The sequence below is a fragment of the Myxocyprinus asiaticus genome, chromosome 27 (assembly GCF_019703515.2).
Source record: "Myxocyprinus asiaticus isolate MX2 ecotype Aquarium Trade chromosome 27, UBuf_Myxa_2, whole genome shotgun sequence".
Taxonomy (NCBI): domain Eukaryota; kingdom Metazoa; phylum Chordata; class Actinopteri; order Cypriniformes; family Catostomidae; genus Myxocyprinus; species Myxocyprinus asiaticus.
The window spans coordinates 3,954,150-4,242,507 of NC_059370.1; the positions used below are offsets into that span (position 1 = coordinate 3,954,150).

The 288,358-nt window shown below is 40.0% G+C and overlaps 4 protein-coding genes, 1 long non-coding RNA gene, 1 other non-coding gene and 1 pseudogene across 8 annotated transcripts in view; 1 reads left to right on the forward strand and 6 right to left on the reverse strand.

Moving 5' to 3' along the window:
* The window catches only part of LOC127418179 (transmembrane protein 271-like), a 2,409-nt gene extending 59 nt beyond the window's left edge, over positions 1–2,350 (reverse strand). Inside the window, exon 1 of the mRNA XM_051658627.1 lies at positions 1–2,350. This exon is cut by the window's left edge and continues 59 nt beyond it. Coding sequence (XP_051514587.1) covers positions 1,266–2,057 — 792 coding nt within the window. The 5' untranslated portion in view covers positions 2,058–2,350 and the 3' untranslated portion in view covers positions 1–1,265.
* A 64,675-nt stretch (positions 2,351–67,025) lies between these two features.
* Positions 67,026–84,708, reverse strand: fnta (farnesyltransferase, CAAX box, alpha). The gene is made up of 9 exons (XM_051658583.1): positions 84,449–84,708; positions 82,758–82,843; positions 82,517–82,631; positions 82,204–82,308; positions 79,154–79,280; positions 78,664–78,812; positions 78,434–78,496; positions 76,446–76,623; positions 67,026–68,550 (listed from the first exon to the last, which is right to left on the reverse strand). The coding sequence occupies exons 1-9, from the start codon at positions 84,562–84,564 to the stop codon at positions 68,383–68,385; spliced, it is 1,107 nt and encodes a 368-aa protein (XP_051514543.1). The 5' UTR covers positions 84,565–84,708; the 3' UTR covers positions 67,026–68,382.
* A 902-nt stretch (positions 84,709–85,610) lies between these two features.
* LOC127418176 (glutathione S-transferase P-like) lies at positions 85,611–91,048 on the reverse strand. The gene is made up of 7 exons (XM_051658624.1): positions 90,859–91,048; positions 90,189–90,224; positions 89,261–89,367; positions 87,498–87,585; positions 86,590–86,693; positions 86,234–86,335; positions 85,611–86,016 (listed from the first exon to the last, which is right to left on the reverse strand). Exons 1-7 carry the CDS (start codon positions 91,031–91,033, stop codon positions 85,828–85,830), a joined length of 801 nt encoding a protein of 266 aa, XP_051514584.1. The 5' UTR covers positions 91,034–91,048; the 3' UTR covers positions 85,611–85,827.
* A 28-nt stretch (positions 91,049–91,076) lies between these two features.
* LOC127418189 (uncharacterized) lies at positions 91,077–92,239 on the forward strand. Its single transcript, XR_007893379.1, has 3 exons — positions 91,077–91,218; positions 91,331–91,373; positions 91,506–92,239. It is a non-coding gene; the product is annotated as an uncharacterized LOC127418189 (long non-coding RNA).
* A 1,442-nt stretch (positions 92,240–93,681) lies between these two features.
* Positions 93,682–104,156, reverse strand: LOC127417534 (glutathione S-transferase P-like; annotated as a pseudogene).
* Positions 104,157–108,434: 4,278 nt separating this feature from the next.
* trnal-cag (transfer RNA leucine (anticodon CAG)) lies at positions 108,435–108,517 on the reverse strand. The gene has a single exon. It is a non-coding gene; the product is annotated as a tRNA-Leu (tRNA).
* A 2,568-nt stretch (positions 108,518–111,085) lies between these two features.
* Positions 111,086–218,326, reverse strand: trpc3 (transient receptor potential cation channel, subfamily C, member 3). Of its 3 annotated transcripts, none has more exons than XM_051658545.1 (13): positions 218,107–218,326; positions 202,781–203,546; positions 193,447–193,497; positions 178,169–178,354; positions 166,756–166,920; positions 157,611–157,827; positions 143,930–144,163; positions 140,731–140,995; positions 137,749–137,944; positions 132,307–132,516; positions 118,975–119,058; positions 118,751–118,826; positions 111,086–114,281 (listed from the first exon to the last, which is right to left on the reverse strand). In XM_051658545.1, the coding sequence occupies exons 1-13, from the start codon at positions 218,265–218,267 to the stop codon at positions 114,139–114,141; spliced, it is 2,754 nt and encodes a 917-aa protein (XP_051514505.1). In that variant the 5' UTR covers positions 218,268–218,326; the 3' UTR covers positions 111,086–114,138. The 3 variants fall into 3 exon arrangements, with proteins under 3 accessions (XP_051514505.1, XP_051514508.1, XP_051514507.1); XM_051658548.1 differs by lacking the exon at positions 218,107–218,326 and adding an exon at positions 203,661–203,692; XM_051658547.1 differs by lacking the exon at positions 193,447–193,497.
* Positions 218,327–288,358: the final 70,032 nt, after the last annotated feature.

The window sequence follows — 288,358 nt, forward strand, 5'->3', positions numbered from 1 at the left end:
AGGCTGGTTTGTTACATATCTAATTACACGCAGGTAGAAAAAGGGTCAAGGAACCATGGCAACACCTGCTGCAGGCAGACTGTCTATCACCTCCCGCACAGCACTGCATGCACAAATGTGTTAGTTAACCTGGACTCATAAGCAACGTCAACGGAGAGTAAATACACCTTTTATTTATAAGCTAAACGTAAGCAATATGGGAGAAAGCAGAAGAGCGACATCAAGAAACATAGGGATCCGTAGTCAGAAAATCCTAAAGGGATTTATAAAGAATTCCTAATCACAATTTGGAGCCAATCCTACCAGACCGCAACTGGAATTTTCCCAAGTATCAAATGATATCCTACTGGATGAACTGCAATTCCTACAGGTTATATATATATAATGGATATTGTGTAATCTCTACCCGACCCCATTTTTTTTTTTTTTTTTTTTGTTTTGTTGTTTTTTTTTTCTTTTTTTTTTTGTTTTTTTTGCATTGTATTTAATCCTCTTGATGTCCTAAAAGGGCATTTTATCTGGTTGGTTACAGGGCCAGAAATTTAGGTGGGGTTGGGGCAAAAAAATGCCTCCAAAATACAAAATGTGGGGGCAAAAAATAAAATAAAAATAAAAATCTGAAATAGTTCTCAAGATATATTATAGTCCTATTATACATATTGCTGCATAAATATGAATTGATGTTGATTTCATTTTTCAATAAAATGTAATCAATTCTCAATCTTAACAATTTTTTTTTTTATATAAATGAATCGATTAAATTGACGTGTTTGACATAAATATATGATTATGCAAAGGATTTAAAATTTTAAGAACAAAAATTCCCTCATAAAGACAAAAACTTATTACCCCTTAATGTAAAAGTTAATTTCTGAAACTAATTGGTAATTAGTTCTATTGGGAAGTTTTTGTTTTGTTGGTATAAGAAAATTCCTGTTAGGATTCTTTAGGATTGGTTCCAATAATAGAAAATCCAGTAGGAAATTTGTACAAGATTTTATGACTAGCAATAAATTAGGAACACAATCAGTCAGGAGGGCCAATAAAACAAATGCTGCATGTTAGATAATCATTTCATTCTGTATATATTTACTTTGTCATCAGTTCATTGCCAGCATCGTTTACATTAGTCTAACTGGTCAGGAGAATATATAAACCTGTCATCTCAATCTGATCATTGCACTTACATTTCAAGTTCAGTGTGCGGAATGCGTGATTGTCACTGCAAAACTGCAACTTTCCCCCAATACACAAGAGCTCGTTCGCTAATCGTGACACGTTTCTCTGGGGAATATGTCCTCGTATGCGGGTGGCATCTCGTTGTGAAGTGGGAAAGAAAACGGGTACGTGTGATTGAGCTCCGGATCCGAGGGTGAATAGCCCGGGAGCTCCATGGACGGGTGGCCCCTGCAGTGGACCTCCCCGTCCGCATCGTTCAAAGCGTGTAACACCCCCAGGTTGATGTAGGACACCGGCTGGAACTCCGTAACCGCGAAGTCGCGCTCCTCGCTGAGGATGATCGTCCGCGCGCTCCGTCTCTGCGCGCGGCGTCTCCGGTGAAAACGCGCCGCTTGGTAGCGCTTTATAATCACCAAGTTCATAAGCCCCAGGACACACTCCAGAGTATTAAGGATGGTGGACACCATCAGAGCCCTCTGGTACACCTTGAGCCGGTCGCACGCCGGGTTTAGATCAATGGAGTCCAGGCAATAGTGCGCGTACTTCCTCTCCACCAGCGACACCGTGTCGCCGTCCACCACTGCGCCCGAGAACGCCGTCAGGACTCCCAGAAGAAACACTAAGATCCCAAAGAGGAAGAAATTCCTACACCGTGGCTTGCCCTGACAAAAGACCAGCGCAATCCACATCAGGACCTGTCCGAAAGCCACCAGGATCCCCGAGTAAAACGCGCCGGCCGCGGCGCCCAGGTGGAAGTGCGCTCGCACCCTGGAGCCCAGCGCAATACATCTGAATCCCACGACCACGGCGCTCAGGGCGCACACGAAAAGCAGACTGCTGGAGACGATGGTGCACAGTCCTTTGCCACTCAACTTCATTATAATCCCCCTCTGCCTCTTCGCCTCCTGTCTCCTTCATCCTCCTTTATCCTCTTCGTCGGCTCCTCTGGAAGCGCTGTCAGTTGGGGACATGACTCGCCGATGGTTGCGCTTCGGTTCGAGGATCTCCCGCTCGCTCTTCCGCGGATTATTAATAATGGATAGGCTCCTGCGGTAACAGCCCCCTAAATCAAACCCAATGGATGTGGTTACCTTCATGACCCTGTCCCCTCCATCCATCCACTCCCCAAAGCGATGAAGCGCATCCCGTGTTTGTGATGCTGGAGAGGGAAATGTTCTCCCTCTCTCTCTCACCTCTGAGATGTGAACTTGGCCGAGAGGCTGCACGGAGATCAGGCGAAAGCGATCCGACCCCCCTACTGGTCTCACTTTACTACTGAAATGTGTCTTACATTCTCTTTGTGTATTTTAACAATGATCAGTCACACTTACATTACCGTGGTCATGTATGTAAACATAATTACAATAACAATAATACTAGTAACGTGTATTTACAAGGTGCACCAGAAAGTAATTCCATAAATTCACGTTGTTCATTAGTTTAGCACTGTACTCAGATTAGTAGTGTCCTGCAGTGTGACATGCTATGCATAATCTACAAACAAATGTAAAACTAATTTCTAATTCTTGTATAGTTATTATTATACATACATTTGATCTATTTTAATTAAAAGACTATATGGAATATTTCTATAAAAAAACAAAAACACATTTAACCCACTGCAGAACTAAGGAATATTCCTGGTTCAATACAAGTTAAGCTCAATCAACAGCATTTGTGGCATCAGCACAATTTCTGCCTTTAAACCCTCCAAAAAAATTGGCCCCATTCATTTCCATTGTAAATGCCTCACTGTTATCTCAATTTCTTTTAAAGAAAAGAAGGGACAAGTCTAAATAATTTATTTCTTGGTAATCAACATTATGCCACAAATGCTGTTGATTGAGCTACACACACACACACACACACACACACACACACACACACACACACACACACACACACACACATATATATATATATATATATATATATATATATATATATATATATATATATATTTTTTTTTTTTTTTTAATTTTTTTTTTCTACTTTTTTACACACTTTGCATTACTTGGGTTACACATGTTTCTAAAATAATTTTATGTATAAAGAATACATTTAAAACATGAATTATATTTATATGTAAGGGTGAAACATGAGGTGCATGTGCAGTGAACAAGGAGGAAATATCATCCTAGTTTCATAGAATGAACATTACTATAACTACATTTCTTGCAATTTGACTTTTACATGCCGCGTTTTAGGTTCCATCACAGTTTCCTGGTGAAATTTACACTAGAGGTGCTACAACAACTGTGCAATTCTGTTCACTTTCACACAAATCATGAGTACAATGGCTGATTATGAAACTGCAGCCAAAGGTGTAATAAGGCATGCAATCTCATTTTGCAAAAGTGTTGCCAAGGTCCTGATCACCCTGTTAGGCTATATTTTGCGATAACAGCCGGCTGACTATACATTGTCCCACCTATTACATGGCTACTAACCAAATAAGTAAATACATGGACATAAAATGTTGAATTGCTCAGAAATTTTGTGACAAGAAAGAAATAGCTGAACAACTGAATTCCACCTCAGGTTTGCATCGGAGTTCTGTTGGTGTTGAAAATGACCGTCTGACTCTTCATTATGCATTTTATTTCAAGACTACTTGAAACATGGATTTCATGTGTAAAAACACTCAAAAGAGTTGTTTTCAATCAGATCTCTGCCTTTCTCTCACAGAACTGGCTTCAAAAGTAAATATTCCACTGAGAACATCCCTGCTGTCTGTCACAGAATCCCTGAGATCATCCATCCTCATTCTGCTTGACCTATCTGAAGCCTTATGGGGCTTTTCCACTGCACAGTACAGCTCGACTTGACTCTGCTCGCTTTTTGGGGGTTTTCCACTATGGATAGTACCTGGTACCTGGTACTTTTTTTAGTACCACCTCGGTCGAGGTTCCAAGCGAGCCAAGCCGATTCTAAATGTGATGTCAAAACCCTGCAGATCACTGATTGGTCAGAGAGAATCGTCACTACCAGCGTCACTGGATTTGCGACAAGGGACATCAACCCGCTAGTTTTAAAGTTAGCAACAGCGATAGCAGTATCATTTGTTCACGCAACTTTTGAATTGTAAAAATAAATGGCTGTGCGCAAAACCACACCGTGGTCAATAAACAAGGTTCAGACGTTCCTCTAGTTAGCGACGAACGAAACGAAGCGAAAAAGACTTTCAGGAAGTGTCTCAGCTGTTGGCCGCACACGGCTACCACCGAACCTACTAACAGTGTAGGGAAAAACCAGCACAATGAGCTAGTAGCTAACAGCTAGTGGTCGTGTTATTGTTTATGGTCAGTAATGTTTGTGTCGCGTTTAAGATGTTGTCAAGTCGGTAGAGGCGGCGCAACTATGATGATCAGCCTCCCACGTTCAGGTGGCACTAAACTGCAGTGGAAAAGCAAGCTCAGAAAAATAAAGCGAGCAGAGTCGAGTCGAGTCGAACCATAACGCGCAGTTGAAAAGTGCCATTAGACACAGTCAACCATCAGATCCTCCTGTCCACCCTCTCTACTCTGGCCATCAGAGGAACTGTGCCTGGCTGGTTCAAGTCCTATCTCTCAGGTAGGTCTTTCAAGGTAGCCTGTAGAGGTGGGATATCCAAGTCACATCAGCTACTTACTGGGGTACCTCAGGGCTCAGTGCTTGGCCTACTTCTCTTCACTATATACACAACATTACTAGGACCCATCATTCAGGCACATAGGTTTTCTTACCACTGCTATGCAATAATACGCAGTTCTACTTGTCGCTCTAGTCTGACGACCCCAGAGTGACTGCTCTGATCTCCGCCTGCCTGGATGAAGGAATACTACCTTCAACTCAACCTAGCAAAGACTGAGCTCCTCCAACACACTCTCATGGTGAAATCGTCAGGATTCGTATGACTTTTCTAAATTTGCCTAATTCATATGATATCGTGCGTCTGCACTTGTTTGAATTCCTATGACTTTCACTACAAACAATGACATCGCTGGTCATCGTTTCCATCTAATACGCGACAATTACTTGCTTCTATCACACACAACAGCTTCCTATCATGTTTACACACCTACTGATTGGTTAAGTTTAGATAAGGGGTTTGGGTAAGGGCATATTATTAATAAGTATATCCTTAACGCCTCATGCGTGGAACTCACGCTTCCGCATTAGGCATCCGGGAATTTGCATGGGATGAAGTCGTACGAGTTTATGCAAACAACATCGTGCGAGGCCATATGAAATAGCCAATTCGTAAATTATTAATGTCTTTTCATGAGATCGGGCTGGCTCCTCGTCTAAAGACACAACTTTTCTGTGAGCACTTAACCCTACACTACTGGAAAAAAATGTAAATGATTTGAGTTGAAATTACTTTAATAACTTACTTGTAGTCGAGGTTTCACAGTGATCCAAGGAGCAGGAAATATGGCTCGAGTGACCTTATATGTGGATGTGCGGTTGTTACTCAGAGATATCAGGCCACTAGATGGCACCATTGACCAATCAGAATCAAGCATTCCAGAGAGCTGTGTAATAAGTGGTCATAACGTTTAGTGACTTAATAGCAGAGGGTTGTTTTGTATGGGAAAATTTTCTTGATATTCTCCTGGAAAAACATTATACTGTAATACATTCATTGGTCATTTATAAACATGAAATAATGTGTTACAGAACAGTAGTTCATTTAAATAGAAATACAATTGAATATGATTGATTATTTAAATGTACATTCAAAAATCTTTTTTGCATTACCATAATGCAATAGTGTTCGATATTAATAATAATTAAGTTGAAAATTATGCTACCCATTTGCATTCCAGATAACTCATTAAAATTAAGAGTTCAAATGAGTTACAGACTTACAGACCCAACCACAACAGGTCTATAGGTCATGCAATTCAAACAAAAAGTCACAAAGGCTGTATTTTTGAAACTTTTCCTTTTGAATGGATGTGTGTATCTCCAGTGTGTCATGTGTATTTTGTTAATTCATGTTTTTCATGTCTTTTATTTAGAAAAGTTTAGTTCCTGTTTCATGTCATGTGTTCCCTAGTCATGTGATTCCTGTTTCCCTCCATGTTCTTGTGTCTTGTTTTCATTGGGTTATTGTCTTGTTATCAGTTCTGTCTGTTCATTGGTTCCTTCGTCATTGTTTTACCTCTTGTCCATGTATTCAAGCCCTCATGTTTTCCATTGTCCTTTGTGAGGTATTGTGTGTTTGGTAACGTGTCAAGTCAAGTTTATGTCAAGTCAAGGTCAAGTCAAGTCTAGTTCATGTTTATGTTTCATTTATGTTTATAGTTAGGTTTTTTTGGGATTTCACGTTTGCTAATAAAATTGCACTTGGGTTTTTCACTACATCATTGTCTTCGTCATTGCCACTGCCAGCACCAGCTGCAATGTTACAGAATACCTGACCACCCATAATGAACCCAGCAGTTTGGCTTCTTCGCCTATGTCAGGGGAGTCGTCCCCTGGAGGATTATGTAGAGGACTTCTGCGATCTGGCCTGCCAGGTGGACTTTAATGAGGTCACCCTCAAAGACTGTTTAAAACATGGATTGAGTGAGCCAATCTCCACTTTGATGCCTGGCGGTCACAGTTCCCTCAGCCTGGCTCAGTATATCGATCTTGCCCTGCAGATTACTGGTTCTACGTTCACTGTGGGGGAGGCGGATGCCGAGCCGGAGTCCCACGGCATGGTCGACGAGCCAGCGTCCCACGTCATGGTCGACGAGCCAGCGTCCTACGTCATGGACGACGAGCCAGCATCCCACGTCATGGACGACGAGCCAGCGTCCCACGACATGGTCAAAGAGCCAGCATCCCACGACATGGACGACGAGCCAGCATCCCACGACATGGACAACGAGCCAGCATCCCACGACATGGTCGCCAAGCCAGAGTTTCACGACATGGTCGCCGAGCCAGAGTTTAATGACATGGCCGCCGAGCCAGAGTTTCACGTCATGGCCGCCGAGCCAGAGTTTCACGTCATGGCCGCCGAGCCAGAGTTTCACCTCATGGCCGCCTAGCCAGAGTTTCACGTCATGGCCGCCAGTCCAGAGTTCCTCGTTATGGTCGCTGAGCAAGCACCATCTTTTGCTCCAGATCCTGAGTCTGCTCCATGCCATGTCACAGCAACGCCTCAGCCTGCTCCATGCCATGTCACAGCAATACCTCAGCCTGCTCCATGCCATGTCATAGCAATGCATCAGCCTGCTCCATGCCATGTCACAGCAATGCCTCAGCCTGCTCCATACCATTTCACAGCAATGCCTCAGCCTGCTCCATGCATGTCACAGCCACGCCTGAGCCTGCTCCATGCAACATCACAGCCATGCCTAAGTCTGCTCCATGCCTTGTCATAGCCACATCTGAGCTATTAGACCTGGAGATGGTTCCCACCCTTGTACCCACCCTTAGTTCTCCCGAGCAGGCAAGGGGAACTTTCAACCCTCCAACCCTGCCTGGAACCCCTGAGCCCTGGACTCCGCCTTGGCCTGTCGGTCCCTAGACGTCGCCTCAGCTCTGCATTCCCTCGGCTCCACAGCGGTCCTTCAGCCTGTCAGCTTTTCCAGGGTCCCTCGTCCCTCCAGCTCCTCCTTGGTCTGTCGGTCACCTGGCTCCACCTTGGCTCTCCGATCCTCTGGCTGTGCCTCGTCCCTCCGATCCATCAGCTCCACCGGGGACCTCCTTCCCTACGGCTCCACCTTGGTCCTCAGGCCCACCGGCTCTGCCTCAGTCTTCTGATCCCCCAGCTCCGCCTTGCTCCTCCGAGCCTCCAGCACCACCTTGGTCCTCCCCGCCATCGGCTCCACCCTGGCCCTTCGAGTCTTCGGCTACTCTCTGGGTACCAAGTTCCTTGGTGTTGCCCTTCGAGTCTCTCACGGCTCCGCCATCCATGGCTCTGCCCCTCAAGTCTCTCTCAGCCCCACCTTCCACGGCTCTGCACCTCGAGCCTCTCAGGGCCCCACCTTCCATTGACTCTGCCCTGGTCCCATGCACCATGCCCTGTATCGCCAGGCCACGCCCCACGCCATGCCATTCATAGCCATGCTTCAAGATGCTTTGAAGATGTCTTTTCAAGATGTCTTGGGGCATCGGGAGCTGCCCCTTAGTGGGGGGGATATGTCATGTGTATTTTGTTAATTCATGTTTTTCATGTCTCTTATTTTGAAAAGTTTAGTTTCTGTTTCATGTCATGTGTTCCCTAGTCATGTGATTCCTGTTTCTCTCCATGTTCTTGTGTCTTGTTTTCAATGGGTTATTGTCTTGTTATCAGTTCTGTCTGTTCATTGGTTCCCTCGTCATTGTTTTACCCCTTGTCCATGTATTTAAGCCCTCGTGTTTTCCATTGTTCTTTGTGAGGTATTGTGTGTTTGGTAATGTTGTCAAGTCAAGTTTATGTCAAGTCAAGGTCAAGTCAAGTCTAGTTCATGTTTATGTTTCATTTATGTTTATAGTTAGGTTTTTTTTTTTTGGATTTCACGTTTGCTAATAAAATTGCTCTTGGGTTCTTCACTACATCATCATCTTCATCATTGCCATTGCCAGCACCAGCTGCAACATTACACAGTGAGTCTCTGCGTCGCCTCCAAAATAGTACCCAATGTGCAAATGTTTCATCTTTTATGGGCTCTTTAGAGCATATGTATCCCCATGCGCAACCACATGCAATCCTATTTTTGGGAGAGCCTTGTGTGTCGCAGCAAGTGATGCTGAAAGGTGTTTGATGGCAGTGGATTTTCATCTGCACACACCACTGAAAGACACATGCAGATGGGAAATTGACTCTTTGTCTCACAAATGACACCAAAAATATACTTTGCTTCACTTCGCTTTGCTAAAGTCACAGACACTATGTTTTTATGTTATGCCGAGCAGACAAATTACTATCAGCATATGTTTTGTCTCTACAAAACCAAGAAGCAGATCTTTCCAAATCAAATCAAAATCTTTTGTATCCTGTAAAGGGCAGTTTGGATTTTACCAGTTTGGTTTGTGCACTTTGCAAGTTGTTAAATTTGAAATGACGTCATTCTAAGATGTATGGCTGCTATCAAGTAAAGACAATGTAGTATTGTAACAAAACAAGAGTATGCACCATTTTAAATATGTGCTAAAGAAAAATGTGGTATTGATAGAGCTAAAAGTTCATAAGAGGTGACATGCAGTCGAGAAGTAAAATTAGGATTGGCAATTTCAGGTGTGGCTGATTCACTCCAGCCCTATGCAGAGTGACGGTTTTTTTTTTCAATTCCCTGAAGAAACCAGTTTATCAAGTCAATGCATACACATTAAAACAGCGCAAATTATCCCCACAAGCCCCAATCTGAACCACAGAATCTAACAATTACATCCATGATGCTGGTAATCCTGCAGTTAACTGCTGTTCAGGGTAAGAGGTAGTCTTGATCATGTCTGATGTCTCAATCTCATACTGAGATTCAAGGCTACGACCTTCGTGAAAATCTTCCAAGTGCAATTCCCAAAGCAATGTGCGTTTTTAATGCTAAAAACACTTGACCGCATAACAGTTCTATATCACTTTGCGAAATTATTTGTAACACTTTATAATAATGGTCCGTAATTAATAGGTAACTATGCAGGAAATCAAGCAGGACAAATGAGTAGTACTACATTAACACTTTAGTTACTACTATTAACTAATATGGAAACATGATTAACCAATCAGTAAGTAATAGCGAACTGATGACTGAGGTAGTTCACTGTTAGGTAATCAATAATTACTGAATTTGATCTGCCTCATTGAGAACTATCAACTAACTATGGCTACTGTAATTTAAAATAACTACTAATTAATTACTAATCAAAACATTAGCATGTGTCTAATTATTTATATTTATTATATTTTTTATATTTTTATGTGAACAAGATCATGCATGGGTTCTTTGTGGGAATTAATTTATGAAAGTAACAGGTTGCTAAATCAAGGCTACAGTCCCCAACATGTGTATTCCTTGGGATATCTCTTCAGTTCATTAAAAAATGATTAACTTCTGCATGTTTGATATTGCTGAAGGTCTTTTTTAAATAATTCTGGTAACCCATAAGTAATGAGTCAAGTGTTACCACATAAATATGAAGGAATTGCTAATGATCTGGACCATTATTCTAAAGTGAGGGTCATGGTAACGCATTATCAATTAATGAGATCTTACTGTTTCCTTCCTTGGGAGTTAAAGGTTATTTGGACCATTATTCTAAAGTGAAAACACAATATAAATCATTAATAGTAACTGAGGTGTCACTTGTCAGTTAGTAATGAATACTCAAGTGTTTGTTCCTACATTTTATTCATTTAATCAAATTAATTAACAAACATTCACAGACATTCAAAACATTTTTTTTCTTCTGGCAATGAATTATGGATCATTGAAATAATTGAACATAATTGCATACTTAACTAAACACAATGCATTTTTGCAAACATTTAGCAGGATAATGCTTTTAGAATTGCTGGTGCTCACAGTTACTACATGTTTTAAAAGTCTTATCTCTTAACATAAAGTAAAATAATAAAATAATGTGTCTAAAGGACAAGTGTCCACAAGACTTCAACTGAAAACGGAGAGAAAACCGGCGGGCAGCATGAGGCCGATTCCACATGTGTACTTCCGTCCTAGACAGCCCACTTTGTATATATGTACAGTTTTTATAAAATTATTTTGACATGTTTCCTCCTTTGGCTATGTTCAGTCTGAACAGAACAGAGTGTATGTTAAAGTTTACCACGTGCAGGCGGAGCGACGGGAGGGCAGAGCAAAATCGCACTCACTCTTCTTTCAGTTTCAGTGCGAGCACTGAATGTGGCGAACCATGATTGGATTAGAAGCTTGATGGACCAGATACTCATTCTTTTTTTTCATTTTCATTTCATTCCATCCATTAAGTTACTCAGAAAAAAATGCACTTCACATAAAATTAAACACTTCCTGTAAGATTAACCTACAGTATCTATGAATAAAAATTTCATTTTAAAAATGTTTTGTAAAAAAATAAAAATAAAATAAAAAAAATATAAAAAAATTGTATATTCAAGTGTGTATTAATTAATTAATAATGTGTTACCATGACCCTCACTTTAAAATAATTAGTAATTTCTTCATGTTTATGTAGTAACCACTTGACTCATTACTTATGGGTTACCAAAATTATTTTTAAAAAGACATCCAGCAATATCAAACCTGCCATAGTTAATAATTTGTAATGAACAGAAGAGATATCCCAAGGAATACACATGTTGGGCACATACATCTGTAAGCTAACTATGATACTCTGCCAGACACTGTAGCCTTGATTTAGTGAGCTGTTACGTTCATAAATTAATTCCAGCAAAGAACACACGTGAGGCTCATGTTTCTCTGAAGGTGCATTTCATGATCATGCTCACAATAAAAACATAATCATTCACATTTTAGACACATGTTAATGTTTTGATTGGTAATTAATTAGTAGTTATTTTATATTAGCCATAGTTAGTTGATAGTTCTCAATGAGGAAAATCAAATTCAGTAATTACTGATTACCTAACAATGAACTACCTCAGTCATCAGTTCACTATTACTTACTGATTGGTTAATCATGTTTCCATATTAGTAAATTGTAGTAACTAAAGTGTTAATGTAGTACTACTCATTAATTCTGCATTAATTCCTGCATAGTTACCAATTAATGATGGACCATTATTATAAAGTGTTACCAGTTATTTATAGAATGAATACAGAATGCCTTGAAGCCTTCAAGAAAGATCTAAAAACCCATCTCTTCAACCAAGCCTTTTTTGCATATGTCATTTTTTGTGACATGCATCTATCAACATGTTATTCTTTGTTATTCTATTATATTTAAAAACATATTTTAAGTGTAGCCTACCATTACACTGAAGCATTCAACTCTGGTGCCTTTGAGAGAAGCATTTTTATTATTATTATTTTCTTGAGTATGAATAGCATTTATATAAATATTGGCTAACGCACTTCTAAAAGAGGCTATTTAGACTAGTGTCAGAGACTAACTTTTCTATTAAGGGGCAACATTTGCCCCCTGGAGTTGTTTATAGGAGCATTTTTCACCATTATGAGGGAATTGTTAGGGCATATTTTTTGTAACCATACAAAATATGACAATATGACATCATTGTGTTACATAAAATATTTCAAATTAAACAATTCCTTAAAAAAAACTTGTTCAACCTGAATAATCAGATAAGCGGTTACCTATAAATTTAAATGAATATCAAATAATTTCATGTGATACGTATATACTAGATCTAGAATAAAAAGAAATATATCTGATGTTGCAATTAAGAAATAGAAATCATAAGTGGCATTTTTATTTTTATTTTTTTGCCCCCACATTTTCAATTTCAGGGTCATTTTTGTCAACTTCAGTGGCATTTTTGCCCTGAGCCCTTGTTCATTTCTGACCCTGGTTCAGACCAAACACATTCTTGCGCTAAAAAAGCAAGATGCAGCACAATGAATAAGGCAGAACGCAGGTGTCTCGAGATGTGTTTTTAACAGTTGAAGTTCTTTTACGGCATCTAAAAACACAGCCAAAACACATTAATCTAGCGCATGTTTATAAGAAAAACAATTGAAAGGAGGACAGAAGAAGCTTTATGAGGAGGCTTGAGAGAGGATGCGCAAGTTGATTCTATGTGGAAATCTTTTGTGTCGAAGCATCTGATGCACGCATAAATTCTTCTCCCCCTTCACATCTGACACAATAGTTCTAATTCCTGTTTCACTGCTGTTTTAGCAAACTGTAATTGTCACATAGGCTACTTCAACAGTGCATCTTGAATTATTAGGATTTATTCTTAATATATCAATTAATGAAATTTGAACAATATAACAGCAAGTGCTCTGAGGTAGGCAAATGCAGCTGCACAAAGGCGAAACTCTGAAATGACACTTGAATGAGCGGGACATTTCATTTTACAAATACATTTCACTTAGATTCCTCCATCCTCTTTCCTTCCCTTGCATCTTTTCCTCATATCCTAAGAGGGAGCTGACAGGATGTGAAGGAAAGGGACAGTTTTAGAAATGAGAAGCTATAGATGAGAGAGTCGCTGCACTGTTTCTTTGCCGGTTCTGCGCTATATAATGTGCATTTTTTTCTTTTCTTTATTTTTTGATCAACAACTGACAGTAAAGAACATAATAGATATTCAAATAGACATCATAAAGCAAGTTTGTGCATTACTAATAGCCAAACATTGTGGATTCTGTTAGTGGCACCATATTGGCCATCTCACGTATGGTTTTCGACTCTGGTCTCTCTCCTGGAGAGAATGCCTTGGGAGATTCCAGTCAGAATGGTCATGTTGTCTCAGGTGCGGGGTAGCATTTGGCACCCTCGACCTGAGTTATGGAAATTGTGGGTTTGGCCCCTCAACGTGCCCCCCCTATGAATGATGGTTTATCCCACGCGGTGGTTGATACCATCTTAAATGCTAGAGCTACATCAACAAGAAGGTTATATATGTGTAAATGGTGTATTTTTGCCTCTTGCGCAGCATGGAGTGAGGATCCAGTCCACTGCCCAGTTGGTTCAGTGCTGGATTTTTTTTATTTTTTTTTTTATTTATTTTTTTTTTTTTTGCAATTGCGTTTTGGGACTTAGCAATGCTTAAAGTTTACCTGGCCGCTATAGTGGCTAAGCATGCGCTGGTGAATGGAGTTTCTATTGGAATACATTCTCTTGTCTCTCGTTTTATGTGCAGAGCATGCAGGCTTAGACCTTTTCGTCCCGTCCGCGTCCCTTTATGGGATTTATCTATGGTGTTAGAGTCACTCCCAGCTGCTCTGTTCAAGACTTTAACATCATTATGTGATAAATTTCTGACTCTTAAAACGGGCCTGTTATTAGCACTGGCATCATTAAAGAGTGTTGGTGATTTGCATGCCCTGTCAATCAATCCCTTGTGCATGGATTTTGCACCAGGGTTATTATCTAAGGTCATGCTGAGACCTCATTTGGGCTATTTGCCTAAAGTCATCTCTGCGTCCTTTCACTCGCAGATTATTAATTTGCAGTCCTTTTCTCCTCCGCCATTTGAGTTGGAGAAGCATAAGAAGCTACATTTGCTATGCCCAGTATGGGCTCTGCAGGTTTATGTTAACCATACTAGCCAATGGTGTAACTCAGAGCAGCTGTTTGTGTGCTTTGGTGGCCACAACAGGGGTGTTTTGGTGTCCAAGCAGAGACTGTCTCATTGGATTGTGGATGCAATCTCGAGTGTTTACGAGGCACATGGTTTTCATTCACCTCTGAGTATTCGAGCCCATTCTATGAGGAGCATGGCATCCTCATGGGTATTGGCTAGAGGTGCATCCTTGGAAGACATTTGTATGGCAGCAGGATGGTCCTCTCCGCATACTTTTGTTAGATTTTATAATTTGGACAAGAGTTTGTCTCCTGCTTCCCAAGTTCTCTCTGTTGGATCAGGAGTATGTTTTTGAGATTTCTATTTCTTTAGCTCACTTTTGAGCTGCTGTAAGCTTGCCACACGGGCTTAGAGAGCTGGCAGCTACTGTTCGCATGGCATGATGTTATCTTGTTCCAATTGCGTGATTACGCAACATTGATGTTTCCTTGAAAGGGAGCATCTCGGTTATGAATGTAACCTTGGTTCCCTGAAAGGGAACGAGACATGCGTAGCTGACATCTCTAGTTGCTGCATAGACTTTACAGAAATTCTGGCGAGACAGCGCCAAGCGCTCGCCTATATACAGCCCGTGATGTGGCTCCCTATGGGCGTCAGCCAATAAATTGCAGTGACTGAATACAGGCTTCAGACCATGTGAGACCACTGACGTAATCCCATTTGCATCATTACGCAACTTTTTGTTCCCTTTCAGGGAACGTCATGGTTACTTGTGTAACCTCCATTCCCTGATGGAACGAGACGTTGTGTCGATGTAGTGACACTAGGGGTCACTCTTGGGAGCCCGAGACACCTCTGGTCTTTGATAAAAGGCCAATGAAAATTTGAATATTTAAGTGGAAAATACGTCACATGGTCTTGCCGAACTATGTTGGAAGTATGTCATGTGGAGAAGTCTCATGGTAGATCCTACCCAATGGGGGAGGAGCTACTACAAACATGGAGACTGTGGCAGAGGGGGCTCTGCCCAAGGAAGACACAGTTTGCCAACAGGGAAATGAATTAGTGGAAGATATACATCGCATGGGGTTACCTTACAGGGAACCGCCACATGCGGAGCACCTACCCCAGAACAGGGCACTTAGTTAGCACATGTACTGGGCCGGCAGCGAGTCTCTCCGAAAACTCGACTGCCACAGGGCTTGGAGGAAGTCAACCAGGGAACATAGTTTGTGAACACTACTGGTAATTAATGGCACACGTCTTTAGCTCAGAGGAGGTAAAAGGTGCTATGTGCAAACGATACACCCGGCCGGCTATCCCGGGCTTATCTGCTTGTATTGCGTTCCACTACCCGGGACGAAACCGATTCCACCCAGAGGTTGTAGAACCTCGCAAAGGTGTTGGGTGTTGCCCAGCCCGCTGCTCTGCAAATGTCTGTTAGAGAGGCACCCCTGGCCAGGGCCCAGGAGGCCGCTACACCCCTGGTAGAATGGGCTCGTAGCCTACCGGTGGCGGCATGTCCTGGGTGTGATATGCCATAGCTATGGCGTCAATGAGCCAGTGGGCGATCCTCTGCTTGGAGACAGTGCTTCCTTTCCGCTGTGCACCAAAGCAGACAAAGAGCTGCTCAGAGATCCTAAAGCTCTGCGTGCAATCCAAATAGATGCGTAAAGCGCACACTGGACACAGCAACGACAGGGCAGGGTCTGCCTCCTCCTGGGGCAGTGCTCACAGGTTCACCACCTGGTCCCTAAAAGGGGTCGTGGGAACCTTGGGCAAATAGCCCGGTCGGGGTCTCAAGATCACATGAGAGTAGCCCGGACCGAACTCCAGGCACGTTTCGCTGACAGAGAACGCTTGCAGGTCTCCTACCCTCTTGATCTCTGGGGGTCTTCCCGTCGGGAAGAACACCACTTAGCGAACAGACATCACTTAAAGGCATACAGGCGCCTCATAGAGGGGGCCCTAGCCTGAGTGATCGTGTCTACCACCGTGGGTGGTAGACCGCTTAGGTCTTCCATGTATCGTCCAGGAGCCAGACATGGAGATTCCAGAGGTCTGGTCATGGGTGCCAGATGGTACCCCATCCCTGAGAAAGAAGGTCCTTCCTCAGGGGAATTCGCCGGGGGGGGGGATTTGTCGCGAGGAGCGTGAGGTCCGAGAACCACATCTGGGTGGGCCAATAGGGTGCTACGAGGATGACCTGCTCCTCGTCCTCCCTGACATTGCACAGAGTCTGTTTTCTGTTTGAATGCTTTCAAACAGGTCAGCACCGACTGTGCATGCTCGTTCATGAGGCGCACTGTCAATGAGACCAATGAGTCCAACTCCAAACCAAGAAAAGAGATGCTCTGAACCGGGATGAGCTTGCTCTTTTCCCAGTTGACCCAAAGCCCTAATTGGCTGAGGTGCGAGAGCACCAAGTCCCTGTGTGCACACAACATGTCCCGAGAGTGAGCTAGGATTAGCCAATCTTGGAGATAGTTGAGAATGCGAATGCCCACCTCCCTTAATGGGGCAAGAGCTGCCTCTGCGACCTTCATGAAGATGCGCTGGGACAAGGACAGACTGAAAGGGAGGACCTTGTACTGATATGCCCGACCCTCGAATGCAAACCGGAGGAAGGGTCTGTGTCAAAGTAGAATCGAGATGTAAAAGTACGCGTCTTTCAGGTCTACCACCGTGAACCAATCTTGATGCAGGACGCTCGCCAGAATGCATTTTTGGGCAGGGCGGAGCTCGAGGTACCACACCATGTCGTAACCGTGCTGAGTCTAGGGACATCGAAGCATTTACCTGGCTCATTGTGACCACCCCCGGAACAGCCTGGGACAGGGGAGGAAGAGGGCTGTCCTCGCAACCTGTGGAGACTGTCATATCGGGGGCGGATCTGTGCCAAAGCTGGGGGCACAAGGGCGGGGAGACCGCTGCTGGAGCGCCAATCCTGCAAGGGTAAAAAGGTGGACGGTGGTCGTGATGATGGCCGTGCACACCGGGTATGTGACCCAGGGAACGAGGAAACCACTCTTTTGCTGAACTGTTGGGTACCGCAGCCACTTGGGCATGCGGCAAAATCAAATGAAAAGGCAACAAAGGATTCTCCACCCGGCTCTCCACCGGGGGATGGAGTGGTCTTCCTACCAGCTCCAAAGCAGTGGGTTTCGTAGACCCTGGGACACCCGTCTCAGGAGCGCTTTGAAGCCTTTCGTGGGTTCTTGGTGGCCGGCCGTGAGACGGGTGGCGTCTGCTTCCAGCGGTGGGCTCCACGCCGGGGCCGGGCTGAGGCGGAGCCAGTGCAGTCACTGCAGGGGGATGCCCTTGGTGACGAGCAGGCGGGGTGCGGGATTTTGAGCCGCGCCAGGGCAGGATATGCTGGATAGCCTCCGTCTGCTGCTTCACCATCTAGAACTGCTGGGCAAAGTCCTCGACGGTGTCGCAAAATAGGCCAGCCTGGGAGATAGGGGCAGCAAGGAACCGTGTCTTGTTGGCCTCACCCATCTCGACCAGGTTGAGTCAAAGGTGGTGCTCCTGGACCACTAATATGGACATTGCCCGCCCGAGAGACCGCACCGTGACCTTCATCGCCCGGAGAGCGAGGTCAGTCACCGAGCGCAGCTCAAGCATTAGATCTGGGGCGGAACTACCCTCGTGCAGTTCTTTTAACGCTTTGGCTTGGTGGACCTGCAGGAGAGCCATGGCGTGCAGGGCAGAGGCGGCTTGTCCAGCAGCACTGTAGGCTTTGGCCATCAGGGACGACATGAACCTACAGGGCTTAGACGGGAGCTTTGGGCATCTACGCCAGGTGGCGGCGCTCTGCGGGTATAGGTGCACTGCGAGTGCCTTATCAACCAGGTGAATCGCCGTATAGCCCCTGGCCACCCCGCCATCGAGGGTAGTGAGGGCGGGGGAACTGAGAAATCAGGACCGGGCAGTAAAAGGTGCCTCCCACGATTTTGTCAGCTCGAAATAAAAATATATAAAAATAGTATTAATATTGGATATTAAGTCATTTTAGGCATAATGTATCTACACATATAGGCTTCTGTAGTCTCTTGTGGTCCACGCAGTGTTGTCAGCTTGAACTGGTCCATAATAGCTTGATGAATTAACTGTGTAACTTTTTAAATAGTCGGGGGGGGGGGGGGGGGGGCGTTATTGCTAAAGCAGACAGCAACTCTAAACATATAAACAGTGCCTATTTAATATTGATTGACTATTTTCAAAGCACTGACAAGCTGCTTATAATACATTCTTTTACATCATTTGTCCACCATTCACAACATTCAACCATACACAATCAAATATTAGGATATTTTGGGCAGTGAAATATTTTGTTTATAATTTAATTATAGACTATAAAATAAATGTATTATTCGATGACAGAGTTTGTGTATGAAGCTAAACTTCATGTTACTAGATGAATATAGCTGGTTATGACGTTTTTATTTTAAATGTTTTTTTTAGTTTTTTTTATTATTGTAAACCTTATGCATGTCTTTTTTTAGCCTACATCTCTTTTGAAGGACAATTTTGTTAAATTTATGAATCAAAATTATTATTCTCCATGTTTTTGCGGTTAAAGAAGAGCTCAATGAAATTTGTTTTGGCTGGTATTTAAAGATTTCAGACTGATTGCAGACCAACGCAGCTGCCGCTCAAGCAAATATCAATTATAATTTTTTTTACCTTCTGCGGCAGCTGCTGCGAGATGCACATGGAGGCATCAGGGATTTATGTACACGAGCAGCATGCAGAACTGCCCTGCATTGTGCGGTTTCCCACAAATTAACAAGAAAATCATGTCCATGATGACATGGCCCTAATATTATCAGTTGTAACGAGTGGCTGCTGGCAATGACGAAGACAATGAAATAAAGAACCCAAGTGCAAATTATTAACAAAAGTGATATTCACAAAACCCTAACTACAAACATGAAAAATAAACATAAACTTGACTAGACTTAAACCTGACTTGACATGAACTTGACTTGACATGAACAACATTACCAAACACAATACCTGACAAAGCACTATGGGAAAACATGAGGGCTTAAATACATGGACATGGGAGAACACATGACAAAGATAACCAAGGAACAAACAGAACTGTAAACAAGATAATCAAACAATGAACCAATGAAAACAAGACACATGAACATGGAGGGAAAACAGTACATCACATGACCAGGAACACATGACATGAAACAGGAACTAAACTTTTCAAAATAAAAGACATGAAAATCATGAATCAACAAAATACACATGACAATCAGTGGGCTTTTGCAATGTTTTTGGATGTAGCATTTACAGTCAAACTGTGAGATATAACTTCTCAGCGAGTGCTAATTACTACTGTGTTGACTCATTTGTATGTACTGTATTTTCCCAAATCAGTCGGCAGATAAAGAAAAAAGATTCCGAAAGAAATCTCAATATAGACTATTAATTCTTTAGATAGGGATCATTTTAAATAAAACTAAATTCAATTGAATTGACAAATTGAAAATGAAGTAGAAATTCTTAATAACAATAACTCTGGTTGTAATGACTAACGCAGCTTTCACTTTCTTTGGTGTATGTTTGAGTGGAGGGGAAAGGCAACAAATAATTGAAATGTCAACAGAACACAATAAGAATAGTGTTGAAGGACAGTTTTGTCTTTATACACCTAAAGCAGATGCTTTCATTCTGAAACCACTTTGAAATTTGTTCAGCAGGATACTAATCATAAAATATATTTATGAAATGCAACAGAAGTGTTTTTGTTATATTTATATTGACAAACTGTTTTTCTTAGTTCTGAAGTTTAAAATAAATGTAAAATATTCATGTTGAGTTTACGATTACAGTTTTAATTCAGATTCATGAACAGATTCATTCGGACTTGACTCGGCCTCGGCCTGTTATGGACTCGGTCTTGAGTTAGACTCTGCCCCTTTTGGACTCGGACTCGACTCGGACTCGATTGTTTAAAGACTCGGACTTGACTCGGACACGACTAAGGTGGATTCGAACCCAACACTAGCAGTCAGAATCAAAAACCCCAAAATATATTTTTGTATCATGTGTTATTTTTAACTCACCGGCTACACAAACACATATATATATATATATATATATATTAGACACAGTGCTCACTCTCCCCGGATTTCTGATCACACGCACCTGCACTTCATCAGTGACTAATCATGGATTGGATTTATACCCTGCTCTCACACACATTCATTGTCTGTTCTTGTCAGTGTTTCCCCAGAGACTACGGATTCCCTAGTTTCTTCTAGACCTTCCAGTGTATATATATATATATATATATACCTAGTTTTGTCCCCCTCCTCAGAGTGTAGTATTGGTTCATCCTCCGTTTATTCCCCAGCATATTGGACACTCCTGTGTTGTTTACGTTTCCTGCATAGATCAAAGGACTGTTGTGAGTTCACCTATCATCTGTGCATCGCTATATTTACCTGTCTGGATATTACTCACCTGCTGTTTACATCTAAACTGTTCCTGGATTGCCTCACCTGTTGTTTTCTTCACTGCTACATTCTCCTGTTCAATAAACCCCGCGATTGAGTCCTTATACCTGCCTCCATGAGTTTCTTTGTGACTATATATATATATATATATATATATATATATATATATATATATATATATATATATATATATATATATATTAGTGATTGATCAATATATCGCCGAGGACGATAAATCAGCTGATATTCTGAATTTATTTATCGCATCAGCTGATACATTTTCCCATTTGGCCTATTGGTTTCTTAAGGCCTGGAGGGTGCAGAGAATTGCCTGTTTGCATGTGAAGAAGCACGTGAGACATGTAAACAACCAATCACAGTTCGTTTTATTGTTACGTGCCATCTGTTACTAAAATAATAGACCAGTGAGCAAAAGTCTCATTTAAACGATCCACATATCAGAGCCACGACGCGTTTAAATGCTTGCCTGTTTCCTTCTCCATCTCTCTCCTCAACAGTTCCCTGTATCTTAACTGTATTTTCTAATGGTAAAAAGGCAAATATCAATAAACCATCTATCATATACTGTCTGCAAATATGCAGATATCTCGTTTAAACAGATGTAATTCATGAACCTCACAAAAATCCAGTGTTTTCTTCCCGTCCAGCACTCATCTAATATCTTCCTCTGAAGCGCGTATTCCATCAGCCAGAATCAAAAACTTCAGGATAAGGATCAAATGTTCCTCTAATAATTCACAAATCATGATGGTCAGTCTGTGATAATCCAAGCAGGTGTTCCATGGAGTTTAAACTTTCAGCAGATTGCTGCTGCTCTCGCTGGATCCACACGAGTGCAACTTCAGAGTAAAAGCGCTTCATGTGCACTATGAGTAAATGCCATTTTCACTGTGTACTGTATGTACAATTGGTTTGACTGGGTCTTTTATGAGAAAATGTGATTGGTAATGCGCAATGCCATCCATTTTTGTTGGACTACTGTGTGTACTGTCATTTCCTTCTAATGTTAACAATTACTTAATGTAGAATTTATTTACTAAAATGTTATGACTAAACAGAAATCAGAAGAAACTATTATCTACCATTTAAAATACAATCTTATTTTTTATAAAGATAATTAAATATAAGTTTAATAATATAACTTATTAATATAAGTTTTGTGTGAAATCGAGTAAAGAGTGCTAAATAAGATTTATAAATTTTTTAGCAATTTTATGTTTTTTATTTACTATATTCAATTGTGTGATATATCGGCATTGTATCAGCCTTTCAGCCACCCTGCTCTCTGGATATCGGCATTGGCCATTAAAAAAATCGACCAATAGAAATAGGACTTGATGAGCAAGAACAAAAATTAGAGTGAACATTGGTTATACATAACCTATAGTGCTCAGAGCAAGAACTACCCCACCAGCTGCTACTGCCAAGGAGCTTAAGGGGCTCAAGGTGCTCAGAATGCTCAAGCATCTGATTCAAATCACTGTTTCCTGACTGGGATTTCAGCACTGTTTGTTATTTGGATGGTAGGGAAATGTTTGTAAATCGATACTTAGGAAACAAATAAACCACCTTAGATTACTGATGAAATAACACAGAAAATACTTGATTAAAAGAACTGCAGAAAGTTACAAATTCCATGTTTTCCACCTGAACTTTTCTGGATTCCCTGTTTTTTGTTTTAATTCAGTTTTACCATCAAAATGGTGCCTAATCAAATGAAAACATAAAACTTGAATCACATGAAAATATTATTATACATTTTCGACAAAACATTGCATATTATTTTGGTCAAACAGTGCTGCACAATAGAGATTCATGGTATAAATAAAAACACTGCATATGGCACAAGGCTGCTACGGCTGAGTCACAGTGCTGAAATTCAGTGCATTCTTGTTTTTGTAATATTGCTTACATGTAATAATAATAATAATGTAAAAAAATTATTTTAAATTCTTGTTATTAGTATTATTGCTACTAATTTGAATATTACATTTTTCAATACAGTAATATTTGGTGGATTCTCACTCTGTCAAACAGCATACTTCAAAACACAGAGAACAAAAATGGATGATGTTGGATACTTACCTACAGTCCATTGAAACCAGTGATGAAGAAGGCAACACCTGCTTGTGTCGCTTTTGAACGACTCTGCAGGTAAAGACATTTTCCAACCAAAGAGTTGAATCAAAACAGTACACGAAAACATTTAAAATACCAAGTTGGGTATTTACCATCCATGGTAGTACCATGGTACATAAATTTGGTTGTGACAAATCTCTACGTCTCTTTGAAGGAGGAAGTAGGAGCCAGATAAACAATCCAACAGCACTTTTCAGTCTAACACATATAAAACTAAATGGCTTTTCAGCACCCTTAATGTCACACACACAGGAACATACAATGCTTCATGCGTCTCTCTCTCATCCCTCCGGTGGTCTGGACTGCCATTTTAACCCCCTCCAGCTCTCACTGCAACACAGCTGTTAGAGGTCATTTCCCACAGGTGTCAATCCTTACCGCTCTTCTTCTCCCAGCCTCACTCTCCACAGACGTCGCTCGGCCATGCCCACATCACCACAGCGGTGTTCGATCAGAAACATACTGCCGTGTTGTGGGTTTGCTGTCGAGTCCAACAATTTGTAACTGCCCAATCTTTCAAATACAGTTTTAATTAAACTTTATTAAACCTCTTTTCTCAAGGGCACTCAAAAGTTACCTTCAAATGTCTGTACCAATAATTGGATGTTGTTATTCAAGTAAGCTGCAGTTAAAATGGTTGCTACTCCCCTGTTTTCAAGTGAAGTCAGCAGCTAATGCCACTAAAACAATTGTTTAAAAATAAAAGAGTGAATTTTAAATATTTTATTTCACTCCTATCTGTTCGACAATGACATCAGAGCACTCCTCAGTTGTCTTCGTCAGAGCTCTCCTTCCATATCTGTACGACAATGATGTCAGAGCACTCTTCCCAAATGTCTTCGTCAGCGCTCGCCTTCCAAATCTGTTCGGCGATGATGTTAGCCAACGTCACGTCATAGCTCTCATCCCAGTGCTCTCCAACACCAAAGCTCTCCTCCCAATAGCACCACATGGTCTTTAACCTGTTGATGCTCATTGACCCCACCCACGGGTTTGACTTTACTTTGCTTAAATTAGTTCACATTTACTATATAGTGTAATGTTCAAAATTGTTCATAATGTTGACAAATTATACATCTTTAAAATATGTCAACATTATTAACTCTTTTTTGACTAGACTATATAGTATATGTGAACTAATTTAAGCAAAGTGACATCAGTTCTGGGGGGGGCATGCACATCAACAGGTTAAGGGCATGCCCGAGAGGGGCTCATACATCAGAGTATGCAATGCATGAGCAGAATGGGCAAGGTGTACAAAGTTGACACCCGCTCCATCGACGGTTGGTTCCATTGGGTTTACACACCCACACAGAGGTAATGGGCCGAATGGGATGAAGGTCTGGAGCAGCATGTCTTCGGATACTTCTGGGTGCAGGTCATCCAAGAACAAAGACACTGGCTGGTCACTTATCCTCTCTTCATAAAACTGTTCGTATGATGTGGTCATTGTTCCACTCTATACAAACAGAGCTGTATCAAATACTGTATTAATTCTGTATTGCTGTAATCTGGCAGCTGGAGTGTACAGTTCGATTGCAGTACAATCAAATGATGATAAACTGAAGGTTTCAGCTCATGCAAGAGTTCCATTCCAGAGTTCTAAGAGTTCTAGTAATCACATAAGTTTAATTCTTGTGATATCATAAAGACCTATTGAGCTTTTATAAACATTTTTGAACATATACAGGAATTGAGTTATTAATTTTGATGTCATAATGACCTGTTGAGTCTGAGGTGTGATGAATTTGCATATTGCAGCCTATAAAAGGAAATGAAATGACCCATTTAGAGTTCCATTATATTAAAATACATTTAAAAATGTATTTACTAATATAAAAATTAAAATACTGAATTATTTTAAACTAAATTAGCAGTGAGAAATTGTGCATAATGCATAATTGTGTGTGTAACCACCAAACACAATTAGGATGACATAAAAAAAATAAATAAATAAAATAAAATAAAATAAAATAAAATATAATTATAGAATAAAATAAAAAATGTGTCAGACCGCAATTCATAATGTAACACAAATATGTGTTGCATTCTCAACATTGCCACAAGGGCTGCTATAGTGGACATTAGTGTGGACTTTCCACTTTTTACGGTGAGTTTTCTCTTTTGAGCTAACTGCTGTCATGGCAGAGCAACTGTTTGAATTGAATATTGCTAGGCAAGTTAAAGTCAATATATTTATAGCAACTTACCTGAAAAATACACCACCAAACTTGAGGTTCACCAAACTATCTGTCTTTTCTAACTTACCTGTCTTACACTTTTCACACAGCAGATGATCAAAAATCTGAAAAATGCCATAGACTTTTATTGACGGAATGGTCAATTAAGAATGCTTGTTAATTCAAACTCAGCTGTCAAAAATTCAAATGTAAACAAACCCACAAAAGGCCTTTTAGTCTTTTTCAAGGCAAGTCAGTCCATTCTGCTGCCATCTTTGGAAAGCTCCTGGGCAGGCCGGGCAGCTAGAGTTGAAGTCAGAAATTTACATACACTTAGATTGAAATCATTAAAACTTATTTTTTAACAACTCCACAGATTTCATATTAGCAAACTATAGTTTTGGCAAGTCATTTAGGACATCTACTTTGTGCATGACACAAGTAATTTTTCCAACAATTGTTTACAGACAGATTGTTTAACTTTTAATTGACTACATCACAATTCCAGTGGGTCAGTTTACATACACTATGTTAACTGTGCCTTTAAGCAGCTTGAAAAATTCCAGAAAATGATATCAAGCCTTTAGACAATTAGCCAATTAGCTTCTGATAGGAGGTGTACTGAATTGGAGGTGTACCTGTGGATGTATTTTAAGGCCTACCTTTAAACTCAGTGCCTCTTTGCTTGACATCATGGGAAAATTTAAAAAAATCAGCCAAGACCTCGTAAAGTAAATTGTGGACCTCCACAAGTCTGGTTCATCATTGGGAGCAATTTTCAAATGCCTGAAGGTACCACGTTCATCTGTACAAACAATATTACGCAAGTATAAACACTATGGGACCACACAGCCATCATACCGCTCAGGAAGGAGATGCATTCTGTCTCCTAGAGATGAATGTAGTTTGGTGCAAAAAGTGCAAATCAATCCCAGAATAACAGCAAAGGACCTTGTGAAGATTTTGGAGGAAACAGGTAGACAAGTATCTATATCCACAGTAAAAACGAGTCCTTTATTGACATAACCTGAAAGGCTGCTCAGCAAGGAAGAAGCCACTGCTCCAAAACCGCCATAAAATCCAGACTACAGTTTGCAAGTGCACATGGGGACAAAGATTGTACTTTTTGGAGAAATGTCCTCTGGTCTGATGAAACAAAAATTGAACTGTTTGGCCGTAATGACCATCGTTATGTTTGGAGGGAAAAGGGTGAGGCTTACAAGCCAAAGAACACCATCCCAACTGTGAAGCATGGGGGTGGCAGCCCCCTTCTGTCTGGATGAATGGGCCAAAATTCCAGCAACTTATTGTGAGAAGCTTGTGGAAGGCTACCCAAAACATTTGACCCAAGTTAAACAATTTAAAGGCAATGCTACAAAATACTAACAAAGTGTATGTAAACTTATGACCCACTGGGAATGTGTTGAAAGAAATAAAATCTGAAATATATAATTCTCTCTACTATTATTCTGACATTTCACATTCTTAAAATAAAGTAGTGATCCTAACTGACATAAGACAGAGAATGTTTTCTATGATTAAATGTCAGGAATTGTGAAAAACTGAGTTTAAATGTATTTTGCTAAGGTGTATGTAAACTTCTGACTTTAACTGTATGTTCAATGTCAGGGGTTCTCAATGGGGCAGCACCAGGGGGTGTTCAAACGATGCCAGGTGGCGCTGAGAGCAAATTGGTAGAGAGGGGGCATTAGGTTACAAATGGGGGGTGTTTATCAGTCATATTAATCAAATCAATTGTGAAGTTCCTCTTTTTATAAAAATGTTTATCTAGACTTGGAATATAACAGTTCTACATTATATGGGTTGGTGCGCATTTGTACCGCAGTTCATCTGATTTTGAAGTCTAGCAACGCATCTTAAATATCTGGTTTAGCAGCATCAAATAGACAGGCGGAGTCACAACCTCCGCTAATGCACCTGTATGGCTCTGTAGTTGGATACGGCTCAATTTACAGAACAGAGCAGGGGCGTTTTTACTCACAGACCAGTCTCAAACCCTTAAACCAGCACTGTTTATCATTACAGTGCTGCGAGAACCAATGAGAAGCACAGAGCGAGATTCGAAACCATTTGAATTCAGCACAGAATTCTACATCACCACAGATGTCACCATTTTATTATTACTTTTTAGATGAAATAGAAATGTGTCATTCTTAAATGCATCAATCCTTTAGCTTAAAAACAGGCTAAAATATATATATTTTTGAGTGTGTTAGAAAATATAACAGGTTTTGTTTGCCTTCAGACATTCAAAGAGATGATTGAATTTAAATCAATAAGAACCTGATGAAAGGAGTTCCAACTCAGTCATGTCAGAATAATTTAGCCACATAAATTAGGTTAACTTTTTACTTTTTGTAGATGTTATAGATAACCTTACTGTTATGAATACCAGAAAATGTACATTTGCAACCAACTCAAAATCAATGCCGTACTGTAGAATGAGCATTTCAGTGGGACAAAATATGCAATATTATTGGTCTTTTCACTTATTTTTTTAAATTTAATAAAAATATCACTTTGATTATTAATTTCTGTCTGCACATTTTCATTTTATAGGCCCCAGATATAGCCCTCCATCCTTCTTGAATTCAAGAAACGCAAGATATGGTGTCACATTCATGACGCGTAATCCTGCCGAATTTATTAACAAAACTGTAAAATAATGACAATTTTTTTTTTTTTTTTTTTTTTTGATAACACAAAGTCTCTGCTTTCAAATTATGTTACATAATTTGGGGGGTGTTGGGGGCAGCTGGGGTAAGGGAATGAAGTAGGGGGGCGTTCATCCAAAAAGGTTGAGAACCACTTTTCTGTGTAAACAAGCGACATAAAGGTACAGCTTCTATCGACTTGAAAGACCGAAATCTCCAAAATGGTTGCTTAAGATTACGAAGTTTGGTATCATAAATCGTGCTTCTTTAGCTCAGATCATGCTAAAAACCATAATTTTTCAGGCGGGAGCTAATACACATGCGTGTTCTCGAGTTGACTTGAGAAGGTTATTGGCTCTTTTACCTCTAAGGCAGAACTTGTTGGCAACAAAATCTGTTGGCTGTTCCTATTTCTCATTTTAATACCTTTGGTCCATCTCTGCTGTCTCCACCTTTAATCTACTTTAAGTTTCTCTCTAAAAGTTGAAGTTCTTTTAACTGACACTGCATCTTAACACTTTGACTTTAATGGTTTTACAGGTTGCTATTCCTGCAAACGTAATAGCGAGAGAAAGAGAGTAAACTTCTCCTGAGTCTAGATCAGATCTCGGCTTTGTGTCTTTCTCCGGAACAGATATCAATGGCATGTGGCAGCACCAGCTGCTTTCAGAATCCTCGGAGAGTCACAGGAAGCCGGAGAAAGAGAAGTGCCTTCTAACTTTACAACAACAGCCTTCTCACCATTCAAAGTCAGAATGAGCAGTGCACACTCATCTTGCCCAGCAGACAAACCACAAATCGCAAACATGCATCCAGACAGCCAATATTTCAGTGATAAATGCATAAATACATCAGATGCTTTGGACATGTTTAGTTTTATGTTTATTTTTACCATGGTAACGTGAAAGTACTTTATTGTGTGACGCTCCTGTTCTACCCACTCTGTACGGGACTCGAACCAGCGTCTCCAGCATGGGAGGCGGGTGCGCTAACAAGGAGGCTAAAGGCTACAGCCTCCAGCATCAGTTGCTAGTGCACCTCTTGAGGTCAGGAGAGTGAGGTTTATACACATTGCACAGCTATCTATCAGCTGGCTCCCATTACACAAAGCTCATCCAGCAGCTAATATTTGAAAACATTATGGAAAATAATAATAATAATGTGCAAGTGGTGTTTGCCCATGCAAAACTTACCAACATGGTTCAAGGGTGTTGTGGGCAGTTGCTAGGGTGTTCTGAATAGTGCGCAGCAGACTGGTTGTGGAATCAAAAATCCTATTAATTTTCTCCATAAGCAAAGTGATTTAAAAAAAAAAAAAAAAAAAAAAACGTATACAACTTTAAAGACAGACCAAACGTGAACTCCGAGGCTATTAATATATGCTTCTGTTGAAACCATCAATCCTGAAGAGAAAGATCTACCAATCAGAGAATCGCAACAAACAAACCACACCAAAAGAGCTCAGCAGTGACCGCCCACTCCTATGACACACTGTGAATGATGCAATCGAGTTGCTCTCTCTACACTCTCAAACTTTTTCTATATTTGTATATACAGTATTTGAATGAATTTTTTTTTACTAGTTTTTAATTCGATTACGTCATTCGAAGTGCTTCATGGGATTGTAGTGCACAGGTTTGTACCTTTGTCTATTTGTCCAATTTTCAAACACTTTTTTTGCTTCAAATCAAAGTTTGTAATGTTGTAATGTTACCTCGAAGCTGGTTGGAATGGTTTATGGCTTACAACTCTCTTATGAAAATTTTTATCTGTGCTACCCCTTGAGCATTTTGCCATCTGACTAGGGCAGGGCAATATGGCTCTGAAAATTATATCTCAATATTTGTAGCCTGTTGACAATATTCAATACACACTCAGTGACCACTTTATTAGGTACACCTGTACACCTACATCTTCATGCGATTATCTAATCAGCCAATCATATGGCAGCAGTGCAATGCATAAAATCATGCAGACACGGGTCAGGAGCTTCAGTTAATTTTCACATCAGCCATCAGAATGGGGAAAATTATGTGATCTCAGTGATTTCGACTGTGGTATGATTGTTGGTGCCAGACGGGCTGGTTTGACTATTTCTGTAACTGCTGATCTCCTGGGATTTTCATGCACAACAGTCTCTGGAGTTTACTCAGAATGGAGCCAGAAACATCCAGTTAGCGTAATATTATTTATTATTGTCCAGTCAAATTATATTGTGTGGAAGTCATTTTTTGAAAAAAATCCATAGTCTTGTGGCTTGAAGGAAAAAACTGTCCCGTAGCTGGCTGGTGCAGGAACGGATGCTATGGTATTGCCTGTCTGATGGTAGCAGTGAGAAAAGTCAATGGCTTGCTTTCTCTGAGCTTCCTCACACTGACTGGTGTTGATGTCCTAGGAGGGAGGGAATCTCACCTCCAGTTATGTGCTAGACTGTTTGTACAGTACCACCCCCAGCAGAGATTTTTAGTTGAGGGCGATGCTCTTCCTGTACCAGGTGCCGATGCAGCCTGTCAGGCTGCTCCTATGGTGCAGGTGTAGAAGGATCTCAGGATCCTTGGACTCATCTCAAACTTCTTCAGTCATCTGAGGAAGAGGCAATGGTGCCTTCTTCAACATTTCTCTGTGTGCTGACCATGTGAGGTCTTCAGTGATATGGACCCATAGAAACTTAACAAGCTTTAGAGTCGACCCTCTCTAAGGGCATTCTGTCGATGGTGATGGGTTGTGCTTTCTGTCCTGTCTCCTGAAGTCCACTACAAGCTCTTTGATCTTGTTGTCGTTGGTTGGCTTCAGTGTGTCAGGGTGTGCACCTCATCTCTCATCGCTGTTGGGGATCAGGCCAACCACGATCGCCATTCTTTTTAAGTTCTTGATGAGAAAGTGTTGTTTAGCTGAAACTAAGGTGCTGAAAAGAACCATTGAATTTGTTTTTAAGAGTGTGCCTTAATATAGCTGTTCACGTATGGTTCGTATAGCTGTACGAACTAGACAACTGAATCAGACAACCCCAAAATGGTTCATGAAATACCTGAGAAAACCCATGGTGAAACATTTCCACCAGACGTGGCAGGATAAGATTCCAGTGACAAGGAATTTGTCTGACCCTTAAATGACTAACAAAATTAGAAATCAGAGCAGTCAAGGTGGAACAGTCTGTTTATTGAATGTACTGTAAGTCTTTTTCTCACTGAAGCTGTGTATGGACATACGCCTTCAATCCCCAGATAAAAACATTTTAGAGCTGTCGAAATTTACATATAAACTCGTGCGATTAATTTAGATTGTTTAACGGGTGAATTTTTTGTACACATGATTATCACATTTACCAATTTGACAGTAGATTCTGACATTTTATTCAGCTTCTCTGAAGACTGGTTGGAATTGGGTGGAACCCTTGGTATGTTTCTGGGTAATTACACCAACATACACACCGCCAACACATGCCGGCTTTAATGTACAGTTGTGAGAAGGATTTTAGACCACTGCGAGTTCACAATGGACGGGGCTAGGTATGACGCCACAGAAATAGTAACAAATCGATTGACAGAATGTCCTGTTGCTTGTCACTGCTGGTTAGGACCAAAATTATGACAAGCTGGTTCTGAAATTGTGACTGTCAGAACATGTATTGCATTTCATGAAGACCTTGGTTCTCGGCCGGTAAAAAATTACATTCTATAGGTATGCAGGTGTATGAAAACATTCTGGACATTTTCCCGTGACCAGAATTAATGATGCAGTAACAACAACCACGAAAACAACTTACTCTAGTTTTGTTAAAAACAAGAACAATTTTAACCACAACGAACATCTTTCTCAGTATATATATATATATATATATATATATAATACAGTTGAAAACAGCCAACGGCCCTTGGTTCTCAGCCGTTTTATTAATTCACAATTTTGAATGTGACTCCTCAGCTCCTGTGACATAATGGAAGAGTACAGTGTCCAGTAGATGCACTCTTCCGAATCTCGCCAGAAATAGTATAGGTCATCTAGGTATTTCTCACATACTGTTTTATAAATTCTGAGGATTCGGACACCTTACTCCATTGGCAAAATGTAGAGAAGTATGCATATTTGGATGCATAAGCATTAAGTCTGGGCGACAGGATGATGTAACTGGTTATCGACGATATCTGACAAATATCCCTATGCTGAATGTGACTCATTGACAGACGATTATCGAAAATATTGGGAAATGACAAAACCATGGAGCTGGGAAGTTGGGAAATATGTTAAATAATAGCCCAGGTTAAGAAAATAGCACCCGCCAAATGCGGGATATTTCTTGCGCAGTGCTGGGTGGGTAATTTTGCTCTTCTACACACCACTGTGGCAGACGACCTATAAGACATCTCGGAGTGACACCTGACAAGAAATGCTGGCAGACACAAAGACACACGCTTGAAGAAACACACTTGATTATATTTTTAAGAACAGACGAAAGAAAAGCCGTTTATGTGCGTGTCTAATTCGCTGTTTGTTTAGATGCATGTCTAATTCTCACTGTTTTCTGTTTCAGTCATCTAAAAACAATTTGCAAGAATAGTGTTGTCTATTAGAATGCTGCAAATGACCTCAGACCATCTCAGGAGTTTAGTTTGCTTTATTTTCGCGGAGAAGTTCGCACTTAATATGCATTGTCAATGCAACTCTGCAGGTTCACTGTATGTTATAATATATAAATGTGTGATTAAATCACAAAATAATACAAAAACACGTTCACCTTGAACCTAAAATTTCTTTATATTTCAATTATTATCATTATTATTATGTTTACATATATAATTGTCTAAGATCTTAATTTGTATAAGTTTTCACCTGTTGCCGTTGACGAATACTTGCGTGACAGCAAATGAGATGTGGTTAAATACGTTTTTTTTTGTTTTTGTTTTTTTTTTTGCTTTTTCATTGTGTTTGAAATATAATTCGAATTTAGAAATATCTTTTATATGAGTTTTTTGTGTTTCAATAAATTAATTTCATTTTTAAAGCAAAATCAATAAAGTAAAAATATTACATAAACCCTCTGCAGTGATGGCAGGGGTTTGACGATAATCTGTAATCAGATATCGCAATATTTTTTATAAAAATACTGTGAACATATTTCTTGCATATAACCAAGCCCTATACGGTTGGCAACTTTGTGACACACAAATACGGGTTGCTTGAGCGAATACAGGACACGAGTCCCTCTCAAGCATTTTGCCATCCAACCAATGCCCTCTAAAGCATTTTGCCCTTCAATTCAGGATGTTTTGATGTATGACTAGTGGGGGTGGGGGCTCCCAATCAAGTGTTTCGCCACTTAATCAATCATTCAATCAATCAATCAATCAATCAGTTTTGCTCTCTGAAACTCCCCAAGTGAGAGCTTGATAGCCCTGACTTTCATCCTGCTGTGTTAATGTTAAAGATTTCACTCGTACACAAACACAATAACATGACATTAAAAGAATGCCTTGTGAAACAACGTTTACCCCAGTGTCGCCTGGCAACCATCATCTCCATCAAGCTTCAAAGTTTAGCATGAGGACAAATAGAAAACTGTAGATAGGAGATCCTTGGTTAGTTCAGCACAAACATTTTGCAAATTGAGTATAGGGCAGAAAAGGTACATTTATAAAGCCCTAGAGGTGATGACAGAGGCACACACACACCTGTGAGGTAGCAGGGTAGGTGATGAGCTGTCTGACTTTTACCATTGCTGCTTGTGTTGGGTAGTGAGTCTTGGCACAGGCTGCATTCAGTAATGAATGCTATTTACACAGAGAGCAGCACTTAGCATTAATGATCTCCAATGGTGGACAAAGTACACTAATCCTGTAGTTGAGTAAAAGTACAGATACCCTGATGAAGTATTACTCCAGTAAAAGTGAAATTACTCCTTTTAAATTTCCACTTGAGTAAAAGTACAAAAGTATTTGCTTTCAAATGTTTTTAAGTATCAAAAGTAAAAAGTACTGGTCTATTAAAGGGATAGTTACCCAAAAAATGAAAATTATCTCATTTACTCACTCTCATGCCATCCCAGATGTTTATGACTTTCTTTCTTCTGCAGAACACAAACAAAGATTTTTAGAAGAATATTTCAGCTCTGTAGGTCCATACAATGCAAGTGAATGGTGACCAGAACTCTGAGGCTCTAAGAGCACATTAAGGCAGCATAAAAGTAATCCATAAGACTCCAGTGGTTAAATCCATGTCTTCAGAAGAGATATGAGTGTGAGTGAGAAACAGTTCAATATTTAAGTCCATTTTTACTATAAATCTCCACTTTCACTTTTTCTTTTGTTTTTGGCGATTCACATTCTTTGTGCATATCGCCACCTTCTGGGCAGGGAGGAGAATTTAAAGTAAAAAAGGACTTAAAGGTGCAGTATGTAAGATTCAGAAACCCTTGTTATTAATGACACCTGTGGCCATTAAGTGAACTGCAGTCAGCTACCTGTTGCTCGTGCTCGTGCACACACTGCATAGGGACACGAGCGAGCGAGTATCGGCCAAAACAATGACGTAACGTATAAAGAGACTGAACGTGATCCACTGCCATCATGCTGACAGATGAGGTAGCATAATTAAAATTACACAGTTATGATTGTTTTACTACAAACTTTGAGACTATACTAAAACTACTTATCAGCTAACATAGCATACTGATACACACATACTGTACAGCTACATATTTCCGAACAACACCAGACAGTTTACTGTTGCACTATTGTATGTTTTGTATGTCATATGTTGTACTACGAATAAGAAACCAGCGTATTTGCTAAAATGTATCCTGTATACCTGACTTTCAGTGTAAAGAGAAGATCAACACAAAGAGGCACCAAAACACTTTCCCGGACTTTCAGCTTCATCATACCACTTTGGTGGAACGACCTTCCCAACTCCATCCATAAAGCTGACTCACTCTCTGTCTTTTTTTTTTTTTTTTTGGCTTACTCTGAGTTTGTGTAGGAGTCGGTGTTGTGCTGGGAGCCGGAAGTTTGCTGGATTCCATCTCTAAGATAACGTTACCTAGTGTTGCAGTTTGTTGTCGCTGTTGAATAGTGGAAGAGACGCTATTACTGTCTGAGGCAAGGCTCTCGGGAGCACGCATAAATGTCACATCCTTTGGATATTCCCAGCAAAAGCGACCTGCTCCCTTCGCATGAAAACCAGTCAACAGGCTTTAAAAGGCAACCTAGGAAGTCCGGGAATGGCTAATTTTTTAAGTTGCGTTACAAGCTGTTCACACATTGGCAAAAGATTTTTTTACATATTGCACCTTTAAATATTGATCTGTTTCACTTCGAAGACATGGATTAAACCACTGGAGTCATATGGATTACTTTTATGCTGACTTTAAGTGGTTTTTGGAGCTTCAAAGTTCTGGCCACCATTCACTTGCATTGTATGAACCTACAGAGCAGAGTTATTCTTCTAAAAATCGTTTGTGTTCTGCAGAAGAAAATCATGCACATCTGGAATGGCACAAGGGTGAGTAAATGAAGAGAGAATTCTCATTTTTGGGTGATCTATCCCTATTAGGCTTTTGTTTAACATTTATTGGCAATTCAATATGCTGTATCCTCCTGCTCATATCGATTTAAGGAGAGAGTGTTCGAGTGTCACAGGCACACAGATAGTTTAGAGCTTTTTATTAAGAAAAATTGCCATATCAATAACTCTTTGTGTGCGTGTGGCACTTTCCTGACTGTATGTGTGTTTTATACTTGAAAAGAAGTCCTTTCATCAGAAGTGTTGGAGGTCTCTTCTGGTGACTGGGATGTGATCTCTTCTCGCAGATGGTCTCTGAATTAGTCAATTCGTCAATTGTAATTTAATTGCTACTTAACTTTTTTGCAAACATACAATGCATTTTCCACATTTAAATTGTAAAATGACAGCACCGTACTAAACAGTACAACAGTAGTATGGTTAAACTAATGCAACTTTGTGAATACAGTGGTACAGTATAGTTATTTGAATTATATGATTATTCATATTATAAAACCATACTGCCATACATTAAAGTGAGGGTCACCAATAATGAAGACATTAACCAAAAGGTTCACCTGTATTCTCAGGACAAGTATTCTTCATAAATGTCAGGTCAGTGCAGATTGTGTGTTTTAAATTGGTTACGATTTATTTATTAAAATATCTGTTGGCCAAACAATAATTTTTTTATCTTTGTAAATTGCCAATTAGTACATCTTTGCTATTTTATCAATAATTTTGTGCTTCATAATTGTTTTACTGTTTAAATAATTGTAGGACAACATACCCCGCTAGGTCAACGTGTGTTTAATAATCTGAATCACTGTAATGACCAAAGACGCTAAACAGACGAGATTGTAGATTGCAATAAAACTAGACAAATCTGGTTTCATGCTTTAGCCTTGCTATTCATTTTATGATTTGATAATTCCTAAAACAGAGATTAATATATTTTCTTTGACATAGGCCTAATAAACTGTTCTCAGCTCTTTATATATATCTCTCTATATATATCCTGTATTACCCTGCAAACTAATTTGCATTGGCCAGAGTGCATTTATAGGATTACTGCTAGCAAGCAAGTACATTAGTGGCAGTTTTATTATTATAATATTAAAAATTAATTACCTTGATGTGTTTTTCAAGTTTGATGGCGAGTCCTTGAAAGCCAATACCATCATCGTGTATTTTGCAATTTAAAAATGGCTTTTGCAGCTCAATTGCATTGGACAACACTATATCTGAATGGTAAACCTCGTTCAGCTGAAACTCTCGCGAGACCGCATTTGTTGCTGGGTAGTGATTATAGTCTGGTGAGAACAAGACTGACTAGTCTATTTTAATTTAACGCTATCTATTAATTTATGAGTAGCGAGGAATGGCACATTTTTTTTAAAATGTAGTGAAGTAAAAAGTAAGATATTATTCTTTTGAATATAGTGAAGTAAAGTTTCCTAAAATAAAAATACTGTAACAAAGTACACATACCTGAAACATTTACTTAAGTACTGTAACGAAGAAAAAGTTACGTTACTGTCCACCACTGCTGATTTCACAGTAAAATCGGAAACAGTAGGTTGACTTTTCATTAGCTAAAATCAGTCTGTGCTTACCGAAATGTGAAACGCTGTTGTTGGTCGTATGGGCACTTGTGTGCTCCATTGTCTGGGTGAAATGTCCACAGAGGGGAGCCAAAAGCGAGTTGTTTAGCAAGTTGTTTTCAGCTGTACAGGCTGTAATACAGTAAAGAGGAATGCATATTTCATAAACTGTACCTCCCCAACCCAAACCTAACCCTAACCATCAGTGGAGTAAATATGTTGTGTTGGAGGGAAAAATGCAACCTCTGAATCGCACTTGTTACTGATTATGTGATTACTTGATTACTCACAGGGAATCCGAACCAGGGTCTCTCAAGCTTCAGATCTAACGTGCATCTGGTCACACTACAAGGGAAGGTAAACACACTGGAGCTGATGCAAAAATGTCTGCTAGGAGATGGTGCTTGTCAGTGAGTTTGCATAATGTGGCTGATCCTAGAGTACTGGAACTCTCTGAAAAAAACATGACGATTATCAAGTAATCATGTTGTAGCATTTGCCCCAGATCTCTTCATGTTTCTTGCTTTTCTCACAGGAACTCTTTAAGAGTGAACTATTCCTTAGCTGGCTGAGATAGTCTTACTTAGGGATGCACCGATCTGATACCTCGATCGGTATCAGCACCAATACTGCCGATACTGGTCCGACGAGTCCAATCCAAATCCGATACCGATACTGTCGAGAAAATTGGCATTAACACAAAAATATAGTGTCACATGACAGAATTTACCCCAATCGTTAGTCTGTGTTAATCATGAAGACAAGGTCACAATATAAAAAACATCATTTCTATGCACAAAGAAAAAAATTACATAATACTAGGAGAAAAGCTATGATGTGCTTTTTTGGAACACTAACATAAAGCCCAATTCTATAAAATTATTGTTTAGCTTACTTTTGAAAAAATACCAGCAAAATTCCCTGTATTAAATAAAATAAATTACCAAATGAAAAAAGCACTAAATTAAAAAAATAAATTACCAAACGAAAAAATTATATTGTTAGGCCTATATAATTTCCTTTTCTTTACACAAATTTCAATTAGCTTTACCCTGTTCTGTAAACGAAAAAAGTCGGCTGGATGACATTCTCAGGATGTTCTACACTTTTTTCAAGACTATAAACTATCAGAACTATTTGTCCAATGCTGAGTTCACTTTCAGAAAATTAGATTTTGAACATTTTTAAACTTTTAAATATTTTAAATCTAACCCTCTTTACCTCAGATCGCATTTGCTGAGCTTCTTCAGAAGCATTATGATGCTAAATTTTATTTTAGATGACAATCAAGTTCAGTTGGTCATTAAAAGTTGCTGGGACAGATACATTATATTGCCAAAAGTATTCGCTCATCTGCCTTTAGACGCATATGAACTTAAGTGACATCCCATTCTTAATCCATAGGGTTTAATATGATGTCGGCCCATCCTTTGCAGCTATAACAGCTTCAACTCTTCTGGGAAGGCTTTCCACAAGGTTTAGGAGTGTGTTTATGGGAATTTTTGACCATTTTTCCAGAAGCGCATTTGTGAGGTCAGACACTGATGTTGGACGAGAAGGCCTGGCTCGCAGTCTTCGCTCTAATTCATCACAAAGGTGCTCTATCGGGTTGAGGTCAGGACTCTGTGCAGGCCAGTCAATTTCTTCCACACCAAACTCGCTCATCCATGTCTTTATGGACCTTGCTTTGTGCACTGGTGCGCAGTCATGTTGGAACAGGAAGGGGCTATCCCCAAACTGTTCCCACAAAGTTGGGAGCATGGAATTGTCCAAAATCTCTTGGTATGCTGAAGCATTCAGAGTTCCTTTCACTGGAACTAAGGGGCCAAGCCCAGCTCCTGAAAAACAACCCCACACCATAATCCCCCCTCCACCAAACTTCACAGTTGGCACAATGCAGTCAGACAAGTACCGTTCTCCTGGCAACTGCCAAACCCAGACTCGTCCATCAGATTGCCAGATGGAGAAGCGTGATTAGTCACTCCAGAGAACGCATCTCCACTGCTCTAGAGTCCAGTGGCGGCGTGCTTTACACCACTGCATCCGACGGTTTGCATTGCACTTGGTGATGTATGGCTTGGATGCAGCTGCTCGGCCATGGAAACCCATTCCATGAAGCTCTCTACGCACTGTTCTTCAGCTAATCTGAAGGCCACATGAACTTTGGAGGTCTGTAGCGATTGACTGCAGAAAGTTGGCGACCTCTGCGCACTATGCGCCTCAGCACCCGCTGACCCCGCTCTGTCATTTTACGTGGCCTACCACTTTGTGGCTGAGTTGCTGTCATTCCCAATCGCTTCCACTTTGTTGTAATACCACTGACAGTTGACTGTGGAATATTTAGTAGCGAGGAAATTTCACGACTGGACTTGTTGCACAGGTGGCATCCTATCACAGTACCACGCTGGAATTCACTGAGCTCCTGAGAGCGGCCCATTCCTTCACAAATGTTTGTAGAAGCAGTCTGCATGCCTAGGTGCTTCATTTTATACACCTGTGGCCATGGAAGTGATTGGAACACCTGAATTCAATTATTTGTATGAGTGAGCGAATACTTTTGGCAATATAGTGTATGTGGGACATAATGCAGTTGTGATGGCGATGCCTTAGATTGGATGATTGCTCAAAATAGCCTATTGAATATCAGGAATGTATCATATGTAAACCCTGATATTACACCACATCAATTTTTCTTTAATAGCTGTGCACACAGCATATACACATCAATGGATGGTCCTTATGCTAAGACCGAAAGTTTCCCCATTACTTGGTGCAGGTTTCCAGCTTGAACAGGGCCATGGCGATTCACTTTCGGGTCAGAACCGGTGGTAACCTGCGATAGGTGCAACATCAGGACCAATATTACAGTCCTATCAGAAGGGCAGCAGCTCCCTTTTGATTGCAATTCCTCCTCTTCTGATTGCTTTTATTTGTGAAATTAAACTGACTGTGAGCTGTCTAATTTCAATGAATTGTCTCAATACTCCCCATTTTACAAAGACTTCAGTGGAGAAAAAATCTGGGATATCTGGGAGGCAATTAGTGATATACACACATTTCTGTATGTAAATGGATTTCTTTTGCGATGAACCAAATCTTATGCAACAAAGTGTTTTTTAAAGCATGACATCATCACGCACACCATTTTTATCAATAAAAGACCATTTGAATGGAAACAAACAGAAGACAGCAAATTTTGCAAACATTTTTTTTTACGCATTTTCACAGCGCGAAAAGTGGATGGAAAGTAGGTTATCGTCAAGCTCCAAAAATTAGTCCATATAATCCATAAAAGTAGTCCATATGACTCGTGCATTTTATTCAAAGCCACTTGAAGACATGCTATAGCTTTGTGAATCACAAAAGGCTGTGTTCAGGGTTTGAAATTACCTTTTTGGCTCACTGGCCACTGTGGCTAGTAGTTTTCCAAGTTCACTAGCCACTCAGCATTTTCACTAGCCAAAATCCCCCACCTCACAAAAAGTGATAAAGGTAACTATAACTATAAAGGGTAACTATAACTGCATGCCTTTTTATTTATTTATTTTTTTGACATTTTATTTGAACAAGAATGATATGAGTTCAGCAGGACACAGGCCTAATGGCTTAAGTAACCTATAAAATATCCAAAGGCAAACGTCATAGAACTGGAGTAGTATAGAACAGGAGGAAAATTTGTCAATAATTTTTCCATAGTTCATGGAAGCCATGGAATAACGCTGCTTTGAACACATACATACCACGCCCAGACTGGTGAAGCAGTCGCGGTTATTTTCAGTCCTCAGAGCTCGCAGCTCTTTTCATATGTGAGCACTATTCACAAAAAACAACCCAGATGTAGATTCTCAATAGTTGCTCAATAGTTCAGTTTACTTATAATATGCTTTAGAACGGCCCCAGAGGAGCATTTTACCAGCATTTGAATAAGAAGCGAATTAAACTACTGTGAACTAGCAGTAGATTTCCTGGAGTTTTCTGACCGTCAAAATAAAAGCCAGAGGGTTTTAAAGTTAAAGGTGCATGACTGAAATATATTACTGTTGTATTTTAAAATTCTAAAAGTTAATTATAAATAATAATAATAATTTATGATTATTATTATCATTATTATTTGTTTACAAATTATAACAATATTTAAGTTGAATGGGTTCCAAAAATAACTGTGTGAATGAAAAATGGACTGATTTCTTACAATTGAATTGAATGAAAAAGAGATCTGAATCCTTTAAAGTCCAGATACAAGTTGAAAATATTTTGCAAAGAAAACTGGCTTCTTTTCTACTGAAGACTTTCACTGGAATTACTGTTAATTTTGCTGCTACATTATCCAGTAGACTAATTAACAATAAAGTTTCCCTTAATAGGCTATACATTTATATTTAAATAATGTGTAGTTGGAGTTTTGTGGTTCTTTCCATATAAAAGAGTACCCCCAGTCAGTTCTACAGAGTGAAGTATACATGTCCGAAACTGATTATGAAAAAAACAACACTGGTATCGGTATCGGCCGACACAGGTACAGATTTCAGATATTGGATCGGAAGAGAAAAAGTGGTATCAGTGCATTCCCAGACTAACTGTCTCTTTCCATTCAAACAGCTTGTTCTCTACTGCGGTATATTGCTAGATGGAATGATGATTATGAAACAGACCATGAAATTCAGTTGCAAATGGTGACACCTAACACAAATGACTACAAAATCCTGTCAGATTCGTAGTATGAATGTGGTATTAGAAGGGCTGGAGTCTAAAGAGAAACGATTAATCTGGATTTGTTCTTCATTAAAGTTCTGTACCCCTGCAGTTCAAGCTCAGGTTGCTGTGATAAAGGCCTAGAGAGACTCAGCAGTCTGATACATTTGATCTTGTCTGCTGTAACAGATTCATATTTATCAGTATAAGACAAATGAAGTAATGTCTTCTGGAGAGGTTGGGAAGTTGTAATCTTTGGTTCATTTTAATGACACATATAATTTAAAGGTATGTTCAGAATGGCATACTACCTACTATTTTTGAGAGAAAATATTATGCATTGTATCCAAAATTCAAAATGTACAACCAGAGCACCCTACATTGAATATATTATCACACCATAGAGTGCACTAAACTTGACCTTCCCTTTCAAGTGTGACTAAAGATCCAGAATCAATATTAACTGATATTTCTGTGGGGATATAATATTGTACAACCAAGCCAGGAACACACTGACTAAGGAAATCAGAGTGGCTAAAAGAAGCTAACCAGTTTCAACCAAAGGCCTGAAAAGCATCACCAACTACAAGACACCTCCCCCTCAACTAATGGCTGATGAACTGAATATGTTTTACTGCAGGTTTGAAAAGCCCAGTCTCACACCCCTCCCCTGCTCTGATCTTTACTTCACACACAGACCAACACCTCCTGGAACCCCCCACCTCCCCCCTACTGCTACTCAATATGCACTTATGATCTGTGAGGAGGATGTGTGCCGGGTCTTTCGGAAAGACTAGGAAAGCTTCAGGCCTAGACGGTGTTTCACCTGCCTTTCTTAAAGTCTGCACTGATCAACTGGCCCCATCTTCACACAGATCTTCAATAGATCACTAGAGCAGTGTGAAGTTACCTGCTGCTTCAAATGCTCCACCATCATTCTGGTTCACACAAAAAAAACAAAATCACAGGACTTAATGATTACAGACCTGTCATCTGTGGTCATGAAGTTGTTTGAGAGACTGGTTTTGGCCTAACTGAAGGACATCACTGGACCCCTGCTGGACCCCCTTCAGTTTGCTTACCGAGCAAACAGGTCTGTGGTTGATGCTGTCAATATGGGACTGCATTATATCCTGCAACACCTCAACATACCTGGGATTTATGCAAGGCTCCTATTTGTGGACTTCTGTTCAGCCTTCAATACCATCATGCCTGATCTTCTCTCAACCAAACTGACCCAGCTGCATAAAGACGGGAGGTTGATCAGCTGGCTGTCTGGTGCGGTCACAACAACCCTGAGCTGAACACACTCAAAACAGCAGAGATGATAGTGGACCACCAAATCAGACAGAAGGAAACTACAGCAGACAGTCAGGACTGCTGAGAGGATTATTGGTGCCCCCCTGCACATCCTCCAAGACCTGTACATCTCCAGAGTGAGGAAACATGCAGGTAGAATCACTCTGGACCCCACACACCCTGCCCACTCCCTCTTTGAGCTGTTGCCCTCTGGCCAGTACTACAGATCCCTGGGAGCCAGGACATCCAGGCACAAGAAGTTTTTATCCTCAGGCCATTTTCCTCATGAACAATTAAACTGCCTCAGGACTCCCCCATAGTGCAATAATGTAAATACTTATCTCATGTACATATGTAAATTCACATATTTAAATAACATACCCCTACCTTGCACATACAGTTGAAGTCAGAAGTTTACATACACCTTAGCCAAATAGAGTTAAACTCAGTTTTTCACAATTCCTGACATTTAATCGTAAAAAACATTCCCTGTCTTAGGTCAGTTAGGATCACTACTTAATGTGAAATGTCAGAATAATAGTAGAGAGAATTATTTATTTCAGCTTTTATTTCTTTCATCACATTCCCAGTGGGTCATAAGTTTACATACACTTTGTTAGTATTTGGTATCATTGCCTTTAATTGTTTAACTTTTGGGTAGCCTTCCACAAGCTTCTCACAATGAGTTACTGGAATTTTGGCCCATTCCTCCAGACAGAGCTGGTGTAACTGAGTCAGGTTTGTAGGCCTCCTTGCTCCCACATGCTTTTTCAGTTCTGCCCACAAATTTTCTATAGGACTGAGGTCGGGGCTTTGTGATGGCCACTCCAATACCTTGACTTTGTTGTCCTTAAGCCGTTTTAACACAACTTTGGAGGTATGCTTGGGGTCATTTTCCATTTGGAAGACCCATTTGTGACAGAGCATTAACTTCCTGGCTGATGTCTTCATGTTGCTTCAATATATCCACATAATTTTCCTTCTTCATGATGCCATCTATTTTGTGAAGTGCACCAGTCCCTCCTGCAGCAAAGCACCCCACAACATGATGCTGCCACCCCCATATTTCACGATTGGGATGCTGTTCTTCGGCTTGCAAGTCTCACCCTTTTTCCTCCAAACATAACAATGGTCATTATGGCCAAACAGTTCAATTTTTGTTTCATCAGACCAGAGGACATTTCTCCAAAAAGTAATCTTTGTCCCCATGTGCACTTGCATACTGTAGTCTGGCTTTTTATAGGACTCATTGTACTGTGGATATAGATACTTGTCTACCTGTTTCCTCCAGCATACGTTCATCTCTAGGAGACAGAATGCGTCTCCTTCCTGAGTGGTATGATGGCCGCGTGGTCCCATAGTGTTTATACTTGCATACTATTGTTTGTATAGATGAATGTGGTACCTTCAGGCATTTGGATGAACCAGACTTGTGGAGGTCCACAATTTTTTTTCTGAGGTCTTGGCTGATTTCTTTTGATTTTTCCCATGATGTCAAGCAAAGAGGCACTGAGTTTGAAGGTAGGACTTTAAATACATCCACAGGTACACCTCCAATTCAGTACACCTCCTATCAGAAGCTAATTGGCTAATTGTCTAAAAGCTTGATATCATTTTCTTGAATTTTCCAAGCTGCTTAAAGGCACAGTTAACTTAGTGTATGTAAACTTCTGACCCACTGGAATTGTAATATAGTCAATTAAAAGTGAAACAATCTGTCTGTAAACAATTATTGGAAGATTTCTTAAATTACTTGACAAAACTATAATTTGCTAATATGAAATCCGTGGAGTGGTTAAATTATTTTTTTTTTAAATGACTTCAACCTAAGTGTCTTTAAACTCAGAAGCGGTTTTAGCCATCACGCAAACCACGCAGTTGCGTGGGGCCCCATGCCCCTGTAGGAAAGCTCAGCATGTTGTACTGGGTACACGCGTGAATACGCTGTGGTCAGCACTCTTAGTGCGGTTCACGTTAGAGGTCTGCCGGGTTCAGGTCAGTTTTTCAAGTAGGACTTTGAGTTCGGGTTTGTAGTTTATGAAAAAATATACAGTCCTTCCGAACTTGTTTCGCCCATGCACTCTCACTCACATACGTGAAAATGGATGTGCTAGGGGCCGTTCACTCCAAACGTGATTTTGCATGCATCTGCTCTGTTTTTCCATTGTTTTCCTTTGTAAACATGCACTGGACGAACGTCCATACATGCTGCACCACGTTTCGCTATTTCTTCAGTGTCTCACGCAGGACTGGCACATTTTTAGACTCTGTGTCAAGTTAAAAAGAACATCAGGTCTCAAAAAAACACGTCGAGACACCTGCGTTCTGTTTTTCATTCGTTGTGCTGCATCTAGATTGTTTTTAGCACAGATGTCACAAAGATTTAACGTTCTGAACAAGTTCAGGTTGCACAGAGGTGACTGTTACAATGTTTAACATTATTCCAGATTGTTCTGCAACAAGCAAATTTCAGCACTTGATAAACGGCAATGTTTTTTTTATTTTCTCCTTCTGCTCTAGAGTGCTGAGGGCCGCAGTGCCTTGTATGTTTACTGTTACAATACTGTAACGAATGTTGCCTACGATGCATACATAAAATACTGCCTTTTGCAACATGTTGAACAATACACTGCAGCCTCCAGGTGAAAAAGTAAATAAGACAGGAATATATTACTATTGTATACAACAAATCCTCAAAGTTATAAAAATAATACTGCATCATATTATAATTACTAACTGGACAACAATAAATAATTGCTGGGTTATAATAATGAATGACAACTGAATTCCAAAATGTTAGTGAGTGAAGTAGAAGGTTTTGCACATCCTGTTCATTAAAAAAAAAAAAAAAAGAAAGTGATTTTTTTATCACTGTATTGTGGAAAAACTGGAAAACATGTATTAATTAACTAGATTTTTATTTTACTAAACATTTTGATTGTACTTGGCTACAACGGCTGATAGGATGAATTTAAAATTATAATTTAAAATACATTTTATGTAATTTAAGCAAAAATTTTCTAAATTGTGGCCCGGGCTGGTTGGTTGCTTGTGGCCTCAGAAATCGTAAATACGTCCCTGTGTAAAGTTCAGACTTCAACTGTACATTACCACTTGCACATGTACATATGCCATTCTGTTATATGTTCTATTATTTGTATGTCTATTTATACTCTTACCTTGTTTTATATTCTGTGTCTCACTGTAATGTTCTGTATGCACTTGTTTCTCTTATCACCAAACAAAATGCCTTGTGTACGTGAGAACACTTGGCAATAAAGCTCATTCTAATTCGGATTCTGATTCATGTCTGTAGCACGCTTAGTTACACACCAAATTTTAACCCTCAGCCAATGCCGTCACTTGGCTCTGACATCAGTTGAACACAGAAAGACATCCGGCCACATCCGAAGTGCATTCTTTTCAAGTTTGTCTGTGTAAAGATTCAGCGACGCTCAAAGGAAAATCCCCTTCCCATCAGTCTCTATTCAGGGCTGCTCCTGCTCTGTATTCTGCAGCTCTCTCTGCATGATTTGAAGGCATTGTTTTCCTCCTGCGACCGGTCAATGTCCAGAGCCTGTCGGCTGATGGAAATGAGATACAGTCCTCATCTGACACTATAGAGCATTTCAAGTGAGCTCCAAAAGCTCTGGGCTAAACGCACTCTTGGCAGAGCAGACCCCGTTTCATTGTTCTTTGCTTTTTCTTTCATAGAGTATAGAGTTTGCTGTGGATATGCATTTTCCAGTGTCAGCAGCAATTTCAGCTCTTTTTATGACATTGATCCATAACTGCAGCAAATTAAACATCAACACAAATCTCATTTGTGCTCAGAATCATAATGTCTAAATCAGGCCACAAGTTAGCAAAGTCGAACTAAACTAAATTAGATTCCAATAAAAACTAAACTGAATAAAGATCTTTTATTGAAAGCTTTTTAAGGTTAAACTTAAACTTTATTGACTGAGACATATAACCACCTGCAGAGAACAGTTCCAGAAGGTAGTTTTGTGTGTGTGTGTGTGTGTGTGTGTGTGATTTTGTGTACACTGATCAGCCACAACATTAAAACCACTTGCCTAATATTATGTAGGTCCCCTTCATGCTGTCAAAACAGCGCCAGCCTGCAGATGATATTCTTCTCACCACAATTGTACAGAGCGGTTATCTGAGTTACTATAGACTTTGTCAGTTCGAACCAGTCTGGCCATTCTCTGTTGACCTCTTTCATCAACAAGGCATTTCCATCCACAGAATTTCCACTCACTGGATGTTGAATGGGGAAATTTTTTATCTCAGTGATTTGGAGCATCGCATGATTGTTGGTACCAGATGGGCTGGTTTGAATATTTGTATTAGGTGTAAAACTTAAACCATTTCAAAGCAAGTTCAGCCAACCGCACGAGAGCTCACAATCCTTCCTAACCGTGCTAATTTACCCAGACTGCCCAGTCAGTTCAGGGGAATAAATCAAACTTTATTAATTTATTTAGAGTATAAACCCTCTATGCCACTTACAGTATGTACAAAACAGTAATGTGGTACAACCACTAAGATGGCTTCATGGTAAAAGTAAAACTTTTTTTCCATAATTTGTTATCAAATTATTATTATTATTATTATTATTTTGTCAAGTCAACTCAGATTTGGCAATGTTGTGTTACAATAATATGTGTTTCTGTTGAGTGAATGACTTCAATGCACTGAGATGAAGTACTATTTTTTTTTTCCTGATTGGTCAGATTCATATATATATAGATATATAGGGTTCTGAACAATGAATAATACAACTGTTACAATTACTTGTATACATTATTAAATAGTTTCACTTTTTTTTTTAAACCATGTTGAGCTGAAGTGAAATACAAATGATCACTGATGAACAGGAACATAAATAAAAAAACACATTATTGATTATTACACAATATAAAAATGATCAGGTTCTAACAAACACAAAAGTAGGCGCTTTCTATTAATAAGATATCAATATAATGTGATAAAGTGTCATTTTGTATTGTTAATCATTTGCAAAGACTTTAGGTTGCTGAACTTTTGTGTCATATTAAAAAAAAAATTTTTTTTTTATCTAATCATAGAGCATGTTAATGCTACCCATAGTTCCAGCCAATCAGAGCAATGCCATTACAGACTTCAGGCCATCAGTCAGTCCTGCTCTCCGGATGAGTAAACAAACAGAGGGCCAGATTGTAGCCCTTCTGCAGAGATGTTCTGATTCAGTAGTGTAATGTTCCAGTGTTACAGCACGAGGAGCTTGTTGTTGATCTGCACCATAAACACTTCAAATCCCACCACAGGGCTCTTCATCAAATGAGTGCCCTTGAACAAGGAGCCCCCTTGTACTTTAGGGAGGCTCTCCTGATCTGACCCCAATCTCTGCCCATGGCTGTCTGAAGTCAGGGGTTAAGCAGAATAAATACAGCCTAGGTGATATAAAAAAAAAATAAATAAAATAAAATAAAAAAAAACATTGCTCTCATTAGCAGTTAAGTTAATGAAGTGCAAATATCCTTCATATGAAGTAAAAGACTTCCTCATATCAACACTGCTCTACTAACAAAGCAAAAAACTGGTGATGACAGTGGGTGTCATTCACTAGCTGTGTGTAAAATATAATTCATCAAAAAGTTCACACTTATATTTACTCTTAATTTTGTTCTAAATTTTATCACAAATTTAACCACACAAAAATCACAGACTCTAAAGGCCAAAAAAAACAAAAAACAAAAAAAAAACAAGTGTAAAGCCAAAATGTTTTTTAATGTATTATTATTATAAAACAGAAAGTCTTATTTCAAGTAACAACATTTATGTGTGTTATAGCTTGATTTGGGATAGGTTCTGCATAAAAATGTAACCAATCGATATGATAGTTTGACATAATACTGGTTTGGAGAATGACACCCTTGACCTTTTCTGTGCACTTAAATATGTAACTTTTACTCATTTATTAGTGAATGAGACTCACTGCCTGCAGATAATAATCAACATAGTCTCACAACAACTCGTAATAATTGCCATATTGTCTGCTACAAAAAGGTACAACTTTTATTCCCATTGACACCATCCTATTAAAAAAAAAAAGAAAAATATTTTCAAATCGATACAATACATGCATCAAATTTTAGCTAGCCTTCTATGCAGCACTTTAAGAAAGAAAACATCAGTAAACAAATTTAGTTACTCATTCCATATTTCTGCAATACAAATGACTGACAAATGTCAATAACCTGTAATGCACTTCCCTCATCTCGTTCCAAAAAAATTATTTAATGAGCTCTTCCTACAGCTTCCTCACTAAATTAAGTTCATATAATAAATAAACAGATAATTTGTTACAGCGCCAATGCCACCAACTGGAATACAGTTGTGCTCAAAAGTTTGCATACCCTGGTAGAAATTGTGAAAATTTGGCATTGATTTTGAAAATGACTGATCATGCAAAAAAACTGTCTTTTATATAAGGATAGTGATCACATGAAGCCATTTATTATCACATAGTTGTTTGGCTCCTTTTTAAATCATAATGATAACAGAAATCACCCAAATGGCCCTGATCAAAAGTTTACATACCCTTGAATGTTTGGCCTTGTTACAGACACACAAGGTGACACACACAGGTTTAAATGGCAATTAAAGGTTAATTTCCCACACCTGTGGCTTTTTACATTGTAATTAGTGTCTGTGTATAAATAGTCAATGAGTTTGTTAGCTCTCACTTGGATGCACTGAGCAGACTAGATACTGAGCCATGGAGAGCAGAAAAGAACTGTCAAAAGACCTGCGTAACAAGGTAATGGAACTTTATAAAGATGGAAAAGGATATAAAAAGATATCCAAAGCCTTGAAAATGCCAGTCAGTACTGTTCAATCACTTATTAAGAAGTGGAAAATTCAGGGATCTCTTGATACCAAGCCAAGGTCAGGTAGACCAAGAAAGATTTCAGCCACAACTTCCAGAAGAATTGTTCGGGATACAAAGAAAAACCCACAGGTAACCTCAGGAGAAATACAGGCTGCTCTGGAAAAAGACGGTGTGGTTGTTTCAAGGAACACAAAACTTGTTGACCCCTCTCCAAACATAGCGCTTATGGTTGTGACCGTAAAGCTCTATTTTGGTCTCGTCACTCCAAATTACAGTGTGCCAGAAGCTGTGAGGCATGTCAAGGTGTTGTCGGGCATATTGTAACCGGGCTTTTTTGTGGCATTGGGATCTTTCTGGCAACTCGACCATGCAGCTCATTTTTGTTCAAGTATCGTCGTATTGTGCTCCTTGAAACAACCACTTTATATATGATATATTTATACTTTATATTTAATTTATATATTAAATATATAAATAGTGATAAATCTATTCAATGCCTTTGAACTGCCATTTTTTTTATTTATTTATTTTTTTTGATAATTGCTGCTTTTGTCAATATTAATTAATTTTTTCTGTATATGACCAAAGTTCAGCCATGCAACTCTACGTAGCGCAAGCTGATAGGTTCTTTGTCTTGTTGTCTGTTAACCAATTGGCTTGCTCACATGTAACATGTTTATCCAATTGACTCGCACGGTGTTAGCTGAGTGGTGCTTTGACATGTCGAACATTTAAATTGCTCAGTTTTGCAGATAAGTCAGTTTCCTTGCAGCACGTTGCAAGAGATTTTCTCTGAAAACTTCCTCCATCTGTCTAGATCTGCTACATGTGTCAGGGAATCAGAGGTAGGACCCAAAGAAGAGGCAAGTGAACAAACCAAAACTCCCACAAGGGGGAAAAACAGAGAATATAAACTACCCTGAAGGGGAAAAGTAGAATCCAGGCTGGGGCAGACATGATAGAGGACCAGGACCGACTGGACCGAACAGGGAAACCAGACTGACATGTCCACGACACAGGAACACAACCAACAAACAAGACGAACTGGCACTGGACAGCACAAATGAGGACTGAAATGGGGAGAGAAATCAAACAGGTTAACAAGGAGACAGGTGAGGCAAATTAACTAATAATCATACAAGGAGGCGGGGTATGACGCAAGACAGAGAGACACGAGACAAAACAGAAACAAAACAAAGACATGGGACGATGATGTCACGGTCCTGTCACACAACCCCCCCATGTTATGAGATCGGCGGTCGGTCGGCATGCACGTTCATACACGGTACATGTGCGCTCACCCGCAGTCTGTCAATCAAACATGCATGTTCGAAATTTCACTTCTGTCATTCAACACGGCGCGAATCTGTCCAATCTCTTGAATAGCTCATCAGAGATACATATGTACTCGTCATGACAACAGTATTTACAGGAAAAATAACAATGAACAAATCTTTATGACTTATCACTGAAGGACTTTTGGTGCTAATAATGTATATATATTGCTCTTGTTTATGAACACATCTCTGGTGTATGTGCTGGTGAACACTCGTAGTGTTTGTTAGTTGACAATCACAGTGACAACTGAACTGATCTACATCAGAAAATCGAACTGTTACACCAATTATGTTTAAAATAATTACTAAAAGGGATAGTTCACCCAAAAATGAAAATTCTCTTGTCATTTACTCACCCTCATGCCATCCCAGATGTGTTACATTCTTTCTTCTAAAGAACACAAATAAATTTTTTTAGAAGAATAATCTAGAAGAAGAATATTTCACATCTGAAAGTAAAGTGGAATTTATAGTAAAAAGGCCAAGGGCTTAAATATTGATCTGAGCTGATAGTATATATATATATAAACTCAGCAAAAAAAGAAACTTCCCTTTTTCAGGACACTGTATTTTAAAGATAATTTTGTAAAAATCCAAATAACTTTACAGATCTTTATTGTAAAGGGTTTAAACAATGTTTTCCATGCTTGTTCAATGAACCATAAACAATTAATGAACATGCACCTGTGGAACGGTCGTTAAGACACTAACAGCTTACAGACGGTAGGAAATTAAGGTCACAGTTATAAAAACTTATGACACTAAAGAGCCCTTTCTACTGACTCTGAAAAACACCAAAAGAAAATGCCCAGGGTCCCTGCTCATCTGTGGGAATGTGCCTTAGGCACGAGGACTGCAGATGTGGCCAGGGCAATAAATTGCAATGTCTGTACTGTGAGACACCTAAGACGGTGCTATAGGGAGACAGGAAGGACAGCTGATCGTCCTCACAGTGGCAGACCATGTGTAAAAACACCTGCACAGGATCGGTACATCCGAATATCACACCTGTGGGACAGGTACAGGATGGCAACAACAACTGCCTGAGTTATACCAGGAACGCACAATCACACAATCCCCCCATCAGTATTCAGACTGTCCGCAATAGGCTGAGAGGGGCTGGACTGAGGGCTTGTAGGCCTGTTGTAAGGCAGGTCCTTACCAGACATCACCGGCAACAACGTTGCCTATGGGCACAAACCCACCTTCGCTGGACCAGACAGGACTGGCAAATATTCTCTTCACTTATGAGTCGTGGTTTTGTCTCACCAGGGGTGATGGTCGGACTCAGGAATTAGCGTTACACCGAGGCCTGTACTCTGGAGCGGGATCAATTTGGAGGTGGAGGGTCCGTCATGGTCTGGGGCAGTGTGTCACAACATCATCGGACTGAGCTTGTTGTTATTGCAGGCAATCCTCCTCCCTCATGTGGTACCCTTCCTGCAGGCTCATCCTGACATGACCCTCCAGCATGACAATGCCACCAGCCATACTGCTCATTCTGTGCGTTATTTCCTGCAAGACAGGAATGTCAGTGTTCAGCAAAGAGCTCGGATATCAATCCCATTGAGCACGTCTGGGACACATTGGATCGTAGGGTGAGGGCTAGGGCCATTCCCCCCAGAAATGTCCGGCAACTTGCAAGTGCCTTGGTGGAAGAGTGGGGTAACATCCCACAGCAAGAACTGGCAAATCTGGTGCAGTCCATGAGGAGGAGATGCACTGCAGTACTGTATTTAATGCAGCTGGTGGCCACACCAGATACTGACTGTTACTTTTGACCCCCTTTGTTCAGGGACATATTATTCCATTTCTGTTAATCACATGTCTGTGAAACTTGTTCAGTTTATGTCTTAGTTGTTGAATCTTTTTATGTTCATACAAATATTTACACATGTTAAGTTTGCTGAAAATAAAAGCAGTTGAAAGTGAGAGGACGTTTCTTTTTTTGCAGAGTTTATATATATATATATATACATACACTGGTTTGCGAAAAGTTTGGAATAATGTACAGATTTTGCTCTTATGGAAAGAAATTGGTACTTTTATGTGGCATTCAACTGATGACAATGTATAGTCAGGACATTAATAATGTGAAAAAACTACTTCAAAGAGTTCTCATCAAAAAATCCTCCACGTGTAGCAATGACAGCTTTGCAGATCTTTGGCATTCTAGCTGTCAGTTTGTCCAGATACTCAGGTGACATTTCACCCCACACTTCCTGTAGCAGTTGCCATAGATGTGGCTGTCTTGTCAGGCACTTCTCACACACCTTACAGTCTAGCTGATCCCACAAAAGCTCAATGGAGTTAAGATCCATAACACTCTTTTCCAATTATCTGTTGTCCAATGTAATTCTTTGCACACTCTAACCTTTTATTTTTGTTTTTCTGTTTAAAAAGTGGCTTTTTCTTTGCATTTCTTCCCATAAGGCCTGTACCCCTGAGTCTTCTCTTTACTGTTGTACATGAAACTGGTGTTGAGCAGGTAGAATTCAATGAAGCTGTCAGCTGAGGACATGTGAGGTGTCTATTTCTCAAACTAGAGACTTCTAGTACTGCTCCTAGTTGTATCTGGGCCTTCCACATCTCTTTCTGTCATTGTTAGAGCCAGTTGTCCTTTGTCTTTGAAGACTGCAGTGTACACCTTGGTTTATATATATATATATATATATATATATATATATATATATATATATATATATATATAGTTGAAGTCAGAAGTTTAAATACACCTTAGCCAAATACATTTAAACTCAGTTTTTCACAATTCCTGATATTTAATCATAGAAAACATTCCCTATCTTAGGTCAGTTAGGATCATTATTTTAAGAATGTGAAATGTCAGAATAATAGTACAGAAAATTATTAATTTCAGCTTTTATTTCTTTCATCATATTCCCAGTGGGTCATAAGTTTACATACAGTTTGTTAGTATTTGGTAGCATTGCTTTTAAATTGTTTAACTTGGGTCAAACATTCTGAGTAGCCTTCCACAAACTTCTCACAATAAGTTGCTGGAATTTTGGCCCATTCCTCCAGACAGAACTGGTGTAACTGAGTCAGGTTTGTAGGCCTCCTTGCTCACACACACTTTTTCAGTTCTGCCTACAAATTTTCTATTGGATTGAGGTCAGGGCTTTGTGATGGCCACTCCAATACCTTGACTTTGTTGTCCTTAAGCAATTTTGCCACAACTTTGGAGGCATGCTTGGGGTCATTGTCCATTTGGAAGACCCATTTACGACCAAGCTTTAACTTCCTGGCTGACATCTTGAGATGTTGCTTCAATATATCCACATCATATTCCTTCCTCATGATGCCATCTATTTTGTGAAGTGCACCAGTCCCTCCTGCAGCAAAGCACCCCCACAGTATGATGCTGCCACCTCCATGCTTCACGGTTGGGATTGTGTTCTTCAGCTTGCAGCCTCACCCTTTTTCCTCCAAACATAACGATGGTCATTGTGGCCAAAAAGTTACATTTTTGTGTCATCAGACCAGAAGAAATTTCTCCAAAAAGTAAGATCTCTGTCCCCATGTGCACTTGCAAACTGTAGTCTGGCTTTTTAATGGCGGTTTTGGAGCAGTGGCTTCTTCCTTGCTGAGCAGCCTTTTAGGTTATGTCGATATAGGACTCGCTTTACTGTGGATATAGATTCTTATCTACCTGTTTCCTCCAGTATCTTCACAAGGTCCTTTGCTGTTGTTCTGGGATTGATTTGCACTTTTCGCACAAAAATACATTCATCTCTAGGAGACAGAATGTGTCTCCTTCCTGAGTGGTATGATGGCTGCGTGGTCCCATAGTGTTTACACTTGCGTACTGTTGTTTGTACAGATGAACGTGATACCTTCAGTCGTTTGGAAATTGCTCCCAAGGATGAACCAAACTTGTGGAGGTCCACATTTTTTTTTTCCATGATGTCAAGCACTGAGGCACTGAGTTTGAAGGTAGGCCTTAAAATACATCCACAGGTATACCTCCAATTCAGTACACCTCCTATCAGAAGCTAATTGTCTAAAGGCTTGACATCATTTTCTGGAATTTTCCAAGCTGCTTAAAGGCACAGTTAACTTCTTCAACCTAAGTGTATGTAAACTTCTGACTTCAACTGTATATATATATATATATATATATATATATATATATATATATATATATATATATATATATATATATACTGGCAGACAAAAATTTGGAATGATGGAATAAAGTTAGGAAATTGGTACTTTAATTCACCAAAGTGGCATTCAACTGATCACAAAGTACAGTCAGGACATTACTGATGTAAAAAAACAGCACCACCACTATTTGAAAAAAGTAATTTTTGATCAAATCTAGACAGGACCCATTTCCAGCAGCCATCACTCCAACACCTTTTCCTTGAGTAATCATGTTATATTGCTAATTTGTTACTAGCAAATCACTTGCCATTATATCAAACACAGTAAAAAGCTATTTGTTTTGTTAAATAAAGCTTAACCTTGTCTTTGTGTTTGTTTTAGAGTTGCCACAGTATGCAATAGACTGGCATGTCTTAAGGTCCTCTCCCTGTCTGTGGTTTCCCTCTCCCTGTCTGTGGTTCCTACATGATTTAAGACATCCACCATTGTGCCCATACCAAAACAAAGATAACTTGCCTAAATGACTGGCATCCTGTTGCCCTAACTCCCATCATCAGCAAGTGCTTTGAAGAGCTTATCAGAGACCACATCTGCTCTGTGCTGCCTGCCTCTCTTGACCCACTACAGTTTGCATACAGAAGCAACCGCTCAACTGATGATGCCATTGCAGATACAATACACACTGCTCTTTCCCACTTGGAAAAAAGGAACACATATGTGAGAATGCTGTTTGTGGACTACAGCTCAGCATTCAACACCACAGTGCCCTCCAAGCTTGACGCGAAAATCCGGGCTCTGGGCTTGAACAGCTCACTGTGCAGCTGGATCCTGGACTCCCTGTCAGGCAGATGCCAGATGGTCAGAATGGGCAGCACTATCTCCTCATCACTAACCTTCAACACTGGAGCCATGCAGGGCTGTGTTCTCAGCCCACTCCTGTATTCCCTGTACACACATGACACTGTGGCAACACACAGCTCCAATGCCATCATCAAGTTCACTGACAATGATGAAACAGCGTATAGAGAGGAGGTGCACACTCTGACATGTTGGTGCCAGGAGTACAATCTCTCCCTCAACGTCAGTAAGACCAAGGAGCTTGTGGTAGACTTCAGGAGAAAAGATAGAGAACATAGCCCCATCACCATCAATGGAGTCAGCAGCTTCAAATTCCTCGGTGTCCACATCACTGAGGAACTCACATGGTCTGTCCACACTGAGGCCGTTGTGAAGAAGGCTCACCAGCGCCTCTTCTTCCTGAGATGGCTGAGGAAGTTTGGAATGAACCACCGCATCCTCACACGGTTCTACACCAGCACTGTAGAGAGCGTCCTGACTTGCTTCGTCACTGCCTGATATGGCGACAGCACTGCCCTCAACCGCAAAGCCCTGCAAAGGGTGGTGTGAACAGCCAGGCACATCATCGGAGGTGAGCTTCCCTCCCTCCAGGACATCTATACCAGGTGGTGTGTGAAAAAAGCTTGAAGGATCAACAGAGACTCCAGCCACCCGAGCCATGGGCTGCTCTCACTGCTACCATCAGGCAGGCGGTATCGTAGCATCAGGACCCGCATCAGCCGACTCCATGACAGCTTCATCCCCCAAGCAATCAGACTTTTGAACTCTTGATCTCTCACGATCAACATATATCAGCACTGCACTTTATTAATCTCACACTGGACTGTCATAAATTATATTTCTCTTAACAACACACCGGCAACTGACTATCAACCGACAGCCTGAATGTCAATACAGCACTATACAACCTTATTGCTTATTTATATATATATATATTTTTATTGTATACTGTGTATTCTATATTGTTTGTATACTGTACATTGTATATTATTATTATTTGTATATTGTGTTGTGTGTAATTATGTGTATAGTAGATGTGTAAATTGAGTTGTGTAAATCTGATGTTTATTGTAAATTGGTACATGTCTCATCACTGTCATGACTGCTATGTTGCTCGGAACTGCACCCAAGACTTTCACCCACTGTTGCACTTGTGTATATGGTTGAGTGACAATAAAGTGATTTTGATTTATGATTTGATATGACAAAAATGGCAAAAAAAGAAACAGCTTTCTCTAGAAACTCATTGTTTTCAGGATTGAAGGCTATACAATGCTTTAAATTCCCTAAAAACTGAAGATTATTACAAAGGTGTACAATACAGTCTTCAAAGACAAAGGACAACTGGCTCTAACAAGGACAGAAAGAGATGTGGAAGGCCAGATATACAACTAAACAAGAGGATAATTAGGGTTGGGAGGGTTACTTTTGAAATGTATTCCACTACAGATTACAGAATACATGCTGTAAAATGTAATTTGTAACGTATTCCGTTAGATTACTCAAGGTCAGTAACGTATTCTAAATACTTTGGATTACTTCTTCAGCACTGGTAGATTTTTTCACTTGTTTTGACTATAAAAACTCTGCCAGTACAGTAAGACAAAATACACGTTAAAAATACATTCTCTGAAAAACCTAAATATCTTATGCAGTGTTGTTTCTAAAACAAGATAAATCAAACTGATCTTGTTTTAAGGATTTTTAGATATTTTTACAGGAAAACAATACAAAAATTATCAAGAATATGATTTTTGCCCTAATATCAAAAGTCTTACTAGAAAAAAAAGAAATTATGATCCAACGTGAATTTTCTTGATAAAAAAATATGATCGTGCCTGGTAACATGCATGTAAATGCTAGAAATAGCATTTTAGCTTAGCGTAAAGCTGACAATTTACACAAGGTGCTCCAAACTTACTTCAAACATACTTCTCTGTCTGCTCGTATGAATGTAACACATCATAAGAAAGTGTTTCACCGCTGTTCAAATGCACTTTGGATCGCATCATTTATATGTTTATATGTTTTTCATCTGAAAAGACTAAATATTAAATGAAACAAATGACAATAAAATGCAAAGTAATCTCTTCAGTAATCAAAATACTTTTTGAATGTAACTGTATTCTAAATACAAATGATTTAAATTGTAAATGTAGTGGAATACAGTTACTTATATTTTGTATTTTAAATACATATTCCCGTTACATGTATTCCGTTACTCCCCAACCCTGAGGATAAGTACATCAGAGTCTCTAGTTTGAGAAATAGATGCCTCACATGTCCTCAGCTGGCAGCTTCATTGAATTCTACCGCTCAACATCGGTTTCATGTACAACAGTAAAGAGAAGATTCAGGGGTGCAGGCCTTATGGGAAGAATTGCAAAGAAAAAGTCACTTTTGAAACAGTATAACAAAAAGAAAAGGTTGAAGTGGGCAAAGAAACAGAGACATTGTACAACAGAGAACTGGAAAAGAGTGTTATGGATCTTAACCCCACTGAGATTTTGTGGGATCAGCTAGACTGTATGGTGTGTGAGAAGTGCCCGACAAGACAGCCACATCTATGGCAAGTGCTACAGGAAGTGTGGGGTGAAATGTCACCTGAGTATCTGGACAAACTGACAGCTAGAATACCAAGGATCTGCAAAGCTGTCATTGCTGCACGTGGAGGACTTTTTGATGAGAACTCTTTGAAGTAGTTTAGGAATTCATTTTTCAAATTGTCATAGTAATTTTTCATATTATTAATGTCCTGACAATACACTGTGATCAGTTGAATGCCACTTTGGTGAATAAAAGTACCAATATCTTTCCATAAGACACCAGTGTGTGTGTGTGTGTGTGTGTATATATATATATACATATATATATATATATATATATATATATATATATATATATATATATATATATATATACACAGGGTTGGGGAGTAATTGAAAACATGTAACGGGAATACGTATTTAAAATACAAAATGTAAGTAACTGTATTCCACTACTGATCCATTCACCTCAAAAGCTGTTGGATTTACGGCACATTACAGTGGTTTCTCCCCCTCTTACACCGGTGGTGTGCAGAGAACGCACCTGGGTGCTTCAGCAGCTAAAAGAGTATATTGTTCCTAATAAAAGAGTATATTTTCCTACTAAAAGAGTGGCACAGACGGAGTGTCTTTTTAAAGATACCTTTCTGTCTGTGTATAATTCCTGGTTGTGGTCACTATCTCTCCACTTCTGACAGCCACGATCGCTGTCTCACGTGCTTGGGCGCTGCCCACGTGGAGACATCGTTCGTGGATGGGTCATGTCCTCATTGCGAGAACATGACCATGGCAACATTGCGGTCGCGGCTTTCCTTCGTCAGAGGGAAAGCCACCCCAGTGGCTCCCCGCCTCGGTCCTTCTTCCTACGGGTACACATTAGACCACAGCGGTTAGCACTGGGGGTGATTTGGGGACCTCAATGGGAGCTTCTCCACCGGGAAACCTCCCATGGGCCTCCCATTCCCCAGTACACTCGTGTGCCCCGGTCGAGTTCTGGGATGAGACCGCCGGCTTGTCTCAGGGTGAGTTTGCGATGTCATTCGGGGCTCACGAAGAGGATGAGCTCTCGATTGTAGCATTGGAGAGTGGGCTCATCCAGTCTGACGCCGAGGACTCGACTGGGCTCCCACCTTCGGGTGCGGTCGACCAGTCGCAGGCTGATGCGGAGCTTGCGGCCATGCTTGCCCGGGCGGCTGCGAGTGTCAGGCTGGAGTGGAACCCTCCACTCCTGCCTGAACCCTCGCTGCTCGATGATTGGTTCCTGCGCTTAGAGCGCCGCTCACGCCAAGCCCCACCCGGTTCCTTTCTTCCCGGAGGTGCATGATGAGCTCACGAGATTGTGGCGGGCACTTTTCACTGCCCAGACCCGATTTATGGGCTCCTCCGCTCTCACTACCCTTGATGGTGGGGCTGCCAGGGGGTACTCGGCAATTCCCCAGGTGGATAAGGCACTTGTGCCCGCAAAACCCCACCACCTGGCGGAACCCTCTGAGACACCCGTCCAGGGCCTGTAGGCTTATGTCGTCACTGCCGACTAAGGCCTACGGTGCCACTGGACAGGCCGCCTCCGCCCTGCACGCCATGGCTCTCCTGCAAGTGCACCAAGCCAAGGCACTGGGAGAACTGCACGAGGGTAATTGTGACCCGGGATTGATGCAGGAGCTGCGCTCGGCGACCGATCTCACCCTCCGGGCTGGAAAACAGACCACTCCATCCTCCGGTGGAGGGCCGGGAGGAGAATCTTTGTTTTCCTTTTCTTATGATTTAGCCGCATGCCCATAGGGCTGCGGTACCCACATTATCAAGAAAAGAGCGGTTTCCTCACTTCCTGGGTCACACATTCGGTGTCCACGACCGTCGTTATCACAGCCGCCAGACACCGGACCTTTATGGCAGGCATGGTGCTCTGGAGGCGGGCCCCCCACCCTCACGCACCCAGCTGTGGCACAACTGTACCCATACCAGGACGGTTGAGACAGGCCACGAGGACGCATCTGCCCAGGTGGGTTGCGGCCAATCTTGGACCTGCGAGTACTGAACCTGGCCTTGCACAGACTCCCTTTCAAGATGCTGAAGCAAAAACACATTTTAGTGAGCATCCGGCATCAAGATTGGTTCACGGCAGTAGACCTGAAGGATGCGTACTTCCACGTCTTGGTTTTACCTTGACACAAGCCCTTGCTGTGGTTTGCTTTTGAGGGCCGGGCGTACCAGTACAAGGTCCTCCCCTTCGGTCTGTCCCTGTCACCTCACGCCTTCACAAGAGTCATAAAGGCAGCCCTTGCCCCATTAAGGGAAGTGGGCGTCCGCATCCTATCTCGAGGACTGCCTGATTCTAGCTCACTCTCGGGATTTGTTGTGTGCACACAGGGACTTGGTGCTCAGCCACCTCAGCCAGCTGGGGCTTCGGGTCAGCTGGGAAAAGAGCAAGCTCTTCCTGGTTCAGAGCATCTCTTTTCTCGGCATGGAGTTAGACTCAGTCTCTATGATGGCGTGCCTCACGAGCGAGCATGTGCAGTCCATGCTGAACTGTCTGAAGGCTCCTGGGGCATATGGCGCCCTCAGCGGTGGTCACGCCGCTCGGGTTGATGCATATGAGACCACTTCAGCACTGGCTTCAGACTCGAGTCCCGAGATGGGCATGGCACTGTGGGGAACATCGCATGGCCATCACGCCGATCTGCAGCTGCCTGTTCAGCCCTTGGACAGATCTTGCATTTCTGCGGGCAGGGGTCCCCTTAGTGCAGGTGTCCAGGTGCGTCGTGGTTACGACAGACGCCTCCAAGCGTGGCTGGGGTGCCGTGTGCAATGGGCGCATAGTCACCGGCCCCTGGCTAGGGCCACGACTACATTGGCATATCAACTGCCTCGAGTTGCTGGCAGTATTGCTCGCCCTGCGGAGGCTTCGGCTGTTGATCCAGGACAAGCACGTGTTGGTCCGGACGGACAACACGGTGACAGTAGTGTACATCAACCGCCAAGGTGGCGTGCGCTCTCGTCGCATGTCGCAACTCACCCGCCATCTCCTCCTCTGGAGTCAGCTGCGGCTCAAGTCGTTGTGAGCCACTCACATCCCGGGCGACCTCAACTGCGTGGCGGATGCGCTGTCATGGCAGGTCACGCTCAAGGGAGAGTGGAGACTCCACCCCCAGGTGGTCCAGCTGATTTGGAGTCGATTCGCCCACGATGGTAGACACAATCACTCAGGCTAGGGCTCCTCCTACGAGGCACCTGTATGCCTTGAAGTGCGTCTGTTCACTAAGTGGTGTTCTCCCCTTGGGGCTATGAGCACACTCTACTAGGAGTGTGGCGGCCTCCTGGGCTTTGACCAATGGTGCCTCTTTAGCAGACATCTGCAGAGCAGCCGTGTGTTGTCAGGTATGAGCAGGTAAGTTGCGGGACAGCTGGCCGGGTGTACCGCTTGTGTATAGCACCTTTCCCCTCCTGGAGGTGAAGACATGCGCTTATTAGCCCCAGTCGTGTTCACAAAGTCGTGGACCCTGGATGTCTTTCCTCCTTAGCCCTGTGGCAGGCGAGTTTGCGGAGAAACTCGTTGCCGGCCCAGTATGTGTACTAACTTGGCCCTGTACTGGGTAGGTGCTCCACATGCACTGGTTGCCCATATGTAACCCTGTGTGATGTATCTTCCGCGAGACGGTTCCCCGTTGGTGAACCCACGTCTTCCTTGGGCAGAGGCCCCTCTGCCCCTGGTCGCCATGTTTGTAGAGCTCCTCCCCCCCGGGTAGGACCTACCACAGGGACTTCTCCACATGAGACACTACCGACAAGACTTGGTAAGACAATGTGATGTATTTCCACACAATTTCCACCCCCTCAGGCAGGGTGTGGTCTCCGCGGTGTCTTCCCCTTGGGAGTGACACCCCCCCAATGCGGACGCTATATGGCCCCCAGCTGAACGACTTTTCCTTTTGGGGAGAAGAAAGAGAAGAAGCCGCGGCTGGGGCAGCCAGTCCCCATTTTTTGGGCAGTCGACTTGTCCCTGAGGTGCAGGGGACTGTACGACGCTCGTAAGAGCATTGGGGGAGGTTACGTGAAGGCCGGGTGCACTGGTTATGAGGCACACAATGGTCTGCCTGTCTCGCACCACCAGTTCACGTAACACAGTTCAGCTAGTTGTGACATTTTGTATAGGGACCCCTAGTGTCACTACATCGACACAACGTTGAGTGAGCGACAGATAGGGAATGTCCTGGTTACTTTCGTAACCTCTGGAGGGAACGAAAAGTTGTGTCCCTCCTGCCACAACACTGAACTACCCGATGAAATGGCCGAGACCTTGTGTCAGCTCCTCAGCACAAAACCTGAATGAGTGGTTGCAAGCCAGCTCCTTTTATACCCATATGTTCGGGGGAGTGGCATGCAAATTCCACTCACCAATTCCCATTGGCCTTTTCTCAAAGATCAGAGGTGTTTGGGGCTCCCAAGTGTGACCCCCAGTGTCACTAAATTAACACAATGTTTTGTTCCCTCCATCGTTTTCCTTTAAAAATATCTAAAAATCCTTAAAACAAGATCAATTTGATTGATCTTGTTTTAGAAACAACCCTGCAGAAGATATTTAATTTATTTCAGAGAATTTATTTTTAACATGTGTATTTTGTCTTACTGTACTGGCAGAGTTTTTATAGTTAAAACAAGTGAAAAAATCTATCAGTGCTGAAGAAGTAATCCAAAGTATTTAGAATACGTTACTGACCTTGAGTAATCTAACGAAATACGTTACAATTTACATTTTACAGCATGTATTCTGTATTCTGTAGTGGAATACATTTCAAAAGTAACCCTCCCAACCCTGTATATATACAGTTGTGCTCAAAGGTTTGCATACCCTGGCAGAAATTTTGAAATTTTGGCATTGATTTTGAAAATATGACTGATCATTCAAAAAAACTGTCTTTTATTTAAGAATAATGATCATATGAAGCCATTTATTATCACATAGTTGTTTGGCTCCTTTTTAAATCATAATGATAACAGAAATCACCCAAATGACCCTGATCAAAATTTTAAATACCCTTGAATGTTTGGCCTTGTTACAGACACACAAGGTGACACACACAGGTTTAAATGGCAATTAAAGGTTAATTTCCCACACCTGTGGGTTTTTAAATTGCAATTAGTGTCTGTGTATAAATAGTCAATGAGTTTGTTAGGTCTCACGTGGATGCACTGAGCAGGCAAGATACTGAGCCATGGGGAGCAGAAAAGATCTGCATAACAAGGTAACGGAACTTTATAAATATGGAAAAGGATATAAAAAGATATCCAAAGCCTTTAAAATGCCAGTCAATGCTGTTCAATCACTTATTAATAAGTGGAAAATTTGGGGATCTCTTGATACCAAGCCAAGGTCAGGTAGACCAAGAAAGATTTCAGCCACAACTGCCAGAAGAATTGTTCGGGATACAAAGAATAACCCACAGGTATCCTCAGGAGAAATACAGGATGCTCTGGAAAAAGACGGTGTGGTTTCAAGGAGCACAATTCGACGATACTTGAACAAAAATGAGCTGCATGGTCGGGTTGACAGAAAGAAGCCTTTACTGCACCAATGCCACGAAAAAGCCCGGTTACAATATGCCCGACAACACCTTGACACGCCTCACAGCTTCTGGCACAGTGTAATTTGGAGTGACGAGACCAAAATAGAGCTTTATGGTCACAACCATAAGCGCTATGTTTGGAGAGGGGTCAACAAGGCCTATAGTGAAAAGAATACCATCCCCACTGTGAAGCAAGGTGGTGGCTCACTGATGTTTTGGGGGTGTGTGAACTCTAAAGGCACAGGGAATCTTGTGAAAATTGATGGCAAGATGAATGCAGCATGTTATCAGAAATTATTGGCAGACAATTTGCATTCTTCTGCACGAAAGCTATGCATGGGACGCTCTTGGACTTTCCAGCACGACAATGACCCTAAGCACAAGGCCAAGTTGACCCTCCAGTGGACACAGCAGAAAAAGGTGAATGTTCTGCAGTGGCCATCACAGTCTCCTGACCTTAATATCATAGAGCCACTCTGGGGAGATCTCAAACGTGCGGTTCATGCAAGACGACCAAAGACTTTGCATGACCTGGAGACATTTTGCTAAGACGAATGGGCAGCTATACCACCTGCAAGAATTTGGGGCCTCATAGACAACTATTACAAAAGACTGCATGCTGTTATTGATGTGAAAGGGGGCAGTACACAATATTAAGAACTAAGGGTATGCAGACTTTTGAACAGGTGTCGTTTCATTTTTTTCTTTGTTGCCAAATTTTGTTTTATGATTGTGGATTTCTGTTATAACCTACAGTTGAATATGAATCCCATAAGAAATAAAAGAAATGTGTTTTGACTGCTCACTCATGTTTTCTTTTAAAATGGTACGTATATTACCAATTCTCCAAGGGTATGCAAACTTTTGAGTGCAACTGTATATATACAGTACTGTGCAAAAGTTTTAGGTACTTGTGAAAAATTTTGCATAGTGAGGATGTCTTCAAAAATAATGCCATAAATAGTTTTCATTTATCAATTAACATCATACAAAGTCCAGTAAACATAAAAAAGCCTTTAAAACAGCACCAATTCTACTAGGTACACCTAGACACAGTTTTTCTTGGTTGTTGGCAGATAGGATGTTCCAATCTTCTTGGAGAATTCACCACAGTTCTTCTATCTATTTCGTCTGTCTCAATTGCTTCTGTCTCTTCATGCAATCCCAGATTGACTCAATGTTCAGTCGGGGGCTCTGTGGGGGCAATGCCATCTCTTGCAGGGCTCCCTGTTCTTCTATTCTATTCTTTTTTATTTGCAAAAGTAATGTTTGGGAGTCTAAAATTAATCTTTCCTATTGACACACTAAAGCTGAAGATATAAATAACCATCTTAAGACAAATGCTTTTGTGAAACATCTTAACTGCCTAAAACATTTGCACAGTACTGTATGTGTGTGTGTGTGTGTGTGTATATATATATATATATATATATATATATATATATATATATATATATATATACACACACACACACACACACACTACTGTTCACAAGTTTAAGGTCACTTATTCCTTATTTTTTTATTTTTTTTTTTCACATTTTAGAATAAAAGTCATCACAACTATGGCATAATAGAAATGGAAATATGGAAATTATGTTGCAACCAAAAATCAAAAATAAATCAAAAATATGTTATATTTTAGCATCTTCAATTTTGCAGAAATGTACTCTTGGCATTTTCTCAACCAGCTTCTTGAGGTATCACCCTGGGATGCTTTTTAAACAGTATTGATGGAGTTCCCATCTATATGCTGGGCACTTAGTGGATGCTTTTCTTAATTATTCGGTCCAAGTCATCCATTTCAAAAACTTTTTTTTTATTTTATTTTTTTTTTATAAAATTTTAGTTTTGTAATTAAATAAATTAATATGTTGGCACAATTATATTTTTGTCTACAAAACTAATTTCAAACTTTTAAGCATATGCCTTCAGATCAAAAGGTTTTTAAGATCATTAGAAACATTTCAGGCAAGTGACCCTAAACTTTTTAATGGTAGTGTATATATAATCACAAACATTAAGAGTGCAGCCCTTGAGGGTACAGGGATCCAGCTTTGCGGGCCCTGACCTTTCCGAAGTTTTGTAGTCCTGTAATACATGCTCGATGCAGCATGTCTTGCACTTTGTCTAATTGTGCAGCAGCAGCATGTCCTCATGCTTAACTCAGTATATCTGAGTATTTTCTAACAGTACCAAGTCTCCATACTTGCTCTGCAGCAGCATAGCAGATCTAGTCTGCCAAGACCAATATCCTATCAATATGTCATACCCACATTCACATGCTAAACCTTTCCGAGAGTTGTCAAGACTGTGATTAAGGTCATTTTTAGATGCATAACATATACACTATATGGCCAAAAGTTTGTGGACACCATATGTGCTTGATGAACATTTGATTTCAGAACCTTAGGCATCAATTTCCCCCTTTGCAGTAATAACAGTTTCCACTCTTTTGGGAAGGCTTTCCACTATACTGTATGTAGTAACATGGCTGCAGGGATTTGCTCTCATTCAGACACAAGGCTATCAGTGAGGTCAGGAACTGATGTTGGTCGATGGGGCCTGACTTACAGTTGCTGTTCCATTTCACCCCAAAAGCGATCAGTGGGGTTCAGGTCTGGGATTTGTGCAGGCCAGTCAATTTCTTCCACGCTAGACACAGTAAACCATTTCTTTATGGACCTCACTTTGTTCACAGGGGCACTGTCATGCTGGAACAGAAAAGGGCTATCCCCAAACAGTTGCCACAAATTTGGAAGCACACAAAGCCCAAGCCATAACATAAAGAAACATTAAGACTTTTCTTTACTGGATTTAATGGAGTAACCAAATTCGTTAATCGCAATATAGTGTATTTTCCAAAAGCTTAAACATCATGTTTGTTATCATAAGGCATAATTATTGGACATTTACTCTTATCTACAACCATTTCTGCCTCCTTAAACCTAAAAGATGCTGTTGGTATGGCAAACAAATCTGTCCACAAATCAAAAGACTAAAACATCAAAACAGTTTTAAAAAGATATTTTTAGATCCTCATTTTAGTAATCTCTGCCAAACATTAAATGTTAGACAAAACAAATCTGGAAAATCGTTCAGCTTTATCATTAGTCATTATTAATTCTGAACATACAAAAAAACTAAAATAAAAAAAAACCAGTTACAATATGAGAAAAGTTGGTAATACAGACCAGCATTTGCTTTGGCAAGAGTAGTTTCTGTGTACACCTAAAGCACGGTAGTTATGAATACAATTGCTTTGATAGATAACACAAAAATTTGTCATCCAACTTAAAAGAAGCCAAAATGGGTGACTCCACGAAACTTATCAAGACTACGTGCAGGTCATATTTAACTCAAAAACTGAAATTATGAAATAAGAAATTATATTTTGCTTTAAGAAAATTAAGCCTATTTTCTGGACGAGTTAGATTTTTTGCATTATGACGTTTTGAAAATTTCCTGACAATGAAGCAGATTTTCCACCTCAAATTCTCATCACTGTAATGTGAAAAAAACAAACAAACTGTATTTACACAATGCTAATATATACTGTACTGCCTTTATGCCAATTTATTTCACTGTTTTAAATACAGTAAAAATGTGTATTATAGTAATGAGAATCTAATAAGTACAATCAATGAGAATAAGAATTGACCCCCCCCCCCCAAAAAAAAACAGAGTTTGTGCTTAATTCTCGTGAAAATAATATCACAATGCAAAAAATATGAATGGTCTTAAATAGGTGCTTAATTATATTTAGCATAAATAAAATGAAGCACCTATTTAAGACCATTAATATAAGTTACATTTATTGTTAAAAATAATAATCATATTTATCTTTTTATTAAAGTGAAATGTGACCTGGACATGTTTTAATCAATAAACATTCATGATAAGTCTGAACATAAGATGTCTGTTATGATTTACCATCAAACTCCCACAGTACAATTCTAATTAATTGTTCATAACTCAAGCATTCAGTTCACTATGAATGTTTAAGCATATGGCTACTTTGCACCGTTCTTTAACGTACAAGTACTACAACAAAGCTTTTACTAATACAGTAGAGCTAAGCTGCACACACTCATACAGATAAAGAGCCCTCCCAGCTCTCAGTATATCTTCTTGCTCCCTTTAAGCATGTATTCTGGTTGTGGTTCTCCTCAGTGGTCACTGGGATCATCATCGAGCTGCTCGAAGGAGGAATGGGGCTGGTCAGAAGAAGAGGGGGCAGAGTCACCAGAGCCATACGTGTTCTGGAGAGAACGGGATACGTAATTCCAGTATTCCTTTCTTATGGTGTCATTCTCATTGGCTAGCAACCTACAAAGCTAAAAAAAAAGAAAGAAAAAAAAAATTAAGAGTGAATGAGTTAAGGAACAAGAGATGGTGCTCAATTAAAGGATGTGTGCAAATTAGGAATGTGCATGGTTACCATTTTTTACATTCGGTTAACCGCGAGGTTTCATGAATAGTTAATCTGTTTTTCATCTGGAGTCGTGACGCGGGAATAAAGTATGTTTATTGTAATGGAAAACACTACTCAAAACAACATCAGATAAAGTGCACTGTGAGCTATGTGTCTAAATAGCACAATACATACATCTTCAAATGATAAAATCTCTCATTAAAGTAAAACAAAAAAAATAAAAAAATAAAACGGTCACTACCAGTATATGCGGTCTGCACGGGCAGGTTCACACATCCGTGAGGCAGCAAACGCAAATATTATCATGCGCGTGGAGTCACACTGCTGTGGTTCCCTTACGACTCCGTACACTTGACATTGCGTTTATTAACGCATATGGGGATTGCCTTCCACACGACCTAGTTGAAACCTCTCTACAATAACGGCAATATTCTAATATTGGTTATGGCGTTTGAGCTCCGCCCGTTTTGGCGCAAAGCTGTCAGCTATAAAAGCAGGTGCACAAACACCATTTCCTCAGAATTTCTTCCTTCAAAACAGCGATCATCTCTTGTCTAAAAGCCCTCTACCTTCGCCGTCGATATATACAAGTCAGCGGGCAGAATCTTCATGGGAAGACTTTCTGCTTCCCTGCAGTGCTCCAATGAACATCACATCCCTCGCTGCTTGACGCTTCGCTGGTGAACAGACCTCAGCATCCTGATTCCCCACAGCGCTTTGGCAGGGTTTGTGTATCCTTACAAAGCAATTGTATATTGTGTATTGTATTTTGTGTGATATAAATATACATTTATTTATATATCTAAAAGAGATCTTTTTAAAGATGTCATTCCATAAGTGTTCCTTGTGTGAGAGACACATCCCGCTGTCAGATCAGCATGAGAGCTGCATTTACTGTTTGGGCCACGCTCACACAGAGTCAGCTCTCATGGAGACAGACTGTCCTCACTGTGAGGGCATGAGTCTCAAGACACTTCGCTCGTAAATCACCCTCGTTCTGAGGGATGATTTGGCCTCACGCCCCCTCCCAACTGCTTCTTCTGTGATACCCGAGGATTCACACAAGGAGGCACAACGGGGTCGCAAGTTCGAGCAAGATAACTTTGGGGTGGTCCTCGTAGCGGCACACACCCTGCAAGCCCCTCAATCTCTACGAAGCACGTTTTCTTATACGCTATGTGCGAGACAAGCTCCGGCCTTCTGAAAGAGCAGGCGGCCTCGTCTCATTCAGTGGTTCTGACGCTGGGGATAATAATGACGATGTCATGTTTCTCGCTGCATCAGGTGAGTGGTCAGTGGTTGATGCTGCTGCCCCTCCCCCCAAAGAGGGTGAGGAACGTGCATGCGCCACTGACAGGGAGATGCTCCACGTCCTTAAAATGGCGTTCGAAGAGCTTCAACTTGAGTGGTCTCCCCCAGAGGAACCTGAACAGTTTCGCCTCGATGATTGGTTCCAGCAGTCCGGACTCCGTCAAACGGCAGCATCCCAAAAAATCTGCCCCTAGTCCCCTAATCTAAGTCCTGACACGTGCCCTTCTCATCGCGCTCACGCAGTGACACCATCCTCTCTAATGTGGATCACGGGAAGAAAATGGTTATGCCCAACTACCCCCTGTGGAGGCGGTAGTGGCACACCTCTTCCCAGTGAGTAACAGGAAGTGGAAATTACGGCCCATACATCCTTCCAAACTGTGTCGACAAACGTCCGCACTAGCGGGAAAAGCTTACTCAACGGCAGGACAAGCTGGATCAGCACTCCACGCAATGGCATTGCTCCAGTTTCAAGCCAAGCTCCTCAAGCAAATGGACATTCAAAGAGCTCCACACCGCAACAGACTTAGTGCTGCATCCCATGAAAGTCACTGCGCAGGCCATCGGCAAGTCCATGGGCAACCTGGCAGTTCTGGATCGACATATATGGCTGACCCTCACAGAAATGAGTGATAAGGAATAAGCCAATATGTCGGATGCTCCAGTGTCTCCAGCCAGCCTCTTTGCCGGATCTGCGAATACGTTTGGTAAGCATTATGTCGTGACTCAGCAGCAGTCACAGGCAATGAGACACTTTATGCCCAAACGGAATGCATCATAGCCAGTTTGCCCTCACTCTGTTTCTGTTTCGCCCTCAACCTGACTAAAAGCCCTTTACCTGTTGCCTCACCAGCACCTGCGTATCAGCACGTGCAGCAAAAGCACTCCTGACGGGCACAACCCTTTGAATCGGAAAGCAGAGCCCGTGGTTCCCTCCAGGTCTGCTCCAAAAAAGGCTCAATTAGAGACACAAAACACTGTTCCCAATCTCCCCACTACCTACTGTTTGTCGGGAAAGAATATTATTGTTCACAAAATGTTGTTTCTGTATCTTGCACTCAAATAAATGTAATAAAAAATGCAATAAGTGCAAAAAAGAATACAGCATTCATTGCAAATGCACTTGATGCTCACAAATTCTCAATAAAGAGCCATTTTCCTCTTCAAAGCACACACATTATGCGCAATCACTTCCCTATAGTGAGCGACGCCTTATATCATACAGTAAACAAACCAAATTGTCCTCTGTCCCGTTACGCAGACGCATGGTGAGCCCTAACGGGTATTTCAGAATGGGTGCAAAAAACGATCAAACATGGTTATACGATCCAGTTTGCACGCCATCCACCCCGTTTCAAAGGTGTTCTGTCTTCCACGGTTTCGTTCAAAATGATTACTGGGAAACGGATCTTATATGCGTTGATAGATCTGAAGGATGCGTACTTTCATGTCCAAATTGTATGACATCACAGGATGTTTTTAAGATTCGCGTTCAAGGGAACAGCATATCAATTCAAAGTCCTGCCCTTCGGACCGTCTCTGGCTCCTTGCACATTCACAAAATGCATCGATGTGGTTCCTGCCCCTCTGAGACTGAGCGGCGTGCGCATCTTGAACTACCTCGACGATTGGCTGTTACTGGCGCAATTAGAGGCTCTGTTATGCCAGCAGAGACTTACTGCTTCAGCATCTAAACAGCTTGTGCCTCAATGTGAACTGGGCGAAGAGCACACTCTTCCCCCAGCCAACAAATCTCCATTTTGGGAGTCTGCCTCGACTCCACGAGCGGGCGCACGCACCTCATGAGCGAGCACGTTCAGGCCATTCTACAGTGTCCATCTCAGTTCAAACGGGGGAGAACACTTCCACTGAAGCTCTTTCAGAAGCACTGGGATTTATGGCTGCGGCATAAATTAGGTCTCTTACACATGAGATTTCTTCAGTGCTGGCTGAAGCGCCATGAGCCACGACATGCTTGCCGCTGTATAGCTGCTTTAGCACCATAGACAGCTCCTGCATTTTAACAGCGAGGTGTCGCGCTGGGGCAAGTTGTCAGGCGGAAAGTGGTGTCTGCAGATGCTTCCAACAGATTGGTGGGCGGTGTGCGATGGACGGCCGACTTTCGGCACCTGGACAGGGGCGAAGAAAGCATGGCACTTCAACCGCCTAGAGCTATCAGCTGTATTTCTAGACTTAAAGGCTTCTCAGCAAGAAATAGCGAACTGTCATGTCCTGGTTCGCTCAGACAACATGACAATATTCACCACCACTGTTGAAACTGACGTGTCGCTGCCAGAGCGCCGTCCATGAGACGCCTCTACATGCTAAAATGGAAGGTGTTCACTGATTGGTGTCTCTCACATGGTGAAGACCCAGTAAACTACCCCATACATGAAATTCTCATATTTCTTCAAGAGCGATTAGACGCAGGACTCACTCCATCAACGCTCAAAGTGTATGTGGCAACTATATCTGCGTATCACGCACATGAAGCCGGTGGCTCTAATGGCAAACATGATTTAACCATAAAGTTCCTTAAAGGAGCAAGATGATTAAGCCCACCTTGGCCAGCTGCTGTCCCGACTTGGGACTTAACTTTAGTCCTAAAAGCTCTCGCAGGACCCCCCTTTGAGCCTTTGGACACTGTTAATTTGCGCATACTCTCGTATGTGTGTGTCAGTATCACTGATCTTTAACAGAAAAACAGCGTAGATGCACACAAAAGCATGTTTCAACAGCCCCTAACTCGACCTATCCTTGAAAAACTGATCCAAACCAGGCTGGAAAACCTGGCAGTTTGTCGTAACTCATCGAGCTCATCAGGTAGCAGTCCTGTATTGCACGTGTAGAATAACCAAGTAGTGATTTTGAATTTTTTATATTCTAATAGTGACGCATCGAACAGTTAACCCAATATCAACTATCTGTCCACATTCCTAGTGCAAACAAGGCTACCAATAAGAAAAGATTCAAAACCAACTCTGATTTTAAACCCATAGAAATCACAGGAGCGGAGTACATATCTCATGCAAAACAACACTGAAACAAGGGGACAGAAACTCTAAATGTAGCTCTGACATTTTCCCATGGAAAGAGAGTCTGATGTATGGTACAGCAGTGAGAGCTCCAGCTCCCTAAGAGCAGCAGTAAAAGCCAGTTCAGACCTTCTGAATGAACTCTGCTGGTTACACTCATCAATATTCTGCACTTCACAGTCTTAATGAAAGGCCAGCGGTCTGAATTCGGCAGCAGAACTAGCTGAACAATTCCTGAGCGCCAATTTACAAAGATGTGAAGTCTTTACAGAACCCATTTAAAACTGTGAAAGTTCCACTGTAAATGCCCCTAAGAATCAATTCTAGAACCATCTCAGAATGGTGAGGATTCCTCAGAATTCTAGAATGTAGAATTATTAAGACCCATTCAATCAATATATGTGGATTTCACAGTAGAACCCTTCAGAATCATTCTAGAAATAATTTGAAGAAACCATTCAAGAGCCGTGTGAGTATGCTTCAGAGCCATTCTAGAACTGTCTGGGAATTCCAGAGAAGTATCCTTCAGGACAATTCTAGAATCTTGCATGGATTTTACTGTAGAATCCATCCAGAACTGTTCTACAACTGTGTGACTTTTCCACTGTAGAGTTCCTCAGAACCATTCTAGAATCATGTGAAGAACAAATTCTACTATAAGGGTTCCATCATAGAATCCTTTTCCACCATTGGGCTGAACTGTTCTCATTGAGGAACCATGCAATTCTGTGGTGCTGCAAAATCAGGATTAAAATAGACTGAGCAAGTGACCAATCATGAGTAGTCACACATTAAATGTGTTTCAACAGCACGGACGAGTATGTTTAGCTTACTATGGTGAAAAATCTGGGCCAGGAATGGTTTGTAATCATTCCATTTCACCTGGATGATGCAACGGCAGCCATAGTGTGCCAGTATGCTCACCACACACCAGCTATTGGTGAAGAGGAGAGAGTAGAGTTATAGAGCCAATTAATGGATGGGGATTATTAAGAGGCCATGATTGAGAAGGGCCAATGGGCATAATTTGGCCAGGACACCGGGGTTACACCCCTACTCTTTACAAGAAGTGCCCTGATATTTTTAATAACCACAGAGAGTCAGGACCTCAGGACGGTGCCTTTTTAAAGTATAGTGTCCCCATCACTATACTGGGGCATTAGGACACACACAGACTGCAGGGTGTGCACCCCCTGTTGGCCTACCTAATACCTCTTCCAGCAGCAACCTTAGTTTTCCCAAGGTCTCCCATCCAGATACTGGCCAGGCTCAACCTTGCTTAGCTTCAGTGGGCAACCAGTCTTGAGCTACAGGGTTATATAGCTGCTGGGTTCCAAAAGACACAATACATTTGGTTTTATAATTAAGTGAAGAATCCATTCTACAACTATGCAAGGATTCCAGAGTAGAATACTTCAGGCCCCTTCTAGAAACATGTGTGAATTTTACTGTAGAATATGTTTAGAACTATTCTAGATTCATGCATAGAAGGGTTCCTCCATAGAATCCTTCATAACCATTCTAAAACCATGCAATGGTGGAATAATTTAAAACCGTAGAATCCTTTAGATCCATTCTAGAAGTGTGTTCAGGTTCCACCATTACAATGGTGAGTTCCAAAATGGAATCCTTCAAAATCCTAGAGCAATTCTTTTAATTCTTAGGACTCCATGGCAGATTCCTTTAGAGTAATTCAAAAACTGAGGGTTCCGCATGACACAATGCATTTTGTTCTAAAATCATGTTTCTGTTACACTGTTGTATGAGGATTCTGTGATTCTTCTTACAGAACTCAATCACTTCCATGTGAGAACACCTTTTTCCACATCACTGAAAGCATTTGGCAGCTTATTTGGATTTCATTTTTCCTTTGAATGCTTTCACATTCTTCATCTCTATTTGGATGCCCGTTTGACTTACAGCTGAAAGGTAGCAGCAGTTTTGAACATGCACATGGCCTCAATTTCAAAACAGAAAATCATTTTCAAACCAATCATCTTCACAGCACAGGAAGAGAAAGCCACACCAAAGAAATCTCATTAACCTCAACACAGACACAACATCCGCATGTTTGCTCAGATGCAGATGGAAACACAAGGCCTGTCACAGACAAATACTCAAGAGACGCATAATGCTTTCTCTGTCCCGATTTTTCTTCCTTCTTGCTGAAGCGTATGGAGGTGTCCAAGTAATGTCTCATATCCATTTTGTTTGTTGATTTTGAATTACAGATCAATTATTAAATATCATCTATTAAAGTGTTTAGTCAATATTTCAAGACAGGCACTTTTTTCTAAATAACGTTTTTACGAGACAGAATACCCAAAGTCCCTATTAACCCCTTAATCACACTGGATATGGGCTGACTATTAATGCATGAATTGTCAAACTGTAAAATATTCAAATGAGATCAAATATACATAGCTGTTGGTAAGCCCACATGTTACAAGACAAGAAATTTACTGATAAAACAACATGTTCCTTATGAGAACATTTTACATGTCACACTCTGTAGCTTCATAAAACACTTAAGATTGAAAAAAATTATCCATGTTTAATAGTGCTACATATAAAAAATTCTTAAAAATAAAATAAAAATAATACTAATGGAGCTCTTCAGTCCATATAGTAACATTTCACACTGAGGCACATATGATTTGCAAGGTTTTAAAACTGCAGTTTTCCCTCATTAATATACTTAGATTTTTTTAATCACTTTAACCACAGTAAATGCGGTGTTATTTAATGTAAGGTAGCCGTTTATGCGGTTAGTCACAAAAAACTAAACTTTATCAGTGACCATGTTTACATGCACATGAAAATCTCAGGCAAAATCTCTATACTTTTTGACTCATGAATTACAGTAACTTTTCCAATCGTTTTCGAAAACTGGATAAGGACTTTTTAAAATTAATTTCAGGTCACTGAAAAAGATACATTTTGAACTCAGATGCAATTTCTATCCTAAAAAAAATTATATTCACTAGAAAAAAAATTCATTACTTTTCCGTAATTTTAGGATAGTATACATTTCCATGGCTTCCCAGGCCTGGAAATAAAAAATGTAAAATTCTTTGCTATTTCCAGGATTTCCATGACCGTGGGAACCCTAGAATGTGGTCATATTCCTCTTATGCTTGCATCATGTGAACGCTTTAACCCGATTGCCATAACCAGATTAAACTAATATTCTGTTTTTTTAGAAATCAGTATACAGCTGGCATATTACCTGTATCATATAGTATAGTGAGAAAATAATAATGTGCATGTCTTAGTTTATATGAAATATGCTGATTGAATTTATATAGGAATATTCCAATTGCTGTGAAGCATGCCAAACATGTTTTTCTGGATAACGTTTTAACAAGAATATCGATCTCGGAAAATGATATGCATGTAAACATGGTCATTTTTTACTATGTTGGTCTGTGTGTGTAAAGTCAGCGCTTACCTCCACAGCCTTGTTGAGTGTGTCTTGCTGGTTAAAGCTCGAGTTTTTGGTCTCCAGAGTATCTTCATAGAGGTCGATCAGGAAGGCAGTGAGATAAGGAGAACTGCATGAGTCCTGCAGCTCCATCAATTGTTCCAGCAATCCAGGGTACGAGGAAAGTCCCCCATCCTGCAGAATCCTGAGTCAAACAGTACACTTATAGCAGTACATCATGATGCTTGAGAAACTCTTTACTGTATATGTAAATATAAAGTATAAACAACATGGTGCATATATACACAACACATTATATAAATGATATACAGTATGTGGTAATATATACACACACACAGTATATACAGTTGAATCAGAAATTTACATCCACCTTAGCCAAATACAGTTAAACTCAGTTTATCACAATTCCTGACATTTAATCGTAGAAAACATTCCCTATCTTAGGTCAGTTGGGATCACTACTTTATTTTAAGAATATGAAATGTCAGAATAATAGTAGAGGGAATGATTTATTTCAGCTTTTATTTCTTTCATCACATTCCCAGTGGGTCAGAAGTTTACATACAATTTGTTAGTATTTGGTAGCATTGCCTTTAAATTGTTTAACTTGGGTCAAACATTTTGGGTAGCCTTCCACAAGCTTCTCACAATAAGTTGCTGGAATTTTGGCCCATTCCTCCAGACAGAACTGGTGTAACCGAGTCAGGTTTGTAGGCCTCCTTGCTCGCACATGCTTTTTCAGTTCTGCCCACAAATTTTCTATCAGATTGAGGTCAAGGCTTTGTGATGGCCACTCCAATACCTTGACTTTGTTGTATTTAAGCCATTTTGCCATGACTTTGGAGGTATGCTTGGGGTCATTGTCCATTCGGAAGACCCATTTGTGACCGAGCTTTAACTTCCTGGCTGACGTCTTGAGATGTTGCTTCAATATATCCACATAATTTTCCTTCCTCATGATGCCATCTATTTTGTGAAGTACATCAGTCCCTCCTGCAGCAAAGCACCCCCACAACATGTTGCTGCCACCCTCATGCTTCACAGTTGGGATGGTGTTCATCAGCTTGCAAGCCTCACCCTTTTTCCTCCAAACGTGATGATGGTCATTATGGCCAAACAGTTCAATTTTTGTTTCATCAGACCAGAGGACATTTCTCCAAAAAGTAAGATCTTTGTCCCCATGTGCACATGCAAACTGTAGTCTGGCTTTTTTATGGCGGTTTTGGAGCAGTGGCTTCTTCCTTGCTGAGCAACCTTTCAGATTATGTCGATATAGGATTCGTTTTATTTTTAGAAAAGGAACAATATCAGTCATATATCATATCCAGTTTATATCAGTTCGTCAGCTGTGACGTTCACAACACTTTCTCCAAAGCATCGACTAACATAACATTGCAAAGTTTTTATTTGTGCATTGTAAATTAGTGGTTGACTGACTGATTGGTGTTTTTTCACTGGCCGATGCCAATATCTAGAGAGCAGGGTGGCTGATAGCCGATATAATGGCAATATAGTGTGTATATATATATAAGACAATTCAATGACAACAAATAAGAGTGCAAGAAACTGCTGAAATTAAATGTATATTTATTACACTTGACACTTAAAATAACACCTATTTTTCACAATATTTAGTAAGAATTCAACAAAATTGAGCTATCTATTATTTACAAGCTAGTTGTGTTAGAATATGGAACTGACACAGAGTAACAACTATTAATCAGACAAATAGGCCTACTGATAAACTTGAAATGGACAAATACTGGCCGATTAAATGGCCTGGTCTATACAATAATCTGTCACTGTGATGTCCATATATACATATAATATGTACTTATGGAGCAAACTTTTAAGCACTTTTACAGGAGCATCCAAATGATGGTGAGCGATGCCATCTGCTGGTTGTGCAGGGCACTGCTGTACTATCCTCCTATGCAGATGACTTCATAGGCTATTTAAACCTTCAAGGTGTTTATTTACAGAAATACACTCACCCTTTTAAATAGTTCCAAGCACTCTCATTGTGGGGTGCTTTCTTGATCTGTTTTAGTGTGTACCTTGAGACAAAGACAGGGAGAGAAAGAGATTTTTAAATGCATAAATAATATAAACAGAAAGTGGGTTGCGGCAGCATTTATAGTACCATGTTATTAATTATATTTCTGCACAATACATTGACGTTTTTACACTCTGAATGTTTTATAAACTTATTTTAAAGACTCACTGCACTTCTCTGTCTAGAATGGCAAGATCGGAGTATCCACTGGTGTGACTGATGACAAAATGTCTCTGATTCCAGGCCGAGTTATTTCTCACGTCCTCCTCTAAAAGTTCCTCCACATACTCCAGTTCTCCATCCCACAGTTTATACTCCTTTGAGACACACAGAGAGACAGAACTTATGTTCTCAGGCTAAGCCCATATTAATCTGGATAAATCTGAAAGCGTTGTTTTTGTTTTCGAAACCTTTCCAAAAGTTGCTCGTCCACATTGAAACATCTGAAAACTCTTTATAGTAAAAAAGGACTTAAAATATTGATATGCTTCTCACCCACACCTCTCATGATGAGAGAATTTTCATTTTTGGGTGAACTACCCCTTTAATGAGTTTTCAAACAAAAATGTTTTTGTGTGGACGTGGCCTCGGCAAACAGTTTATGCACCACACACTGAGGCTGCTTAGTGCTGAGGTTCTGTTGTGTTTTGCTCTGTACCTGTATGACCCACTGTCTGTGCTGCCACGCATGGTAGTTCTTGGCATCTTGACTGAGTATCTCTACTACAAACTCCAGCTCCTCTGAGGGGTCATTCAGCCACTCCACCACCATCCGCCTGTGATGCCTTCAGCCGTGGGTATGAGAAAGAGAGAGCGGGGAGATATCAGGAGCAATGTTTTTGTCATAGCTAACTATGATAATGAAACCAAGACACTCAACTCTACCACCAACAGCCATTTATACAGTTTTGCTCCCACAAATGGGACAAATATAATCAAATTGTATAATAATGAATTATTATAAAAAGAATAAACAGGACCTGATTTACTTGTGCTAGTAAAATGATCAAAATCTCTCAGTTGATACAATTAAATAGTCATGTGTCAAGTACCATTATGCTACTGTTCCAAACTGGTCTTACAGAACCAGTAAAATTATTTTTACATAGCTCTTTGTATGCATCTCGGCAGATTTCTGGTGAAATGATCACTAGAGGCGCTACAACAATAATTTTATTCACTTTCACACGTCACCTGTAAAACGGCAGATTTGACTTTTCACCCTGTTCCTCACACAGTGCTATCTTCAGGGTTTGTACAGATGCTTCAAAGTTAAATTCAAGGACTTTAAGCATACTTTGTTTTTTGTTTTCAAGGACTATGAGATGTCATTAAAAAAATTCTTTATTTGTTCATTTTAAATACAAATATTTTATTAATTCAGTTAATTTATTTGTATAAAACACCACTTATTACAAGTACAACATATCTCAATGTGCATCATTAACTACACATTCTCACAGTAACAATTCTTGGTTCATTCATGATGAAACTGATGTGCGCTTGTAGTGTGCTCCCTTAAAACCCAATTTGCATTCCAACAAACGTAAATAACGGTGTCTGTAAACAGAAGTCCATATGACGCATGTGCTATGTTCCATGTTTTCTGAAGTCACACAACAGATTTATGTGAGGAACTGACCCAAATTGCAAATGGGTCACTCTCAAAATGTTGACTTATATTGTCCAACTTACAAAATATTGAAATTTTCTGTTCAGTTCAGTTTTTGCCTATAAACGCTGAGGGTAAACAGTTTACAACAGGTTGACATGTAATTTGTAATCATAAAGGACAACTTGGCCGTTGTTCTTTCTTTTATTATTTAATTTTGTTTCACAAATGAAGCAAGTTAACACTAAATTAACATTAATGAGGGTTAAATGGGTTACAACACCACATTTTGAGGGTTCAATGGGGTACAACACCAAATATTTTTGTGTGAAAATATTAGTTAAAATGTGAATTAATAACTTTTTAACATGCTGGGAAAAATCACTATATGCATATTTAAGTAGCCTCTGAACTTTGACCTAAAAAAATATTTTCCACAACTTTTTGTATTTAAAAAAGTTAAAACATAAAAAATAAAAAAATATTTTTTTTTAGCATTGATAACACCAATGTCATGAAAAGAAGGGACAAACATTCTTTTTTGCACACTTGTTTGGCCTTGCACTAATGCTTTTATTAAAAATAAGTACAAAATAAATACACAGATAACTTGACATGTCATAGAGGTGTACCAGAAGCAGGGGATAAGGATTTTTTTCAGGCATTTGACAATTCCAAATATATTTTCTAAAAAATGTGCAAAACAGAGTCAAGACATTTCATATCATTAAAGGTTAGGTTATAGAATGCTACCTTTTTTTTTTTTTTTTTTTTTACTATTTGAAAGCTTTTCCATGACTGAACATATTTTGATTTTGACCCAAATGTTGTCAGAAATAACCTATTTTGTGAGACACAAAGCTTTCTTGACACAAGGTGGCACTAGACTGCTCACAAAACTGAATCCTCCATTGATCTGCATTCAAATCTCATTTTTTTACTCTGGAGAGTCATTTTTAATTAAAACTGATAGTTGCAAGGATTCATACTTGTTAAATCTGCCACAGCAGTATCTATAAAATATATTTTTTTAAATCCTCCAGTTACAATTGATTGTGATTGGCCCATTCTGAACAGCGCTGCCAAAAGTAACAGGTGTCACATGACAGCGCTGTCTATGCTGGCCTGTCGTCATGTTTTTCCGAAAATAAATGTATTTAATTTATTAAATGATTTAAGCAACATATTTTACGATTTTCAAGAACTTTTTAAGCGCCTCTTGGTAAAAATGTCTATTTTCAATGGTTTTCCAGGACTTAAATTTGAAAAAGCCAAATTCAAGCACTTCAAGCATCTTGTACGAACCCTGTATTTTATGATATTTCAACACTTTTACTTGAACGCATGACTTTTAACGTTTGCATTGCATTACATATCCAACTTCATTTACAAGCTTGTTCGAGTGTGATCAAACTGTGCGGTAGCTCAACTGAGAGAGCGTTGCACTTGAGATGAAAAGGACCGGGGTATGGTCATCTTGATAGTTTTGGTTGAATGGATCACATGACTGCATCACATGACAACAAATACGTCATCGTTTTCAGAAATATCCGTTTTTCCAGTCCACACTACAATGAGAAGACGGTGTTTTCAAATGTATCCACTTAGGCGAGCGTTTTCAAAAAGCTCAGTTTTCACTGACAAAAACGCTGTCTCAATGTGGACGGAAGGACAAAACAGAGAAAAAGATGTGTTTTCAAACGAAAACATATTAGTGTGGACGTGGCCTAAAAAAGGACTTAAATAATGTTCTGTTTCTCATCATCACCTTTCATATCACTTCAGAAGATATAGACTTAACTACTGGAGTCGTATGGCTTACTTTTATGCTGCCTTTTGGGGATAGAATGTTTTGCTCACCATTCACTTGCATTGTATGGACCAACAGAGCTGAAATATTCTTTTAAAAATCTTCATTTGTGTTTTGCAGAAGAAAGAAGTCAACAGTCATTGGTTTTTGCAAGTGGTAGACTGAAGGCAATGGGCCTGTTTGAATATAAGTAATGGAGAATGAGCATTAAGAGCTGCAGCAGAGAACATTTTCACGTCTGAGTGAACTATTACTTAAATGTGAAACTGGTTAAGGTGGGTGTTACCAGACTTGATAGTTCTTGGGCTGATCTTCGATGATGGCTGTTATATACTTCATCTCTTCTCTCAGGTCTTTATCTAGAGCCTGCAGTAAAACTCTCCTGTAGTGCCTACACAAACACACAACATGCTCAGCTTACACTGCTCTTAACATGATCGACATACTGCCGCAAGTGTATCAAGGCAAAACTTCAGTATTAAAATGAAGATTATATTAGCAGCCCATTGCAGACTGTGTACTTGTTAGTCATGTTTGCCATTTGAAGTGCACTGGGTCCTCACATATTTATTGTTTATTTACAATATCGAAGATCTCACCATACTGTATAATTGGCAGCATTGAGATCAATGGCTTCAGCAGTCAGTGCAAATGCTCTCTCACTCTTCTCATCGTTCTTCAAGAGCGCTCGAAACATGTTGTACACGTCTGTGACTGCAGAACAAACATTTTGTTTTTATTTTAAAAAACCTTTATGTAGAACATTAACAAGCCCAGCCTCACTGATCACCTACTATAAATCATTGCTGTTGAATCGTTTTGTGAATAAAATACACTTACATTTCTCTGAATAAGCAATCTTCACCACAGGGTTGGGTCCATCATCTTGAGGAACAGGTTCAAGATCGGCCCACTCCTTCCGGTCCCTAATACAGCAAAACAAGCAGATTAACTGACCGTTTATGAGCTTGCACTTTTGTTTGAAGGCATAGTTCACCCAAAAATGAAAACTCTGTAATGACAAACTATGGTCAGAATCTCAGAGATTAATGGGGGCTCTGGGCAAAAATGCCACAAATACTGACCAAAATGCCCCCAAAATTCAAAATGCATTATATTTTGTTTGTATCAACGAAAATATATAATCATACAAAATATGAGTTGATAATGATTGAGTATTTAACAAGCTAAATACTCAGATTGAAAATGTATTTAAAATAATTGATTATTTTACATAAAACATTTACAGTGTTTTTATATGGTTAGAAAAATATGATCTCAAAAAGGTAAAAAACTGCCCCTGAAAATCAATTCCTGGTGGCAAATAAAGCCCCTTCATAAAAATAAAAATAAAAGGCATTATTTCACATCCATTTTCTTTCATCTGTGGAACAAAAAGGGGGTATTTTGCAGAATGTCCACACTGACCATTTCCATGCCATGAAAGTGAAAGTATACTGGGGCTCTCGAGCACCAAACAAATTATGCTAAACATCCTTTTACGTCTTAAAAAAAAAAAAAAAAAAAAAGAATAGAAAGAAAATTGGAGTAAATCATAAGGGGTTTCAAATGCTGACAGAATTTTCCTTTAAGTGAGAACTATGCCATTTAAGAGTCATCTCACTGCCCTCTTCTGAATTAATAAAATCAGCCCTGTGGTGCTCAAAGAAAAGATCTGATTTGTATAAATTCACATCTCTGCTCCGGATTTAAAAGACAGACAAGGATTAATCAGGCTCTTTAAATCCTTCTCATTTCTTTTGATTCAGTTCACACACAAATATCTTGATTCTCATTTGACTCAGTCAAAACACTCAAAAAAAGATGACCTTAGAAAACACATGTGGATGTTTAGTGAGAATCAAACAAACACCATCCACTGGTTTTGCACAGGATTAAAAATATTATTTCAATCCTAGTTAATTCTATTGATTCAGTTCATAAGAATCATTCAGACATTTTGATTCGGTTCATGTGAATCAATCAGGTGTTGAGATGTGACAGCGGCAGCGCTAACATAAGACAACATCTGTGGGCATTTACTGAGGAACAAACTCCTTTTAGATCTGCTAAGGATTTAACAGATTGTTTAGGCATGTTCAAAATTCACAGAAGAAGAATTCTGACATTTTTATTCGGTTCATGTGAATCACGGGAGAGCTGCCATCAAAACATCGGTGGTGGTCACAGTGTTAACTGAGGATTAAACTGTTTATTTTAGTTCTGCTGAAGACCAATTACACTTAAAAAATAAATAAATAAATAAATAAAATCACACTATTTTAAGACGCTCTAGAAGATTTACTTCATTTGATTCACTCATGAAACAAGTAGGCTAACTGAACTAACATCAGATAATCTGCTCATATCTGCATAATGAAGTGCATTGGTTAAATGCCATGAGCCATATTTCACCTAAACTTCCACATACGAGAGAAGGCAATAAATTAATTAAAACATCTTACACTGAAGCGATTAGCCGCTATCACTCTCATTCAAAGTTAGCATGCTAAACAAGCCGCTAAACTCACTTGTAGAAAACATTTCGTCCTGTAACGGACTCCTCGTATTCTATCTCCGCATCCTCTTCAACTCTCTCCTGCAGATTCTCCATCACAGAGTTGGAATTTACTTCGACAGAAGACATTTCACAACCTGCACTTGGCGAAATGTGCAGATGGCTATAAGAGCTAATGCTGACAGATGAGGGAAGCAAGAAACATCAGATTAGACTTATTTCAAAATAAAAGTCAGCGGCACACAACTAAACAATGTCAGATAATAATGAGCAAAGACAGGTCACTTCTATTAAAATGAGTGGGCGAAATTGGAACGCCCAACTGTCAACGAATATAAAAAGAAAGTCCCGCCCTACAGGTAAAAGAGCCAACCACCTTTTAGATACAGACATCGTCTGTCAATCAATTCGAGAAAGCGCATGCGCATTAGCAACGCAAGCCGGTAAAATTTCATTTTTTTTAGCTTGATCCGAGGTAAATATAAAAAAAAGAAAAAAAAAAAAAAAAAAGCACTTTATAATACAGGTGTTGTCAAATTGTACTGCTGATTTTAAATAGGTTCTTTGATAGTAATCTTGACCAGTTTTGGAGATTTCGGTCTTTTCCCATTCAAGTAGACAGACGCTGCCCTTGTTTACATAGAAAATAGCTGCCTGGGAGCGTTCAAAGATGGCCGCCAAGCGGTTCGGAAAATAAAAGCTTATTGTAGTATGCCATTTCGAACTCTACACTTTATTCCTTGATTGGTTACATTTACAATTTTGGCAAATCATATAAATCTTTATAAAACAGGCAATAAATAAGGTAACATATTTAAAAGAAACTAGAGGAAATTAAAGGGACAATGTAAGAGAAATAAAACAGAGCACAATGAATATTTAGGAAAATAAATTACTATAATATTAATCCATTCATTAGAGTAATTGATGCACGTTACTGGTCCCCATTTCTTATGAAAAACTATTTAGCAGCATTTATACTCCTATTCAATAGGGCTCATGACAGTGGCATAAAATAAGTGCATGTTTTTTCCTAATAGTGTAAAGAATAGAAGTAGCAGTTATTCACAATTATGCACTTAAATAAAGGTCTCAGTGTTCTGCAAATCAGTCTCATTTATTCAGACCAAACATAGTCTAAACCACAGTATAAAAAGAATCCACATTGAGTCAGATTTCATCTTAAGCATTAGGGCTTTATTTATAATTGATACATACTGTAGACTTCAGTTTGTAAAAATTATCAAAAATGGTTAAACATACAAAATATATATAGTTATACAAAGACAATGGATATTTTGCTAATCACGGCACACCAGTTAAGCCTTTTAACAGCGAGTTCTGCCATGGTTTGAGAATGTATCTTTAAGTGTTCATTAGTGGGCTACACAATCACTGTTTGCCATTGCCATTGATGGGAAGTTTCTTGAAGTCATCAGACTCAAGGAGGGCCTTGATTTTGGAACGAGCGGACATCGTATCCACAAAGCCCTTGAGAGAAGAGAATGAGTCCAGACAGGTGGGGGAGAGGACTTTATGATTCAGCATCAAGTCAAACAGGTTGTAGTCAGCAAAAGAGACCTTTGAGATGATAAAACACATTGATAGAAGATAGAATTCAGTGAGCAATACTGCACACACAGACTACATTCACAATAGCAAATCATACTACACTTACTCGCACTGCAGTATATAACATGTGATTGTAACTGTCACAATACTATACAATTTTTTGTATGCTTTGTTTTAAGCAAAGCCAATGTTTTTGCCCTTATGTTATTTCTAAAGTAATTCTCACCTTATCACCAACCAGGAATCCAGACTTGTTTTTGGCCAAAACGGCATCAAACTTGGAGAGATGGTTGGGCAGATCTTTGATGTATGCGTCTTTACCAGTCTCCTACAAAATGACAAACCAAAGAAGTTAAAAATATCCTGACAACAACTATGCAACAACTAATTTTCATTCAGTTCAATATGAATAGTGTTCTTCTGTAATACTAAATAACAGCACCTGAGCTCAGCAGCAAACCCCATGTGAATTATACTGGTCTCAACTGACTGTCATATTTTCAGCAAACAAAGTACAGCAAAACCAGTCTCAGCTCTATGTGCTGTAGACGTGATGCGTGTGAAAATCACAACACTACTCACATATTCCTGGTAGATCAGCTTTATGTATTTCAGGCGAAGATCTTCAATACCATCATTCATCATATCAATAAGAGAAGCCTCAGAGTCATTTTTCCCATATGCACCTGAATGTGTAGAGAATGGTGTACAGACTTTAATGACAATGTGTTAGTATAGTCCATGTCTATGCAGATAAAGCCCCGTACACACATGCAGCGACTTCCAGTGACAAAGCGACCACATCTTATTTAATTTTCAATGAGAGCTGGCGACGCAAGCGATAGCGGCCTCCGGTGACTAGATGTGGGCGTGGTAAAGTTTTACTTTATGTAAATGAGGAGCAACTTTTGGCATCGACAACCAAAAAAAGACGGTGTTCAGTGGAGCTCACGCTATCCATCTCCTATGAGATAATGGAGTCAAGTGCAGGAGAGACAGAAGTTTTGGTGAGTGATTTCACCATTTTATACAATTCATCTGGAACCACATGCATGGATATAACATGATACGTGGAAAAGAAACTGTCTGCAGTCTGAGTTTGATTCGTGTACTGATAGATCGTTCGTCTTGTTCATGATGCATTGAGCACTGCTGTCGTTTATATAAAAACTCTACAGCATAATGAGCATTTATAGGCACAAGAGAACTGATATCTTCGTTTTACCAGCAATGTCTCATCTGTGATCACATGTTCTAAAGAAATGGCCACATGTGCAGTCCACCAGTAACGTTAGAGCGACAGCAGTAGGAACGGCCACTAGCGACTTCATAGTACAGAGACTAGTGACTTCAAGCAATAAAGTTGCTGCATGAGTGAACGGGGCTTCAGACGCTCAAAACAATTTAATTTATCCCCCCTCCCCACATGAAAACTAGTGATAATCATTTCCAGTTGGTGAAAGTAAAATCAGGGAAGTGGTGATTTTTACCATGTTTGCGACCCAAATGTCTTAACATAGCATTGGACTGATACAGGACCAGGTCACCATCCTCAAATTTAGGCAACTGTCCAAAGACCTTAAATAATAAACAAGTTATTAGTATGCAGACAGTTGATAGATGCTACATTAAACATGAATATAACCATATTAAAGAATACAATTAAATGGCACACAGGAGGACACCCTCGTAACCTGAGAAATAACTGAATTTGGTTTTCTGAATAGGGCTGCACAATTATAAAAAAATAAATAAATTGCGATATGACTTTGTTCGATTATTAAACTGCAAAGGGCTGCGATTTAATTAAATATATAGTCTGTGCGTGCTGCTCACTTCAAAGTTTTATGCGTAGCTCTGTTCTCTGTATTGTGAGAGTTCATTACACATTCTAAGAGCACGCGTGAGGCTTATGATACAGTGTTTTCAATGGTTACAGTGCAGTTCTGTGCTCCACAACACCACCTCGTTCTCAGAGTAACAGATGTGCTCCAGTAGCAACTCGTGACCACAGATAAAGCTGGGGCAGATCTTTCAAAACCTTTTTTTTTTTTTTTAATAAAAAACACACAAACACACACACACACACACACACACACACAACTCATTCATGTTAGTGGTGATAGTTTTTATACAATCTACATGAAATTTCCACGTTTCAACAATACTAAAAAAAACTAAATGCTTATGTTTTAAATCACAGTAAGTTTAGTAAACAGGTTTGCATATGCTGCCACACACACACACACACACACCACCCTGCCCCCTTGCAAATTAAGAACGAAGTAGTAAATATTTAGTGTACACACCGAGCAAAGGCTTTTTGACATACAATTTTTTGTCACACAATAAATATAATGTCTTATCGCCTACCCTTGCCTTTTGATTTGCAAACCGTTTTTGTCTGGCTTCTCAGGTTCAAGTTGTTTGATGGCCAATTTGTCTGAATTTGCAAAAGAAACGACACATTGTTACACCCACATTCATCGCAATCCGTCACAACTGGCGCGCACGAACACTAAAGTTGCCTTTGCATTGGCTCTACGTTAATGGGCAGATTAATTTCAGCCCCCAATGAATCTCAGTGAGGGCTCATTGCAGTACCATATTTGACCACAGATTTCCATTGAAAATTAGAGGTGCTGTGGAGTTCGGGAGGGCAGCGGATTCTCTGCCCCACATGCTCGTATATCTATCAAACTAAGTGTATCAGAGGTTTCCGCTAAATTATGACTTAAAACGAATAAAAACGTATACTATGGATGCTTTTAAAAACACATTTATGGGTAAACAAATTACATTATTGGTAGTTTTCAAGTGGATACATATTTAGGTGGGGCTCTGCCTGATGTGCTCAGAGCTAAATTCAGTTTGCTAACAAAAGGCATGTCATATTTAAAGCGCTACAGATTCACTTAGGAGCACATTAAACAGCAGTTGTAAATTCAGCTTCACACAGGAACAATTCATGCAGTTTTCTGCCAAAATAAAAGTCTGATGGTTTAGAACAACTTGGTTTAACTGACTGCAAAATAATGCCCTGTGCAAGTTAAGATACTGTTACAGAAATATGTTAGTATTTAATGATAATAATCATCCTCAATTTTGTATTACAATATTCACATTGACTGGGTTCCAATAAATATGCTGGATAGTGGGCGCACACACACACACACACATTTAATCAAGGCAGTTCTTGGCCTGAAAAGTTGAGCACAAGCGTGCTAGGAAGATTCAAAGTGTGGCAACTCACACAGCTGTTCTTCAGGTCACCCTTCATCCACTCATCAAAGGTCACCAGGTTCTCCTTCAACTGTTGCCCGAGGTCAGCCAGCATAATCTTCAGAGCACCACATCTGCCTAGATGACACATGACAGTGTCAGGGGGACTGTTACTATAGCGACAGCGTTCTAAAATCCTCTTACGTGTGTTGATCACAGTGACACATACAATGATACTCAAGTGTGCGGACACTATTGCAGACTAAGATGGTGACAAAAAGGAAATTACGGAACGACTATGAAATTAAATGATTTGTGGAGTGGTGGTGTAATGTCCCAATTTTATGACACAGTGCGTGTCGGCTGAGGTTCATGGCCAACCCTCCTCCACAATCTGGGTCAAATGCCTTTAGACAAATGGCACATTTTGATTGGACGATCAAGACTGGCTAACTGGTTTGAGAGACGGTTAAAGCCAAGCTGCCAGATATTATCAGCAAAAACATTTGACAGTTTATTCTCTGAACAAAGGGTGTATTGGACTGTGAGGTCATACAGTAATTATGTGACCCACTAGTAAAATAGAAATTAAATCATTTTAGAAATAATGAAAAATTTATTAATTTGAGTTTAAATTATCCAAGATATGTTATTGACAGAAATAAATGCAAACAAAGAATTCATAAATAAAAGAAAAATCCTTTTTGGAAATGTCAAATACAATGTTGATGTTATTTCCAGAATAACTTGCAAAAGTTGCATTCAAATTAAACTGATAACTAGAATATTAAAAGTTACATTTGGCTAATGATACATTCAGCTTGAGCTTCTTTTGTTTACAGCCCCCTTGCATAATGTTTAACTTCTCCACTGAACCATGTGACAGCATGAATAACTTCTTTCAGGCTTTCAGGTCATGCATTGATCATGTGACAAGAATAAAATACTTTTGTACAAACCTTTAACGGCGAAGTATGTGAGCGTATATGGAGCCACTGCAAAAAAAACAAAAACAAAAAAAAAATCAATAAAAAGAAAGTGGAAGAAAACAGTAGCAGAGGATATTACTGAACACATGGAGTACAAAAACAATAAGTAACAAATACAAGGAAGTAATCAGGGGCTACCCGTAAATGTTGGTAAATGCATTTGCATACACTTAACCAGATTGCATATCAAAGTGCTCGACTCGTACATTGTCCCTTTCTCAGTGCGCGAGCATTTTGTGCATTACGTAACACTTGCCTCTTCATTGTTGCATTCACGAATTTGAACTTCGAACGAATCACCCATACAAGTCGATGCAAAAACGTTGCAAAACGCTTAAGAGCATGCGTTGCAACATTAAAAACTTCGGTACAGTTCCGTTTAGGTGTGCATTCAATGATTCACCTATAGAGTGAAGTTGTATCCTTAGGTATAGGTGTACATTACGTAATATCAGCTGAGCATTTTGCATTTACACAGTGAATCAAGTACTGGATGTAATGCGACGATGACTGTGCGTTCGTCTGTAGAATATCGTATTGCACAACGAATCCGACAAAAATAGTACATATATTCATGATCACAATAATTTAAAGGTTAATGCAAAAGTGCAGTGGAGGTACGGACAGTCGTGCTACTTACTCGTCTTACGTAGACTGAAGAATAACGTCTGTGGCTGTTGACTCTGTTTGAAGGGAAGTGCAGAGTGCAGACGGAGAAGTGAGCGCGCGGCTCCTTTTAAGCGCTGAGTTTCTGATGAGTCATGCTCGTGCTCTCTTCGCACGCACAGTGTGCAGCTGTATACTACAGCGTGCATGCTTGTCCTGCAACCAAATGCTTTCAATACAATGAAATAGTTGATTTTAAGTGTGATATGATAATATCGCAGGTCGATGACAGCCTATAGAAAAGGGACATTTTTAACATTTTCCACATTTCTGAATAAAAGTAAAGTCATCAAAACTATTAAACAAAAATGGAAGTAGGCCCAATGGGAATCAGGTAGGCTAATCATCTCTATTAATGCTGTTAATTATGTTTTGTTTGGAACATAATACAATGTACACACTAGAATGACTGACCTAACTATATATATATATATATATTCTTTTAGGCAATAAAAGGCCAGCAATATTGAAGAGGATTTGTGTGTAGTGGTACGTTTTTTTTTTTTTTTTTTTCTTCTTCTTCAAAATAACCTAAAATGTAGCTAATTTAAAAGCTTTTTTCAGTAGTTGCACTATATTCTTATAATCAAAAATAATGTCAATCAAATTACTATGTATCAGTACAGGAGTGATCCTCAACAATATCTCTGATCTGCTTACAAGAAGTGTAAATGACTCACCAACAAAACTATCAGTATAACATTTTGTCACTTTATTCTGTTGCTTTTCACTCTACATGTTTAATTTTTACTCAACTTAGAGATTACTTGTGAGTTGTAATATTGTCTTTCAAGTATATTTATATGGGCCTAATTGCTGTTTGTAAAAATGATTTATTTTTTCATGCACATGTAAATGCACTTATATGTTTGTAAAATGTTGTAAATGTTTAAAACTATACTGCCGGTCATGAGAGAGAGAGAGGGAGAGAGAGAGAAATTTCAGTTTTGTTTTAGTACATCTTGTTTTATGTCTTGCACTGCTAGTGCTAATCTTAGCATTGATCTCTGAAGAGCTTGTTATTCACCTCACGTGTGTACGCTTTGAGCACAAGAGACATGTAACTTATAAACATACAAACTAGAGTGACGCTTAAGATTTTGAAGCGGTTTGGCTCATCTTCAAAACTCCAAAAGCTACATAGGTCTTATGGATCAAAATGTGATTACAAATCAGATATGTTAAGGGTTGCAAAACTTACATTTGCACTCAGTATTTATTTATTTATTTACTTTGTTTATATGGCGCTGACACCTAGCGGCATACAGTGCATCCGGAAAGTATTCACAGCGCTTCACTTTTTCCACATTTTGTTATGTTACAGTCTTATTCCAAAATGGATTAAATTCATTATTTTCCTCAAACTTCTACAAACAATACCCCATAATGACAACGTGAAAGAAGTTTGTTTGAAATCTTTGCAAATGTATTAAAAATAAAAAAACGAAAAAATCACATGTACATAAGTATTCACAGCCTTTGCCATGACACTCAAAATTGAGCTCAGGTGCATCCTGTTTCCACTGATCATCCTTGAGATGTTTCTACAACTTGATTGGAGTCCACCTGTGGTAAATTCAGTTGATTGGACATGATTTGGAAAGGCACACACCTGTCTATATAAGGTCCCACAGTTAACAGTGCATGTTAGAGCACAAACCAAGCCATGAAGTCCAAGGAATTGTCTGTAGACCTCTGAGACAGGATTGTATCGAGGCACAGATCTGGGTAAGGGTACAGAAAAATTTCTGCAGCATTGAAGGTCCCAATGAGCACAGTGGCCTCCATCATCCATAAATGGAAGAAGTTTGGAACCACCAGGACTCTTCCTAGAGTTGGCCGCCCGGCCAAACTGAGCGATCGGGGGAGAAGGGCCTAGTCAGGGAGGTGACCAAGAACCCGATGGTCACTCTGAAAAGCTCCAGCATTTCTCTGTGGAGAGAGGAGAACCTTCCAGAAGAACAACCATCTCTGCAGCACTCCACCAATCAGGCCTGTATGGTAGAGCGGCCAGACGGAAGCCACTCCTCAGTAAAAGGCACATGACAGCCCGCCTGGAGTTTGCCAAAAGGCACCTGAAGGACTCTCAGACCATGATAAACAAAGATTGAACTCTTTGGCCTGAATGCAAGCATCATGCCTGGAGGAAACCAGGCACCGCTCATCACCTGGCCAATACCATCCCTACAGTGAAGCATGGTGGTGGCAGCATCATGCTGTGGGGATGTTTTTCAGCGGCAGGAACTGGGAGACTAGTCAGGATCAAGGAAAAGATGAATGCAGCAATGTACAGAGACATCCTTGTTGAAAACCTGCTCCAGAGTGCTCTGGACCTCAGACTGGGGCAAAGGTTCATCTTCCAACAGGACAACGACCCTAAGCACACAGCCAAGATAACAAAGGAGTGGCTACGGGACAACTCTGTGAATGCCTTTGAGTGGCCCAGACTTGAACCCGATTAAACATCTCTGGAGAGATCTGAAAATGGCTGTGCACCTACGCTCCCCATCCGATCTGATGGAGCTTGAGAGGTCCTGCAAAGAAGAATGGGAGAAACTGCCCAAAAATAGGTGTGCCAAGCTTGTAGCATCATACTCAAAAAGACTTGAGGCTGTAATTGGTGCCAAAGGTGCTTCAACAAAGTATTGAGCAAAGGCTGTGAATACTTACATACATGTGTGGTTTTTTTCTTTTTTTTTTTTTTTTTTTTTAATACATTTGCAAATATTTCAAACAAACTTCTTTCACGCTGTCATTATGGGGTATTGTTTGTAGAATTTTGAAGAAAATAATGAATTTAATCCATTTTGGAATAAGGCGCTGTGAATACTTTCCGGATGCACTGTAGATACAGAATCACGCAAAATGTTCTTAGTGATATGATGCCATTGTAGAAATTTGCTTTTCGCATTGAACCATGATTAATTTATTCTGTAAGTGAAACCATCCAATTATGGGTTGAATCAGGATCAAACAAGTAATATTCTGCTAGTCTTTTGATCTTAACAGCCCCTATGTGGTGACCTGCTCCAAGTGAAATGCATGCTTTTATTAGAATACAGATATTTTATGCATAAAGGATTGTTCATCTCATTTGAGTGCACATGATTTTAAACCTATCATTCAAACTGTCATGCATCTGTACTGGATATCATGACATGGGCTTGGTAATATTAAGTACTGACCATTTGCCACTGCATCTACAGATGCAACTTAAGGCTTTACTATTCAAAGCAGAAGCCCAACATCATCACTGTCCAGAACCACGCTGATCTCTCTGAGTTTGGCCTCATCTGAGATGGAAAGTAGAACAATGGAAACGTGTTATGTGGTACGATGAGTCCACTGCCATCCAAACTGCGTCTTTTCCAGAGACGTCCTAGCATTTTTCTTCAGTACAACGCCAAACTACAGTGTATATACTGCCCAGATTACAAGCGCATGTAAGCAGAGAGTACAGGTGTTAGATTGGCCCGCCTGCAGTCCTGATCTGTCTCCAAGTGAGAATGTGTGGTGCTTTACGAAGCACAAAATACGGCAATGAAGGCCCCGAACAATTACACAACTGAAGACCTCCATAATGGATAAACGGGGATAATTCTGCTTACTAAACTTAACAAACTTGTGTCTTCAGTGCCCAAATGCTTAATAAGAGTTATTAGAAGAAACTGTGATGTTACACAGTGGGATGTGTATTGATTTCTATTTAGCACAGGGTGAACAGAATTTACAAATCACTCCTTTTTTTCCATACTGTACTAACTTTTTTGGAATTGGGGTTGTATCTCAATGCTGAAAGGTACGTCAAACATCACAATGCAATACATGTACATTCTTGAAAGTCTCTCACTTGTCCAATGCAAAGGATTAGAGGATTGTGGAAGTGAATCGTTTATTCATTCATACCTCTAATTTGGAAAGTAACAGCTTGAGTGAAGTCACTACTGTAAAACAGAATACACTGTGGTGCAAATCTGGGGTTTGCAACATATGTACCGCACAAAGGGGGGTGTCGAATCGACCCTCAAAAGGGGGCTCTCAGACAGAGAAATGTCCAGCACCTCTTCTGTCATCAGTTAGTCTTTGGGACTGTATTTGCTGTTATTTCATAAGAACTGGTTCTTCCTGTTCAGCTGTCAGAGTGTAAAAAGTCACTAAAGTGCTAAGTCATTATAATAAACAAGCAAAAAATGTGTTAGTAAACATCCATTCTGTGTATTAGATTCAATTCCATAAAGGGTTTACACATACTGCCACAATGTCATTTCTCCAAGGTTTTTGAGCACACTAGACCACAAATTTTCAGACTACAACTGCAACGTTGCAGTCAACATGCAAATTACATATTTAATTACATCAATGGATATTCTCTGATAGTGGTCAAAGATCAAGCCTTGAAGGTTTCTGTATAATGTGTATAATTATGTATAATGTTTAATATAATAATGACCTATTTATCATATTTGAATTTATTATGTACAGTATGGTCCACAAATAAAACTCCAGAGTCAGAGTTTCATTTTGAACACTTATTGGTACATTAACCTGATTACTCTGTTCTTAAAGGGATAATTCACACACAAAAATGACAATTCTGTCATTATTTCTCACCCTAATGTTGCTTCAAACCTGTGTGACTTTCTTTTCAAAAGACGATTTTATTTTATTAAAACATGCAACAAATGTTATGTAAATTATCAAAAAATATTTTTTTCCAGGTAAATTCAAATTATATTTAGGTGCTTAATGACTTAGGTTTTCATAAGCTGAATCATAGCTGTCACAAACTGAACTAAGACACATGAAATTAAAATAAAGACATATATTAATTAAACTTACAGTACATATTCCTACATTTGGCTTTTTTGGAATGTTTTAGATCATATGTAATACATGCCTGGTTGTCAGGGACCTTGTGATGATGTAATTATGGGATGACGTTAAAGAACCAGTGAATCCGTTTTCTTAACCGGTTCATTGAAATGAACTGTTTAAAAGAACCGATTCACAGAAATGAATCAAACAATCCATCAATGTAGTGTTACTAAAAACACACATTTCACTTGAATAAAGAAAATGACATTTATTTGAGCAATACAGACAATTTTAAGTAGCAGTAATAATCTGTCTTTGCTGTTTGATTTTGCATTATTGTTTCATTTATTAAAGACATAATGATCATTCAGATGAAATAATGCTGATTATTGATTTGTTAAATGAGTAACTTGAAACATATCAATTGGCAAGAGAGCACCCGGATTTACTGGCAATTCAAATCAATGCAGTCACTGTTTTCCATTGGCATTGATGGGTCTGTTCTTGAAGGCATCACTCTGGAGATAGGCCTTCAGGTTTGGTCTAGAACATAGTCTCTCCAGATAACTCTTCATGGTGGGAAATGAGTCTATATAGAATGGAGAAAGAACCTGATGATTTAAGAGAAGCAACAGCAACATATAGTCTGCCAAAGAGATCTGTGGACAAAAACAAAACAGAACTTAGTGGTGACTACCCATATCTTCATTCAAAGAAAATGTATTTAAGAAAGCGTCTAAGCGATAGTTTGAATATGTGTGGGTTGTGAGCTGCACACTCCTGTTCTGAGTTTAATGCTTTTATTTTAATTAATTAATTTAACTTAAATAAAAATTAAATCACCTTTGAGCCAAACAGAAATCCTCCTTTGTTGCAGCTCAGAATGTTTTCATATCGAGCAAGGTTTTGAGGCAGTTCCTGCAGATATTTGTCTTTTCCAGACTCCTATAAGAGAGATATAATACATGCAAGTCTATTGCATACTGTGGCAACTCAAAAATAACGTTAAGCTTCATTTAACGAACCAAATAGCTTTCAGCTGTGTTTGATATAATGGCAAGTCAGTTTCTATTATCAAATGATCAATATAGCATGATTACTCAAGGATAAGGTGTTGGAGTGATGGCTGCTGGAAATGGGGCCTGTCTAGATTTGATCAAAAATGACTTTTTTCAAATAGAGATGGTGCTGTTTTTTACATCAGTAATGTCCTGACTATACTTTGTGATCAGTTGAATGCAAGTTGAATTAAAGTAACAATTTCCTTCTGAAACAGCAAAATCTGTACATTATTCCAAACTTTTGGTGTATATGCAAATATACTGTATAATTAGTTTGAGAGTGTCGGGAGAGCGACTTTTGGCACACGTTGTTGGCCACGATTCTCTGATTGGTGGATCTTTCTCTTCAGAATCATGGATTATGTAGTTCTTCCCCATGAATTCTGCTGTTTAACATGATTTTTTTTTAAATTAAGTTGAAGTAACGTGCACTGATGTATGGACAGAAGCATATTTCATCGATTAAAAATCCCGGTAGGTCTGTCTTTAAAGATTTATAAGTTATTTGCTGGCAAAACATTTAGTATAATATAATGAAATATTTGCAATTTATTTGTTGCTACAGTTATTTTTATATCGCCATTATACAGGCCAGTTTTAAATGGTCATCAAATGTGAAAAATGCTTTTTGGCAGCAGAATAGTGCAGTTATAGCATACCAGCAGGGGCTAACTGTTGAAGCTAACCAGCCAAATTATGGATATAAAAGTATAAGAAATTGACCAATGAGAACAGCGGTTATGCAGCCTTTTCATACACTAGCTTGTAGTGCTTTTGGGACAACATATTTTTTTATTACTAGTATATCATATATTTTTAGAGGATTAACTTACATATTCTTGGTAGATGAGCTTGATGTATTTGGTCTGAAGATCTGTCAATGATTCATCCATCATGTCAATCAAAGCAGTCTCTTTTTCATTTTGCCCATAAACCCCTGCAGTACAGAGGTGCAATAAAATTTTTATATTTACCATAATATATAGTGTGTGACATTAGAATCTGGTTTACGATGGATTGCCATGAAAATATTTTTATAGTCTATACAGGGAGACTCGCTGGAGAATAGTGCAACCAACAAGAAACAAAGGAGAAAAGGAAAGCAATCACAGTTCAAGTCAACTAAGTTCATTTATTGTCATACTCACCTAGTTTGTGTGCCAAATATCATCGAATTGCATTGGTCTGGAAGAGAGTCAGGTCTCTGTCTTCCAGTTTGGGCAGCTGGCCAAAAAGCTGTTTAACCACACACACACAGAGAGAGGAAGAGAGAGAGATTTTAATGTGATTTTCATACTGAGTGTGTTTTTGGGTCATTCTGTGGAAACATTGTCATTTGTCATGTGTATGTCACCAGGACTTATTACTAACAGAATCACAAGCATACAAAACTTTAGTGACATTATATGATATTTGAGAGATTTACTTTGTTTAGTGTGTAATGCAAAATAACTTTATTATAAAATATTGTTTTTGCAATAGCATTTGTTTACATGACATTATTTACAATAATTCAAAATGGCGGACAGGCAATATGGCGACAACAAGAGAAACAAATCAAAAGTGTAAGTCCTGCTTGACCCACTCTGAGCCGAATTTGAGCCGGCATCAGCCGGCATGGGATGCGAGTGTGCTAACGAGGAGGCTAAAGGCTACAGCCCCCTAGCGTCAGTTGCTAATGTGCCTCTTGAGGCCAGGGGAGTGAGGTTTACACACACTGCACAGCTATCACCTACCAACTGGCTCCTCACAAGCACATTTATCAACTTTGTTATATTTTTTTTTACCCCTATGTGGCATTGTGCCAATATTTCTCAAGTACCCTACCCTCAGGGCATGGTGCCAATGATAAATACCAAGTACTGTCATGACACTGCAAACTGTTAAACAGAATCAATTTTAAATGGTCGATGTGCACTATGGAGCATTGGATATTATAAATATAATTACAGGACACAGTTGTCCAGCATCTGCGAAGAGCATCAAAAGCTAGCACGACTGCAATACATGCGGTATTTTCACAAAGTTTAATTGCATAAGTAAAATTTAAATGTGTATATATATATATATATATATATATATATATATATATATATATATATATACACATTTAAATTTTTTTATATATATATATATACACGTTTAGCAGTGAAATAAATTTACAGCACAAATTAGGGTTACTCCAGGGATGCTTGTGCATCAGATGATGGAAATGTACCGCCCCTTACTGAAACGTAAAATATGGTTAGGAAATATCAAATTGCATCTGAAATGAACGTTTTGATTGGTGGATCAGCTTAGTTGGACTGTCTGTCTTGCCCGTGCCACCAGTTGTGCTGCTGCCTCCTGCAGCTTTGTGTGCGTTTAGAGAGAATCTTTGTACACTTAAAAAGTACAAACAAAAAAACAATTCACTCAACGGTGCTGCGGCATCACGTTAGTAGATTGAAAAAGTTCCAGCTCAAAAGCTTACTTGTTGTTCTGGTGCCATAGGTATCATCACTTATTTTAGGTGGGCATACACAAAATCCTAAGAAAGATAGGTGGACATATGGCATATGCCTGCGTATGCCCTAGACTACACTACTGATTGTAGCTGAGAGGCAACCACTTTTTCCATCAATTTGGACAGAAAAGGGAGATTTGAAATAGGACGGTAATTTTTTAGGTCAGAAGGGTCTAGGCTGGGCTTTTTTAAAACTGGGGTGACAGCTGTAGTTTTTAGTTCTAGAGGGACAATACCAGTACAAAGAGATCTGTTGATGAGGAGGGAGATGAAATGGCTGTGTCTCGTTTCGAAGGCTGCGTCCTCCGGAGGTCACATTTGTTGGCCGCATACGTCATCGAGGCTGTCTCGTTTCAGAAAAGCGAGGAGGACACTTTGAATGCAGCCTTCGAATGCGACCTTCTTTCGTGGGAATTCGGAGGATGCATGAGGTGTATCCTTCGTGGGCACTCACAACCCACAATTATTTGCTTCAACGGAAATGTCTAAAAAAAATGTTAATTCCCAAGTTGAAGTACCTCAGTAGATGGGTGCAGAGTATATAATATGTATAATTATATTAATATATAATTAAAATAAAGAATTAGACTAAAAGTACACCTGTAAAATCTATTTTCTTTTCTCTTTACATCTTTATAACTCTCCTAAAATGTACCTCATACATTCCCTTCCAGAGGGACTTTGTTCCCTTCTCACTCAAAGCGCTCGTGCTTGTTAAAGAGTGGCGTGCTGTCATAGCAACCATGTTACATTCTGTTTCCGTTTGTCCTACGAAGGCCGTCTCGTTTAAATGAAGCTTGTTTAAAGGAGGACACTCTGCATACTGCAGCCTTCAAAGGATGCGTCCTACCTAGCACGCAGTCTTCGAAACGAGACACAGCTATTGTTTAAGCAGGGCGGTGGGGGCCGGGTCTAACTGACAGGAAGTAGAATTAGATTTTTTGATTAACTCAGTAATTGCAGGTGGGCTAGTAGGGGCAAAGTCAGAAAATGAGGTCAGTGAGGAAATCCTGTGGTGCGTCTGGAGATATGATAGGAGGGAAAAGTTTGAAAAGTGAAAATATTTAATTTTAAAATAAGTGAAGAAATGACTGACAGAGCTCAGCAGAATTGTAAATAACAGACACAGGTGCGTTGGTGAGACCCCAAATTTGTTACCAGGAAGGTTCAGACTTTCCTCTGTCAGTCTGTCAAATTTCTCAACTCTTTACCATATGGTTCTATGGATTCTAACAGATAAAATAGGGGCTTGGCCCCTAATGAGAAGAAAACTTACAGATACAAAAGGAGCTTTACCACTTCCAGGCTTGGCCCCTAATTATAAGTAAAACAATTCCAAATACTGTGACATGGTTAAAATAACTAAATGCTTTATCATTCATGTAAAAATGTTTGCAACTCCTTTAGGTGGCACTAGTGACGAATGACGCTCAGAAATTACACACTTCACTTTTAATTTAACCCTGCATTTCTTCATCTCAAAGGAGCTTGTTACTCACCTCACCAGGGTAACAGCATTGAACACAAGAGATTATCTGTAACTAACTCAGGGTAAACAAACAAGGGTTTGGCTATAGATCTTAAAGCAGTTAAATTAATCTCAAGTATATGATTCAAATAGGTTGTATGGCTCAAATATGATATTTTGCAAGCCAGATATGCTTGGAATGTCCTTTTATTTTTAAATGTTACGGTTTTAAGATTATAATCTTCAATGTTTGTCAAACCAAAATGAATTATAAACTAAGAGGTCTTATTTCTAGGTCATCAGTTAACTTACACAGCTGTCCTTTAGAGTGCCCCATGTCTGTGCGGTGACAGTGACCTCTTCCCACTATTTACCCTGGTCTGCCAGCATCAGTCGCACTGACTCTGCACGACCTGATGAAACATAACACAGTTACTTTTCAGGGTTCCCACGGTCATGGAAAACCTGGAAATGTCAAGGAAAGTAATAAAATCATGGATATTTTGATACTGAATATTTCATTTGCTAGTTTTCCTCTTCCCTAGAATATTTCACGAACTAGATAATACTCTTGTGTAGAGTAAAACTTGCTCACAAGCCACAGTGATGCCAGATTCATCAGTGAATCATTCTATTGAACGAGTTCTTTTCAATGAATTTGTCGAAATGGTTCTCAAATCAGTCAAATATATATATATATATATATATATATATATATATATATATATATATTCTGAATCAAAATGATTAAAAAAAATCTGTATCCAGTAATTGCAAACACCAGGAAAGTTCATGGAAAAGTTATAGAAATTCACTGATCAAAAAGGATGGGAAGACCATTATCATTTGGACAGGGCATCCCTCCCAACATTTGCATTATGGATGTCAGGAAGCAAGACAAATATTTATATTTTACATTTCTCCATTCATTGTGAAATAATCTTGTAAATAAATAACATTTGGGCACATATTTCAGTGTGATCATATACACTGAATTAAGTATGATATATATATATATATATATATATATATACAGGGTTGGGGAGTAACGGAATACATGTAACGGGAATACATATTTAAAATACAAAATATAAGTAACTGTATTCCACTACAGTTACAATTTAAATCATTGGTAATTAGAATACAGTTACATTCAAAAAGTATTTTGATTACTGAAGAGATTACTTTGCATTTTATTGTCATTTTTTTAATTTAATATTTAGTCCTTTCAGATGAAAAACATTTATACATATAAATGATGCGATCCAAAGTGCATTTGAACAGCAGTGAAACACTTTCTTATGATGTGTTACATTCATACGAGCAGACAGAGAAGTAAGTTTGAAGTTTGGAGCAGAAGAAATAGAAATTAATCTTGTGTTAATTGTCAGCTTTACGCTAAGCTAAAATGCTATTTCTAGCCTTTTTACATGCACATGTTACCAGGCACGATCATATTGTTTTTATCAAGAAAAGTCATGTTGGATCATAATTTCTTTTTTTCTAGTAAGACCTTTGATATTAGGACATTTTCATTTAATTTTTTTTGCTTTTCTCCCCAATTTGGAAGGCCCAATTCCCAATGTGCACTAAGTCTTCATGGTGGTGTAATGACTTGCCTCAATCTGGGTGGCAGAGGACAAATCTCAGTTGCCTCTGTGTCTGAGACTTGACTCATCTTATCACATGGCTTGTTGAGTGTGTTACTGCGGAGACATAGCGCATGTGGAGGCTTCACGATATTCTCCGTGGCATCCATGCACAACTCACCACGCACCCCACCGAGAGCAAGAACCACATTATAGCGACCACGAGGAGGTTACCCCATGTGACTCTACCCTCCCTAGCAACCAAGCCAATTTGGTTGCTTAGGAGACCTGGCTAGAGTCACTCAGCACACCCTGGATTTTAACTCACGACTCCAGGGGTGGTAGTCAGCGTCTTTACTCACTGAGCTACCCAGGCCCCCTAAAAATTGCATTCTTAATAATAATTTTTGTATTGTTTTCCTGTAAAAATATCTCAAAATCCTTAAAACAAGATCAATTAGATTAATCTTGTAGGTTTTTCAGATATAGATATTTCAAAATAATTTTGTTTCAAGGCCTAATGGTTCAAAAAATATAAGCAGAAACAAAAGTGCCCTTTTTTAATGGTTGGTGGCACTAGAGTGGTTTTATAGAATCGTGTTACTATACCAAAACATTTTCTATTATGACGTAGCTCTTTGTATGTATCCCTGCAGATTCCTGGTGAAATGAACACTAGAGGTGCTACAACAACAATAACTTTTATTCACTTTCACACAAATCACAAGTATTTCGAGATAATCAGTTTATAAACACTTTTCACCCTGTTCCTCACACAACACTACCTTATGACATCTAAACACTTTTACGATAGCACATGACTTGTAAAGCTCTACATTTTTATGTTTACATTACATGACCAACTACACTTACAAGCTTGTTTGAGTGTAACCTAATTGCACAGTAGCTCAACTGATGGAGTGTTGCACTTGCAATTCAAAGTACGGGGTACGAGTCCTGAAGAGCATGTGAGCTGTAGGTGTCATAGAAGAATCACAAAATAATGTGGCTGTTTCAGCAATTGCTTTTTTCATTTCAATTTTGCTTTTATGACACTATTTATTTGGTTTTGGTTTAAAGTTTAAGGCATGTGTTAGGGTCAGTTTTGTTGATATAGTACTCGACATCATCTGTTTGTGAGAACAACTCGCTTTTACCGCCACACAGTAGACATTTTCCCTCAGACCTGCCATGATATAAGATTTATTAATATTAAATTTGCCTTGAATTTCATGTTTCTCTATAATTTTTTACCATTTTTTTTTTTATTTTCATTTTTTTTTTTTACCATGCTTAGCCCATAAATGTACCTTGATACTGCATGCAGTCACAAGGGAATGTGTTTCAAATAAATATCACTATGTAATACATGCACATTCTTGAAAGTCACATGTGCAATGCAAAGGAAGTCCAAAGATTCTTTCAGTGAGTAGTGTTGCATCGAATCGTTCAATCATACCTCTTATTGGGAAATACCACAGCTTGAGTGAAGTCACTACAAATAGAAAATAAAACATGTCACCTCTAGTATCAAACACAACCAACTTTAGCAAATATTCAGGTTTGGCAGACTGCAGGTTATTAGTACATGCAGCTACTTACTTGTTCCTTATGGTTCCTTGTTTGGATCAGAAATGCTGGAGTCCAGGAGAACTTGCGAGTACCGTGAAAATGGTGCCCTATCTGCCTTTAATAATTTTCGACCTAATGGTCATTGTGACTTGGCATGTTTTAACATTGAAAGGAAGGACCAATGGAATCTATACACATATTGTACATTTTAATGCTTATCTGTTATTCTTGACACAAATGGGCTGCCACCTCACCTGCCATCCATCAGTCTTTGGGACTGTATTTACTGTTATTATGTACTTGTTTTTCCTGTCTAGCTCTCACAGCACAGGTGAATACTGTCATTAAAGTGCTGAGTCACCATGTACACAGTTTAAATGCTTTAGAAAACATACACTCTACAGTATATACAGTATGTTTTGTATTTAGCAGCTGATTCTGTAGTGTGCGAATACTATAACTGGCATTTGATAGTATGAAATGATGAAACACTCCCTGCAGATAAGTAACCACAAAATCTAGTTCCACTCTCAGAGTCTGAGTTAAGACCTTGAAACTTAAATTGATTACCTGTATAAAATTAGAAGGTTTTCACAAAAGTCATGACAACTATACATAGATTTGTGCTATATCTGTATTTACAGTATATATATATATATATATATATATATATATAGTATATACGTATAGTATAGATATATAGTATACAGTATATATCCAATAGAAAAATACAGAAATTAAGTTCTTGTAATTTGATTAAATTACATTTTTACTCATAATCGATTTACAGTTACTTTTTTATGGATTACATGATTACATATTAATCAGGCAAATGTAGTACATTTATTGATCCCTGTAGCATAATTAATCAGCCATTACACTTAAGATAGAGCGGTAATCAACACATAAATGCAGAACCGTTTGCATTAATGCAATAAAGTTGTTTTAGTTTGCAAATTGCGTTTGCATTCGGCTTCAAAAATGTACAGTAAATTAAATGTACATTAATTGAATTTACAAATATAACTGGCCTGATTTTTAACCACAGAAGGATGCTGTTTGTAATGCCAAAATGCCAAAAACAGACAAATGATGAGTAAAACACACACACACACACACACACACACACACACACACACACAAAAACTCAATTCCAGTTCTCCCAAATACCAGCTGTCATATTGATCTGTTAACTAAGTTTCCTTTAATGCATTTAAGGAACATTATTTCAAAAGGGTACAAGCTTATCCTACTCAAATGCTTGTGACATCAAATAAACAAGAACTAGGCCAGAAGTAATTCAACAGTAATCCAAAACCAATCAGATTAGATTACTTTAAAAATGTAATTAACTTAAATTTTTATAATGTAATTTGTAATTAGTACCAGATTACAATTCAGAATAATCTACCCAGCACTGTGTATATATATATATATATACTGTACATAAAAATGTTTTGTGTAATTATTAATTACTAATAACTTCTAGAAATTTGTAATCAGATTACTGAGTAATCACATTTTTCACTGATCACATACCAATTTTTTATAATTTTTTTTCTCCCTTTTTCTCCCCAATTTGGAATGCCCAATTCCCAATGCGCTCTCTAAGTCCTCATGGTGGCATAGTGACACCTCAGTCCTGGTGACGGAGGACGAATCTTAGTTGCCTCCACGTCTGAGACCGTCAATCTGTGCATTTTATCACATGGCTTGTTGAGCGTGTTACTGTGGAGACATAGTGCATGTGGAGGCCCACGCTATTCTCTGCGGCATCCATGCACAACTCACCACATACCCCACCGAGTGCGAATCACATTATAGTGACCACGAGGAGGTTACCCCATGTGACTCTACCCTCCCTAGCAACCGGGCCAATTTGGTTGCTTAGGAGACCTGGCTGGAGTCACTCAGCACACCCTAGATTCGAACTCACGACTCCAGAGGTGGTAGTCAGCGTCAATACTCACTGAGCTACCCAGGCCCCTCCAATTGTGTTTTTTTACTTTTAAGTTACTTTCTAAAACACTTTTGCTCAACAAATTCAAAATGATTTCAATATTTCTTTATTGTTCATTGTTGCATGCAAGACATACACTCAATCACACGTTTCTCCCTTACAATGATTCGTTTTGGGCAGGGTAACAGATTACATATTTAAAATACAAAATATAAGTAACTGTATTCCACTACAGTTACAATTTAAATCATTGGTATTTAGAATACAGTTACATTCAAAAAGTATTTTGATTACTGAAGAGATTACTTTGATTTTATTGTCATTTGTTTCATTTAATATTTATTCTTTTCAGATGGAGAACATTTATACATATAAATGATGCGATCCAAAGTGCATTTGAACAGCGGTGAAACACTTTCTTATGATGTGTTACATTTATACGAGCAGACAGAGAAGTAAGTTTGAAGTAAGTTTGGAGCAGAAGAAATAGAAATAAACCTTGTGTAAATTGTCAGCTTTACGCTAAGCTAAAATGCTATTTCTAGCCTTTTTACATGCACATGTTACCAGTCACAATCATATTTTTTTATCAAGAAAATACACGTTGGATCATAATTTCTTTTTTTCTAGTAAGACCTTTGATATTAGGGCAAAAATCATATTCTTGATGATAATTTTTGTATTGTTTACCTGTAAAAATATCTAAAAATCCTTAAAACAAGATCAGTTTGATTTATCTTGTTTCAGAAACAACACTGCATATACACCCGGTCCCCAATTAGCCTGATGGGGCGCGCGAGGGATAAAGGCTGCCGGGGACGACAGTTCGAGAGAGAGAGAGTGAATTGCATGCAGCTGTACTGTGTGTTTTCAGTTGTGTGTTTTGGTTGTGTTTTTTGGTTAATAAATTGTTATTTAAGTTGTCAAGCCGGTTCTCGCCTCCTCCTTTCCACTAAACTCCCTTACAAAGATCAATTTGATTCATCTTGTTTTAGAAACAACACTGCATAAGATATTTAGGTTTTTCAGAGAATGTATTTTTAACGTGTATTTTGTCTTACTGTACTGGCAGAGTTTTTATAGTCAAAACAAGTGAAAAAATCTACCAGTGCTGAAGAAGTAATCCAAAGTATTTAGAATACGTTACTGACCTTGAGTAATCTAACGGAATACGTTACAAATTACATTTTACAGCATGTAATCTGTAGTGGAATACATTTCAAAAGTAACCCTCCCAACCCTGGTTATGGGGCGCACGGCCTTCAGATGTCACAGAAACACAAACAGTCTTACATATGAACACAATTCATGTTTTACATTCTACATAAATAATACTCTGTAAGACATATGTGTAACCCAAGTAATGTGATTAAAAGTAACTAAATTGATTGAAAGTCAGTAACTGTAATCTGATAGAATTTAAAATGTAATGCATTCCACTAATTTTTGAAAATAAAAAAATGGATTAGCTACTAATTACACAACACTATGTAAAATACATTCAATTGTGCATACATCTCTGCAGTTAAGAAGTTGTATTATAAATATACTGTATGTGTGAAGTATATCTGCCTTTTGGCATTGAATAACTTAAATCGGTTGACCACTTAACATAAGTCACAACTAAAAACGGATAAATGGCAAGTCCTGACAATATTTTATCATAAAAAAAGATCATGATATAGAGGGTGTAATGAATATCTTAAGGGTTGGTTTAGACCCACAACACTAGTTTTATTCATATGAATTTTCATCATATTGTTTACTGAAAAATATGCTTTATCATGATGACAAGAAATGTGTTCAGAGGCGAGGCAACGGACACCACAGAATTCAATTCAGGATACAACCAAACATTCCAACCAAGACTAGCAACAGGAAATGTATTTTCTTTCTTTCTTTTTCAATTGTCATTGTGCAACATCACAAATGTGTTGCAGAAAGTATGCTTCAATTACTGAGATCAGATTACAACAGCATTTCATACCTAATGTTACAGTTCTTGTTTAACACCATCTTTGTATTTTTGTAAATACAGTATATATATATATATATATATAGTAGCCTAATAGGAAAGGGGACCAGAGCTAATTGTCACACTTTCTACTTAAAATGTTCCAGCTGGGAAACGCTCATTTAAAACTGTCCAACAATTTGCACATAGTCATATAATGAACATTGCAAGAAAGGAAAACTATGTAAACCAAGAACTGTAACATTATAGCTTGGGTATTGAATGTTGTTTTGGTCATCTGAACTCTGCAAGCTGAAGCATGCTTTCTGTTGTGTGACAGTGACAATAGAAATGAAAAAAGAAGAGGAAAAAAAAGACAAAACCCTATAGATATTTCAAAGTTTTGTTGTCTCATTAAATATATAGGCTTTACAGTGCATGCAGACAAATAGACAGAATACAGTGTCCACATGTGTAGATGTTGTGAAGGTTGAGTTGTAGCTACAGTCTAAATAAATTTCTTTAGCAGACCACATCACCCTCTGTTGGTCTATCTGGTGATGTTTTGTGTAGTTCTCACTGGAAATTATACTGCCAGGATCCTTTTTAAAGACAGAAGTTCTCATGTCAGAAGTGGGATTCGAACCCACGCCTCCAGAGAAGGCTACGACCTGAACGTAGCACCTTAGACCACTCGGCCATCTTGACACGAAAATTCTGAGAGTTCTACATTTAGAAAATGACCCAGGTTTAAATGAGAAAAAGTTGTTAAAACTATAAACCGTATGAGTGGCGTGCAATTTCAATGAGAAACGCGCAAATGACTACATTTGCTTATGTATCTTAAGCTTATGCTGTCTGCTTTGTGTGAAGCCAAGAACGGCAAACACTCGCCAGGAGTAATTTCATAATAAAAGTTTTTTCTTTTTAACTTGTAAGCACGTTTTTGGGTGCGCTCCATTCCGAAGGGCTCATCGCTATGTCCTAATCCTTTCGGAGGGTTTGCCCTCCAGAGTGTGAGCTTCAGAAGGTTTAAGGGTGTAGGGCTAAAAAATATCAGTCATTTGGAACACACTTCAGCGATAACTATCCAAGCCAAAGGAGCCGCTGCCGTCGCACAAAGTCTGACGCTAATGACCATCAGCTGTATCTAATCAGAAATTACACATGATTTTGCCTTACTAACTATTATCAGAATGCAAACCGAAAAGAAATGCTTTAAAACTTTTAGACTTTATGAAAAATAAGTTCCATATTTAAAATGTTGTTTTATTTGAAAAAATTTGAACCAAAAAAAAATTAAAAAAATAATCGATATAAAAATGTACAATAAACACTACCGGTCAAAAGTTTTGAAACACTTGACTGAAATGTTTCTCATGATCTTAAAAATCTTTTGATTTGAAGGGGTATGCTTAAATGTTTGAAATTAGTTTTGGAGACAAAAATATAATTGTGCCATCATATTAATTTATTTCATTATAAAACTAAAATTTAATTAAAAAAAAGAAAAGTTTTTGAAATTGATGACTTGGACCAAATAATAAAGAAAAGCAGCCAATAAGTGCCCAACATAGATGGGAACTCCTTCAATACTGTTTAAAAAGCATCCCAGGGTGATACCTCAAGAAGTTGGTTGAGAAAATGTCAAGAGTACATGTCTACAAATTCTAGGCAAAGGGTGACTACTTTGAAGATGCTAAAATATAACACAGTTTTGATTTATTTTGGATTTTGTTTAGTCACAACATAATTCCCATAGTTCCATTTATGTTATTCCATAGTTTTGATCACATTACTATTATTCTAAATGTGAAAAAAATAAAATTATAATAAAGAATGAGAAAGTGTTTCAAAATTTTTGACCGGTAGTGTATGTTAAATTATTAATTAAATAAATAAAATGCCACTGTGTATGCCACCTACAGAAACGCCCGTTATGAAGGGCCCTTCAAAGGGAGCAATTTATGAGCCCTTTGGATTGGACTACCCTTCAACATGGCGGCCACGATCGTTCCCACATTCGGAGGCGGATTCATCCCATTTGGAATGCAGGGTTTGTGATCCTGACAACAGAGCGCAACAGTCTGGTTCTGGAAGCAAAAATCCCATTCATTTTTTCCATAGCATTGATTTTCAACGAATAACTTATTCAACTTTACAGATAGACCCAGGGGTGGATTAACTATATAGGCAATTGGGCAAGTGCCCAGGGACACCATGACTCCAGGGGACACCAACTCAGGCCTGGCTAAAATAGAAATAGAATTTGTAACCCTTTCGCACGTGGGCAATTAGTTTTGTTTCTAGTGCTTGGAAAATCCACAACTGATGCCTATTAACAGCGTTGCAAAAAGAACATGCAAAATGAGTCTGATGTCTACTCTGCTATCGCGAAATCTTGAGTGATCAAACTTTTGAGCATGGCCATGGATGCATTTTCAGGGTTGAGGTAATGTTGCCTCTGTAGGCTGTGATCCTAGTAGGCTATTCATAGTGTTTTTTGAGTGGTCTATATACAATGAATTCAGTAAAAATGTATGTTAAATAAACACGTATTAATGGTTATATTTATGATATTAGTGTTTATTACAAAGCAGGAAATAAAATTAAAAAAAATCATATTTTTTGGTGTGTATGAGTTTTAGAAATATTTATAATAATTCTTAACATTAATATTAATAGTAATAAAGTTATGTCATTATATCAAAATGTGTAATGGATATGGGCCTGATTATTTTGTACTTCATGTTTTAGTAACTGTACTTGTTAAACACTAAACAATTAAGATAATGAAATTTCAGTGAGATTTAAATTAGCTAAAGGTTAGTCTAAGTCTCAGACAACATGAGATGCATGATGCATATTGCATAAAAAATGGCAAGAGCTGGCAGATAATCCATTCTGATTGGCTGGCTGCAATGCAAGTCTTGTGAGACAGAAGTGCACAGAATTTATTAGTTTATCAGGTAACAAAGTCTAGTTTAGAAGTCACCAGGCTGCTACAATGAGCACCTTTGAGGAAGAACTAGTTGAAAAGGATTTGATTTTTGATTAGATTTGTCAAAGCTTGCAAAGTTTATGGCATTGAAGCTCTGAAAGAAATCATATAGTATTTATAATTTAGGCTGCACATTCTCAAGTCATTCCAAACCCATATGACTTTCTTTCTTGTGCAGAACACAAAAGGCGATGTTTTGGTGAATACCAGAGCCCGTTTCTCATTTTAAAGCTTAAAAAAGACCCAAAAGTATCATACAAGTTATTTATGCGACTCATACGTTTTATTTCAAGACTTCTCAAGGCAGGTTCACAAGTGCTATGAGAGAAACTTATTCACAGTGGCATAGTGATATGATTTTGAGGGCTAAATTCCACATTTGGCCCAAAGGTTCTTGTTGTCTAGGATCATGACAATGAAATACACAAAACAGCACAGATGTAAATCTGTAATGCATAACCATACTTGTTTTAAAGGAAGCAACACTTTAGCAAACAGTGCATGTATTTACTCTTCCTGTATGTATTGGCTAGTCTGGATGATGGATCAGAATCGCTTTGGTCAAGGGTGAGTGCCCTTCCCCTTTATTCATTTTTCAAATCAGAACATTTGTTTGGCCTTTATGTAATAAGTTGGGATGTTTCAGCACTGAACATGGTGACCTTATTGTTATGTGCTCATGAGAAATTAATTTCGACAGCTGTTTTTGAAATAGATTTTTATATATAAAACAGATTAAAAATTTTAACTTAACAGTCTCAACTACAGCAATATTCTAAGGCTTATCTCTAAAATCATTTAATTGGTAATTATATGAACAATGCATAGCTTAAACATCTAATGAAATCAAAATAAAACACAAGCAAAAACAAAAGTTCACAAAGACATCAGAATTGCACATTTTAACACACACATTTTTTGTTTGATGAGCCCTGCCAGAGCAATCTGTGACACTACATATAGACTGGCCTACTGTTGCAGATATACAGTGTCTCTAATTAAATATACCATCTGTCGATTTTCATACGCATATATAATTTGCCAAGAAGAATTTAAGAGAATGCAGTTGCATTTTACAAAATCAAATAGCGCCCTCTATGGACCAAAATTAAACACATATGTCCACAAAAAAATTCTTCCGACTGACCAACGAATGGCTTTTTTTCTCAGCGTTCATGTTTAGGCAGTTCAGCAGCACTCATTGAGTTTGTTATTGGCGTTTAAAGAGTATAAAATGTTATGATCTGTATGAGCTAATATCGCGTTCAATGGGACACCAGTGAATTAACAGCACAAAACAAACTAAAAACATCTCAAAGGAATAGTTGCTAATTAAATTAACCAACACACATCTTAAAGGTAATGTTCACTCAAAAATGAAAATTCTCTCATCATTTAATCACCCTCATGCCATCCCAGATGTGTATGACTTTCTTTTTTCTGCAAAACACAAAGATTTTTTAAAATAATATTTCAGCTCTGTAGGTCCATTCAATGCAAGTGAATGATGACCAGATCTTTGAAGGTCCAAAAGGGGGCATAAAAGTATAAGACTCCAGTGGTTAAATCAATTTCTTCTGAAGTGATATGATAAGTGTGGGTGAGAATCAGGTCAGTATTTAAGTCCTTTTTTAACTGTAAATCTACACTTTCACTTTCACATTTAGCCACCTACTGGTTGGGGCTGGTCAAAGGTGGAGATTGAAAGTAAAAAGGACTTACAGGAAAATATTGATCAGTTTCTCACCTACACCTATCAAATCACTTCTGAAGATATGGATTTAACCACTTGAGTTGTATGGATTACTTTATGTCATTTTTGGACCTTCTGAATTCTGGTCACCATTCGCTTGCATTGTATGGACCTACTGAGCTGAGATATTCTTATAAAAATCTTAATTTGTGTTCTGCAGAAGAAAGAAAGTCATACACATCTAGGATGGTGTGAGGGTGATGAGAGAATTAGCATTTTTGGGTGAACTATCCCTTTAAAGCAGTAGTTTGCTCAAAGATTACAGTTCTGTCATAGTGGATTGTCTGGGCTATTTTTATGGTGATTTTATTGTTGTTGTTGTTTTTGAGCTTGACAGAATAAATCACTTGACTGAACATACTTTTACTGTATGTACAAAAGCAGGTCAGACAGCCTCCTTTTAATTTCCATGGAAAAAATAAATAAAAATCAGTTATGGAATGACAAGAGCGTAAGTAAATGATGACATAATTTTAATTTTGGGGTGAACAAACCCTGTTAACTAATATTCAGTTCACAAATTATGCATGTTAATCAAATAAAGACCATAAACATGGCCAATTGACTCTAGAAAAAAAAGTTGAAGTTCAAGACAACACGGACATATGAATAGATATTAAAAGTGCATAGATTTGTGCTAGAAGCTCTGAGATGTTTTGTACATTAAAAGAGGTTGGCAAGGAATGGCAAAGGATCTGTCAGGAATGGATATAGAAAGGATGCACAGGAAGGAAATCCCTGCCTAGGTTTTCTTTCTTTTTTTTTTTTTTTTTTTTTGGTGATCAGACGAGAGATACTGTACATTATGCTCACTGAATTACTCCTATTGGATAGAAAACACACTGAGCACTTATACCGTTATTTGCAATAAACAAAACCTGTTCATAAATTAAAAAATAAGAAAAAATTAATAGAACACATAGCTCAACAAATAAACAAATATATTAGATTTATATAATGGATATATTTATATATTTATAAATAAATACATACATAGGAATATATTTACTTAAAATAAGGTTTAACTACATCTAGAATGTCTTGATTCTTAAACAATAAATGTGCTGTCATGTGTTTAATAACTGAATGGACTAGTTGTATGTTAGTGGCTTAGAATGACTGTATTAACTAATTACGAAAACATTTTATTTTCCATTATGTAGCTTTGCTAATTTTCACATTAAAAATGTAAGCAGCAAGAATCCAGTTCAGTTCCACTACAACTCAACGTTGGCAAGTCAGTTCTGTGTAATGATGAGACTATGATGACAAGCATTTCATTGTCAATAAAGAATTGATGATCCAGGATGTGGGTGAAGCCAGCGACGCTCTAGTCCCACCACAAACTCACAGCACTGGTTGAGCCAGAGGATGACATGTCGACACATTCAAACAAACAGAACAATGTTTAGAAATCGCTACACAGCCACAGTGTTTATACTTTTCTGGAAGTCATTATGCGAATGGCTTACTTGCAAAATTATAGTCTCGGCGCATTTAAATGGAATAGGAGGAAGTGTTTTAACGTGTAAAAATAGCACACATCACCATTAATTAGCATGGAGAAGGCTGGAATCAGTGTGTAAAGACAGGCCGTGGGTTGAGTTTATCACTGAGTTTCTGTATCAGGAGAGAGAGCTCTTCTGTGGCTTGGGATTTTTCTTCCAGGAGTTCATATCGCAGACTGGATATATCCTGCTTTATCTCCTTCAGCTCACCTATAGAAGAGACATGAGTTATATCTATGAAAATGTGCATGTAGTAAATAAATCTGTAGAAGAGCATGTTATGGATTAAACTGTGTCAGCCCTCATTTCCAAATGAACATATAACATCTGCAATGACACCTACATTTACTCCAAGATAAATTAAAGCTAAGAACTGAACATTAATTCATTTATGTATTGATTCAAGTCATAGTAAAAGTGATAGTAAAATTCACAGCATCAAAATTATTGTGTTATGTGACGTTACAAACAGCTCTGTTCACTTTCGCTAATGTTATTAGATGTGTAATCGCTATTAAATGAAGTTCCCTATCTGTCACTCACTCGACGTTGTGTCGATGTAGTGACACTAGGGGACACTAGGGGTCACTCTTGAGAGCCCCGAACACCTCTGCTTTTTGAAAAAATGCCAATGGGAATTGGTGAGTGGAATTTGCATGCCACTCCCCCGGACATATGGGTATAAAAGGAGGTGGTATGCAACCACTCATTCAGATTTTCTCTTCGGAGCTGAGCGGTTGCATTCAGTGCACTGAATTCAATTCAAACTCAGTTCTCTTTGCCGTTCACCTAAAACTGCTGGATTTACGGTGCATTTCAGCGGCTTCTCCCCCTCTGCACCCGTGGAGTGCAGAGAACGCCCCTGGGTGCTTCGGCAGAGCAAAAGAGTATATTCTAAAAGAGTATATTTTCTTTCTAAAAGAGCAGCACACACGGAAACGTCTTTTGAAAGATGCCTTTCCATTTGTGTGTTTTTCCTGGTTGCGGTCATTATCTCTCCACTTCTGACGGCCACGATCGCTGTCTTACGTGTCTGGGCGCTGCCCACGTGGAGACATTGTTTGTGGATGGGTCTTGTCCTCATTGCGAGAACATGACCATGGCAACGTTGCGGTCGCGGCTTGCATTCGTTAGTCCTTCTACCTACGGGTATGAGGCCGTGCTGGTTAGCACTGGGGGCGATTTGGGGAACTCGATGGGAGCACCTCCGCCGGGTAAACCCCCACAGACCTCCCATTCCCAGAGGTTAGCACCATCCTTGGCTCAATCTGGTCGAGATGAGAGAGGCCGACAAGGCACGGTTCCTTAACGCCCCCATCTCCCAGGTTGGCCTATTCGGCGACACCGTCGAGGACTTTGCCCAGCAGTTCTCGGCGGTGAAGCAGCAGATGGAGGCCATTCAACACATCCTGCCCCGGCACGGCTCAAGACCCCGCACCCCGTCCTCCTGCAGCAACAGCACCGGCTCCGCCGCAGCCCGCCCCCGCAGCCCGGCGTGGAGCCCACCGCAGGAAGCAGACGCCACACGTCTCACGGCCGGCCGCCAAGGACCCTAGGAAGGCTTCGAGGTGCCCCTGAGACGGGCAACCCAGGGATGAGGAGATCTGCTTCTACAGAGCTGGTAGACAGACCACTCCATCACCCGGTGAAGGGCTGGGAGGAGAATCTTTTGTTTCATTTTTCGCCGCATGCCCAAGAGGCTGCAGTACCCAAAACTTCAACAAAAGCGTGGTTTTCTTGTTTCCTGTGTCACATGTCAGGTGCGCACGGGCCGTCGTCACAACCGCCGTCCACCGTCCCATTTCAGCAGGTTTGGCACTCCAGCGGCAGACCCCCCGCCCCTGCGCACCCAGCTGTGGCACAAATACGCCCACACCGGGTTGGCTCCGACGGACTGTGGGGACGATGTTCCTCCTCCCCCCACCTCGACCAATCTTATAGTGGGTATCAGGAGCCAGGTAAGTGCTACGATGTCCCTGGACTCAGCACGGCCACGGGGCTCGAGCCCCTGCGATGTGGCGCCTCAGGCTCCACCCTGCCACGAGGCCCCACCGACTGGTACGTCCAATGTGATTATTCCCTTGGTCCCCCTCGCCCGGAGTTTGGATGCATGGCTTGCGCTTTCCAACCCGTCGCGATGGCTGACCCGGACCGTCCGACTCGGCTACGCGATTCAGTTCGCCAGGCACCCTCCCAGGTTCAGCGGTGTCCGCTTCACCTTGGTGAAGGACGAGAATGCAGCTACCTTGCATGCGGAGATCGCGACCCTTCTGCACAAGCGCACGATAGAGCCTGTCCCTGCAGCCAAGATGAAGAAAGGGTTTTACAGCTTTTACTTCATCGTACCAAAAAAAGGCGGTTGGTTGCGGCCAATCTTGGACCTGTGAGTTCTGAACCGGGCCTTGCATAAACTCCCATTCAAGATGCTGATGCAAAAACGCATTTTAGCGAGCGTCTGGCATCAAGATTGGTTCGCGACGGTAGACCTGAAGGACGCGTACTTCCATGTCTCGGTTTTACCTCGACACAGACCCTTCCTGCAGTTTGTTTTCGAGGGCCAGGCGTACCAGTACAAGGTCCTCCCCTTCGGCCTGTCCTTGTACCCTCGCATCTTCACGAAGGTCACAGAGGCAGCCCTTGCCCCGCTAAGGGAAGTGGGCGTCCGCATACTCAACTACCTCGACAACTGGCTGATCCTAGCTCACTCTTGAGAGTTACTGTGTTCACATAGGGACCTGGTGCTCAGGCACCTCAGCCGTCTAGGGCTTTGGGTCAACTGGGAAAAGAGCAAGCTCTCCCCCGGATCAGAGCATCTCTTTTCTCAGCTTGGAGTTGGACTCAGTCTTGATGACGGTCGGTGCTGAACCCCTAGTGTCCCCTAGTGTCACTACATCGACACAATGTCTTGTTCCCTCCATCGGGGAACGGAGGTTACGAAAGTAACCAGGATGTTTTTCTCTTTTCAAGTGACTGAAATAATCGTTTGCCTTGATTCCAATTCACGGTGTTCACAGTTTTTAATCAAATTACTGTGTAATTTAACAATTTATTTTACAAAAAACTTTAGATAAATATGCATTACAATGTCACTCTTCATACCAGCCCATGTACAAATATTATCCATTCCGGTTATGAGAATATTTTGCCAAAAACCGGGTCGTTCATGGCAATCTCCAATTCATTCCAATGGGGAATTCTGCAAAGCTTGTCAGAGTGAGCGACCGTAACCAAGAATGGCGGAGCTTAGCGAAGGGACAATTCCGTACTGAGGCACTATGGCTGCCGTCGCATCATCCGGGTGGATGCTGCACACTGGTGGTTGTTGAGGAGAGTCCCCTGTTCACTGTATAAAGCGCTTTGAGTGTAGTGTCAGAAAAGTGCTATATAAATGTAACGTTCATTCATTCATTCATTCCTCTGATTTAAATCTCACGAGCCTTAAGGACACATATCAGTATTAGTTCTTGGTTTATTCCAAATCTGACATGATGACAAGTTCAAAAGAGCTAACTCATGAGTCATTTGTTCTGAAATTAGACTACACTGGTAGTGCTGTATCTTTCGCACTATAGAGTCAAAAGAATCGACTCATAAAAATCATTGGTTTAGGAATTAAACTACACTGGTTACTTTGTATGTCACATAAGTTTCAGGTATCTAAGCAAAGAGAACAATGATCACCGTAATGGTGACTTCAAATTAAACAACAAAATGACATCAGCAACACTAAATAGAGACAAACCTCTATTAATTCTCAGTAAATAACTTTTGCAGACATATAAAACAAACATCCTCACTCAACATATTGAAAGATTGTTGTCTAATAACATATTTTCTTTGCAGTTGATGTACATCTAATGTTGTGTGGCTGTAAGACAGATTTAATTGTTGTGGTGTGTGCTGGTTTGTTCTCTTGTTTTCTTGTTCTTGTTGTTCCTCTTTCCTTCAGTAGACTCTGCTTGTTAACATCAGGTGTCATCACTAACGATCAATCATCACTCAGAGAGTGTATCTACTTTATTTAATTATCTGCTGTAGATTCAACACTGCTTCAGTGTTAGTTTTAAACACCAGTGAGTGAGAACCATATAAACACCAGGAGTGTACATTTAACACTGGGGATTTTGCTGTGTATATGTTTCGCACTGTAGAGTAAACAAAAAAAAAAAAAAAAAAAAAAACAACTCAAAAGAGACATTAATTCGGGAATCATACACTGGTCTTGCTGTATATTTCTGGCTGCTGATTTAATAGCAGTGTTGCAGTCCCTCAGAGTGTAAGACAGGAAACACTGACAGACTATTTGAACACCGTATTCTGTCTGCATGAGCGGAAGAATACACGTTCCAGAACCATTAATGCAACCGAAAGTAATGAAAATCAGTCTGTTCGGTTCCCAACCCTAAATATAATTATAATTACAGTAAGCAAAATCTAAAGAAAACCATCATTGAGAATAACTGAAAATGCTTAACTGTCATTAAAATAATGTTCAAAATGGTTCGAAACATGGGTGTGAGATTCACCCTAATATAAACATATACAGATCTTAAGTAGCATCGTGACATCATTGTCATGAATATATATATTATTTATTATACAGTCCTTTCATTAAACAATTTGTTTTAAGCAGTGGCAGCAGTGAGAAATCTCAAGAATGTCACTCAGTCAAACTTCACCTTCATTCACTTCATCATTCTCCTTGTCCACTTGTGCTTTCAGGACGTAGCGTTTGATGAGACGTTTCATAATTTGCTGTTAGCAGGGAAAACAAATTCACACAAAAGACAGATCAGAGAAACTGATAAGGTTGAAATCTGCAGTGACGATGCATCATGAGAGAGAGAGAGAGAGAGAGAGAGAGAGAGAGAGAGAGAGAGAGAGAGAGAGAGGGTGGTCTTGCCTGATAGCGTGTTGGTTGATTTAGGATGCTGTTGAAGCTGTGAGATTCTGGGATCCTCATACTGGTCTGGGTGAAGAGGTTCAGCTGCAAGCATCCATAAATATTCATTATTGATCAATATTCATAAAGCTATACATCACTGAAACTCTCATAGGTTTCTACAATTGGTTGGCGTTGTCTCAATACTAAAATTTCTGTAGTCATATAGGGCAAATCGTAAATGTCAGTTATTTCCCTTGATAATGTAATCACAATTTCGATTATTAGAATTCACATTAAAATACTTATGTTGTGCGAGGCAAATGCAAGTCTTGTTCTCTATATTGACTCCACTTCCAGAAACAAGCTGAGAACCGATTTATTTAATTACTTCATTGCTATTAAAGGGATAGTTCACCCAAAAATGAAAATTCTCTCATCATTTACCCTCATGTCATCTGAGATGTGTATGACTTTTTTTTTTCTAAACACAAATAAAGATTTTTAGAAGAATTTCTCAGCTCTTCTGGTCCATACAGTGCAAGTGAATGGGTGCCAAAATTGTGAAGCTCCAAAAATCACATCAGCCTAAAAGTAATCCATACGACTCTAATTGTTACATATACATATCTTCAGAAGTGATATGATAGATGTGGGTGATAAACAGATCACTTTCACATTTTTCTTCTTATGTTTTTGGTGATTCATATTCTTCATGAATATGAAGGCAGGGAGAAGAATTTCAAGCAAAAAAAAAAAAAAAGCAAAAAAACAAACAAAAATGAATGAAATATTGATCTGTTTCTCACCCACACATATCAGATCACTTCTGAAGACATGGATTAAAACACTGGAGTCAGATGGATTACTTTTATGATGCCTTTATGTGCTTTTTGGAGCGTCACATTTTTGGCACCCCTTCACTTGCATATGTACCTATAGAAATTTTCTTCTAAAAATCACAATTTGTGTTCTACTGAAGAAAGAAAGTCATCCACATCTGGGATGGCATGAGGGTGTGTAAATGATGAGAGAATTTTTATTTTTGGTTTAACAATCCCTTTAAAGGGGTCATGTCATGAGAAATCGAACTTTCCTTGATATTTTGACAGATAAGAGGTCTTTCTACTATAAAAACCTACTGTAAATTTCAGAACTCAAAATTTAATCCCCAATGCGATAAAAGCATTTAATGAGACCAAGCTGCCAAAACGCCTCATTTTCTACTTACATAATATTGAGGTGTCACAAATGGTACTCATTAATTCATGACCGCCTCTACAGCAACAACATCAACGCCTACTTTACATAATCACACCCTTGGCCCCGCCCACTGGGGCTCAGTTCGTAAACAGAGAGAGAGAGAGGGTAGGACAAACAGTGTGGCCTAGTGTGGTCTAACTATTACTGAACACCAAATGGGACCCATCTGGACTATTTTGGATTATTTTGTAATATAAATATGGACTACATAGACATCTTTGACTGTTGTCTCTGGCACCGATTTTAAAAGATGCGGTGTCACTGTCAAATTACAACTCAGTTTTAAGCCATTTGGTTACATTCAGCTGCTGCCACTTGTTGTTGTGTGCAGAAGCTGCTTAACATACTGTTCTTTTGCCTATCTGTGCTATTTTTAATGTTGGTGTATTTAAAAATACACTAAATGGACAACTTTAACCGTTTTGATGCATTTCTGATGATGTGCATCTCAGTACAGGATGATACTGGAAACTGGATGTGTGCGTCTTCATTGTGCTTTGGACTAGGTATGTGACTCATGTGGATGTGCCGTCTTCAGCGTATTTTAGCGTGGATTGCTTGTGAATAAGTCATAAAACGATTCAAGCTCCGCAAAGCAATTGTCATTGAAGAATGTGGCAGTTAAAAACACTGTTGGACCTGATCAAAAACAGTAAACAGTTCCATTCATGAATATTTGAAATGTCATGACTGTTTGATAGTTTATGGTGCTAAAACCTTGTCTACACCGAGTGCGTCACTTGACTCGACGCAATGACTTGAGGCTGTCTACACCAGGAATGTCGAGACAAACTTTCTAAAATGTTTATTTGTGTTGTTGTTAACAGTAGTACCACCAGCGCGTGCAGTGAAAATGGAACGGGAGATCTGTTTACTGTTTACTGCAGGGGACACTTCTATGGTAGACAGCAACATTGATTATAATGGGTTCTATTGCTTTTGACGCGACTTGCCTCTCGTGTCCAGTTGTGCTTGAGATGAACAGTTTAATATATTTGGATGCAATTTGTTGGATCTGTGTTGTGTGTAAACCCTGAAATGTAGTTTTATAATATTGTGGGGTTGTTCATTCTCTTCCAAATGAATTTCAAATATGGATGAATTTGAGGGACTGCAAAATGTGAGCCAATCAGAACAGTGGGCATTTTCGTTGCCGTATAAAGGAGGATCTGAGGCAAAAATCAAGCTTTTAGACAGAGGGCCAGAGACAGGGTGGGAAATTATCATATATTACTAAATTATGACTGTTTTGGTGAAAAAAAAAAATATATATCACTAACGTTATCAGTGGACCTCAGGGATGATAATAAAACTATAGAAAAAAAGAGCATTTCATAACCCCTTTAAATTGTTACTGTATATTATAATGGGATTGATCTGGTATTGTCACGCCATTACTGATAGGCGTATGGACATGTCTGTGATTGTTTACAGTGCTCAACCACTGAAAAAAATTGCAAATGCAATGGGAGTAGATGTAAATGGAATGCTGTAATTGACACTTTCCACAAATTGTTAACTGCAGCAGCTGTAATTGTAATCTTGATTATCTTTTCGATTAATTATGCTGCCCTAATGGTTTCAACATTTTATATTTTCCTATATTCATTAAAATAAGCCTTTTAAGTAAATCATAGATAAACAATTCCAAATGATTTCTGGTTTTGGGTGAGAAACAGATCAATATTTAAGTCCTTTTTTTCTTTAAATCTCCACCTGTGACAATCCCCGGTAGCAATATGCACAAAGAATGCAAATTGGAGATTTATGGTAAAAAAACAAAACAAAAGCACTTAAATACTGATCTGTTTCTCTCACACACCCATCATATAGCTTCAGAAGACATGGATTTAACCACTGAAGTCTTATGGACTACTTTTATGCTAACTTATGTGATTTTTTTGACCTTCTAAGTTCTGGTCACCATTCACTTGCATTGTATGGACCTACATAGCTAAGAAATTCTTCTAAAAAATCTTCAATTGTGTTCTTCTGAAGAAAGAACATCATACACATCTGGGATGGCATGAGGGTTGGTGAATGATGAAAGAATTTTTTTTTTTTTTGGGTGAACTATTTCTTTAACAAATGATTATAAAAACGGCCACCAGATGGCCTAAGACACCACTAAAATGTTGTACAATGATAAAATAATTTCTCAGTAGTTTTACAACTCATACTGAAACAACAGATTGAAAGAACTGTCTGTGCTTGGGTAAAAATAAAACAAATCCGATGTGGCTATTATTGAACTAATAACAGCAGGACTTTCACAGTCAGATTCTGTGTCACCTCAACCTGCCACCTTATATAAACACTTCCATGATGCTCACACGGCCAATTCAATGTGTGACATCTTAAAACAACTGCCAGACAAACACATAAGCCCCTCTCTTCTGTTTCCTGTAGATGGTGCCCCTGAACACATTGCGTGTCTGATCTTCAATTACATAACCCCTGCGGGAGAAGATCACTTGATCACAGTGAATTAAATCGAAGCTGAAAACAAGCAGGGCTCTGCCACATATGAATCACAGTAATGTGTCTTTTCGCGCTGTGGACATGTGCTTGAAGTATGAAAGTAGATTAAACCATATAAACCAATGAGCACCTCTCAACTCTTCATCAAAGGGGGTCGCCTGTCGCTCTCTTTCCCTTGCTGCATTTAAATGGCATTGATTCGCTCTGCAGGCTACACAAGGACAGAACTGTACGTCTTTTCTCTAAGAAATGCTAAAAACAGGTTGTCCTTGGGAAATGTCAATAAGGTAATGAAATACAGAGGTCCTATGTGGTCCTTATTGGACAGAGAGATAATTGTTTGAGATATATTCTCACTGGAAAAAAATACGTTTATGAACTGATAATCTGCCGTTTTACGATTTGTGTGAAAGTAAATAAAAGTCATTGTTGTAGCACCACTAGTGTTCATTTCACCAGGAATCTGCTGAGATACGTACATAGAGTCGTGGAAAATAATTTTGCAAAGATATAGGTATAGTACTGAGATTCTATGTAACCAGTTTGGAGATATCATGCTCCATTCAAATGCTCAACTGCCCACTTTATAATAGGTGTCTAAAAATGTATTAAACTCTGATGCATTTTTGGGCTGCTGCCTGCAATTTTTCACACTCAGATTTAAAAGCTCACCATTCACACACACTGTGGACTAAATGCAAAAAAAAATAAAAAATAAATAAACATCAAATTTTTTCAGAAAACCACCCAAATAAAAAATACTCCAATTATTCATAAATAATATTGTATGTGTATATAATCTTATGATTAAACCGATTTTGTAAAATAGTTTTGTTTTGTTGTCAATTTTGTAAGCATGTCATTCTGGTTCTGCTCACTCTCTCACTTTAAAAAGTCTTATTTTGTCCCACTAGATGGAAGCAAGTACTATAATTGTTTTTATTTTCTCAAACACATTCAACCACAACATACAGATCTGAAATGTAGGTGGCGTTCTAACGCATTTTAGCCATAACAGATTTGCTTGTCCATAGACATTCAGTCTAATTTTCAGTTTATGCACCACCCAAAGTTTTTAGCTATTTGGGGCTTACAGCAGCAATAACAGGTCCATAAAAGAGATGTATGTATTTGATGACTTTCAGAAATCATATTTCATTTTGTGATTCTTTTGAAAATCTTTCAAACTGTGGTATTAGGGAAAAATAAAGTATACAGGCTCATTACTGAGAATGAGAGCTTTCATTTGATATATGACTTGTCCATTTAAGTGCCACGTGAAAGACTTTTATATTCAAATTAACATTTCTACCCCATTACCTCTAGGGGGCGCTAATTTGTGAAGCAAATGTTTTCAGGCCTTATTTTTTTTAAAACATGAATGCAAAAGTGTTGGTATTCTCTGAAAAGTTCAGATTCTAAGCTTTCAAATGATACCTCATATGACTGACCTATGTATACGGAGTCACGATCCTGGTGAATTAGCCAGTTTGTTCTGTTTGTTTTGTTTTTCTCTCCCTCATGTGTCTCAGGTGCTGCTGGCATGCATGATGACCTGGTGGACCTGGCCATCCAAGTGGATCAGTGCCTGACACTGCATCGCCACCGTTGCCGTTCTCCACCTGCCCGGGTGGCTGACCGCCATACCCAGTCCACTGTTCCAGCCAGGCCATCGGAATCACGGTCTGAGGCAGAGGCCATGCAGATTGGGAGGACTCAGCTTTCTCCGGAGGAGAAGCAGCGATGCCTCACCCAAGGACTCTGTTTGTATTGCGCCCATCCTGGCCATGTCTCTGTCTCCTGTCCAGTAAAAAGCCACCCGCTCATCAGTAGGCAGGGGGTTACTGGCGAGTGCAACACCCCTGAGTAAAACCCCCGGACTACAGACTCTTCTCCTTGCCGGACTGCAGTACGGATCAACCAGTCACGCTCTTTCCGCATTGGTGGATTGTGGAGCCGAAGGGAATTTTCTGGACATCGACGAGGCTCCAAGTGGCAAGTTCTGGTGGTCCAGTTGGACAAATCTATCACAGCCTATATCATCAGTGGCACGCCCCTGACCTTCGTCACCCATTCCACCAAGCCAGTTACCTTTGTCTCCGGCAATCATTCGGAACAGTTATTCTACCTGGCCCAGTCTCCATTGGCACCAGTAGTGTTGGGTTCCTCTGGTTGGTAATGCACAACCCACACATAGTCTTGTCAACCAATACTGTTCTTGCTTGGAGTTCGTACTGTTTGTCTCACTGTCTTAACTCTGCTGTCTCCCCTGTCCAGTCTTGTGTTTCATTTCAGGATGTATCGATGGATTTATCTGGAGTACCGTTGGCATATCATGACTGATGGGTGGTGTTCTGTGTTATGGACCCTGCCAAGGTCAGAGCCATCTCTGATTTGCCAACCCCAGATTCCCGCTAGGCCTTGCAGAGGTTTCTGCTAATTTTTATCGTAGGTTTATTCGTAACTACAGCTAACTCACTGCACCTCTTACGGATCTCACCTCCACCCGCACTGACTTTTGTTGGTCTCCGTGAGACAAAGCCATGTTTTCTAAATTAAAGAAGCATTTTATCACCACTCCCATTCTTAGTACTCCTGACCCTTCATGTCAGTTTGTGGTGGAGGTGGATGCGTCGGAATTTGGGGTTGGAGCGGTTCTGTCACAGTGTTCTTCCTCAGATGGAAATGACTCTAAAATTACAGCCATCCGTGTGCTTTTTCTCACACCGCTTAACCCCAGCTGAATGAAATTACGACGTTGGTAACAGAATTGCTGGCTGCCTGGCTGGCTTTGGGCGAGTGGCATCACTGGTTAGTGATCTGGACTGATTATAAGAACCTAGAGTACATCCATAGCGCTAAGCACCTTAATTCTAGACAGGCTTGCTGGGCACTATTTTTCATCAGGTTTGACTTTGTTCTCTCATATCGTCCGGGCTCTAAGAACATTAAACCCGATTTGTTTAATGATAATGATAAATAATTGATGTTTCGAAGTCAAGACCTCTACCATCCCACTAGATACCATTCTACTCAACACTTGGGTGATGGGCATGGTATTCTGGGATGTGGAGGCCAAAGTCCGTGCTACGCTAAATAACACTACTCTTCCCACTATATGCCCAGCGATCTGTCATGGTCCCGGTGAATTTGCCGGTTTGTTCTGTTTGTTTTGTTTTTCTCTTCCTCATGTGTCTCAAGTGATGCTGGCATGCGTGATTGGAGTTTCCATGGGAACACTGATTGTTTCCATGGGAACGCTGATCATGCCACTAATTAGTGTGCTGACAGCACCTGTTCTCCGTTGATTCTCTGCCTATTTAAACCCTTCGTTGTGTCATGATTGTTGTTGTGTGTTCAAGTAACTCGCTTCACTCTCTCTGCCTCAGTTGGTCCTGTCTCGTGTATCTTTATTGGTTGCCTGTCTCTGCCCATGTGTCTGGAGTGTGGTTATCTCCCAGTTTGTTGCTGCACTTGTCCTTCTGCCCACACATTCTTCAACGGAGGATTCCTCACGGATCTCCTCCCTACTACCACGACGAATACATGCCTATGAACATACACTTCACAGAGGATTCCTCATGGATCTGCTCTCTATACGACCATGACACACACACATCTACGAACATATTCTACAAAATACTCAAACCAGCCCCTCTGGCACCACCAGTCATCCATGCAATTATCTAATCAGCCAATTGTGTGGCAGCAGTGCAGTGCATAAAATCACGCAGATACAGGTCAGGAGCTTCAGTTAACGTTCACATCAACCATCAGAATGGGGAAAAATGTGATCTCATTGATTTGGACCGTGGCATGATTGTTGGTGCCAGATGGGCTGGTTTGAGTATTTCTGTAACTGTTGATCTCCTGGGATTTTCATGCACAACAGTCTATAGAATTTACTCCGAACGGTGCCAAAAACAAAAAACATTCAGTGAGCGGCAGTTCTGTGGATGGTAACACCAGAAAATGGCCAGGCTGGTTCGAACTGACAAAGTTTATGGTAACTCAGATAACCCCTCTGTACAATTATGGTGAGAAGAATATAATCTCAGAATGCTATTCTGAGATGCGGGTTGGCTCTGTTTTGGCGGCACGAGAGGGACCTACACAATATTAGGCAGGTGGTTTTAATGTTGTGGCTGATCGGTGTATGTTTAAGCCCCACACTGTAAAATTACAATCAATTTACATTAATTTTGAATTGTTAACATTTATTTGAATTGAAAACAGTTATGAATAGTTCTGTTGTCACTATCAAAGATCATTGTGACATACTGGCAACCAGTAAACACCATAAGAGCAACACACACAGCAGAGATACATTTGAAAATAAGAGAAATATATCAACTACAAGCTCCAAACCACAGAAATGATTAGTAATAATGATTTGTTTACCATCTGATTGTCACGACTCACGATGTATTCGTACTTAGATTTATATAAGCATATTTATTTGTTGTTTAATTGGTTTTTACATCCATTTGCAGGACCTTTGTCCTCTCTGTGTCTTAACTGTACAGTCGAGTCAGAATTACTACTGTAATGACTCTAAAATGGGCACCTTACAAATCATACACATACTCATTTACAAACCAGCAGTATTCATCTCAATTACAGCATGTCTGAAAGTATAAATTCATGAATGCTTAGAATTGCCAACAACTCACCCTCTAGTGGCCGCAATGTCATGCTTCAAATGTTGAGCAAGTGCTCATTCATTAGAGCAGCAGTGTATGTGTGATTTCATGCGTGATACAATTGAAAAGAGATCGACCCTGAATCTTTGCACAACTGCAGATTTTAAGACGAAGATCGGCCAGTTTAGATCAGGGGCTGATCGATCGGTGCACCCCTACTGTATATGCAGGGGGTTTTCAACTTTAAACCATTTGCGTCATAAGTAAAATCAAGCCACTGGTCTAACACAGCATAAAAGATTTTTGAACACATTTTTACATTTAATTTAATTTTAATTTTCATAATTTTATTCTGTTTGAATATAATTAAAGAATTTATTTAATATGTATTACCACATAAGGGCTTAAACATAGTAATTTTTTGGTTTTATCTAGCTGAAGACACCAAAATTACCACCAGATTTAAGGGTTAAACCATCTGCAAAATCCCATTTTAACCTCATTTAAATGTTGTAATTACATGCATGCACTTTCAACTTTAATTAAGGAAAATGTAACAACACATTTATACACAATTAGTACATTGTATTAAATGCTTATTCTTATAATGTGAGTATAGACACCTAATATAAAGTGGGTCCCAATCTTCTTTTTCTATAGTAGCCTATACTATTCATATTTAAACATTATTGTTTCCTGCGCTCCTATTCTATACAAAGCTACTGCATATACACATACATTATTTACGAGTAGTGAGCGTGCAGTCTGAAATGAATGTAACGCATTACAGTGAATGCTGGAAGCACACAAACACAAACAAACAGTGCAACTACATGTAGAATGGAGTCTAATCATTAAAACATATGAAAAAACAGTATTGTGTAGTTTATTATGCAGTTAAAGCTGAAGTGTGTATCCTTTTTGAAGTTAAAATACTTTCCCCTATTCCAGCTTAACCTCTGCCAGTTAAGAGGTTAATACGCAGAGACAACAATAAGTTATGAGGAGCGTGTAAGCCATAATTGTTAAGAAACATCTTACGAACACTAGTGAAATTAAGATATTGATATAAACAAGTGAAATTCATTCATATGCATTATTGAAAATCTTACAAACACTAGTGAAATGACTACTATGACATAAATATTAGTGAAATTAATTTATATGTATTATTGAAATGTTTCTTACAACCCCAATTCTTAAAAAGTTGGGACAGTATGAAAAAATGCTAATAAAAACAAAAAGGATTGATTTGTCAATTATATTCACCCTTTGCTATATTGAAAGCTCTACAACTAAACATTATATGATGTTTTACCTTGTGAATTTCATAGTTTTTTAATGTACAGTAATTTAAAATCAGATGATTGCAACACACTCCAAAAAAGTTGGGAGAGTCGAGTGTTTACCACTGTGAAACGTCACCATTTCTTCTAATAACACTTATTAAGCATCTAGGCACTGAAGACACAAGTTTGTTCAGTTTAAAAAGTGGATTTTTCCCCCATTCATCCATAATGCAGGTCTTCCGCTGCACAATTGTACGGGGTATTCGTTGCCATATTGTGCACTTCATAATGCACCACACATTCTCATTTGGAGATGGTCAGGACTGCAGGCAGGCCAATCTAGCACCTGCTCTCTCTGCTTAATCGGCCAGTATGTGGTTTGACGTTGTCCTGCTGAAAATGCCGGGACTGGAAAAGACGTGTTGGATGGCAGCATAAGCTGCTCTAAAATTTTTACATATCTGTGTGCATTAATGGTGCCCTCACAGATATGTGAGTTACCCATGCCATGGGCACGGATACACCCCTGGCCTACACAGACACTGGTTTTGGATCTGACGCCGACAACAGCTTGGATGATCCCTTTCCTCTTTGGCACGGAGAACACAATGGCTGTGTTTTTCAAAAACTATTTGAAATGTGGACTCATCGGACCAAAAAACACAGTTCCACTGTTCTACTTTCCATCTATGATGAGACTGATCTCAGAGAAGTCGGCAGCGCTTCTGGACAGTGTTGATGTAGGGCTTCTGCTTTGCATAGTAAAGTCTTAACTTGCAGCTGTGGATGCAGTGGCGAGTGGTGTTGACTAACAAAGGTTTGCTAAAGTAATCCCAAGCCCATGTTCATGATATCCATTACAGATGAATGATGTTTTTTAAGACGGTGACATCTGAGGGATCAGAGATCACGTGCATTCAAAGTGGTTTTCATCTTGCCCTTTACGCACTGAGATTTGACCAGATTTCTTGAATCTTTTAACTATATTGTGCGCTGTAGAGGTTAAATGCCCAAGTCCTTCCAATTTGTCTTTGGGGAACATTGTCCTCAAAGTGCTGGATTATTTGCTGAAGCATCTATTGGCAAATTGACAAGTCTCGAATGATCCTTGCTCTTGAAGAACTAAGCTGTTTTTGGAGGCTTGTTATACAGTATACAGTACTATGACATGATTGCCTCACCTGTTTAACATCTCCTGTTTCACATCAACTTGTTACAACTCGTCAAATTGTTATTAGTCTTAAATTGCCACTGTCTCAACTTTTTTGGAGCATGTTGCAATCATCTGATTGAAATTACTGGACATAAAAAACAATGAAATTCACAAGGTAAAACATCATATAATGTGTAGTTGTAGAGTTTTCAATTTAGCAAAGGATGAATATAATTTACAAATCACTCCTTTTTGTTTTTATTAGCATTTTTCATACTGTACCAACTTTTTTGGAATTGGGGTTGTACATACACTTGTGAAATTAAGATATTCATAAAACTGATTCTGTTAATTTTGTTTTACATTACCATAACTAAATTTACACATTTGTACCTGAAAGTGTCTTACAATAATTACTTCAACTCTTCTCGTATACACTTATGAAATTGTCTCTCAATCACTACTGAAATCTCTTTCAAACAGACATGTGAAAATGTCTTGCATTAAATACTATAGTACTCATACTGATCTAACAAGATCTTGAGATGATATTGTCTCACATCCTCTCAATAAATTCTGTAAGAGCCAGTTTCACAGGTTGATGAGAGACGATTTCAGTAGTTGATGAGAGCTTATTTCACTGGAAAAGGAAGCCGTGTCCCCACTTCCTGTTCGAATTCGGTGCTTGTGGTGCAGGAGGTCGAAGTTAACTGATCGGCAGGTCCCTGTTAGCCCCTGCTGGGCTACCCTAACACCCTAGCAACCACCCAGAACACCTTAGCAACCACATAGCAACCTCCCAGCATCACCTTAGTGACCACCCAGAACACCCTAGCAACTGCCTAGCGACCACCTAGCAACCAGCTATAAATAAATAAAATTGAATAATCTTGTGACTGACCATCCGTTAACGGCAACAAATATAAGAGCCCTTCAGAAACAATCTGTCACTGGAAAAAAAATAAATACTATAATGTAATGAAATAATTGTGATTCATATTTTTCTTAAAAAAAAAAAAAATATTTATTTTGAAAACACAGCGACTTTTGAATAGCTGTCAGTGGCTTTCTCAGGGTGTAGTTCCAGCATCAACCAGCAGGGGATAACCAGAACATGCTAACCATCTAATTCCTGACCCTCTGCGCCACACACACTGAATTCAACAGGAAGTTGGGACACAGCTTCTGGGTGGTCGCTAGGGAGTTGCTAGTTGGTTGCTAGGGTGTTCTGTGTGGTCGCTAGGGCACTGCTAGGCCGTTGCTAGGGTTTTCTGGGTGATCGCTTGGGTGTTGCTAGTTGATTGCTAGGCGGTTGCTAGGGTGTTCTGGGTGGTTGCTAGGGTGTTAGGGTAGCCCAGCAGGGTCTAACAGTGACCTGCCGATCAGCTAACTTCGACCCCCTGCACCGAATTCAACAGGAAGTGGGGACACGGCTTCCTTTTCCAGTGAAATAAGCTCTCATCAACTACTGAAATCATCTCTTATCAACCTGTGAAACTGGTTATCACAGAACATATTGAGAGGATGAGAGACAATGTGACAATATCATCTCAAGATCTTGTTAGATCAGTATGAGTACTATAGTATTTAATGCAAGACATTTTCACATGTCTGTTTGAAAGAGATTTCAGTAGTGATTGAGAGACAATTTCATAAGTGTATATGAGAAGAGCTGAAGTAATGATTGTAAGACACTTTCAGCAACAAATGTGTAAATTTAGTTAAGTCCACAGAATCAGTTTTATGAATATTTTTATTTCACTAGTGCATATAAGAAGCACTTCATTAATGCATATGAATGAATTTCACTTCTGTTTACACCAATATATTAATTTCACTACTGTTTTTAAGTGGCTTTTCAACAATTATGGCTTACACGGCTCCTCATAATAAGTGAACCATTTGTTTGAAAGCAATGTCTACATTGGGAATTCCATTCTGGTGGCACAAGTGGCGCAGACATTACACACATTAGCTTTAAAAGAATATTCTGGGTTCACTACAAGTTAAGAACTATTGACAGCATTTGTGGCATAATGTTGATTACCACAAAAAAATTATTTTGTCTCGTCTCTCCTTTAGTGAGGCACTTACAATGGAAGTGAATGGGGACCAATTTTTTTAACTTTAAAATACTCACTGATTCAAAAGCCACAAGACATAAAGGAAATGAGTGTAAACATGATTTTAAAATTACTTATAAACATTTTCTGTGTAAAGTTATAGCCCATTTTACAACGTGGTTACCATGACAATGTAATATCAACAAACCCAAAAATGACTGTAAAAATTATTTGAAAAATTTTACAGCTCAAATAATACTTGAGTTTTAACAGAAGAACTAATGTAAGTGCTTTTATAAAATTATAAGCTTCACATTTCTGCCTTTAAACCTCTAAAAATTGGCCCCATTGACTTCCATTGTAAGTGTCTCACTGTAACCTCCATTTTTGCTTTATTCAAAGAAAAGGAGGGACGAGTTGGATTAAATTTCTGTGGTACTTTATTGAAAGTAGGCACACACCCTGGATTTGGAGTTGTCCATACCCAGCTCCACGTCTTTCTTCAGGCGCCGCCGGCGACACCGGAGCAGGTTGACCAGTTTCTTGATGCACTGATAGAAGGACTTTGGGGTGGGGACAATGCTGAAGGGAGGGGGGAGAGTCTTGCCATTGTCAAAATATGAGAGCCAGAGTTTAGACCGGGCAAACTTCCACTCCACATCCGCATCATCCTGTGTAACATAAGAGAGAGATCAGACACACTGTATTATAAGAGTGGAAAAACTAACCTGATCTCATCGAACCATGCTGCTCTACCTACATTTTTGCACAATGACTTTTTACGTGACTCGTTTCCTAGTGAAATGAACACTAGAGGCACTTCCAGGCCCGGACTGGCGATTGGGAACACCGGGAGAAATCCAGATGGCCTGGCCTGTCTTGCTTATGATTTGGCCTGCTTTGTTATTATTATATACTGTTTTATCTTATTGCCTGGTGTTATGGCTTGTGACCTCGGTCTGGACTGTCTCTTTAGCGCTCTCGTTCTTTCTCTCCAAGTGTGTATGGGTGTGTGTGTTCTTTCAGCACCTTTGTGTACCTGCGACTCGTCTGCTCATTAGATGATGGAGGAGTGCAAAAGTGACACTGAAGCCCAGAGCGTAGTGGAGAGAAGAGACGTTTAATTGACCAAAAACAAACCTTTTGTCGAAATGTTTGGTTTCTTTTTGTGTACTTTATTGCATAGGCTACAATTTGAACTTTTTCTTGAGTTAGTATAATTTTAAATTACAATTTGTAGAGTTTCGGGTATTCCAGTTGTTTATGCAGTAGCATATGTTTTTGTTGATTGTTACACGGTTAGTGTTATGTTTTTTCCTTCATTTCTTTACAATGGGTATTTTTCCCTTTAGGGTTTCTTGTAATTTTTATTGGCTTATTAAATAAAGCTAATTGGTAACACTTTACAATAAGGTTCCATTTGTAAACATTAGTTTACAACATTAGTTAACATGAACTAACAATGAACAATACTTATTAAGCATTTATTAATATTAGGTAATGTTAAATTGTTGTTAATTTCAATATTTACTAATACATTTTTAAAATAATTTTTTTTATTAGTTAACATTAGTTAATGCACCATGAACTAATACGAACAAACATTGCATTTTTTTTATTATTATTAACAAACACTAACAAAGATTAATAAATTGTTTAACAAATATATTGTTAATTGTTTGTTCATGATACCTAATACATTAACTAATGTTAACAAATGGAAACTTATTGTAAAGTGCTACAAGTTAATTTGATTTGTATCAAAGTTGCACATGTCTTTTTATTTTACCTTCCCCTTTTGCTGATGTTTTGCTTTATTAGGGGTTCGTAACACCTGGCTGATGCAGATTAGTATTATAATTGACTTTGGGCTTGCTTTCTTCATAAATTTGCTAATTAATAAGGGCAGTTGCAGTTTGTGGTTTTGGGTCTTATTTCCAGATGATCGACGGTCCCTTTTTTGGGCTTGCTGGTGCTTTGCTCCCAGAGCACAATATAGTGTGACAAACCACTGATCGCAGTGGTCAATTATCTAAACCTTCTGCTTGAGCTGTGCTCAAACAAACACCCAGTGAGTCTAAAACGACCCGCGTGTTGCAGCAAATTCACACCTTTTATCTGGATCTGTGAGTATCAAGGTCACAAGGCAGCCCAGTTCATTATCAGAAATATTATTTAACATCATTGAATAAACCTGAATGCACTAACAAAACTAATTTAAAGGGTTAACTCAAGCTCTTTAAATGAATATTCCAGGTTCAATACAAGTTAAGCTCAATCGACAGCATTTAAGTGCCTCACTTGGTTTTTGCTTCTTTTTAAAGAAAAGAAAGGACGAGTCAAAATTTATTTTTATGGTAATCAATATTATACCACAAATGCTGTCGATTGAGCTTAACTTGTATAGAACCCGGAACATTCTTTTAAGATCACAGTTGCAGGTTACCACTTTATACAGAGTAGATTGTTTGGACCGCAAGGCGATGTATATTTTTCCAACCGGCACACAACTTAAATAAATAGTTTGACACCCCTGCTCTCCAAAATACAGCCAACATGCGATCAGTTTGTCCCAGCTCCTCCACTACCCCAATGATGTCATAAATCAGTGTGCCTTGCATGAGAAAAAGAGATTTGTTCATTGATTTTAGCCAGCTGTCCAGTTGTAGCTGCAACCTGGTCTCATAGTGAAAATGTGACTCTATACACATTTTTGCAAAACTTGTTATACATGTCTCCAGGTACCATTCCCTGTAGTTTCCTGGTGAAATAAACACTAGAGGCATTACAAACACTGTGTGTTTTATTCACTTTCACTCAAATCATGACTTTAATGGCTGATTATGACTTTATAAATACTTATTTTTCTCTCTATTACTCAGACCCTGCTATTTTATATTATTATTATTTTATAATTATTATTATTTTTTTTTTATCCCCTTTTCTCCCAATTTGGAATGCCCAATTCCCACTACTTAGTAGGTCCTCGTGGTGGCGCGGTTACTCACCTCAATCCAGGTGGCAGAGGACAAGTTTCAGTTGTCTCCGCTTCTGTCAATCCGTGCATCTTATCACGCGACTTGTTGTGCATTACACCGTGGAGACTCACAGCATGTGGAGGCTCATGCTACTCTCTGCGATCCATGCACAATTTACCACGCGCCCCATTGAGAGCGAGAACCACCAATCGCGATCACGAGGAGGTAACCCCATGTGACTCTACCCTCCTTAGCAATCGGGCCAATTTGGTTGCTTAGGAGACCTGGCTGGAGTCACTCAGCACACCCTGAATTCGAACTCACGACTCCAGGGGTGGTAGTCAGCGTCAATACTCGCTGGGCTACCCAGGCCCCCAACCCTGCTATTTTATGATATCGACACACTTATACTCTAACACATCTTTTGAAAAACTATACATTTTAACTCTTGTATTACAGACCCACCTACATATACAGTATACACTATAAAAAATTGCCAAGAATTTACAAGGTTTAACAGTAATTTCTTACAATAATTTGTTTTTTACCCCGGGTGGATTATGGGGTGGCCTGGATGAGTGGTGAAACTCTCGGCCTGAAATTTTGCCCCAGTCAGGCCCTGGGCACTACAACAATGACTTTTATTCACTTTCACACAAATCATGAGTAAAACAGCAGATTATCAGGTCATAAACATTCACTTATCGCTCTGTTCCTCACACTGCTTTTACTATAGCACATGACTTGTAAGGTGATACATTGTATCATTTGCATTACATAAACAACTGCATTTACATGCTTGTTAGAGTGTGATCAAATTGCATGGCAACTCAACTCATAAAGTGTTGCACTTGCAGTATAAAGTCCCGAAGAGCACACAAGTCAACACAAGAGCCGAAAGTGTCATAAAAGCACCATAAAATGACGTGGTTGCTTTAGCAATTGCAGTTTTCGTCTCATTTTTGCTTTTATGACACTATTGGTTAGGTTAAGATTTAGGGTAGGGAGGTCAGTTTTGTTCATTTCAAACTCAATAGAGCATTAACCTCATAAACAACATCTGTTTGGAAGAACATTTAAGTCACTTTTAGTGCCACACAGTGGACATTTCACCTCAGAACTGCAGCGATACATGTAATGAACCACATAATATCGTTTTGCAAAAATGTCCCCAATGTCACGTAATTTCAAAAATAAAAAATAAATAGAAGGGACATACAAGAAAGATTAGAAAGACAACACCATAACATGAGAGATCAAACAGCATCAAAACATAAAATAATTCAAAATAAGGAAGAGATCAGGTGCCCAAGAGGACAAACTCATTTGAAAGACATGTTTCCTTGTCATTATTCCATGGTATATGGTCTTTTTATCTTATTTAACATTTACATTTAATTCAGACTGCAAACGGACATCCTTCAACCACTGCTGTAAAACGGTGCAAGGAAATGCCGTTTCATGTGAATCCGAGAAGTTAGTGCAGCTTCTTCTGTTTCATGATGTTTTCGAAACTGTGCTTCTGCAAGCATACTTTGGTCAGAGTGGCAGAAATGTGATTAGAGCATTTACATACCTGTATAAAGTGATTAAAATAGGAGTACTCCACATTATTAGCATAATCGCAATAAAATAATCACTATTTACATGAGCTACAGTTTAATCACAGTATTGCCTTAATTGTATTACAATCGCATAATGAGGGTGCATGTAAACATAGCCATTGTAATAAGAGAAATCAGACGACACCATATACCATAAATGAAAAATCAGACAACATCTTTACATAAGAGAGAGATCAGACACTTTTGTAGAGGAAAGATGTTTGCAGAAGAGTTTCTATGACATGGTAACATTAAGTAGACAAAATCTCACCACTGTCATCACAGTACTAACTGCTTGTGGTTTTCTGCTCTATTTCTCCATCCAGTTTGGAATAAACTCTTTGAAAGTGATAGGGGTGTTTGCATGATGGTTTATTAGCAGAATACAGAGCACTTCATAGCTGAATAGTCCTGTGGGATAGGCTGAGGATTAAATCTGTTGTAGGTTAATGATTGAGGTTTAAAGCTGGGATTGAGCTATACACTTGGGTTAGCACACCCCTGGTTTTCCCTGACATCTCAAAGTTTATAAAAAAAAATTTCAGCAAGTTTTATGTCTCTGCTAGAGTTTAAATCCTGACTGCTGTCCTGAAAGTTTCAAGGAGGAGTCCACCCAAAACGGAAAATTCTGTCATTATTTACTCACCCTCATGCCGTTCCAAACCTGTATGCTGTTATTTTTTCAGAGGAACTTCAAAGGCTTAATGCAGCCCTTTTCCATACACTGACAGTTCATAATGACCACATCTGTCAAGCTCCAAAATATTTCCCTCCGCTGAAGCTCTCAAATCATATACGGCGCTATTGCCGTCAATGGCGTTTGGTTACAAGACGCGTGGGAACCAATGGGTTTTGCCGTCAAATGACGTTGGTGCACCTTTTTTGTAGTTCAGAACTTTTGTAGTTCATTTCAGAAGATTATGACTTGTGTTCTGTTCCTCACACAAAGCTATTATACAGTATGTGTGCAGATGTCTTGGAATATTGCACCTATGAGTCATGAGACTTTTTTTTTTTTTTTAGTCCTTTAAGTAGCTTGAGAGCCCCAGTCCTCATTCACTCTCATTTTATGAAAAGAGTGGCAAAGAAAAGGTGAAAAAAAAAAGAAAAGAAAAATATTCCTTTTGTGTTCCACGGAATACTGGTTTGGAACAACAGAAGGGTGAGTAAACAATGACAGACTTTTCTTTTTAAGGTGATCCTTTACTGTCATTGCATGAAAAAAATAATTATTACATTCAGTCTGTATATGAACTTCATTTGAACTATTAATTCAAGTGAAATTCTAAAGAATAGTGTGTGGAAAAAACAAACAACTCACCTCTATTTCCTGGTAAGAGCTGTTTATCATGGCGATCAACATGTTGAGCAGAACCACCACCATAGTAACGTTGTATATTCCGTACAGCACGTAGCCAATGTTCTCAATAAATTTATGATCATATTTCAAAACCACAGAGGACACTTCAGACAACCCAAATATGGACCAAAACAGAGTTTTAAAGCTCTCCTCAACCCTGAGAACAAAGACAAAAGAGGGAACACCATATTTAAGTCATCATGAAATGGAATTTGCAATCCATTTTACTCCCGTAATGTATTTCCAAGTGAACTTGGATATTCAGAGAGAAATAAAAAATGTAAGACATGACTTGATTTGATCTATTTGTAATTCATTGGACCATGAAAAGTGAACTGTAGAGGGGGTGACAAATAACATAGCTTAAAATTTCAATATCATATTTTTGTAACAGCTGTGGGGTAAAGTGAACATAATAAAACCACCAAAAATAAATAAATAAGGAGTATGTTCTCAGGACAAGGGTATATTTAATTTATGTAAGTTCGGGGCATGTTGTCACATGTTTTAAAATGTCATGAATTGATGCATATATGCAATTTATCAATTACAATATTTACTGATCAGTACAATGGTTTGATATGTTATACATGTTCTTTTCCATTTTTTAATGATGAATAATAGTTTCGAGCATCACTCTTTACTTTTTGCTGACAATAAATAACACCAACCCTGAGAAATATTCACTGGAGTTGAAAGTGTGACAACTAGCCCCAGTCTGCCCTATTAACATTGTATCATTTAATCACACCAACCACAGCACTTTTAAATAAAATCTGCAGGCAGCCCAGAGAATCAGATGAAATCTGCAGGGAAATAATAAATGTCTAGAGACCAGATAAGGAAAATGACAGCAGTGCAAATCTACTTTATGTGCCTGGAGATCAGCTATGAAAATGAAAATACTCCAGTCATACGGGGGCAAGAAATCTTGCTGCATGTGTGATGAGATACAGCTGAAGACATAAATCTCAAGAAACATTTACAGAGCACATGCACACACACACACACACACACACACACACACACACACACACACACACACACACACACACACACACAACTATAGTGGTTTCATCACTCTCTGCTTGCTATGAAACAAAAAGCAGAGAGTGATGCAGCGAAAGTCAGTCAAAAGCAGGGGCGTACTGGCCATTGGGAGAACTGGGACTTTTCCCGGTGGGCTGGCTGCAAATGGGGCCGAATGGGCCGCGATAAGCTGAAATGGGCCACCACGTTATGCAGAAGCGGCCACAATACGGCACCGCAATATGCCAAAGGGGGCAGTGATATGCAGAAAAGGACAGCGCCCTTTTATTTTTATATTTTGCAGTGGATGGGTCAGGGTAGTCACCTAGTCATCCAACAACTGACTAATCTAGCCATGAGGTCGACTAGTGTATCTACAATGAAAATAAAAATGGTAACCTGCAATTGTTACCTTAAGGATCTATTTCAACCTAATCTAACCCCTAAAAATGTATTTTGTTGGCATAACCTAATTTGTCAGGTAAATTTAGTCAAGTTACATGCTGTTACACGAAGAACATTGTTTTTAGGCTACCAGCAAAAAAAATGTTTTGTACAGTGTAGTTTCTTTTTCTGTTTTTATCTTTTAAACCGTTAAGCGGTGATGCATTTAGAGACCCAACTTTTTGGAGTGATTTTAACATGATAACTGAAATTATTACTGGAGTGGTGGCTCCACAACTTTATAAGTTATATATTTTCAGGGTGGCAAACAGTTTTTGAAGGTGTTGTAAATATGAACTTTTTATATTTTAAATATTAAAATGTTATGTTATAATAATGCTGACATAAAATAAATTATAAACAACAAATACAGCTGATATTAAACTCAAATGTAAAATTCTGTCCGGTGCTCTACTGTCTCTGCTTCCATCTACAACACTGAAATCTGTATCTTTTTTTCTTGTTCTGTGACCTTCCTCTTAGTAAAGAATGGTGCCATGAGCTTCTTTCCTTTCATTATGTTATCTCCCTGATCTAACAAAACAAGATTTTCTAAATTACATTGCTTCAACAAAATGATGAATTCAGATTACTGTGTTGCTAATAAACTGGGGATTTTATTTATTTATTTATTTATTCAGATTTTGTGACTAGGAGCAGTACTGTTAAAAAAACAAAAAACAAAACATAAATAATGATAACCAAAAATCTAATTAAAACCTGGAAATGAAACCAACTTTTTAGAAATTTGGAGGTTTTAAAACAAAGTAATATTATAACACAATGAATACGAAATAATTCAGATTCAGCTGTTTTTTGTGACAATGATCACATTTAAAAAAAGATCATGTTAACTCTATGCAAAATGTCAGATATATTTGCTTAGTTTGAACAACACACACACACACTGTTAAGAACATTCTCAAATCATGCTGGATAACATGATCATCAGGATTTGTCCATTTGAGTGTAGCGTGTGCCACCTGAGTTTTGTAAATGGACCGGTAGACAATCTACGGAGGTGGAAGTCGGGGAGGAGGTGTGGTTTAGCCTACATAAAACGTATGTCTGTTGGTATGTACGTACAATGTTCTGTATAAATTGGATATAGAATTTATTGATTACTCTTTTTAATTGTGCACATACAAATATTTATTTAAAGAAAAATATGAAAAAATAAAATAAAAATAATTTTATAAAACTATGAGGAAATTATAGGGGTGGCCCAGAATGTTTTTGAAGCCCCTGCATTCTGTTCCATTTTGTTGTGCACCATCCATCTGTTTTTGAACACAAGAATGTGTGAACCCCCCTTAAGAAGTCTGGTGTGCATTACCCTAAACCAGTCTAATTACACATGGTTTCCTCAAGACCGAGTAGTGGAATAATAGTTTAGACAACCCACCGACTTGTCAATTTCAAAATGTCCTCCGAAAACAGGAAATGTTGTAGTAGATGCTTGTGACTCACGTGGTGAAGGCGGGATTAACCTTTGCCCCCAGGTAGTAGGAGTAGAGGATGAACATGCCGATCATGAATGCGAGGAATACCATGATGAAGAGGACCATGAACTTGAAGATGTCCTTCACAGTGCGGCCCAGAGAGATCTGGAGCGGACCGAAGCTCTCATTGGCCGGTAGGATGTAGGCGATTCGAGAGAAGCTCAGGACCACGGCGATGGCGTACAGACCCTCTGATATTAGCTGAGGATCTGATGGAAGCCACTTATCTCGTGCTAAAAAAACAAACAAGAAATCCAAACATCAAGAAAACAACAGTTTACATGGTCACTGATTGTCACCTGTTGAATTATAGGTCTATAGATGGGTGTTTCTTCTAGAAAGTGAAGTCTCTTTATTACATTTTGATTTTGATCGCACTAGTTTTATAAAAAAAATGTGTTTACTAACATTGTCCAGTGTATGTACATGCATCACAAGAGATTTATGTCATTTTTACCTTTTTTTTACACCATCATGTAATTTCCTACAAATTGAAATTCTGTATTGTGTTTAATAGAATTCTGTGCTGGAAATTATGCTGATGGAAATTACATTTTTGACATTTTAACAAATAAAATGGCAGACTCCTTTTTCTTGCTAAGGCTAATTTCATAGCTAACATTGTATGTATCCTAAACAATACAATAATATTTACACACTTTGAACATAATTTGGCAAAATTACAGCTTGATTAGAAGTGATATTTACCTTGATTTTTCTTTGTTTTATTTAAACATAACATGCCTCATATTTCATCTCTTCACCAGCACTTTTGTCGATATACACTGGCGGCCAAAATTTTGGAATAATGTACAGATTTTGCTGTTTCGGAAGGTAACTGGTACTTTAATTCAGCAAAGTGGCATTCAACTGATCACAAAGTATAGTCAGGACATTACTGATGTAAAAAAACAGCACCATCACTATTTGAAAAAAGTCATTTTTGATCAAATCTAGACAGGCCCCATTTCCAGCAACTTATCCTTGAGTAATCATGCTAAATTGATCATTTGGTGCTAGAAAATCACTTGCCATTATATCAAACACAGTTGAAAGATATTTGGTTCATTAAATGAAGCTTAACATTGTGTTTGTGTTTGTTTTTGAGTTGCCACAGTATACAATAGACTGACATGTCTTAAGGTCAATATTAGGTCAAAAATGGCAAAAAAAAAAAAAAAAAAAGAAAGAAAAAAAAGAAACAGCTTCCTCTAGAAACTTGTCAATCATTGTCTTGAGGAATGAAGGCTATACAATGCTTGAAATTGCCAAAAACTGAAGATTTCATACAAAGGTGTACACAACAGTCTTCAAAGACAAAGGACAACTGGCTCTAACAAGGACAGAAAGAGATGTGGAAGGCCCAGATGTACAACTAAACAAGAGGATAAGTACATCAGAGTCTCTAGTTTGAGAAATAGACGCCTCACATGTCCTCAGCTGACAGCTTCATTGAATTCTACCTGCTCAACATCAGTTTCATGTACAGTAAAGAGAAGACAGTAAAGAGAAGGATCTTCAAAGCTGTCATTGTTGCACATGGAGGATTTTTTGATGAGAACTCTTTGAAGTAGTTTAAGAAGTTATTAATGTCCTGAATATACATTGTGCTCAATATCAGCTGAATGCCACTTTGGTGACTAAAAGTACTTTCCATAAGAGCAAACTCTGTACATTATTCAAAACTTTTGACCGCCAGTGTATGTTCACAGTAACACAGGAGTGGTTGTAATTTTTGATAAATGGATAGAAATCCTTTTCAAACAATAAATATTGAAATGGAATGGAAGTAAATATGTAATAATTTGTATTTTAATAACAGATTTTCATGGTTTAATACTGAAAGACTGGATGCACGACTATCAGTGGGTGGAACTGCTTAACATTACTTACACATCTTACACAGAAACATGGAGGAATATGATAATATAGAGTAGGACATGTACCCAAACAAGCAAAGATAACAAAGAACTTGATTTTAAAGGGTGATTGCTAGAAACAACATGAAGCAGAGTTTAGATGTTCACGGTTGCAGAGCAACTTCGCAAATTGTTCCATTAATATAGAATGAAGTGAATTTAAAGTAGGAACTATCTCTTTTATGATATAAAAATTTGTTTTATGTAATGTTTTTATTTATTTATTTATGTATTTATTTTTTTATGAGAGTTACCATTCATTTGTTATAAATAATCAGATATTTTGGTTTGTGTCCACAAGTTCCAAATAAAAAGAGAAAATATTCAAATCAGTGCCTTTCATTTGTAAAGTATTCACTGTAATTTAATGGATTTAAAAATAAAATGGCATAGGGGCCTGGGTTGCTCAGCGAGTAAAGGCTGACTAACCCCCCCCGGAGTCACGAGTTTGAATCCAGGGCGTGCTGATTGACTCCAGTCAGGTTTCCTAAGCAACCAAATTGGCCCAGTTGCTAGGGAGGGTAGAGTAACATGGGGTAACCTCCTTGTAGTCGCTTTATTGTGGTTCTCATTCTCGGTGGGGCACGTGGTGAGTTGTGCGTGGATGCCGCAGAGAATAGCATGAAGCCTCCACACACGCTATGTCTCCGCGGTAGCGCACTCAACAAGCCACATGATAAGATGCGCGGATTGACTGTCTCAGATGCGGAGGCAACTGAGATTCGTCCTCCGCCACCCGGATTGAAGCAAGTCACTACGCCACCATGAGGACTTAGAGTGCATTGGGAATTGGGCATTCCAAATTGGGGAGAAAAGGGGAGAAAAAAAATAAGCATAAAAATAAAAACCTCTAGTTTACTGTCTGGGGTGCCCAATGATTTGTGTAATTATATCATTTTACATAAAAAAAATTACTTACAATGTATGAACTGTTATAGTGTGGACACCAATTAGAAAATCTTGGCATGTAAAAATTAATTGCATTTAGTCATGTTATATATCTGGGATCTCTGAGATCCCAAAATGATGAAGTGCAATATTATTCATGAAGGATGATGTGTGATGAATGATATCAAGTTGAAATTTAGTTTATCATTAGTACACATAATATTAGGAAAGTTCATGAACTATTAACCTGATTCTAAAATTCGTTTTTTTGATCCGTTGAACTGGTCTTGGGATCTCTCAGACCCAAAACAGAACATGACTTTTGACATCTATATATGAAACTATGTCAGTAGAGCTCACCGTATGTAAAATATTCAATGTCTGGTGGCAATGTGACCATTGAAAGATCCGGTGCATGGATCTTCTCGTCCACATACTCCTGGGCTTTCATGGCCTGCATGAAGGCGAAGAACCGAGCGGTGAATGCAGCGATGAAGATAGACAGCATCCCGAAATCCAGGACGTTCCACAGCTGCATGATGTATTCCCTCGGGCCCTCTGTCCAGAGCTCTTTACACTCTGACCACATCATTCCTGCAGATAACAGAAGAACTTGGACGGTAAACCTTGATGTGTAATGTATTTAAACAATATAATTAAATGTACTTATTTTTTTCATGAATAGTTGTTATTCTAAGTAGTGTAAGCTACGTGGTTGAAAATACAAACTCAAAATTGAATGCAGTTTCCCGCCTTTCAGATTTTTTAATTTAACTGTCTAAGTCTAAAACATTTTAATTGATTCTGCTCATTAGAACTTTTGGCACCTGTAAATAGTCATTATTTAGAATCTTAGAGGTTGTAGTTAGGGTTGTTGATGAGGGTTTGTTGTAAATGTTTTTGGTGATTATTGTTCATGTTGGTGAACTTACCTGGCTCAATTCAAACCAAATCTCTTTTAGCAAATGCCCATATGGAGAAGAATAAAGCAAGTTCAATGGTTGACCCTGATTTAAATCATAACTTCTCATTTATACCCTATATAACAACATTGTTTGGTTATGTGAAAACACTCTTTTAATTGCATATCTAATAATCTAAAAGTCTACTTGCAACTATAGTTAACTTTACAGTAACACTTTAAATTAAAGTTCCCTTTGACAAAGATTTATGAAGGGGTTCATTAATACTAATAAGTCATTTACAAATGCATTATAATTCATATGCGGTTATAACAACATGAATACCTCTCAAATGGTGAGCCATTTTAACTTTGAAAATGTACCCTAATGTAAAGTCAAGTCATTTTTATTTGTATAGCGCATTTCCGCACACATTGTTTCAAAGCAGCTTTACCGAAGATTATGCTGTAAACAAAAATTAAGCTGTGCTGTCCAATTGTAATGTCTTAAAAGTCTTCATTGTGTGGTTTGATAAAAAATGTGATATGTCTGTAAAAAAACAAACAAAAAAAATCAACAAAACTACCAGTATAAACTACCAGTCAAAATGTTTGATACACTTACTCATTCTTTATTTTATATATATATATATATATATATATATATATATATATATATATATATATATATATATATATTTTATTTCTTTATTTTTTTTTTTTTTTTTTTCACATTTTAGAATAATAGTAAAGTCATCAAAACTATGGAATAACATAAATGGAACTATGGGAATTATGTTGTGACTAAACAAAATCCAAAATAAATCAAAACTGTGTTATATTTTAGCATCTTCAAAGTAGTCCCCCTTTGTCTAGAATTTGCAGACATGTACTCTTGACATTTTCTCAACCAACTTCTTGAGGTATCACCCTGGGATGCTTTTTAAACAGTATAGAAGGAGTTCCCATCTATGTTGGGCACTTATTGGCTGCTTTTTTTATTATTTGGTCCAAGTCATCAATTTCAAAAACTTTTTTTTTTTTATTAAATTTTAGTTTTATAATGAAATGAAATGAAATAAAGTTAATATGGTGGCACAATTATATTTTTGTCTACAAAATTAATTTCAAACATTTAAGCATGCGCCTTCAGATCAAAAGAAACATTTCAGTCAAGTGTTTCAAAACTATTGACCGGTAGTGTATATATATATATATATTTAATACCTGGGGTACTAAAACGCCATTCTCTTTAAGTGGTTGACTACACCACCTCATGGTAATGGCAGAAGGAACCCCAAATATCTACAAATGTTCTGATCACAAAGCGCTAGCAAACAGTGAGGCCAAAAATGATGTAAGAACATGAATACAAAATGTATTGCAATTCTATAAATGCATACACTTGCATAGTAAGAATAACAAGAGAAGAAATTATTGAAATTAAAAAGACTGCATTAAAATAGAATGGTAGTCCTCCCCAAACAGGAAAGTCGAGTCTGCTCACACACTGCCTCAACCCGCCACCTCAGAGGGAAAGAGACAGAAAGTCAATACCATACACATGCAGCATCAACCATAACACTCTTAAAGGCCTCTAGCTACCACCTATAATATACCACACAGTCCCAGCATTTCTCATACACACCACAAAAACCCATGCTACAAGATGCGGTTCCCCACCGCAGAAGGAAGAAGAGGTGTGTTGACACAGCGAGTAGCTCAGCGAGTATTGGCGCTGACTACCACCCCTGGAGTCGTGAGTTCGAATCCAGGGTGTGCTGACTGACACCAGCCAGATCTCCTAAGCAACCAAATTGGCCCATTTGCTAGGGAGGGCAGAGTCACATGGGGTAACCTCCTCGTGGTCACGATTAGTGGATCTCGCTCTCAATGGGACGCTTGGTAATTTATGCGTGGATCGCGGAGAGTAGCATGAGCCTCCACATGCAGAGTCTCTGCAGTGTCAAGCACAATGAGCCACGTGATAAGATGCGTGGCTTGATGGTCTCAGAAGCGGAGGCAACTGAGACTTGTCCTCTGCCACCCGGATTGAGATGAGTAACCACGCCACCACGAGGACCTACTAAGTAGTGGGAATTGGGCATTTTACAAAAAAAAAAAAGGAAAAAATAAAAAAGAAGAGGTTCTAAGATTACAGGAAACACCTCTTTCAGGAGCTTAGTAGGTATAGGGATTAACATACATGTTGTAGCTTTTGATGCTTTAATAAGTTTGTTAGCTCTCCTGACCTAAAACAGCAAAGGACTGTTGCTCGTAGGGAATACTATGATACACTGTCTTCTGAGGTGCTATGGCAGATGATTGCATACTTGTAATGTTGTTTCAGATAGTTTCAATTTTTTTCAGTAATGAAATTCATAAATTCATTACTACTGTGCTGTGATCGAATATCTGGTTCAGTCTAAGCTTTATTTCTTGTCAATTTAGCCATGGTACTGAATAAACACCTAAGACTGTTGTGGTTATTTTCTATGAGTTTGCTCAAATATGCAGCCCTGGCAGCTTTTAGAGCCTGTCTGTAGCTTGAGACACTTTCCTTCCATGCACCGCAAAATACCTCTAATATATCGATAATTGTTAATTCCAATGTACCATTTTCATTATCTATGTGAATGTTGAAGTCACCAACAATTAAAGCTCTATCCACAGTAACTACTAGATCTGACAGAAAATCTGCAAATTCTCTAAGAATATCAAGATGGTGGACAGCATTTTATATATATATATATATATATATATATATATATATATATATATATATATATATATATATATATATATATATAATTGCTGTCCACCATCTTGATATTCTTAGAGAATTTGCAGAAAATGTCAGACAATGTAACATTAAGCATTATCATTTCAAAAGAATTAAACTTGTATCCTGACCTCTGAGTAACACCAAAAACATAACTAAAAATTGTAGCAATACCTCTTCCTCAACCCTTCAGGTGAGGCTCATGTTTTTAACAACCTGGTGAAGTAGACTCATTTAAACTAAAATATTCATCCGGTTTAAGACAGGTTTCATTCAAACAGAGAAAATCCAAACTATGATCTGTAATAATTTCATTTACAATAAGTAAATGAAATTTTATCTAATGTTTAGTTATTCTCAGGACACAACTCAGACGTCCAGCCATTCAGTGACAATAATCTACTATAAACCTCGTTACTGCGATGAGCAGGGAGGGGGATAGAGCAGTGTCTGACGTCGTTTTAACATTCACACACCTCTTTCATGCTATTCGTTTAGTGATCTCAAACTGACGAAGCCAGACACCATTAGTGCCGCTGTGAATAACAATCTTAGAAAACCTACGTTTGTTGGGGTCGGATGGGGGATTACCATTAGCCAGCACTTGTAAATCTGATCTGACGTTAGACGCTCTCACCCCTGGCAAACATTTTACAATGGTGGCTGGGGTCTCTCTTTCCACGTTCCTTATTATAGAATCTCATATAACCAGGGTGCTTTCAACAGGCTTCTCAGTTCATGCATCACTGAGTGGGGAGAACCTGTTGGAAACTCTAATAGGAACGGGAGAGTGGTATCACTTTGCTGAGCGAGTATGCCACCAAGATGTGACCCATAGCCCTGATACAGGGACTCTATTGCCGGAAACGAAGTGTGGTAACGAAGCTATGGTAAACATGTTTCATGCAGTGCATGTAGCGATAACGTATGCTGATGCCATAACTTACTGCAGTTGTTTGTTGTTGTGGTGGTGGTTCCTGAGCTGCAGGTTTTGAGATCGATGCAATAATCAATGTAAAACGCAGAGGAGGAAACAGATCAAGAAAAGGAGAAAAGCGGAAAACGGATGCACGCTGTAAAATAGCAGAGATTAAAGTTTAAAATGCTGAAAATAGAAAAATAAACAATGCTAAGCAGGCTAGCAGGCTACAAACACAAACTCGAGTAACCAGCAGCAGAAACAGGAACAGGAAGTGACGATCAGGAAGTACGTTTCAGTATGGTTTAATGGTCTTAAGGCTATATTATATGATATATGCTGTGGATGAGCATGAAGACCTGAAAAGTGTTTTTTTCTTTTTTTTGTTTTTTGGCAGATGACTTTAGGTAATTAGGACTAGGTAAGTTTGGACAGTCCTTGGAGTAGCACCATACTTTTGACATCAACGTGACAAGGAAAGTGACAGTACAAGTGAGTCAAGACATTACAGTATAATGAATATAAAAACAAAATGATCTGTACAAAAAATGCCATGATCCCTCCTTTTTATCTCACTATAATAGTGTATTTTTTGCTGCAATGTGACATAAATCATGAATTAGTGTATTGTGTTTATTTAGTATATTTATTAATCATTTATAAAATGTAAGTTAAAATGCTCACTATTTTTATATTAAGTAAAAATGCTCAAAAGTATTGCATGGAAGTTATTCATTGTTAAAACTGCTTATCAATGATTTAGAATGCATTTGTAAATTACTTATTAGTCATTAATCAACCCCTTTACAAACCCTTAACATTATGTAATGTTAAGTATTAGAAAATTGTAAATTTATGTAAAGTATTAGAAACTTTACCGAAATTGGTCATTTCACTCATTGTGAAGACCATGTTAGATGAACCTGACTACACACATTTTAAGAGCGGCTATTACTTAACTGCTTTGAGGCAACAAATTTAGTCAAGTTATTAAACTTGTTAGTGATTACAATGAAGGATCTCCATTGCGTTTCACTTTGTTCATCCTTCATGCTCTCTTTCACTCTCCCAGGGGGATGATAGCAATTGTGGGATCGATGGCATTGTGCTGAATGTAGGATGTACGTTTAATTGTTTTGAGGGAGTGTTTCTGTTGCTGTTGTGGACAGATGCATTTGTGACGTCCCTCTCCTTACGTCATTACATGAGAAGTACTGGATCAGACTGCTCAAGAAAATCATTATAGAGTGACAAAAGAGCACATCTGATTGCGGACTGAGTTTATGTGTGTTCATATTAAGATATGAGGATACAGATAGGAAGAGAAGACAACATGGAGCCAGAGTAGCAGAGTCTGAGTGACACATGGCAAAATCATCATCTAAAGCAAGAAAATTATGTGAAAGGAAATCCAAGAATAAAATTATGGTACAGTATATGCTATTTACACTCCAGTGCAAATAGTGGCAGATATTGTTTGCACCCCAACCCTGGTGCAAATAATGGTAGATACTAACTGCACCCATATTTAATTACTAACATACAGTATGTGCATCACTGCAGTGTGTTTATTGAGTCCCACAGACACACTACATTAACCCCTACCCCTAAACCTAACCTTAACCATATCTTAGAAAAAATAATCTTGGTTATACTACAGTAACCATGGTTTCACCATGGTAGTTTTTTGTAAATTTACTGTAACCACAAAATAAACCATGGTTACTATATAACCACCATATTACTGTAATAATAACACCATAGGTAATTGCATTAAAACTATGGTTTCTGCCAAAAAAAAAAAACATGGTTACTACAATATTAGTAACAGTGATGTAATCTACACATAAGCGATGCCGAACTGCGGGAACGAGTGCGATCGACAGACTCCGCCTCCGGATCAAACCCTTCTCTGCACTCCTCAACAGTCACTGTGACCAAATCATTGCGATGAAATCAACATTTATATTAATTTTTATTTATTATTTTAAGTAGTATTAAAGGAAATATTAAGAGTAGAAACAGAAAATCGGATGGGAAAAAGAGTGGGACAAAATGCAGACACTGGCAACAGTTCACATTCACACACCATCTTTACATCTCACGCCACTGCAGCAACATCTATTGTTGAGTTTGAGTTGCACCCAGACTACCGGGGTGCAAATAGCTGCCCTGTATGGCAGATGCTTTTTACACCAGGGTGCAAACAGGCACTCTGTTTTTCACACATCAGTCTCAGACACTGAAAGCATAGATTAAAGGAATATTCCAGGTTTAATACTTAAAAGAAAAGCAAAAATTGCGGTTACAGTGAGGCACTTACAATGGAAGTGAATGAGGCCAATTTGTGAAGGGTTTAAAGGCACAGATGTGAAAATTATACTTTTATAAAAGCACTTACATTAATTCATCTGTTAAAACGTGTGTATTATTGGACCTGTAAAGTTGTTTATATAATTTATACAGTTATTTTATGGTTTACTGTGTTACGTCATCATGGCAACAACATTGTAAAATTTGATATAAATTAACACAGAAAAGGTAAGTAGGCAATTTTATCACACTAAAATCATATTAACATTTATAATGTTTATATCTTGTGGCTATACTTCTGAAACAGTGTGTATTTGAATGTTTATGAACTGGCCCTATTCACTTCCATTGTAAGTGCCTAACTGGAACCAAGATTTTTGCTTTTTTTTTTTTTAAAGAAAATGAGGGACAAGTGGAAATTAATTTTGTTATGTCACACATGCTGTCAATTGAGCTTAACTTGTATCAAATCCAGAATATTCCTTTAAAGATTGTTGGAAAGGCTGTTTACTCCAAAATCTAAAAAACAAACAAACAAACAAACAAAAAAACTGTATAAATCCATTCATTCACAAAACTCCAAAGAAAAAGCCATACAAATCTTTGAGATCAGCAAGACGACCTTGTGTTTAAAGAATAAGGTCAGGGGTTCGTTTAGGAGTTCATGTCAAGCATTCAACCATCACCAAACTGTAATGAACCTTCCCACCAACACTTTCCCAATGTTACACATGTGTGAGCACCATAATCACGACTGACCATTTCATTCTCACAACAGTGATGGTGGATACATCTGCACCTTGACACAAACAAACACATGAAGGAAACAACTCACCTCTAAACCCAGTTTAATTTCCTGCTTCATGAAACAACCCTAATGTGTTCCTTTCTGTGCTGGATTGCTTGAACTTGCAAGCAGTAATCAACCACGGCTTTGTTCGACTGACTACTGGGTGAACAAAGGCAAAGTCGTAAAAGTCATATTTTATTTATAAAGAGAAACGTGTGTGAATATTACAACAACAACAACAACAACAAAAAAGATCAGTAGCTTGGGACAATACCTCAGGGCCTCTGAAGACCACCTCCATATGATTTTGCAAATTCATTGCAAGGCCCTTAATGTTCCTTCACTAATGTGTTACAAAAGATTTTCTTGCATCAAATTTAATGAGGTGACATGCAGTCAGTGTAGGTGAACTCACTGAACCACAAACAAGATGGAAAAATGTTCTAAATCTAATCCAATCTCCAGTTACACCTCTCAATGATTCATTGCCTGCAAATAGCCTTGCATTACAAGATCTGTTTCAGCCATTCAAATGCGACATTGATTAATGAACATGCCATAGACTCAAATGACTCAAAGCCATATGCTGAACGGCAGAGTTTGTTTGCTTGTGTTTTGAGAAGTGTTCTTGAAGTGAACCTGGAGCATGTGTTGAGGAAATGCTTTCCCAAGCTATAAACCACTGGTAATTTAAAGCAGTTAAGCTACAGTCAGTCAAACTTACTCATTAAAACAAAAAACAAAAGAAATTGTTAGACAAGCTACTAAGAACAAAATAGCCTGAATACATTTATGATATTCAAGGGGGCAATATCTTCTTGAATACTCAGCTGGTGGTGAATATTTAACAGATGGTATAGACTTATTTTGCAAGCAGATCAGTATTCATCAGGTATAGAAAAACAATAAGGATGTTAATTAGGGTGACAATATTTATCTAATGAAACTAAAACACTCTAATAAACTACTCTAATTTATACAACTGGGTCAAAAACATAGTGACGGACATCAGCATAACTAATTATTTTGCTATAATATTTTGCATTCCACACAGGGATTCAAATTGGTGATTTTTGTTTTCCTAACCGGTTCATTAAAATGGATCTTCTGAATGAACCTATTCACTTAAATAAATCAGACTTTGCTACGCTTCAATAGAGAGAGAGCTTAGGAGAGCATATTAGATATTCTCATCATCTATACCATCCCGCCGTGCTACTGATTGCACACACATCTCGCACTACTAACTAATAGGGTGGAAAAGCGCACACACAAACACCCCTTCGTATTGAAAAATAGGAAGGAAGGAGAAACCAAGGGGTTCAAAGTCAACAATGACACTAGCCATCCGGTAGTGAAACACTGAGTACAAATACATACAGTTGCAATCGAAATTATTCAACCCCCCCCCAAGACAGTAAGGATTTACAAAGGTAAGCTTTTCTGATGACCCAGAATTTTTAAACTTTACATCTATATCAGTTGAGTGACACATTCAAAGTCTTAGTGTGAATATATAACCTAATATTTCTAAATAGCAGGATTTTTTTAAAAATACAGCCATGTCATAATTATTCAACCCCTACTGCATGTAGCTGTTTCTTAAATATATAAGGCTACACAAGTAATTGTTTTAAAACAAAATTAAGTCATCAATCTGCAATGGCACTTATTTAAGTTTTAAAATTGAAGTTTAGCGTTGTAAGCAAAAATGTATTTCTATGCAAAAAAATGCAATTAAAAATAAGCTGTCTCAAAAGCTAATAGAGGAGATTATTTCATTACTATGTGACTGACACCATGGATTCTTTCAGGTATCAGGCCATTTTGGTATGAAAAATGTGATGCCTTCAGTGTGTAAATTGAAGCTCGGTGATCACTGGACTTTCCAGCAAGACAGTAACACCAAGGATACATCCAAGTTGTCAAAAATCTGGTTCAAGGATAGGTCGTGGAATGTCCTTAAATGGCCCTTTCAGTCCATCATTAAAATCCCATTGCAAACCTTTGTTGGGATTTCAAGGAAGCAGTGGCAGCACAGAAACCAAAGAATGTCAATGAGCTGGAAGCTTTTGCTCATGAGAAATGTGTAAAAATTTTAATAGAGAGGTGTCCGAAGCCTGAGAACACTTACCTGAAACATTTATTTGCTGTTATTAAGGATAAAGGATGCTCCACAAATGATTGACTTTGGGGGTTGAATATTTTTGACATGACATTTGTGGAGAGAATTAGTTATTTTTTATTTTAAAATTTGGGTAAACTGAACTCTTTGTTCTCAAAATCACTCAAATGTGAATTAAAATCTTACTTTGACTGTTTACTGAGGTTTTAGTTGATGTGTTTTAATTCACATCACCAGAATGTATTGCTGGTCAGGGGGGTTGAATAATTTTGATTGCAACTGTTCATAAATGTATGATATACAACCACACTCATAGTGGGTAAAGCAGTAATGGCCACAAACCAATAATGCAAAAAGAATGGCTCTAGCCAACCGTGTACACAAGAAAATCAACTCTCCTTCACAGCTCAAGACTTGGGAAGAGAAAGAAAAAGCTTCCCAGTTATAGAACCTGGCAAAAGTGTTAGGAGAAGCCCAGCCTGTTGCCAGAAAAATGTCCTGTTAGGACACCCCATTCGCCCAAGCCCAGGCGGAAGCCATGCCCCTGGTAAAATGGGCCTTTATCCCTTTGGGACTTTGTACACCTTGCGAATCGTATGCAAGTACAATAGCGTCAACAATCGAGTGAGAAAGTCTATGCTTGGACACGGCCAAACCTTTGAACGGCCTTCAAAGCAAACAAAGAGCTGCTCCGTCAGTATAAACTGACTCATTCAATCTACGTACATACATATCGCCTTACAGGGCAGAGCATGTGCAATTTCTGTGCCTTGTCCGATTCAAAAGGAGCAGGAGAAAAAGCATTTAAAGTTACCACTTGAGCCCTAAAGTGAATAGTCAGAACTTTAACATGAACACACCTAGCCTCAAGCACAGTCTTAGGCAAGTCAGGTCCAAATTCCAGACAAGAATCATGGGCCGAAAAGAGCCTGAAGAACCCCCACACAATTTACAGAAGCCAAAGCGAGTAACAGCATGGTCTTCAAGGAGAGTGTGCGCAAGCTCACTGCCTCAAGTGGCTCAAAGGGTAACCCGTGAGCATGTTCAGCACAAGCGCTATGTCTCAGATTGCAACAGCAGTGGGACAAGAGAGTCTTAGCCACATCACTCCATGCAATAGGTTAATAATCAAAGGGTGCTTGCTCACAGATAAAATGCCCAATACTGCATAATTCATTGCAATGGCAGTGACGTAGACTTGGATGGAGGAAGTCCTGCATCCGACCGCTCTTGTTAGAAATGCAGTACCCTATGCACAGGGCAACACACCGGGTCCTCAGCACAAGAGGAGCACCAGTCGGCGAAAACTCGCCAATTCAAGGCACATGGCCATCTCATCGAGGGGCCCTAATCTGTAATAAGATGTCAAGCACCAGCTGCAACAACCCGACTGCATCAAACAGGCCCCCGTTCAGGGGCCAGAAATGCAGTCTTTACAGCTCTGGTTGAAGATTCCAAATCGAGCCTCTTGCTTGTGAGAGCAAATCCCTCCTCAGAGGACTCTTCCACAGGGGGCATCCAATAGATCCACCAGCTCCGGAAACCAAGGATGACTGGGCCACTCCGGTGCAACCAACAGCACGGTCTCCCTGGATTTTGCACAACAATTGGTGCAACAAATGAACAGAAGGGAATGCATGTTTGCGTTTCGCTCGCCATTTATGAGCGAAATTCTCTGAGAGCTAGGAAGACTGTAAGCAGTTCCACGCGATCTATATGCCACGGTACTCTCGCACCTGTCCAGGGGCTGAAGGCCCGACAACCATTGCACAGGGCTCCCTAGCCAGCATCCATCTTGACAAATTTGTGCCTGACCACCTGGCCGAGCGCAACACCCTTCTAATAAAACGCAGCCATTTTTCAAATCACTAGTGCGGCTAGACAGCGGCATGTCACTTAAAGACATAAGCGACCATGTCATCCTCAAACTCTCCATGCTCTATATCCCATCCTCGTGCGGTCCCTCGGGAGCCACAGAATGAGTATGGCAGAAGGGGAGGGGCAGCGGCTTTCAGAACGAAAGTGCCAAGAGCCAAGTTTTTTTTTAATGCAATCAATCTTAATGAGTGATGTTTTCGCATGGGCATTAACAGCTTCGTACTGAATAGATGAAGCCCCTTGATATGAAAGAGAGGAGGCATGGAAGGCTGGGCCAATGACAAATCCTTCTTGAATCTCTGCACCCTATTTCTGTCCTCACGCACCTCCCTTGTGTGGTTCCAAATTAATATAGCAGAAGAAGACAGGCGTGGCATAAGCTTCCAGAACGAAAGCGAGCAGAGATCAAAGTGTCTTGAGTTTTATGTATTTACAGTGAACGCAGTTAGACTTAATGAGCGCCGCTTAAATTAAAGAGCGCTTGTGCCTGACAGACAGAGGGATATATCGCTCTTTTTTTATGTGCTTTTGGAAACAATTGCAAAACGTCATCTTTATAAAGATGTCGTTATTCAAAATGCTTTTTTAGTTTCTTTTCCAGAAAGAAACACACACAATACAACACAATGCACAATATAAACACTGAAGTGTTAATAGGATATGCTGTTCGTTGGAGCACTTGCAGGGAGGTAAAACAATCCACTCGCTGTTAAGGTGTGCATATTCAACGACGAAACGAAAATTTGGACATTCAGAGCATGAGAGATGTTATCACGACCCAGAAGAAGAAAATTCTGATGAAATGCCAGTGTGCTCAGGATTACATGCCCGCGATGACGTGTGCATCAGGGGAGAAGTGGCAAGCACCATCTGCCAATAGGTTGAAATAAACGATTCCTTAATATTTAGTGTTGGGAACTTTAATTAATTGTAGTGAGTCGGTTCTTATGGATGGTTCACGCAAATAAACTAGTTCACATAAATGATTCACTGATTACTACACAGTCTTAAAGGGACTCTACCTTTTTTTATTCTAAATATTTAGTTAATTGCTGCTGTTTATCACTATATTTTAATTAAGTTTTCAAGTTTATTAGTGTATATTAAGTATGAATTTATCTTCAGTTTAATAATGTCACCTTATTTGTTTAACCCTTACAAAAATTAACCTTGGTTTTTTATAGTAATATTGTAGGAACCGAGACTGTAGGTACAAGTAATTATGGTTTTACTACAGTATTACTGTAGTATCCATATAGTATCATTGTTCATTTTCATAAAGGAATGTCACCCTTATGAAATTTATAAATATCAGATGACATTTTTGAATTCTGCAACCAGAACGTCTGATTACGGAATTAAATAATATCATCCAATTGTTATAGTTTTATAACAATAAATATATTATCCATATATAAATATACAAACTATACATATATATATATATATATATATATATATATATATGTATATATATGTATATATATACATACATACATACATACATACACACACACACACACACACACACACAGAGAGTACTGTACAAACATTTAGGCAGTTGTGAAAAATGTTGTAAAGTAACGATGTTTCATACAAAGTGCAGTCGACATAAAAAAATTATAATAAAAAACCCTATGCCTTTTAAACAGCACCAATTCTGCTAAGTACACTTGCTCACAGTTTTTCAAGGTTGTTGGTATCTAGGAAAACTTGCCACAGCTATTAGGCTGTCTTAATTGCTTCTGTCTTCATGTAATCCCAGTGTGATTCAGTGATGCTGAGATCTGGATTCTGTAGGGGTTATACCATCTGTTGTAGGGCTTCTTGATCTTCTACTATTCTATTCTATTTGCAAAAGGAATGTTTGGAAATCTAAAACTGATATTTCCTATTGACAAACTAAACCAGAAGATGTAAAATAACCATCTTAAAACAAAAATGTTTTTGTGAAACATCTAATGTGCCTATGAATTTTGCACAGTACTGTATGTATATAGATATATAGATAGACTCAAAATTACTGAAATGTCTCAGTCCCACACTACCAAACCTTTAGCAAAATTATGCTAAATTACCATTTGTGCAATGGAATACTGTTGAAATCATACAGCATTGCCAGAATGTTTGACCAATACATTTTCATTACTTTTCCAGTCATTTGTGACTACTGTATATTGTAACTATAAGTATTAAAAAAACAAAAACAAAAACATTTTCATTCATGAAGATTTCAGTCATGAGAAGCACTTTTTTAACAGGGGTTTTCCATGAATGCGGGAACACTATCAATTATAACTATAACTCTCACCAAGAGTAAAAAAGTGCATTACCTGCGACCCAGACCATGATCAGTATTTCTGTCCATGTGAAGCGTGTGGTCTTGACTCTAAAGATCTGAAGTGGATAGTCAGTTACGGTCACGTTTGGAAGAGTAGTGATGCCTTCAAACCTGTCGGACGCGTTGAACACCAGCAGACACAGGAAGATGATGAACGAAGCCGCATGGGCAACAAACTTCATAAAAGGACTCCGCAGTACTTTACCAAGCTGAGAATACATGGAAAACATTGGTTTGTCAAAGACTCCATAGTTTTACAAGAATCTTGAAGTAAATATGAGAGATAAGCAGCGAAATAGACTTTTTAGAGTATTATCAAAGTTAGTATAAGAAATCTATATATTCAGAGTTCTCGCAATGCAGTACTACTAACTGCACCAAAGAGAACTTGGAAGATCCCATTATACAGAAAAGAAATATAACTGCACAACTCAAATGTATTCTGATATTAATAAGTAAGCTTTCATTTTAAGTTGTGCAGCTATATTTGTCTGCATAAATTTATGCCATAACTTGCATCTCAAAATGAATGGCGAGCATTTACTTTAGTGTCTTTTCATTGGAAGATCCCATTAACATATTCCATAACTGCAGATAAATACTGTGTAATATTCTAAAAATCTGTAAAAAGCACTTTCACAGAATGACTTCCATTATTTTATCAAAGTTATCAAGCGTAGAATTGCCTTTTTCTCCAAAATGTCTAGCATTGTCAAGACAACATTGTTGTCAGTATATAAAGATCTACATTCAGAGTGTTGTTCGATGTTTCAACAGGTAATACTGATCATGAAATGAATTATTAGATGTTTGCTTCCAAATGAATTCCAAATAAATGAGCCCTTAAAAGTATCAATATTCACTGTATTTTTGCAACAAATAATGGCATGCCAGTTTGCATGAGAATTTAGGATAATGTCCATCACTGTGTTTGCAAAAACACTGCAGTGATGCAGAGACAGATATATTACTGCACCAGCTGCCATACTTCCACTCTACTGTCAGTGAACGTCATGGTTACTTGTGTAACCACCATTCCCTGATGGAGGGAACGAGACATTGTGTCGATGTAGTGACACTAGGGGTCACTCTTGGGACCCTGAGACACCTCTGGTCTTTGATAAAAGGCCAATGAAAATTGGCGAGTGGTATTATCTGGATTATCCGACTATTATCCGGGGGATTATCCGACTGGGCCGCCAGGTCTAGTCAGGGGGTGTCCCTCCCAAGGGAAAGACACTGCGGAGACCACACCTCGCCCAAAGAGGGGGGGTGGTATTTAAGTGGAAAAATACATCACATGGTCTTGCCGACCATGTGGAGAGTCTTCAAGGTAGATCCTACCCAACGGGGGAGGAGTTACTACAAACATGGAGACTGGGGCAGAGGGGCTCTGCCAAAGGAAGACGCAGTTTGCCAGTAGGGAAACGAACTAGCGGAAGATATAGATCGCATGGGGTTAGCCTTACAGGGAACCGCCACATGCGGAGCACCTACCCCAGAACCGGGCTCAAAGTTAGCGCGTGTACTGGGCCGGCAGCGAGTCTCTCCGAAAACTCGACTGCCACAGGGCTCGGAGGAAGTCAACCAGGGAACATAGTTTGTGAACACTACTGGGAATTAATGGCGCACATCTTCAGCTCAAAAGAGGTGGAAGGCGCTATGTGTAAGCGATAAAAGAGGTGGAGGGCTTATCCGCTTGTATTGTGTGCCACTACCTGGGACGAAACCAGTTCCACCCGGAGGTTGTAGAACCTTGCAAAGGTGTTGGGTGTTGCCCATCCTGCTATTCTGCAAATGTCTGTTAAAGGAGGCTGCTACACCCCTGGTAGAATGGGCTCGTAGCCCTACCGGGGGCGGCATGTCCTGGGCGTGATATGCCATAGCTATGGCATCAATGAGCCAGTGGGCGATCCTCTGCTTGGAGACAGCGCTTCCTTTCCGCTGTGCACCAAAGCAGACAAAGAGCTGCTCAGAGATCCTAAAGCTCTATGTGCGATCCAAATAGATGCGTAAAGCACGCACTGGACACAGTAACAACAGGGCTGGGTCTGCCTCCTCCTGGGGCAGCGCTTGCAGGTTCACCACCTGGTCCCTAAAAGGGGTGGTGGGAACCTTGGGCACATAGCCCGGTCGGGGTCTCAGGATCACGTGAGAGTAGCCCGGACCAAACTCCAGGCATGTTTCACTGACAGAGAACACTTGCAGGTCTCCTACTCTCTTGATGGAAGTGAGTGCAGTCAGGAGGGCAGTCTTCAAGGAGAGTGCTTTAAGCTCAGCTGACTGCAAAGGCTCAAAGGGGGCTCTCTGTAGACCCTGAAGAACTACAGAGAGGTCCCATGAGGGAACGAGGCGCGGTCTGGAGGGATTCAGCCTCCTGGCACCTCTCAGGAACCTGATGATCAGGTCGTGCTTCCCTAAGGACTTACCGTCGACTGCATCTTGGTGTGCTGCTATGGCGGCAACGTACACCTTCAAGGTGGAAGGGGACAGCCTCCCTTCCAACCTCTCCTGCAGGAAGGAAAGCACTGATCCGACTGCGCATCTCTGGGGGTCTTCCCGTCAGGAAGAACACCACTTAGTGAACAGACGCCACTTAAAGGCATGCAGGCACCTCGTAGAGGGGGCCCTAGCCTGAGTGATCGTGTCTATCACTGCGGGTGGTAGACCGCTTAGGTCTTCCACGTCCCATCCAGGGGCCAGATATAGAGATTCCAGAGGTCTGGTCGCTGGTGCCAGATGGTGCCTTGTCCCTGAGAAAGAAGGTCCTTCCTCGGGGGAATTCGCCGGGGGGGCTGTCGCGAGGAGCGTGAGGTCCAAGAACCATGTGTGGGTGGGCCAGTAGGGTGCTACCAGGATGACCTGCTCCTCGTCCTCCCTGACCTTGCACAGGGTCTGTGCAAGTAGGCTCACTGGGGGAAACGCATATTTGCGCAGGCCAGGGGGCCAGCTGTGTGCCAGCACGTCTATGCCGAGGGGGGCCTCGGTCAGGGCGTACCAGAGCGGGCAGTGGGAGGACTCTTGGGAGGCGAACAGGTCCACCTGTGCCTGTCCGAATCGACTCCCAATCAGCTGGACCACCTGAGGGTGGAGTCTCCACTCTCCCCTGAGGGTAACCTGCCATGACAGCGCATCCTCTGTAGTGTTGAGGTGGCTCGCAGCGACTCGAAGTGCTGCTGACTCCAGAGGAGGAGATGGCAGGCGAGTTGTGACATACAACGAGAGCACAGACCGCCTTGGTGGTTGACACATGCTACCGTTGCTGTGTTGTCTGTCCGAACTAACAAGTGCTTGCCCTGGATCAACGGCCGAAACCTCCGCAGGGCAAGCAGAATTGCCAACAAATCGAGGCAGTTGATGTGCCAATGCAGTCGCGGGCCCATCCACAGGCTGGCGGCTGCATGCCCATTGCAAACAGCGCCCCAGCCCATTTTGGAGGCATCTGTCATGACCATGATGCGCCTGGAGACCTGCTCTAGGGGAACACCTGCCCGTAGAAACGAGAGGTCAGTCCAAGGGCTGAAAAGATGGTGACAGACCGGCGTGATGACCACACGATGTATCCCGCGGCGCCATGCCCATCTCGGGAAATGAGTCTGAAGCCAGTGCTGAAGCGGTCTCATATGCATCAACCCGAGCGGGGTGGCTACCGCTGATGATGCAATATGCCCAAGGAGCCTCTGAAAAAGTTACAGTGGAACCGCTGTTTTCTGTTTGAATGCCTTCAAACAGGCCAGCACTGACTGGGCACGCTTGTTCTTGAGGCATGCTGTCAAAGAGACTGAGTCCAACTCCAAACTGAGGAAAGTGATGCTCTGAACCGGGAGGAGCTTGCTCTTTTCCCAGTTGACCCGAAGCCCTAGTCGGCTGAGGTGTGAGAGCACCAAGTCCCTGTGTGCGCACAACATGTCCCGAGAGTGAGCTAGGATTAGCCAGTCGTCGAGATAGTTGAGAATGCGAATGCACACTTCCCTTAACGGGGCAAGGGCTGCCTCTGCGACCTTCGTGAAGATGCGAGGAGATAGGGACAGGCTGAAAGGAAGGACCTTGTACTGATACGCCTGACCCTCGAATGCACTTGGGCGGGTGCCTGGCGAACTGAATCACGTAGCCGAGTCGGACGGTCCGGATCAGCCATCGCGACGGATTGGAAAGCGCAAGCCACGCATCCAAGTTCCGCGCAAGGGGGACCAAGGGGACAACGTCGTCGGACGTACCGGCAAGCGCGGCGGGACGGAGCTCGAGGTGCCACACCACGTCGTGGCCGTGCTGAGTCTAGGGACATCGAAGCACTTACCTGGCTCCTTGTGACCACCCCCGCAACAGCCTGGGACAGGGGAGGAAGAGGCCTGTCCTCGTAACCCGTGGAGACTGCCACATCGGGGGTGGCTGTGTGCCACAGCTGGGTATTCAGGGCAGGAAGACCACCGCTGGAGCGCCAATCCTGCAAGGAAAAACCCGTGGACGGTAGTCGTGATGAAGACCATGCACACTGGGTATGTGACCCAGGGAAGAAGGAAACCGCTCCTTTGCTGAACTGTTGGGTACCGCAGCCACTTGGGCATGTGGCGAAATCAAACAAAAAGGAAACAAAAGACTCTCCACCCGGCCCTCCACCGGGGGATGGAGTGGTCTTCTTACCAGCTCCAGGTGAGTGGGTTTCTTCGTGCCTGGGTCGCCTGTCTCAGGGGCGCTTTGATGACCTCCGTGGGTTCTTAGCGGCCGACTGTGAGACGGGTGGCGTCTGCTTCCTGCGGTGGGCTCCACACCGGGGCCGGGCCAAAAGGGCGGGCTGCGGCGGAGTCGGTGCAGTCACCACAGGGGGACACCCTTGGCGATGAGCAGACAGGGTGCGGGATCTTGAGCCGCACCGGGGCAGGATATGCCGGATAGCCTCCGTCTGCTGCTTCACCGCCGAGAACTGCTGGGCAAAGTCCTCGACGGTGTCGCCGAATAGGCCAGCCTGGGAAATGGGGGCAGCAAGGAACCGTGTCTTGTTGGCCTCACCGATCTTGACCAGGTTGAGCCAAAGCTGGCGCTCCTGGACCACTAATGTGGCCATCGTCTGCCCGAGAGACCGCGCCGTGACCTTCGTTGCTCGGAGAGCGAGGTCGGTCGCCAGGCGCAGTTCCAGCATCAAATCTGGGGTGGGACTACCCTCGTGCAGTTCTTTTAATGCCTTGGCTTGGTGGACCTACAGGAGAGCCATGGCATGCAGGGCAGAGGCGGCTTGTCCAGCAGCGCTGTAGGCTTTAGCCATCAGGGATGACATGAACCTACAGGGCTTGGACGGGAGCTTAGGGCGTCCGCGCCAGGTGGCAGCGCTCTGCGGGCATAGGTGCACCGCGAGCGCCTTATCCACCAGGGGGAATCAGCGTATAGCCTCTGGCCGCCCCACCATCGAGGGTAGTGAGGGCAGGGGAACTGAGGAATCGGGGCCGGACAGTAAAAGGTGCCCCCCATGATTTCGACAGCTCCTTTTGCACTTCCGGGAAGAAAGGTACTGGAGCGGGGCGTGGCTGCTTTGAGTGGCGCCGCAAGCCCAGGAACCAATCATTGAGCCGCAAGTGTTCAGGGGAGAGCGGAGGGTTCCACTCTAACACGACGCTCGCGGCTGCCCGGGAAAGCATGTTCATCATTTCTGCATCAGCCTGTGACTGGGCAATCGTACCTGAGGGGGGGAGACCAACTGAGGGTTCTGCATCCGACTGGACAAGCCCGCTCTCTGATGCAGCGCTTGAGAGCTCATCATCTTCGCGGGCACCGAACAAGAGGCCAGACTCGTCGTGAGATGAGCCGGCGGACTCATCTGGAAGCCCAACTGGGGCAGACGAGCGTGCTGGGGAATGGGAGGTCCGCGGGGGGATACCCGGCGGAGACGATCCCATTGGGGTCCCCAAATCGCCCCCAGTGCTAGCCGCGCTGGCCTCATACCCGTAGGTAGAAAGACCGAGGCGGGGAGCCGCTGGGGTGGCTTGCTTTCTTACGAAAGCAAGCCATGACCGCAACGTTGCCATGGTCATTCTTGAAGTGAGAACATGAACCATCCACGAACGCTGCTTCTGTGTGGGTCATGCCCAGACATGAAAGACAGCGATCATGACCATCTGAAGTTGAGAGATAAAGACCGCAACTAGGAATAACACACAATCGGAAAGGCATCTTTAAAAAGACGCGTCTTTAAAAAGACGTTCTGTGTTTGCCGCTCTTTTAGAGAAATATACTCTTTTAGAGAAATAAACGCTTTCAGAAAATATACTCTCTTTTTTCTGCCGAAGCGCCCAGGGGCGTTCTCTGCAGTGCACCAGTGCAGAGGAGGGAGAAGCCACTGAAATGCGCCATCAGATCCAGCAGAGGTGAATGAACAGCAGTAATTCAGCTCAGTGAGCATGACCGTTCGGCTCCGAAGAGAAAATCTGAATGAGTGGTTGCATACCAGCTCCTTTTATACCCATATGTCCGGGGGAATGGCATGCAAATACCACTCGCCAATTTTCATTGGCCTTTTATCAAAGACCAGAGGTGTCTCGGGCTCCCAAGAGTGACCCCTAGTGTCATTACATCGACACAACGTCGAGTGAGTGACAGATAGGGAACTATTGCAACAGATATCCATGACACTAATCACACAAATAAACCTACACTAGGGATGTGCAGTGAAGCCATTATCTCTATCTGTATCTGTGTCTATCACAAAATTAGTTGTATCTGTATTTGGATAGAACTGGATGTGGGTGTAGCTTTAACCGGAAGTGCATTAAACCTAAATGAAACACTCATTTTTAAATGTAACTCTATTACAGTTATAGTTTCTATAAATAAAATATGCATTGTATATACCATTCATAACAACAGCCTAATCATAATAATTATTATTATTGTTGTTGTTGTTGTTGTTTTTATTATTATTATTATTATTATTATTATGCTATTATAATTAAATTATTATTTATTTATTTTTTTCTTACCAGATGAAGCTGAATATGTAGGCTACATTGACTTTGGAATATGTTGTTAACTGTGCACAGCAAAATCCCCAGTGTTAAATGTACACTTCTGGTGTTTATACGGTTCTCACTTGCTGGTGTTAAAAACTAACACTGAAGCAGTGTTGAATCTACAGCAAATAATTAAATAAAGTAGATACACTCTCTGAGTGATGATTGATCATTAGTGATGACACCTGATGTTAACAAGCAGAGTCTACTGAAGGAAAGAGAAACAACAAGAACAAGAAAACAAGAGAACAAACCAGCACACACCACAACAATTAAATCTGTCTTACAGCCACACAACATTAGATGTACATCAACTGCAAATGAAATATGTTATTAGACAACAATCTTTCAATATGTTGAGTGAGGATGTTTGTTTTATATGTCTGCAAAAGTTATTTACTGAGAATTAATAGAGGTTTGTCTCTATTTAGTGTTGCTGATCTCATTTTGATTATCATCATTATAAATAAAATCTTATGAATTTCAGAAATACTATAGAAAAACATTAATAAAAGAGTGAATTCAATACTATAATAAGGTAACAAGAATCTGTCTCTAAGGATAACATATATGTTGTCAATGATACACACAGACATCAAGACTCAGCATACAAAACTCATCAATGATGACAATCAACAACCTCAATTTCAGATTCATGCCGCAATGCATTATGGGCACCCAGCATGCATTGTGACATGGATCTAAAAATGAGTTTGTTGATTGTCACCACTGATGAGTTTTGTACGCAGAGTGTTGATGTCTGTATGACTAATTGTGGAAAGCTTTTATTTTTTTCCTTTATAAGCAGCTGTTGCATCTGGCAGTATCTACTGAACTTGACAAATATTTATTGCTATGAATAATGTTACTTAAAGTTTATTTACAATGAGCATCCATCAAATGGAATTATTACATCACACTTCAAACTGACCCTTCTCAAAATAAGAAAAACTTGCTTTCAGCTAATTGTATTCTCTCTCATCACAGTACAAATACACTTGTTTTGTTGAAATCTTATTGCACTGATTAAAAGAGAATTTGATAATATAGAATAAGGGTGAAATGCCTAACCAAAGATAACACTAATCACCATAATGATCCTATCATAGCTATTCATCTGAATAGATGAACACTCTATGGAGCATTTAAACCTTTCTGGAGCATTTTAACTTTTTTAGAATAAAGTCTTAACCAGATAATTACCTTAATCGATGATATGTATATAAATGTGGTCAATTTTAAGAGATGGACAGACGAGCTCTGTTGTGAAATCATCACTTCAGGTTAGGAATTCAACATAACACTCAGGTTGGTTTATAAATGCATGCATGGAAATCATTGCCTGTGTATCATGTTAAACATGATAGCTCCACACCTCCACAATAAACAGAGATTGCAAACGAAGTTAAGACCGTGGCCATCAGATTTAAAACCACACCGTGTGCATTTTCATTCATTACACTTATACACTTTATTTATTTTAAATAAAATAAAAATAAAAAAATAAAAATCCTATTTTATTTACTTTTTTATTTTTTATTTTTTTTGGGTGGGGGGGGGGGGGGGCATTAAGACTTTTTGCACTGTAAATTATTTTCACAGAATTAATTTAAGGATTGTTTTACAGGCTTGTGCTTAAATGATTGAAATGAGTTTTGTAGACAAATGTAAGTTGTGTCTACTTATGAATTTCTTTACAAAACTTTCTCTTTTTTTATTGGATTTGGACCAGATGGATGAGAGAATGCCAAAGTGTCCAAAGCTTTTATCAAGACAAAGGATGGCTATTTTTGATGTAATATTTTTTGGTCAATACATAATTTCCATACTTTCATTTGTGTCATCTCACTGCATTTATGACTTAACTATTATTATAAAATGTGGAAAATACTATTAATAAAGAATGAGTTGTGTTCAAACCAAGCCTGGAACCACATATTGAGGATGGGAGAGGGAATGTAATACTTTAAGAATCAAGCATTGAAAAACCCATAAAGACTGACCACTAATCTGAAAATTGGAGGGGATGTGCCCCCCTCAATGTCTATGGTGATTGCAGCCCTTGTCCCAACTCCTTACTCATACCCAGACACATTCTTGACCATTTTCTTGAGAGTCACCCTTTTAAAATCAACTTACCTTACTGCATGGAGCAAACCAATACCCCACAGCAAGCAGGGGGAGTCCCAGCGCCACAACCAGAACTACCAGACACTTCACAGCAGTGGTTTGTTCCCGAAGACCAGACAGATTCTCATACCAGATCGTCAACAACTGTTGCTGACAGTTTGGATGAGCCACAAACTGAAGAGAGAAAGAGATTAATGGTCTCATTAAAATTTATAGACAAACACAAGTCTCAAGAGGACTCATGTAGTGTTTTAGTCATTTATTAGTGTTTGAGAAGAGGCGATGATTAAGATCTCTGAAGAGAAAGGACCTTCAAATCCAACTTAAACCAGAGCAATGTGGTAGCATTTTTGGAACATGTTAGCAGGTTTGAGGCACTTGTTAGCTGGTAAAGCTGCTAAAACAGCTTAAACCAGCTAAGACTAACATAAATATTGCCTTAATATCTTAAAACAATGGCCCCTAAATTGATCAAATTGAGTTGGTGTTTAAGGTTAAATGTTGAAAACATAACCCCTAAGTCTAATATGTCAAACAAAGATTTGTCAAGTTAAAATACTCAAAAATCTAATGCAAATAGTTGCCTCATTTTTTGGTTGTTGAGTAAAACCAGCATATTTTATTAAATTGCTAATTATAGAGCTTATTTTCTGCAAAAATAAAATAAATAAATGAATAAATAAAAATGAAAACCCCCTTATTCATTTCATTTCCGCAAAGTGTCTGCAAAGTATGTGCCAAAATAAAAAAATGGAATTAAATGCTCCAGTTTTTATTTGAACTTTACAGTGACAATGCATCGTCCCTGTCAATTAAAAACTTAAATGCAATTGATAATTGGACAATCCATTTTCACAGCAATCTTGAGGGCCAAACAGAGCTTTAAAGACATTATCACTATGAACTGTTGTAAAGAAAAGACCTATGCGATGATTCTTCATACAGTTTCAGCATATGTTCATTTTGAAACAACATGAACGTGAGGAATTCATATCATAATTTTTATTTCTGAATGAACTATTCCTTTAGGGCAGTGCCTGTACTAACTTCACACTACTTGTTAGGTGACGTAAAGAAATGTTCAGAGTTCACTACAAGTTAAGCTCAATCGACAGCATTTGTGGCATAATGTTGATTGCCACAAAAATTAATTTTGACGTGCCCCCCATTTTCTTAAAAAAAGCAAAAATCAAGGTTACAGTGAGACACTTACAATGGAAGTGAATGGGGGTCAATCTGTAAAAGTTAAAATACTCACTGATTCAAAAGTATAGCCACAAGACATAAAGGATATGAGTGTAAACATGATTTTAATGTGATAAAATCACTTACAGAACTTTTCTGTGTAAAGTTATAACCAATTTTACAATTTCATTACCATGACGATGTAATGTCAACAAACCCTAAAACAACTGTTAAAATTATGATTTAAACAACTTTACAGCTCAAATAATACATGAATTTAACAGAAGAATTAATGTAAGTGCTTTTATAAAATTATAAGCTTCACATTTCTGCGTTTAAACCCTCCAAAAATTGGCCCCATTCACTTCCATTGTAAGTGCCTCACTGAAACCTTGATTTTTGCATTTTTTTAAGAAAAGGAGGGAGGAGTTGAAAATAATTTTTGTGGTAATTAATATCATGCCACAAATGCTGTCAATTGAGCTCAACCTGTATAGAACTCGGAATATTGCTTTAAGGCTACATCCCACCTTTCTATTATTCCTCCCAATTGTCACCAGTATCCACCACATGTTTGAAAGGTGAAACATGTTTTCTGGGGCACAGATACACACACTGCCAGTGGAGAGCATGGATATAGAGTCAACCTCTCATGTGCTTCGTGTTCTGTATTAAGGTAGTAGGTTAATTAATATGAATCCTGAGGGAATAACAGGTGTTAATTTCACACTTGTCCTATAAACCCCTTCCTGCCTGATTTATAATGCTCAGAATAAATGACTTGATAATATATCCACATAATTATATGAAAGAATGTGAACTCAGGATGAGAGAACTATGAATAACAAACCACAATTCTATTACAGAGAGGGGAGAGAGAGAGAGAGAGAGAGAGAGAGAGAGAGAGAGGAAATGTGGGGCAGAGAACGAGAGGAAGAGGTGGTTGAAATGTCTTGGAATGGGTACAGTTAGTTGTAATGCAATCTGAAATCTAGCTAAACATTTATGTTTGTGTACATACTCATGGTAGTGGTAGAGTGCAATGGTGCTAAAGGCACCCCTTAAGGAAAATTCACTTTTATTTTGGTCGCAAAGTGTATCAAGATAGAAAGAAATACATTTATAGTTATTGCATTTTAAGAAAGCAACATATCTTGTGTGAAAAGTTGTATAGTATAAATTTCGTTTTTTTTTTAAAAAAAGTGGCGATAGTGTCTTTTACACCACACTTGGGGTGTCGTCGGACTGGGGTGGGATGCTGGGATGCGATAATCTGACATGGTGCAAGCTGGGAGGCGATCGTCTGTGTTCCGCGACTGCTATTGGGTCCTTGAATAATGTATACAGTAACGTGTGTGGAAGGGCAGCCGGCGGAGTCTCTGGTGCCCCCCCAAGGTAAGATGGTGCCCCCCTAGGGAATTGAAGCCCTATGCAGACTACGTAATATGCATGTAGGGAGCGCTGTTACTGGATATAGTGTATAGGGGCAATGTAGTTGTAGGGTAAAAGCTGTCAATATATGCAAATATATTTGAGAAAGCAATATGCTTTTTCTTAAGGAACAAATTAAGAAAATGCTTATTCAATATAAGCACTTCAGAAAAGTAGGCTTTAGCCCCATTGTACCCTAAAATGTTGAATCAAAATTCACTCAAAGATATTTGAAAAGGTGCATTGCCATGGCAGTAGATTATAACAATAATAATACGTTTTTTTTTATAGCACCTTTTAGAAATTTAGCACAAAGTGCTTCACAAAACACACAAACATTGTAAAACAAGCACATTTGGATGTTGGAACTGAGGAAGCAATTAAGTTAATCAATCATGTGGGCACAATAATTGGTTGATGCCAATGACCTCAAATATCAGCCTGGCCAATACATCAATCAATCACTATTATTTACACACTTGGAGAAAAAAAAAAAAAAGAAAAAAGAAAAACACGCCTTCAATAGACTGTCGCCATTAACTCTTAAAGCAGATGTTTTGTGATCATTACCATCAAATCAGACAGGATCAAACTAACGGCAAAGCACTCTGTCTAAATAACTGAGCCTATATAGTTTACATTTTTTCAGTATCAAAACATTTCTTTTTCCTCTCCTACACCCTCAGCGATGGCAATTGGTTGCTGAAGTCTGAATGTCTAAGAGAGCAGTGGTGTACAGTAAATGCTGAAGTGATAGTTTTGTGCTAAGATCATGATGGACAACTCCATAGCACAGCAAGAAAAAGCATGACAGGTACAGGAGAATGGAGGACTGAAGATTTATGAAAGCAAGGAAGAAGAATAATCTCCTCTTTGGATAGCTGAGCTGAGCCGAGCAGAAATGTTTGGATATTTGGCACTGCTACATTTACTGTGCTTCCTGAGCTCTGGATGGTTTTCATAAGGTCTGTTTCACACATCCTGCATCTACACTATATATTTTTATTTCAGCACCCTTATTAATGTGGGGTGGGTAGCCAGAGCAGCACAGAAGTTTCAGCACTGACCTCTGTGTTTCATGCTGAATTTAGCAAAAAATAGAGTGCCACGGTGCCTGATCGTTTATTCAGCAATCTTGGTAATGGAAGTATTTTTTCCCATTAATTTATGGCAGATGCTATTTGCACCCAGGCTAAATCTGCATGATCGGGCTGTCTTTGCGATGTGGTATGAGAAGATCAACTGATCCTCAAACACTACCGCAAGATTTCTGGTTGTCCTGGATGGCTGTTACCCTCAAGAGTTTTCAAGAGTTCTAAGCCATGAACCAAACCAACCAAGCTTTGAGAAGCATCACAACATTACAAACTTCAATTTAAAGCAAAACAGTATTTGATAATCAGACAAAAAGGTTCAATACTGTGTGTGTAGCATCCTTTCCCCTATGGAGAAAATGAAGGGATGTTTACTTACGGAACCAGACTATTGCATTCTATACATTGAACATGTGCTGTAAGCCTATATTCTAACACTATTCCATCCATTGTTTGAAAAAGATGTCAGTCGGGTTGCATGTCCATAATGAAATAGACAACATAAGCAGTTTATACAGTAGCTACACTTTGGTGTTTGGGTTGTGTGTAGATTAATTGCCATTAGGATGTACATGTGATTCACTTCATAATGTAAATTATTTCATAGTGACCAAGTTTATGATAGTTCTCAATGACCTACTCCTGGAAAAATTGGAATAGAAAAATATTCTAAATCGGAGCCTGTTAGCTGTGAGGTTATCTATATTCTAGTGTACTCTTATAAAGTTGACAAACCATTTGCAGATATACAGTATACATTTAAAATGTAGCTACAGTCTTTTTCTTCTGAATATTAAAAATGCATCAAAAATATTGATAACTCATCTTGCATTCAGGAAAGTATACAAGTTTTTGTCAAGTTACAAGTAAAGGGATTTTAAAAACAAACTCAATGTAATAATCCTGAAATCCCTTTATTTTTGGCATATAGCTGTAGCTCTATTACACAGCAGAAACGCAATTAGCATGAAAGCTACATGCACGTTGCAGTACTATTCTAACTGCAATTTTTGTGCCAGCACAAAACACAAGTGGGCATGGGTGGGAGTGTTTGCGCTATTGTAAGTGTATGCACGCAAAGTGTGGGTGTATTGAATGTTAATGAGGTGGTGCAAAGCGCATGCTGCTATTTTCCTGAGAAATAGGTCATTGCACTAAGACATTTGAAAACCACGTCTTAACTCGCAAAGCGCAAAGTTTAAACTTAGTTCCTGCATTTGCTGTTTGGAGATTCCACCAGCAGGTGGTAATAAATTTTAAGCTCAATCTCTGAAACTACAGTGGGATCACTGCTGTAGTATCTTTATGAAAAAAATATATATGAGATTGGTGTTAAACTATCTTTAGGTCGTTGTAATTTATTTAATTATTATTATTATTATTATGATGTTTATATTTACAATTGTAATTATGAAGGGGGCCTGGTAGCTCAGTGAGTACTAACGCTGACTGGAGCCGCGAGTTTGAATCCAGGGCATGCTGAGTGACTCCAGCCAGGTCTCCTAAGCAACCACATTGGCCCGGTTAATAGGGAGGGTACAGTCACATGGGGTAATCTCCTCGTGGTCACGATTAGTGGTTCTCACTCTTCAAACGGTGCACGTGGTGAGTTGTGCGTGGATCGCAGAGAGTATGGTCAATACAGTATTAGAAGCTATGTCCCAAACTCCACCATCTAGAGTATGATTTTTCAATGTGTAGCATTGTCTAAAATGAAACTAATGTTTTTAGTGTTTTTTACTACATGGAAGCATTTGCTGTTTTTCAGGTAAAGGAAGTCACTTTTTCAAGTGATGTGTTACCGCTAGTTTTAACATGCTAAACTCAACACTTATATCTCAAATGTACAGTACATATTCATGGTAAGTGATGGTGTTAATTCACATTTGCAATGTGCTGTCTTCAAAGAAGTTTTGCTAGTTGCCACATTCACCATTCATTGCAATTTTTATTTTGTCAGGCCTGCTAACTTTGCCCTTCTGCTATGGGCAGGCCACAACCACCTAGTGCATTAAAATTTTTTGGCTGAAGTAGTACATCGTCTGGATACTCATAGTACTCTTTTTCTTGTTACATTTTCAGTATGGACATATAGTACTTCTCACACTACTAACTCTACAAACTGGCGTAGAAAAGTGCATATGTAGCCTGCTGTATATTATGTTGGACATGGCTTCAGGGTCTCAGGCCATGTTCATTCTAATCCATTTTTGTTTGAAAACTCAGTTTCCGAATGCCTTTGTTTTCCAAAGTATGAGTGCGTTTTCGAAAGTCTCAGTTTTCTGTGAAGCAAAACGTTGCTCAAGTGTGGATGAGAGGCGTGAACTTACTAAAATCAATGTTTTTAAAAGAAAATGGATTTGTGTGGATGTGGACTCAGAAAGACCATCCACTGACTACTCATGGACAATCTGATGCAACGCATCCAGTGTAGACAGCATCATTGATTATAATAGGACCTATTTGCTTTTGATGCGACACGCATCCTGTGCGGACAGGGTGTTATTCTGGTCAAGAGCCACTCATTTAGCCACACAGGGGATTGAAAACTTTCCAGGATCCATCTGGCTGTTCTAATTTCTGAATGTTTTAGCCATTAAAGTGTAGATCCCCACCAGGCACAGCCGTGCTGTGTTCAGTGTGGAAAGACATATTGCTTGTTTCTGGAATCTTATCGCATCGTGGTTAGGACAAGGTGTATGTCTCACCATGTTTCTGTTATGAAGTGGGAATAAAACTAGCAAGCCAAGTCACATAGGGTATCGATTCACATTGATAGAGGTAAATAATTTTCATCTGCATTGCAAGCCCTCTGCATGGTTATGACTTTTAATTTAACAGGCTGCCAAGTAAGTGTACTCCTTAGTCATTTACTACGAAAAAATCTAAGTCATCATCAAATTTATCATCATACTACAGAAGGCTGACTGTAAACTAATTTCCTAACAAAACCTCAAGTCTCACTCTCCACATCCTCTTGGGGGGCATTTAGGGCTCTCCAAATCTCATCTTTAAATTGCACTTTGTCAGGGTCGCTGTGCACAGGCTGCTCATCACTGGGGCGTGTTGCTGTTAGCCTGATTAACACTTCATCGGATTATGTCCTTGAGCGGGGGGAGTGGAAGTGTCTGCCCGGTGATTAAGCAAAACTAAGTGGGCAAAGAGGATTAGTCACACTTACACAACAAACACAAGTGATTAATTGTGGCTCTCTTTATCTGCTACTCTCTTGCTGTCTTTGCTGTCGAGCTTGTCACTGAGTGACTCAAGCTCGTCTCCTTTGATGTTTTGAGATGGCAACTAGTTTGCGACGAGAAGTCTCAGATCTCATGTCAAACGGTCGTGTATTGTGCGCACTCCTGCGACATGCCAAGACTAGTCGCAGATGCTACGACAGATTTCAAACCAGCTAGATATCTAGACGTCTTGTTGTCAGGTGAGTGTGCTGTCCTGATGAAAGAGACCAACAATGATACAACAATGGTATTGGGTAGCAGGAGACAAAAATAATTAGAAAATAAAATAAATCATCACCCACGTCTCTCTAACCATTGTCTTTAATATTTTCAGCTGTTTTTCTTTTTTTCTTTGCAAATGAGCACAAAACGCAAAAATGGGTGCGAGCCATTTTTTTCAAATTGTTGAAAGAGTAGAGCAAGGTATTAGGTAGCAGGAGACAAAAATAATTGGGAAATAAAATAAAACATCACCCACATCTCCCTACCTTATTATCTTTATGGTGCAAATAAGCGAGAGAAAAAAAAACAGGTGCAAACCACTCTTTCATAATAGGAATAAACTGCACGAGTTTATGAATTAAGTTCTTTACTGTAAACAATGTGTTTTGGAGAATACGTTTGAAACAGGATGAAGCTAAAAATAGCTGTAACTGGTTTGAAACTGCTTTTAGATTCATCCACTTTAAACTAGGGCTGTCAATCATCAATTTGTTAAATTACATTTTTTTCAAATTCTAATTAGAAAAGTCTAATTAATAACATGGCGATTAATTAATCAAATTATTCACAATTAATCGCATACGTCATTGTTTGCTGAGAAAGGTCCCCCAAAAAAGATAGTTCATATAAATAATGCATAATAATTCCAATATTTATAAATATAATATTTAGAGCCTATAATAAATATATAGTATAATATGAATTGAAATGCAGTTTGAAATAAATTGCATTATTGTGGCAGATGAATAAAGCATTGATTAGACAATACAAAAAACTCTTAAGAAGTAAACATATTGCTTGTTTTATTCTCATTTCATTGAACAAGCCCACAGTTGACAGCAATCTGTTTTGCATTGAGTTCATCAATGTGTCCAGTTCTCACAGGATGCGTTCTTGCATTCCGCCTGCACTATTTTTAATCGCCACTCTATGTACATGTGGGTGCCTCAGATGGACACGTTTGGAGCATCTCACTGGTATTCAGCATCATGAATGGTGCATTTTTAGGATGCAGTGTCAAGTTAAAAGTAGTGGAACCTTTAAAAATCGTTTCTCAAGATTCCTGTATTCTGTTGAGCTTTCTCCTGAGTGAGCGGTTCTCATTCTGTGGCTAAGCTGCTTGTGAGGTTTGTTGAGGCACGCTGCCACCTATTGACATGGCTCGTAAAAACACATGTATTTCAAGCTTGAATTGCTTGTACGGTAGGAAAATACGTACGTTAACTCAACAGCACTACTTTAAACACATTCAGACATTGGGCCCTTAGTGCCACAGCAACGGAGCACCACATAATAAAACAAGAGTTTAAACTTTCTTGGTTACGAGGTGGATCTAAAGTGAAATACCGCATGAGAAACAAGACTGTGAGTCGCAGAGCCATGTAGTGTCATGTAGTGTGCGCTTGGCTTAAATCTCACAAAAACTGTCAAGAACATGTCTGGGTCATATTTCACCCCAAAATCAAAAGTGAGAAATAAGTAATTATTTTTTGCCTAAAGAATTTTATTATTTTTTCATTAGGATTTCTTTTTAATTGTAACATTTTCCTGACAATTAAGCACATTTTTTCCCACTACCTTAATGCAAATAAAATCTCATTATCATTACTGTAATAATAATATAGTAATGTAAAGTATTTATAAATCATGGTAGTATTTGTTGTCCTGCCACTAATATATGCTGATTTGAATAATTTAAATAAATAAATACATAAATAAATAACTGTATTACAGCCATTTTGAATTAAATTGTCATGACAGAAAAATTGTAAGACAGTAATGAGAATCTAGAGAAAATCATCAGTCCTATGATATGCCTGAGTTAAACATAGCAGAATAACCATTTAAATGCATGTAAAACGTGATGGCGCCTCCCGTTCGCCAATTTTTCCACAATTTTGGTGAGACCTCTGGGGCCAAGAATCAAATAGGTCCACAAAGTTTTGTTCCGATCGACCGTTGTTAACCTTGTCTAATAGCTGCTGAAATTTAATTGGTGGACATGTTTTTCAAGATATGAAACTGTCGTCAAAGACCTTGATGGCACCTTTGAAAAAGACACTACAAGCAAAATTTCAAGTTGATTGGACAAATGGTCCTCAGTTTGAGCCTTTACAGAAGTGTTTCAAATATAGTGAAAATATCTCATTCTATTCAAGAGTTATAGCCATTTAAGTAAAAGTGGCCAATGCGTTTACGTCATGCATGAGGCAGCGTGAACTGATTGCCCTCATGGATGCGCATTAAAGAGCGACCAAAAGCAAATAATTATAGTGACTTAAATATTGATCAGTTTCTCACCCAAAGCTATCATAATGCTTTAGAAGACATTAATTTAACCACTGGAGTAGTATAGAATACTTTTATTTTTACGATTGTCTGTGCTTTTTGGAGCTTTAAAATGCTGATCAGCATTCACTTGCATTGTATGGACCTACAGAGCTGAGATATTCTTATAAAACTCTTTGTGTTCTGCTGAAGAAAGAAAGTCATACACATCTGGAATGACATGAGGGTGAGAAAATGATGAGAGAATTTTCCTTTTTTTGGTGAACTAACCCTTTAAACCGATGCCATCCTAGCCGATTTTTTCTAGTCATTTTCAGGTGTGAGCTTCATTTACATAACACCGGCCAGGCAGAGGGAGATGAAGCATGCATTAGCATCTTCCAGCAGGAGATGTCAATCAATTGACCGTCGGGACACCCTGCTGAGTTAAAGGTTACAGCAACGGAAAAAAGGATCCAACATGACAGAAAAAATCATTCGGATGCCGAGGCGAGCTCTTGTGTTCTTTTCAAGTGAACAATGAGCTTCTTATTTTACTGAAGAACTAACAAGATGTCAAGCTGATCTGAACGTTTTCATTGCTCTCAGCTGCATATCATCAATGCTGATTGTAATCCATAGTGATTCTGTCACCAAGCATTTTTCTTGCGTTTTTCTCCTACACTAAATGACTACTGAAATCAGAAAGCGGAGACTCAGTGATCTGTTTTTATGAAATGTAATTTCTTTTCTCTTTACTCACTGCCTTTGTTCACACGCATTCTACGGCAAGCTTCGAGGGGATAAATACCCAATCACACACTTTCTCAAGGTAAAGTTACTCCATAAATCGCATTCAATATATATATATATATATATATATATATATATATATATATATATATATATATATTTTTTTTTTTTTTTTTTTTTTTACAATTGTTCATGCACACCCGGTACTTCTGTTGTTATTTCGGTGAGCTGCACGTGACAGGGATTAAGAGAGTCTGTCACCCCTCCACCATTCTTAATTGGCAAGTGTGTCATACCACCGACTAAAGAGAGTGAGTTCTCTTTAGAGAGGTTGGCAAGTGTAGTACCCTTGGCCAAAACCAAGTTGTTTTGCTAGTGTGACGCCGGATTTAGACAAGGTAAATGGTGTCCACAGAACAATCCATACACAATTAAATCAAAGCAGCTTGGGAAACATCAATCCTTTATTAATCCCAAACAATGTGTTTCAGGAGATGAGCCTTTCATAAACACAGACTAAATGTTCATTTTAGATATACAAATTAAAGAGGCTCTATTATGCTTTTTGTGCATGTAAAAGGTCTGCAAATTTACAAAGTCCACACCAAAGGGAGTTACTCTCTCCCAGAGAAAACACTGCTCCTGAACTGCATGAAATGCCTGGTTAGCAGTCCAGCCATTACTTCCGTGACATATCTACGTCACTATGTAATAGTGCATAATGCCTGCCTCAGGAATGTGCTGCTCAGGAAGTCTCGGGAGCTGAAACCCGATTATGGTAAGGTGCGTTACTTTTCCGACACACACTCTAAGCGGCTGACCAATCACAACAGACTGGACCAGCTGACCAATCAGAGCAAACTGGGCTTTTCGGAAAGGGGGGCTTTAAAGAGACAGGATCTACAACAGAATGTTTCAGACAGAGGGTAAAAAGAGGTGCTGCAGCAATATATACAATATGAGAAAAATAATGTGTTTTTTGAACATTAAAGCATGTAAACCTATTCTAGTAGACCCCCAACATTAAATCATGAACCTGTAAATGAGCATAATATGGGCTCTTTAAGGTCAGCAATCCCCTTTGAAGCATATTGTGGTCAGCAGTGTGTAATAAAGAGAAGAGTGACGTGTGTTGACAGCATGAAAGCATGAAAAACTGAGTATACAATAACAGTATTGCTGCACAGTAATCCTATTCTTAATCAAGTGTGGCAGGGCTAGATAGACACTTGCCTTCTTAACCTCATATTTAATGGCCAGTTTTACTCTGCTGAGCAGGGAGCGATGATGCTGCCCTTCCTCGAGCTCTGCTGAGATATCTCCATTCAGAATGGCCTCCACCTCCTCAGTGTCCCTGCACAGATCCAGAACTCCAACCACAAAGTCCTTACACTGCATAGACAACTTCCTGTAGTCATTCTGCAAAGACAGAGAGTTAGGCACAAGTTTGTTTAGAAACTGCAAAATGAGAACTCACAATTCACAAGTTCATTTCCAACACGTTCAGTTGAGAAGGCTGTCAGATTCAGATAAGCTTTGCAACATCTGACTCAAGGGCATCAACAAGAAATCAGACTCCAAGCATGGAGGAGAAAACAAAACTCACTCAGCCACCAGACAGTAAAAAAATAATAAATAAATAATAATAATAATCATTTTTTTTACTTAATTGCTTAACAATTATTTTTATCTTCACTCAAAAAATTTTTTTGTCTATTTTTAAGATTTACACATTTTAATTTCATAACAAAATTTCATCAAATTGAAATGTGTAATGTTTAACAAAATTAAATGAATAAAACGTCATGGTTACTGGTGTAACCTCCGTTCCCTGATGGAGGGAACGAGACGTTGGTGTCGATGTAGTGACACTAGGGGTCACTCTTGGGAGCCCGAGACACCTCTGGTCTTTGATAAAAGGCCAATGAAAATTGGCGAGTGGTATTTGCATGCCACTCCCCCGAACATACGGGTATAAAAGGAGCTGGTATGCAACCACTCATTCAGGTTTTACGCTGAGGAGCCGATATAAGGTCCGGCCATTTCAGCGGGAAGTTCAGCGTTGTGGCAGGAGGGACCAACGTCTCGTTCCCTCCATCAGGGAACGGAGGTTACACCAGTAACCATGACGTTCCCTATCTGTCACTCACTCGACGTTGGTGTCGATGTAGTGACACTAGGGGTCCCTATACAAAACGCCACAACGCTGAACTGTGTTACGTGAACTGGCGGTGTGTTGTGGGCAGACTTGCTGTGTACCTCATAGCCAGCGCACCAGGTCGACACGTAACCTCCCCCAACACAGTTATGAGTGTCAAACGGCCCTTTTTGGGGACAAGTCGACTACCCAGAGATAGAGACAGGCTTAACGCAGTCGTGGCCTCTTTCCCCTTCTCTTTTTCCACTCCCTAAAAAAGAAGGGGGATTATCTGACTGGGCCGCCAGGTCTAGTCGGGGGGTGTCCCTCCCAAGGGGAGGACACCGCGGAGACCACACCTCGCCCCAAGAGAGGGGGGGATATTTAAGTGGAAGAATACATCACATGGTCTTTCCAACCATGTGGAGAGCCTTCAAGGTAGATCCTGCCCAATGGGGGAGGAGTTACTACAAACATGGAGACTGGGGCAGAGGGGCTCTGCCAAAGGAAGACGCAGTTTGCCAGTAGGGAAACGAACTGGCGGAAGATATAGATCGCATGGGGTTAGCCTTACAGGGAACCGCCACATGCGGAGCGCCTACCCCAGAACCAGGCTCAAAGTTAGCGCGTGTACTGGGCTGGCAGCGAGTCTCTCCGAAAACTCGACTGCCACAGGGCTCGGAGGAAGTCAACCAGGGAACAACTTTTGTGAACACTACTGGGAATTAACAGCGCATGTCTTCAGCTCAAAAGGAGGTGGAAGGCGCTATGTGCAAGCGATACACCCGGCCGGCTATCCCGGGCTTATCCGCTTATGTTGCGTGCCACTACCTGGGACGAAACCGGTTCCACCCGGAGGTTGTAGAACCTTGCAAAGGTGTTGGGTGTTGCCCAGCCCGCTGCTCTGCAAATGTCTGTTAGAGAGGCACCTCTGGCCAGGGCCCAAGAAGCCGCTACACCACGGGTAGAATGGGCTCGTAGCCCTACCGGGGGCGGCATGTTTTGGGCGAGACATGCCATAGTTATGGCGTCAATGAGCCAGTGGGCGATCCTCTGCTTGGAGACAGCGCTTCCTTTCCGCTGTACACCAAAGCAGACAAAGAGCTGCTCAGAGATTCTAAAGCTCTGCGTGTGATCCAAATAGATGCGTAAAGCGCGCACCGGACACAGCAACGACAGGGCTGGGTCTGCCTCCTCCTGGGGCAGCACTTGCAGGTTCACCACCTGGTCCCTAAAAGGAGTGGTGGGAACCTTGGGCACATAGCCCGGTCGGGGGTCTCAGGATCACGTGAGAATAGCCCGGACCGAACTCCAGGCACGTTTCGCTGACAGAGAACGCTTGCAGGTCACCTACCCTCTTGATGGAAGTGAGTGCAGTCAGGAGGGAAGTCTTCAAGGAGAGTGCCTTAAGCCCGGCTGACTGCAAAACTCAAAGGGGGCTCTCTGTAGACCCTGAAAAACTACAGAGGTCGGATGAGGGAACAAGGCGTGGCCTGGAGGGATTCAGCCTCCTGGTGCCTCTTAGGAACCTGATGATCAGATCCTGCTTCCCTAAGGACTTACCGTCGACTGCATCATGGTGTGCTGCTATGGCAGCAACGTACACCTTCAAGGTGGAAGGGGACAGCCTCCCTTCCAACCTCTCTTGCAGGAAGGAAAGCACTGATCTGACTGCACACCTCTGGGGGTCTTCCTGATGGGAAGAACACCACTTAGCGAACAGACGCCACTTAAAGGCATACAGGCGCCTCATAGAGGGAGCCCTAGCCTGAGTGAACGTGTCTACCACCGCAGGTGGGATACAGCTTAGGTCTTCCACGTCCCGTCCAGGGGCCAGACATGGAGATTCCAGAGGTCTGGGCGCGGGTGCCGGATGGTGCCCCTTCCCTGAGAAAGAAGGGCCTTCCTCAGGGGAATTTGCCGGGGGGAGCTGTCACGAGGAGCGTGAGGTCCGAGCACCACATCTGGGCGGGCCAGTAGGGTGCTTACCAGGACGACCTTCTCCTCGTCCTCCCTGACCTTGCACAGGGTCTGTGCGAGCAGGCTCACTGGGGAAAACGCATATTTGTGAATGCCAGGGGACCAGCTGTGTGCCAGCACATCTATGCCGAGGAAGGCCTCGGTGAGGGCGTACCAGAGCGGGCAGTGGGAGGATTCTTTGGAGGCGAACAGGTGCACCTGTGCCTGACTGAATTGACTCCAAATCAGCTGGACCACCTGAAGGTGGAGTCTCCACTCTCCCTTGAGGGTAACCTGTTGTTACGGCGTGTCTGCCGGAGTGTTGAGGTTGCCCGGGATGTGAGTGGCTTGCAGCGACTTGGTGCTGCTAACTCCGTTGGAGGAGACGGCGGGCGAGTTATGACATACAGCGGGAGCGCAGACCGCCTTGGCGGTTGACATATGCTACCGCTGCCGTGCTGTCTGTCCGAACTAGCACGTGCTTGCCCTGGATCAACGGCTGGAACCTCCGCAGGGCGAGCAGAATTGCCAGTAACTCGAGGCAGTTGATGTGCTAACGCAGCCGCGGACCCGTCTAGAGGCTGGCGGCTGCATGCCCGTTGCCAACAGCACCCCAGCCCGTTTTGGAGGCGTCTGTCGTGACCACGACGCGCCTGGAGACCAGTTCTAGCGGAACACCTGCTCGTGGAAATGAGAGGTCGGTCCAAGGGCTGAAAAGACAGTGACAGACCGACGTAATGGCCACGCGGTGTGTCACGTGGCGCCATGCCCGTCTCGGGACTCGAGTCTGGAGCCAGTGCTGAAGCGGCCTCATATGCATCAACCCGAGCGGGGTGGCCACCGCCGAGGATGCCATATGCCCCAGGAGCCTCTGAAAATGTTTCAGTGGAACCACTGTTTTCTGTTTGAACGCCTTCAAACAGGCCAGCACCGACTGGGCGCGCTCGTTCGTAAGGTGCGCCGTCAAGGAGACTGAGTCCAACTCCAAACCGAGAAAAGAGATGCTCTGAACCGGGAGGAGCTTGCTCTTTTCCCAGCTGACCCGAAGTCCTAGTCGGCTGAGGTGTGAGAGCACCAGGTCCCTGTGTGCGCATAACCCGTCTCAAGAGTGAGCTAGGATTAGCCAGTCGTCGAGATAGGTGAGAATGCGAATGCCCACCTCCCTTAACGGGGCAAGGGCAGCCTCTGCGATCTTCGTAAAGACGCGAGGAGACAGGGACAGGCCGAAAGGGAGGACTTTGTACCGATACGCCTGACCCTCGAACGCGAACCGCAGGAAGGGTCTGTGTCGAGGAAGGATCGAGACGTGAAAGTACGCATCCTTCGGGTCTACCGCCGTGAACCAATCTTGATGCCGGACGCTCGCTAGAATGCGTCTTTTTGCGTCAGCATCTTGAACGGGAGTCTGTGTAAGGCCCGGTTCAGTACTCGCAGATCTAAGATTGGCCGCAACCCACTGCCTTTTTTCGGTACAATGAAGTCGGAGCTGTAAAACCCCTTCTTCATCTCGGCTGGAGGGACAGGTTCTATCGCGTCCTTCCGTAGGAGGGTAGCGATCTCCGCGCAAGGTAGCAGCGTTTCCGTCTTTCACCAAGGTGAAGTTGACACCGCTTGACCTGGGCGGATGCCCGGCAAAGTGAATCGTGCAGCCGAGTCGGACGGTCCGGACCAGCCCTCGTGACGGACTGGAAAGCGCAAGCAATGCGTCCGAGTTCTGCGCAAGGGGGACCAAAGGGACAACGTCATCGGATGTACCGGCGGGTGGGGCCTCGCGGCGGGGCGGAGCTCGAGGTGCCACACCACATCTTGGCCGTGCTGAGTCCGAGGACATCGAAGCACTTACCTGGCTCCTTGTGACCACCCCCGGAACAGCCTGGGACGGGGGAGGAAGAGGCCTGTCCTCATGACCCGTGGAGACTGTCACATCGGGGGCGGATTTGTGCCACAGCTGGGCGCTTAGGGCGGGAGACCGCCACTGGAGCACCAACCTGCCAAATGGAGTGGTGGACAGTGGTCGTGATGCCAGCCGTACACACTGGATATGTGACCCAGGGAACAAGGAAACCACTCTTGTGGAGCTCTTGAGTACTGCAGCCACTTGGGCATGCAGCGCAATTAAATGCAAAAGGTAACAAAAAGATGAAGATCTGCTTACCAGCTCCAGAGCAGCGGGTTTCATTGTCCCTGGGTCGCCCGTCTCAGGGGCGCTTCGAAGACCTCCGTGGGTTCTTCGGTGCCGGCTGTGAGACGGAGCCGGTGCAGTCACCGCAGGGGGACGCCCTCGGCGATGAGTAGATGGGGTGCGGGATCTTGAGCCACGCCGGGGCAGGATAAGCCGGCTAGCATCCATCTACTGCTCTACCATCGAGAACTGCTGGGCAAAGTCCTCGACGGTGTCGCCGAATAGGCCCGCCTGGGAAATGGGGGCAGCAAGGAATCGTGTCCTGTCGGGCTCACCCATCTCGACCAGGTTGAGCCAAAGGTGGCGCTCCTGGACCACTAGTGTGGCCATCGTCCGCCCGAGAGACCGCGCCGTGACCTCCATCGCTCGGAGAGCGAGGTTGGTTGCCGAGCGCAGTTCCTGCATCAATCCCGGGGCGGAACTAACCTCGTGCAGTTCCTTTAGCGCCTTGGCGGACTTGCAGGAGAGCCATGGCGTGCAGGGCGGAGGCGGCTTGTCCAGCAGCGCCGTAGGCTTTGACCGTCAGAGACAACGTAAACCTACAGGCCTTGGACGGGGGCTTTGGGCACCCGCGCCAGGTGGCGGCGCTCTGCGGGCATAGGTGCACCGCGAGCGCCTTTATCCACCGGGGGATTGCCGAATAACCCTTGGCCGCCCCACCATCGAGGGTAGTGAGAGCAGGGAAGCTGAAAAGATCGGGACCGGGCAGTAAAAGGTGCCTCCTGCGACCTTGTCAGCTCTTCATGCACTTCCGGGAAGAAAGGAACGGGGCGGGGCGTGGCTTTGAGCGGCGCCACAAGCCCAGGAACCAATCACAGAGCCGCGAGGGTTCAGGGAAGAACGGTGAAATCCACTCTAACCGATGCTCGCGGCTGTCCGGGAAAGCATGTTGTCATCTCTGCGTCAGCCTGTGACTGGGCGATCGACCCCGAAGGGAGGAGCCCAGCTGAGGCTTCCGACTGGACGAGCCCGCTCTCCGATGCTGCGCTCGAGAGCTCATCACTTTCGCGGGCTCCGAATAAGAGGTCGAACTCGCCGTGAGACGAGCCGGCAGACTCACCCGGAAGCCCGATCGGGGCAGACGAGCGTGCTGGGGAATGGGAGGTCCGCGGGGGGATACCCGGCAGAGGCGGTCCCATTGGGGTCCCCAAATCGCCCCCAGTGCTAGCCGCGCTGGCCTCAAACCCGTGGGTAAAAGGACCGAGGCGGGAGCCTCTGGGGTGGCTCACTTTCTTACGAAAGCGAGCCGCGACCGCAACGTTGCCATGGACATATTCTTGCAATGAGAACGTGACCATCCATGAACGCTGTCTCCGCGTGAGCAGTGCCCAGACACGAAAGACAGTGATCGTGACCGTTAGAAGGCGAGAAATAACGAGCACAACTAGGAATAACACACAATCGGAAAAGCATCTTTAAAAAGACACGTCTTTAAAAAGACGTTCCGTGTGTGCGCTCTTTTAGAGAAATATATACTCTTTTAGAGGGGAAAAATGCTCTTTCAGAAAATATACTCTCTAGTTTTTCTGCCGAAGTGCCCAGGGGCATTCTCTGCAGTGCACCAGCGCAGAGGAGGGAGAAGCCGCTGAAATGCGCCATCAGATCCAGCAGGTGAATGAACAGTAGTATTCAGCTCAGCGAGCATGACCGTTCGGCTCCGAAGAGAAAATCTGAATGAGTGGTTGCATACCAGCTCCTTTTATACCCGTATGTTCGGGGGAGTGGCATGCAAATACCACTCGCCAATTTTCATTGGCCTTTATCAAAGACCAGAGGTGTCTCGGGCTCCCAAGAGTGACCCCTAGTGTCACTACATCGACACCAACGTCGAGTGAGTGACAGATAGGGAACTTAAAATGTTTTGTTTTTATTTTATTATATTTTACTAAAGATTACTCAATTCAATTAGATGGAATTTTGTAATGAAATTGAAATGTGTAAATCTTAAAATAAATAAATAAATAAATAAATGAGAGTTGTTTTCCTTTAAAGATATCTAAACATCATTAAAGCAAGATGCATTTAAGTGTTAAGTAAAAATGTGTAAGATAATCACACATGTTTTTGAAGAATATTTTAAAGATTATTTTTATAACATAGTATCATGACAACTTGTAATAATCATATGGCTAAATGTAAATGTACAACTTTTATCCCCATACAGACCAACCAATTAACATTCAGAATTTCAAATTGATACAATACAGGCAATGGCATAACAGTTTAGCTAGCCTCTTATCCAACACATTATTTTAAGAAAGGAAATTTGGCTACTCATTCCATTTTTATATAGTTAATAAAAAATGGGTATAGCACTTAATTTTACAGTACTGTTCTACATTTACTATATAATTACAACAACTACAGTAATTACTAGGTACCAGTGTTGTATAAAGTATTCATTAGTCATACTTAAGTAAAAGTAAAGATACCTTCATGACAATTGACTTAAGTAGAAGTTAAAATAGCTCATGAGAAAACTACTTAAGTAGAAGTGTTAAAGTAACTGATTTTAAATTTACTTCAGTATCAAAAGTACAAGTAAATCGCATAAACTACAGAACAGGTAATTAAACCCATGGCAACTTATTTGATTGGCGGTGCTCATCATTTACTCATGCCATTCCAGATGTGTATGACTTTCTTTTTTCTGCAGAACACAAATTAAGATTTTTAGAAGAATATTTCAGCTCTGTAAGTCCATAAAATGCAAGTGAATGGTGACCAGAACTTTGAAGCTCCAAAAAGGAGATAAAGGCAACATTAAAGTAATCCATATGACTCCAGTGGTTTAATCAATGTCTTCTGAAGAGATCCAGTTGGTTTAGGGTGAGAAAAGACCAAATATAACTCATCCACTGTACATGTTGCCATTGCAGTCTCTAGGCACGATCATGATTTCAAGCTCAATTACACTTCCTAGTGCTTGACACATGTGCAGAATGCTAGATGGCACTATAGGAAGTGTAATCGAGCTTGAAATCACGATCGCCAAAGAGACTGCTGTCAAGATTTATAGTGGAAAAGGACTTATTTTTTGGTCTGTTTCTCACCAAAGCCAACTGGATCGCTTCAGAAGACATTGATTAAACCACTGGAGTCTTATGGATTAAATTTCTGCTACCTTAATTAGCTTTTCTGAGCTTCAAATGTCTGGCCACCATTCACTTACATTGAAAGGACCTACAGAACAGAGAACAGATATTCTTAAAAAAAAAAAAAAAATTGTGTGTGTTCTGCAGAACAAATAGAATTATACATATCTGGGATGGGATGAGGGTAGAAAATGATAAGATACTTTTTTTTTTTATTGAACTATCCCTTTAATGAAGTGTTCAAGTCATGTCAGAATGATCAGATTTATGAGATTAGTGTACATGAACAACACCACAATGTCGTAAATCCAGTGAGATTTTCTTAGATGGGGTCATGTCAATTTAAGAAGCATGGCAAGAATCAAGCAAACTGTTTAGATTGAATGTATTTTTTGTCCTATTGATGAAGAATAAAGCTTGCCACAAAATAAGACTCATTTAGCTAATTTATATGAGGTGAAATGGAGGAGGATGGTGTTCAACTCAACCATACAGCGACCCCATGACTCAGGAGGGTTAAGGGACAAATGGCAAATATGAGGTGACAGGCTTGTGCAACAAAATAACATTTCCCATCAGTATATGTGACCACAAAATCATTTTGGCTGTGTTAATACCAACGGCATAAATTTGACCAAAGGTGTGTATGTTTGGCGGAATTTTGATATTTCAACCTCTGTTCCTATAATACTCCTATAATATACTGTGTACTCAAAATAGTTACATTCAGGACCTTCAGGACATTGAAACCCATTAAAACTGCAAAATTTGATCCCATTGCCATTAAAGCATAAAATCATGAATTCTATGATATTATGCTTTCATTCCGGAGCCCTGGCTACAAAATTATTATATATTTTTAAAAATATTTTCCACCAGATGGACAGTTTTCTCATGTTTAGCCTATGGAGCAAATACATGCTTTTTTCCCTATTTTCTGTTTGCCGTATTATAGAGCACTGCAGGCCAACTGAATAAATGATGCAGCTAAAATTGTGCGGGTGTGTTGGTATGGATGTCAGAGTGTCGTATGTGTGTATTGAGAAATTTGTGTGTGTGTGTGTGTGTGTGTGTGTAAAAAACAACAGTGGCATTATGAAAACAAACTGGCATTTAAAAGGTTAAATTCCTGAAAATGAATGAATATTTGGTAGTTATGATCAGGACTGACGTTGGTCAATGAAAGTAGAAAATAATATTAATATATAATATTTTTATGGCAGTTTTTTGATGCTGACATTTTTGTCCTCTAAGGTTCTTTGAGTAACTTCTTTTTTATTGACGCACAAGGGTTAAGATGTATCTTTGGTGATCCGATCACATGTGGTCAGGTGAGACACATCGCTGTTGGTCGCACAAATGCATCTCCTGTGAGCACTTGTGACATATATCATCACTACATCATAAATTAATAAACTGGAAAAATGTCACACCAGGTACAGCTCAAATTTCATCTACTGTAAGTGCACATGAGGACACACTGAAGAAGATCCATAAAGATCTCGTACATGTATATGTAAGCTCTTTTTCAATTTTTCCTGATAAAGCCATGAGTCACCAGAGTCATGAACAGTTTAAACTCTTGATTTAGCACGGCGATTGATTGACAGATAAGGAGTGGCGCTTCGCTGCATCCAGGAAGGTGTTTACAGCGTTTCAAATGCGTTTTTGACTACCTCCGTAAGTTTTTTTTTTTTTTTTTAATTCGATCACAAAAGGTTTTGCACCCCATTTACACCTCTATATAGTGCTGATCACTTGTCATCGGATCATCTGAATCACATCCAGCTGAAAATGGGGTCTAAATGGCCACTGCCTACATTAGCGAATGCTACAGAACGACTTCCGGTGGAAGTTCATCCCACATCCGTTTCCCCAGAAAGACCTCCAGGAAAAGTTGGACACAAGCCAAGAAAATTGAATTTTTTAGAGTAATCTGAGGTAAAGAAACACAGTTTTGTCAGATTTTACTGCTGATTCAAAATATGCCCTTTGATCATACTCTTGTCTTGACCAACCACTTTTGAGATTTCGGTGTTCCCCCATTCAAGTAGATAGGAGCTGCACTTGCATGACTGGAAATAGGCTCCCGGAAGCATTCCAAAGATGGCCGATAGTGGACTGACTTGTTAGAAAGACTTTGGCAACCACCCAGCAACCACCCAGAACACCCTGGAAACTGCATAGCAATGTGCTAAAAACACAGTTAAAACAACTTAACAACAGCATAGCAACAACCTGGCAACCATATACTGTAGCAATGCACTAAAACACACATCAGATCACCTTGACAACTGCATAGCATGCCCCAGCAACCATCCAGAACACCCTAGTAACCACAAACTGTAGCATCAATGTGCTAAAAAGCAAAGAGAACACTTTAGCAACCACTCAGAACACCTTAGTTTATAAAATAAATATTGTTAGACATTTTCATGAGCACTGGTAATTATTCATGCACATCGCACCTTGGTCAAATGTAAAACGTAAATGCGTTTGATTGACTTTTATATGAACAGGTTTCCTGGAAAGGTGGGAGACTGATAGCTCATAACTTCATCATTATTTTACAGCTTTCATAATGTTTATCAAATTTATTAGACAAAAAACACATTTAAAATTACTTGAGCAGTTTCTTGTCTTCCCCACAAACGTCGTTATCTGGTGCGCGCTTTGCTTGTAATTTTGACTCAGATTCGTAATTCACAAAATGAATCATTCAGAACGCTTTTTGAAACTTTTTGATTGCTTCAAATGAATCAAATGTAAAAGATTCGACTCAAATAATTCTTTCAGGAATCAGACATCACTATTGCATATCTGCTTGCGTTTTTGCACGTACAGCTTGTTATTTTGCGGTGTTCAGTCGCAAAAGTAACGAAAGGGTCTGGAGAAATTTATCAGAGTAAAAGTATACATTTTCTCTTCAAAATATAGAAGTAAAAGTAAAAGTCCAAAGAAATATTTATACTCAAGTAAAGAACAAATATTGAAAAACTGTACTTAAGTACAGTAACAATGTATTTGTACTTCATTATTATACACCTCTTCTAGGTACAAATCCTAAACCTAACCCCAACCCTAAACTTAACCCATATTAAGTACATGTAGTTACCTAATATTACTCAGTACTTTCTTGGGTAAGTACACTGTAAGTATACTGAAAGTGCATGTACTGTAAAATAGTAGTGGTACGCAGTCATCCCTACCGATTACCTGAGTACAAAAGAAAAAGTGGTTCGGGAAGAATTAAAGGCCATGCTCGATATGGGGGTAATTGAAGAATCCCACAGTGACTGGGCCAACCCGGTGGTGCTGGTTCCAAAGAGCGAAAGCTCGGTCCGGTTCTTTGTGAATTATAGAAAGGTCAACACGGTGTCTAAATTAATCCAATGCCTTGTATTGACGCACAGCTCGCTTTTATTCAACACCAATGTCCCGTGAGAAAACGGCCCTCTCCACACCATTTGGCTTACACCAATTTGTGTCCCTTCCGTTCAGTTTGTTTGTGGCCCTGGTTACGTTTCAATGCCTTATGGACCGAGTCCTCAGACCGCACTCTGTGTACGACATCATTATATACACTAATGATTGGCAGCGGCACATGCAGCATTTGAGGGTGGTTCTGAGATCGTTGCGATGGGCGGGACTCACGACAAATCCCAAAAAGTGCACAATTGGATGGGTGGAGGTATGGTATTTGGGGTTCCACTTGGGTCACGGGCAGGTGCGTCCCCAAATTGATTGACTGCGGCCTGCCTGAAACCCAAGACCAAAAAGGAGGTGAAACAGTTTCCGGGGCTGGCTGGCTATTATAGAAGGTTTGTGCTTACACAGCAAAATTAGATGTACATCAACTGCAAATAAAATATGTTCTTGGACAACAAATTAAATGTCTCAACATCTCACGGGAGAAAGCTTGAAAATGCTCAAAATACAACAATGCCATGTTCTATTATTATAAGTAATTTTGGGATTTTTTTCTTCAAGTGTGCAAAAGATTAGGAGTTAATAAAGCTTTAGCTTCATTTAGTGTTGCTGATTTTGTGTTATTATTATTTATTTTATTTTTTATTTGAAGTCACCATTACGGTGATTAGTGTTATCTTTGGTTAGGCACTTGACCCTTCTTCTGGATTATCAAGTTTCTTTTAACCAGTGCAATAAGATTTTATCAAGACAAGTGTAATTGTGCTGTGATGAAAGAAAATACAATTAACTGAAAGCAGGTTTTTCTTATTTAGAAAAGAGTCAGTTTGAAATGTGATGTAATGATTACATTTGATGGCTGCTCACTGTAAACAAAATTAAAGCTATAATATTCATACCAATAGCAATAAATATGAAAGGGTTACTGCAACAGGTATGTCAAGTTGAGCAGATACTGCCAGTGAAGGATGCAACAGCTGCTTATGAAAAAAATAGTTGAAACTTTTGCCCAATTAGACATACAGACATCAACACTCTGCGTACAAAACCCATCAGTGGTGACACTCAACAAACTCATTTTTAGATCCATGCCGCAATGCATGCTGGGTGCCATTGTTGAGTTGTGTACTATGCAAACACCCACAATGCACTGTGGCATGAATCTGAAATTTAGTTTGTTGTTTGTAGACTTTATTTTTTAATGATGATACTTGAAATGAGATCTCACTTAAATATACCAACTAACATCCAGGTGGATATTCCTTTTCACAGTGTTTTGTATTTGAACAGCAACTGACCTGTGTAAAATCAAGTTTCAGGTATCTAACCAAAGAGAACAATAATCACCGTAATGGTGACTTCAAATTAAACAAAATGACATCAGCAGCACTAAATAGAGACAAACCTCAATTAATTCTCAGTAAATAACTTTTGCAGACATATAAAACAAACATCCTCACTCAACATATTGAAAGATTGTTGTCTAATAACATATTTTATTTGCAGTTGATGTACATCTAATGTTGTGTGGCTGTAAGACAGATTTAATTGTTGTGGTGTGTGCTGGTTTGTTCTCTTGTTTTCTTGTTCTTGTTGTTTCTCTTTCCTTCAGTAGACTCTGCTTGTTAACATCAGGTGTCATCACTAATGATCAATCATCACTCAGAGAGTGTATCTACTTTATTTAATTATTTGCTGTAGATTCAACACTGCTTCAGTGTTAGTTTATAACACCAGCGAGTGAGAACCATATACACACCAGGAGTGTACATTTAACACTTACATTTAACACCGGAAGCATGTTGCATCAACAGCGTGGGAAAACAGAGTTCGGATCTTGCCTTGAAACTAGGAAATAATCACGTTTGCATAATGAGTGTGATTCAGAGATTGCATTTTCCCCTCTAATATTACATTTTTAATCCACTGATGGTTAGGTTTAGATTTGGGTTGGGAGTACAGTTTATAAAATATGCATTCCTCTATTACAGCCTGTACAGCTGAAAACAACTCACTTCTGGCACCCCTCCCTGGACAATAAACCCTGAGCTCACACATGAGTAACTGCTTTGCCACTGGGGGCGGTGTTTCGAATTTGTTAAGCACAGACCGATTTCAGCTGAAGAAAAGTCAACCTACTGTTTCTGAATTCACTGTGAGAATAGTCTGGAAGTATCACACGTATAAGTTGCACAACTGTTTAGTGAATTCACCCCTTTTAGGCGCTTTTTTAAGCTTTAAAGTGAGTCGCTATGAACTGCTATTGTATTAAAATCAGTGAAACATAAATAATGACAGAATTATAATTTTTGGTTGAACTATTCCTATAACATGTAACAGATTACACACATCACCTTAAGAAATGTTATTGAGAGTATGGCATAAGTATAATCTAACACTGTGCAATTCAACGCAGGGTCTACTTTACAGATGTCAGGTAAACATATCAGTCTGATCTCCCAGCATGCACTGCTGCTGAGATTCTAGCCCAAAAGTGGCATGCTGTGTGTTTTATTGTTCACTGTAGGGTTCATTATATCAGACCACCAGGATGAGAACAAACCTTCTATTATCAGCATGGGAAATACAATATTACTGACCATATGTTATATGAGAATCAAACTTCAGACACCATGACGGTTATCAAAGTGGGTCACAGGATGGATCCATGTTTGATGAGTACAACAGCTGCTTGTGAAATGTATTTGCTTAATAAGGAACAACAGAAAAATATTTTCTGAATTTAGAACTGAACATTAAGAAACAGATGCAATATTTGAGTAAATCTCACGAAAACATGATGAAATTTCACTTAGAAGTCAAAAGAAGAAATTATGAAGGAACTATATTTTTACTCAAAATGAAGCCTTTTTTAGGATCATTATGATTTGTTTGACATAATTAATAATTTTTCTCATTACTCTATTGTTTTTGGATGTTTTACTTTTGAGTTTTATGTGTATTTCCTATTATTCTTTCTAAATAGTGATTCTCATTGGATTCTGTAATATAGTATAATATGTTTTACTCTATTACAAAACAAAGATTACTGGAATACAATGTTTTTAGTTAAATCAGCATAAATGAACGCCAGTACAACAAATACTACCATAATTTATATAAAACAATTTTTTTTAAATGACCGAAATACAATTTGTTTTTTTTTTTTGTTTTTTTTTCATGTCAATGGGAATTTTGGAGTGAAATGTGGTTTATTGTCATGAAAATAATGTCACAAAATACAAAAAATAAATAAAAATCTTGGTCCTAAAAATAGGATTATGTAAGTATTTTCTGTTTGAGCAAAATATAAATCCTTATTCCTTTCTTTTGAATTCGGTGTGAAATATCACCCTTAATATGATAGGACATTTTTTGTGAGATTCATTCATTTATGCATCATTACCCAGCTGAATAAAACAGCTCAAAGAAGCCTAAACTGGGTTGTTGTGTTAACTGATTTAAGCTTGTCTAGCTGATCCGTCAGCCTGATCAAGCTGGTCTTCAGCTGACAAGTGCCCCAAACCCCTCTAAAACCAACCAAACAGATCAGGCTGACCAAACTGGAAGATCAGCTAAGACCATCTTAGGATGGTTGAAAAACAGGTTGACAGACAGTTTTACCTTGACTGAAGAGCTGAAGCAGTAAACATGACAATAAGAAATCGTTAGTGGGAGTTAGTGAAATTATTTAGTCAAACATATTTACCAGAAAGAAGCCATTGTGCTGCGATGTCTCTTTATTACGGTTCTTTTTTTCCTGTCGACGACAGCAGCACATACAAACAAACATGCAACAGAAGTTAAAAATGTTGTTAAAATGAAGATAAGTGTCAAGATAAGAGATGTAAACATAAGTGAAACTGAGTCTGAAATTCTGACAAGAGTCTGGATTGGTGATGGAATTAACAGAAGTTTGACACAAGACAAAGTGCAGTTCCCAAGTGTTATTGGCCATATACACACTGTAGCTAATTTGTTGACACTCGCCTTCTGAGTGCTTAATCTTGTTCTATATGCACAAAATTTGTTTATTTACAGGAGTGACAACCACATTCTAGCATGTCTGAGACCAGGGGCAGGTTTACGATTTCTGAGGCCCCAAGCAACCAACCAACCTGAGGCCCCATTTTGAAAAATCTTGCTAAAAAAATGACTAAATTTATTTGAAATCATAATTATAAATTCTTCCTATCAGCCTTTGTAGCCAAGTACATTCAAAATGTTTAATGAAATAAAAATCTAGTTAAAGATAATTAATGCATGTTTTCCAGTTTTTCCACAATACAGTGATAAAAAAAAAGCAATATATGTTTACAAAATACATTGTGTGTTTGTGTGGGCAGGTTTAAGTGGTTTACGAGGACTTTTTTTTAGGTTACAAACTGGTAATTACAAGGATATTATGCTATAAATGTGGTTTATGAGGACATTTCTAGTGTCCCCATAATTCAAATCGCTTAAAAAACATACTAAACGATGTTTTACTGAAAATGTAAAAATGCAGAAAGTTTTTTGTGAGGGTTAGGTTTAGGAGTAGGGTTAGGGGATAGAATCTATAGTTCATGACAGTATAAAAATCATTATGTCTATGGAGAGTCCTCATAAGGATAGCCACATCAACATGTTCTCTGTGTGTGATGTGTGTGTGTGTGTGTGTGTGTGTGTGTGTGTGTGTGTGTGTGTGTGTGTGTGTGAACTGGGTGTGCAATACCTACTACTTCACCCAGTAACACTTTGAAATTCAGTTGTTACAGTATATATTAATATTATAACCCAACAATTATTTATTATCGTCCAGTTTGTCATTATAATATGATACAGTATTATTATTATTACTTTGAGGATTTGTTGTATACAATAGTTCTGTCTTATTTACTTTCACCTGGAGCTTATATTCTAATGCTGCAGTGTATTATTCATCATGTTGCAAAAGGCTGTACGTAGGCTAAGCATCGTAGGCAACATTCATTACAGTATTGTTACAGTAAACATACAAGCCACGGCGCCCCTCAGCACACTAGAGCATAAGAAAAAAAAAAAACCTTGCCGTTTATCAAACGCTGAAACTTTACTTGTTGCAGAATAATCTGGAATAATGTTAAAAATTGTAACAGTCACCTCTTTGCAGACTGAACTTGTTCAGATTGTTAAATCTTTGTGACACCTGCGCTAAAAACAGTCTAGATGCAGTGCAACAACTGAAACAGAACGCAGGTGTCTCAACATGCGTTTTTGAAACATGCATTTTTAAAAGTTATTTTGAACTTGACACAGTGTCTAAAAATGTTCCGGTCCTGTGTGAGACACTGAAGAAACAGCGAGACACAGTACAGCAGTCAAGAATGTTCGTCTAGCACGTGTTTACATAGAAAAACAATGGAAAAACAGAGTGGATGCACGTAAAAACACGTTCAGTGTGAATGGCCCCTCATCCATTTGCACATATCTTTGTGAGTGAGCACGCATGGGCGAAATTAATTTTTTTCATAAATTACAAACCCGATCCTAGCCGAATGTTCTACTGACCCGAACCCGGCAGCTTCGTGAACCACCCTGAGACCGCAGACAACAGCATATTCGCATATGTAGCCAGAACAACATTTCACCCCTCAAGCGGTTTTTGCAGAGACCTTTGTCAGTACCAGTTTAGCAAAAATTGACAGACATTAATTTGTCTCTAGTGGCTACTTTTCCTTTGGACCAAAATAGCTTACACCAAACGGGTTAAACGGCTGGAATAGATGTTTCTTGTATACAGCTGTGAGACAGCAAAATATTGCTATCAACCATCATGGGTTCTGGACTCCTTTATTCTGCAAACACAGCAGGAAAAGAAAATGCAAATAATACATTGCAATTAACCATAAAATTGTGCATAGTTAGGATAGGGAAATAAAAAGATCTGATGGAATCATGTTTCTATACCTTAATTTTTGCAGAATGATTTTTACGTGGCTTGTTGTAGGTATCGCTACAGTTTCCTGGTGAAATGAACACTAGAGGCGCTACAACAACAATTACTTTTATTCACTTTCACACAAATCACAAGTAAAATGCCAGATTATCAGTTCATAAACACAAATTTTCAGTTAGGTTAAGGTTTAGGGTAGGGAGGTCGGTTCTGTTATAACCGTGGTTCTGTAAATTTCCGGATGACCGCCAGAGACTCTGTTACAGTAATGGATCGATGATCGCAGCGCCAGCCAGATAGGTCGAAAAAAAGTATATCAACAAAGTCACGTAGTGACGTAAGCCGAGCTGAGGGAAAATAAGCCACTGCAGCTCTGCACACAGCCTCAGATCATTATAGCACGTTCTGAGTGACCAGGAACTTTGGCAGTCATCCAGAATTTACAGAACCACGGTTACATACGTAACCAGTGTTCTGTTTCATTCCTCCTGACCGCCAGAGATGGTGTTACAGTAATGGATGACCAATACCAACAAAGTCATGAGGAATGATTCATTAGACAACAGGGGTCATCACCAGAGAACAGCAGAGCTCACATCATGGGATGAGGCAACACTGACATTGTAGAATCTTGCAAAAGTGCATGGGGAGGACAAAGTAGCCGCAGCACAGATGTCCACAAGGGAAACATCCCTGAAGGCAGCCCATGAAGAGGAGACCGCCCTGGTGGAATGGCAAGTGACTGTCTCAGGCAAGGGTCATTGAGCCTTCTTGAATGCCATGGTGATGACCTCCACAACCCACCATGACAGCCTCTGTTTGGATAGAAGGGCACCCTTCTTAATGCCCCCAAAACAGACAAACAACTAATCAGATTGTCTCCACTGCACAGTAGCCTCTACATAACATCTCAAAGCCTGCATGGGGCACAAGAAAACATCCATCATCACTGGACTCAAGCGCTGTTGGTTGGAAAGAACACAGCTCAATGGACTGATTAATGAACTGATGAAGGAGCACCTTAGGAAGGAAGGTCGGGTTGGGCCAGAGGGTAACACTAGCGCCTTCCAGTTTACATCTCATGCAGGACTGACTCATGGACAATGCATGAAGCTAGCTAACCCTCTTAGTGGAAGCAATGGCCAGGAGGAAGGCCGCTTTCAAAGACTTCCACTTAAGGTCTGCATTATCCACTGACTCAAAGGGAGGTAGAAAAAGAGATTCCAACACCAAAGGTAAGTCCCACACTGGGGAATGGGGAGTGCAAGCAGGATTAAGATGTCTTGCACCCTTAGGGAAGCTGCAGATCAAACTGTGGGAACCCAGAGATGAACCCCCAATGGGTGAGTGGTGTGCCAAAAAGACTGTCACATAAACCTTCAGGGTGGATGATGCCCAACCACTTTCCAAAATCCTTGTAGGAAACTCAAAACTGCTGTAACTGTGCAATGCACAGGGTCAAGATCACGACTTTCACACCATGAATAAAAAGCTTCCAGTGATGGGCATAAAACAGTCATGTAGAAGTTGCCCTCGCATTAAGAACAGTGTGAAATACTGAGGGTTCACAATCTGTTAAAAGGGAGTCGGTCCAAGAGTCCCCCATAACTGCAGATGGGCCAGTTCTGGGTGCCAAATGTGGCTGCCCAGCTGAGATAACAGGTCCCTCCTAGGGGGAAACCACCTCGGTCTGCCCACCAACAGAATTAGAAGCAGGCAAACCACGGTCTGGACAGCCACCGTAGTGCTACCAGAAGCATTCTGTGTCTTCCCTGAGCAAATCTGAGAAGCATCTACTACAATAGAGGAATCGGGGGAAAGGCATACAGGAGACAATCTGGCCAGCTGTGCGACAGTGTGTCCTGTCCCAAAGGACTGGACGTCTCAGTCTGGGCAAACCACAGTGGGCAGTTGGTTCTGTCCTCCGAGGCAAAGAGGTCCACCTCCACTGTACTGAACTCCTTCCAAATCCCCAGGACTACATCCGGGTGAAGCTCCATTCCCCTGGATGTGGCCCGATTAGCTACCCCCGGCAGGTGGACAGCCCTCAATGATGCGAAGCAGAAAAGCAACCAGGTGAGCCTTAACAAGCTCCTCGACTTTGTGCCCCCTTGATGGTTCAGATTGAAAACAGTTGAAGTATATTCTGAAAGCACAAGCACATGGCGGCCTGCCAGCACTGGAAAGCAGTACTTTAAGGCCAGAAAAACTGCTCGTATCTCCAGAAGGTTGATGTGGTCATGGACTGGACTTCCAACCACTGGCCGCTGATGCCTCTGTGGTTCCAGACTGCACCCCAACCCGTGAGGGATGCATTAGTTGTTACCACCTCCTGACAGGAGGGAACAACACCTAATGGAATGCCCGCTACCAAAAAGTCCAGGGAAGTCCACTGCCGAAGAGCATATGTGCAGTGGTGAGACACCACAATCAGTCGATGATGGGATGGACATCATCATCCCAATCAGCCTCAGTAAATCACCATACTGAAGGGTCGCACCCAGATGAAACTGAGCAAGAAGCTTCAGTATGTCTGCTGTCCGGGACTGAGAAAGAGAGGCATGCATCATGACAGATTTGACTGTCATACCAATGAACGTGATGAACTGCACTGGAAAAAGAGCGCTCATTTTTCTGTTCACTGAGAGACCCAACCTGGCAACATGATCCAACAACCGAGTGTTGTGCACATTTTGAACTCTCATCCGAGCACTTAAGGGCCAGTCGTCCAGGTAGGGTAAAATACAGCACCCATCGGACCACAGGGGTGATAGGGCAGCTTTCACACATCTTGTAAACACTTGAGGGACCATAGAAAGGCTGAATGTCAGAACCTTGAACTGATATGCTTGGTTCTTGAAACTGAAGCGTAGGAACTTCCTGTGATGCACGGCGGGAAGTGGGGCTGCCCTGAGTATGGCGTTAGAGCCACAAAATCACTTCTGCGTATGAGCCATACCTTCCAGTGAGCTGTTAGAAGTGTTGCAGTGAGAGAGCTCAATTCCTGTGTCACGTGACCCATGGCGAGAAAGGCTGCAACCGGCTGTTCAACTTCTGGCACATTTCGCACCCCAATGGACTCCGCCTCGGCCATAGAAGCTAAGGTACATGTGGTTTTGGATCACCTCTTGGCCGTTCCTGATCTTTTCAGAGTGCTGGAAAATTCTGCCACAAAGTCTTTACATGCAGGCATAGTAAAATTATCTGTAGGTAGAGACTTGCTAAAGAACACATTTGACTGAATAGGATGGGTAGGGTGCTCATAAAATTCAAGATGAGCCACTGCCATCTGAAACACTGTCAATGTGTCATCCACCGGAGGTGGAGCAGTACCTGAAGAATGGCATGAACCTCCAGAGCCACCCAAGTCAGATCTGGATGGCACGTCCTGCAAATAATCAAACTTGGCAGTTTCAGAGCCAAGGTACTGCTGAAATTGTGTATCAGCAGCACACATGGACATAGTGTCAAGGTGGGAGCTATGAGGAGGATAATAGTGGTGGTATTCTTTTCGTTCAATAAATGTGATAGCATTCTCAGTGGGGCCCATAGTGGCTGTAGAGACCAAAACTGATGGTTGAAGGGACTGCAGGATCTGCTTCATCTCCAAAATATCTGAGGAAAGGCCAGAAACCTTTTTTGACAACAGATGCTCTGCCAAACGACTGCCCTTAGAAGTGGATCTTTTCTTAGCTGGAGGTGTGCCAGCAGCTACACAGGTACAGCACTTTAGAGGTCTCTGCTATGAAACCGGTTCCGGCTCTACAAGATTAGCTTTCCGGTTGCTGTCCAGATCAGCTAAACGCAACTGTCTCTCGGACAAAGGCAGCAAGCTACTGTGTTGGCACGTATCCGTAAGTGCCTCACATGTCCCGATCATGCCCATCATCAGGAAGGAGCACATTAGAACAGAGTCTACAATTTAGGGGATAGGTGGGAGAAATTGAGCTGTAAACTATATCGACTGTCAAGTAGCCCTTCGGATAGAACCGCAAGTTGTAATAGCTATATGCAAATGCGTCACAACCTCCGGATGAACCGCGAGTATCTGTGGAGAAAGGATACCAGAGCGATAGTACCGTGTAATTGGCTCAATAACACCCACGGATAGGACAGAGAAAAATAACACAAAATAGTGGGAAAAATGTGTGATAAATGCGAACATGGCAGCTCGAATCCAACAGCTTGTTTAATTCAACAGATAGTAATACACTATAGAAACGGGCTAAAGGGGAAACCTAGCCCAAAGCGCGGATGACACACCTCCGGATAAAACTGAGAGGCATAGTGACACCGACGATATAAAATGAACTCTGTATGAATAAAAAACTCACTGACCGAAGTTTGTAGAAAATAATTCAATCCAAACCAAAAACATATCGTCACAGCTTGGGAGGACGAGTCTTCGCTGCTCTGAGAAAAAGCTGTACTAGACGATGCGATGAAACTGTATGACCTAATCCGAAGGCAGAAAAGCGAAAGAGGCCGGGTGCTAAGCTGCAGTGGCTTATATTCCCTTAGTTCGGCTTATGTCACGTTGGTATACTTTTTTCCGACCTATCTGGCTGGCGCTGCAATCATCCATCCATTACTGTAACACTCTAACATCGCAGTCAGGAGGAATGTAACAGAACTCGAGATAGAGCATTAACCTTAAAATCATCTGTTCAGGAAAATATTTTACTCGCTTTTAGCACCACACAGTAGAAATTTCACGAGCCATGATATGTGAAATTAACCAGGTATTATCATTTTGCAAAAATGTTATCACTGTCACGTAATTTTCATGAGATCAAGCTGCATCCAAACAAAATCTACAGTACAGTACAGTCAGCTGGTAGAAACTTGTTAGGCAAACTATACTAGGCAATTTATTTGGCATGCTATCATCCTAATAAGATGGTATGACTAGAGGTTGACCGATAGTGGGTTTTACTGATACCGAAAACTAAGGTGGGGAAAACAGACCGATAGCCGATTAATCGGCTGATAGTTTTTAAAATTTATAATTTGAATAAAAACTTTAACTCAATGTACAATAGTGCTTGTGGGGCCTGGGTAGCTCAGCGAGTATTGACTCCAGTGTGAGTTTGAATCCAGGGCGTGCTGAGTAACTCCAGCCAGGTCTCCTAAGCAACCAAATTAGCCCGGTTGCTAGGGTGGGTAGGGTAACCTCCTCGTGGTCGTGATTAGGGGTTCTCGCTCTCAATGGGACACGTGGTAAGTTGATTGATGTGAGTAACCTCGCCACCATGAGGACCTACTAAGTAGTGGGAATTGTGCATTCCAAATTGGGAATAAAAAGGGGATAAAATAAAAAGAAATAAATAATAAATAATAAAAATTTACAATAGTGCTGAACTTTAGTATTACTTTCCATGGCAATACTTTAATACATTTCTCCCACACTGGTACTGTACCTTCTTCAAAGCCTTTGCCATCTGAAATTAATTAAAATATTACAGGTCAAATATGTTTGTTGTTCAGTAGTAACATAAAAGCCAAATAGTGACTGTATGCTTCACTACTGGCAATATTTATTATTTTATTTTATTGTCATTTTAAATCTATAAATGATGTACAAGAAAGGGAGAGAGAAAATGGGATAGAAATAAAATTAACTCAAGTCTTATGTTTTTGAAGGTAATTTTAGAATGTCATTTTATATATTATATATCCATGTGCCCTCACATGAACACAGTGTATTATATAACAATGTGCCCTCTCATGAATATCAAATTTATTTCAGATGGATATATTTTACCATGCTCTTAAGTTTTTTGTACATAACTACATCATAAAATTAGGAAGTTTAGACAGAAGTTAATTTTGTCAGAACGGAGGAAAAAAAAAAAAAACTTTAAACTTTAAACAAATTTTACGGTCAAAAAACTATAAAACGGAAAACTATAAAACTGTTCCTATGCGCATGCATTCACAAAATAAACCATGCTCACGCTTTGTCTTCTGAAGCAAACAAACGACCGAGCAAAAACAAAAACTCAGGCAGCATATTCATAAAAGGCTGCCATTAATGATTGATTTATAACTGATAAGTAACTTATAAATTCACTTAGAATCAAAACCTCTTCTGAGCGCTCATGTTTATAATCTGAATGGAACAAATTGGACGCACCTCTATTCTGGAAAAAAACTCAACGGATGTGCACAAATTCATATGTGACTTTTTTATTCAAAACAGCGTATTAAGAGGAAAGGTAAGCAGTTCCCATCCTTGACTTTGGAACATTGTTCTAGCCATTCGAATAACGTGCATTGTACACATACCTTGACTTTCTCTGTCAATGTTTTAAACCCACATTTGAAGCGTCCATCTCTTTAAATAGCTTAGTCATGTTGCACAACAAACTCCATGTGGAGTCAGTGATTGTTTTTATTTAACCTCTAGAGGGTGCCATTATATAGTTGAACCAAGCAGTTCAGACTGTAGAACCCTCCAGCAGCGGCCATGGAGAAATAAAAGCAAAAATAACTATTGGAAACTACTGGCATGTTGCATCTGCGACAGTGATGGTATTTAAAATTTTAGCAATTTTCTCTTCTCTACAGTTGATTTTATCAAGCTAACAAATTATGGCAAATAATTTCCTGAGGCAAATGTGTACTGTGTAGTTAAGTGAAAGTTGACGCCTTCCCAAGATTGAAACACTAATTTGCCGATTACATGAGAGATAATCATTTCAGCCAATGGCATTGTGTCTTTCAACATCCCCTATCAGATCAAACTTTGTTTTATCAAAAACAACAGAAAACATAAAACAGTAAAAATCATGTTTTTGACCAAAATTCATTTTCTTTCCAAAAATGGCCCATTGCTACTTACGACTCAATTTGATGGAGCACGTCACAATTCAATATGAGTTATGGGGTTTGTATTGATTTGGGCCGCACTTGAAGTTCAAAGTAAAATCATAGTTCTTTGCAGTGTGTACATGGCCAATCTTTTATGCAAAATGTTTAACGAAATACAGTATGTATCTGGTGTTGTAGCAAAATATTTACAAAAACATTTAAATAAAGAATCATGCTAAACAAAAAATGAGTGAAAAACATATAGTGCAAACTCAAAAACAATGGCAGCCACTGCCAAGAGAGAAAGCCTTCCTACCTTAAACTCCTTCTCAATGTTGGCCAGCTTAGCGAGCTCATTGCTTAGCTCAAGAGCGGTCAGTACAGGGTCTTCACTAGAGAGTGAGAGGTATGCGGGGCTAGCCAGACCACGGTACGCATTTATCCTGGACCGCGAGTGGCTAAATGAGTCCTTTCTTTGCTTCTCCGTGCAATCTGCGCATTTGCAGAAATAGTCATGCGGCCGTTCGATCCTAGCTCCCTTCATGAGCAACATGTGCACCACCTCGTACTTCTGGCAGTGGGCAGCCAAGATGATTGGTGTGATATCAGGTGAGAACCGTGTACCGTCCTCGTCGTACGAATAGAAGTCGTCGTCCTGCAACTCACAGGGGCTACGAGTCAGTCGCTCGCCACCCGCAAAGGATGGGTGACCCAGCAGGGCTTCTACAATACGCACGTAACCTTTGGAAATAGCCAGTAGGAGCGCATCCCCAACACGGGCCAGGTTGTCTCGCCGCAGGAGCAGCTCAGTGACCTCCAGGTGCTCGTTGCCAACGGCCAACTGTAGTCCGTTCTGTCCCATGTAGTCAACACTGTTCACGTTGAGTGTGGAGGACTCTTCCAGCATCTTACGGACCACCGGGATGTTGCCATATTCTGCTGCATCCAGGAAGCGTTCTTCTTCCGCCGTAAGGCTGCTGCCACGGGCGTTGAACATGAACGCAGGTCCGCGGACTGCCTGACGACGACCCTTTTCTCGCGGTAGAGTCATCCTGCGATGGGGGAAATTATCCGAGACTTTCCTGCAAGTGGATAAGAAGAAAAAAGTAATTTTACCATGGGTACATTACAATTACACTATATCCTTTAAAGAAAAGACTGAGCTACAGCTACAAAAAAGAAACCAATGTAAATACCACACTTAATTTTGATTAGGACTTCAAGCTCATCCAAGTGGAAGTGACTTTCTTCGCTCTTGGCCACTTGGTTATATCTCGTGTCAGTCTTTGACAAACATCTGACAAGTTGACCCCCTGACTGAGAGCTTGACAAATGGTGTATCATTAGGGACATTCTCCCAGAGGGAAGGAAAGGAGAAGGTGTTTCATGGCAGAAGGTCCTGCTGATGGTGAGATCGCCCTCTGGCATTAAATAGCTTTTTAATGAAACACAACAGATGACAAAATTAGACAACAGGTGGGTGTCTCGTCACAGTTACATCTGTGCCAAAATCAAGCTGGCCCACATTTATTAAGCACTCGAGTCCTACGCACTCGAGTCCTACAGGACAGAACTACATTACAACAGTAGTCGAGAGTGAATGGAGCGTTCTTTAGGTGCAGTAAGTGAATTATGTGAGTTAGCCATTCTGGAAACTCTGTCAGACTTAGCCCCTGAATCAGATACTCCCCCTCTTTCCAAAATCTAGCCCTCAAAAACTGCTGTTGTATCAGTAAGACTGTTATGATCAGAGACTGAGTAGAGAGCATCACAAGGTTACTGAATTTGTAAAAATAACTGTAGCAAAACAGCATTCTCAAACGACAAACTCTAGTAACTGACAACTGCTTATGAAGCTGAATATGGTGTTAAACTTGAAAAAATTAATAATTGGCTTGAACTGACTTGTTCTAGCTGTACAAGCTTAAATTCATTTTGTCAGAACAACTAGATAAGATCTAATTAATAGTCTTAATTAGTTGGTCCAAATAAAATATTAATCATTAGTATATGCCAGGTGAGCAAAAGTAAGGACAGTACACCTGCTATACTGTCAGTTTGATAAGTAGTGGGCTAAAGCACATAACTGGTAAGCACAAGGTTGCTGGTTCAATCCCCACAACCATCACCATTGTGTCCTTAAGCAAGGCACTTAACTCCAGGGGGATTGTCCCTTTAATAAGTGCACTGTAAGTTACTTTGGATAAAAGCATCTGCCAAATGCATAAATGTAATATAACTGATAACAACTGCTTATAGAACTAAACAGCACTCAAATCAAACATCTCTTGAAAGTGAGAGCCCATCCTCAACCTAAAAACAAGTGCCAATCTTCACTGCAATGGTAACTCCAAAAACTCCAGCCTAACAAACACTCATTTTAAATGCCAATACAACACAACATTAAATATGAACAAATCTCCTCCTATTCTTAACTTACTTAAAAATTGAAAAAATAACACTTTAATAACATTTGTTCACCCCATCCAGTCACCTGCAATGCATGCTGGGAAATGGAAACCCCCTGCCCAGTTTCATCAATGCTTCAAAAAGTATTCATGTAGTTCTAGCTCAAACTGATTATGCATACTACAATTTTACAAATTTAATTGGATAGAACATAATGAAATCAAGTTAAGACAAAATGTTCTAGAATTGTGTTGCTTTAGTTTTCATTAAGTAAACTGAAACACCTGCAAAAAACTTTTTTTTTTTAGCAGGCTGCGTTCGGAATTGCATACCACCAATACTACTCGTACTGCTCAAGCCATATCTGTCTATGGGAGAAATAGTAAGCATAGTATTGTAGTATGCTATTCCAAACTCAGCATAGTGTTAGTTGTATGACCTTTTAAGTACCTATTGTTTTATCGAGTGACACATAAATAGCAAGTTGCTGTTTGATTTTTATGTTTACTAATATTTAATGAAAGTAGAGTTGACTTAAGATATTTGGTTCTTAATACATTTAAAATTAATAATTAGATTTATCAAAACATGCAATGACCAATCCAAAAATGATCAGATTAGATTGCCTAAAAAGAACCAGATTACATTTCAGAAGTATCAAAAAACCACCAACACTGTTTACTGAGCCATAACCATACTGTATTAAATCGATTCAAACCATAACTGACATATTGGGCAATCACAGACCTCTCTGAATTAACACAAAATGAATAATACACAAACAAAAATCAAAAAATGTCAGCAAAGCTTGTAAATATCTCAAAATTGAATATCATTTGAAAAGTCACAGGCAAGTAGAATCCTTTTATTTCTGTGCTAGTTCTCTTTCTAATAATAAAATTCAACAAAACTCATTCAAGACTTTAAATGGCTTTAGTACAAACCTTAATCAGTATTCTGTATGTACTTCAAAGTGATGAAGCAGCATTTCACTAGATAAACACATAATGAGTTTATGAAATTTATAGGCTGAATTTGTAATAAGTGAGATGGACCTCGTCTCCTCTGCAAGACTTACTTGGAAATTGATTTCATAGAGCCGAGCATCCAAAGGTCCCTTGAGCAACAACATCACAGGAGGTCAGAGAGGAGGGAGGCATTCAGCTCGAAATCTGGTACACAAACTCTCAAGGAAGATACTTTCCCCAGCTAATTCTTTAAACGCAAGGAGCTTACCTAACCCCTAAAACACCTGAACCTGACAAATAATCGAAATTAACGAAACATTGTTTTATTTTGGTTAAACTTCCCGTGTTCCAATCAGCACACACACACACACACACACACACACACACACACACAAACTAGTGAAAATGGTTCTATTTTGCATTTTTTCTAATTTAATACACATTTTCATGACAAATTATATTAGCAGCATAACAATGTGAGTAAAAAGGTGAATTGAAAAATTAACATGAATTTCATAAATTATACTGTCAGAAGAAATATGCAAAAATTGTGCCTTTAGGGGTACAATAGCTTGCCCCGCCCTCAAAGTTACACCCACTGTAACCTTTATATGTTAATTGGAATGTATTTATACCATAACTGTCCTGATAGGGTACATATTAGTACCCTAAGTGTCTTATCTGTCCCTAAAAGGTACACATACTACCTTAAAGCAGGGGTCGGGAACCTATGGCTCGCGAGCCACAAGTGGTTCTTTGTTAAAAATCAAGTGGCTCGCAGGGTGTCTCACCATTCACCAACACAAGATCATTTAAAACTTTCTAGAGATAATTTTCCAGCAGAAAGTGTGGGTGCGATTGCAAAGCTTGAAGTCAATGACACTGTTTTGATTTTCTTTCTTCTGAATTTGTCGTACAGCCTACTCCTGGTGAACAAGGTTTGAAATGAACACCCACCAAATGCTGATTTTTCACGAGGAGTATTTTGCTGATGTACCAGTCACTGTGGAGGGCGACCAGTAAGACTTCACGAAGTGATATATAACAAGAAATTAGACACAAAGACGCGAGTTTGACGAAACATGATTATATTTTGAAGAACAGATGAAAGAAAAGCCGCCGATGCATGTCTGATTTGATATGTGTGCGCAGTGAGCTCTGCTATTCACGAGTGCAATGAAAGCGCTTCTCCAAGACACACACAGTTCTGGGCCTCTTTTCCCAATAACTATTGATCTTAGCTGTTAAGAGCGATTTTATGAATGTTCATTATTTTTTATGGGAGCCCGGGGTGTGAAATAGCACCTGCCACAACATTAAATGCGACGAGGCTCAATCCAGTTTGCAAGCTCCTCGTCCCAATGCAGGTATTTCATGCGCGAGTAATTTTGCTTATCTACCCACAACAGGCTGGTGACTTGTAAGACGTCTCAGAGTGACACATGACAAGAAATGCTGTAAGTCAAAAAGACACATGCTTGAAGAATCTTTATTATATTTTATTATATAAGAACAGATGAAGAAAAGCCGTCATTGCTTGTGTCTGATTCGTTGTTTGTTCAGAGACGTGCAGCGGGCCCCTGTCTCGAGGAACACACGCATGTAAAGAGTTATCACTCCTTTTTCTCTGTTTCATTTGTCTGAAAACTGTTTGCAAGAATAATGTCATCTATAAGAATGCTGCAAATGATCTCCGATCATCTCGAGGTACTGTGAGTTTCATATATATTTGTATTAAACAAAGACGAAAGTGATTAAATCATAAAATAATAAAAGACACATTGAATCTAAAACTGAGTTCTATTTTAATTTCTTGAGGGAGCATAAACTGTATTACCAAAGTGCAATACACATTCGATAAGAACACACATTTGGCAGCATTTTTTGGGAACACATGGGAATTTATTGGGCTTATTTATTATGATTATTATGATTATTATATTTACATTTATAATTGTCTTTATTTCTTAATTGTAGGCTATTAGTAATTTTTCACCTGCTGTCGCATACTGATACTTGCGTGATGGCAAATGAGGCCGTTGGAGACGGTAAATGTTTGGATTTGGGGAGGTGGTTATATATACAGTTTTTTGATCACTTCGTTATTTTAATTGCTTTTTGCGTTTCGTTTAAAGTGCAATTTGAATTTATAAATGTCTTTTGTTTACATTTTTCATGTTTCAATAAATTAATAAAAAATTTAAAGCAAAATCAATAAAGCAAAAATATTCACCGACCCTCTGCAGCGGGGTTGAGGATATAATAGGATATCACAATATTTTTTTCAAGGCATTTATTGTTAAAATATTTTTAACATATCGCCAAGCCCAAAAGGGAAGTTAACTTTTTCATGAACAATTGTAAAATGTAATTTTATGGAGACACGCACAAACACATGTACTCAATTCCATATTGCAACAAGTCACCTATTAAATGTTGCATATTTGTTTGTTTTTGTGTTTTGGGCATAATAAACATTTTATTTTATTGAAAAACTTTGTTTTTTGAAAATAGTAAATTTAAAAAAAATGCTTCAACCAAAAAGAAAAACAAATTGTCTCCTTAGTGAAAAAAGGTTCCCGACCCCTGCCTTAAGGTAAATAATGCATAGTGGATGCACCTCAGAGGGTACTGCCCGAGTGATGAGCTGTTGTACCCCCAAAGGTAAAATGTTTGCACATTCTTTCTAACAGTGTACATGTTTGAATATCAATGCAAAGCCATACTTCATATAGACACAAATAATCAAAACTGTGAGTCGATTATCTATCAGTCTGCACACTGAGGCCCTGTTTATTCAGAAAGAATATGCCATCTTTGAGTGGAAATATCTACTGGCATTGCAGATTTTGGACAGCGTGTGCAAAGGACAACTGCTGTAAAGTGGTGCATCAGTCACACAAATGGCCATTTTGACTGTGATATATTGCAAGACTGTTCTGCGTTAATATGCATGTTTATCCCGAAGAAGCAAATGTCAACATTAGGGTTATGAATCTAGAAGCTAAACATAAACTTGAAGAGTTTTCATTGGTGGCGTTTGCCAAGGCAAGCGTCACTATTATTTTTGGTAGGACAATACACATGTACGTCACCAGATTTTAAGCGTTTCTCCACATTATTCATGAGATGGAATGCTTCCATCTGATCACAGTTCTGACTCATGCATGAGTTCCCATTACAGAGGAGAATTCAAAATACTCATGGACGTGACAGAGGTGCATGGCCAGTGTGAGTTAAACAGCAGAACAGATGTGAGAGGGGCTTCGTGGTAAGCTTGCCTTAGAGCAGATATTTTAAACTCATGGACATAACAGTTGTTCTGGGCAGTCGCAAGATGTCAATAACACTCCCGAAAGTGCAAATTTTACACTAAACACCGTGAGATCTAAATCACTCGTCAGAATGGACCACAGCCCGTAACAGGACAGGCACGAGTGTTTGTTGGGTGCAGTTCTGCTACTCGCTGAACATAACTCTAGCTGTTAGACAGAGTGCTGATTCCATTGCTTATTCTCAGTGTGTCTGATTATGGACAGGATAAGATGACTTCCTGTTCCCTACTCAGGAAATCAGGGTTACATACAGTATGTAACCGAAACATTTTTATACAAGCAAACCTTTAGAAAATCAGGGCCAAAGTCTTTAGTTTTGTTGTCCCTAAACTCTTACATATGTTTTCCCTGGCTTATGCAATAACCATTAATGCTCTCATGTATTAAGAAGAAGCACTAAACAGGGACACAATTTTCATTCAGAAATTAGTGAAGTAGAGCGTACTGAACAGCTTTCTGAACGATGCATTGGGATATTCATTGTTAACGTGCTAAAAACCCAAAGCAACATGACACAATGTTAAAATAGTCCCATCTCAAACAGAGCTCATGGAGGGAAGAAGGACAAATACCTGCTTGACTTGAAGCCAATCAAGCTCCATTCTCCATATGTTTAAGGCTCATTCACAGTGTCATGGTGAATCCAGGCTCCATGACTCAGGATGGGTGCATTTTTGCTGCCTTCACATGCTATTTGAATGATCCTAATAATAATAATAATAACTTAATAATCAAGTATGGAAAGAAATAGAAACATGGAGGACTCTAGGTTGATTCTTGCATATTTCTTGGGGAACTCTTATTTTCACACTGTAATATTTGTTTGTCAGTCAGCTTGCTGGCTATAATGGAATATTTATGAAATTCATGCTATTGTATGTAAAAATGTACAAAATGCATCAAATGGTTACTGAGACATGAAAATGTATATGACTAAAAGCGCTAATAAGGTAGCTGCATTTAGAAAAAATAATCCATTAATACTAAATTGAGGATGCTCGGTATAACGCTGCCTTTACAGGATGCATTCTACAGTATCTAGCAACAGCCTTCTTAATGAAACTTATATAGTATCTTGTTATGGGAGGATGGCATTTCATGATTTTATTTATAAAAAAAAAAAATAGAAAAATAAAATAATAATAATTAGACATCTGTGTCCTTAATATGCAGTAACCATTTCATGAAAGCAATAAGGCACTTATAATGATATCTTCACACCATAAAATGCACCCAAATTTATTTAAAGACTTCAATATTAAATAATAATCAAAAACTTGGTAACACTTTACAATAAGGTCCCATTTGTACACATTATTTAACAACATTAGTTGACAATAACAATAAAAAATACTTATTAAGCATTTATTAATCTTATTAATATATATAGAATATAGAATATTCACGATATAATCATGATGATTTTGCTGACGATCTAAAATTAAGCGCAATTGTGAATATAGCGATGGTTGTATTGTGCTTTTTATTTTAAGAGCATAAGTAGACTAATTTCACAATCTTTCAGGGCTGTTCAATTAATCAAAATAACATTCAAATGGTGATATGATCATGTGTGATTATTAAACTGCAAAAAGCTGCGATTAAAGAAGGATAAACATGACCTGTGTGCGCTTGTGTGACATGCTGTTCTGTGCACACGTGGGACTCATGGGCTCAAGTTTTTTAAGCGCTTTCAGAGCAGTTCAAATGCATTGTGAAAGGAAAGTACTGCAGGTTCAAGCATTCACGCAATTCCAAAGATTAGTAACCGCGAGAAGTTATTATACACATGTACAAACACAGCACAGTATAACAAAAAAGAGGGAAAAGACAGCGTTTCACCAGATGCGGAACTGAGTTTGGAATGGCATATTACCCATATTATTACTATTTTTAAACTACAAACGGCACTTTTGGAGTAAAAATAAAAGCTCCTGATAAAGGTGAAGAAAATAGGACAGAAATATATTACTTCTATATATATATATATTAAAAAATCCTCAAAATAATAAAGATAATTCATTATTATATTAAAATAATAAAATTGGCTGGGTCTCACAGTAATAATTTAGTAACGTCATTTTCATCAAGATTCCAAAAAAATATGTGGTAGTTTTTCCATACCTTGTTCATTCACAATTGTTTTTATTTATTTTAAATTTTTTAGTAAAATATATGAAGGTAAAATAATGGTATTTATTAATCTACTATGTATCTTTGTATATAAAATAGGCCTTTAAATATACATACAATACTGTGCAAAAGTCTTATGCACATAAGATGTTTCACAAAAACATTTGTCTTAAGATGGTTATTTATATCTTCAGCTTTAGTGTGTCAGTAGGAAATATAAATGTTAGACTCCCAAACATTTATTTTGCATATAGAATATAACAAAATAGAAGAACAGGGAGCCCTGAAACAGATGGCACAGCACTCACAGAGCCCCCCACTGAACATCGAGTCAATCTGGGATTACATGAAGAGACAGAAGTAATTGAGACAGCCTAAATAAATAAAAGAACTGTGGCGAATTCTCCAAGAAGCTTGGAACATCCTATCTGCCAACAACCAAGAAAAACTGTGTCCAGGTGTACCTAGGAGAATTGGAGCTGTTTTAAAGGCAAAAGAGTTCACACCAAATATTGATTTAGCTCTTTTTCTGTTTACTGGACTTCGTATGACGTTAATTGATTAATGAAACCTATTTATGTAAAAAAAGAAATCCTCACTTTGAATTGAGAGATTTAATGTTCATTGCAATGAATATGTTTTTCAATTAGTTAATGTTTAATGTTACTTGAATTTGTGCTATTTTAGAGCATTTCTATATAGGGTACAACGGGGCTAAAGGCATATTTGATTAAATTTTCTTCTAAAACACTAAACAGCAACAAAAATGTCATGGTTATTTTCATAACCTCCGTTCCCTGATGGAGGGAATGAGACGTTGTGTCGATGAAGTGACACTAGGGGTCACTCTTAGGAGCAACAAACACCTCTGCTTTTTTTAAAAAAGGCCAATGGGAATTGGCGAGTGGAATTTGCATGCCACTACCCTGGACATACAGGTATAAAAGGAGCTGGTATGCAACCACTCATTCAGGTTTTGTGCTGAGGAGCCGAGACCAGTTCCCAGCCATTTCAGCGGGTAGTTCAGCATTGTGGCAAGAGGGACATAATGTCTCGTTCCCTCCATCATGACGTTCCCTATCTGTCACTCACTCGATGTTGTGTCGATGTAGTGACACTAGGGGTCCCTATACAAAACGGCACAACTATCTGAACTGTGTTACTTGAACTGGCGGTACGTGTCAGGCAGACCGCTGTGTGCCTCGTAGCCAGCGCACCAGGCCATCACGTAACCTCCCCCAACGCTCTTATGAGTGTCGAACGGTCCTTCAGGAACAAGTTGACTGCCCAACAATAGGGACAGGCTAGCCCAGCCGAGGCCCCTTTTCCTCTTTTTTTCTCCCCAAAAAGAGTGGAATTTTTTAATTGACTGGGAGCCATAAGTGTCTACGTCGGGGGGTGTCCCTCCCAAGGGGAAGACACCGCAGAGACCACAACCCTCCCAAAAAGGGGGGGGGGGGGGGGTTTGAGTGGAATAAGTCACATGGTCTTACCGAGTCTTGTCGGAAGTATGTCATATGGAGAAGTCCCATGGTAGGTCCTACCCGAAGGGGGAGGAGTTTGTATAAAGCATGGCAACTGGGGCAGAGGGGCCTCTGCCCAAGGAAGATGCAGTTTACCGACAGGGAAACGATTTTGCAGAAGATATCACATGGGGTCGTCTTCGGGGAACCAGCAGATGTGGAGCACTTACCTCAGTACAGGGCTTCATTAGCACACGTACTGGGCCAGTGAGTGAGTTTCTCCGCAAACTCAACTGCCAGAGGGCTAAGGAGGAAAGTCATCCAGGGATCACAGTCTGTGTACACGACTGGGAGTCAAGAGAGCACGTCTTCACCTCAAGGGAGGGGAAAGGTGCTATGCGCAAGCGGTACACCCGGCCAGCTATCCCGGAACTTACCTGCTCATGCCTGCCAATACACGGGACAAGACTGGCTCAACCCTGAGATTGTAGAACCTCGCAAAGGTGTTGGGTGCTGCCCAGCCCGCTGCTCTGTAGATGTCTGCCAAAGAGGTGCCACTGGTCAGGGCCCAGGAGGCTGCCACACTCCTGGTAGAGTGGGCTCGTAACTGGCACATCCTGAGCCTGATATGCCATCGCGATGGCGTCAATGACCCAGTGGGTGATCCTCTGTTTGGAGACTGTCCACCAAAGCAGACAAAGAGCTGCTCGGAGCTTCTAAAGCTCTGCGTGCAATCCAAATAGATGCGTAAAGCTCGCACCGGACACAGCAACGCCAAGGCTGGGTCTACCTCCTCCTGGGGCAGCGCTTGCAGGTTCACCACCTGATCCCTAAAAGGAGTCGTGGGAACCTTTGGCACATAGTCCGGTCGGGGTCTCAAGATCACGTGAGAGTAACCTGGACTGTCGCGAGGAGCGTGAGATCCGAGAGCCATGACTGGGTGGGCCAGTAGGGTGCTACTAGGACGATCTGCTCCTCGTCCTCCCTGACCTTGTGTGTTGTGACATGCAACGGGAGCGTAGACTGCCTTGATGGTTAATGTACGCTACCGTCACTGTGTTGTCCATCCGGACCAACACGTGCTTGCCCTGGATCAATGGCCAGACAAGGGCAAGCAGTACTGCCAACAACTCTAGGCAGTTGATGTGCCAACGCAGCCGCGGGCCAGTCCAGGAGCCGGCAGCTGTGTGCCCATTGCATATGGCACCCCAGCCTGTCTTAGAAGCATCTGTTGTAACCACGATGTGCCTGGAGACCTGCTCTAGGGGAACCCCTGCCCGTAGAAATGCAAGGTCGGTCCAAGGACTGAAGGGGTGGCGACAGATCGGCGTGATGGCCACGTGATGTGTCCCGCGGCACCATGCCCATCTCGGGACTCGAGTCTTGAGCCAGTGCTGAAGCGGTCTCATATGCACCAACCCGAGCGGTGTGGCCGCTGCTGAGGATGCCATATGCTCCAGGAGCCTCGGAAAAATTTTCTGTGGAACCGCTGTTCTCCGTCTGAGGACAGTTCAGCACCGACTGCACGCTCGTTCATGAGGCATGCTGTCATCGATACTGAGTCCAACTCCAAACTGAGAAAAGAGATACTCTGGACTGGGGAGAGCTTGCTCTTTTCCCAGTTGACCTGAAGCCCCAGTCCGCTGAGGTGCCTGTGTGCGCACAGCAACTCTCGAGAGTGAGCTAGGATTAGCCAGTCATCGAGATAGTTGAGGATGCAGATGCCCACTTACCTTAGCAGGGCAAGGGCTGCCTCTGTGACCTTCGTGAAGACATGAGGGGACAAGGACAGGCCGAAGGGTAGGACCTTGTACTGGTATGCCTGGCCTTCGAAGGCAAACCGCAGGAAGGGTCTGTGTCGAGGTAAGACCGAGACGTGGAAGTACACGTCCATCGGGTCTACCACCGCGAACCAATCTTGATGACAGACGATCGCTAGAATGCATTTTTGCATCAGCATCTTGAACGGGAGTCTGTGCAAAGCCCGGTTCAGTACTCGCAGGTTCAGGATTGGTTGCAGCCCACCGCCTTTCTTTGGTACGATGAAGTAAGGGCTGTAGAACCCTTTCTTCATCTCAGCTGGAGGGACAGGCTATACCACACCCTTGCACAGAAGGGTTACAAACTCCGCACGCAAGGTAGCGGAGTTCTCACCCTTCATCGAGGTGAAGCGGACACCGCTGAACCTGGGCGGGCGCCTGGTGAACTGAATCACGTAGCCGAGTCGGACGGCCTAGGTCAGCCATCGTGATGGGTTGGAAAGCGCGAGCCATGCGCCCAAACTCCGGGCGAGGGGGACCAGGGGAATGATCATGTCAGATGTACCGGCGGGTGGGGCCTCGCGGAGTCCAGGGACATTGAAGAATTTACCTGGCTCCTGCCGCCCACCATAAGATTGGCCGAGGAGGGGGGAGGAGGAATCTCATCCCCGTAGTCCACCAAAACCAATCCCATCAGGGGCGCTTCGAAGCCTTCCTCTGGTTTTTAGTGGCCGGCTGTGAGACGGGTGGTGTCTGCTTCCTGCGTTGGGCTCCACGCCGGGGCCAGGCAACGGGGACGGGCTGCGGTGGAGCCAGTGTTGTTGCTGCAGGAGGACGCCCTTGGCGACGAGCAGATGGGGTGCGGGGTCTTGAGCTGCGCCGGGGCAGGATGTGTTGAATGGCCTCCGTCTGCTTCTTCACCGCCGAGAACTGCTGGGAAAAATCCTCGACGGTGTCGCCAAACAGGCCAACCTGGGAGATGGGGGCGTCAAGGAACCGTGCCTTGTCAGCCTCTCGCATCTCAACCAAGTTGAGCCAAAGGTGGCGCTCCTGGACCACTAGGGTGGACATTGCCTGCCCGAGAGACCGCGCCGTGACTTTCGTCGCCCGGAGAGCGAGGTCGGTCTCCAAGTGCAGTTCCTGCATCAATCCCAGGTTAGAACTACCCTCGTGCAGCTCTTTTAGCACCTTGGTTTGCTGTACTTGCAGGAGAGCCATGGCATGCAGGGCGGAGGCAGTTTGTCCAGCGGCACCGTAGGCCCTTGTCATCAGGGACGACGTAAACCTACAGTCCCTGGACGGGAGCTTCGCCTTATCCACCTGAGGGATCACCGAATTCACCCTGGCTGCTCCACCAGAGGGTAGAGAGAGTGGGGGAGCTGAAAGACCAGGACCGGGCAGTAAAAGGTGCCTCCCACGATCTTGTCAGCTCCTCGTGCACTTCCGGAAAGAAAGGAACCGGGGCGGGGCATGGCCGTGGGCGGTGCCCCAAGCCCAGGAACCAATCGTCGAGCCGTGAGGGTTCAGGGGAGAATGAAAGGTTCCATTCTCACCCGATGCTCGTGGCCGCCTGGGAAAGCATGTCCTTGCGACCTCAAACCCGTAGGTAGAAGGACCGGTGCGGAGAGCCACTGGGGTGGCTTGCAAGCCGCGACCGCAATGTTGCCATGGTCATGTTCTTGCAATGAGGACATGATCATCCACGAATGATGTCTCCGCGTGGGCAGCGCCCAGACATGTAAGACAGCGATCGTGGCTGTCAGTAGCGGAGAGATAACGACCGCAACCAGGAATAACACACAAACGGAAAGGCATCATTAAAAAGACGTTCCATGTGTGCCACTCTTTTTGTGAATGAAAATATATTATTTTAGAATATACTCTCTTTTTTCACTCTGCTGAAGTGCCCAGGGGCGTTCTCTGCACTCCACGGATGCAGAGGGGGAGAAGCCGCTGAAATGCGCCGTAAATCCAGCAGTTTTGAGGTGCGTCTTTGGAGGGAAATTGAATTCAGTGCACTGAATACAACTGCGCAGCTCCGAAGAGAAAATCTGAATGAGTGGTTGCATACCAGCTCCTTTTATACCTGTATGTCTGGGGTAATGGCATGCAAATTCCACTCGCCATTCCCATTGGCCTTTTTTCAAAAAAGCAGAGGTGTTTGGGGCTCTCAAGAGTGACCCCTAGTGTCACTACATCGACACAATGTCAAGTGAGTGACAGATAGGGAACTACCACAGCACTTATTTAAAGACCTGTTTGTCACTAGGCACTGAAAAGTTTTCCTGATCCATGAGATCATGGCGTGTATTGTCTAAAGTTTGATTTTGAGGCAACTTGATCAATTATTTATTTATTTTTAAATGTTGAAATTTATGAAGCTAATAAAAAAATCCCCCAAATTATCACATTTATTTTAAGACAAAATTATTTGTCATTTTCAAATTTTGTTCAAGGTGATTAATTCAAAAATTTTTTTCAATAACTGTCCAATAGGTGTAAAGATATTGGGGTAAAATGCCCCCTGTTGCTGGGGTTAAACACATTGTTTTTCTTAAGTGGGGGAATAGATTTGTTAATATAAATGTTCAAAGTGGGTCACATTGACTGACCCAATCACAGTGGAGATTTATTTGTTTATAGAATACTTGATATGTTCTGAAATGCCAAACGTGATCGAAAGTAACAGGAAATGGTTAACCCTTTTCTGAAGTGGTTATTTTGAAATAATAATTTTCTTAATTTGTTACTCAAAAAAGCATCTTGCTGTCTCAAAATTATTTGCATTAATTGACACATTTTGCACTATAACAATTGTCCATTTGAACAATATCACAATAAACCCTCTGGTGCTTTTTAGTATGGGTTAAAAGGCCCCATCGTCACCATTTTGTTTTTTAAACTGTATTTTATTTAAAACAACCTTCTGTTATTGTTTTTCTTTTCACACAAATGATGTTGCTCCATACATATTCAATAAAAATAAATCTTGATAAAGTAAATTTTGTGACACGAAAGTTTCCCTTGAAGTGAGCATTTAGCCCCGTTGTACCTTACGGTGCAAGGCTTTGTTTGGAAAATCTTAATAAATCGTGATTAAACATTTTAAACGACAGCACAAATGTACACACACATCAGAATCCTCTAGGTGGCGCTTCACAGTTACCCCACATGCAGGCTATATTGCAAATGTTGGGCTACAAGCAGAAAAAAACAAAACAAAAACGAAACTACATTTGTAAGACATTGTTCAGTTTTTAAGAAATGTCTTTATTAATTTAAAGCTGTTTAGAAGCCGTGACGTTTTAAACAGAAATATTATCCATTTAAGTTCATGCATTTAACGTATTTCAAATGGTTTTTCATATAAAATAATGTTATACCTACGAGACGTGTGAACTCGGCCTTTAAAATTATATGTTAAACTCTTTAAATTAAAATTAACTATTTTCCATTAATATTTATTTATTTATTTATTTATTTATTTATTTATTTATTTATTTTTTTTACTTGTACTGCCCAAACAGCACAACCAAATACATTTCTCTCCTTTAATGTTTATATGAACACTCACATGTTGTAGCTGTAATATCCCGATGAATCTGTCACTGTTTTGACGGATTTCATGTGATGTGCGTCCACGCCGCCGTTCTCCTCTTTCCAGCACTGCTCATCCTCATCCTCCGAGAACGAGACGCTTTTGCGATGTTTAGAGGCTCTTCCTTTAGTGGACATACAGACAGCGGCTGTGAGAGCTGCTCCAGGACTCCGGTGCTGCTTAACCGCTCACTCCAGCATCAGCACCAGTATCACTGTGTGTGAACAAACGGAGAGAGAGAGAGAGAGAGAGAGAGAGAGAGAGAGAGAGAGAGAGAGAGAGAGAGAGCAGCCCTGCCCACATCCAACACCAGCTAACTTAATCAGTCTGCAGCCCTCATAATTGACCAAACAAAAAGAGGCCGCAGGATGTCATGGTATCATGTCAGTGAGTGTGTGTGTGTGTGTGTGTGTGTGTGTGTGTGTGTGTGTGTGTGTGTGTGTGTGTGTGTGTTTACTGTGGATTAATCTGACAAAATCTTCTTTTTGTGGAAATCCTCCAACATAAAAATGTTATACAGTAAACAAAGTTTATTATTATTTTACTCTTTGAGGCACAGATAAAAAAAATAAAAAAAGTAAAATAATTTTTTATTTTTTATTTATTTAAAATCAAGAATAGAATCATTAATCTTTTCTTTTCAAAATGATATATTTTATGGGAGTTCCTCATCTGTCTACAGGAAATAATAATAATAATAATAATAATAATAATAATAATAATAATAATAATAATACAATTAAAATTAAAAATTAAATGCAATTGTTCCAGAGGTTCTTGGTGAATAACCACTTTCATTAGCCATTCTGAAGTTTATGTCATTAATAATAATAATACAAATAAAAAACACATACATACTGTAAAGAATTATAGAATTATAGGTAAGGGTCAGATGTGATTTGGTTATATCACACCTTGAGGTGTAGGGTTATAGTTTTGGTTTGGGTTAATTAGCTTTATGGAAAGTGAAGTGGTAACACAGCATTAATGTTCCCTTTGTTAGAGGTTTTAAAGGGGTTCATTAATAGGTAATTTACAAATGCATTATAAATCACTGATATACAACTATAACAACATGAATAAGTGCAACTCATGCAATACTTGCCAAATAATGAGACATTTTACCTTCTAAGTTATAAATGCTTAATAACACTTATTCAACATTAGTAACATATGAAAATGTACTTTAATGTTAAGTGAACACATATGAAGCATTTACTAAGGGGCTGCCAACATTAGAAACCTATGTACTGTACATAAAGTTCAGTATGGTTTAATGGTCATCGGGCTTTATTATATGATTGTGTTGTGAATGAGCATGACGAGCTGAAAAGTGTTTTTGCAGAGGACTTTGGGTAACTAGGCCTATGACTAATTTTCTTTTCTTTTTTTATTCTAAAATATGCTAGAAGTTTTCTTTTTTGTGTAGGGTTAGGATTTTTGGTTATCATAAGCTTTTTGTAAAATCAGTACATGGTGTGTTCTCATTTTGTTTGCTAGGTAAACAAGTGCGTGTGTGAGTGTGTGTCTGTATGTGTGAAAACACAAAATGCTCTTATTAACTGAATCATTACATACCAGACATCTCAGCCCTATAATCAAAATACAGATCTTCCCTTGAAGATATTCATACACACACAAGCTTGCCTTGCTCGGTCTTCCCATTTACATATTTTACATTCACAACCCTTACTCTAAACCACTTTTGCTAATTTTTACATACATTCTAACATTGTAATGGTATTATTAATACTTTATGAACCCTATTCTTTTTTGAGGATGTCCCCATAAGATTTGCATTCCATAATTAGGAAGGTTGTGGTGCAAGAAATACTTAACACAAACAGATGTCTATTTAGCGAGAAGTCTTCTGAGATAAATGGAGAAACACATGCAGATAGTGATTACAGAAGAGAAAGCCAGAGGACATCTTGATCAATAACTGTGTTGACAGACAAATTGGCTTTGTAATTTGACAAACCTCACCATTTAGTAAATTGGGTTAACACAGGGGCAAAGTTCAAAACAATCAATAACTGTTTTATGATGCTATAGTCAAATAAGGTGGGTTGTTTTCTGTGTCTTTAATCTCAAATAAGAACTCTCTCCGTGCATATAATCATCAGATTTGCCCTCCAAAACAAATTAGATTTGGGAATGATAGATAATCATGATTATACTGAACAGTTAAAAGAGTGGGTAAAGCTAGTCAGTAGTGCAAACTCAGCTTGTGAAATATTATCATCTGTCATTTCCATAATGACAGTTTCTTTCTTCTCACATAATAAAATACATATTTATTTATATTTTCAAATTCATATTTCATGTCAATTTATTTCTTTGCTAAGTAAACATAATAATCATGATAATGCCTAGTCAACTTTTTTATTACAAAAGAAACCCCTTCAGAATGATACAAGACCCCCCTCTTTACGAGTCCTGATCACCCATTATTTTGCAATAATAATGGCTGACTGTATATTGTCTGCTTTTAAAAATATTAGAGCAAATTTGGGGACTTAAAATTGTTCTGTAGATTTATTCAGATGGGATGCAGATACATTTTATTTTTTATTTTTTATTTTTTATCACAAGCTGATCTGGAGCTTTAAAATATCATGCCACACTTACTGCCCTTTTCACACTTATTTGGATCAATGAGGATCATATCTATATATATAATGAGTGGCCTACCTAGAAATCATTTTAAGGCATCACAGGTTTGCTCCTGTCGTAAGGGATGTTATAAAAGGTAGGCAGAATCACATGCCTCCTTAACCGAGAAGGCAATCCCAAAATGCATTTCAACAAGCTCAGTGGAAAAGAGAGAGAGAGACAGAGAGAGAAAAAAAAACAAAAAACAACCAAGATCGAATTAAGAAATATGTTGATTATAAATATAAAATATAATATTATTTTACATATATAAATGTATCCAAATGTACTCAGTGATAGATGCTGTCTAGGTAGGCATTAGACAGCGAGGCAGCTCAGTTCTTTGTTCTCTTTATGTTTTTCTCCATGATGACCGTTGGCTCTAGAGGATGGTTTTTGATTTTCATGATTAAACCGTCCTTCTTTGTTTTTGCTCTAAGAATAGAAAGCCCAGTTAATGTCCTGCTGTATGATCTGCCACTTGTATTGAGAAGTCAGATGAACTTAAACTGAACTGAGTAGATCTGTAGAAGGAGCTCTGTCAATATATAACGCTGTGTGTGGCCTCTCTGTGTCGAATGAAAAGCAAAATGATTCCAAGTGACATGGACCTCTAGAGACACCAGACCAGCAGGCTATTTTTGTGAGAGATTTAGTCGATAAAAAAAAAAGACTAAATGTTAAAGTCTCAAAAAGTAAAGGTCAATTGAGAGCTGAGTGTATAGAAACCAAACAAATTAAATGTTTGCTTCAGAGCAGGGCCGGCCAGTGGCGTAGGTGACATAGGCGGTTGCCAAGGGCTCAAAATGATATGGGGGGTGTTTACCCTCTCATGAGAACTGTATGCCCCTCTACCCCATGTGTTGTGCGAAAAATGCCACTAATATCCATTCAGTATTGATAAATTGTTTCATAAAGTGACCATAGGTCTTTTTTTCCTCTTTTTCGGACCTGAAAAGAATAGTTCAGCCGGAATTCCAGAAATTGAGTTTGTCTTCATACTGATGTGCTCTCAACAGTTAGGACTATCATACATTTTGCAGGCCCTATATCAAAGGGCAAGGAAATGCTCACCATAAACTTGCACCATCTATCTCCTGAAAAGTTCAGAGCATGTGAGCGGAGCAGTGATAATTCCACATGAGTGGAACATTGTTCTCAAAATGCTGGATTATTTGCTGAAGCATCAATTGGCAATTGACAAATCTCGAATGATCATTGCTCTTGAAGGACTAGGCTGTTTTGGAGGCTCCCTATATACTATGACATGATTGCCTCACCTGTTTTACATCTCCTGTTTCCCATTGCCTTGTTATTTCAACTCGTCAAATTGTTATTAGTCTTATATAGCCCCTGTCTCAACTTTTTTGGAGCGTGTTGCAATCATCTGATTTTAAATTACTTTACACTTACAAAAAACAATGAAATTCACAAGGTAAAACATAGTATAATGTTTAGTTGTAGCACTTTAAATATAGAAAAGGGTGAATATAATTTACAAATGACTCCTTTTTGTTTTTATTAGCATTTTTCATACTGTCACAACTTTTTCAGAATTGGGGTTGTATGATCTTGTAGATCAGTGTGTCCTAATTTGCAGGCAGAGCATTCTGCTTTCATGCCTCTAATGTACAACTGAGCATTTGATTGGTAAAGATTTACGCTCTCGCATAAAGAATTTCATAGCAGAATTATCTCAATTGACCACCCGTTGCTTTCAATTTCTGCTTCGGAATAAAGTGCACATAACTGCTGGTCAGTTTCCCAAATCCAAATCCAGACCTTAACGATAAGTGAAACGTAAAAAAAATTACTCTAGATTAGTGTTTGCAGTTAACATCTTCGACATCGCTTGCTGCATTCATGTGCAGAGAAAAAATCTATAAATGACTGTACATTAGAAGAAAAAAAAAACTTTTCTTAAAGGTGCAATATGTAACAATTTTCATGTAATATTTGCCTTTTTTGCCAATGTGTGAACAGCTTGTAACGCAACTTAAATAATGAGCCATTCCCAGACTTCCTAGGTTGCCTTTTAAAGCCTGTTGACTGGTTTTCATGTGAAAGGAGCGGGTAGCTTTTGCCGGGAAAATCCAAAGGATGTGGCGTTTATGCGCGCTCCCGAGAGCCTTGCCTCAGACAGAAATAGCTTCTCTTCCGCTATTCAACAGCGACAACAAACTGCAACACTAGGTAACGTTATCTTAGAGATGGAATCCAGCAAACGTCCGGCTCCCAGCACAACACTGACTCCTACACAAACTCAGAGTAAGCCAAAAAACAACAACAACAAAAAAAAACAACACATTTATCTACTGAATCCTGTCTGGCTAAGCGGGAACATGATCGTGGTCGAGCGAAAACTAGAGTGAACATCGGCAGGACATTTAATTCCTGGAGGGAACTTTGTATGATTTTGGGGATCAAAACCAACCCTGAATTGGCATTCTTCTTATTGGACAGGTAAGCTTACATAACTGCAAAGCATGTGAAATATAGTGTCATAAGGATTGATCTGTGTAATTTTAGCTAACTTGATCTTGCCTGCTAACGCTGACGAATTGCAAGCTACCTTGCTTCGTAACTTTCAAATAAATTCAATGATCTTCTCTTTACACTAAATGTCAGGTATACAGGTTACATTTAAGCAAATACGCTGGTTTCTAATTCGTAGTACAACATATGACATACAAAACATACAACAGTGCAATAGTAAACTGTCTGGTGTAGTTCGGTAGTATGTAGCTGTACAGTATGTGTGTATCAGTATGCTATGTTAGCTGATAAGTAGTTTTAGTTTATTCTCAAAGTTTGTAGTAAAACAATCATAACTGTGTAATTTTAATTATGCTACCTCATCTGTCAGCATGATGGCGGTGGATCACGTTCAGTCTCTTTGTACGTTACATCATTGTTTTGGCCGATGCTCGCTCGCGTCCCTATGGAGTGTGTGCACGAGCACGAGCAACAGGTAGCTGACTGCAGTTCACTTAACGGCCACAGGTGTCATTAATAACAAGGGTTTCTGAATCTTACATACTGCACCTTTAAACGAAGGCAGTGTAATTTGTGAATTAAATAAATTTTATTTGTTTTAGGATCATTAAACATGATTTAATCTAATATACATATATATATATATATATATATATATATATATATATATATATATATATATATATATATATTGGACAAAATCTCACTTTATGCAGGACAAATATTTTTTATTTGTTAAATCCATGGTTAAACCTTGCTGTACATATAAAGAGTGCATGCACAAGACATGATCGTTTGATGCATATAAAGTCCAGATTCACTTTATAATACTTAAAAAATATCAAGGAAAAACAAAGGTGGCACTTGGTATCTACTAATATAATAATTATTATATAAATAACCACAGTCCTTTAGATTGCATATGATTCATACATATAAAATTGTAAGGAATATTAATAAAGCAACACTGAAAAAGAGAAAAACATTCACTGCTCTTTTCTGGATAACTTAATACGCCCTTTAAAACTGAACACAAAATTAGGATAATAAATTGCTCATTTTAATTTACAGACCTAAAGTCTGATAGCATTATATCAGAAACCTATTAATGTATTAAATCTACAGTATAATCATTCTGTGGAGACAACTGAAGAACAATTATGAATTTCACTTTTAACTGTAATTTTTTCCTGGTACCAGTTTTCATTATTGCCATAAACGACTCGAACAAACTTTAAAGTTGAAAAGATTGTGTTTTTCTGGGTCGGTTGTAGCACTCGGGTCCAGTTTAAACTGAAAAGCTCAAATGTGCACGTAAGAGTTTCCGCGCCAACACACATATGTTTTATCACCTGTAGAGGCATGTTTGATGACTTGTTTAAAGTAAAAAAGGTAATTAGAACTGAAAACAAATGTTATGGCATTATTTGAAGATGTTGATGACATATGTGCTAACAGAGAAATATTTGACTGATTACAAATGATGAGGAAGTTCTGGTTGACCCGATTATCTAACAGCCGTTGTAAACCAGTCCAAAATAAACAGCGAGATTTTATATACAAAAACAAAACAATATAATCACATCATTTCAGATGTGTACATTACTAATCAATTGATAATTTAATAAATGTCAGCCTATAGTCTATATTTCACCCAGAGGGGCACCTCAGCCCATGTGGGCAAAGGGACAGTTGCTCAGGCCACTGTAGCTACCCCTGTGTACGTGCTTAGAACCAAGTATACTATAGAGAAATTTAATGTCGGAGCGGGATTTGAGTGAACGCTTTTTTACTGGTGAACATGAGCGGTACATGAGCGGAGCGTTCGCTTGGGCCATGAGCGGAGCGGAGCGCACACGCATGGAGCGGGTTATTGAGCAGAGCGTCACACCGCTCCACTTCGCTTACATGCTCTGGAAAAGTTTAACTGATTTATATCAATCTTAATTTAAGCAAAATCGACTGATAGAAGTGAAGTACGTGCAAAAAAACAAAACAAAGAGAGAGCGAGAGAGAGAGAGAGAGAGAGAGAGAGAGAGAGAGAGAAAAATATCCCTCAATCCACAATCTAACCTGGAAGGCTGTTACAATCACTGTAAATACTATCCATGATTTGTGTGTCAGTTGATCAGTCTGATTAATAATAATTACATTCTCTATAACTTAATCCTAATCCTGACGAGAACCACATTTTCCATGTGTATAAAAGGAGTGTGTAACTAGAGATATGTCTGACATTCAAAAAGGAAGTAGTTAATGCACAATAGAATGCAAGTCCATATTTCTATTCTTCTAATTTATTGCATAAATACAGACCATTTACACTAGTAATTTCTTATGAATGTGCTGTCTTTGTTTATATCGATGGAACTTGATAGAGAATGCAGTGGACTATTAAAAAGGACACAGACAGTGCAATAAGCAATTTCACCAAACCCATTTGCACTGAGACTTAGTTGCACGAAACTACCAAACTTAATGGCCATGCCCAAATATCGCATTGCGCTGAACTTAGCGCTTTTAAAATAGTTCTCTCCGTACTTTAAAATGTGATAAAAAAACAAACACTCTTTTTGTCCCTTTTGGCCTTCCATACATAAAAGATGGGCTCAAGCATAAGGGTCTTGAGCATGCAGCTTGGCTCGAGCCCTAAGTTCCCCTCAAAAAGTGTAAAATCACGAACAGCAACCCAATATACAGGTATTTGCAATTAACCAGTTCAACATGCATAGTTTGCTAATGGACAAAGAGTGGACAAAGTATATGGCAACAAAAAGGAGGATGTTTTTAGTTTTGATTGAATCCCCCAAAGTGCATATAAGCAGGAAAAAAGAGAAATTATTGCATTTGTGAATTGGCAGGGAGGAGGAAGCACTGCGACTGTGGTGTGGACTGTTCTGCTGGAGCTACAAGTGGAAGCACTGCTGCAGCAGTAGATTAGTAGAGTGCATTGTATAAAGGTGTTCCTGTTGGGGCAGGGTAAAATTACTGCAGAGGCAATAGATTAGTTTAGATGATAGTAAGAGATACTCCTGCAGGAGCCCTCCTGAAGCAGTGGAGTAGATGAGTCGATATTAAAAGTGTTTCTGTGGGAGCAGAGTAAAAGTACTGCTGTGGAAGTGGATTAAACAGTAAAAAGGTGTTCTTTTGAGAGCACTGCTTTGTTTCTATTGCTGAAGATGTACTTCTATAAAAATTCGAACATAGACTTTAAGAGACATGTGGAGGGAACAGAAATAATTCTGTGTACACATCTGTAAGGAAAGCAAAAGGTTAGTTGGAAGTGCGTTACCAGTACATTTGTATGTGAATGTGAGGCAAAGAAAAGGTTAGCTATAAATACATCATTTTATTACATTTATACACACCTGTAAGGAAATCAAAAGGTTAGTTAGAAATGCGTTACTATTACATTTGTACAGGGTAGCAGACACAAGTCTGCTGTGGATATTTATTATGTGTTGAGCTCATTCGAAACGTGAGCGAAAGAAATCCAGTTGCAAAGGCTAACGGGCAATGCTAAAGTTGGAGAAAGGTAATCTTAAAATTATTGCACCAACAGCATTTGAATAGGAGAGCCCATGCTATGATTCGAACGTGAGGACTTGCATTGTGTTCGAACGGGAGAGCTTACACTGCGATTCGGACGGGAGAGCTTACACTGCGATTCGGATGGGAGAGACTGTGCCATGCACGGAAGCTCTCGCTGCATCCAAAAAGAGAAAGCCCACACTGCGATTCGAACATAAGGACCTGCACTGCATTCGAACCAGAGATTGAAATGGATAAGAGAAGATGGGGGTGCAGCTGTAATGCATGATATAAAACAATTTAATTTTAGTAACAATTACATACATGGAATAAAATACAGTATGTACACCAATGTGTACTTTTAGAGGTTGTGTAGTAACAAGCTCAAGGAATGTCTGTTGCTCAGTAGATAATTTTCTAGACATAGAAAGGCTGTTTCATGGCAAATACAGGTAATAATTTCTAAAATACAACATATTTCATAAAAACACTAATGTGAGCAACAGAATAATTTGAGAATAAAAAAGAGCTGCTGCCCTGCACTACATGCTGAAATTCAGGACAAATAGTCTTTGTAATGATTATTGAATGGATTCACTTGTATGAGGCGTTTTCTCCAGGGCTGTGCAAGAGTGAGAGGGGGAGACAGCTGAAGAGCAGCAATTAGGACTGAGCACCTGTACGGTAGAAGCAGATTAAATCACTGCGGTGCATAAAAATTTTAATATCTCCTTAAATTGAAACTGCAATATTTTTGAAAAAATATCTGACTACTGACTGCATACAAAAATACAGGAGGAATGATCTTTGCGATCATTATTGAATGGATCTACTTAGTTGAGTAGTTTTCTTCGGAGCTGTGCGAGAGTGAGTGGGGAGATGGCTGAGTGAGCAATAGAGCTGCGTAGCAAGGTAATTAAGGCTGAGAGGAATCACTTGTACCGGGAGAACGGAGTTGAAACGCTGGAGAGCATGGGAATAAAATGCTATATTAAAGCTTAGATATAGCAGAAATGATGTGTACCCAGAGCAGCACCCGGTTGCGGAGGCAGCCTCATGCAACTGACCGCTCCAGGTGGAAAGTTTAGATAAGAGAACATATGAACAGTCATAGGGAGCTGTTTCACATGTACACTATACAGCGCCGAAGCGAACAGCATGCAGAGGCAAGCTAATGCGATGGACCGCTCCGGGTGTAAAGTTTAGATAAGAGACATATGAACAGTCGTAGGGAGTTGTTTCACATGTATACAGTGGTGAAGCAGCTAGTTTGCGGAAGCAGCTTCACGCTATGATCTGTCAATGCTGTAAAATATTAAAATAATGTGCTGCTGTAGCAGCTTCTGTTGAATAAAATGATTATTTAGACAGAAGAGCTGATCTGATGAGGTCAAATGCTTTGCAGCGGAGTAGCATCCAATGATCCGAGTCTCTCGCACAGGTCTGTTCGTGAGCAAATGGGCAGTGCCAAGTGCCAGAAGAATTGCCAAGGAAGTGAGGAAAGCAGCTGCTTATATGTGCTTCCATTATGATTGACAGGGCTAACTTGACAAGCTCCTCCCAAAACTTCCTTTATAACTCCATTAAAGCTCACTCCACTAGATGCATGGCCTCTTCGTGGGCATTTTCTAATGGTTTACCTTGAAGACATCGGTCTAGCTGCAGGTTTGGCTACCCCTAAAACTTTTCCTAGATTTTACAACCTGGATAAATACTCTCTCTTTTCCCATGTGCATACTGTGTAGGAGAGCTAAACTGTGAATTCTGTTGCTTACTACCAGCTTATTTATACATGGTCATCCCATAAACCACAGCCAGTGGTCACTTTATATACATTTTCACTTCTCATTTGTTTACTGCCTAATATGCATATTCACACATGTCAGTGATTTAAACCATCCTGCAATGCTACACTACCCGAAACCATTAGCGCCCTCGCCATGTATATCCATCTTTTCATCAGTTTGCTTCTCCCTTCTTCTAATACAAATTGGAGACTCTGTTGGTGTTTTTTCCCCTACCCCTTAGGTTAGTAGGCATCGTTGCACGTGCAAATCAGTAGCACAGATTGATGGTATACAGTAGGGGTGTAACGATGCATCGATCCAATGATCAATGATCCAATGTCATCGATACAACATGTAACTATCGATATAGAAATTTTTTTAAGATGTAACTTTGTTTTAATACTCTCATGTCAGCCACGTCCGTACGCATTTCTGTCAGGCGATGAAGCAACCTTATTACATTCATTTGACTTTATGAGTGCTAAATATGCTTTTCATGTCTTTGAAGCCAAATTGTGCTCTGCTACGCATCAACCGGGCTTCCCGTGAAATGTGAGCTCCATTGACAGGATCCGTGTGAGCGCATCAACTGGGCACTCCTTAAAATGTGAGCGCTCATTCGGGCTTCCACATATATCGTTGCACATGTGACCTATTTGAATTTTACATGAGAATTTGCTATTTTAAAGTACCATGGAGAAGTTCAACCATGTGAAACATCTTGACAACGCTGACATTCTGAACAGCACTAACGAGGGTAAGAGAAACACCTGCTCAGCTCCAGCATCAGTTATAAGACTTTACACATCAACACCCTTACTTACATTTATCCCAGTTAACTGTAACAGAATTTTTCATTACAACTGTGGAAGATGTAGCCAAGAAAACCACAGATAGTTGGAAACAAGTCATGGGTATGTAAGTACTTTGAATGGGACTAAACTGAAAAATTAGCTGTCCTCAAACGAGTGATGATCACTTGTGTGTGACTTGATTTATTATTTATCTGTATAATTTTTTTTAAACATCTGAAGTACCTTATTTTGTTATGGATGTCCCAATGTGTATACAGAGAGCAGAATAAAATAATCAAATTATATTTTAGTTGCATTTGAGGGCAAAAAATAAAAATAAAAATGTAATTGTGTAAAATAGGCACATAATATCATAATATCATTCACAGGCCCCTGAATAGAATCGTATTGCGGCAGACTTTGAAGTATAGCATATATCGGATCGCACTCCAAGAGAGTCGATTCAAGATCGTATTGTGATGAAATGTCTGATTTACACCCTTAGTATACAGTACATTCCCCTAGCGCCAGCTAAAGTGACACAACATTGAAATGACCGGCTTGATAGAGAACGATAATGTTACGACTGTAACCACGGTTCCCTGAAAGGAGGGAATGAAATGCTGTGTAAGCTGGTTGCGCTACTGAATCTTAGCTACAACGGCAGAGTATCGCTCTGTACATAGCAAAATCCCCGGTGTTAAATTAACACTCATGGTGTTCCCACGAGTCCACTCTACAAGTGTTGAAGACTAACACTGATCAATGTTGAATCTACTCTGTGTTGTGTTGAATTGGCCAAACAGTTAATGAAATCAAGCAGGTACACACTCTGAGTGATGACTGATCATTAGTGATGACACCTGATGTTAACAAACAGAATCTACTGAAGGAAAGAGGAACAACAAGAACAGGAAAACAAGAGAACAAACCAGCACACACCACAACAATTAAATCTAACTGAGATGTACATCAACTGCAAATAAAACAGATTATTGGACAACAATCTCTTAATATGTCATGTGGGTTATTTTGTTTTTCATATGTGTGCAAAAGTTCTTTATTGAGGTTTGTCTCTATTTGTGTTGCTGATGTCATTTTGTTTCAATTGAAGTCACCATTATGGTGATTAATGTTCACTTTGGTCGCATCTGCTAATTAAAATTTCTTACACTTTAAAGAGTTTCAGAGATTGTTTATGCCTGTGGAGACAACCTCTACAGTCAGCTTAAGTGATGCATAATTTTATTCCCTCTTTTCAGGGAACCGTGGTTACAGTCGTAACCTTATACATTTTCTAAGCAAAGCACTCGCAATGTGCCACTTTATTTGGTAGATTGCACAAGCAAATTAGTACCCGTTATTTGGGATCTTAGAAATCAGTGCCATAGTGTACAATCAAAGTGCAATTGGTTTTTATCATTCATTGATTTGTTGGGTGTTTTTAAGTTAGTTTAGAAGTTCACATGCTGTAAATATGTTAAAATAGTTGCTTATAAGAAAAATTGTTGCTGGATTTGCCAAAGTTCATGGCATTGTGTCTTAATAAATATTTTTGAGAGTACAGTAAAATAATTTTACCAAGAACACAAGTGCCATAGCTTGTTTGCAAAAAGCACATCTGTATATTACTCTTTGTTTTCAGGGTTATAAACTATAATTATCTGGTACTTCCATCTGGATGGACCAACTCAACACAGTTTCTAAAATATCTCACCAAGACATTCATTTTGGCTGTTAACACACAGCCACAATAGCGAGTGGCAAGCGTTCTTCTTGTATGCGTGCTAATATGCACGAGTGCTGAAAAGCAGCCACCAGTTTGTCAGCATGTGGGCATACCGAACCAAGTTAGTATTTAGCATTTGTGATACTGTAGGAAGACTGGTATCATTACTTATATTACTGAATGTTTAAAAATATTTGTAAGTACTGTATCAACTCGATACTATAGTACTGGACATCTCTAAAAGACAAAAACATTTGTGGCTTTACTAATAATCAGTCAGGGCTTAAGCTGCGGTAGCCAACCCCTAGTGCCACCCATGATTATTTTTAATCAGTTTTACTATTGCTTATACTTAAATCCCTAACACTTATGCAAGACAAGTGCAGACTGAAGACTAAAGCTTATTTCCCTGTGCACACTTAAAGACTCAACGTTTTAAATTACATTTAAAATAATCTCCATTCAGCATATCATTCATGTCGTTCGTGACATACTGAATCATTTAGTGGAATCACTTTGTGTACGACATGCATTTCATGATTCAGACAAGTACATTATACAGAAATGAAGCCGAAATCTGACTTTAAAAAGAAAAATGAGTGGAGAAAGAGCAAGAGGTAGCAGACAATTTATGAGTTTCTTACAGAAAAAAGGTCTGTCATACCTGTCAATGTAGCTACTTTGGTAAACATTTGTTAGATATCCCCATCAACAGGGTCCAAAACTCGTCATGTGCCAAATGCAAAACTAACACCAACTCGGCATGCGCCAAATGTGACAAAAAATTGCCTTTGGTGAGCAATTTAAAGGGAATCATTCACCATTTGGTCGTTAACATTATTAGCATCTACATGATTTAAATTGAACTGCATATTGTAGACTTACCGTAGTGAATTGGGGTAAGGCAAAAACATGGTTTGGAAGACGGGTTGTTAGTGTACTCGCTCATTAATGAAATTATGTTCATTTAAAAAAAAAATTCTAAAAAAATCTTACATAGTGTAGCTTTAACAAGGGTCATATTATTGTTCTCACATAGAGATTTTTATTTAGAGCTGTTGGGGCAGATTTGGTAAGAAATCACAGACATACGTCATTCGTCCTTGCATGATTACGTCATGTTCGTAAATTCAGAAAGAAGGTCCGGCTGTCGAAGCGGGAAGCGAGTGCAACAGCTGTTCAGCAGTGGCGTGAAATCACTCTACTCATGGGTTTTTAACTGTGTTTAACTGTTTGGCGAAGTTGTTTACCTGTTATAATTTAATGAGTCGCATATGTACCGATTGTGATTTGTTTATAAGTTACATTTTTTCTCCTTAAAAAGTAACTTGGAAAGTAAAGTGTCACGGTATTTTTTCTCACAGCCACTTTCTCTTCTGCTATGCTATGCATTCCATACAAATAAGCCATGTATTGCATACAAGAGACATTACAGGTCCTGTATAACACTCTTGTCAAAACAACATACTAAACAAACAGATATTTAGAAAGTAGGTCTTCATGTCATATTTATAATAAAGAATCAATAACATGAATATGTGTTGTACCCCTGAAAAGGGGGAGAAGATTAATAATAGAAACACTCCAATGATGTTTCCCCACTGCAAACGTCATGTGGAATATTTATAAAATACAATTTACAATTCACAACAAACCTTTTTTTTCTTAAATGCATGAAATTATTACAGTTTTTATAATATACAAATTACTTATAATAATTGATACATTGATTAATTTATTATGTGACACTCTTGTCAATGAACATCTCCATTTTTACCCTTTTTAACATTTTCCTTCAATTATTTATCTTTTTAAACTTTAGACTGATATATTTATACTTTTAAATTGATATATACCTGTATTTCACATATATTTCTCTTTTATCTCTTGCATTTATTGTATTACTCTCATATTTCTTAATATCTTCACCTTTCAACAGTAAATAAAACATAGATTTGCAAATTAAACACAAACGTGAAAGGACAAATGTCAGACATGCGGTCCGCACATGAGCCTCGTGCCTTTTATGCTCAAAATGGAGCCCTGAACTCACTGTTCACCAATACTCTCAATTAGGCTTTCAATTACCTCGATTAAACTAACAAAAACATCACAGTAATCTCTGTAAACAGTAAAACATTATATATTTGATTATTTTACACTCTATTAACCCAAAAATGTACTGTGAAACCTGAAAAGGGGGAGAAGATTAATAATAGAAACACTCCAACAATGTTTCCCCACTGCAAACTTTATGTGGAATGAGGAAAACCTGTGAGAGCTCCCCATAGTGTATAAGCAGGCAAAACTAATCAATCACGAACCTCTTTTTACTTGACCAATTGATCGCAGATCTACTGGAAACCATAGAAACGATCTTTGAGATCTTTTAACATTTTTGGATATAAACAATTATAAACACTTTTTAAACTCATTTTATTAACTATATGAATTTGAAATATTTTATATGTATCTTCAATCAATTAATTTGCATTAATTATGAATTTCTTCACCAAACACTATGCACATGCATGATCTGTTTTCCATCAACATGGCAGCCAATATGAATAATGAAGAATAACCACTGTCTTACCTAAAGCAGCAAAGTCCAACACTTGAACCTGCATCATATACAGTATGTCATCATGTGCTGTGCCCATCGACAATGGCTGCATCTGAAACCAGGAAAATGCTGCCTCCGGAGGCTGTATATGGAGGTAGGAAGGGATCAAGGCATGTCCGAATCCAATGTTTGCATCACATCTTGTCTACTGAGATGCCTTCATCTGATCAATTTTTGAAGGCAGCATAGATGTATTTTTCGCTGCCTATGAAATCCCACAATCCTGTGCGCACAGATCCACAGTGGTTGAGCTGAAGAAAAAAATGGTGGATGAAGAGGCAGTTGATAGCCAATTTGTGTATAAATGTACGTTTTTATTCACCTTTTCCAACTTTTGATTCCATTTCTAGTGAGAAATTAGTATTGTAGTTATTAAATATACTCTTGGTTATCACCAAAAACTCTCTTGATTTTGTTCTAGATCATTAGAGCATTGCGGTTCAGTTGGACACCAGATGCCGTTAATCAGTTGCTGGTATCCTAGCAACGATGTGGCATTATGCTGCCTCAGTAGCCTGTCTGAAACCAGTTCCTGGAGGTACCTTCATACGCAAATGCTGTCTGTTGAGTCATTGACTGATAGGGCAGCGAGGCAACAAGACAGCTACCTTTGGTTTCGGACGCAGCCAATGTCAGTCAACTTAAGATGTTTTTCAAAAGTCAGGATACAATTCAGTGGGGAATGCCAGCCTAACATGTTCAAGGAATGTGTCTGATAATAAAAGAATATTTGTCACTTAAGTCATCTCAGTGCATGCTTGTTTTGAGTTGATCCACGGTGAGTGCAGACACCACTGGTTGATTGCATACAACTTCAAAGGCGCATGTTGATACGACTTGAATGGAATAGTTTTTAATGCTACCAAAATATCATAAAAACGGTTTGTTTCATGAATCAAACTAAATGTTTATTATAAAACAAAAATACTGAATCTTTTTAGAAACTAAGACATTTTCTCTGCATACACAATCGATGTAGAACTTTGCTCAGATCCACTGATCCAGAGTCAGCTTTTCTCATCCCATTCTCCCAGATACGGGGAGCTGTAACATGGAGCAGTTCGACTGCATGACTCAGTGAACTGAGCGAGTATTTCACCCTGTGTATCATGTCATGGCCAGTGGAAGACTAGTCTTATAATCCCTTTGCCTAAACACTTTTACTGATTTCTTTTTAATGCAGAGTGTATTAACACATGAATCAATCGCATTTCACTCAACCGAATGTTGACCTTATATTACACTAAAACGTCATGGTTACTGGTGTAACCTCCGTTCCCTGATGGAGGGAACGAGACGTTTGTGTCGATGTAGTGACACTAGGGGTCACTCTTGGGAGCCCGAGACACCTCTGGTCTTTGATAAAAGGCCAATGAAAATTGGCGAGTGGTATTTGCATGCCACTCCCCCGAACATACGGGTATAAAAGGAGCTGGTATGCAACCACTCATTCAGGTTTTACGCTGAGGAGCAGATATAAGGTCCGGCCATTTCAGCGGGTAGTTCAGCGTTGTGGCAGGAGGGACCAACGTCTCGTTCCCTCCATCAGGGAACGGAGGTTACACCAGTAACCATGACGTTGCCTATCTGTCACTCACTCGACGTTGGTGTCGATGTAGTGACACTAGGGGTCCCTATACAAAACGCCACAAGGCTGAACTGTGTTACGTGAACTGGCGGTGTGTGGTGGGCAGACTTGCTGTGTGCCTCATAGCCAGTGCACCAGGTCGACACTTAACCTCCCCCAACATAGTTATGAGTGTCGAATGGCCCTTTTTGGGGACAAGTCGACTACCCAAAGATAGAGACAGGCTTAACCCAGTCGTGGCCTCTTTTCCCCTTCTCTTTTTCCACTCCCTAAAAAAAGAAGGGGGATTATCCGACTGGGCCGCCAGGTCTAGTCGGGGGGTGTCCCTCCCAAGGGGAGGACACCGCGGAGACCACACCTCACCCCAGAGAGGGGGGGATATTTAAGTGGAAAAATACATCACATGGTCTTTCCAACCATGTGGAGAGCCTTCAAGGTAGATCCTGCCCAATGGGGGAGGAGGTACTACAACATGGAGACTGGGGCAGAGGGGCTCTGCCCAAGGAAGACGCAGTTTGCCAGCAGGGAAACGAGTTAGCGGAAGATATAGATCGCATGGGGTTAGCCTTACAGGGAACCGCCACATGCGGAGCACCTACCCCAGAACCGGGCTCTTAGCTAGCGCATGTACTGGGCCGGCAGTGAGTTTCTCCGAAGACTCGACTGCCACAGGGCTCGGAGGAAGTCAACCAGGGAACAACTTTTGTGAACACTACTGGGAATTAACAGCGCACGTCTTCAGCTCAAAAGGAGGTGGAAGGCACTATGTGCAAGCGATACACCCGGCCGGCTATCCCGGGCTTATCCGCTTGTGTTGCGTGCCACTACCTGGGACGAAACCGGTTCCACCCGGAGGTTGTAGAACCATGCAAAGGTGTTGGGTGTTACCCAGCCCGCTGCTCTACAAATGTCTGTTAGAGAGGCACCTCTGGCCAGGGCCCAAGAAGCCGCTACACCACGGGTAGAATGGGCTCGTAGCCCTACCGGGGGCGGCATGTCTTGGGCGAGATATGCCATAGATATGGCATCAACGAGCAAGTGGGCGATCCTCTGCTTGGAGACAGTGCTTCCTTTCCGCTGTGCACCGAAGCAGACAAAGAGCTGCTCAGAGAGTCTAAAGCTCTGCGTGCGATCCAAATAGATGCGCAAAGCGCGCACCGGACACAGCAACACCAGGGCTGGGTCTGCCTCCTCCTGGGGCAGCGCTTGCAGTTTCACCACCTGGTCCCTAAAAGGAGTGGTGGGAACCTTGGGCACATAGCCCGGTCGGGGTCTCAGGATCACGTGAGAATAGCCCGGACCAAACTCTAGGCACGTTTCGCTGACAGAGAATGCTTGCAGGTCACCTACCCTCTTGATGGAAGTGAGCGCAGTCAGGAGGGCAGTCTTAAGGGAGAGTGCCTTAAGCTCGACTGACTGCAAAGGCTCAAAGGGGGCTCTCTGTAGGCCCTGAAGAACTAAGGAGAGATCCCATGAGGGAACGAAGAGCGGTCTGGAGGGATTCAGCCTCCTAGCGCCTCTTAGGAACCTGATGATCAGGTCGTGCTTCCCTAAGGACTTACCGTCAACTGCCTCGTGGTGTGCTGCTATGGCAGCAACGTACACCTTCAAGGTGGAAGGGGACAGCCTCCCTTCCAACCTCTCCTGCAGGAAGGAAAGCACTGATCCGACTGCGCATCTCTGGGGGTCTTCGTGTTGAGAAGAACACCACTTAGCGAACAGAGACCACTTCAAGGCATACAGGCGCCTCGTAGAGGGGGCCCTAGCCTGAGTGATCGTGTCTACCACCACGGGTGGTAGGCCACCTAGGTCTTCCGCGTCCCGTCCAGGGGCCAGACATGGAGATTCCAGAGGTCTGGGCGTGGGTGCCAGAGGGTGCCCCGTCCCTGAGAAAGAAGGTCCTTCCTCAGGGGAATTTTCCAGGGGGGAGCTGTCGCGAGGAGCGTGAGGTCCGAGAACCATGTCTGGGTGGGCCAGTAGGGTGCTACCAGGACAACCTGCTCCTCGTCCTCCCTGACTTTGCACAGTGTTTGTGCAAGTAGGCTCACTGGGGGAAACGCGTATTTGCGAATGCCAGGGGGCCAGCTGTGTGCCAGCACGTCTATGCCGAGAGGAGCCTCGGTGAGGGCGTACCAGAGCGGGCAGTGGGAGGATTCTTGGGAGGTGAACAGGTCCACCTGAGCCTGACCGAATCGACTCCAAATCAGCTGGACCACCTGGGGGTGGAGTCTCCACTCTCCCCTGCGGGGAACCTGCCGTGACAGCGCGTCCGCTGTAGCGTTGAGGTTGCCCGGGATATGAGTGGCTCGCAGCGACTTGAGGTGCTGCTGACTCCGGAGGAGGAGATGGCGGGCGAGTTGTGACATACAGCGGGAGCGCAGACCGCCTTGGCGGTTGACATATGCTACTGCTGCTGTGCTGTCTGTCCGAACTAACACGTGCTTGCCCTGGATCAACGGCCGGAACCTCCGCAGGGCGAGCAGAATTGCCAGTAACTCGAGGCAGTTGATGTGCCAACGCAGCCACGGACCCGTCCAGAGGCCGGTGGCTACGTGCCCGTTGCAAACAGTGCCCCAGCCCGTCTTGGAGGCGTCTGTCGTGACCACGATGCGCCTGGAGACCAGTTCTAGGGGAACACCAGCTCGTAGAAACGAGAGGTCGGTCCAAGGGTTGAAAAGACGGTGACAGACCGGCGTAATGGCCACGCGGTGTGTCCCGTGGCGCCATGCCCGTATCGGGACTCGAGTCTGGAGTCGCGGCCACCCGGGAAAGCATGTCCATCATTTCGGCGTCGGCCTGTAACTGGGCGACCGTCCCCGAGGGGGGAAGCTCAGCTGAGGCTTCTGCATCCGACTGGACAAGCCCGCTCTCCGATGCTGCACTCGAAAGCTCATCATCTTCGCGGGCCTCGAACAAGAAGCCAGACTCGCCGTGCGACGAGCCGGCGAACTCATCTGGAAGCCCGATTGGGGCAGACGAGCGTGCTGGGGAATGGGAGGTCCGCGGGGGGATACCCGGCGGAGGCGATCCCATTGAGGTCCCCAAATCGCCCCCAGCGCCAGCTGCGCTGACCTCAAACCCGTAGGTAGGAGGACCAAGGCGGGGAGCCGCTTTGCCATGGTCATGTTCTCGCAGTGAGAACATGAGCCATTCATAAACGCTGCCTCCGTGTGGGTCGCGCCCAGACACGAGAGACAGCGATCATGACCATCCGAAGTTGAGAGAAAACGACCGCAACCAGGAATAACACACGAACGGAAAGGCATCTTTAGAAAGACGCGTCTTTAAAAAGACGTTCCGTGTGTGCGCTCTTTTAGAGAAATATACTCTTTTAGAGGGGAAAAATGCTCTTTCAGAAAATATACTCTCTAGTTTTTCTGCCGAAGCGCCCAGGGGCGTTCTCTGCAGTGCACCAGTGCAGAGGAGGGAGAAGCCGCTGAAATGCACCGTCAGATCCAGCAGAGGTGAATGAACAGTGCTATTCAGCTCAATGAGCATGACCGTTCGGCTCCGAAGAGAAAATCTGAATGAGTGGTTGCATACCAGCTCCTTTTATACCCGTATGTTCGGGGGAGTGGCATGCAAATACCACTCGCCAATTTTCATTGGCCTTTTATCAAAGACCAGAGGTGCCTCGGGCTCCCAAGAGTGACCCCTAGTGTCACTACATCGACACCAACGTCGAGTGAGTGACAGATAGGGAACCAGTGGTGTAGTAGTGACTGAAGAGGCTGGCATACTGTGAATTTATCAAGTATAGGTAATGACTAATGAGTGTAGTAATGTTCATGTTAACATGTTATCTTATATTATGATATACAGTACATAAGAATTAATTATTAGGCTATTTGTTTTACATGCATGTAAAACAAATATGTACATGTGTACAAAAAATTTATTTTCTGTGTATAGTGAAATAGCTTCCCTATTAAATTAAGATGATTTGATATCATGAGGGGGAAAAAGGCACCACTGACAGCAGTAAAAGAGAGAAAAATATTACATTTGATACAATTACGGGACAACTTGTCATCTCCGAAGATCATAAAAAAACTAGCACGTGTGCAGTGACACTCAGTATTTTCCCAAATTTTAATAGCATAATTTTTATTTAAATGCATTGATGTTTTCACTTTTAGCAGCGAAGTAAATATACAGTGCAAATTATGGTGACCCGGTGCTGCTGGCGCATCAGCATTTCACTGTAGATGCTAGAAATATCCTGCCCTTTATTGAAACAGAAAATATGATTGGTTGGTAAATGTTCAACCGCGTCTAAAATGAACATTCTGATTGGTAGCTCAGCTGAGTCGAACTATCAGTTTTGCCCATGCCTTCAGTTCAGCGCTCCCGTGTCCTGCTGCTCTGTGCGCATTTAAAGAGAATCTCTGAACATTTATTAAAAAATAATAATAATCACAATTAACCCAACGGTGCTGTGGCATGACCTCAGCATAATTAAAAGTTATGGGTAAAAAACTTCCTCACTGTTCTGGCGGCCATATGTATCAAACTCATTTTAGGTGGGCATATGCAAAATCCTTTAAAAGACAGGTGGGCATATGGCATATGCCTGCGTATGCCCTAGACAACACTACTGGCTAAAACATGCAATTTTCCCAGATTGTATAGCTAATGCACATGCGCACTGTATCTAAAAGGTGAATGGCTCTTTTACCTGCAAGGCGGGACTTCCTTTCTACATCCATTGACTGTTGGGTGCAACAGCTTCTTGGTTGGGTGTTCCAATTTCTCCCATTCATTTAAATAGAAGTGACTTGTCTCTGCTAAATAGTCTCTGGCCTCACACTCTATAGAACTACAATACCCATCATGCACTATGTCTCCTCCCTGAAGTTTGCATACTTTTACTCCTGATTTCTCACAATACAGGGAAAGTAGAGATGTAAAAAAGCAATGCTATACATACGCATAATATATCTTTTAGATATTATGGTCTAAAATAACAAAATGTTGCATTACTTTACTCGTTACTCAAAAAAAGTAATCTGATTACTTAACGTGCATTACTTGTAACGTGCTACTCACAACACTGCCCATGAATGTATGCTCATCTCAAGTTGTTTATAATGTACCAGTTTCATAGCACAGTAATGAACTGTATATTAATTTGTTTAGCATGTCACAAACTATGTTGTAACTTTACTTCCATTTTATTGTAATTGTGATATTGCATATTTCTGTGAATTATTTTCATGTTCAATAAAGTATTTCATCATTATTAAATCCTCATTTTACCTTTTTATATTACAGTTTAATTGTTTGTAGCGCATAGACCTACTTTTGTAGTATTACGGATCACGTGCATTATCCACTGAGGCTGTAGATTGTAATATAAAGATGTAATGTATTCAACTGAACTCATATCAGCCATTTCACAAGTTTCACCTCTTAAATTGATATGTGTAGTACAATTCAAACATTAATGCGTATTGTGTAGTGGATAATACACTTTAATAACCATATTAAAATATAATTAAGAGTGTTGTTTTTCTTACTCAAAGTAAGTGATATCGGTTATAAATGTTTAAGTGAATAACATAATATCAACCTGAAAATAGCTCGTAATGATTCCACTCTGCAGGTAATCTCAGAGTCTTTGCTCAAACCATGAGATTCATCCACCACAAGAGCAGTGCCGAACCACAACTGATGTAAAGTGTTCCCAGGGATGGATTAATGCATAGGCCTACCGGACATTTGCTCAGGGCACCGGAGCAGCAGGCATAATAACTAGATGTGATTTTTTTTTATTTTTTTTTTATAATTATTGTATTATGTCAATAACAGAGCAATGTTGAATACTGTGGCATATTATGATTCTTTTTCCAGTTGTGAAGTTGTATTAATTGCAATAAATAATAAAACAAATATTTCAATAAAATTAATATTGCTGCACTTTGGAGAGGGACATCAAGTGATGCATGACAATAATTCCATTATATTAGCAATTAGCATGTAGGAGACGGTTACTCAAAATAACAAAAATGAGTTTAAAACCACAAACAAGTGGATCATGAAAAAAAGAACAAAAAAGAAAAAGAAGCAAGAGAAGCAGAATTGCTACAAAATGTACCAACAATCTCCAGATAAAACAAACAAAAAAAGATGCAAACACACCCGATGTCAACAAAAACGTTCCACCCGCTGCTTCTAGTGAAGATGGTGCTAGCACATGTGACAGCAGCAGTACTGCTAAGGCCTCTGATTGCCAAAGCCCGCCGGCGCAACCAAGTCAAGTTACGCAGGACATCATGGTAAGGAAGAGGAAGATGACCACTCGTTCTGGGAAACAAACAGCGACACAGCATTGTTGGGAGATATAAAAAAGGATTCTGTGAAAAGTATTCTTATTAACAGAGGAGCTGCTGCTTTCCATAACCGAAGCTCAAAATATGCAGCCTCCCTAAGGTATAGTGGTCTGGGTGGTAAGACTCGCTCCCTTACCAATGATTTATTACACAGTCACTTACCAAACTGCCAAACTGTTTCACAAGAGTGGCTTTTATACTCTCGATCAACAGGTCAGGTGTTCTGTTTTTCATGCAAACTTTTCTTGTCCAAAAGACATGCATTTACAGATTGATTCAGTGACTGGAAGCACCCAGAATGGATTTCTGAACATGAGAGGAGCCCTGGTCATATGTCTTGTATGCTGGCCTTATTGCATAGATCTCAGAACACTCAGGCTATGGACTCAGCTCTGGTCAAACAAATTGCTGGAGAGAGGAAATACTGGAAAGAGGGACTGAAGCGTGTTGTGGTAGTGATTATGTTTTTAGCCAAAAGAGGATTGGCATTAAGGGGGGAGGATGAGCTCCTAGGTTTTCCTCACAATGGGAACTTTAATTTAGAGCTAGTATCTCAGTTTGACCTGTTTCTGTCAGAGCAAATCAAAACGTGGCTGAAAAGGAAGGGGAAGTGTTTCTTATTTGTAATCTACTATATGTGAGGAGTTTATTAAACTATTGGGTGAAAAACAAAATACTGTAATAGCGAATTAAAGGATGACAAATATTTTTTTCAACCATCGTTGATTCAACACCAGATCTGTCCCATACAGACCAGTTAACATTCATCTTTAAGTTTGTCAGTGAGAAAGAGAATGTAATAGAACGTCTCGTAGCTTTCGAGCCCATTTTATGTCACATAGGTGATAGTTTGTCTGATTACGTCATTACAATGTTAAACGACCTAGGCTTGGACATATTGAACTGTAGAGGACAATCGTACGATAATACAGGCAATATGTCAGGCAAATACAATGGACTGCAGGCTCACATCAAATGGAAAAATCAGTTATTCCATTATATACCATGCTGATCACTCATTGAATTTTATGTGTTAACAGTATAGACAGCAGTAGCCAAGAGGTCGGACATTACTTTAATCTGTTAAAGTCATTGTATTCGTTTTGTTCTGCATCTACTCGCCAATGGGGAATAGTATTCGGAAAGACAAACTTAAACATTTGTCTAATACTCGGTGGAGCTGTATGGCTGATTCAGCCAAAGCTCTTTGGTAAAATTACAGTAATATAAGAGAGGCCTTAAACAATATAGCTTGAGATGAAAGCGAAAAACTGGAAACACGCAACGAAGCATCAGGACTGTGTGCAAAGATGGACAAACTAGAAACTGCATTTTTGGCGCAGTTCTGGAATACTATACTCAAACGGTTCCAGTTGACCAATTTATGTCTACAGAAAAGTGATATGGACCTTCTGACAACAGTGAGACTGCTTGAATCATTGCATGAGTTTGTATCAACTCAGCGAGAACTATTTGAACACTTTGAGTGGGGTGCTTTAAGTCTGCCAGGTGTATGCCAGTCCTATAAGCATGAAGTCCAACGAATCAAGAAAAGAAAAACATTTGCTGACGACAGCACAGATTGTGATGCAGCCCTTAGTGGGATAAATTTCAAATGGAAACATTTAATGTTGCCATTGACAATCTTGTCAACTGTTTTGACCACAGACTGGATGCCTATAAACACATGAATAGTCTTTTTGGCTAATCATGTCAGACTCTCAATCCGACAGCAACATTATTACAGGAGCCCATGACCTCTCTTCTGCTTACCCTGGTGATTTGAACAAATGCCTTGCTGATGAGCTGATTCAGTTCAGATCTTTCATTTCGATGGAGCTGGACAGATCACCATCAAAGATGTTAGACACAAGTATAGATTATGGACTACCATTGGTTTTTCTTAATGTGTTTATTGCCCTTAAGCTTTTCCTTACACTGCCAATCAGCAACTGTGAAGGAGAACGTTCATTTTTTTCTCATGGCAAGAGTAAAAAAACGAACTAACGAACTGAGATATCAGTGCCTAGGGCACATAGTTACATGCAGCTTTAAATAAAGTGATGTGCATGAATCAAACTGCCTGTTAAAGGAAACATCTGCTGTGACTCTTATATCTTTACATATCTTATTTAATTATCACACCTCAGTGGAAAAATTTACTATCAGATTTTTATTTATGATGCTGTGGTGATGGAGCGTGGTCGTGTGTCTGTTTGCAAGAGAGAGAGAGAGACGCACGTGGCCACGCTGCATGTGTGTCTGTGTTTGTCTTATGTTTTATGTTGTTTTAAGTTCATTTATATCATTCAACTGATGAATGTTGACTGTTCAGCCGGTTCCCGCCTCCTCCTTGTCCATCCTTGAACTGTTACAGTGGGAATAGTAGCCAGCCAGCCCCTAGTTGCACACTTCTTCGTGTTGGCCGTGAGCCTCGCATGTCACAGTGACCTCAGGACAGCTCTCAGATGTTGCATGTGCTGCCTCCAGTCATTACTATAAATAATAATATCATCTAAATATGCGGTGGCATATGCTGTGTGTGGTCTGAGAACTTTATCCACGAGACGGAACTTTATGGAACGGGCGGAGCTCACGGCCAACCCGAAGAAGTGCGCAATTGGGCAGGTGGAAGTTTGGTATCTGGGGTTCCACTTGGGCCATGGGCAAGTGCATCCCCAGGTTAACAAAACCGCAGCAATCACGGCCTGTCCGAGGCCCAAGACCAAAAAGGAGGTGAGACAGTTTCTGGGGCTGGCTGACTACTACTGAAGGTTTGTGCCTAGTTACTCTGATGTCACCAGCCTGCTGACTGATCTTACTAGAAAGGGGGATCCTGATAGGCAAGGAGGAGGCGGGAACCGGCTGAACAGTCAACATAAAGGTTTAATTATATAAATGAACTTAAAACAACATAAAACATAAGATAAATACAGACACACATGCAGCGCGGCCGCATGTGTCTCTCTCTCTCGCAAACAGACACACAACCCCATCACAACAGCTGCCTAAAGTTTTTTTCTTTCTTTCCCTCCAGAACTACATGGGACTTCAGCACAGTAAGCCACCAAAAGAATATGTGAGGAAAAAAATCATGATGATGTATCTTATTTTTTTCTGAGAGGTGCAGTTTCACTTTTCTGACACAAAGAATAATAACCTGTGTTGTTTGTCACTAATATATAGGGGGAAAAATAGCTAAATAATTCCACTCCAATAGAAACAAAAATACATTTTAATTAAAATAATGCAAAGTATAGTTTCATGGCTATTAAGAAATACTATTTACATACAATCATATAAAAATATTTTATATTTTTACAAACATATATAATCAATAAATAATAATACACATTTCAATTTTGTTTGTAATATTTTAAGTACATTTCTGGACCCTGTTTAAATGTCGGTAATCAATTTATTAATGTTAACAAACAGAACATCATTGTAAAGTGTTAGCCTGCCATTATTATACTTGCAGTTTCCATGACCTCATATTGATTGAGACACTAGTTTATTTGTACTTAAAGATTCTTTTTTTTTTTTTTTTTTTTTATGTGATTAAAATGGTTAAAAAAAAAAATGATATAGTGAACAAATGCTGACTTGTCAGTCAAAGCACCTAAAATACATACTTTACCTTATACATTCATGTACATTTAACTTTATGTCTTCATATTGGGAAAAACTTTATTGGACATGTTATTCCTTATCTACTGCGCTATAGACTGCTTATTTTTTAGTGTGTTCTCTTAAAAAAAAAAAAAAAAAACTCAACGTTTGCAGTGGTTCTAGATGTTTTAAAGTTATGACAATATTCACACCGGTGGGGTCCATTTTTGTGATATGAATGGCTTACTCATAGTTAACTTTGCTTGTTAAGTTGGGATAGGAGAAGGTTGAAACATCGAAATAATTACACACATGACCTTTAAGTTTTATCACACATTTTTTAAAGCGAATTCAACACATAGTTTGGGCCTCTGAGTGATAAGGTTTTGTTTGTTGGAACGCATGCTTGGGTGTGCCTTTGGGCACATCGAAGCACTTACCTGGCTTCTGCCGCCCCCCATAAGATTGACCGAGGAGGGGGGAGGAGGAGTCTCTTCCCCGTAGTCCACCGGACCCAATCCCATGTGGGCATGTTTGTGCCACAGCTGGGAGCACAGGGGCAGGGGGACCGCCGCTGGAGTGCCATTCCTGCAAAGATGGGACGGTGGACGGTGGTCGTGATGACGGCTGTGCGCACTGAACATGTGACCCAGGGAACAAGAAAACCACTCTTTTGTTGAATTTTTGGGTACCGCAGCCTCTTGGACATGCGGCGAAGTTAAATGAAAACGAAACAAAAGATTCTCCTCCCGGCCCTCCACCGGGGGATGGAGATGTCTGCTCACCAGCTCTGGAGAAGCGGGTCTCCTTGCCCCTGGGTCACCCGTCTCAGGGGCACTTCGAAGCCTTCCTCAGGTTCTTGGCGGCCGGCCGCGAGACGGGTGGCGTCTGCTTCCTGAGCTGGGCTCCACACCGGGGCCGGGCCACAGGGGTGGGCTGTGGCGGAGCCGGTGTTGTAGTTGCAGGAGGACGCCCTTGGTGACGAGCAGATGGGGTGCAGGGTCTTGAGCCGCGCCGGGGCAGGATGTGTTGTATGGCCTCCATCTGCTGCTTCACCACCGAGAACTTCTGGGCAAAGTCCTCGACGGTGTCACCGAATAGGCCAACCTGGGAGATGGGGGCGTCTAGGAACCGTGCCTTGTCAGCCTCGCATATCTCAACCAAGTTGAGCCAAAGGTGGTGCTCCTGGATCACCAGGGTGGACATCGCCTGCCCGAGAGACTGCGGCGTGACCTTTGTCGCCCGGAGAGCGAGGTCGGTTGCCGAGCGCAGTTCCTGCATCAATCCCGGGTCAGAACTACCCTCGTGCAGTTCTTTTAGCGCCTTGGCTTGGTGTACTTGCAGGAGAGCCATGGCATGCAGGGCGGAGGCAGCTTGTCCAGCGGCACTGTAGGCTCTAGCCGTCAGGGACGACGTAAACCTACAGGCCCTGGACGGGAGTTTCGGGCACCCACGCCAGGTGGCGGCACTCTGCAGACAAAATTGCACCGCGAGCGCCTTATCCACCTGGGGGATCACCGAATACCCCCTGGCCACTCGAGGGTAACGAGAGCAGGGGAGCTGAAAGACCGGAACCAGGCAGTAAAAGGTGCCTCCCACGAGGCGCATTCTCTGCACTCCATGGGTGCAGAGGGGGGGAAGCCACTGAAATGCACCGTAGAATCCAGCAGATGAGGTGAATGAACTTCGCAGATGAATTCAGCTTCAGTGAAAAGAACCGCTCGGCTCCGATGAGAAAATCTGAATGTGTGGTTGCATACCAGCTCCTTTTATACCCGTATGTCCGGGGGAGTGGCATGCAAATTCCACTTGCCAATTCTCATTGGCCTTTTTTAAAAAAAGCAGAGGTGTTTGGGGCTCCCAAGAGTGACCCCTAGTGTCACTACATCGACACAACATCGAGTGAGTGACAGATAGGGAACTCAGCTTCTCTTGCACTGAGCTGTATTGTAGTGTGTTGTGTGTGGGTTGTAATGTATTAAATATGTATGACAGCTTTAATTTATATTGTATGTCACTACCAAATATCTCACAGATACTAATCATCTGTATAGGTCTTATTCTGTGGTACCACAACAAACAGAATGCTTCACAATGGAAGTTCTTCTTGTTTGTTTAAGTGTCTGTTGGTACTGGAACAAACATGTTCTAGATGCCTCCATGTCTACTGTCACCCATCCAGAAATTAAACTCCACAAAGTGTCTCGGAATTTTGCCACATTTTCCTGACGCGTTCACAATACACATGAACATTTGTTTGTACAGACTTGGAAGACTGATGCCATATAAGGAGAAGGTCTAATATGCTGTTTTAGTTATGAATATTTAGTTAAAGGTGCTCTCATTAAAATGTGTTTATATTGCACTGATACCTTGTGCAAAAACAGTTCTCAGTTAACGATGTCACTATAAAATGTGCCATTCCCAGTCAGCCATGATTAGTTTATTCTGTAAGTGAAAGCATGGGTTTCTGGGCCTTAGACGAAATCATGAAAATGGGCCCCACTGGTGTGAATATTGTCAACTTTAAAACATCTATAGAACCACTGTAAATGTGATGATTGTTTTTTGAATGCACTAAAAAATAAATGAGCATTGTTCAGAAAGCTAACTTGTTCTTTAAAAGGGGTATAGCTTGGGCTACCCAGTATGGAGCTACAGTTGAAGTCAGAAGTTTACATACACTTAGGTCGAAGTCATTAAAACACATTTTTTAACCACTCCACAGATTTAATATTAGCAAACTATAGTTTTAGCAAGCCGTTTAGGACATCTACTTTGTGAATGACATGAGTAATTTTTCCAACAATTGTTTACAGACAGATTGTTTCACTTTTAATTGACTATATATCACAATTCCAGTGGGTCAGAAGTTTACATAAACTAAGTTAACTGTGCCTTTAAGCAGCTTGGAAAATTCCAGAAAATGGTGTCAAGCATTTAGACAATTAGCCAATTAGCCTCTGATAGGAGGTGTACTGAATTGGAGGTGTACCTGTGGATATATTTTAAGGCCTACATTCAAACTCAGCACCTCTTTTCTTGACATCATGGGAAAATCAAAAGAAATCAGGCAAGAAAAAAAATCTGTGGACCTCCACAAGTCTGATTCATCATTGAAAGCAATTTCCAAATGCCTGAAGGTACCACTTCATCTGTACAAACAAAAGTACACAAGTATAAACACCATGGGAACACACAGCCATCATACCGCTCAGGAAGGAGATGCATTCTGTCTCCTAGAGATGAACGTAGTTTGGTGCGAAAAGTGCAAATCAATATCAGAACAACAACAAAGGACCTTGTGAAGATGCTGGAGGAAACAGGTAGACAAGTATCTATATCCACAATAAAACGAGTCCTATATTGACATAACCTGAATGGCTGCTAAGCAAGGAAGAATCCACAGTTCGAAAACCGCTATAAAAAAGCCAGACTACAGTTTGCAAGCGCACATGGGGACAAAGATCTTACTTTTTGGAGAAATGTCCTCTGGTCTGATGAAACAAAAATTTTACTGTTTGGCCATAATGACCATCATTATGTTTGGAGGAAAAAGGGTGAGGATTTCAAGCCAAAGAACACCATCCCAAACGTGAATCATGGGGGTGGCAGCTTCGTGTTGTGGGGGTGCTTTGCTGCAGGAGGGACTGATGCACTTCACAAAATAGATGGCATCATGAGGAAGGGAAATTATGTGGATATATTGAAGCAACATCTCAAGACGTCAGCCAGGAAGTTAAAGCTCGGTCACAAATGGGTCTTCCAGATGAGCCCCAAGCACACCTCCAAAACTGTGGCAAAATTGCTTAAAGACAACAAAGTCAAGGTATTGGAGTGGCCATCACAAAGCCCTGACCTAAATCTGATTAGAAAATCTGTGGGCAGAACTGAAAAAGCGTGTGCGAGCAAGGAGGCCTACAAACCTGACTCAGTTACACCAGTTCTGTCTGGAGGAATGGGCCAAAATTCCAGCAACTTAATGTGAGAAGCTTGTAGAAGGCTACCCAAAACGTTTGACCCAAGTTAAACAATTTAAAGGCAAAGCAACCAAATACTAACAAAGTGTATGTAAACTTCTGACCCACTGGGAATGTGATGAAAGAAATAAAAGCTGAAATAAATCATTCTCTCTACTATTATTCTGACATTTCACATTCTTAAAATAAAGTAGTGATCCTAACTGACATAAGACAGGGAATGTTTTCTATGATTAAATGACAGAAATTGTGAAAAACTGAGTTTAAATGTATTTGGCTAAGGTGTATGTAAACTTCTGACTTCAACTGTACTACCAAAAATATTTTAATTTGTGATTTGCTGAGTTGATAAACAGTACATTTAAAAAACATTAAGATGAAAAACAATGACAAGGGAGAATATTTTATAAATCTTTATATTAATACCAATACAGCCGCAATCCATGGAGAAAGACTGTATTTTTCTGTTAACCATTTTTTAAAGCTCAACAAACGTGCTTTACTACCAGTTTATCTGTAGATAATATATGACTAATAATGTGCTGGAATAAGAATAAAACAAATTTGGTCTTCACGGGCCACTGTCTTAGTACATTAAGCAAACATGCCTTAAAATGAGAGAAAAATACTTAACACGTTAATAGTGCACAGTGTTTGTGAAAACACTTGTGTAAATAGTGTTCTCGTATTATGGTGTCGTTGGTTTGGCAGTAGCCTAAATTGTGTTTATCACATGGTAAATGTAAGACAGTTTTCCTTCTCTCTGGTTGCTCTAATGCATTAAGCATTGTTCAAGTTGAACGTTTTAACTAAGGCAGTGTCTATTTGCACTAAGCGATAGATACAAAGTGTAATAAGTGTAAATAGTACTAGATGCTATTTATACCCAGGTGCAAATAGTGGCAGATACTATTTCCACTCCTAATTAAATACTTACATCCAGTATATGGGCATCGCTGCAGCATTTTTACAGAATTGTGTTTATTTGGTGTCCCACAGACACCCTACACCAACCCCTAAACCTTACCTTACAAAAATTAACCACGATTTTACAGTAAAAAAAAAAAAACATTTACAACAGTAACCATGTTACGACCCCATCTAGACTGAGGCCGCAACATAAAACTAGAACACAAAGTAAATGTCTTTTTGTGATTTTTATTTAAAAACACCACAGTGGAAGCATGAATTTCAGGGGTGAGCATAAGCCAAAATAACAAACCAAATGCCCACACTAACTCCTGACAAATAACTAAATAACCTAAACAAAGAAAAGAGAAATAAAATACTCCCTGACTAACACCAAACAAGAGAAAGGATGTATACAAAAGAAAATGGCACCCATCCCTTACAGCTTCCCATAGGTGAATTAGATATTTACACAAATATATACAAAAAGGAATTTGGTTGATCATCTATCAACATAAAACAACAATGTTATTTTTTGCACTCACACAATCAAGCAAGCAAACAACAGCACACGTCAACAAAGACTCTTAGCACAAGGTTTCAATACAACAATAACAGTAAATTGTGAGTTCAACAGAGCTCCCCCGGTAGGTGTGGTGGTCACTTTTATACTCCAATCTCTTGGGCAACACCAATCACAGGTGGAGATCAATCTTGGCTGGTCCAATTCTGTGGAGAGAGAGAGAGAGTTCTGTGCAACAAACTGTTAAATTAGAAATGCACACCAACACTAATATTTATCTTATTTTACAGTGGATAAACTTATTTAAATTATTATCTATAAAGAATAATCATTGCTGTAAATTAATCTGCATCACATTTCCTTAATCTGTAGTCAGAAGGTAGTAAACCTGTTTTTTTATTTTATTTTTTCTTTTCACATTTACATGATATGTATACAGAATATTTGTTGTATTGTAATCTATGCATGTCGTTTGACATATTCCTTAACTAGCCTAATTTATATTCTTCTGCCAAATATTTTTTTTAATGATTTCTTGCAGAAGGGTTTTTTTTTTTTTTTTTTCTTTTTTTTTTTTGCCTTAGGATAAACAGCAATATTTGATTCTTAGATCCTATGAAATTGTTAAACATTAGCTTTTGGAACATTCAGGGTATGTACTCGAAGACATTTGGTCTAAAAAGTACAAACATAGAATTAATTTAAACAGCAATTCACATGTAGACATACTGATTCTAATTGAAACATGGTGTTAAATGGATGATGCCCCGCAGGTTACTGTGAACACATTGTACCCGCCTGAAAACTCAATACATAATGGCAGAAGCTCTGGAGGTTTAATTATACTGCATCAAGACAAAAAAACAAAAACAAAAAAAAAAAAAACATATGGTTGAAATTAGACAGAATCTTTGGAATCCTGGATAAAGATCTGTATATTTGTGGAATTTACATACCACCATACGATTCTCCATATTAAAATGACACAATTTTCTATTCTGTTGAAAGAGAAATTAGTCAGTATCAAATTCAGGGAAAAATTTTACTATGTGGAGATTTCAATGCTCGAACTGGCTCAGAGATATATTACATTAATAACTCAGGAGATAAGCATCTGTTCACACAAACACCTCAAGTTCTCTTCAAAGCTCTTGCTACAAGAAGTAATCAAGATTCAGTACTTAACAGAAATGGAAAGGATGTACTGCAACTCTGTCAAACCCTAGGTCTGTATATTCTCAATGGCAGAATCAAAGGAGATTCTTGTGGATGCTTTACTTACAGTTCAGATCTGGGGAACAGTGTAGTAGATTATGCCATAACAAGCCCCTCCTACTTTAATGCATTTAACATCAAAGCTCAATCACCCTTTTCTGACCACAATCAGATCAATGTTTTCATTAAAAATTAAAACAAATCAGAAGCCCAAAATAAAAAGCCAACTGATTTGTATAACCTTAAATCATACAGATGTACTCATAGTACTGCTGATACATATATTAAAGCATTAAATTCAAATGAAATAGTCAATTCTGTCAGAACATTTAATAACTCAACATATGCTTATCATCAAGGAGGAGTTGATTTGGCTATCATGAAATTTTGGAAAGTTAAGGGAAACAAAATCAAATGAGTACAAAAGAGACACTAAACAAAAACCTCATGAAAAATGGTTTGACCATGATTGTAAATCAATTAGGCAAGAACTAATGTTGATTTCAAACCAAAAACACAAAAATCCAAACAACAAGGACTTACATTTAGAACACTCAAAACTTCTTAAACAATACAAAAAGACACTGAGACAGAAAAAAAAAAACAAAACAAAAAAAAAAAAAACAGGAATACTACAACCAGACCCTAAAGAACATTGAAAACACAATAAACCAGAGTCAATTCTGGAGCCAATGGAATGACTTAGTCACTACAAAACCACATGAACTAGCCATACAAGATGGCAACATTTGGAAAGATTATTTTGAAAACCTCTATACCCATCAAATTGGTTATTTAAATGACCTTAATCAAACAAAAATCCTTGAAAAGTTTAATACTCTTGAGTCATACATCAAAAACAACCAAAATCCACTAGATTATCCAAAAACCCAACTAGAACTAATTGAAAAACTGAAATCCCTTAAATCCAATAAATCCTGTGGTCCTGACAACATTAGAAATTATATGCTAAAAAAACAGCTCTCCTATATTACAGAATGCATTGCTGAAACTCTTATCATGATTCTGATGTCAGGTGTTTTCCCTGATGTGTGGAATAAAGGGCTTATCTCTCCAATTTTTAAAAGTGGAGACAAAACAGATCCCAATAACTACAGGGGAATCTGTGTAACCAGTAACTTAGGAAAAGTATTCTGTTCCATTATCAACTCACGACTTCCATCTTTTATTAAAGAACAATGTCATCAGCAAATCCCAAATCGGTTTCCTTCCTGAACATCGAACCACTGACCATATGTTTACACATTAATTAACAAACAAGTACAACAAAATAAAGAGGGCAAATTATTTGCATGCTTCATAGATTTCAAGAAGGCTTTTGATTCCATTTGGCATAAAGGTTTATTATATAAAATTATTCAAAGTGGAATAGGGGGTAAGGTATTTGACAATTAAAAATATGTACACCCAAAATAAATGTGCAGTAAAAATTGGTCAGCAAAGAACAGAAAATTTTTCCCAACATCAAGGGGTAAGACAAGGCTGCTGCCTCAGCCCGACTTTATTTAACATTTATATTAATTAATTAGCAGACCTGCTGGACAGATCCCCGAGTCCAGGACTAGAACTACAGGACACGGAAGTCAAATATTTACTGTATGCAGATAATCTATTAATTTGATCTAAAACACCAGAAGGTCTCAAAAACAATCTAGACATCCTAAACCAATTCTGCCAAGAATGGGCCTTAAAAATCAACATCCAAAAAACTAAAATTATGATATTTCAGAAAAAAATAAAATAAAATCTGGAACAATTAAATGACACCACACTTCAACATACCTCACAATATGCTTACATAGGACTTGTCTTAACCCCCTTGTCTTAATTCAGCAATTAAACAATTAATTACAAAAGCCTGCAGAGCAATGCATGCCATATAAATGAAATTATTCAAAATAAACAAACATTCCAATCAGAATTTGGACAAAGAGATTTGATAGTGTCATACTCCCCATTGCTTTATATGGAAGTGAAGTCTGGTTTCCAATAAGCAATTACAGCCATAATGCTTGGGACAAGCATCCTATAAAAGGTCTACATGTAGAATTCTATAGAAGCACCCTTCATGTCCACAGAAAGACACCCAATAATGCATGTAGAGCAGAGCTCGGTCGGCTACCTCTCAACTTAAAAGGTGCAGTATGTAAGATTCAGAAACCCTTGTTATTAATGACACCTGTGGCCATTAAGTGAACTGCAGCCTGTTGCTCGTGATCGTGCGCACACTGTATAGGGACACAAGAGAGCATGACTCCATAGGGAAGCGAGACTGAATGTGATTCACCGGCATCATGATCACAGATGAGGTAGCATAATTAAAATTACACAGTTATGATTGTTTTACTACAAACTTTGAGACTGTATATTATATTTGACTCTCCAGTGCTGGAACAGGGCTAAAACAAAGTGTGGATATAGGTCTGACTATGCGAGACTGTAGTTTGAAGTAATCACTTTTCTTTGCATGATACATTGACTGCATTTATACGATAGCCTATGTCGGCCTTAGCTAGCTAGCCAGCTTTATCAATAGCTGTTAGCTAAATCTGGTGGATGATGACAGTAGCTGTGTATAAAATAGACTGTACATTATAAATATGTTGACACAATTCAGTATTGATGTGATTCCATAACAACTGTCATTTTGATATATCGATGCGCTATTATTTTATAATAATAGATTGTATATATTTTCTGTATAACCAAGTTACGTTACACTAATGAATGGAGCTTTTTGCATGATCTTGAACATTGTCTAGCATTCATTTCATGTGTTATTGTAGTTTACCTTGCTGAATAATTACAGATGAACATTATGTCAGTTACTGTGAATCAGCATACCTGACTTTTATTATAAAGAGAAGATCGTTGAAATTATTTGAAAATTACGAAGCAAGGTAGCTTGCAATTCGTCAGCGTTAGCAGGCAAGATCAAGTTAGCTAAAATTACATAGATCAACCCTTATGGCACTATATTTGACATGCTTTGCAGTTATGTAAGATTACCTGTCCAATAAGAAGAACACCAATTCAGGGTCGGTTTTGATCCCCAAAACCAAAGGTAATAAGGACCCTCCAGGAATCAAATGTCCTGCCGATGTTCACTAGTTTTCACTCGACCACGATCACGTTCCTGCTTAGCCAGACGGGATTCAGTAAATGTTTTTTTTTTTTTTGAGTTTGTGTAGGAGTCGGTGTTGCGCTGGGAGCCGGACGTTTGCTGGATTCCATCTCTAAGATAACGTTACCTAGTGTTGCAGTTTGTTGTCGCTGTTGAATAGCGGAAGAGAAGCTATTACTGTCTGAGGCAAGGCTCTCGGGAGTGCGCATAAACGTCACATCCTTTGGATTTTCCCGGCAAAAGTGACCCGCTCCCTTCGCATCAAAAAATCAGTTTACAGGCTTTAATAGGCAACCTAGGAAGTCTGGGAAGGGCTCATTTTTTTAAAGTTGCATTACAAGCCGTTCACACATTGACAAAAAAAAGGCGAAATATTACATGAAAAATGTTACATATTGCACCTTTAAACATTAAAAAAAGATTTAAGATTCACTTAAACTCTAGTTCTAAAGATACCCTTCATTATAAAGCACTGAAAACGGTATAGACTTGCTTAATATCTGTTCTTGGTCAGAAATACCAAACATAGACAACTATTTATTTATTTTATTTAAAAAATTTTCTCCCCTTTTCTCCCCAATTTGGAATGCCCAATTCCCAATGCATTCCAAGTCCTCATGGTGGCTTAGTGACTCGCCTCAATCTGGGTGGTGGAGGACAAATCTCAGTTGCCTCCGCATCCGAGACAGTCAATCCACGCATCTTATCACATGGCTTGTTGAGTACACTACCGTGGAGACATAGCGCGTGTGGAGACTTCACGGTATTCTCCGCGGCATCCACGCACAACTCACCATGCATCCCACTGAGAGCGAAAACCACATTATAGCGACCACGAGTAGGTTACCCCATGTGACTCTACCCTCCCTAGCAACTGGGCCAATTTGGTTGCTTAGGCGACTTGGCTGGAGTCACTCAGCACACCCTGGATTCGAACTCATGACTCCAGGGGTGGTAGTCAGCATCTTTACTCGCCCCCTAAACATAGACAACTATTAACTAAATACAGACTAAGTGACCACCAACTGGCCATTGAAATAGGAAGGCATAAAAAGACATGGCAACCTAAAGAAGATCAAACTTGTGTCCACTGTATATCAGGTGAAGTAGAGACAGAGGTACACTTCCTCATACACTGAAAAATACTCACACCTCAGAGATTAATTACATATGAAATTACAACAACTAATCCCTGAGTTTCATTCCCTTAGTGAAAATGACAAACTGAAAATCTTACTTGGTGAATGACCCACTTCACCTTTAATGGCTGATCACATTAACAAATGGCACAAACTACAAAATGAACACACATCCAAGACCTGTTTCAGCAGTTTAGTTTAGCTACTGTTATTTATTTATTTATTTACATTTTACTGTACATGTCAAGCACAATTACATGTCTTTGTTTCCTTGTTTCTTGTCTAGTTTTGTCTTATTGTTCATGTCCATTTGACTGAATTCACTTATTTGTTTTTCTTATAATGCTTTGGCAATATGCACTTACTGTATGTCATGCCAATAAAGCAATTTGAGAGAGAGCAAGAGCAACATGTATATACAATAATACATCACTGATCCTAACAACCCCACCCGAAAATGTTAAACCACGGCTTGACAAAAATCACAATGCAGAATAGAGAATTAAAGGCACCTTTTCAAATCCAAATTTTTGTCCACAGGAACACACTGACCACCAGTATGAACCCTACCTGCTCTGGAGTGGGTAGCATGAGCCTTTGCACTAAGCACATTGCACTCCACAACATCACTGGGTGAATAACTGGGTTGGGGAAACACTTTACTTCCTGCTAGGTCATTATTCAAATTATGAATGGTTTGTGGAAGGAGGACCGAGGTGAGTGTAAGGGAGATGTTGTCACAGGGTGAAGACAAGAAACGGTTGCAATATCCCAATGTTGAGCAGAACGTTTCTGATTCCAAGCCTCACAATCAGCTATAAAGTTATCAAGCTCAAGACAAAGGAAACAGACACACTTGTCAAATTTGTGTTTCCTATTTGGGCATGTCTTGCATCCAGAGAAAACACAGAAATTGTCACTCCCTGAAGATCGAACTGAACAGATTTCTTCCTCCTGAGGCTCTGACACAGATAAAATGGTCTTTTGTGTTAAATGAAACACTGCCGCTTCAGAGAGAGACTCAACTTTTTGGTCATTTAAATGTACCACAACATTGTCTGGTAGGCAATTTTTAAATTTCTCCAACAAAATTAACTTGCGTAGGTGTGCATGATCACTGATTTTGCTTGACATACATCACTTATTAAATAACGTCTGCTTTCCACTTGCAAACTCCACAAAAAAGTTTGTTTGGCAGTTTTCACATGGGCTCTAAACTTCTGTCTATAAGCTTCGGGTACCAACTCATAAGCTAGTAACAGCAGTTTTAAGAGCATAATAATCCAGACTCTCTTCAATTGGTAAAGCAGAACACACTTGTTGAGCTTTACCTACCAACTTGGACTGCAGTAGCAGCGCCCACATGACTTTGGGCCAGTTAAGGGTTCCAGCAATGCTCAAATGCTGTAAAGTAAGAATCTACCTCTGATTCTCGGAAGAGAGGCAGCAAATTAATATATTTGCTGGCATCAAATGCAGCACCACCAACTGCTGGGATGGAAACACAAATGGGAGTGTGTGTAGGATCAGCAGGAGACTGGACAGAGGGAGCAGAGACAGACCTGTTAAGGCTGTGCAATCACACAACTCTTTCAGTCTCAAGCTCTATCTCCCACAACTGCAGTAGCTGGTTCTCTTGCCTCTTTATCTGCAATTCAAGTTCCTTTAATCTGATTGCCAACACTGGATCATAGTGAGCTGCAGTTGAACTCGTCTCAGAGGAAGGCTTTGCATTGGTCACCAACCGTCCTCTGACACAGCTGGCAAGATCTGCATGTCTACCAGTCTACAGTACAACTCAGTCTTCAACACCTGCTTAGTAGCGTTATGAGACACTACAACACCAAAGAAGTCTGCTATCTTTAGTAAATCATCTTTCCTGCATTCTAAATAAAAGGTATTTAGATCAAACTCCGATCCTAACCTAACCCCTCCCACGCCAAATGAAAACAGCAAAACAAACAAAATTACCAAGGGTAGATCCAGTTAAATTGGCGACAGACGAGCCCCCAGTTGTTAGGACCCAATCTAGGGTAAGGCCGCAACAAAACTGGAACAAAGTAAATGTCTTTTTGTGATTTTTATTTAAAAACACCTCAGTGTAAGCAAGAATTTCAGGGGTGAGCATAAGCCAAAACAACAAACCAAATTCCTACACCAACTCCTGACAAACAACTAAACTGAAAAACTAAAAGAGAAATAAAATACAATAAACACCCTCACTCCCTGACAAATATATACAAAAAAGGAATTAGGTTGATCAACTATCAACACAAAACAATATTATTTTTAACAGTCACACACAAGCAACAGCACATAAGCAAACAACAAACAAACAACAGCACATGTCAACAAACACTCTTAGCACAACAAGGTTTCACTATGACAATAACAGTAAATCGTGTGTTCAACAGAGCTCTAGTCTCTTTTATACCCCAGTCTCTTGGGCAACACCAATCACAGGTGGAGATCAATTCTGGTTGGTCCAATCCTGTGAAAGGTGGAGACAGGTGAGAGAGAGAGAGAGAGAGAGAGAGAGCATAGGGAGAGAAAAGAAACAACAGCAACATGTATATACAATAATACGCCACTAGATGTAGCAACCATAATTTCACCATGGTATTTTGCAGTAAAATCATAGTAACCACATAATTACACATGGTTACTATGTTAATACCATATCACTGTAGTAAAACCATGGTTAATTGCATAAAAACTATGGCTTCAGCCAAAAAACATGTTTACAACAATATTACTATAGTAAAACCATGCATGGTTAATTTACCTGGATCAAATATTTCTCTCAACTATCTGACCTTCACCGTGACCAAATCACTGTGAGGCAATCAACCTTTATATTCATTTTTATTTATTATTATAAGTAGTATTAAAGGAAATATTAATGGTGGAGACGGAAACACGATGGGAAAAAATGGAACAAAGGGGTAATCGAACCCGGGTCCGTCCATACGAAAAATACACATGAATTCCTTCTTTACACTATGCCATTGCAGCAACTCTTAAGGGTGCAGTTTGTCTCCAATCTCTGTGTTTCCACCAGCCTTGAGAGCAAATAGCTGCATTGTTTTAAATAATACCAAGCCATAGAAAGGATTTTTTTTTTTTTTTTTTTTTTTTTTTTATCAAATTGTTTATTATGCTTCCAAGAGTGTTGGTTATTCATGTTTTTAAGACATTACAGCTGATTTTCTATAACACTGTAAAGGCACAAATAAAAATTATTTGACTTGATTTGACTTATATTACAATGTTTTTTGTTGTTGTTGTTGTTGTTGTTGTTGTTTTTTTTTTTACTTTGGCAACCAAATCTCAATGTTCTCCCTTTGCACTGTCAAACAAACAAGTGATGACCAGTGCTGAAGCATTTTACCAATCAGAAATTGCATAATTAATTCTGATTCAAAGTAATGGTCTGCATCATCCAATCACTGCCAACCATGTTAAAATAAAATTATACATTATAATTTATGCATAATGAATCTATGTGCTGATTATCATTGTCTCATGTCTGCCAAACATGTTGAGTGGTCCAAACATCATCTGCAGCCTGAAACTGAACTTTTGGTCGTATGTTAGAAGTGAATGCACTTGGCTGCATAGGAAAGCTATAAGATGCTCCCTTGCTCCCTATTTAGTGAATGACTTAACCTCCAGTGTGCTATCTGTCTGCACTGGTCTCAGAACAGTTCAAAATGCATCTGATTTGCATCCTAACTCCATATAAAGCATCTGAAAGCAAAAAATTTTTCAGATTTGAGATAAACCCATTGATTCTCAATGTGAAAATGCAGTGAATATAGGATTTCTTAGGAAAAAATAGTCCTATAGTCCATGTCAGTAGTCATAGTGTTTAACAGCATGCTGTTTCATGATAAATCGCTCAAATTTTCAAAATGACACGTCAGATGAAACTAGAGACTCTATGAAACTAGAGATTTTTGGACTCAAACAGTTTCAATGTAAAAATTTAATAAGGTTTCTTATCAGATGCAGTTTTGTTGGCTTTTCTCCAAAGACAAACTCCGCTGAGATCGGCGCCATGTTGTTTTGTCATATGACTCATTGAGTCAAAAGTTTAACCCTTTACTGACTGAGATGACTGAGATACTCACTGAGACTGCCTGTTTAAATTAAATGAAAGCTACACTATATAAGATTTTCATTATTAAGAATTCATTATTTACTGAGTATATAAAAAGTCCATGTTCAGAACCCTGTCCTTGTCTTACCCCAATTCACTATGTTAACCCTACTATAATGATTTTTATTTAGAGCTGTCAGGTCAGATTTGGCGCGAAATCACAGGCATTGGCCATTTGTTCTTGCATGTTTACGTCATGTCCGTAAGTTCAGAAAGAAGGTCCAGCTGTGTCACGACTTGTATGAGTATTGGAGAAGTGAGGGCAACAGCTGTTATGCAGTGGTATGAAATCACTCTCCTAATGGATTTGTAATGGATTTTAACTGTTTGGCAAAGTTGTTTGCTATTCTGCTTAGATCTGTTTTCTGGTAGGGTTGTTGAAGCTTATATTGGTTGTTATTCTTTAATGAACTGAACATTACTCATGTGTTTACCGACAGCGATATGTTTATAAGTTTAAGTTTTTTTCTGATTTCTGATTCATTTTTTTTATTTGTTTTTTTATTAGGCCTACAGTGAAGTTACTGTAACATATTTTCTCACATTCATGACTTCTGAGTATTTTATAAAATTGCTGCACAGAAATGCAGAAGCTGTCACTTTCTATTGTCTTTTTAGCAGAAACAATTAAAGTTATTATTATTATTATTATTATTATTATTATTATTTCCTGATGAAGACCTAATGGTCTAAATATTGCAAGCAAGGGTAAGCCAATAAAGTATTTTTGGAGAAATAAATCATTGTGCGGACACTTGTTTTCCTTTTAGCATATAGCCTGTTTAAACAGATCTAAAAGCCACTATAGGCACAAGGTAGTTCCCCAATCCCCATAAATGTATGCTCATCTCAAGTTATTTATAATGTACCAATTTCATAGAATAGTAACGCATACTGATTTGTTTAGCGTGTAACCATCTCTCTATTATAACTTCCAAAAATTTTTAAACGTTTATTATTGCAATTGTAATATTGCAGATTTCTGCATATTATTTTCATGTTCTATATGTCTATAAGTCTATATCTTCATTATTGAATCCCTGTTTTGCATTTTTATATTACAGTCTTATTGTGTGCAATGCATAGATCTATTATTGTAGTATAAAGTTTCATTTGCATTGTCCACTTAGGTAAATATCTCAGAGTCCTTATTTTTTGTGATTCATCCGCAGTGCCGAATCACAAATTATGTAAAATATTCCTCCACATGTAACTAGCAGTTTTATACTTTAGCTGCTAGATGGCCAAAAGTTACATATTTGTAGCTTTAAATTGTGCATAGCATATAGCAAAGACAAAACACACAGTCCACGCAGGAGGACATGTGGTCGCACGAAGATAAAATTAGGTGTTTTCTAGTTTATTGTTGCATATTAAGTATAAATGTATGTTAAAATTCATGCTGTCACCTCTATTTGTTTAAAAATAGGCAAATTAACCAGGGTTTTACTATAGTAATATTGTAGTTACCACGACTGTAGTAACCATAGTTTAAAAGTAGCTTCTCTTTCAATGCTTGGAACAGTTGTTGCATCAAGAGTGCACAAATTATGCTTTAAAAATGATGTCTAGGTAACAAAGCTTCTGTTTACAAGACTTTGTGTGTTATGCCCACTCACAATCCATAAAACTATTCCTTAGTGCTGTAATGTTGAGGATAAGTGGATAATGTTGGAAAGTTTTTTATTTGATTCCACAAATAGGGGTAAATATGATATACTACGGTTTTCATAGTTTTATGTTTCACACCACCTTATTTAATTTACCCCCATGGGTATCTAAACATTTATCAGATCATATAAAACATGTTAATTGAAGTTTGGAAGTGTCAGGAATTAATTGTAATAGTCTGTTTTTCACATTTATTATTCTCTCTTATTTAATTCACTTTAATTTATTGTTCTGTTTCACTCAAAATCCTTATAAATTGAGTCTGTAGCTTCTAATTCAGCTCCTATAAGATGTGATAAGTATAGGCATGTTAAACACCTGATTCTCATTGACTATCTTATTTCTTAAATACATTGAATTTGTATGTCAAATTCGATTTACATCATTTCCACTTTGCCTCTGTTGTTTTAAGATTTCAATTAGGATATCAGGTCTTGTTGCTTCTTCCTGCTGCAGTTGACAAAATAAAATAAGCAGATCTAACTTCAGGAAAAATGGTAGGCTACCCAATGTGTCTAAGAGGAGCAGATTAATTCCCTTGGTTGTATATAGTCCTGCTGCCAGGGTCAGGCATTTAGATTTCTTGTCCTATGTTGGATATATTTAGACATATATGAACACGGTAATCATACTCAGATCCGCACCAAAACAATAGGTCTGAGAATACCTCGTCTTATATTGCAAAAAAATTCTGGAGCGGTTTGCTTGTGGTGAGAATGCAATCCGACCCAACGGATCAATGAAACAAATAATATCCCTATAAAAACCATAAATGTACCAGATTTGGTTCATTTTGAAATGTTGCCTTGTGAAAGTTAACCTATCCAAGGAAAAAATGCAACATTGTAACAATTTTATCCCGTTTTGGAACAAATCAAACGAGCTACAGGTCTGAAAACACCCTTAGTGTTACACAAATACAACATTTTAATTAGGCCTATATATTTTTAAAATATCCAAAAAATAAAATAAATGAAAAAGTGATAATGTTGGCTGGACTCAGGATCAATGCTAATATATAATAAAATACTGTTATGGCTCCAAAAACAGTATTTTAACATTATAAGTGGACATCAGGGTAAAAAAAACAAAAAAACAATTATGTACATGTGTGATATGATAAAAAAATAACTTTCCAAATTTTCTTTCAAACTTCAATTGATCAACACCATCTATTGATCCTTACTTTGTGGTTTTGAAGGGGGTTGTTTGCAGCCTGACCATTATTCTTGGACTTTGGTCAGATCAACACGTTCTTCAGCAGTGTGTCAGATGCTGAAGTGCCTTAACTCTCAGAGAGGAGAAATTAACCGCTATTAATAAAACATTTCAATGTTTCACAAAGCAAAAATGTGCCAAAATGTTTGGGTCTTTCTCTCAGTACAGATATAGAGAGGGACTAGCAGGCCTCCATTTATCAAATAATTTGTGTTGTTATTAACAATTATGATGCTGAGGCCTGTTTCACTGATCTACAGCAAATGAGCAGAGTAACAGCAACAGTAGGCACATGTTGAGCTTGAATTTCTGTGTGACTACATTAAGTATTTCACTTAATAATGGCCATAAATTATAAAATGGGTATTGGGAGTGGATCACTGAGAACAATCAGGTTACAACTGTAATACCAGTTCCCTGAAAGGAGGGAACGGGATGCTGTGTCAGTTGCTGACGTTATGGGGGGCTCCTCCCAGGAGTGATGATGCCTGAAACCCTTTACAATCACGCCAATCTAATGGCAGATGGTGCTTGATGCTCCACACCTGATGCGTGTGTCATCGAACCGAGGGACAGGGAACGTCATGGTTACTTGTGTAACCTCCGTTCCGTGATGGAGGGAACGAGACGTTGTGTCGATATAGTGACACTAGGGGTCACTCTTGGGAGCCCGAGACACCTCTGATCTTTGATAAAAGGCCAATGAAAATTGGCGAGTGGTATTTGCATGCCACTTCCCAGGACATACAGGTATAAAAGGAGCTGGTATGCAACCACTCATTTAGGTTTTATGCTGAGGAGCCGATATAAGGTCCGGCCATTTCAGCGGGTAGTTCAGCATTGTGGCAGGAGGGACATAACGTCTCGTTCCCTCCATCAGGGAATGGAGGTTACACAAGTAACCATGACATTCCCTATCTGTCACTCACTTAACGTTGTGTCGATGTAGTGACACTAGGGGTCCCTATACAAAACACCACAATTGGCTGAACTGTGTTACGTGAACTGGCGGTGTGTGGTGGGCAGACTACTGTGTGCCTCATAGACAGCACACCAGGTCGACACGTAACCTCCCCCAACATAGTTATGAGTGTCGAACGGCCCTTTTTGGGGACAAGTCGACTACCCAAGAGATAGAGACAGGCTTAACCCAGTCGTGGCCTCTTTTCCCCTTCTCTTTTTTCCACTCCCTAAAAAAGAAGGGGGATTATCTGACTGGGCCGCCAGGTCTAGTCGGGGGGTGTCCCTCCCAAGGGGAAGACACAGCAGAGACCACACCTCGCCCAAAGAGAGGGGGGATATTTAAGTGGAAGGATACATCACATGGTCTTTCCAACCATGTGGAGAGTCTTCAAGGTAGATCCTGCCCAATGGGGGAGGAGTTATTACAAACATTGAGACTGGGGCAGAGGGGCTCTGCCCAAGGAAGACGCAGTTTGCCAACAGGGAAAAAAATTATTAGAAGATATATATCGCATGGGGTTAGCCTTACAGGGAACCGCCACATGCGGAGCACCTACCCCAGAACAGGACTCTTAGTTAGCACGTGTACTGGGCCGGCAGCGAATCTCTCCGAAAACTCGACTGCCACAGGGCTCGGAGGAAGACAACCAGGGAACAAACTTGTGAACACTACTGGGAATTAATGGCGCACATCTTAAGCTCAAAAGGAGGTGGAAGGCGCTATGTGCAAGCGATACACCCGGCCGGCTATCCCGGGCTTATCCGCTTGTGTTGTGTGCCACTCCCTGGGATGAAACCGGTTCCACCCGGAGGTTGTAGAACCTTGCAAAGGTGTTGGGTATTGCCCAGCCCGCTGCTCTGCAAATGTCTGTTAGAGAGGCACCCCTGGCCAGGGCCCAGGAAGCCGCTACACCCCTGGTAGAATGGGCTCATAGCCCTAGCAGGAGCGGCATGTCCTGGGCGAGATATGCCATAGTTATGGCGTCAATGAGCCAGTGGGTGATCCTCTGCTTGGAGACAGCGCTTCCTTTCTGATGTGCACCAAAGCAGACAAAGAGCTGCTCAGAGTTTCTAAAGCTCTGCGTGCGATCCAAATAGATGTGTAAAGCGTGAACCGGACACAGCAACGACAGGGCTGGGTCTGTCTCCTCCTGGGGCAGCGCTTGTAGGTTCACCACCTGGTCCCTAAAAGGGGTTGTTGGAACCTTGGGCACATAGCCCAGTCGAGGTCTCAGGATCATGTGAAAGTAACCCAGACCAAACTCCAGACACGTTTCGCTGACAGAGAACACTTGCAGTTCTCCTACCCTCTTGATGGAAGTGAGTGCAGTCAGGTGGGCAGTCTTCAAGGAGAGTGCCTTAAGCTTGGCTGACTGCAAAGGCTCAAAGGGGGCTCTCTGTAGACCCTGAAGAACTACAGAGAGGTCCCATGAGGGAACGAGGCACGGTCTGGAGGGATTCAGCCTCCTGGCGCCTCTTAGGAACCTGATGATCAGGTCGTGCTTCCCTAAGGACTTACCGTCAACTGCGTCGTGGTGTGCTGCTATGGCGGCAACGTACACCTTCAAGATGGAAGGGGACAGCCTCCCTTCCAACCTCTCCTGCAGGAAGGAAAACACAGATCCAACTGTGCATCTCTAGGGGTTCTCGCGTCGGTAGAACACCACTTAGCGAACAGACGCCACTTAAAGGCATACAGGCACCTCGTAGAGGGAGCCCTAGCCTGAGTGCTTAAGTCTTCCATGGCCTGTCCAGGGGCCAGACATGGAGATTCCAGAGGTCTGGTCGCAGGTGCCAGAGGGTGCCCCGTCCCTGAGAAAGAAGGTCCTTCCTCAGGGGAATTCGCCAGGGGGGAGCTGTCGCGAGGAGCGTGAGGTCCGAGAATCATGTCTGGGTGGGCCAGTAGGGTGCTACCAGGATGACCTGCTCCTCGTCCTCCCTGACCTTGCACAGGGTCTGTGCTAGTAGGCTCACTGGGGGAAACGCATATTTGCGTAGGCCATGGGGCCAGCTGTGTGCCAGCGCGTCTATGCCGAGGGGAGCCTCGGTCAGGGCGTACCAGAGCAGGCAGTGGGAGGATTCTTGGGAGGCGAACAGGTCCAACTGTGCCTGTCCGAATCGACTCCAAATCAGCTGGACCACCTGAGGGTGGAGTCTCCACTCTCCCCTAAGAGTAACCTGCCGTGACAGCGCGTCCGCTGTAGTGTTGAGGTTGCCCGGGATGTGAGTGGCTCACAGTGACGAAGTGCTGCTGACTCCAGAGGAGGAGACGGCGGGCGAGTTGTGACATACAATGAGAGCGCAGACCACCTTGGCGGTTGACATATGCTACCGTTGCCATGTTGTCTGTCCGAACTAACACATGCTTGCCCTGGATCAACGGCCGGAACCTCCGCAGGGCGAGCAGAATTGCCAACAACACTAAGCAGTTGATGTGCCAATGCAGCCACGGGCCAGTCCAGGAGCCGGCGGCTGTGTGCCCGTTGCATACGGTGCCCCAGCCTGTCATGGAGGCATCTGTTGTAACCACAATGCGCCTGGAGACCTGTTCTAGAGGAACCCCTGCCCGTAGAAATGCAAGGTCGGTCCAAGGGCAGAAGAGGCAGCGACAGATTGGCGTGATGGCCACGCGATGTGTCCCACAGCGCCATGCCCATCTCAGGACTCAAGTCTGAAGCCAGTGCTGAAGCGGTCTCATATGCGTCAACCCGAGCGGTGTGGCCACCGCTGAGGATGCCATATGCCCCAGGAGTTCTCCGTCTGGATGCCTTCAGACAATTCAGCACCGACTGTGCGCGCTCGTTCGTGAGGTGCGCTGTGATCGAGACTGAGTCCAACTCCAAACCGAGAAAAGAGATGCTCTGAACCGGGAGGAGCTTGCTCTTTTCCCAGTTGACCCGAAGCCCTAGTCGGCTGAGGTGTGAGAGTGCCAGGTCCCTGTGTGCGCACTTCTTGTCTCGAGAGTGAGCTAGGATTAGCCAGTCATCGAGATAGTTGAGAATTTGAATGCCCACCTCTCTTAACGGGACAAGGGCAGCCTCTGTGACCTTCGTGACAGGGACAGGGAGGACTTTGTACTGATATGCCTGACCCTCGAATGCAAATCGCAGGAAGGGTCTGTGTCAAGGAAGAATCAAGACGTGGATGTACGCATCCTTCGGGTCTACCACCGCTAACCAATCTTGATGCCGGATGCTCGCCAAAATGCGTTTTTGCGTCAGCATCTTGAATGGGAGTCTGTGAAAGGCCCAGTTCAGTACTCGCACATCCAAGATTGGCCACAACCCACCGGCTTTTTTTCGGCACGATGAAGTAGGGGCTGTAAAACCCCTTCTTCATCTTGGCTGGAGGGACAGGTTCTATCGCGCCCTTCCGTAGGAGGGTAGCGATCTCCGCGTGCAAGGTAGCAGCGTTTTCGCTCTTGACCAAGGTGAAGTGAATACCGCTGAACCTGGGCGGGCGCCTGGCAAACTGAATCGCGTAGCCGAGTCAGATGGTCCGGATCAGCCATCGCGACGGATTGGAAAGCGCAAGCCACGCGTCCAATTCTGTGCAAGGGGGACCAAGGGGACAACGTCATCGGACGTACCGACAGGTGGGGCCTTGTGATGGGGAGGAGCTCGAGGTGCCACACCACATTGTGGCCGTGCTGAGTCTGGGGACATTGAAGCACTTATTGGCTCATTGTGACCACCCCCGGAACAGCCTGGGATGGGGGAGGAAGAGGCCTGTCCTCGTAACCCGTGGAGACTGCCACATCGGGGGTGGTTGTGTGCCACAGCTGGGTGCTCAGTGGCGGAAAGGCCACCGCTGGAGCACCAATCCTGCAAGAAAAAACCTGTGGACGGTAGTCGTGGTGATGACCGTGCACACCGGGTATGTGACCCAGGGAGGAAGGAAGCTGCTCTTTTGCTGAACTGTTGGGTACCACAGCCACTTGGGCATGCGGCGAAATAAAAAAAGGCAACAAAAGATTTTCCGCCCGGCCCTCCACCGGGGGATGGAGTGGTCTTTTTACCAACTCCAGGTGAGTGGGTTCCCTCTTCTCTAGGTCGCCCGTCTCAGGGGCGCTTTGACGACCTCCGTGGGTTCTTAGGCACCGGCTGTGAGACGGGTGGCATCTGCTTCCTGCGGTGGGCTCCACGCCTGGGCCGGCCCGAAGGGGCGGGCTGCGGCGGAGCTGGTGCAGTCACCATAGGGGGACGCACTTTTCTTATGAAAGCAAGCCTCGACAGCAACGTTGCCATGGTCACGTTCTCGCAATGAGAACATGAACCATCCACAAATGCTGTCTCTGTGTGGGATGCGCTCAGACACGAAAGACAGCGATCATGACCATCCGAAGTTGAGAGATAACGAGCGCAACCAGGAATAACACACAATCGGAAAGACATCTTTAAAAAGACGCGTCTTTAAAAAGACGTTCTGTGTGTGCCGCTCTTTTAGAGAAATATATACTCTTTTAGAGGAAAAAAGCTCTTTCAGAAAATGTACTCTCTTGTTTTCTGCCGAAGTGCCCAGGGGCGTTTTCTGCAGTGCACCAGTGCAGAGGAGGGAGAAGCCGCTGAAATGCGCCGTCAGATCCTGCAGAGGTGAATAAACTGTAGAATTCAGCTCAGTGAGCATGACCGTTCGGCTCCAAAGAGAAAATCTGAATGAGTGGTTGCATACCAGCTCCTTTTATACCCGTATGTCCGGGGAAGTGGCATGCAAATACCACTCGCCAATTTTCATTGGCCTTTTATCAAAGAACAGAGGTGTCTCGGGCTCCCAAGAGTGACCCCTAGTGTCACTACATCGACACGACGTCGAGTGAGTGACATATAGGGAACCAAGATTAGAGTTGTAACCTGAGCGTTCCCATTCAAGTCAGTCACTTCAAAGCTGCGTAAGTTGCTGATGCTACACTGTAAAAAAAAAACTCCCGTAAAAAAATGGTCAGATGACTGGCAGCAGCGACTGCCAAAAAAAAAAAAAACCTTAAATTAAAATATCCTTATTCAAATAAAGTGCAAAAAAAATACATTTACAGAAATATTCATTAAAAGTTTTACAGAGAAACACCATTATTTTACATGTATTTCCTGATTTATTATGATCAAACACCTTCAATTAAGTGATGGCACTAAAAGTTTTACAGAGAAACACCGTTATTTTACAGGTATTTCCTGATGTAGTGGGTTGAGCAAGAGACAGACACAGTGGGTGTGGCATCAAGCCTCGGAGAGGCATTTATTGGAAACAATAATAAATGTAAAATGTCCAAAAAAGGGTAATAAAGTGTCCAAGGGTGAGTAGTGTTCATAATAAAGGGGGAATCTGGCATCCTCGTGGTGAACGGGGCTCCATGAAAGGGGCAGGGTGGTGTTCATAAGGTAGCCCAGGCACGTGCTGGGTCAGTCGGCTGCTCAAGCTCCCCTCCAAAGTTCACGGCATGTGGCGGCGTCACTGGCGGCCTGTCTTCCCAGGCAAGCGTGGGGGGAAGGCGGCCCGGCATCTAGCTCGTCGGTGGCAACGTGAGCAGTTCACCCCCGGCGACTCATTACGGCGTCCGGGGAGGTCCGAAGAACGGGTCCGGCAGCGCGTCCACTCATCCGATCCCTCCCAGCTCTGGTCCTGGGCGTGCAAGGATGCCAGTGTGTGCACACGTGGAGATTTGAAGTTGGCTCCCCGAGAAGAGGTGCACACTGCATTTTAAAGACAGCTGTGATGAAGCATTATCCCATCAGGTGTGCTTCATTCACCGCTGACCAAACGAGACTTATTAATTATGCACCTCTTCTTGCTCTCCCGCCCAGCTCCCGTCGTGAGCCTGGCTGAAGGGCGGCCCTTAGAGGCGGGGCGACGATGACGAGCCGGAGGGGTGGATCATTCCGCCACACTGAATTATTACAATCAAACACCTTTAATTAAGAGTTAACACATGCTAAAGATTGTAAAATACCAGTTTTATTTTGGAAGACAAAATAAAATTCTCTAAAAATACTGTATAAAAGAGATTATAATCATATAAAAACTTGACTGGCAGTGTTTGTGTTTAGATTTAATGTTCAAATATGTAATGGTAAAAACCTGTAAAAGTACAATCTAAATACAGTATTGAATGATTCAGTTTTTATAGAATTACAGTAAAAACCTTAAATGAAATACAACATTTAATATTGAATTTACTGTACTGATTAACAGTAGAAAAGTTTCTTCAAAAGGGAGTCTTTTTCATAAGGGTCCTTCCCTTAATGTTCTCCTGAAAATTGAATAAAGGATTGATGATGACTAATATCTTATCTTATATAGTACTGCAGTTGATACTAGTGATGGACTTGTCTCTCTGTTGGGTGTCTGTTCTCCCCATAAACCTTGTTCCAATGTTTGATCTAAAAAATTGTTAGCAAGTTTCTTATCATTAGCAGTTATCAGTGTTGGAAATGGGAATGTAAAAACTGCTCAAAGAAACAGGCAGCTACACATACACTACCTGTCAAAAGTTTTGAAACACTTGCCTGAAATGTTTCTCATGATCTTAAAAATCTTTTGATCTGAAGGCATATGCTTAAATGTTTGAAATAAGTTAGACAAAAATATAATTGTGCCACCATATTAATTTATTTCATTATAAAATTAAAATGTAATAAAATAAATAAATAAATAAACATTTTTGAAATTGATGACTTGGACCAAATAATAAAGAAAAGCAGCCAGTAAGTGCCCAACATAGATGGGAACTGCTTCAATACTGTTTAAAAAGTATCCCAGGGTGATACCTCAAGAAGCTGGTTGAGAAAATGTCAAGAGTACATGTCTGCAAATTCTAGGCAAAGGGTGACTACTTTGAAGATGCTAAAATATAACACAGTTTTGATTTATTTTGGATTTTTTTTAGTCATAACATAATTCCCATTGTTCCATTTATGTTATTCCATAGTTTTGATGTGTAACAAGGTAAAAGGAAAGGAGGAGGCAATATAAATAATATTTTAAACGTAACCAAAAAGACAAAAACACACAGGTGTCAAACAACTGTCCGCAACTCTCTCTCTGTCACACCACCGTCTCCGGTCGGCCTTATCCCTCTCGGGCTTAATCAGCCTAATTAGGGGCCGGGTGTGCAGAATCACGACCCGACCCCGCCCTCCGCCCTGCCACATGATGACTTTACTATTATTCTCAAATGTGGAGAAAAAAATATATAATAAACAACAGTGTTTCCAAACTTTTGAATGGTAGTGTACATAACAGATTTGGGCCAAATAATTTTTTTTTTTATAATTTTATTGATTTATCACACATTATACATTTGCACATATACAGTGAAATTCTTTTTTTCACATATCCTAGCCAAGCTGGGGTCAGAGTGCAGGGTCAGCCATGATACAGTGCCCCTGGAGCAGATAGGGTCAAGGGCCTTGCTCAAGGGCCCAACAGTGGCATCTTGGCAGTGCTGGGGCTTGAATCCCTGACCTTCTGATCAGTAACCCAGAGCCTTAACCGCTGAGCCACCACTGCCCCCCAGTAAAGTATAACATCTCTCCAAGACAAGTACAAGCCATAGCATATATTTCTGTGTAGTTAAAGAAAAAATCTGTAAAATAACGGTGTTTCTCTGTAAAACTTTTAGTGCCATCACTTAACTGAAGGTGTTTGATCATAAATCAGGAAATACCTGTAAAATAACTGCATTGAGTCACTCTTGTAAGAAGTGCAGCAATGTATGTACAGTGCATCCGGAAAGTATTCATAGCGCTTCACTTTTTCCACATTTTGTTATGTTACAGCCTTATTTCAAAATGGATTAAATTCATTATTTTCCTCAAACTTCTACAAACAATACCCCATAATGACAACGTGAAAGAAGTTTGTTTGAAATCTTTGCAAATTTATTAAAAAAAAATCACATGTACATAAGTATTCACAGTCTTTGCTCAATACTTTGTTGAAGCACCTTTGGCACCAGTTACAGCCTCAAGTCTTTTTGAGTATGATGCTACAAGCTTGGCAAACATATTTTTGGGCAGTTTCTCCCATTCTTCTTTGCAGGACCTCTCAAGCTCCATCAGATTGGATGGGGAGCGTCGGTGCACAGCCATTTTCAGATCTCTCCAGAGATGTTCAATCAGGTTCAAGTCTGGGCTCTGGCTGGGCCACTCAAGGACATTCACAGAGTTGTCCCATAGCCACTCCTTTGTTATCTTGGCTGTGTGCTTAGGGTCATTGTCCTGTTGGAAGATGAACCTTCGCCCCAGTCTGAGGTCCAGAGCGCTCTGGAGCAGGTTTTCATCAAGGATGTCTCTGTACATTGCTGCATTCATCTTTCCCTCGATCCTGACTTGTCTCCCAGTTCCTGCCGCTGAAAAACATCCCCACAGCATGATGCTGCCACCACCATGCTTCACTGTAGGGATGGTATTGGCCAGGTGATGAGCGGTGCCTGGTTTCCTCCAGACATGACGCTTGCCATTCAGGCCAAAGAGTTCAATCTTTGTTTCTCATGGTCTGAGAGTCCTTCAGGTGCCTTTTGTCAAACTCCAGGTGGGCTGTCATGTGCCTTTTACTGAGGAGTGGCTTCCATCTGGCCACTTTACCACACAGGCCTGATTGGTGGAGTGCTGCAGAGATGGTTGTTCTTCTGGAAGGTTCTCCTCTCTCCACAGAGAAATGCTGGAGCTCTGTCAGAGTGACCATCGGGTTCTTGGTCACCTCCCTGACTAAGGCCCTTCTCACCCGATCGCTCAGTTTGGCCAGGTGGCCAGCTCTAGGAAGAGTCCTGGTGGTTCCAAACTTCTTCCATTTATGGATGATGGAGGCCACTGTGCTCATTGGGACCTTCAATGCTGCAGAAATTTTTCTGTACCCTTCCCCAGATCTGTGCCTGATACAATCCTGTCTCGGAGGTCTACAGACAATTCCTTGGACTTCATGGCTTGGTTTGTGCTCTGACATGCACTGTTAACTGTGGGACCTTATATAGACAGGTGTGTGCCTTTCCAAATCATGTCCAATCAACTGAATTTACCACAGGTGGACTCCAATCAAGTTGTAGAGACATCTCAAGGATGATCAGTGGAAACAGGATGCACCTGAGCTCAATTTAGAGTGTCATGGCAAAGGCTGTGAATACTTATGTACATGTGATTTATTTTCATTTTTTATTTTTAATAAATTTGCAAAGATTTCAAACAAACTTCTTTCACATTGTCATTAAGGGGTATTGTTTGTAGAAATTTGAGGAAAATAATGAATTAAATTATAGGGCTTTACTGGTTGTTTAGATCAGTGTTACTATCAGAAATAATTAATTATTTCTTTAGTTATTAATTCATATTTAAATTAATTAATTGAATCTAATTCATTAAAACCTCATATGGTCTCCAGTAAATGTAGTGTGCTACGTTTAGGAGCTGGTTTGGTTATTAGCAATAATTAATAATTATCAAAGATAATTATTAATTATTAAAATCAATAGAACATTGATGAGAATCAATGTTAGCTTTTTTAATCCTTTAAATCAACAATTATCAAAGATAATCATTAATTGTTAACATCGATGAAACATTAATTAAAATTAACACTAGCTTATTGATCATTCAAATTCAACAATCATCAAAGATAATTATCAATTATCAAAAATCAATAGAGTATTAATAAGGATTAACATTGACGGGGCACCACCCTGGAATCAGGGACTAATAACCAGATAGTAAAACAGTCTCAAAATTAGATTGTTTTCTTAGGAAAATCGACATCCGAAGAATATCGATTTTCGGGAAAAAAACAATGAATGAAGGTTTGAATCCGAGCACTGACATCCCGTCAGCATGACACAGGTGTATGCAAAACAAACCAAAACACTTCTCTTTGTAATATAAACAAAGTTTATTTATGCAGTAATATCAATTAATAATTAATACAATGCAGTCAATAAACTTCCGACTTACAACTACAAACTAAACAGTGATATGATTAGATATGGAAACTAAAATAATCTTATAACACATAAGGTGTGTGTGTGACAGTGTGTGTGTGTGTGAGGAGGGACGCGCACAAAATGGCGGACGTGACTCTCGTGGAGAGTATGTCACGCGAGACTTCCGGCCAGGGAATATGACCGAGAATGGGGGCGGCAAGAAACCAGTCAATGGCGTCTACCAGTTACCGCGTGTATCCGCTTGTACGATAGCTTAGGGACAAAGCTGGGCTTTAGCATTAAGCTATCTAGGAGCCAAAAATGTGTGCCAGAATATTTGTGAGGGGTCGCGTGCGTGTATATGTGTGTGTGTGTGTGTGTGTGGTTAGTACGAGAGAGAGAGAAGTGACGGCCCTAAAGCCGATTTCGCGATCGTGGGAGAGAAAGCAGCTGTTAGTTTATCACTCAGAGACGCGGTGGACGGCTCGTAAACAGTCCCACGTTATTTGACTCTTTAATGGATGAACTCAGTTTACCTGTCTCACCCGCGATGATGAAATTGCACAACAGTCCAATTTGGTTGGACCACAATACAGCAAAACAAATTCGTGATAATTAATACCCTGAGTATTAATAATGAGCGGACATGGCGGTCCGTTAACTGTACAAGCAAAAACCTTGATACACAAGAATAACACACTATAATATTCTATCTTTGCCCAGACGTAAACCTCTTACTTGAATCGCATGAGGACAGAATGTGTGTTCATCCGTCCTTTAATTCCGACCCGGTTCCTTGAAGCTCGGGTGATGACGGAAGGCCGTTTCCTCGCTCTGTTGGCGGGCACGGCTGTTGATTCTCGGCGGGCTGGCGGAGAACTTAGAAATGTCGACTTGATTGAAGATGGAAGAGAAATCTTTAATTTCTTCACTTCTGCAGGCAAACGGATGAAACTGCGGATTGCTCGGCGGTCTCCTTCGGATCCGTTAGAGTGTTCGGTTGAACACAGAGTAATCTCAACTCGTCCAGCGAGATGGAGATTGTATGGCCACAGTTTCAAGTCTGACGTTACTTCCTTGTGCCACGAGATTGCACCTGAGAGCAGCGATGAGCTATGTCTATACTCGGTGAACAAAGTTGCTGGAAGCAAATCCCAGAAGCATTTCAGAGGTATTTCAACTCCTGATGATGTCATGTTTGAGGGACGTTCTGTTGTGTGCCTCATCCAATAGGAGTTGAGAGTTCGATCCTTTAGTGAGCAAGGCTTCATGGGATTTGTAGTCTGTTTTGGACTCCCTTTGTTTGATTTTGGCACGACTTTTATCAGTATAATTTACGACTTGGAATGCGGGGGCTTGAGTTAGGTTTTTACGACGGTGTTAGGCCTGCCTTTGTCTTCTATCTGAATACACGAGGCCCAACATAATCCATTTTGGAATAAGGCTGTAACATAACAAAATGTGAAAAAAGTGAAGCGCTGTGAATACTTTCCGGATGCACTGTACAGGGTAATATACAGGGTCCTCACCACGAGAGGAGCATCAGTCAGCGAAACTCGCCATTTCAAGGCATATAGCCACACTGTAAAAACCATAACCATAGTTTACCATAAACTGAAATAACAGTTTTAGACCATGAAGTGAATTAAAATGTTTAGACTGCAAAATAAAATAGGTTTTTCAACCATAAACTAAAGTAACATGTTTAAATAGTAATTTAAAATAGTGTTAACACTCTAAGTTGAAATGACGTTTAAAATGTAATATGAAAGAACATGTTTCAAGTATAAAATGAAATTATTTGTTTTGACTGTTCATTTAGAAAAATAAACATTTGTAGACCATTAATTAAAAAAAAAAACATGTTCTGACTGTAAATAGAAATAACATTGTTACACCACTGATTAAAAAACAACAACATCATATTTTCACTGTAATTATTGTGCCTCGCCAACAAACTTATTTCAGTTTTTTAACCCTAAGAGTTAAAGTAGGTTTACTATATCATGCATTTTAAACTCATTTAGACTTAGACTTATAAACTTTTCATTTCAGGACCTTTTAAGCTCAAGCTCGACTCTACACCAGTGGTAGCCCCCAAAACTTCAACATTACAGAACTCTTCTAAATCTCAACATAACAGAACATTAAATATTTGCAAATCTCCCCCTTTATTCATCTTGCACCAAAACACATAAAATTGCTCTTAATTTTAACATTTACTCTCCCCATCAAGTCTCATGCAGGTCCACAGTAAAATACCGTAAATTTACAGTTCACTACCGTTTATATTATTAAATGTTAAAAACTTCAAATATGAGCCTTCTGGAACTATAAATCTCTGTTTTTCACTTTATCTGCCTTTTATTTATTTATTTTTAGTCTATCATGTTAAACTCTGTAACTACTAAAGACCACATGATGACTTAAAGTTCATCATGAGTGACCTTTCAAGGAACAATAATTAAATTAATACACATGCATAGACAGTGCACAGTGTTACTCACACAAACACAAAACACCATCCTGGTAACACATGTGACACTAAAATTCTGTAATTAACATTAACTAAACTGCATAAAATATAGCATAGAACACACCATTGTACATAACTGATATAAAAAATAAGAAGAAACATATCTTTTTCCATAAAATACAATGAAACGTGATGGCTCACGCAGGGAATTCTGGGAATGCCCAATTATTGTTTTTCACCGTGATTTTAACAAAAGTTTACTGTAAAAGTACATGTAATCTCTTGTTAGACATAACATGCATTTTTACCATTAATTATTTGGTATATATATATATATATTTGTTTTTTTTTTTGTTTTTTGTTTTTTTTTACAATATTTTACTGTAAAATTACATGTATTGTCTTAATTATATAATTTATTAAAAAAATATTTAATTTTTTTTTTTACTGTATATGTTAATGTTACTACCTGTTAACCATTTAAACATTTTTACAGTAGCATTTTTGTATTCATTTTCTGTTAAATTACAGACATTTTTTTTTACAGTTATAGAAATCCCAACATAAATGGATTAAGTAAACTTGTATACTAAATTTCTACACAGTCTTTTTCACTAAATTAAATTTTGTTTTCTTTCATTTTAATAAAGTAAACTGAACGAGCAGCAAAAATGTATTTTACTTTGGAGTTTACAGATTAATTTTGACACTCAATTATTTGTTGAGTTTCTTCATTATTATGAATTCAGCATAAACTTAATATATTGTGTTGCAAATGTGGCAACAAATAAATTACAAAACATAACTTTATAAGTAAAATATTATTTTTTTTCAATGAGCAATATTTGCTGAAAATTTTAATTTATTGTGAATAAATGTATTTTTGTGGGAATTTAACACTTTTATTAAAAAACATTAATGTTCAATTATACAGTATTTTCACTGTAAAATTATATATATTTTTTTACACTGGAAGAAACCTTTTTTACTGACATATTTTTACAGACATCTCAGTTTAAATTTTCATTTTCACATGTAAAAAACATGACGTTTACCTTCATTTAAAGGAGAATACCTGTTTTTGTCAGTAACACATATTATCAGTTAAGTAACAGGGAACATTAAACATAAATTTAGTGTGAATAAATGTATTTTAGGGGAATTTCACACTTTTAATGAAAAATGGGGAATGAATGTTAAATTAAACTGTATTTCCTCTATAAAATACATCTATTTTTTACAGTGAGACTTGTCAAGGGGGCTCTTGCCTGTAACATGGTGTTGAGCACCAGCTGCGACAACTTGACTGTTTCAAACGAGTATTGTCTAGGGGCCAGACATAAAGTCTCCACAGCTCCTGCTGGGGATGCTTAATCGTGCTTTGGCTTGTGAGAGCAGATCCCTCCACGAAGGACCATCCCATGGGATAGCATCCAACAGCACTTCCAGTTCCGGAAACCAAAAGCTGTTGGGCCATTTGTAAACTAGGTCGTCCAAAAGCTACAATGTGTGGTCTCCAGAGCCACAACTGCACTGTTGTCAGTGCGTATCAGACCGTGAACCTGCACAATTGTCCAGAAGAGTCATGAGGACAGCGACCAGTTCTAGGTCATTTTTGTGCCACATAGTTTGTGCACCTGTCCAGGTGCCGAAGACCAGATGACCATCACACAGAGCTTCCCAGCCTGTGTTAGACGTGTCTGTCGTGAAATATCGATTGATTGCGTTCGTTGGTCAGAGACCCTGACATGACCATTATAGAAATTAGCTGCTAAAGGATCTTCCCGTTTTATCTGAAGAACATAAAACATCTTTAGAGACTGAGCTCACCTTTGAGGAAGTTACTTCGGCTGTCAAGGGTCTCTCTAGTAGTTAACTGGGGTAAATGTGATGCTTTGTGGTGTGGAAGAGATTTTAAAGGTTCAGCACTTCCTGGTGGCTTGCAGTGGGGAAGAACAGGTTTTAAATATTTAGGGGTGTTTATAGGGACAGAAGAATATATATAAATAAAAATAAAAAAAAACTGGGATTGCCTAGTGGAGAAAGTGTGTGCTCGGTTGTCTCACTGGAAATGGTTGCTACCCCAGCTGTCCTACAGGGGGAGGGTCCTGGTCTGTAACAGTTTGGTTGCATCTTCATTAAACATAGAATGGCAATACTTGAGCCTCCTGATGATTGGGTGAGAGGAATTCAGCAGCAACTAGTGGATTTTTTTCTGGTCGGGGCAGCATTGGTTGAAAGCGGCTGTGCCGTATCTACCTATACAGGAAGGAGGCCAGGGGTTGATTGACATCAGATCAAAAATAAAGACCTTCAGATTTCAGACGGCACAGAGACTGCTCTATGGGGAAAATGTGAGCTGGGCTGGAGTAGCCTGTGCCCTCCTGAGGAGAGCGGGAAACATGGGATTAGACCGTCACCGGTTCCTCATGGATATTAATAAACTGGATTTGTCTGGTCTGAGCACTTTTTATAGATCAATTTTAAAATCATGGACACTTTTTAGTTTTTCACAGGGCGCAAATAGTGCACAGAGATTATGGCTCAAAGAAGAACCGTTACTTTTTAATTCTGCATTAGACTTGGACATTTTTAAATCAGATACTCTCAGAAAGGCCATGTTGGCAGAAAATATTACAAAAATTGGACATTTAATGGAAAAAGAAGGATGGATAACTGCTGAAAATTTGGCACAGAATCTGTTGACTCGGATATTAGATTTACTGCCACAGGACTACAGACTGGCATTAGAAACTTTTGATGAAGTGATGGATAACTGTGTTGTTCCAGAGCTGAGTGTTTTTGCAGAGACTGGACCATGGCAAGAAAAAGAATTGAGTTTACTTACTATAAATTGGTCAATGGTATGGAAATGTTTAAATACAAATGGGGAGTAAATCAATGTATTTGTGAAGTTGTTGATCAAGGCGTTTTGCATATTTATGTTTAGATGTATGTTTGACTGAATTTTTTTGATACATTTATTTATTTATTTTCCTGTTTTATTGTTATTTATTGTTCTCTCCTCTCAAAATGTTTTTTTTTTCTCTTTTTGTAAATAAATAGACCCTTAAAAGTCAAATCTCTCTCTCTCTCTCTCTCTCTCTCTCTCTCTCTCTCAATTATAGTCTATTCTATGTGATTGAAAGTCTCTTTATGAGGCATACTCACCTGTTACCAGAGTCAGAAATTAACCAGAGCTTGGTGCATAAATGCCACAGAAAGTGCCAAAAATGCAGGACGAGTTACATTGCAAAGTTTACTGTAATACTTGGGGCTAGGGGTTTTGAAAAATTCATTTGTTCACTAAGGATAAAAGCATCTACTAAATTAATAACTGAAATGTAAATTTAAATAAAACTTAGCGTGGCAGTAGCTGTGAGACATTGTTTGTCAAGAGAAGCTGAAAAAATTGTGCAATGATATAACTATGTAATCATCTTGCATCGTCCATGCAGTGGAGAAAGCTGTTAGATCATATCTGCCTGAGGACCTGCAGAATTTTGATTGCTTTCATATAAGTCACATTAAATTAGATTAAATGGTTCTGAGATTTTCATTGTACACTAGTGGAAGTGATAAAATGAATTGATAAACTTCTATGGCTAGCCAGTATTAGTTCACATTCAGTCATCAGCATTTTTTTTCCAGACACTACAAACATAAAAGGGCATGAAAGAAACAAATAACACAAATGTTGACATTCTTTTTTGAGTTTTCTCCACCTGGTCCTTTGCATAACAAGTCCAATGCCAGGGATAGACTGGCCATCTGGAGCACTGGGACTTTTCCCTGTGGGCTGGTCGGGTACTGGGTCGGTTGGTCGAGTAGTGTGGCAGATGCGACCAAACATTCGCATTTTGTGACTGTTTTTTCCCACTCGTGCAACTACAAAATTGCCAGATTTTGTTGTCAAAAAATTCAGATCTACTGTATAAAGTTTATTCAGTAATTTAGAGCCTGATGAAAGATAAATATTAGTTAAGAAATCCTACTGTCAGAATGTAGCCCCACATTAATTAAGTGTAAATTTACTTTTAACAGATTTGTTTGTTGTTGTTAATATCAGTAAATTCACATCTGCCTCCCAACTCAATGCTTTACTGTCAAATGTGCATTTCTATGTGACAGAAAATATGCAATATAAATATTGTTAAGTGCATTTGCAATTCACATTTTCTATTATGATTAATTATTGATGCTATAATTATGTCACTGTACCAGTGAGTCGATCCTTTCTCGTCCTGTGTGTCTGTTGTGTTTTGCCCTTAACCAAAGTCTTTTTAGCAAGTCTTTTCACTCTGCGGTCATCATTGGAATGCTCCTGGGCAGCTATTTTTAATGTAAACAAGTGGCATGACAGTGCAGCTCCTATCTACTTTAATGGGGAAAGACATATATCTCCAAAACTGGTTGGTCAAGATCATGAGAAAAGAACATATTTCAAATTATCAGAAAATCTAATAACACTGGTATCATAAATTGTGCTTCTTTACTACAGATTTCGCTAAAAAACAAAATTTTCCTGGCTTGTATATACAGGTGCATCTCAATAAATTAGAATGTCGTGGAAAAGTTCATTTATTTCAGTAATTCAACTCAAATTGTGAAACTCGTGTATTAAATAAATTCAATGCACACAGACTGAAGTAGTTTAAGTCTTTGGTTCTTTTAATTGTGATGATTTTGGCTCACATTTAACAAAAACCCACCAATTCACTATCTCAAAAAATTAGAATATGTTGACATGCCAATCAGCTAATCAACTCAAAACACCTGCAAAGGTTTCCTGAGCCTTCAAAATGGTCTCTCAGTTTGGTTCACTAGGCTACACAATCATGGGGAAGACTGCTGATCTGACAGTTGTCCAGAAGACGATCATTGACACCCTTCACAAGGAGGGTAAGCCACAAACATTCATTGCCAAAGAAGCTGGCTGTTCACAGAGTGCTGTATCCAAGCATGTAAACAGAAAGTTGAGTGGAAGGAAAAAGTGTGGAAGAAAAAGATGCACAACCAACCAAGAGAACCGCAGCCTTATGATTGTCAAGCAAAATCGATTCAAGAATTTGGGTGAACTTCACAAGGAATGGACTGAGGCTGGGGTCAAGGCATCAAGAGCCACCACACACAGACATGTCAAGGAATTTGGCTACAGTTGTCGTATTCCTCTTGTTAAGCCACTCCTGAACCACAGACAACGTCAGAGGCGTCTTACCTGGGCTAAGGAGAAGAAGAACTGGACTGTTGCCCAGTGTTCCAAAGTCCTCTTTTCAGATGAGAGCAAGTTTTGTATTTCATTTGGAAACCAAGGTCCTAGAGTCTGGAGGAAGGGTGGAGAAGCTCATAGCCCAAGTTGCTTGAAGTCCAGTGTTAAGTTTCCACAGTCTGTGATGATTTGGGGTGCAATGTCATCTGCTGGTGTTGGTCCATTGTGTTTTTTGAAAACCAAAGTCACCACCCGTTTACCAAGAAATTTTGGAGCACTTCATGCTTCCTTCTGCTGACCAGCTTTTTAAAGATGCTGATTTCATTTTCCAGCAGGATTTGGCACCTGCCCACACTGCCAAAAGCACCAAAAGTTGGTTAAATGACCATGGTGTTGGTGTGCTTGACTGGCCAGCAAACTCACCAGACCTGAACCCCATAGAGAATCTATGGGGTATTGTCAAGAGGAAAATGAGAACAAGAGACCAAAAAATGCAGATGAGCTGAAGGCCACTGTCAAAGAAACCTGGGCTTCCATACCACCTCAGCAGTGCCACAAACTGATCACATCCATGCCATGCCGAATTGAGGCAGTAATTAAAGCAATAGGAGCCCCTACCAAGTATTGAGTACATATACAGTAGATGAACATACTTTCCAGAAGGCCAACAATTCACTAAAAATGTTTTTTTTATTGGTCTTATGATGTATTCTAATTTTTTGAGATAGTGAATTGGTGGGTTTTTGTTAAATGTGAGCCAAAATCATCACAATTAAAAGAACCAAAGACTTAAACTACTTCAGTCTGTGTGCACTGAATTTATTTAATACACGAGTTTCACAATTTGAGTTGAATTACTGAAATAAATGAACTTTTCCACGACATTCTAATTTATTGAGATGCACCTGTATAATGCGCATGCACGTTCTCAAGTTGACTGACAGGTGATGTCTGTATCTAAACGGTGATTGGCTCTTTTACCTGTAAAGCAGCACTTCCTTTCTACATCCGTTGTTGACCGTTGGACACTTAAAGCTCCTTGGTTGGGTGTTCCAGTTTCTCACATTCTCATGTGCATTTTTTTTAAATAATTCAATGGGCCAGACTCATTTAATCCTTACATACTGTATACTGTATATATTATGCTGAAATGAATCACACCTCCCTCTCATCATTGTCGCCCCACCTCTGAGAGCCATCCTTCAGACACACACAATGGAAGTAGGCAGGAGAGAGGAGAGGTGCACTTTAACCTTTAATTAAATTTTTGTTTATAATGAAATAAATTAATATGGTGGCACAACTATATTTTTGTCTACAAAACTAATTTCAAACATTTAAGCATACGCCTTCAGATTTTTAAGATCATGAGAAACATTTCAGTCAAGTGTTTCACGTTTTGACCGGTAGTGTGTGTATATATATATATATAATTAAAGCATAATAAAGCAGATGTTTATGGTAATTGACTATAGTATTCTAAATCACTTTTCTCTTTCTCCTTCTTTATATATGTATATTCTAATATAGAATGTAAATAAATGCATATTAATGAGGGATTTGTTGATGCAGTTGTGAGAATGAATCTATCTGAGTTCATTATAGTTCTATTCTGAAGTATGTATGCAGATTACAGTGCTGCTATATTCACAGGGTTGGTTTCCATCCTAAAGCTGTGAGTAATGCCTGGAAGTAAAAGAGTGAAGAGCTACAGGTGTTTATAATGCATTGAATGGCTCTTTATATCTGACTTGCTACTCAAGATCTTATGTATAGAATTGTAGATATATTTCTATACAGTCTCTTTCCTTATATAAAGTAAGGAACTTCTGATTCTGATTCAACTGACTACAAATTCATCATAACTGCGGCACCTCACACAATATGCATCATTGCTTTTATCACTTCCAGCATGGTTGCTCAAAAAAAAAAAAAAAAAAAGCTTTTAACAGGTTGATGTGACACAGCAAGTTCTACTTTGTGCTTTCCTGGGTGAAGGTTAATTCAATCATGAAAAGTAGACTACCAACACCAGTTACTGCTGACCACTTCACACCATGATTTAAGAGCAATGAGCACCAAGATCAGGGATTAGAAGATCACATGAATCGTATACCAGTGGTTCTCATCTGGTGGGTCGCAACCCAGAAATGGGTCACAGCTCTGATTAACAGCAGGGAAATGACAACATTAACTGCAAATAATAAAATTGCAACTAAACATACACCGATCAGCCACAACATTAAAACCACCTGCCTAATATTGTGTAGGTCCCCCTCGTGCTGCCAAAACAGCGCCAACCCACATCTCAGAATGGCATTCTGAGATTATATTCTTCTCACCACAATTGTACAGAGCAGTTATCTGAGTTACCGTAGACTTTGTCAGTTCAAAACAGTCTGGCCATTCTCTGTTGACCTCTCTCATCAACAAGGCTTTCTATCCGCAGAACTGGCGCTCACTGGATGTTTTTTGTTTTTGGCACCATTCGGAGTAAATTCTAGCGACTGTTGTGTGTGAAAATCCCAGGAGATTTTTTTTTTTTTTAATTGTAAAATGAGTTTTTGTACTGTGATAATATTTAGATCAAATTTAATGGAAAATATGCGAGTTGAGCTCGTGGAGTGGCAGAAATTTGAGTGGCCTCCGGAGTCAGAGCTGGATGCCGTCGATAGTTTTTTTGTTTTTGTTTTTTTGCATTTTATAACGCACCATGTCGTCCACTACACTACACCTTTATTGTATTTTCTACAGTCCTGTTGTGACCTGCCGCGGCACTTACAAGCGTTATTTATTAGTTATGGGTCGTTAAACGATTCATTTATTTTGAACAAATCTTTTATATGACTCAGGAGTAACGAGTTGTCTCAGAGAGTGATTCGTTCTTTTTTATTGTGACCACGCATGCGCAATATCCTTTCGTTCAAGAGCTAATTTAATTCTACTGGAACTAATTTCTGTCTCCAATACAGAATCTATGCTGCTGTCATGTCACATGACAAATGAACGAAAGACTCAGAATGGAGTAGGAACTCAGGAGGTGAACTAATAATTTCTGGTTCTTGTACAGAGCCTATGCGGCTAGCACGTGACAAAAGAACGAACAAACTGTTTCTGTTTCCTGTACGTACATGAAACAGAAATGACTGAAAATATTCTGAGTCATTTCTTTCTTTTTCTTTTTTTTTTATCATGCCAAACGTCTTGTATGAAATTGTGTGAACAAGTACAGAACGACAAGAACAGTAAAAAAGGAAGACATATCATAAATGTAATAATAATAAAATAAAAAATAAAAACAAAAGCCAGAGAAAAAAACAAAAACAAAACATCTATACAAGGTTAAACATTGAAAGCATTTTTTGACTTTTCAAAGATTTTTTATTTTTTTATGCCCATCAAAGACAAAACATTGGAGTTATAATCTACCAGAAAAATTGACAATAGTGGATTCTTACCCAAAAATGTGCATTTGTGTATAAAAAATTTACCAAGTATAATAAAAAGATTAACAATATACTGGATACAAGAATTTGAGTTGTTATAAAAAAAAATAATATTAAAAGAGTTTATACATATTTTGACATTTGTTTTTTCTGAGAGATAGGTACATAGCTCATTCCAAAAAGATTTAACACAAAGACATTCACTAAATAGATAAATAGTCTCTTCTATGTCACAAAAAGTGCATTTTTTTTCTCAATATTTTGAATATTCTTATGGAGTGTGCCATTACAAGGGTAGCATCTATGTAATATTTTAAATGTGACTTCTTTTATCTTGTTTCTTAATAGATATTTGTGGGGAAGAGACCAGACCAAATTCCAATTAACACAGTATAGCGTCATCCATTAAAAAGAAGATGCTGGAATAGATTTTCTGTTGATATGATTGCGAACAAAGTGGTTATTGAATTTGTCATCAGTAATAAGAATTCCTTCTATTGAAATAGAAGTGTTATTCAGAGAAATAGGATTATAGGTTTGCTCTCCTTTCAAAATAATTTTTATACCACTAGAAATAGCATTGACTATAATATTATACTCTTTTAATGATGCCCCAAAATCAATTTTCTGGAGAATTCTGAAAAGGAATAAAACTGACCATTGTCATCCATCAACTGATTAACAATAAAGATATTATTTAAATAGCATCTCTCAAAAAATAATGATTTATTTCTGTAAATAATATTTTGATTATTCCAAATAAAACAACGGTGAGGTGAAAAATTATGTTTGTAAACCAGTAACCATGACAGTAAGGCCTTTTGGTGAAATATTGCTAATTGAATGGGTAGTTTACCAATTGAGAAGGGGCACTGTAACAAAAATTCAATACCTCCAATTTTATTAGAAACAAAATTAGGAAATATGTTCCATATAGAGTCTGTCTTTTTAATGAATCTTTTTAACCAATTTACTTTTAAAACATGGTTGAATAGGGTAAAGTCAACAACTCCAAGAACTCCATCATTAATATTATTTCTTAGAACCTCCTTTTTTGTGTGGTTTATTTTTCCATATGAAATTATATAATAATTTATCTAATAAGGAACATGATGACTTAGGACAATCCACTACAGAAAAGAGATAAGAAACTCTTGCTAGACCCTCTGCCTTTGATAATAAAACTCGGCCAGTGAGAGACAAATCTCTTCCCAGCCAAGAATTAAACTTCTTTTTAATCACATCTTTAATAGGAATTAAATTCATTACTGTAAGAACCAAATTTGAATTTAAAGATACTTTTACAGCCAAATAATTAATTACATCTTTAAGCTGAATTCCACAAATTGTTGTTTTATCTATATTTTTTAAAGATAATATTTCACATTTTGAAATGTTGAGAGAAAGGCCAAAAATCTGAGTAAAATCTTTAATAATCTCCAATGTTTTAGGAACTTCCGATTGATTTTTTTAAGAGAATTGTGGCATCATCTGCAAATTGGGAAATTTTTATATCTTTATCTTGGATTCTAATACCCTTAATCTCATTATTCTGATTGAACTCCCACCTGGAAAAAAAGAACACTTATGTGAGAATGCTGTTTGTAGACTACAGCTCAGCATTCAACACCATAGTGCCCTCCAAGCTAGATGAGAAACTCCGGGCTCTGGGCTTAAACAGCTCGCTGTGCAGCTGGATCCTGGACTTCCTGTCAAGCAGACGCCAGGTGGTCAGAATAGGCAGCAACATCTCCTCATCACTGACCCTCAACACTGGAGCCCCGCAGGGCTGTGTTCTCAGCCCACTACTGCATTCCCTGTACACACATGACTGTGTGGCAACACATAACTCCAATGCCATCATTAAGTTTGCTGATGACATGACGGTGGTAGGTCTGATCACTGACAATGATGAAACAGCCTACAGAGAGGAGGTGCACACTCTGACACACTGGTGTCAGGAGCACAACCTCTCCCTCAACGTCAGTAAGACAAAGGAGCTTGTGGTGGACTTCAGGAGAAAAGACAGAGAACACAGTCCAATCACCATCAATGGAGCACCAGTGGAGAGAGTCAGCAGCTTCAAGTTCCTGGGTGTCCACATCACTGAGGAACTCACATGGTCCGTCCACACTGAAGTCGTTGTGAAGAAGGCTCATCAGCGCCTCTTCTTCCTGAGACGGCTGAGGAAGTTTGGAATGAACCGCCACATCCTCACACGGTTCTACACCTGCACTGTGGAGAGCATCCTGACTGGCTGTATCTCCGCCTGGTACGGCAATAGCACTGCCCACAACCGCAAAGCACTGCAAAGGGTGGTGCGAACTGCCAAACACATCATCGGAGGTGAGCTTCCCTCCCTCCAGGAAATATATACAAGGCGGTGTGGGAAAAAAGCTCGGAGGATCATCAGAGACTCCAGCCACCCGAGCCATGGGCTGTTCTCACTGCTACCATCAGGTAGGCGGTATCGCAGCATCAGGACCCGCACCAGCCGACTTCATGACAGCTTCTTCCCCCAAGCAATCAGACTTCTGAACTCTTGATCTCCCACGATCAAAATACATCAGCCCTGCACTTTATTACTCTTTTATCTCACACCGGTCTGTCATAAATTATATTACTGTCATTATATTATGTCTCTCTTAACAACTGACTATCAACCGACAGCCTGAATGTCAATACAGTACAATACTGTACATTCTATATATATACTTTTTTCATATATATTTTAATTTTTATTGAATAATGTGTATCTATATAGTATCTATATAGTAAAAAACAAAAAAAAACAAAAACAAAAACAAAAACAGCATATTGTATACTGTGCAATGTATGTTATTATTGTATATTGTTGAGTGTAATTGTGTATAACAGATGTTTAAATTGTGTTGTGTTAATTTGATGTTTTAAGTTGTGTAATTATGTATAACAGATGTTTAAATTGTGTTGTGTTAATTTGATGTTTTAAGTCGAGTTTAATTATGTATAACAGATGTTTAAATTGCGTTGTGTTAATTTGATGTTTATTGTAGATTGGCGTATGTCTCATCACTGTCACGACTGCTATGTTGATCGGAACTGCACCCAAGAATTTCACACACCATTGCACTTGTGTATATGG

Excerpts from the sequence above, each read along its gene's own strand:
- fnta (XM_051658583.1), bottom strand. The coding sequence starts at position 84,564 with ATGTCTTCTGTCGAAGTAAATTCCAACTCTGTGATGGAGAATCTGCAG. Across the intron at positions 82,632-82,757 it reads GATTGCTTATTCAGAGAAAT|TCACAGACGTGTACAACATG; the intron begins GTAAGTGTATTT and ends TTTGTTCTGCAG. Across the intron at positions 78,813-79,153 it reads ACAGACAGTGGGTCATACAG|GAGTATAAACTGTGGGATGG; the intron begins GTACAGAGCAAA and ends TGTGTCTCAAAG.
- LOC127418176 (XM_051658624.1), bottom strand. The coding sequence starts at position 91,033 with ATGCACGCTGTAGTATACAGCTGCACACTGTGCGTGCGAAGAGAGCAC. Across the intron at positions 89,368-90,188 it reads CACATACTTCGCCGTTAAAG|GCAGATGTGGTGCTCTGAAG; the intron begins GTTTGTACAAAA and ends TGTGTCATCTAG. Across the intron at positions 86,336-86,589 it reads AGCTGATCTACCAGGAATAT|GAGACTGGTAAAGACGCATA; the intron begins GTGAGTAGTGTT and ends GTCATTTTGTAG.
- trpc3 (XM_051658545.1), bottom strand. The coding sequence starts at position 218,267 with ATGTCCACTAAAGGAAGAGCCTCTAAACATCGCAAAAGCGTCTCGTTC. Across the intron at positions 203,547-218,106 it reads GGATATTACAGCTACAACAT|GAAAGTCTCGGATAATTTCC; the intron begins GTGAGTGTTCAT and ends ATCCACTTGCAG. Across the intron at positions 193,498-202,780 it reads ACATTGAGAAGGAGTTTAAG|GAAAAAAAGAACCGTAATAA; the intron begins GTAGGAAGGCTT and ends TGTCGTCGACAG.